Below are 288,358 nucleotides of genomic sequence, written 5' to 3'. Positions count from 1 at the left end.
AAGACAACTTAGATCAGCGTCTCCTGCTTCCCCAGGCTGTAACACATGGAGAGATGGCAATCATGCTTCTCCTGGAGAAGCTGTCCCTCTTTTCATGGAATTGCTAAACACCAAGTAGAAGAGAGAAAGAGATCACGGGTGATGCAGGGACAGTGCGGTCACAGCGTTCCCCGGAGCACATCTCAGAACCCGCCTCCCCATGCACAAACTCGCCAGCTGTAACCGTGGCTTTACAGAGGCAAGTTTGTTCTTGCGCTCTTTCTCGCCCTCAATCAACATTTATTTATCCCATGCAAAAGGGAGCAGCATAAATAGGGGGCTGTGCCTTCCTGAAGAAAGGCAGTCACATACGCCCTGCCGTCGCGGTACATTCCTGGGCAGGAGTTTGATGTCACCCTCAAATCAGGCTCTGCTGATGGGACAGGTGGAGGAGCACCCAGCCCGCGACTCCCCGAGGGAGGTGTGTGATAAGAGACCGGCCCCCGCGCTGCTCAGCATTGTCAAGGCAGGAGGACGTCAGGGCGTGCTGAGAAGCAGAACGTGATGACCCTGAAAAATGCAATTTGGGAAATACTGGCATATTCAAAATGAAGCTGCTATGTCAATTTTGGGGAAAAGCAAAGCTACAGAAACAGTTCATCTATTGTTTGGGAGTAGTTTGTGGTATCAGAAAGTACAAAGTAGATACAGTGAAACCAAGAAGTATTTGCACATTGGTAGATTAGGTCACCAGAGAAAGCGAGAAAGAAACATAATGTTGTACTGAGCAATGCAACTGGGCAATGATTATATTCCTAAGCCCACGAGACACTAGTGAGTGATTTACAAAAGAAAGGGGAGAAAAATATCATGTTATCTGTTGAAATTGCTGCAACATCTTGAAAGCGATTCGCAGAAATACCCACAACTCACCAAGAAATACCGCCTGGGTTTCATCCTATCTGTAGCAGAAGAAAGCTGGCATGTGCAGAGCTTCTTGCACCGAGCACATCCTCCTCCTTCTGCCTCGCCCGGCGGCCTAGCAAAGCACTTTCAGCTTTTACTGAAAGCAAGAGTTAAGGTCATTTAACATCTACCTGAACTGGTTTGCATCTTGCAAAATTAGGTACTATGGGCTTTTATTATTTTTTTTTTTTAACCCATGCTGCACAGGGTACCTGCTACTCTTGCATGAGAGCAAGTGCTAGAAAGCAGAGCCAGAAGTATTTTCTGGTATTCTCTGGAGCAGTTCAGCTCTAGCTCCAGCAATCTGTGTTTTCTTTTTATAACAGCACCTCTCCCTGTGGTATCTTAGCACTTGCTAAGAGGTAATCTCGGAGAGTAAATACATGTCCACTCCTCTGAGTTGCCTAGATTGGATTTGACCTTTAATTCCATGTTCTGGTGGGATTGCTTATGTAACAGATTTTTTTTTTTCTTTGTTAAACTAAAGTTATAATTCCATGCTATGGAGAATTAGGCAAACGTTTCATATCATAAAACTACAGCCTGTGGGTGTGATGGGCTTTGGGCCAGCATCTCTGAACAGACAAATGTTTTTTGTCATTTTGAGGAGTTAGGAAATCAGACAGATCACACAGAGATGAGAAATAGTAAATATGTTTCATTAAAACTTATTCTCTCAAGTTGGTTTCAACAAAAATATTGAGTATTGGAAATGTCGTTACACCTTTTTCAGCATTCCAAATGTAGGCCAGCAAGCCTATTTTAAAGGAGTAAGAGGGAGGAATAGAAACAAAAGTGGATAAAAAGCTTCCAGAAAAATCCCAAATATGTATTTATTTCCTAGGGAAACAAGCAGTTTAACACCCATGTTGATGGAGAGGATGATTTTCTAGAAAAATAAAACCAAAAAACCCGCAGCACTTTCTGTTCAGAAAAAGGACTTTGCATGTGCAGTTTTGAATGGCTGCGTGAGGGACATATGCATAGCGTCATTTTGGTGTCTTGTGTTGGGGCGGCTTACCAAGGCACAGTGAAAGCCACCCATGAGCAAGCCAGTGAGCTGCCCTCTCTGATTCTTCCTAGAAATGCTCATTAGGGTGACTGAAAAGGTTAATACGTGTGGGGTAGTGTCCTCTCTCCGTAGATCTGGGCAGTGTCTGCAGAGTCTGGATGGGAGCAGCTCCCCAGTCAAAGAGGGACACCTCACCAATCCCTGGCAGGATGTTTTCTTCTAGTACCGCTGTTTTATCCATTTTCTTTTACCTTGGGCACGAAGGACGAAATTAGCACAAACCGGACAATTCCATTTGCCCTTGCCAGCCCTGCAACTAGAAAAGTAAAATCTTTGGCTCAGGGTGGAGGGAATCTGAGTCTTTCATCTCCTTGATGGCTTTGAGAGCAACCGTCCTGCTCAGCTAGGATGGGGTATGACTAGAGCACTTGGCACAGGGAGTCAGCATCACCTCCCAGAAATAGCCAAGCCAAAGGGGCGCATGAGCAGATTTCGAGTGGTGTGAAGCAGGGCCGACGCTGCCTTTCAAAGAGGAGAGAGGTGATTAATTAGCTGCCCAGGCAGCGTTGTTTTCCTCTGCAAAGTAATGTCTCCTTTGGAGCTGGGAGACACACTGCTGACGGTGCTTAATCACTCGTTCAGGACGCCAAGGTACAGGCTCACTGCAGCCCTGGGAGGACAATTAGGGCTTGGGAGGCTAATGCCAGATTCCTGCACTGTTGTCCCAGCTCCAGCAGATTTGCTGTGAGGCCACGAGTTGGTCACTTCTCTCTTTCTGCCTTCATTTGCCCACCTGAATGAGTTGAAAGATGGGCTTTGTGGATTAGTTATTTAATAAATTCTATTGTGCTTTGCATATGCAGCACATGATTTAAGCATCCTTGTGGCTGTGCACGTTCATTAAAGACCCAGGAGTGGTTGTATTACAACAGGTGAGCTCATTTTGGCAACCCCAGTTTCACAGATGCATCAGGTTGCAAACAGAATTTAATGTAATTTCAAATAAACTATCTGAAAATGTTACGAGCTCTTCCATTTGTTTGGATTAGCATAAGCTCTTCCTCCCCTCATCTCATTTCCCGCATGTTTAAACTACAAATAAAGCTGAATTTAAATGTAATCCTCATGTCTTTACCAACTCATCTTAGCTGACAAAAGCACATCATTAAGAAATAGTAGTGTAAGGGGGGATAACCCCCCTGTTTCCAAATGTGATAAAAGCAAGCCCATCCAAAACTGTGCTAGTGATTTAAATTTATCCCCTAAGAACAAAAAAATTAGTATCACAGAGCTTGCAGATACAAAAAAAAATCTAGGTTCGGGTTTACCAAAGCATTTCTGTAATTTTGGCATGCCTTCCTCAGTTCATAAACACTCGTTACGTGTAAGCAGACCCAGTGCCTGAAGAAAACGCGCAGTTTAATCTATTATTGATTATTTTTACAATCTTCAAAAGCAGCCGGAGTGCATCTCAGGGCAGAAATGGAGAAGCTGAACGTGCAATGCATACCCTGGGGAGCTGCCAGTGCTGGTTGCACCTGCGAAGCAACAAGGGGTTGATCCAAGCCCAGTGCACCTGGGAGAGGAGAGGAGAACGGTCATAACCTGATACCCCGATTCAGTAGCAGTGTGCCGTCAAACAGTTTTGTTTTGGGGCTGGGGGTCTTTTGGGTTGGTAGAAGATGGGCTTCTGCAAGAGCAGTTACTTTTAGCCAGAGGAGTGTCTAGGACCTGAAGCAACTTATCACAGGGAGGTTGTAAAGAGAGCCCTGAAAAATCGTTCAGCTGTGGCTTGCTTTGCCCCGGCCAAGGCTGGGACTGGGGGAACTACAGCCAAAGGTACCACCAACCAGACCTGAAAGTTGGTTTTCACAGTGAGTCACTTCAGCGGAGGAAACTACAAATCACTTTTCAGGAAGACTTCTTACCAGAAGGAAGACGTAAGTGCCAAAATTTTTAGAAAAACTCCCTTTTTTTCTGCAATTTAGATACTCAGATTCCCCTCTGTTATTGCCTTCCCTGCCTTGGAGAAGATAGTGACTGGAAAGATAGTCACTGGAAGAGACAGTCACTGGAGGCACAGAAACATGTAGCTTGATCATGGCCAGCTGTCTCCATAAAAGCAGAGAGAAGTGGAGGACCAGGAGTTGCCTGGTGCAGCTCTTGTGCTGTGGCAAGAGGGACTGTGTCAAGAGGAAATGTACAGAGAAACCTGTGGCACATATACATCGTCAGAGACGTCAGAGCGGCCATAATGAGTCAGACTATTTGTCAATTTGGCCCAGTATCGAGCCTTTGACTACGGTCATAGTGGACACGTAAGCAGGAGTACAAGAACAGGTTAGGCGTGTTTTCCCAGAATATTCTTCCAGCCTTCAAAAATTTGCAGCTCCTGATTCAGAAGGGTTATTCTGGTATTTAAAAGCCTGCAGTGGATGTCTGTGAATTCACACAGTTGTTTTTGATTCAGTGTGAATATTTTACCCCATCTCTGTGAAGAACCATTTCCTTTTGCCAGTTCTGCCCTGGCCACCCTTTGGTGCCACCAGGTCCTGGTAGGACACCAAGCTCACGTGTGACAACCAGCAGTCATTCCCTACCCACCTTCCCACGCCACTTGGTGGACCTCTAGCAGATCCGACTTTGGACACGTCCTTTCCTGGGCTGGAGAGTCCTGGTCTCTGTGGCTGCTCCTGTTGTAAAAGCCGTTCCACACCTCTGAAGATCCTGATTACCCATCCTCTCATATTTGTGATGAGGACGGATGTGCCCTCTGCTGAGTGATAATGCAGTTATGAGGTGCCAGCACTATCTCTGTAGCTGGCAGAGCAGCCTTGCATCCAACAGGCCTGCCCTGCTTCCTCTGTTCCGCTCCTCCTCCCCCTCCTCTCCTCCAGCTGCTCTGCTTTATCTGGGGTTGGGCAGGGGATGCTGCACTTGTATCCCCTTCCTGTCACCTCTTCCAGTGACGCCTGTCACCTCTGCAGCTGAGGACCAGAGGACGGCTGGGCTGCAGGGCACTCGCCAGCCCCCCAGCAGGAGCAGGTGCCCCGGGGACCCTGACTGGGGCGGATGGTTGTGCCACCACTGCTCCTCCTGGGAGGGAGCTGACCCTTGGAGCAGGTCCCTTCCCTGAAAAATTGGGTAAGCTGGGGGCAAGGGGAGAACTCAGAGAGGGAGGTGCGAACCCTTCGCCCTGAGATCACTGGCCCCTTCTTCACGAGTTTAATACTTGATGGCATAGCAATAGTCTTTTTTTCCCCAGCATGTCAGTCCTGTGAGAAGAATGTCACCCTTCTCATGCTGCTCAGACTCGCAGCCGTGAGCCTTGCTCTTACGAACTGCCCAGCCTTACTGCCGTGCCACACTGCGAGCTTACAGCCGGTTTTCTGGCTTTGCCCCACATCGTTTTTCCAACATTACTGCTTTTCAAACACCTCCAGCCCCATCAAACAGCTACACAGGTTTCTTCATTTCATCTGGGAGTATTAGCTTGTGTTGTCCAGGTTGGATTTTATTACTATATCCTCCAGATAAGGCTACTGCCTGCATGATAGAGTCTTTGCCTCCTACTACGAGATTAGCTGCAAATTTAATTTGAGAGCTATTCATCCCCTCTTGATACCTACCATTAACAACAATAAAAGTAGAATTCAGCAACTGAGGTTCCTAGCACCCTTCGGGTGCCTGTCCTTATTTTGGTATATGGTTGTTGATCGTTTGGTTTTATCTATTTACAGTCCTTCAAGTAGTGTTCAGTATACAGAGCAGCTCTCTGACATGCTATTAATCACCTTCTTTGCAACGACTGTAGAGAAGATATTGGGCTGTGTGCCTGTACTTTTGGGATCATGTTAACGGTTTGCTGTTGTATTTCAATCACTTGTGCTGTGCAAAATAACCCAAGATGTCCCTCCCTCAGGGTATTAAGTGAAGATTGCAGCCCCTGAGATAAGGGAAGATTCTGACAAGCATTAATCTGCAGGGAGCAGTTTGGTAGGAAATAAAAGGGCAAGAGCATCGCCAAACGGCCTTTTCTTGCGCAGGGGGTGCTTTACGTAGGTGCACGCACGTTTTGGGAGGAACCCTGTTTCCCCAGCAATCTCTCGTTGCTACGAATATCAGGGTGCATTCAGGTGGTTTTCAGCATCCAGAGCTTTCAGTTTATGCAGATTTAGAAAATCCTTAATTAAACAACAGAAGGCATATTATCCTGTCTCCTTTCATCAGCTTGGTATCCATCAACTACAGCTGGCACAAACCAATTATCCCTGTGGCAACCACAGCTTTTGACAGCTTTTGACACAGACCGCTTTCAACTTGTAGGCACCCCATGCTATTTTTGTGCTTTTGCAGATGATCGAAGGCTGCACTGTGCACCTCCTTTTCTTCGGGGAAGAGCTGCTGGACCTGTGCATTGATAGCAGTCAGGAGAAGGCCTTCAAGACTGCTCTTCACCAGCAGCAGCAGCAGCAGCAGCCGGTCACAGTGGTGCAGCGTAGGAAAAATTGGTCATCCTCGTACTCAGGAAGGAGGATGTTTCCATCAGGTTGAAGCTGATGCTCCACCTTTCTTATGGTGGCTGTCATTCCCCATAGCCCGGCGCTGCCGGGATCGGTGATGGGTACCGTGAGATAAGCTCTCCTGTTGTACATTAGGAGTACGATGCACGTCCCACCATGAGGGCTCCGGGAGCCGGGATATTGTCTCACGAAGCGCTGTGATCACCTATAGGCTGTGGAGCGGTACGCAATGCCATAGACACCTGTTGCGATGTTTGAGAGGAGGGGAAAAAAACATACTGGGAGGTCTTTCAAAGGCACCAACGTCAGTTCACAGCTAATTAGAGGGCAGAAGGCTCTTCCCGGGCTAGTGACCCGACTGGCTCTGCCTCATGGCTGCTCTGCAGCTGCAACAAGCCATAGGTGACCGGGAGCTCAGGCGCTGGGCTGAGCATCTCCACCCCACTCGACGTCAAAGCTAGCCAGCGGCCCGGCAGTCGCTTCCCACGCAAAGATGGTCTCCCGGCTCAAAGGGAGATTTAGCATTTTTTTTAGTTTGATCCACTTATCCTTCTCCAAGAGCCAAAAGCTATTGACTTAAACAGACTTTGCATCAGGTTCCTAGTTTGTTGGAATGAGGCACAGATGAAATGGTCCCAAATATCCTCATTTATAAAAATATTACTTATTTTTCCTCTGTGCTTAATTCTATGACCGATCTAACAAAAATGTGAAGCTTGTAGTAGGACATAGGCACTATCTTAAGGACAAAAATTGTATTTTTCTTCGCATCACCTCCCCACAGAGTTTCAGTCCAAATCTCCTCTCATGGAAATCAATGACATTTCAGAAGTGAGATCATGGAGGATCCAGAGCAGAAACCCTCAATGCTTTTTGTTTACCTCATTGAGCTACAGCTCTAGGCTGCAAACATGGGTTTAGGTTTGCATGCTTTTCTCTCTTCTTTGTTAGCATCATTTCTGGATAAATCTGCAGTATACAGGCTTTTAAAGAATCAATATAGAGATTGTCAAAGAGTCAAGAGTATGATTTCTCCCCCCCCCTCCCCCGCCAGAGGTTGGTTTTTTTGGGAATGAGAAACAATACCAAGTACCAATCTGAGGAGTAGGAGAACAATTTTCTTATGAAATGTAGAACATTCTCAAATTCCTGGAGTTTACATTTAAAAGGAGATGTCTAAGAACTTGAGGTTGATATTTTATATGTTGCGTTTGGGGGTGTTTTCTGGAAAGAACTTTTAGGGAAATTTTTCCCAAAGTACCTCCACGTGTACTTAACTGGAATGGCCTTTTAAAAAATGTCTCTTCTTTAAAAAGGTAACATTTTGTAAAATTCTGTGTTAAAATTGTATGGATTTTTGTGAAGTCTGGAGACACCATCAGATGTTTGGATACCTCTTTAACACACTGGTAATTTAGGCTCTATAATTTTAGCCACTGGAGGGCTCTCCAATTTTTTAATTAATTCAGTAGGACATACAGTATGAAAGAATGGAGGAAGAAGCTAAAGCAAAGTGATCCTAGTCACTCCCACAATCTCTACAAATACTAAATTTCATGCAAATTCCAGGTATTTTGCTGTGTATTCCTCAACCAAAATACTGGAAGAAACTAGTTTTAGTATTTCTGGTAGAATAAATATTCCACTGTGAGCTGGACAACCAGCAAGACTGGGTGTAACTGACTAGCTAGATATGCATAAAAATACAAGAAAATGAAAGCTTCAGGATTTGGTAGAATCACACAATCAGGCAAATTCCCCAGAAGTTTTACTTTAATATATCAGTCATTTACTTAAATATATCAGTTTTTCATGGGGATGATTTACATTACCATTGCAGCCCCCTTGCCCCCAGCCTGCCAACTCACCCTTATGCTGCCATTTGACTGATAGGCTACTCAGAGGCAGCTGGCCAGAGGAACTCTCTTGGATTTTTTTTTTTTGTTTTGTTTTGTTTTGGGTTTTTTTTAAATTTTAAATAGTTATCTACATTTTCTGTACTGAAGATGGTTGCCCATGGCCGAATCAGTCTGCAGCACAGAACAGAGTCTACTCCTGCATCCTGCTCTGGCCGTTGTGCTCTGTGCACTGAGCTAACCATCTTCCCAGATCCTATTCTTCACTCAAGGAATTGCTTTCCTTTAAACGAAGAAAGAAAGGAGAGCAAAGAGAAGAGAGGAGACATCCCAAGATGGAACCACATTAAGAGTGCCTGATGAACCAAGAACATCTTGCTTTTCCAGAAGTGGAGATGTCCCAGACTGTGCAGGGCACAGACTCCTGCAGTCACATATACAACATTTGCGTTGTGGTAGATGGGTGACTATAGAGGTGGCACCACCCTGTTTCACCCCTCTGGATGCATAGTCCATGCAAGAAACTAAGCAAAAATTTGACTCCAGCTTCACAGCCTTAAGTGACATAAAAAAGCAGAATCTCCCCAAATCATGGTGCTTACCCATACTCGCTGTGGTCAAGGGACTTGCTGGTTGCCCTATCATATCCATGCCCGATCTTGTCAGAGACCTGGTGGTGTGCCTCTTGAAAGAGCTCACTGCGCTTGTGTTCCCTAAAGAAGGGGAGGCCGATAACCCTTTGCAATGAAACTTTTGCTGGTGAATACAGGAGGACAAATCATGGGCATGCCTGTCCCACTGGCAACCGCCATGTCAGAGCTAGGCTTGAACTACTTTTATACATAGTATTGCAAACCTCTCCATCCTACCAACCTGCCAGCTGACTCGCCAGCACCATCCTGATCAGGCAACAGACCAGCAGTCTGGCATGGTTAGGACGATGCAGCTACGCAGAGGTTGGTATGTACTGCAGAAAGCAATGTAAGTGGGGGAAGAGCTGAACTGTGTGGCTCAGACTTGCAAATCGAGGCACAGAGAATGCAAGCACCCATCAATGTGGATGCTTTCAGTGCATCCTTAGGAAAGAAGAAATGAGTGTCATCAATGTTTTCCTCAACTCTCGTCTTTCATGCCTACCTTTGTTCAAGGCCACCCGTATCTCACCACGGTGAGCAGTAGCTGTAGATTCTTTAGCAGAGAGGCATATTTGCTGCTAATAAAATATTAACCCAGATGAAGGGCTGGTAAAATATTTAAATATCAGACATTCTTCTGCTCTTCAGCTTCCCACTTGGCACAAATCACTGCCATGATTTGGAATCTGATCAAACATATTTCACAGGTACAAAGAGGCTAATTTATAAAGAAGGATTAATCCCTCTACAAGACCAGGCTGGTTGGAATTTCTCTTTCCCCTTTTCATGCTGCAAGGCTCTCAAACTTTTTTCCACACAGAGCTTTTGCGGAGAATTTTTTCACCAACAAGACCTACAGCCTTTTGAGGCCACGTGTTTTAATTCAGAGACCTGGCGGCTGAAAATTCCTATTTATCTGCAAGGCAAGTGCTACACTATGAACATCTTTGCAGTAACCCTTCAGCATGCTTCAAGCTTGACCCATAGAAGGGCAGGCAAAGTCATGGCGAGCTCTGGGACCAGAAGAGATGACAAGCAATAGTGGCAAGTCATGCCAAATGTAGTGTGGATACCTAGAGGTGGTGCAAATGAAGTTCCCTTAGGACAGGGGAAGTGAACAGAAACAAGGGGAGCACATGGCAACCTTCACCTCATATAATGGAGGCATGCATACCACGGTGATGAAGACCACATTTCAATTGCAGGTGGTGTTGAACAGCATTGCTTTTTATTTTAAATGGGCTGCCCCATCATATCCATGGGTACCTCTTAGCACTCTATGAGAAACTGTGAATAATTATTTCCTATGCATCTTTCTCCCACCTTTTCTGAGCGTGAAGGCTTCTGTCACATTTCCCTCACTTCTCCATCAGGAATCCTCATAAATTTTGTATGTCCTCACCGATGGCATCAGTACACTGAGAAAACACAACTTCAGTTTTAACAGGAAGCTTCTGTGCTGTGGGACTAGAGTTTGGGATTGATTGCTTTCTCTTACCCAGCTTATCTCCTTCCTCAGATTACTATTTCTCACTTCAAACAGGAGCTGGCTGACTTCAGAGCAAAGCGGTGTTAAGCCCGTTCTGTTCATCTACAGAGGCACAGCCCTTCTGCTGCTGAATTTTTCATCTAAATAACCAGAGACAGAGGGTGGGAAAGGGGAAGCAATAATATAACTGCCCTGGGAGGGGAAACTACCTCAAAACTGTGAGAGGCAATTTGCTGGAGCAAGCTGTGGAAGTTACTGTGGAACTTGGTCTGTCGGATAACATTCCACACGCACACGCTCGCACCCCTTGCCCAACGGGGGTCCCTGCTGTGGTGCCTCCCCCTGGGACCTCCGCTGCCAGCGCCAGCTCTGCAGGGAGCTGCTTCTGCCCCGCACCTCGGGCACAGAGATGGAGGTCTGGAAGTCCCTTTTCTTGCCCCATCCTTGACCTCCCTGTCTTCTCTCCACAAAGCTGGCAGGAGCCAGCTAAGCTGGCACTGAAACACCAAAGTCACCTAGCAATACTTTAAGTGAAAGCCGTTTCTTCTTTGCTGTAGGCATGTCTGGGTCTTTTGCTGCATTTTGAAGAACGATGCCCTCCTAGTTCACTCTGGAAGCAGGCCCAGTTGGCACCAAATAAACAATATCAAAGTAACTCTGTGGTCTGAAAAGGGGGACTTTTCACCTCATTCAGAGCCAATGGCCTACCCAGCTCCCTCCGTGTCCCACCACGTTTCTTGTTTTAGTCGTCACTGTATCAGAGCCACAAACACACACACACACAGAGAAGCATCTTCCAGGCACATGTGTTGATCATTAGTTAAATAAATTAATTTAAACAACAGTTTGGCATTAAAGCTATCATGGAACTTTAAAATCATTAAGTGTTCAATTATTTCCTAGAAAAGCTTTGAAGTGCTGCTTTTAAATTCAGCTCTCCAGCTGCTATCAGCGAGCTGCAGAATAGGGCATTTGCATACCCCTGGCTTGGATGCTGGCAGCCTTCCTGTCTATTATTTTATTGGGTCTAGATGCAGATTGTGGCAATAATGTAAAGGTTTGTCAAAGTGTTTGGTTTTAAATTTACATTACAAATGCCTCTTAAGAAAGATCCAGTTAAACTCAGCTTGGCCTGTTGCCTGGGAAATTTTCTGTGTGGTGTTTAATATTAAATATAGCTCTTGAAGATTACTTTATTTGCTGAACTGTTTGTAATTATTTCTGTTTTCATCACAGTTTGAAATTGGTTATTTCATGAGTACACAGGTAAGAATGAGACTCTTCCTATGCTTCATGCAAAAATCACCATCATTTTGTTAATCACTGAGAAGCTATTGCTAACACATTAGCCTGCAGAAGATGAGAAAGGGAGAATTGAAAGGTTTCTGTAAGAATGCCTAAAGAAATGGCAGAAACACGATACAGCTTTCAAACACAGACAAGGCTTCATTCTTTCTGTCTTGTTTGATAAAAAATGAACCACATAGTGAATGCTGTAGCTTCATGTTACTCCTGTCAAATCTTTAGTAAGTGGGTGTCCAGGGAATTAGATCATAAGCGGAGGGAATGTTCCTCTCATTCGAAAGGTTTCTCATTGTGTTTATTAATTTAACTGTTAACTTTAAGAAGGCAAAATATGCCGTTTTAAAAGGGATTCAATAAAGTGAGATCTGCCTGACCCCTTTACAGGCTATTCTGAGAGACACTTATCCTATGTATCAATGGAAATACCCAGAGAGAATACATGTAATATAATTATTCATAAAAGAGAGTTAAAACACTGAGCAGTTACACATCACTTAGGCTGAAAATATCTTCAATTAAGGTAGGAATGAAGTAATATCACATTTTATGCAAGTTCCCATCAATAAGCCTGACACATGTCAGCTCCCATTTAATAACATATTTTACTTCTAATAATTCCCCTTTTTCTCCTGGTTCAAAAAGTGTGGAAGAGGGCTCAACTGTTCACAGAAGCGAAATGTGGTTGTAGGAGGAATATAAGGTTTCATGTTTTAGGGTACAGAACTATCCCCATCTGAGGAGGCTAAGATGCATTTTCCTGTTTGGAAAGGAGCACCAGCATCACTGGACACAGGAGATGGGACAAGAGGGAGCATTAGTTGAAACCAGCCTGACAAGTCCCATGAGTCATCCACCTCCATTTCTGTCCACAAAATGTCTGGGAGGTCCTTTCTGCTTGAGCTGGTGTTAACTACCTGTCCTGGGTTAGCACCAGCCAGCAACTCAGTTCCACAGGCAGCTTGCTCACTCCTCCCCACCTCTGGTGGGACAGGGAGGAGAATCAGAAGAAAAAGGTAAAACCCGTGGGTTGGATTAAGAACAGTTTACTAGGACAGCAAAGGAAGAGGAAAATAACAACAACAATACTAATGAAAGAATATACAAAGCAGGTGATACACAATGCAATTTGCTCACTGCCCGGAACCCAATGCCCAGCCTGTCCCCGAGCCACGATCCCTCCTCCCTGGCCAGCTCCCCCCTTTATATACCTAGCATGACGTCATATGGTATGGAATACCCTTTTGGCTAGTTTGGGTCAACTGTCTGGGCTGTGTCCTGTCCCAGCTTCTTGTGACAATTAATTCTATCCCAGCTGAAACCCAGGACACTACCTCCTCTGACTAAACCGAATTGGGCATGTGGTTCTGCCACACAAGTATTTTCCATGCATTATGCTTTCTCAAACTAACTAAATAAAATACAACTTCATCCTGAGCAGCAACTGAGAAGAGAGAGAGAAGTCAAAAGCAAAGTGCAGGAGATGGATTAGGACCGGGGAGTCACCCCGAGTGCTGGGCCCTGGGCGACCAGAGCACCATTTCCAGCCCAGGCAACACGCTGCAGCCGGTGAGCTGGAGGGACGAGGCTCTTTGCCTCTGTTCAGCATCCTAAATCCTGCTCTGCATGGATTGCAGGGATGCGCTGCACATAATCCCACCCTCCAGCACCTGGATCTCAGTGTCTGCAGCACGGAGAGAAACCAGGCTGGGAAGGGAACCAAGAGCACCTAGAAACCATTCCCATGGGGAGCCTCGCTAAATCCGACCCCACGCAAGCACAGTCAGTCAGGAAACAGAAAGGCCGCAGCTCCTGACGGGCAGCTCTAATAGCCGTGTAATCAGAGCAAAAAGCAAAACCGTCCTGCAGCAGCACACAGGAGGAAACTGCAAGGCTGCAACAGTAGCGATGTGGGCAGCGGCAGCTAGAAACCTGAATTTCCATGTCAGCGTCTCACGCTTCTCTCCCTCCATTATTTCCCTCAGTGAAGGGGGTGCAAATTAGGATTCAGCCGTGTAGGTACCTGGTGCCATTTCGGGCACCCTCAGGTTGCAGAGAGGTCTGCACAGCACTGGCAGGTCCCTGGGAGCTCTGCTTCCCTGGAGCAGCCGCTGGAGACCTGGTGGGAGAGCAGAGAAAGTCTCAAAAGGCATCACACCCCCGTGTTAGGCAACTAAATCAAGGCAAACTCGAGGAAATCCCAACAGAAGCACAAATCTAGAATTAGAGGAATGAAAGCTAAAATCCAACAAATTATTGTCAACGCTGCTCTAAATTTAGTTTGCATAAACACACACAAATATATTTGTTTATATTTGTATAAAGAAATCCAAAGAGAAAATAAAATATATTTTTATAAGGTAGTGTATTATTACATGTTGTGAGAAATAACACTTTAAATCAATTGAGTGTGAAATGCAGCAAATTCTGCATAGCAAACACCTTTGCTGAGATGTTTTCAGATGCGCCTAACCAGTGCTGGCCTTCCAGGAGACACCGAGATTTGGCAAGCTGTGGGGCAGGAATGCTTTTGTTGGTCTTTTTACCATTTTTTATGTATCGTGATATGACAGCCTGATGTACAGCCTGGCCTCATTCATCTCACAGGAGCAAAGTTACTTTTTAGTCCCAACGACAGTGCTGTCAAGTTTCTTAGGGTTTTAAGGTACGGGAAGAGTGGGAGTAGAACTTGAGCTTTTCTTGCTGCCTTGCTAAAACCTATTTATATTGCTATGCTTGCAGTTGATATTGCCCATCTGTATCTTGCTGGTAGTTCATAACAAACCAGTTCTCCCAGTGCTCATTAAAGAGAAAAAATAGAAGCAAGAGAGACCAAGGAAGCTGCAAATTAATACTGATGAAAACTTAAGAGGACAGAGGGTATTCCAATAAGTCTTTGCTATCCCTCCCAGGACGTGCTCCAACAGAGAAATAAACTGAGCCTCCGAACTGCAATCTCAGAAGTGCAGGATTCATTTCTGACTATAAACTACCCAGAAAGCCATAAGTATAACTTTGCTATACACATAAAAGATATCAGCCTTTGGGGATGTGATGATTTCTTAAGTAGATACTGTTTGCAATGGGTCAAAAAGTTTAGGCAGAAAAGAATCCCACTGAATGTTTTATGGGAATTTACATTACATTTTGTATGACATATCTGTAAATTTAACTAACTACAAAGATAATGAAAAACAAAGGTCTTTATCTTGTTGAAATGAAATGCTCAAACATGACTCATGAGAAAATTAAGTACTAAGTCACATTTCCCAGAAATTTTAGGTAGTGTAAAAACTCAAATTTTTGTCTCCTGGTTCCAATTTAAAAGACTTTTTTCCTTGTCTAAAATATCAGGACTGTCCTTGGAAAAGACGTTCAGGTTCCCAGAAAGCTCTGCTGTTGTGCTGTTCACCTATACTTCCAGCCTCCTGAGCTAAACAAATACAATTATCTTTATTGACTCTGCTCTCATTGACATGAGTCTTCATGACTTAGCTGTTCAGGAGCCACTTAGAAAGTGTAAGTTGTCTCTGAGCAAAGGCAATGGCTTGCCTCTGTCATTCATTACACCACATCTTCATGAAGGGCAGAGGAAGCAATTTCAGTGTTATCCTTCTTGAATAACGTTAGAAAGCTTTATGGTTTGCAAATATACCTCTCTCTGTGCAGCCTCCAGATATAGGTGTAATGGATATACCTGTATTTATTGACCTGTAAACTGGCTCTAAAATATGCCTAGGTAACCCCTCCCAGCTGCCCTCTCTCTGCTGCTGTTGTTCCGCAGCAGCTTTCCCCCTTCTTAACTCTGTTACCCCAGAGGCGCTACCACCAGCACTGATGGGCTTGGCCTTGGCCAGCGGCGGGCCTGTCTTGGAGCCGGCTGGCATTGGCTCTATCAGACACAGGGGAAGCTTCTAGCAGCTTCTCACAGAAGCCACCCCTGTAGCCCTTCCACTACAAAAACCTTGTCACACAAACTCAATACAATACCCTAAAAATACCACAAACCTTTGCACAGATAACATGGCCAAGCCCACAGGGACTGAGGCCAGTGTGTTGCAATGAGCAGCTCTAGAGATCAAGGGTGCAGAAATGGGGTTGCCATAAGACCAGTTGGGAAGTCCTGGAGAGGAGCACGAGGGCACGTGCGATACACCACATAAGCTGTAGTCTGAATGAATTTCAAGTGCTTTAGCTCAACTGTAGATGCAGGCAGTGCAGGGCACATGCCGTACATCTCTCTGGTCTGCCTGCCAGCATCAGATCGGCTGCAAGCATCCCTTTAAGCTGATCAGCGCAGGCAGAGCGTACCTGCCCGGTGTTTCTGGACCTCTGCAGGTAGGTCAAAGCAACTGCTGCCACTCCAGTCAGTTTGGCAGGTGTCACTGGACAGTGTGTCCAGATTCTCCAAATGTTGCTCAGAGCTGGTGACTGGACACGTGTGGGACAGTTCAGGCAAGTGGTAACACTATAGAGCTGCAAACAAAATGAAAAGTAAGTTATGAAATGCTGTCGTGCTTAATGTGGGGACAGCTACGGTTCCTGGATGGCCCCGCTCTGTTCACTCATGGTGTGGGAAAGCTGTCCGACAGGAACGGGTTATGCTGGGCTTCGTATGGGATGGGGAAGCAGCTGTACATCAGGAAACGCTGAGGAGGATGAGCTTAAACCCACTGAGGAGAAGGGCGTAAACTTCCATGGGAATCCACAAGACACCTTTCACATGTGTGCAGAGTTGGTGCCGTGCTCTGCCATCCTGCACCGCTGAGTTTTTAAGTCATCTGGGCAGAGAGAAGCAGCTTCAATCCTATGAGCAGCAGATAAAATGGGATGGGTGAGATGGCTGCCCCGCTCCTCCCACAGTGCTGCCCCAGCAGGGGTGGGGAACGGCTCCTGAAGAAGCGGCTGAATGGTTGTGGGTCTTCAGCCTGGCCTGATAAAGGAAGGACATGTGGGGGGTTGCTGGGAGGTAATAATGTCAGTTTTAATGTGCTGCTGCGTGGGGCTCGGAGCCCTTATAGAGTCTCGGAGCTAATGGGGCCAGTAGGGTTTTGGCCTGGCCAGCAGATGAACAGGGGACCTGGAGAAGAACCCAGAAAATGCTGGCAGAGGGTGGCAAAGGCAGCAGCGCTGACACTTCTGCGTTGCTGAGCCAGGGTGAAGGCGCTTGCCCGTGGCTATTAGAAGGCACTGGCGTTTCCCAACAGGACCCCTAAGAGACGAGCTGGTACTTGCCCCTTCAACGCAGGCTGAGCTCTTGGTATTTCAAACCAATACAGAAATGACGGGGCATCAGGTGCAACCCCTGACAGAGGAGGGGCTGCGGACATGAATATCAGGTTCCCAAGGAAAGCTCTTGGTTGGACATTTTGTCGCGGGCCCCTCCTCGTTGCCTAACTGCAGCTGAAAGATCTGATGTTTATTTCTGTGGAAAACACTGCCGTTCTTGTGGGGAGCTCCCCGTCCGCAGCGGCTGCCTTGGCTCCAGCGAAAGCCCTTGCAGTGCCGAAGGATGCAGGATGCTGGTGGGGCCAGCTCTCACCTGGGGCTCAAATGGCCAAAAGCTGAAAAAAATAGGGAACACGTGACTCAGAGTTTAAAACTGCTGTGTTTCTGTGAGGATAAACATTATTTTTAATGTAGTGGCTATTTTTTCATGGGCAGTGCACACTCTGAGAAGTTCCCAGGTGAGTTCACTTACCACAAATTGTTACTTTAGTTCTGATGCAACTTATTATGCAAACAGAGCACATAAAAAATCTATAGTGAGAGAGTGCAATCCTGTAACTAGTTTTACAATAAAGGAAAGAATTAATAGGAACACCAGAACAACTCTTTAAAAATCTTATAAAGCAAAACCAGACTGAAAAGCATTAGTGATAATACCAATTGCAATTCCGGTTTAACTCCATTAGAACTGAGAAATTGCCAGTAAATGACAAGTGTTTGCTGCATGCCAGAAAGTCCAGATAATGTCATATTTGGTTAGCTTTCCTCATGTTATCTATAGAGAATACTGCTCAGCCTTTTAATGGCAGTAAGGTTCCACCCCAAGTTTGCTCCGTTGCAGACAATAATATCTGCCATTGGTGTGGCATGATTGCTAGGTATTTTTCACTGAATATACAAAGTCAGTTCCTTCTACCCTTACATTTAAAGGTTTTATGGACAAATGCAATGTCCTATAAAATGGTACTGTAGAATCTGTGACTGCATTTAAGTTCACACATCCCCTGGTCAACAGTGAAATATATTTGTTTGAGGTTCAGTAGTCACTGACATTATTCATTTATTACATGCTGGCAGATTTGTTTGCGCTGTATCATAGAGTGTGCAGGAATGCATGTTTTACATGTTCTGAGAGGCTGTATTTTTATTTCAGCAAACCTATACACACTGTCAAGCACCCAACTTCAGCTGGAAATTTCTTTCACATCAGTAGGTTTTTCTTTGTTTCCTTTTTTAACAGTAGTTCAGAAAAAAACCCTAAGAGTACAACAGCATAAAATGGACATACATAAGCACATGTATCTTGTCAAGATTAGAAAGCAAGCTCCCAAAAGCATTCAGAAGGAAACAAAGAGACAAGGCTATCCTTGAATCAAATTATGACTCCTTTCAGCAGTGTTAGCAAATACTTTTCCGAAGTAATAATATTTTCCCCTTTTCCAGGACCATTTTTAAAATGTTTGGTTATGCTCTGAAAACTGCCTGATATTAGGCTTACATCTAATTTATCCAAATCTATTCTCTCCATTATGGATCACCTGTTTGCTTCAGGAAAAAAAATAAATAAACCCAAGTTTTGAATAGCAGCCCTCTAATCTGAACTTGAACAGTCTGCTCTGCGCGTGTGTGCGTATGTGTGTGTGAAGACACGCATACGTGCACGTATCTAGGCGAGGGGGCATTGCCAGGAAGGCAACCGGATAATTAGGCAGCTGGGGAAATAGGTCTAACAGCCCTCCCTCCGCCAGACCTTAGCCATTTCCCCTTGACCTCCCCACTGCCACGGAAGCCCCCGGGTACTCGTCGAAGCGGTTCCCCCGCATTGCTGGGAGCAAAGCTTACCGCGGGCTGCCAGGAAAACTCGCCCGCAAGCTGCCGGAGTGTCAAGAGCAGTGGTGGGAAACCTGCGGTGAACCTTGTAACTCTGACCACGGCTTCAAGCCGGGATGAAAATGGAAACCGGGTACAAAATCCAACTCTGAATTTGGTAGTTAGTGCAAATGCCACAACCTAATGCTGGTCAGAAATGCATCAGGTCTCCAGCTGGAAATTAAGTACCTGTCAGGGACACGTACAAGAAGCTGACTTTGGAGGGTAGGGATCGCCTGTCACCGCTCAGGGAGCGCCCTGCTGATGTGCAGCGGGTGGGCGCAAAGCTGGGTGGGATTTTTCAAGTGCTCTGAAGGTCCTGTTCATGGGGGCAGGTGTGCAGTGACGCTACACCAGCTGCATGCAGCCACCATCATCCTCATGGGGACAAGGATCTCTCTGGCTCCATCAGAGGAGGACCAGGCAGCGAGTCTTCCCTGAGAGGGGTTAACCCTCTTCGAGCGTTTGATTTTGGCCCAAAGCTTTCCTGACGGTTTCACTGGCAACACGTTTTAAGTCCACTGCGGTGAACAGTGGATAAAACAGTACGTCAACGAGCTGCCTCCCCTTGGATCCCATTTCGACTGCCTCAGGTCTCAGTACTGCTCTACTTGTTCCCAAAGTGCTGGGGAAAGGGGGAGCAGAGACCCGTGGCTCGTGGCTGCTCAGAGAGTTCGTGTGACCTGTTCTAGCCTCCAGTATAGGTGTCATCCAAAGGTGGGCTGCTGACAGATCATGTGTAGGGAAGGTACTTGGAGCAATCTTCATCTTAAATTAAGATTTTTTTTTCCTGTAATTACCAATTACCATAACAAAGGAACTGAAGGGGCTGATCTGATTTGTATTGAGAACAGTTTTGTTTCCACCTCTTTTCTCTTGTCTTGGGAATAAAACATGCAAAGTACCAGGGAAGAAACTTTCCAACAAATTGTTGAATTATAACTAAGCATTTGAAAGATTACCTATATATCTATGTATACATATATATATATGTAGGAAAGCATAGCAAAGCATCAAGTTGACAGATGATATTTGTCTTACCTTATGACTAACAATCTCAAAAGTGACATGCTGTGTATTTTTCCCTTCCTGTATTTTGCCATCCTCATTTCTCTTACCCTCAGACACTTGCCCCTGCAAACCAAGCTAACAAGCCAAAATCTGGAGCTCCCCAAAAGAATCCTCATCATCGCGCCCCACTTCTCAGGGCAGGCAGCCAGACATTTGCCCTCTGTGACGCTCTTTGGATTTTAACCTAATTATTATAATGGCAGTAATGTCAGAGTCCTACAAATATGGATGAGGTAATACCTGCCTCCTCCTTCTCTTCTGCTTAACTTGTGATCAAAGCAGTCCCAGTTTCCACCTTGACTACTCTTAGGACCTATCTAACACGGCGCACGCGCTGCGGAGCTGCTGCATGCTGGCACGCTGCCTCCAGCTGTGGTTTTCTGGAAGTGTCGCATCCATGGCGCAGGGTGCACAGTAGCCATGAAAGTTGCTGCTGGGTTTATGTGGCAAGGTTTTTGATGGTGGTGGGGGTTGGCAGCATGAACTTCCCATGTGGTGCCACCAACCTGGGCTCTCTGCAGGGTCAGGAACCTTGGGGATCCTGGCGCCTTTGGCCAAGCCAAGCAGTGCCCAGAAACGTTGAACCTTTAAGCTGCAGCTGCCCTCCACATCTAGACAGATTTTTTAGGAAGGAGAAAGAAAAGGATATACGCAGAGAAACATGGGGGAACCTGTATTTTTGTAACCTGCAGTTTCTTTCCCCTGGCTTCCCTTCTTTATCCCTCAGACACTTCAGCTGCATCAAGGATTTCTTTCCTTTTCCATCACTGACTTTCCCATTTCACTTCATAGGTCATGTTAGGCCCGTGAACTAATTTCCCTTTCCCATCTAACATTCAATGTAACTTCAGAGCATTCAATTAACTTTCTTCCTTATCTTCTCCTCTACCGTGTTTGTTCCAGGCTTTTCTAACTTCTCACCCATGCCCCGCTTTTCCCTGCTGCCCCATTACAGTGGCAGTGCCCTCCCTGGAAATTAACTCCTGCCACGTACCTTACATTTTTTTCCTCTCCTCCCTCTCCAGTTCTTGTAAATCCGCTTGCTTTAGGATGTGTTCTCGTGAACAGAAACTGTGCCTCTTCTGTGCCCCTCAGCATTATGCATCTTGGGCTTCCTTCGATCAAAATGTCTCCAGGGGAAAAAGCTTCCCTTCGCTGCTCTGTGCGCTTTAGTCAGTAGAGCTCCTATCCACACCTGCTTAAAGTAGCTTAAGTAATTCATATCTGGGCAGCAAGAGCACTGTAAACATCATTTTTCATAAAAATGTGCACCAGGGAATACAAGGTTGGTAGGTAGCTCTGCATTTGCATTATTGGGAAAGTATGCTTAAAGGGACAAGTGATAAATAGTTACAGCTCTGTTATGAACTCTGGCTACAGTAGGATTTGCTTATTTTCCTGTACTAATATACCCATGCTGAGCAGCTGAGGATGAAAACTTGGCTGGGTGTGGGCACGTTTATACCAAACTCTGTCTTCTTGTTTGTCTGCAGATACTCATTCTGAGACAACTAACTTTTCTAAAATAAGTTATGAAAGTAGGGAAAACATCAGTTTGTTTGGCACAAAGAATTGAAAAGAAAAAAAAAAATTAGGCATTTTTTTACAATCATTGTCAATTTAGCCCTGTTTTCTTTTGAAGGTTCTCATTAACTAGTAACCACATTTGAAAAATAGTCTAATTAAGAAACATTCATGAAAGAGAAGGGGAGAGAGAAGGCTTTGAAACAGTTGGTAATTGTTAATAGTTTTTCTACAAGCACATTCTAATTCTGCATCATTTGCCACAGCTGCAGAGTTGTATCATCTGAGCCTCGACTTCTCTATAAGAAGCAATCCTACCTGCTATTCTTGCATAGGTGGTGAACAGTCTATTTTCATTTATTTTGGTGCCTAACCAGCAGTCCCTCCACATGGCCAAGTGGCTCTTCCTTATTCACTTCATTCACTTCAGCTACATCCATTTTATATGTGAGGAACATGCCTTCCTTCTGCTCCTGAGATTTGAGACTAAGAACTTGCAGAAATATTGTGGAATACCCTCTTCAAGCAGTTTATCTGCTTTAGTCAAAGAGGATTTTAGAGATTACTCCAAAGCCTACTTTCTGTATTTCTGCAGTTCTTTACTACTTTTACTATTCTTCCTAAGCTACTTGCACTTTGATTTCTCAAAAAATTCTACTCTTTTTCACAGTTACTTTCCCCCCTCCTTTCTCCTGTGTCTTATTCTTTTTACCCACCGGCTATTATCCCTGTTAACCTCACCCACTGGATCTTGGAGCCTTCTTTTGGGCACAACAATTAGGAACATAAACAGGAGGAAAACTTATGTTTTTGTGATGGTATCTGGAAGTCATCTTTTTTTTGTGAATCCTACGTTTTATAGACAAATGTCACCTCAAGATCACTTTCACATTTATGTAGAACTCACTTTTGTTTGCATGTTAGAAAGCATCCTGTGCAGCATTTGGAAGATGCTGCAAAACCACTCATGGGCCACTCATGACAGAATGATGGGACTCTGCTTTCTGGTCATCCTGTTCCAATTCCATGCTAAGTCAGGTGGACTTATCAGGACACAAAATACTTCTTTTGAGAGATTTTCTGATATTTAGAGCTGTTCTATGTTAGTAGAAGATTTTTCTTTTTTAGGGGCGGTATTTCAGTATTTTCCAGGTTTGGTTGCTCATTTCCTTTCAGGAGCAGCTCAGAGCTGGGAAAAAAAAAAATCTCTCCAGAGGGGACATACAGCACAAGGAATTTCTCAGCAGCCCCTTGTGTATAGCGCCTAAACAGAACCAGAAAAAGCAATTGGAAAAAATGCTGTTTGCTCTTTTGTGGTCTACCCAAATATATTCATGAAAAAAAGGCCATCAAAATAGATGGCATTCTCATGCAGCATATGTGAAGTAATACTGGTATGGAGTTATTTTGTAAGTCTATCCCAAGAAAATCTGTCAGTTAGGTGAAACAGAAAATTTCCATGGAAAGATTCATTTAACTCAGTATATTGATCCAGAAGGCTTATTAAGCCCAGAATAGATTCTAGGGGGTGAAAGAGACTGAGATTCACACCAACCGGTACTCAAGGATTAAAGCATTCTCTTGAAATGTAGAAGACCCAAACTGAAATTCTTACCTCTCTTTTTAGACTGGCAAATATTTGGCTAAATATATAAAATAGGATAACTCTTTTTTGAGAGAGAGATATTTCTTCATAAATCTGTTTGTCCAAATTTGGCTCTGCTTGAGTCATGGGGAGCACAGCCAGACTTAGTCGTGTTACCATCACATTCGGCAGATTTCTGTCCACAGAGTAATTTCCAGGTTATTGTTTGTACTCAGGTGGAGATGCTCCTCCTGTCTTACCTATCTTCTCTTTTCTAAGCAAATCAGATTTCTTTTCACTCTGTTCAGAATGGAAAGTTTCAGACTCCAAATTTTTTAAACAAAGCAAAGCTCCTCAGTTTTCTGGCCTGAGCCAAGTTATATCTATGTGAATGGCTAAAGCCACAAGAACACTGCATTCTGCCAGTATGCTGCTGCATGAAGCTGGACCTGTCAAACCTGCATAGTGTAACTATCTTTTCTACAAATGTGCTTGAAATGGGATTTCTATCTTTTTCATAATACTTACAATATTTTACTTTTTGCTGCTTCTCATTACTCACAGCAATTTTATGTACTGCTTTTAATTTATCCTCTGGCAAGGATGAAAGTCGCTGATTATGAGAATGAGGACTTTGCGATCCTTTCTCACAGCTGATGCTCCCAGTTCCACATGTGGCTGTGGGGCATATGTCCAGAGAGAGATCTTGCAGCGAGCGCACACTCACAGGGATGCCCAGATATTGGCAGCACATGTGAGAGAATGCATTTGAAAACAAGATGGATAAACCCATTACTGGGAAAAAACCTGCAGTATTGGGGACGAACACCTTCCAAGAGCTAATGAGTCCTTGGCTGGAGTGGCAACGATGCGTTTGGTTGCTATGCTCTTACTTGTTTTAGTTAAGTCCTCTAAATCTATTAACTGAACCTTTCTTGTCAGTGTTAGCATTACCAGACTTAAGTATGGAATGGGGTAAAATGAGTTGCTGACACATTCAGACACTGATCTATTATCAAAAAATGTGCCTCTCCCTGAGTGTGATTGGTAGTCACCATGCATTTCAGAGGTAAATAGCACTTGTGGTGAACACCGAATCCAACCAGCAGAGCAAAGAGTGTTTATTAAATCAGCAAATGTGTTGAAGTGGTTCCAGCAAAACCAGATAAATGAGTTCTGTTGTCCTATATGGGGCGTCTCTTGAGGTCCTCTCTTCGATGTGCTCCTAAAGCCCTGAATTATTATAATGACCCACATGATATGTTGAATTTGAAAATTAATATTTAACTGTATTGACTTGTTGGTAGTTATGTCACAGACAGATCCCAGATCCCATTTTGACAATGGGAACTGAAAACAAAGAAAGGATTGCTTAGATCCATTTGATAAGACGGTCATCTTAAACGGTACTTGTGTTCGCATTTTTAGGATAGGGAAAAAAGCCTTACCATACTGGAGTGGAAGTCTCCATCCTCCTTTTTAGAGATCTAGGATGAAGGATGCTGAAGCAAGAGCATGTCTCGCTGTACACTGGCTGTGAACATAAACCCTACCTGCATTGTAGCAAAAATCACAGTTCTGTATCTGACCGATTAGCAGATGGCAGTTTTTTAGGTGTATTAACATGGAAGTAGTGTCTAAGGAGATACATGTCATACCTGCTTGTACACTCATGCATGCATCACTGGAAGAATTGATTTCTGCTTTCTAAACACTGTATTTAAAACAAGCAAGCAGAACTATAGCATAGCTACTGAGTGGCTTAGTGAACAGCATATCAGAAAAGCAGAAGGATATCACAGTTCTCAGTTTGATTCTCATTCATCATAGCAGACTTGGAGTGACTTCTGTCAAATTGCCTCATCTATCTGTGCCTCATATTCTCCATCTCTAAAAAATCAGGATAAAGAGATCTTTTATAGGACATTTGAGGCAAAGATTTGCTGTCAGTCTGTACATTACTTCATTAGGAAATACTGTTTGTTTCAAAAATGAGCATTTAAAGCATGTAAAAAGTGTAAGTTCATGTCAAGAAACATAAAAGTTGTTTCAGAAATATTCAAGACCTTTACAGTGCTGGAGTTCTTGTGAGGATGGGGCCAGGAGCACTTCAATACTTTTCAGGACCAAGATTTTGTGCAGTGCAGGACAAGTTACAGAAGTTCCTTCATTTCTTCATGACTATGATTCTTGTTCTGTTCTGAAGCTCAAGACGATGCCTGTAGTGGTAATTGTCAGAGTAGGATGTGCTCAGGGACGAAGGTGTCTGTCCCAGGATACTCAGCCATCAAATAGCATGGCTGATGGCCTTCATCAGTGAGTGCAATTTGACATCTTCAGTGAGAGCCCACCTATGGTCTAAAGATCAGCAGTTTAGCAAGATGTCATGAAGGAGAAGAATTGGTGCTCTTTTTATAGTGCTGCTGTGTCACCCCCGTGTTGCTGCCCCCGGGGCACCATGCACCCTTCTGGTCACCTTAAATCATGCAGAAGGGGTTCAGAGCCATGGTGAGCATGCAAATGTGATGAGTGGGGAAGGTTAGCATGGGCACAAACAGGTGGGGACAGGTCAAAGGGAAGTAAGTTAAGGAATGACAGAGAGAAGGTGGAAAGGGGACAGGAAAGCTACGCAAGGAAATAGTTCAGGTCGTTGTTCCCTTAATTAGGATGGGAGCTCGCTGCCACAAGAACTCAGTGAGTCATTCACAAGATAATTGAGCTGTTGTAGGTGGCGGATTTTGGAAGAGATACAAAACCTGTTTCAGACCACAAGCCAATTTTGGATTACCGAGGGCCTGCACCTAACATGGATGTCCATCGCTCCAGGTTTTCGCAGTTCTGACACACCAAAACCAAGCCGCCTCGTCTACGACAAGACCCTAAACCAGAAAGATAACTGGACCGATCCAGCCAGATCACTCACAGAGGATGCAGCAATAGAGTTTTAGGCAGCGAGGATAAAATTCGGGTGAGTAACAGTATCAGCTTTTGTCATTACTTGCAATGAAACCCAGGTGACTCATCTACCCTCAAAAATTTATTTCCATGGTACTCTCAGTGTCATTTTTGACTGTAAAAGGTTCAAGTGAATCATTTATGAACATATTCTAGCAGCTTAGCCAAGAGAGATTCTTCCAAGCATGGTTTCTTGATGAGACAAAAATGGAAAATGAAAAACCACATTCTGATCAAACTAGAGCTTTATCCAAAATTTCACCTGAGCCCAGGAAAATTTCGTTCAAAGTTCTCCTCTGGTCTGGAGCCAGTGATTAAAACTTAATGTCTCTGCCTATCAGAAAGGATAACATATAATTACCACCTCACCAGGGCACTGCAAAAATTAGTTACTATTTGCATAGAGTGGCTGAATAATTTAAAAGTCTCTATCTCTGCTTTTGTGAAAGACTGTGTTTCTAAAACAAAATAAAGTATTAGTAATTTCAAAGTGGTAGTAGGGGAGAAGGCAGTCTCCAGAGCACAGCTTGAGTAATTCAGTGATGCCAAAAAGAAATAGGCAGGTGCTGGGGAATAGCTGGGACATGTCATGCAGAAGGACCGGACAGCCTGCTTCTGTAGCAGGCCTCCTCTCACAAGATCTGGGACCAGCTATTTGTTGTTCAGATGGAAGGTGCCTTCCGTCCAGTGAAGGTATGCTACACAATATTTTGAGAAGACAGAACCAGTAATTGAAGAAAACATCAGGAATTTATTTGTCTTTTTCTTTCTTTTCCGTTCAATTGCCTTGCACTCTTATCACAGCTTGCCTTTGTTTTTTGGATAACCATACCTCGTGGTACCCCTTTGCCCTCCCAGGTTTCAAGGGATGCCTGTGGTCCAACTGCAGTGAGAAGATGCGCATCTTCTGCTCACCTCCCAGGATTTTGAGCTGCTTTCGCCTCACACGGCAGAACTACAGTGACAGGGATGCTGTAATTTGGCTTTGGTATTTAGATTGCACTTATCAAAACAGTCCATTTGCATTCACAGTCTCACCCTTGATTAGACCTGACATTTTAAGTCCATTATGTTTGAAAACACCTTGCCTGTCATTTGCAAGATAGGAGAAGCAGGGTGTGCTGAGTTCCCAAAAACTGCAAAGCAAAGATTTCTGTCCACATGCTGCTTCAATTCACCATTAGTTTGCACTTCCATCAGCTATAATGGCTGTAAGCACATCAACACTGAGCAGAGCTGTGCAACAGAGACCTGCTCCAATTATTTTTTAAGTGCTATACTGCAGTGTCAGCAACTGTGATCAGGACCCCATGCACTGTGCACCACACACACACACGCCAAGGACACTGTTTCTGCATTCGGTTCTTTGGGGTAGGGACTTTCCTGTTGGGGTGTATCCTGGCTGCACAGTGTCAAGAAAGACTTACTAGATTTTTTTTTCTTGGATTGTCTGATTTGAATGGAAGTACTCAGAATTAAAATCATAAGGCACTTCTGCTATGAATGGAGTTATTTAAAACTCTGGTATCCAGGTTTCCTCTGTCTTTAAAATAAGTGGCCCTTCATCCATACAGGGCTCCACCACTTGTTTTGTCTAGGTGAGATATATTACACAAGGTTGCAGATGCAGTGCCTTGGACAGGTTTGCAAGAAGAAATGGAATGGTGGCCAAACCCATAACAATTTCAGTGTAGAAAGCTTTGTTAGTTATATTTTGTTGCTTGAGTGTGCATTAGCTACCTAAACACCCTTAAATCCCTACATAAAGGGGGGAGGGAGGGAGGGAGGGAGGGAGGGAGGGAGGGAGGGAGGGAGGGAGGAAGGAAGGAAGGAAGGAAGGAAGGAAGGAAGGAAGGAAGGAAGGAAAGAGGAGATCAGAATGGGATTACCCTGAAGACAGAGTGTTGAGGAATCTCCCTGATGTCTGGGAACACCAGCTTGGTCTCCTAGGCTTGTGCTGTCCACTCAAGTGTGACCCTTTGTGATTTCACCTGCAGAGCCGCTTGGGTCTGTAAAAGAGAAAAAAACCTAGTAAACACAGATATTTCATTTTTACTTCCCAGGGAAGACTCACAGATATGGTTGGGGTTGGTCATACACACATTTACTTGTATCAAAACATCCTTCTGGCCGGGAGTTTCCTGACTGAGACAGGCATGTGCACAGTGAAGCGTCCCCATATGAGCATGAGGTTTACCTCATGCACGCAATCAATGTGCTTGAACAGTTGTATTTGTGCTTTGCTCCTCAGTCCAGGATTTCTGGAAGAAATGAGAAGATGAATAAAATAGGGAAGCAAAAGAGGACATACAGAGCAGAAAAAATGAGCTGTATGCTAACCCTGCCAACCACTGGGGAATGTTCTTTCCTATTTGCATAAGTATTAGTTTTACTATTTTAACTCATTGCTTCTCTCTCTCTACTTAGCTTTGTTTGGGATTGGGATTAATTAACATAAGATGTTACAGAATATGAATTGCAGCAGACTTCTGCTTTATTCAACAGCTAGGGTGACCAAGACACACAAAAAACCCTTCGCATTGATATTTCTGGGTAAAGATTCAGAAAGGATTTTAACCTACACAGTTTTCATGTGTAACAGGAACTAAAGGAAAAAGGATTACAGTAAAAGAAAAAGATGGCCTTCTCTACCCACCCAATCTTTGAACAGTTCATTTCAGTTATTTATATAATGAAACACAACAGTTCCAACAGAGAGGGCAATGTACTATGAATTTTCCACTTCTGCGTATATACCCCCTGTGGTAAAATTTGTAGCAATGACAAAGAAGCTACTAAAAAAGAGCAACTTTTGGTCTAGATTTTTTTTTTTTACATTCGACATATCATTTATAACTACAATCCCTTTGAACCTTATTAAGAAAATCCAGCAAAAACTTTTGCTTCTATTTCTCTCTTACATCAGCCCAAAGGAATAAATTAGAAACAACTGCCTTATGCATGTAAATGTCCATGAGCATATGCATTCACATGAAAGCCCTAGGTCTGCAAGAATATAGCCAATGGACAGTATGGTTGTGAAAAGATCTGTAAAAGCACCCTTCAAAAAGCAACAGCAGCTGAATGTGTTCTCACTAATAAGTATTTGAATCTAGATTTCAGAACTAGAAGGTCTTTAATTTTGAAACTGTGTTGGTCACACAGAGGTCTGTGTGGCTGGTGGAAAAGGACATGGAAGCCTCAAATGACCTGCTCCATAAAAGGTCCCTTTATAATCTTCCCTTTCTGGATAGAAGATGCTCTTTCCCCCCCGCCTCCCCCCAAGCCATTTCCTTCCTTTTCTTTCTATCTACAAATGAAAAGTGTACTCATTTAAAGCCCTGAGATCTACATTTCTTCATTAAAAGTGTATTAAAAAACACACACCAGAATTATACTGTGCATAATGCAGTCTCCATTACATTATAAAGTACCAGCAACAAGAAATATTGTCATCAACGCTGTCTTATATTCATTAAGCAAATACGGCTTGAGACAGTGCTTCGATTTTCTTCATTTTTCTATTACATGATCCATCGGACTTTATTTTCTTGTGATTATGCAAACAACTGAACATTACACCTATAAGTTCTAGTTGCTTGCTCTATCATTTTCTTTTAATAGGTTTCAACAGCAAAGAGAAAATTAAACCAGGGAAATCTTGTAACAGAAAATGAAGAATACCTGATTATGTGCATACAGCAAGTACTGAGGGAGGGGAGCTTGGTTTAAGCTATGCCCGTAGGGCGTTTTCACCATTTTAGTTCCTAGGCACACAGTTTACTGCTTACTCATATTTTATGGACACATTTCACATAAAAGTGTGACTACTCACAAGATAGTGCTTTGATGCACACTTAACCAAAAGGGAACAGGGCCTGGGTTTGCATTTTATACAACAAATAAAAACAGACATAGGCTTCAGCACTTAAATTCCAGCTACAGCCAGAATGCTACCTCTGACACCCTGGCTGTCGCTGCCTTGAACGTGCCTGGGTCTACCCTGTCCGACACAAAAAACTGTTCATGCACTGGGCATTGCCCCATGCCACAAGGTGCTCCTCTCTCGGCTGGACTAAGCGATCGTGCACTTTGTTTCTGCTGAAACCTAGCGAAATGTGGGAGCTGAGGGTGCTTCTGCCCACGGGAAGGGATGAACTCCCGCCAGCCCTCATTGCCTGAGCCTGCTGGACTGACGGGACAGGGCGCAGCACAAAACCCAGCAGCTGACAGCTGTTGCACTGTCCCTTTCCATGCCCCTAGGCATTTCCAAGGTGTAGGGGTCACAGTGTTTGCTTGGGAGTAGGACAACTGCCCTCAGGGATTCAGTTTCCAGCAAGAGCATCTTTAATTAGCTGGCTGCATCTCTCTGTGGAAGCTGTGCCACCTTGCTGGAAAAGAGTTTAACCAAAACGAGGAGGATGCAAATATCTATAGTGTCAATGGGGCATTCAGCTGAGAAGGCGCCTTTGATTCATGAGGACTCTCAGGACTGCTACTGTATTTTATGCAGTAACTGCAAAAATGAACAAACATACAAAGCCAGACAAAACCCTAACAGTGAGCAACTCCTGCTCTGCTCTGTTTTTTTCTTTAATAAAGCACAGATATGAGATGCCTTCCTCCATGATAATGTTCTAGACAGCAGATGGAGCTTCTGCCCTATAGCCCTTGGTAAGTGCCTAAGGTGTTGGCCAGCTTGGCTGATGCGGCAGGATGCAAAATTGGCTGATTGTAGGTGACTTGCTGCTCCCCAGTCAGGCTAGAATAGATGCTATCAACTCAACAGTATAGGAACGATAGGCACACAAGACTCTCCTCCAAGGCAGAGAGGTTCTTGTAAATTAGGTGCTGTAAGGTCACATTTAGCTTTTGTCCTGTGGCTACTAACCTCTGAGGCCTCTCTGGCAGCACAAAACTACCTTAAACGTGGTTGTAAGTGAAATTTAAGGTCCCTGTGAGTAGTTGCAGCAACATAAAGAAGGCTGACTCTAAATGAGAGCCAGGCGCAAGGAGAAGGCATATATGCAAAATCTCTGCAGGTAATGAAAGGTTTCTTTGTTTCCACCACAGCAGCTGGAGATGAACCGCCACTGTTCAGTTGCTTCCAGGGCGAAGACAGCCTAGTTAATCTGAGCTGCCCTCAGTCCACATCCCAGATGGAGGTATCGTGCTGTAAGAAATTGAGATGTTCTGTGGAGGAGAAAATAATTCAGCTACAGATTGACCTGTCTCCATAACAGCAACTGCATGCTGATTTTTACCTCTAAAATTGTCAGGTTTTTAAAATCTGCCCAGAATCATTAAATGAGCATTGTTTGGGCTTGTAGCTGGAAGGAACAAGGTCCTGCAACCTGCTTCATGCAGAGGGAGCACTAGGCTGTTTGTTGCTGGCAAATGTCTCACACAAGAGAAGGACACGATGTCAAAGTGACAGAGCTGAAGGTAGTCCTTGGTCCAGAAAAACATGCCATAAACTAACTCTGATCAGCTCTCCTCTTTAGCAGACAGAAAGGAGGAGTTTGTGCTAAAGCAGCTTGCTACCGTACATCTCAGATTGCCAATCTCACTTTGTGCAGAAGCTGCATTTCAGTGCTGCTGACTAAGAGACAGAAAGAACAGCTCACGTATAAGCAGCTTCATGCTGAGAACATTTTTGGCCACCCCACTGGTGTAAGGCAGATCGGTCTGAAACCCCACAGAGACCTTGTGCATCAGCAAGGATGTGACCGGGGTGACCTAGACATCCAAATGCCATGTTACAACCTGGCTTTGGGGAAGCACGATGTCCTGAGCTCAAGGGGGCACAGTGCATGATTTGTGAGATCTCTCACCCTGTCCTCAGATGCTGCAAGAACTCCCTCCATCAGGCGCATGTCTCCAGGGGGTCTTCAAAGACCATCTATGCAGACAGTTTTCTTGCAGAACTGCCACGCTTTGCAATCTGGGAGAGCTTGCTCCTTTCTTTATTTTCCCCAGTAGGGAACTATTCATGCACAGTACTGTGGCCATGTAAGAAAAGGAAACATTCAGTTCAGAGCATACGTGCACCCCTTCCTCTGCCACTGGTGTGCATGAATACATGACCCACTGTTTCTTTTAATCACACATGACCACAAGCTGTTTCCCAAATGCTACCTTTAAAATCAGCTTGTGAATGTGGAGAAATATAGGGTAAGCAGCACAGGCAGATTTGTTGGGAGGGCTGTGGCTGCCCACAGCACCTAACAGAGAAGAAACCAGTCCCCTCACTTCTACCTCCCTCCTCTCTTGCGGCTGTAGCTGTATCCTGCCTCCTGCTCAGTTGCTATGCCAGCTTCAGTCAGAGGTTATCCGTATGGTAATACACAGGTGGTTATGGATAGCAGCACTACTTTTATAGCATAACACAGAATAAATGAGCAAAATAAACTCAGGATGAACATATGTTGCTGGAGGACCGTAGGGTCCTTCCTGGAGCAGCATAGCACTTGTTGTTTGGCCAGATGACCTGTGCCGTGTCTGCTGGCTTTCCCTTGGCATGGGTTTGCTGGCCAGAGTTCACTGGCAACACCAGCACATCCACTCAGCCTGCAAGGAGAACATGTGCGTCCGTGTGTGCTTGCCCTGGGGTTTTTGGTTTCCAACCTAGTTACAATACTTGAGGATGTTCTTGTCCCCCCATCTTGGTACAACAGTCACTCCTACTGATCTTACTGATCTCCGTGGGTCTCACTCAGGCCAGCGCCTGTGCTGTGTAACACATGAGAATTACGGCTCTGCCTTGCACTCTCAGGAGATTGTGGCGACTGTGATTTAAGGGCTTATTGGCACCTATGCTGGTGCCTCTACCAGACATTACTATCCTAGTGGCAGAGGCAGTGCATCTTTCCCAGAGCCCCAGCAATTCAAAACCCCAGACTGACATAAACCACTGCTGATTTCAACTTGCTCACAGATTTTGAGCAACAAACTGCAGTGGGTGAGGGGCAGAGGCGCTGCTCATTATGCTGCCTGCAGTAACTCTTGGCAGATGGCTGGGCATGATACCACCTTAAGTTCCCCTCCAGCGTGAATCCGAGCCCCATAACAGCAGCAGATGCACAGGAAAGTCATGGAAGTTTAGTTAAAAACTGACAAAAAGTTACATGTGCAATACAAAGACCAGATACATCCAGTGGCTGATTTCAGACCTCAAGCTTTCAGTGTGACCCACAAAGGTGCACTAGCTCAGGCCACAGAGGGGCCAGGATGTTCTCTCATCTGGACTCTGGAAGACCAGCAGATTCTTAGAAATTACTGCTGTACATGTTTTGTCTTGTTTTATGTGCCCATCATTCTTTCTGTTTTGCTTTTGCATATCCATTTGTGTTCCTCTATCCAGAATCTTTTCCACAGTTTCGTATACATGCTGGTGTCCAGTACAGAATAATACAGCTGGATTGGCCCACGACAAACTCTTCATAATAAAAATCACATACCATACTATGCCTGATCTGTACGCTTGCAGCCTAAAAAGCTGACTGTATCCTGGGCTGCATCAAAAGCAGCGTGACCAGCAGGTTGAGGGAGGTGATTCTCTCCCTCCGCTCTTGTGAGACCCCACCTGGAGTACTGCGTCCAGCTCTGGGGTCCCCAGTACAAGAAAGACATGGAGCTGTTGGAGCGAGTCCAGAGGAGGGCCATGAAGCTGATCAGAGAGCTGGAGCACCTCTCCTGTGAGGACAGGCTGAGAGAGTTGGGATTGTTCAGCCTGGAAAAGAGAAGGCTCCAGGGAGATCTTATAGCAGCCTTCCAGTACCTGAAGGGGCCTACAGGAAAGCTGCAGAGGGACTGTTTGCAAGGGCAGGGAGTGATAGGACAAGGGGTAATGGGTTTAAGCTGAAGGAGGGTCGATTTAGATTAGATATTAGGAAGACATTCTTCACTGTGAGAGTGGTGAGGCACTGGAACAGGTTGCCCAGAGAGGTTGTGGCTGCCCCCTTCCCTGGAAGTGTTTAAGATCAGGTTGGATGAGGCTTTGGGCAACGTGGTCTAGTGGAGGGTGTCCCTGCCCGCAGCAGAGGGGTTGGAACTAGATGATCTTTAATGTCCCTTCCAACCCAAACCAGTCTATGATTCCATGATATGTCATAGGTAGTGGAGAATAATTTACTTCTTTTTCTCTCTCTCATACAAAGAAATTTGAGGATACTTTGGTAATCCTGCCTTAATGCTGTGTGTCACTTCAGACACTTTCAGAGGCCAGAGTTACAAATCGCTGTCAATTTGTGAAACTCAAGCAAGCTTTCTGTAGCAGTTTGGCATGTAGCATTACCTCAATCAGCAGTAGTTTCACCTATAAACAGGTGCTACTTCCCATTCTTGAGGGATTTCTTTGGTGGGAGGAAGTATATTAAAAATAGACATCTCAGTTTTGCAATTATCTCAGAAATTGAGTTAAAAATACAGTTTTATGGGTAACTCTTTACTGACAATGGATTTTGCATCAAACTGTCTCCTCTGTTCTGTGTAGATTCTGTTTTTAAGCAGTGGGGTATGATATCACTTTCTGAGGTAACTGAGATTTTGGAATTAAAATCCTTCACTGTGTAACTTTCCAAATCCTCCTCTCCATTTCCTTTTCCTTCCTATACTACAGACTGCCTTTTCCAGCAGGTTGTGATCTTCAGCAATCTGATGATATACTTCAGTGGCACAAAGCCTCAGCACTGCAAAATTCAGATATAACCTTGATGGTGTAAAGATGTGTCAATCTCCTTAAAAAAAAAAAAGTTAAACTTTATACCAAACAAAGCATAATTAGCTTGGAAATTGATACTAAAATAAGAGAAACAAACTTCTGCCCCCCGAAGAGTTCTGTATTACTTATAAGCTGCCATTACCTAGGGAGACAAAGGAGTTATGTTCTATCCCTCATTGCACAAAGACTATGAAGGCATCTCAGTGTGAGATGCTCTTTTTACAACACTTTTGCATGGGGCATAGGTAGACCTTTTTCCACCAATTGCCTCTTGAGTGGCACTCCTGTAGTTTCTAGGAAAGGTGTTGAGCCAACCCTGGACTTTAAAAAGTAACCTTGCTAAGTGCAACACAGTAAGGTGAGATAGGAAGGAAACTTGTCTTCTGGACATTTAGTCAGCGAGAGCAATACAGTGAGAGGAAAAAGCCAGACACCAGTCATTATGGCTTAGCATTATTCAAACAGTGAAGTAAAGCGGAGAGTTAGCCAAGAAGTGAAGTCATGCTGAACAGCAGAAGGTCACCTTCTAAACCAAAGCCTTATATGACACCATTGCTAATATCTTCCACCTAGGTGGCATATTTCTCCACCTCACCATCCTATCAGAGGTGTTTTTTCTCAAGTCCCATACAGGTTAGGCATTAAAAAGCCTTTTACACACAATGAATAGGACTAAGCTGGTCCACGAGCACTAACATGACAGAGCTTTTTGGAGCAAGGTTTCCAGAATTTCACCTCACTTTTGGAAATTACTAAGCTGTGTCAGCTAGGATTGTGTCCCTCCTTTCTCCAAACAAGTAAATACAAGTTAGTCTGAGGCATCTTTGCAGCATGAAAAAATCTCACCTTGATATTTACTGTCAAACAAGGCTAAAATAAGTTTTTGTATCAACGTTAGCAAGAACATAACCAGTAGGATGTGCCTTCGATGACAAATGCTAAATAAAAAGTCTATGGAGCAAGAATGGCTTTGGCCAGCTTGTGGGTTGGGTTGGGTTGGGAGCAGCGTAGTCCCAGTGTTAGAGGTACATTGGCCAAAGCTGTCTCTGTAACTCAGGCAATACCATCTGGCCCTGCTGTTCATCTTCATTAATGATTTTTGGTTTTGGCTGGTGGCTGAGCAGAAAGGGCGCCATAGAATTAACTCATCGCTTCTGCTACTCTCTGCAGCACCAGGTGGGATCCTGCTAGACCTGACACTCACTAACAGAGTCAGCCCAGCGCCACCTTCTACCTCAGATCCATCCAGGATCACAGATCATCACTGAAGACCAAAATCAGCAGGAATTCAGGATTTTATGCCCTCTTAGTTTATCTACTAAACCAATTCTGATTTTGCAGTTCTCTCTGATATCGTCCCAACATAACAAGCAAGAAAGCTTTTGAAAAAAAGATCTTTTCTCTAGTTGTCTTGCTCAGTGTTCACCAGCTGTTGGAGGCAAAGAAATCTGTATCTCTATAGCTTCAGGCCACATGGCTTAGCTCAGCAGTCAGTTTTCCAAGCCACAATTATAAGGATTACTAACTAACTACTCATGGCTATTATCTGTCACTAGACATTAATTTGGGGGCAGAGCTTGTACATTAGAGTTTTTTTGAGGATGCTAATGACGTAATGGTAGGGGAGGGGAGCCTTTTGATGCCACAGTAACTGAAGAGAGAGAAATGAAGCCAAAATGTTGTAAACCCATAATAAATCTAACAAACCAATAGAATCAAGTGGAACAAAAATCACTTTAAGTGGCTTTGTATTTGCATTCACCATCAAGGTCTTATTTATGCAATTAGTGTTACAATATTGTATTGATCCTTTTGCAAAGGAAAAAATGTATTGATTTTTTTAAAAAGAAAAGAATAAAAAAATTTTGAAATTAATGTTCTTGTAAACAGGGATCAGCTGGAAGATTTCAAAACCATTTCACTATCCTGAAGGCTGGAGCTCAATTATTTACTAGTAATGGCTCAGATACTAAAACTCACTCTGCTCATTCAAATCACTTATGAGAAGGAACTGGTTTACAGAAAATTCCTTTCCTTTGCCTTGGAGCTGTTTCCTGCATCATATAGGTATTTGTAGATATGAGAAGTGGGCAAAATTTCTGGCAGCACTGGGTTCCGAAAGAAACTGATTATGCATCTGGGAGGATTTTCTGAAGTACCTGAATAGCTTCTTGTCTATTTCTGTGGGTTTCAGCTTACTGTGATACCTCTGCAGACCTCACCAGGTATGTATTTGAATCCCAAATATCTTGGAAAATATACTGCAAGCACTTCTCCCAGCTTGTGACACCGAGTGTTTTATAATTCATCTGCATTTTGTAAACCCTTAGCATACATTTTAAGTAAATTTATTTCCCCAAAACAGGATCCAGGGATGAGATAAGTGCATTTCTGAGAAACTGTAAGAGATCCTGGGCAGATCTATCTCAAACAGACCATCTTTTTACAAGGGCAAATGGTACCAGTTTGTGGTTTCAGGCTCAGAGCATCTCCTGAGATACAAAGAGTTTGTGTCCAACGAGTATGCAGTGCTTGCCATCAATCCCACAGAGTCAGCATATATTTTACAGTTTTTAACATAGGTAAACTAGGCCTAGATCAAACATTCATGCTATTCCAGCAAGTTGTAACGCAAGTCAGTCTGTCAATCATGCCCCCACACAGATTTATTATACCTTTTGATTGCCAGATACAAGCAAATTGAAAACAGAGGCTCCTAAAATGGTTTCATTGCTCTTCTTGTAAGTAATCAATTACTCCTAAATTGCTTAATAAAGATATGATTTTATGATGTCTCTTTTATATTCTCCCTCTCTGCTCTGTCCAAATGCTCAAAATAGACAGCTATAAATCCCCCTCCTCCTTGCAAGCAGCACAAAATGATCTTCAGCCAGCAGCTGAGATTGCTTCAGCACAGAGTAATCTTGATCCAGCAGTGGGCTTTGATAGTCAGCTCCGATCCAGGCAGACCTAGCAATCCCTCTGTGCATGGGAATTGCTGAATTTCAGATGGGGCTGTGATCAGCTCCATTAGTGTCAACATGCTCAGCAGCCCCTGACTGTAACGGGGGACTGCAGTGCTGCGGTGGCAATGAAATATTGGCACTTTGGTTAGGCACAAACAGAACATACTTGATGGAAGGTAATTGGTGCAATAGTCATAAACCAGCATGTTATCAGAAATGGACAGATCAAAAACTGAACTTCATGTTGTTAGGATGTGATCTCCCCCACAAACAAGGTCGTAGCTCAAATGGATCCATTCTGCTAAGTATCTGGGAATAACCTTGTATTGATATGGAAGGTGTCATTTCTATGTCAGTTTAAGCTGATCTAAGACTGTATTGCTGCTGAATATGATGTCTTATTCCCTCCTCCGACTTGTGGTTCCTGGTCCCTGTGCCTGCCTCACAGTAATGCAAGTAAAAGGGCAGGAAAACACAAGGTGGGGGCACCCCTTCTGACAGGGGGTTGCTTGGTACAGAGCAATAGTCAGACTGCCTGCTGAGGGGGCAGTCTGGAAGGACAGAAGTCCTCTGCTGTCTGTGGGCCAAAGAAGATCAAACACACAGAGAAGAATCTTACTGAAAGCTCTCAAATAGCATAAAGTAGGGAACACACTACCGGAGCAGCACAAATCTCCTTTGAGCAGTGAGCACTCTGGCATTGTCTAGAGGATGCTGGATAGGCAGAAGTTGCCTTGGCAAAGCAGCAGAGTTGCAACAGGAGCAGGTAGGCACTGAACTTGACTGCTGTCAATAAATGAAAGCTAGTTAGGCTTGATGTCTGAACATCAACCGTCTTGTTGTGGTTTTGCCTGTGAAAGTTTCACCATGGGAAAGAACAACAGGTAAAGTCTGAGCTACACTTAGGAAGTGTGATGCCAAATTATTCTATAGAAAGTAAATTAAGCTATCTCCTTCCCACGTGCTGATGCAGGACCGTGTCCAATTTCTGCCCTCCTTCTACTGCACAACTTCAGACCACAGCCATGTCTTTCCACTTCCTCCATGCTCTGCTTTCTGACTTCTTCATGTTGTGTCTCTGCCTAGCATCCAAACCCCCAGGCTGAAGCACTTATGGGAGTTTGGTGCTGGCAAAGGGTCACTCAGAGCAAGCACAGGAACCATGAGTTACTGCCTCACAAGGGACTGAGTTAATGCATGCGAGCAACCCCACGAGAACTGCCCGCAGCACCTTTCCCTTCACCTGGAGCATATCTGGGCAAGGCAATTTAGGAGCTGAACTATCTTTCTGTCAGCTCAGAACAAACACCGGTGCAGGGCAGTTTCGTGGGATGATGTAACTCAGCGGGGTGAAGGCTGCCTGGGCTACGTGGGGTTTCATGCAACCACAGGGACAGCCCATGTCTGCCTAAGACCGGCTTTGGAACAGGTAAGTCCATAGCAAGAGCTTAAAGGCCTCCGTGCCATTGGCACTGTTTGCACTCTTCACTGGCAGCACATCCGAGCCTAAGCAGAACATGGCCTCTTTAGCCCTCTCCTCATGAAAAGGTTGGGTGTTTAAGACACCACCATTGGCGTTCAGATTTTCTCCTTGATAAAAAAAGTTGACAGCAAATACTCATATTCTAGAAAGATTTCACAGGGGTTGAGACAGCAGCTCAGATGCTCATCGTACATCAACACATGGAGCTGTTGTAGTAGTTGTTAAGCTTTCTGTTACCTGGCCTGCTTTGCTGTTGCTTGGAGTTCAAGAGCTCGCTAAGCTTGCCTGTAATACATCTTCCACAAGAAACAAGGAGAAACAGGAAAGCAGCTGCGGTTGCATAGAAATGTTGAAAGCCACAACAGCAATGCAGAGTCTCAGATGTTGTTTCTCAATCCAAGGCATTCATTATCTTGTTCTGCACAACAACATTTTTCCTATTGTTACCTGCTGCTGCAACCTCTGCCTCTTTTATCATTCAGTTACTGCACAGTCTTTAGGAAAGTATGTTTATGAGATAATCCATCTTTCTTCATATGCATAATAAAAATAAATTAATAACTACATTAATAAAGCAAATACAATATTTTAAGTTATTTCTTTATCGTTAGTGTAAATCATGCATCCCACTCCCCCCCAAATTGTACCACAGAGCCCAATTCTTACTCACAACTCAGAACTTTCAATTATTCTTTTTTTAGTTTATAGCAACTTACTTACCTTCTCACCTACTAGTATATCCCCAGTTACTCTACTGACTGAAGACACCAATTAGGAACAAAACATGCATTACAGTTTTTGGAAATCACATTGCTACCTCAAAATTTAAGTAAAGGGTTTACAAAGTTATACATATCATAACTGTGTTAGCACTACATATTTCCTCATGCAATTATTCCTCATCAACCTCCAAACTTCCATATCAACAGCTGGAATTGTTTCACTATTACTTCCTGGCAAGTATTGTGAATGATGACTACAGAAATTCTGTGACATTCAGAACTTTGGCATGATGAAAATTAATCTTCATTTTAGGAACATGGAAGCAAGCAAATGTGAATGTTAATGTAATTAAAAACTTGCCAGTTGTGGAATGTTGGGCATGAGGCTTGAACTTATGACTAACGTCACTTTTTCACAGCTGTGATGCGTGTGCGTATAGAGAAGAGAGATGTGCTGAATTCTAAAATATTTAACATTTGCAAATATGTATCATGCTCCCTCTGTGTAGTTTGGTGTTATTCCAAATGAAGCCACCAAAAGCACTTTTGTCTTATACTCAGGCTATTTTACCTGCCTTTGTTTCTACATGGTGCATGATTGCTAGTCCCAATGCTAGTGCTGAGGGCAAACCATAAAAATCTGGAAACATATTCAATTTTCCCCATTGTTCTCTATTTTGATTCTGGAACTCAGAAAGGGATTTTCTCCTCCTGATTTTCTTTGCCTGTGGCCAGCAGGCAAACATATTGCAGGAAAAGAAGACATTTCACACATATTAACCTAATTTCAAGTATAAGAATTGTATTTCTGGTAAAAACTCTATTAGTGTTAGACTGTAATAACTAATCTTATGCAACTAGGCTAGAGAAATCCAAAGAACAACAAAATCCTTTCCATTTGTCCACCAATATTCCTGATTTGGCACAAGAAGACGTACATGATTGTGTCACAGGCTGTGAGGTATTCAAACATTGAAATACTTGGAAACACACAATGTCTGGGATCAAATTTATTTCCAGGGTAAAGGTTTCACAGTCAATCGTGACATACTCAACATACCGAACCCAGCCTTTGGACTGGCATCTGCCTGGGGGAACCTGCCATGTTAACTCCTTTTCATTTTAATTCAGGCATAAATGAATTCACTGGCAGCTGAAGACACCCAACATTCAGTTCCCAACTAGGAAAGGCCTCGTTCAAAAGCGAACAATCTGCTGTTGTCTTTCAAGGTCAAAGGCATGCTGTCCCTGGGGTTAAATGTGTAGCTATAGCAAATATTCCTTCACTTTCCTCCAACCCAACCTAGTAAGACTATGGAGAGCAGGATGGGTTAAAGCCCAAAGTGGCAATGCCACATCTAGGTGCTCAGGAGGGCCTCAAATTTTCAGTAGGTCATGAATTTAGGCTGTATTTCTCTGATATACTTGCCTTATAGGCAGTGCCTCTCTAGTGCTCCCTCCCAATCACACTTTCTCCCCTTGAGCCTCAGTAGAGAAGGAAAAATGAATGAATCCTGCCCTTTGAGAATGAAATTGGGATGCGACTTCCCTCAGCCATGCAAGAGCAGGGAGGTCTATGAACCTCGGGCTCAGCGTCATTTTTCTCTTCCCTTCTTCACATCAGGGAGGATGACAGCAGGGAAATGCTTGCTGTCAGGTAGCCCAGGACAACTGTAGGGCGCTCACACCTTGAGGGGTCTTTTCTTCTCAAGAAGCTTTAGCACTTGCTCTGCCCCTCAACCTGCTTGATCCACTTCTGTAAGGGAAGGGAATGTAAACGTCACTTCTCCAGAGAGAAGGCAGAGGGGAGAGGCAAGAAGAGACTGTTCCTTGAGGCCAGCCTTGAGGACAGGAGAGAGATGACGAAGGACAGCCTAACCAGCCTTGCCGTATGTTCAACTCACTCAATGGGCACCAACATATTGCAGTGGGATGCATTAAAATGAAAACACCCTTCATCTGCTCTTCTAATGCGGTATGTTGTGGGATCCCTCATTCCGCCCCCACTCTTCCTTTCTCAGGAAAATGCATGAATGGTCTTCACTGACGCAGGCCTTGTGAGGCAGTTTACCCCTTGCTTAATGGATTTGCCTCACCTTTAATGAGCTTCAGCACATCTTCACAGAAAGTTTACATGCGTTTAGCTTGATCTTTTTTAGTTCAGTTCATTAAACTGATAATGAAGATAAAGCTCAAGTACTAGAACTGTTAGGGAGCTGGTCATGGCTAAAATGGAACACCCATTAAAACCTGAACTAACTGCTAAACCGGTAGGATTTCTAGTTACAGAACTATTAATTTAAGCATTTCACCATGCTACCAAGGTCCATTTTTTCATGTACGTAATAAAAATGAATCTATTAATCTTCAATGTGCATATCTCCAGAAAGAAATGAACAGGAACATTTTAATTTTCAATCAGCATTTCTGGTGGATGAACACAATTAAGGGCCATCATATAAAATATCTGTGATAGCTTAAGGGTGCAGAATAAAACTACATGAATAAATAAAAGACCCAGTGAATGAATCATAAAATCTTACACCTAAACCACATAATTCTTCTTTAAAAAAATAAATCAAGATTAACCTAAGCACATGCACATATCTGTATATATGTACCTATGTGCTCAACCTGCATTTCTAATCCCTTCAAAAACATCCACTTCTGTTTGAACCAGTGGGCACACGTACAGTTGTGTGATGCTATTCCAAGCAGAAAAAAAAAAAAAAAAAAAAAAAAGCAGGTAATCAAAAAAATCATGGTAAAATATTTACAGAAATTAATTTATAAACATACAAATGCTGATCCTTTTCCTGTTACAAAGGCTGTTCCACAAGTCCCATTGTAAAACCTTACTTTTCATTATTTTCTATGTGCTTGCTCCAGGCAGGCTCCAAGCTCTCCATCCATCCTAGGCACCCTTGGCCAAAGAAATTTCTGATTTAAGTGAAGATGGGACAAGGGCAAGCAAGACACAGGCATGCCCAAGCCACAAGGGTGGAACGAGAAGCTGAAACTGGTGGGGCAGAAAGATCAGGAGCCACTGGGTGGAGGGGAGAGGAAAGGTTTTGACAAGAAAGAGGGATGCAGTGAGAAATGATCTGGAGGGATGAAAGCCCAGGACAGAACCAATAACATGGAGATGGGAGAGACATGACTGCTGGACAGGAGCATCAGGAGGTAGACAGGAGCTAAAGACAGATCACCCTGGGTGGCAGGCAGGAGCAGAGCATCAGATGAAGATTGGATGGGATTCACCAAGCAAACATGTGGATCAAAGGCAAATGACAAGACCTGAAAAGATTTCTGTAGATAGGTCCCACAAAAAGAAGCTGTGTTATAAGGTGGTGGTGGTGAAGCAAAAAAGAGATAAATCATACCTCTAAGTGCAAATTAATTTAGGTATCACAGCACATATTTAGAAAGAGTGGGATTAATTTGCCATTTCTGTTGAACACTTGGATTAATTAATTTTTTTCTTTTTTTTTTTTAAAATATTTTGGTGCATAGTATTTATTCACTGCATGCTCCCACAAACACATGTACCGACAGCACAAAAAAATGAACTGCTGAAGAATAAAAATTACTAGCTGAAAAAGTGTTAAGGAATTCCTCAGGGCTTTGAGAAGCGGTGAGTAACAACCACCAAAACAAATACCACCCGTTGAATATTTTTAAATCAACTTGTTCACTGAAAACTTTTCCCAGTTATTTATTATAAAACACATGATGAAGTGGTTTGTCTGGATTTTGGAGGGGAATGGCCTGGAAACTAAATCATAAACAAAACTGTAATAAAAAAGATGAAAAATCATAGAAAATAGGAAAATGTACAAATAGACCATATTAAAACTTGCTTATTACATTTTAGTATCCTCAGGAAGTTGTTTACTGCATATTTCTTCTTTCCTGATGCCAGATCTACATTTCAATTTTCCTTTCTGTCAAATCTGTTTCACTCACAGTCTTTGTAGCTTAAACACTTTCTCAGTGGCAGCAGTTGTATTTCTCTGTTGTGTCAACATCTGTTCCCTTTCGGGTATAGGTTTCACCTGCGACAATGTAAAGCCAAATGTGCTTGAAGATTATTTCACAAGATCTATGGGAGCTTTAGCCTTTCATTAAAGGTTTATTTATTCTACTGAATAGATGTACTATTTCAACAGTATGAGAATAAGATTCACATATAAAAATCAGTAAAAGGTCCACTAACAGTATTTTGCTCATGAAGAATGGATTTTTAATGGACTATTCAAAACTATTTGCCTTCTTTTAATAACGTGAAGATGCTTAGATTTACAAGATTATGTCTTTTATTGAATTAACTAAAGAGTAATATTTTTATACACAAACAAGATACCAATTCTCAAGTTGAACAACAAATCAAAAGTTCTTTTTCAAGATGAAGTAGTGCAGGAAATGTAAGTGATGAAATTTTACACTATATGGCATACACAGCAAAGGAAGGCAAAATTTTCCTTGATTGAAAAGGGAATCTGCTAGTTCCTGTTGGAATATACACACATACCTAATATGTGTAGCAGTGGCAAATGCTACAGTTTAATATTTAATGATCCTATGGTCAAAATGTTTTTATATGTTCTGTAAATGGCATTAATTATCATTCATTGCTTTTTTATATACTGTTTGGGTTTTTTTTTTTAACTTGCTAATGCAAGACAATGTCTACCAGTCTACTGTACATATTTGTTCAGGTAAAGCTTTGATGGCCAACAGAGATGAGCAGTGTGGTACAGGAGAGGTAGTGATACTGAAAGTAGAAGCAAAGCTCCACCAAACTCTCCTCGAGTGGATAGGAAACTTTAACACTCTCATCCACTCATCCACTGTCAGAACAAATCATCTACATGTGATGAGATATGATGGGAAAGGAAGAAAAACAAAAAAACCATGAAAACATCTTATTTCCTTAGGTTCTGCTGCTGGTTATTCCTTTGCAAACTTATCTTCCATCAAGTCCTTCTATGTGGAAGAGTCTTCCCTGGAGTAAGTCTGTTGGAACTGTTCCCCACTCCAGTGGAAAACATAGCCAGGAAAAGGAGTGTCCTGCCAGCCCACAGCAAGATTAAGAGTTCCCTAGGATAAGTATTCTTCTTAATATACTTCCAACAGTTGAATTTTTTCTAAAAGTGTTGCGTTGTTTGAAAGGAAAATACAAAATCTACTTACCTTCTGCCAAAGCCCGTCACTCGTGGAGCTCTGCATCTCTGACTTGCCAAACGCTCACTTGTTCAACCTTGCAGTAATATCCCAAGACAAAATCTCCACAGAAAACATAATGGCTTTCAAATATAGTGCTACGCTCCTCCACAAATATCATTAAAGCCAAGGGTCTGTGAATCTCATCTCAGTGAATCCTCAACAGCAAACTTTGGGGCTGAAGAGTGGAAATGGTCTAATGATAAGCAAAATTTGTTTGGTCTCCTCTCCACTGCTACTTCTTTCCTGAGGAAGAAGCTATCCATCTCACGGTTACCTTTGGTTTTGTTTTTCTAGCTGGCAAGTGGATGCAATGCCCAGTGTGAGCGAGACGTGGTGCTTGGACTGACGGGCTATTTGCAGATGGACTGTAGGAGAAGCAGCAGAGTTGTCCCACACTGCCCCTTCATGCACAAGATGTGGTAAAATCACATCTGAAGCTGCAATGACAGTACAGAAAACACAAAGCCCGTGACGAAGGGTACTTGATGTCTCCAGAAAGTTGAGGAGAAAACCCCAGCTCCCAATATCATACATGCTATTGCTGAGCGTACACACAGAAATGAGGTATCAGGCAGAGAAGGGGATTATGTGAAATTCAGGCCCCTGTGGTGCAAGAAGCAGCTTGCACTGAATGCAGGTATCTGAAACAAATTGCTCTGGAGGACTCACATCCATCTCTCTCCAGATAAAATTTGATGGAGAAATTGCATTCCCCTCCGAGGATGGCAGATGGGGGGGAAATATGGATGGACTTTTACAATTTTTTGAAAGATCTGACAATTATTAATAGGTAGTCTTTAGATCGCACTTCACATTTACAAATTTCAGTACGAAGTGTATATAATTAATGATAAGTCCTTAAATACACTGGATTTGAACTAATGCAGCTTAGAATGACTGATGCAGGCAGACAGAAGAATCGTTAACCTTAATGAATCATTTTTGGGACAGTGGATGGAGTAAGTATTAGAAATGTACTTGGACAGTGTCACAGGCTGGTAACATAAAAATTTAGTCATCTGACACAAGCTGTTTTGTAGTCTTCCAGTTTTGACTGTTTTCCTGGTAGATCAATAGCCACAAGGTAAGCTGAGGCTGCCGTGTGCAGCGATAAGAAGATAGGCAGCGCTTGCCCGTGATGCCACAGGCACTGGTTTTCCTTGCACAGTACCAGTACTGCCAGGGGAGTTACTTACTGATTCCTGGCGGTTTTAGCAGATGCAGAATCAAGCCTACAAGTAACCATCAAATCACAGTCACTTTCAGGCTTCTGGAAAGGGGCATGGTGTATATTGGTAATTAATGAGTATAATTTTAATATCAGTAATGTCAGCATAGCAGAGCCTTAATGAAAGACCTGAATGAAGACCATACCCTTTCCAAGTAGATCACTTTGATGATTTTGTGGTATGAAATTACTTGGGGTGAAACAGTTACCTTCCCAGTCAAACCAAGAGTGATTCTCTTCTGGGTAGAAAAGCACTTCAAAAGGTTTGACCATCAGCATCCATTAGCTACAGGCACTTGCATCCTCACAGAAACCCTGCAACACACTGTGCCCTGCATTGCTTTTTGGAAATAGCACATGTTATCTCAGTATAATATATTTACAATTGCACTTTGAATATCTCTAGAGTGACTGGCAGACAGATCAATTTTTTTGATAAAATTGGCTTTTGGATATTAAAAAAATCTATCTAAGCAGTCTGCATTTAAATTTTCCTTTAATATATTGCTGTTAAACTTTCTGTTTCTGCTTCAGTGTTTATAAGTAACACCATTGTTCCGTGTCCAGATAAACACCATTCATTTTCCATTAAATTTTCTCATCCTTAACCCCTGGAATTGAGGGAAATGGCAGGCACAGCTCCTTCAGAGGTTGCTAGCAGAGGCTGCAGCAGAGGACCAAGTCATATGAGCACAGATTAGCCACCCCTGCACCCACAGGGTGCCTGAAGGGTTCCTCCCAGCCTGGCTGCTTAAGCTTGCTTATCTCCGCTGAGGCAAAAGCTGGGTTTGACTGACATCTTTTACCGACTCCAGAATTCTTGCAAAATTCCTCTCCCCAGAAGGTTGTAAAAAACATTTTCCCAGCGGCACAGTTGTTATTTAACTGTACAAAAAGCAATGGCCTACACCAGGACGGAAAGGTGCAGGTATAATCACACCGAATACTGAGGTCAGGCATTCCTGCGTATCAAACCTATATGCTATTACTAATATCATAAAGTATCTTAATATTGTTCTTATTTCTTAAAATGATCTGCCGTATTAAAACAATGTTTATTCTTTCTGTCATGTAAGGTATCGAGACCTCGCTCCTTTACGGCCACACCAATTAGCTTCCCCCTGCAGAAGTAAATGAGAAGAGGACACAGTTCTGGCTGTAAGTATAGGTAGCCTGGTAGCTATGGTAGCAAGCCTTTGCAGGAGTGAGCCCTGGTTTGGAAATAACAGTGCACAGGTTACACAGAGCAAAATAAACATAGATTTGTTTACTAATAACCTGCTGCGATAAACAGAAATGAAAAGGATTAGGTGTTCCTTTGGGAAACGTGTCTCTTCTTCATATTAATTACACTGACAATAACTTATTAATGCGGTGTCAGCTTTTGTTTACAGTCTTCACAGGAAAAAAAAGAGAATCTATACAGCAGAACATGAATGCAAATACACTGATTTGTCTGCTCAGTACATGTTTCAGTGGGTATTTAAATAAACAAATTAAGATACCCTCACCATTATGAGGCAAAGCAGAACAACCGACTGAAAGTTGTCAAAGCCTCGCATTTTGCTGCTTGGGGAATGCATAATACACATAGCATTTGCTTTGCAGAATCAGAAAGTCATGTTACATAGCTCACCTTTACTCACATTTCCTCCAATGAGATTTGGGTTTAAGTGTCTGGGGAGACATGAAGAGTTCTAGATCTGGGAGCAGCCACACTTCTTGTTCTTTTGCTCAGCTGTAAAAAACATTAAAAAATAATCCGAGTCAGTCCCCTGTGAGACATTTGTTTTTCAGATCCCTGGGGGAAATGCACCTAACCCCCTTCCCCAGCACAACCCGAGAGGCCTGTACCAAGGTCGTGCTGTCACACGTACGCTCCTACCTGAGTGAGCGAGAAATGCAGAGGAAACTGCTTGCGTTTTATAAATAATGCAATAGCAAACTGTTTTGTTTAAGAGAATGAAATGCCAAAGAAAGGGCTAAAGAAATGGTTTGTGTTTGAAATGAGAAAGAAAACTAATGCTTTATCAGACCTCTGCACTAGTATATGTACAAAAAAAATCTGATCTTTGCTTGGTTTTGTGCGTAGCTGTGACAGCAGCTCCATTGGGAGCCCTAAGACAGTAGTGGAAAAAGTCAGCGTGCAAGAGTGTTCCACCATAAAAAAAATTCCTTTCCTTCCTTTTTTTTTTTTTTTTTTCTATTTAGTCACTTGATTCTTCCCAAAGTCCCTCATCTTTCATTTTCCCCCTTGAGAGTTTATTCCTCTCTCCTCCTTACCCGGCCTCAATCTAGATGGCAGTACCAGGGATCTCAGTGGCAGGTATTTCACTCACTAAGTTAGGATCTTCAAACAGAAAACGCAATCTGTAATTTTATAGCAGTCTGCCCTGCTTGGGACATTAATCATTCATTGTTTGTGCAGGTTAGGACTTGGTGCTTTATCATACATCAAACTCTAAAAATAAAAGTATCGGTAATAAAATCACCCTGGTCGCCCAGCACGTGCTGCTGAGGTTCGCTGTTGGAGGGACGGGGAGAAGCTGCTGGGACCAAAATCCGTCACCCTGAGGTGTCCCTGGCACGTTTTCCTGACGCTCCCGGCGTCACAGTGAGTCAGCTGCCGCTCATCGACTGCCAGAACTACGTCAGCCGCCTGGGGTTAGTCAGAGAGAGACCAAGGGAGAAGGCTGTCCCTCCCCACGTGCTGTCATTAAATAGGCTGTGGCCCTGAATACAGAGTAGGTGGAAGCGCGGCCAGGCCCTCAGGAGGCTCTAGGAGCCCTGGGTGACCTACTTAGATGATGGTCCACAGCTTCACATAGCCTGCTCGTTCCTCATTGCCACCCTCCTGTCACCTCTCTCCCGCCCGTGTCACAGGGTGCCCCGGCGGCTGACCCCACACCAGCCGTCGGAGACACAACCCAAAAGTAGCATCCCGTGTCCGGGAACAGGCCGAGGTCCCAGGAGCTTCATGGCTTTTTGCTGTGCCAGCTGGCATGCCAGGGCGTGCCTCCATCCCACCAGGGCAAAGCATCCGTGCCCACCGCTCTAATGACCCCCTGGTACCGAGGAGGTGCAGGCTGATGCTTCAGAGACCAGATTAGGGAGGTCCACCCCAAAATCTCTGGAAATCCGATGGGCCTTAGCTTTCTACAGAAATGGCATTTCCCTAGGAATACCTGTACTTTTCTGGCCAATAATACAGCTCCCTTTTTTGAAACACCGTGAAATGCAATAGAGCTGGGCGTCTGTTTGCATATGTATATTAATAATGTAAAACAGATGCTCAAACCCCATGATTTGATCTCACATAAAAGTTTATAATGTTCCCTAGTTAGAAATAGGAAAGCTTTTCTGCTTCGGCAATTAAATGCATGTTTGGCTGCATTCCTATACATTGATAGCATCTATTGTTCATTACAATAAACAGCTGGGTTAAAGAAATAAATAAAATTAAATAGGAAATGATTTCTCTGCAGCTCACTCCTTCTCCTATTACTTGTCACGTACAGCAAGGAGGCTTTCAAAAGTTCTGTGTATGTTGCTGGTGGTGTGTTATGCTTACACTTTTAAGAGCCTTGTTTAGTGCTTTGTTATTTTCAGCATACACAGACATAAAATAGCAATATAGTGATAATGAATATTTACCATTTCTGTAGCTGGTTTCATTTACAGAAGTCCAACTGCTTAATTTTTATTTTACTCATATTTGAGTGGATGCTCTGGCGCAGATTAAAAAACATGACCTGACCATACGTCAAGCATCTGTGTCCAGTTCTTCTAGGTCTGGACTAACATTTATTACATATAGGAAATATAACATGGATTGTCAGCAAAAGCTTTCTTGCCTTAAATTGGCATACAAATCCATAGCATACGGATTAAGGAAAACTTAAAGGGATGGTAAGAGAGCACACACTGAAAAGTGAAAAAATGTTAATCTAGCTAAAACCACGGAAAAATCCAAATATTTCAAAAAGAAGAGAACTTGAGAAGACAGATCCCTTCAATGGTAGCACAACATCATCAATGACAACTGCATCCTGAGTAGACTCATTAAGGAGCATGCCCATAGGAGAATACTTGTACCTTCATTTAGACGCAGAACAATCTGGTCATCAGGCAATAATCAGCCTGACAGTAATCACTCCAGCTAGCTGAGGGGACTTTTGATAGCACCACATGAAAGCCTTTTGATCCTCAGCATTTAGCCTCGCCGTTGTCAGGGTGACTGGAAAAGAGCTGCGCATGGAGTGGGATAAAACAGAAAAAAATTGATAAAACTTTTTTCATGGAAAAAAAAATCAATTTTACAGAAACAAAATATTGTTTTTAAGTCATACCAATCATGCCCAAAATTACTGCAACTACTTGAAATAAAATGAAGTGTTTGGTTTTATCTGGCCGTGAAAGAATACAAAATTTAGGGCAAAGCTGAAGTCTGACGTGACAAAATGTTTACAAAATGGTTTTCTTTATTCCAGTCAGCTTTAAATGAGGGAGAAAAGGAAATGCCTCGAATGAAGTAAAAGGGGAAAAATAACAGATAATGACATTTTTGAGGGATTTATCAGCTGGGCCACTCTTCAGATCTCATAGCTCCTAGTCTGCAGGGATTTTGCTCTGTGACCAGCATAGGCAGGTCCTGTGGAGCAAGTTTCACAGGTATCTAGCTGCAGATCAGGTGCTGCCATGGTGCTGCCCCACTGCTGGGCGTCCTACCTGATTGCTGTCCTAGTGCAAGATGACTCACACGAAAAGCTCTAATGACCCTACACCTTCCTAGAATGGCATTTCCTTGGCTTTAGGTACTAAATTAGAGCAAAGACATTGTGCTTAAGGCCCAGCGCTGTATCACATGGATTTGAGTGAGTCATGTATGTGAGTAGGACTTTGTTTTATCCCTGAGCAGTGGCGAAGGGGAAGAAAAGGGCCTTGCATTTTCCCATTCATATTTTAAAAACCTAAGACATGATATATCACCTAGAATTAGATGATAAGTAAAAGGGTAGAACTAAATTGTACATTAACAAAGTAAGCTTTCAAAGGGAAATGCCAAACCTTAGCTGTGCCGACATTGAAATCACCAGAGAAATTTAAAATTATTCCACGTCCCTACCTTGTGGCGAGGAACCAGCTTGCTGATTGTCTCTATCATCACGTCTCCTGTGTTTTTCAAAGAACTATGGTCTTATTCCCTACCCAGGATGGACCAGTCTGTGGAGCTGCTGCTTTTAAAATATAGCTTTTAATTTCTCATAAAAAAGAGTTTGTGGGAAACCAGCAAAGCCAGCCATGCAGGGGGGGAGAGCAGTGCCCTCTTCCCCAGTCCATCTCACAGCCAAGGTTGCTGAATGAAGTCCTCAAGGGCTCATTTCTCTCCCTGCCTCTGCTGAAAAAGGTGGCAAGCCAAACTCTTCTGCAATGGCCATGAACCATGGAGTCCCTGCTGCCAGGGTGCTGAGCTGGAGCCCCCGACATTCGGCTCGAGCAGCTTCCATCTTGCTCTGCTACACTTGATGGGAATGAGGATGGTCCCTCTCTGACCTGAAGGACCACAGCAGAAATAGCATTTGTCAAGTGCCGAGAATTGTAGTCATAGGTGGTACATAAAGGCCCACGAAGCAAAGAACAACTCATTTTTCAGAACTGAGTTTGTACAGCATTTGGTAAATAGCCCATTAAACAATAAAAGAACAACAAAAATTGAGTGTTTGCTCATAAACTGGGTACCATCCGCTTTGTGTGCCAGCCAGAGCTTTGTGGGATTAAAACTATGTGGTCATGCAACAAAAGGTTTCGTCATCTGCACAGGAGGGATGACAACCCTTCACTGTCTACCACTGTAGTTCTTTGCTTGGCGAGTATCACAGCCCGTTAGCACTGCCTGCCACATACAATTGCCTTACATATTGCTGTCTTCTGACTCAGCACCGGACATGCGAACCATGCGGTTCACTGAAGGCATAAATATTGCAAGAAGACATTTTTCACCAAAGTGAAAGAGAAAGGGAAAGAAGCACAGAGAAACGGTGCAAATTCGTAGGGTACCTACACGTGACAATGGTCTTGCCAGGCGGCTGTCAATATGGTCTGCAGATAACGTGTGCTTGCTGGGGGCTGAAGCCGTGTCCAGTTCCTGGGGAACTGAAATGACACAACGATGGATAAGGAGGGCGGGGAAAGAGAGTCAAGCTTGGTCAAAACGAACTCAGGTTACTTAAAGCGCATGGTCTGTTTTCATTTTTTGGCTAAAACACCTCACTGAAAATGTGTTATGTGATGACAGAAAGAGGGAAATTGCCATCTGCCAGTATCCAATACAGCCGACAATATTTTCCTATCCAAGCACCAAAACTGCTTTTGTGCCATATATACTCGAGCAGCTGGCAATCGTAGCAGAGCAACAAGCTGCTTCAGTACTTTGACACATGGTTAAATGAAAACAAAGGGAAAAGAAACAGTGAGAAGATACTGGCGAGTGGTTAGAAACTGGCAAGTCACTGAGCACCGATCTGAGTCTAGACCCCAGATCTCCGTAGCTCTGGGACAAGTAGATCTGTGGTTTGGTTTGCTCCTTGCAGGAATGCAAAATTCAGCTTCCTTCCCACGCTCAAGGTATCCAGCTAACAGACACTGGAATCACCTGCAACCCAACCGATTTAGCATGGCTCTGTGTATATGTGTGTTTATGCTCCCAAGTGAGTGGTACCAGGAACTGCAAAATTCGCTGTTTACCCTTGAAGGAGATCTCCTCAGTTGCAGGGCAGAATTGCAGTTTGCCCCTCATAGGCAACTGCTGACATTACTTACTGCGAATGATCAGAGGGGCCACAGATGCCCCTGCAGTGCCATCTGTGTCTCTCCATCACTGATGGCTGTGCAAGACGTGCAGGATGAAGGCAGGTGGAGACTCTGGAGAAGCAGCCCTTGCTAAGCCCACGGGTGAGGAAAAGCCATGTAGCTCCTACTGGCATAAATGATGGACCAGTAGATGTCACCTAGCACGCCAGTCACATTTCAAAAGCTTTTCTAATTTTGGGGCAATCTTTAGAAGACAAGCCTGCCTGGCCTGCTCTTTGTGATAAATGTTTTAAGCAGTGGGTCTTGTTTTGTTTTGCTATTTTTTCACAAGTGTCCTATTGACATTTTTTCCAGTGCTGGTGTTTTTGACAGCAAATCTCTGAATTTTCTTGTTTGCTTCTGCTGCTGACATCTCATCTCAGTAGATCAGGAATGTGTGCGCATGTGTGTGTCTGTCTACTGATACAACCAAAGTGACTTCAAGCACAGGGTGAACTTCCAAAGCTGCTTCTGTCTCCGCTTTTTAGATCTCTTATAATTTTTATTTTCCTTTTATCCTTCTGCTAGTTCCCCAGTGACTCAATGTGAACTTGTTTGAAATAATCTAAGCAAGTTTGGCCTGGGAAAAAGACAAACTGCAAAAGGCATAATCTGAAAAATAAAACCCACCACTTTTTCTTTTTTCTTACATGTGGGAGAGGAAAATAGGGCCAGTTTTCATCTTCAAAGGAAGATACCACTTGTTGCTTCTTTTATGCTTTTGCAGGTGTCAAAAATGTCTGAGGACTGCCTATCACTGATCAAGGAGAAGGACAGAGTGTATTTTGGTTTCCCATATCTTTTCATTTGCTATATCCCATTTTCAGCATCCTGCTGCAACATGGCTTTTTCTGATGGATGATGAGAGACACTTTTCAGCCTAAATCACTTCCTAGACATGAATAGAAACTGCAGCTATATCTGGGATTTCAAACACTATTGTGGAGAAATCTATTGACACACAAACTAAAGAGAAACTCTCGGTGTCTAGAAAAAAAAAAGGTTTGCAGCTTACTTGAAGAGATGGAAGGAATAATAAAAGCTTTCAAACTACTCCATTCTCTGTCATTTGTAAGGCTCATCTGGATCTGTGTTTCAGACACTGTTGGTATATCTCCTCCTATTCCATGCCTGCAAAGACTCCCTGCAAAGGCTGAAGCTGTTGAAGAAGGGGTAGTTTCCTGATAGAGCATACTGTGGAGGGGATTCAATTACTTAAACATGGGCTCCTATTGCGTTTTGAGATGTTACAGAGCCTCTTGGACAGGGACAGGACTATATATCTAGCAGGGACAGGACTAGCAGAACATGACCCAAACCTCACAGGAGACCCCCACACTTCTGGGGGAACAGCTGAGGATGAGGTAGCTTGTAGTATCTAAAACAATTCAGGATGTTTGTGTGTGGAGAATGGGGCCAAGCCTTGTAGTCTGCACTATACACAGCTGCTTTGAATTTTTTTTCTTTCTCTCTCTCTAGAATTCATTTCTGTGTGCAGTAGGCAACGCTTTCTGTGTTACCCTGAAGTGCATTTGTCTCCGGTAATTTTATTTCAAAAGCCCTTCATTTTGGCCTAGGATTAAGCTGAAGGAGGGTCGATTTAGATTAGATGTCAGAAAGAAATTCTTTCCTGTTAGAGTGGTGAGGTACTGGAACAGGTTGCCCAGAGAGGTTGTGGATGCCCCATCCCTGGAAGCGTTTAAGACCAGGCTGGATGGGGCTTTGGGCAGCGTGGTCTAGTGGAGGGTATCCCTGCTCGCAGCAGGGGGGTTGGAACTAGATGATCTTTAATGTCCCTTCCAACCCAAACCGTTCTATGATTCTATGATTCTATGATTAATCCCACTTTGACTTCCTGATGTCTGAAAAAGAAACACCGAACTCTAGGTTACTTGCCCTGATGCCTATAGTCCCTATAGCCTACCTATGCCCCATGAACAAAGACAGGCATTGTCAGCTGCATCACATCAGAAGGAAGAATCCTTATCTGAAACTACCCGCCATTCTTCACTAACTGCAGGAGAAACCCAGAGAATTTGCTTAGACTAGACCCTCACTTCGAGAAGTTTAAAATTAAATTAGAAGTGTCCCCCACTTTGATTCAGACAAAGATTACATATAAAACCTTCTGTGCTCCACTTTTATATTGAGTCCTAGTGTTTCTACAAGTTGCAACAGAAGTCTCACTCTTCAAAGGCAATGCGAGCCCTCCACTTATACTTTGGGAAAGTCCACAGTTCTTTAATCCATTGCATTGCTAACTTCATTATAACCACTAATAGCGAATTTAGTTATGTCAGCATAAAACTTTCCAGTCCATTATTTAAGGGAGGTGCATTCACATCTCTACAAACACAAATAACACAATGCTGTCTCTGCAGGTGTTGATTAGACTTTGAATGAGGACGAGAAAATTGGGTCTTAGATTCCTGGAATGATATGAAGAGCTTAATTTAAAAAACTCATCTATGAAGTAAACACCTACTTTCTATTTCTTGAGATGGAAATTACTTTTAGTGATCAACATTTATGCTTGTTTATTTAAAGTGGTCATTCTGGCATGCTTCTTGTGATTTTAAGGTTTTCCAGACTACTAGAAGGTGACATAAAATACATGAAGTGTTGAGCCACTTTTAAGTCTTCGTGTTTTTCTTTATTTACCAGCACAGAGAGTGAAATTGTCAGAAGCTCCTGAACAGCACAGGAACCCATGCGCTGTTTTGAACAGAGAAACAGGGCTCAGATTCACAATTAAGCTATGATGATTTAATAAGTTTTGCTGCTGTTTGTTGCAGGCCAGGGAGGCATGTCCAGCCAGGCACGGTGACTTGGATGACACACAGGTGCTACCTGAATGCGTACCTGAAGTTTCAGCCTCCCTGGATCGTGAGAAGCTGTGCAAATCAGCTGGACTCCTCGTCAGCTCCGAAAGCGGGGCCTGGCATTCCAAATTCTACCCTTGACTGCTCAGGCATTTTAACTGAAAGGGAATTTGTGTTTTACACTTGTGAATAGATCCGGCACACAAGGAACTCTTCCATCATAAAATTATGATCCTGCCACAGCACTGCAATGCTTGTAGGAACCTCAGAAAGTCTTTAAGCCCGTCTTTAAGCTCTGAGGAAAGATCATACAGCACTGCTGATAGATGTCTGTCTGCTCAATGATTCTCAGAGAAAGTCAGTAAGTAAAAATGTCCCAAATAATCATCCCAAAAAATCATTGCTAAAATAGGAATAAGAATCAAGATGACATGATTATTCATAATACATCAATTTTGGAAAGAAAGAATAAAAGTGTTTTGCCAAATATGTTCCATCTCATGCAATGGCAGAATTCACACCTACACAGTGTATTATATGAACTACCCACAGTAGGTGACTTTGGCCCATCAGCTTCATCAAGACTTTGGGTCATCTCAATACGTACATTTTAGTTTACTCCCCACCCTATCTTTTTTTTTCTCCAATGAGTCTACTGAGAGATCCAGATGCTCACATTTGTGGTAGGAGGTAGGATGGAAGGCAGCCTGTGTAACTAACAGACATTCACCTGTCTCTGATGTTACCTGTGCAAAAAGCCAGCACACATCTTACGCTACACTTCTGTAGACTCCAGCTCCATAGCAGGGACTCTTAGCTACAGGGGCACAGAGGTCTACCGCTAAACAAAGTATTCCCAAAGAGGAGTGGGAAGGACTCTGTGCTGGGTGAGACACCATCTGCTTCAGTGAAGGTTCAGTAGCTCCAGTAGGTAGAGAAGAAAATGTTTATGGTTGAGTCAGAGGTGGAAGCACTTCACAGTGCCAGATTCTTCATAAGAGAGGGTATTTTTATAGTGTCTGCCAAGTGAATTTGGTAGGATACAACACTGAGCATGGCTCAATTCACTTAGTTACCTGCCTAGCCTAACCATCGGGTCAGCTTTGCAATTTATCTCTCACTAACCTTTAATTATACAGTGTTTATGCTAGGATGCAACGGAAGAGAGGAAATCGCCTTGGTGCTCACACACTGACAGATGCGCCTCACCCCTTTTTGGGTTTAGTAGACAGAAACTCAATAAATAAACACCCCTCTCTGTTTAATAACAAACTTAATTGTTACTTGAGATAAATATTGCTCCAAGCTTTGCCCTACTCCTTCTTTGCTTCCTGGATGAGTACATCCTGATATTGCCTTCAACATGTCAAAAATTTGGCTGATACAGTCATTCACTTCTGATTAAAGCCTTCTTAAAAATACACCATAAAAATAAATGCTGGTCATCAGTAACTTATTCTGGCAAGCAATTTCCAATTAAAGAGCAACTATCCACTCAACTACAACCTTTCACAATAAACTCCCTGGCCATAGAAGCTGATTCAGTTTTCTCTGCAGCAGGAAGTCTGCAATGTTTGTCAAAGCAAATAAATGGGAGGAGATGCAAAGCAGCTAACAGCTTATACATGAAAACCTATTTCCAAATATCCAGCAATAGACTCTTTCCAAAAAGGTCTTCTCAGGAAAATGGGGCTGTCATTTACTTAATGTAATTATCTCAGAGCATGTCTTGATTTGCTATATTGATAAATGCTGTATTGGCAAGTACACTTGAAAAACTGGCACACAGAAACATGATACCTTACAGGAAGCTATTACTAATAATGCCAACCTTTCAAAAAAAAAATAAAATAGCTGTAACATGTGCAAACCCTTTGTCGTGGAATAAATGAACCCAGGAATACCATATATAAAAACTGGATAGGTCTGTCTGAAAATAATGTGTTGAATTGTAAAAATAATTTTTGGTGATATCAATTATTTTTGATAGTAATACCAAGCAGATAAACAGCTGAATCAAAATTTTTCTCCTTCCTATATATTTTTTTCCAACACATATAATATAGTAAGTATAATAAGTGTTTAGACTATAGTAAGTATTTAGACACAAAATATGGCAGTATGTCGATAAGGCTTGACTGATGGGTAGTACATCCACTACGCTACCAGTAAACACAAACATGGACCTGAAGCCACCTGGTAGCAGGCACTTGCTTTTGTGCCAGCCACACAGAAAACCTCTTCCCTCGCTGACAGGTGTACCGTATCGCTTTGTCTTTGCCCCATTAAGTTCCACGTGTCAACTTTTGGCAAGTCCTTCCTAAATCCCACCCTTGTCACAGGCGGACCAGATTATTCCTCCTCCCCATACAGTTCTGAGAAACCCAACTCCTCCAAGCTCAGAGGCAGCGCTGCTGAAAAATTGCTAGGGAGAGAAGAGTAGAACATGAAGTACAGTGTAGGGAGGCAACTGGCATTGGGTATAGGGCTGGAATGACAAAGGAGACAGTAAATTAACTTCTTAGGTATTCACTGGTGTTAACCTTGGCCAGCAGCCAGACACCCACCCAGCTGCTTCTCACTCCCCCTCCTCAACAGGGGCAGGGAGAGAAAATAGGATGAAAAAGCTAGTGGGTTGGGATAAAGGCAAGGAGATTGCTTACCAGCTACCATCATGGGCATCATGACTTGAGCTACCATCAAGACTTGACTTGGGGATAATTCTCTTAAATTTATTGCCAATTAAAATAGATTTGGGAAGTGAGAAACAAAGGGGAAAAAATTGTTTCTCCCTATCTCCACCTCCCCTTTTTTTCCAGGCTCAACTTCACTCCTTCACACCCGACTCCTCTACGTCGCACCCCAAGCAGCGCAAGAAGTTGTGCTGTCAGCGATGTGCCCACCCGTGGCTGATGGGCTCAGCCGTGTCCTGTGGTGGGTCCATTGCAGAGATGGCAACCCTTTGCCACCCCGCTGGCAACACCTTGCCACCTGCACCAAATACACGCTGCAATTGGTTTTACTTAGCGTTTTCAACAGCTGAAGCTCAGTTTGTCAAAGTGGTGAGTGGAAAGAGGTAGGACATTGCATTGCATTGCTCTAACAAGGTAGCAATCTCTAGGACACACTGTATGGAGAATATCAGCTTATTCTTCCTTCTTCATTGTCATTAATAGCCATAATGCAAAACAGCCATTCAGCACCCTTATACCACTATTTATACAACTCAGTTTAAAAAGAGTTTAGGATCTCGTCATCTGCTTTTTATTAACCTTACTGTGTCTTTGCAATGAGACCTGTCATTACCATTCCTGTTCCCTGGCACAGAACCCAAGTGCCATTTGCAAAGGTAGCTATGTCTCAATCAAAGCAGGGTACAGCCAGAAAACAACAGAAAACAACACTATGAAGTGCTGAATTTGAGTTTATTATGTGCAGCATATGCAGAATCCTCTTGAGTCCTGCAAGATGGAGTCCTCCTAACTTCCTTCTGATTTAGTGCCTTGGCCTCCTAGAGCAAAACCAAATATCTATTACCTCTTAAATGAAGCAGATGAGAATTTCTTGGCTTTAGGGATCTTGAAAAATATACTCTAGTTTTCCCAGTGGAATATCTGCAATGGTTTATTTTTTCTTAAATGAGCACTCATGTACTGATTTATATTTACAGCATCTGGCTATGTAAATTTTTAACATAAACCTGTATCAAGTAGGAAACCAACACCTATGATTATAAATAACTTTGCATGGATGCAGAGCTTTCCCTCTATGGATTTCAAGCATGTCTCATTTGCAGTCCCTACAGCTTATCCCTAGGGACCTCCCCTCTCCACAGCCCTGAAGGAGGTCAGAGGCTTGGCTAGATTAGCTTTCAGACACAAGGCAAATGTAGTCAGGACTATGCCTGAGTGATTTTGATTTACAAAACTATGTTGGAGATATCCATCTGCCTCCGGAGGAGTGAACAGCAACTGTTCAACAACAGCTTGTCACTGCTTTTAATGTTCCCCTTTCTGCGTAGGGGGTAAATATATTACGTTGGATATTGCAAGGTGAGTGCTTATAGTGGGGAAATACATTTTGTTTCTTTATAACATGTACATGTCTCTACCCTTGGGTGAGGTCTTGGGACAACATTGCTTAATCCTAGTGAAATATGTTGTTGGATTTTTTTCCCCCTTCAGCTACATACTTCTCTCCAGCTCATGTCCACAAGCACACTTATTTTCCTTATTGTGTGTAGACTTTAGAAGCCAAACTCAATGTCCTTTGAGTTTCCTTTGTCCTACTGGGATAGCTGTGTTTTCTGGTTCCTCTGGACACTTGTGAATTCCATCATTTGACCAGGTGTAGGTTGTGTCCACCCTTATCTGGGCTTCCAATAACAGGAAAAGTATGTCAGAAAGAAAGTCTTCATTCCCACTGGAAGATGCAATCCAACATCTGTTTAAAGAAAGAGAGGTTCCAGATGTTTGGCACAGGGCGCTATAGCTTTGAGTTGCAACCAAACAATGCAACATGGGAGAGAGGATCTTGCTTCCAGAGACAACTACTCCTGAACCAGGCTAAATCCATCCTGTGTAGGCAGTGCAGAGGAAGCATCACCTCCAGGCCTGACTGCAGATACTCACCCTCTGGCCTTCAGGCAATGGGCCTTGCAGAAGTAGAAGACTATCTTCTGCCTGCAGGATTTGTACACTGTCTTCCATTTGTGCTGTGCTACCTCTCCTCTTCTTGCACTCCAGTGAAGATGGCTATAACACAAAACACAGTTGCCCTTCTACTGAAATTTTACTAATTTGATGTCTTTCTCTGTTTTATTGCTGGTGATAATAATGAGCCATTTATTGTGGCACTGATATTAAAGTTATCTTTTCCTGAAAGAAGGAACTGCTTATTTGAGGCTTTTAAATTGTTCTGGCCAGGCTAAACCACCAAACTTGTTATAAAGCTTTTATGTAGGTTATTACCAACAACATTAGCATATTAATTATTCCTCTGTGAATTCCTAAAATGTTAATCCACTACATACTGCTAATTAAAGAGGGCACAGCTATGAAACTAGGCAGTGAATACAGTCCCATATCCAACAGAGTTTTCTTCTACCTGACAAATAAATCAGCTTTCATTATATTTTTGATCATGAGCTTGAAAGGACTACCTGCCTTGACTCACCAACACATAGTGGCGTGCCACACATAGCTTGGCATCCTCAGGATTATTTCTGTTTTGCCCCAGTGAATACAGACTCCTGGAGATCACTATATACTCTAATTCCCCTCTTTCCAGTAACAGTTTGATCTGGAATCAGGAGGCCAGGGAAAGCCCTCCAGTTACCTTGTTTGGGCCCGGCATTAGGCCATTAGCAGTTGTAGGCAGGTTGATCTTGGATTTGACTTTCGTGTCATGTTGCATCCCAGTACAGTCATCTCCACCTCAAAATTCAGTTTTAGCTTTAAAGGGGGTTAGTGCTTAAGACTCCAATTTCATTTACAAATGCTGTGAGAAGAACCACTACTGCCACAACCAGGCTGCAGGTGAGCTGGTATTGCCAAACCTCTCTTGTACTTTCCCGTTAGAGGATGTGCCTCAGTGTCTGGTGGGACCAGGCAGATCTGCTGGTGGCCTACAGGTGATTCAGAAGAGAGAAATTGCCCCAGCATGTAACTTGTAGGGGGTGTTTCCAGATCCGTGCTGGTCAGACAGCTAATATCCTGCCAGAAGGGAGGCCGAAGCTCAGGTCTGAGATGCAGATTCAAGGTTCAGGGACTCTTGGTTCTTGCATTTATACCAGACAGGTGCAGAACATCCACATCTGCTTCTCTTCTGATTCCCTCATTTGACTAATTATTATGGCAGATTAGGGTGAATGCACCCCCTTAAGATTTGCTGGTTTACCACTCTCCGTATCCAGCTAATTTACCAAACTAGTAAACTTTGTGAAGAAAAACCCAAACCTCCGTGAATCCTTTCTGTAACATATATTGCAGGAGATGGAAAGTCCAATTAGCAGTTCCATGAGGGGGCAGCTTGGACTGCATAACTTCGGACGTAAAATCTCAAAGCCTGATTAATCAGACTGCAGAGGCAGGTGTGTGTTAGAATCTCTCCAGAACATGCTTTGTCTCAATGTGCAAAAGATGGACTGACTACATCAAGAAATATCGTTAATGGGAGACATGAAAGAAGAGAAAGTGCTATGAGAGAGGACCTGACTGATTCTGTAGACTAGAACTGCTGAAGTCTGCACATCAGAATTGAATGGGCCCTTTGGCTTCCTGATCTTGGTCAGATACAATTTTTCTTACTTTCCCTTTCTTTACTCAAATAATATGAAGTTGTATTTAGACTTGCTGCTAAAGAGCTCTAGGATTCTCCATTAAGGAGTGCTGTGAAAAGTCCAAGGCATTGTTGGACTGGGAATTCTGTAAATCATGGGGAATTAACCAAAGAAGATAAAGCTATTAAAGACTCCATAACTCAGTTGTTTTAGAGGAAATGCTGAGAGATAAGTATTAGTGGGCTTTTTTTAGAAGATAGGAGGGTGAAGAAATGAAGTAAGTAAGTACCACTAATACGTCTTTTATCTCTTAAATAAGAAAATTAATGTGTCTAGAAAAAGCAGAATCCCTTTTTCTTAGAAATAAAAAGGCAAAAATTGCTAGAAAAAAATTCCACATGCATGTTACTCTTATAATTCCTGGTAGGACTTGAAAGTATGGTTTAAGAATTCCATATTTTTGGTAAAGATACAATGATCTTTGCAAATTACATGCCATTTTTACATATTCAGTGGAAAGATCCCCAGATTTAATATCATGAGCATATTGGGTTTTTTGGGGTATAGTTTTGCTTTGCCATAGCTTGAGGAATATTGTTGTCATCGGTCAAACACAGCTGTTTTGATGAGAGCAATGTAAAAACCAGACATGTACACATAGCTCCCATAAAATTTCAGTAGGTTGGCATACACAGCTCTACCGAAAGAACAGAGGAGGACATGTGAGCAGAATTATATCTAAGCTAATCTATCAAATAACAATAATTTTTAAAAATCACTACAACAATATTGTAGATCCCAACTCCATTATAAGCTCCTTCCCAGCAAATAAACGGTGTAGAACAAATCAAGCAAGCAGAACCCCCCCCCCCCCGGCTTCATTACTGCTGCACCTGCTAAAGCAACTGGAGTCCTATTTTAAAAAGCATGTCTACTACAGTACTTGCTCAATTTAAATCAGCGTTCATTTCCAGGTCTTCTTTTGGCTGCACTCAGTATTGTAGTGACACCGTAGAGTTATATCATTCCTACATAAGCCTTACAGTTTGAAATGATGTAGAGAATCCTTATTAACACCTTACGGGCAAGATAACCACAATTCTTTGTTTAAGCCATTTATGTGAGTACCACGTTCCACTTCTTATGATAGGATTTAGCCCCAAAGCTGGCTGAGTCCCTCTGTTTATCTATTCCACAATATATTTAAAAAGAAAAAAAAAAAAAAGAAAAGTAACATATCTATTCTCATGTATTCAATTGATTTTAAGATCATAGCCAAAGGATATATTTTCAGTCAAAGCTGTGTGTGATTCTGCTGAAAGTCATAAACCTCCCTAGCTTTAATGGTTCTGCCAGAGTACCCTTATTTAGCTGCTATGAAAGCATAACATAAAGGCACTTATTGGGAAGCAAAGTTTATATCTGGCTCTGTTGAGCTAAACCAAGCCCTGGCTCAGCACGGCTAAATTGCTCTCTCTGCATGTCGGCCCCTCTCTGCCTGCTGACATTGCTGTGCTCCTTGGCGCTGCTGCAGTTTTGCTGCTCCTCCTTCTCCTTGCCCTACAGCACGCGGAAGACAGGAACATAGAGACTGTAACAGAGGAGGCATACAACTGTAAATGCCTCTAATCTAGGTTGTAAAAGACACAGAGCAACCAAAATCCAATTTAAGCGCGACACAGAATATGGGTTCTGGAGCACTTTGGGGCCTCCTTTCTTCTTTGATAATGAAGTCTCCACAGGCAACCAGCTCCCACCGGCGCCATGCAGAGTTTAGCTTGTGAACTGCCCGCTCAGGACAACAGAGAAGCTGAATTAACGGTGGTCACAGGTTGACACACTAATAACTAGCATTTGGTATAGCCTGACAGTACGTTTAGTCCCCAGGATTTCACTCTGGAGGTACCATAATACAAGGCTGCCGACCCCAAACTTGCTGGCTGCACCCTGGCATGGCCATAACCCCTGAGCAAGCAGAGTGTGTAGAAGGAACCAACTGTACCTCTGGAATGCATGGGGTGGTCCTGCTCCTTGCTTGTTCATACCTGATGCAATTTGCTTTTCTGCCTGCTCCCCATGCTCCAGCTTGGAGGAAAAGCAGCTAGCAGAGTTTGCTGCCTTGCCCTCCGAGATCTGAATGCAAGATCTAAAGGCAAGCCATTTCCGCAAGTCAGGGTAAGAGTGCTTCTTCCTGCAACCCTCAGTCCCAGAATGGGGATGTATCGCTTGAAAAGTAGTCCAGCCCTTAGAACACATCTGTTCAGGAACTACAGATGGAGGGAGAATAGCCTCAGCATTTGCAGAATGTATTTTTTTTGACTACTAAATGAGAATAAATTAGAGTTCAGTTCTGGAAAGGGTGGGGGAATCTGATGACGAAGACACAAAACTGACACAAAGAGAGAGAGGATACAGCTAATGTATTCATAACGCAAGCCTTAACTCTCTCTCCTGGGACAAGCTGAACAGGAAGCTACCCAAAGCAAAAGAGATGCCAATTTGCACGGTAAGAATGGGAAGACCTAAGCATACAGTGGTGATTCATCCACTTTCAGGGCTCTGGGTGAAGCTGTGGTGTGCTAGTGGTGGCCAGTTTCAAGTTTCTCGTGGAAGGAAAGACAGAAAGAGGGGAAAAATGAGAGACATATCCAGGGAGAATTGATTTTGTTTTGTTTTGTTTTGTTTTTCTTCCCCCTCTACAGTCCTCAGCTTGCAAATGAGCTTCCTTCAGCGACATGTGCCCATTCCAGGCCTTGCTTTTGCTCCAGGCTGGGAATAACTTGGCAGCAGATCAAGCAATCAAGCACATTTTCGTTAATTCAGGGCTGAGCTGCCTTGCCATCACTTTTAACTTTGTCCCCTGACACAGAAGAGTTCCCCACATGCCCCGGTGGCACAAAGACCTGCTGCTTGGCACCAGGGAGGATTCATGCAATTAGAGGCCGTGTTCAATAAACAAGATGGAGTGGAAGTGGCCTAGGTATATTAGTAACACTGCCAATATAGGACTCACGGAGAACAGCAGTTTTATCAACTTTGAAGCAAATGGCAAAAGCTGTCATTAACGGAAAGGTCATCGTGCTTTCTGCATAGTTAGCAATGTGACAAGTCAAACAGTTTAGCATTTTGAGAATGATGCTCAGGAGAAGACAATGTGTCTTGCATCCAGTGGTGACCTTGTCACTGCCTGAGGGCTTCCCACCGTGGAGCTGGCATCGCTGCTCCCGGCTTTCCCAAGGCGAGGCATCAAGAAAGGTTTGGATAATATGGTTGAGGACGAGGGTAACACACTGCTGGTGAGACACATCCAAGATGAGCTTGACAGCCAAGCACAACACATTGTGTAGCTGAGGGTACATTGCTGTAGTACTCTGTAAGCACATGAGCAAGAGCTCATCTTGATGCAGTGCTGCCAAATTAAAGTGTCACCAAACCCATGCTAAAAGCATTTGTGTGTCGTAAAAGGGCCTTATACCTGCAAGATACTATTTAGACCTACACTAGATCAGTTCCTTGCAAATTTCAATCCCAGCTTGGGCTGCAAGCATGGAAATTGCTGTGCATGGGTTGTGGTTTAACCCGGCCAGCAGCTAAAACAACCACACAGCTACTCGCTCACTACCTCCCCACCAGTGGGGTGAGGGAGAAAATTGGAAAAAAAAGGTAAGACTCATGGGTTGAGATAAAGATAGTTTAATAGGACAGAAAAGGATAATAATAATAATAATAATAATAATAATAATAATAGAATATACAAAAGAAGTAATGCACAGCACAATTGCTCACCATCTGCTGATCGATGCCCAGCTAGTTCCCGAACTGTGGTTACATCCCCAGCCAGCTTCCCTCAAGTTATATACTGAGCATGACATCATATGGTATGGAATATCTCTTTGGCCAGCTTGGGTCAGCTGTCCCGGCTGTGTCCCCTCCCAGCTTCTTGTGCACCTCCAGCCTCCTTGCTGGTGGGGCATTGTGAGAAGCTGAAAAGTCCTTGACTTGGTATAAACCTTGCCTAGCAACAGCCAAAACTTCAGCGTGTTATCAACATTATTCTCATCCTAAATCCAAAACACAGCACTATAACAGCTACTGGGAAGAAAATTAACTCTATCCCAGCCGAAGCCAGGCCAGTAATGCAGAGACATTCTCTGCAAATCTATACCTTGTGGCATCTTTTGCACTTGTATAAAATGGACTCTTCCTGATCTGGCAGCATTTTACCCATCATTTGCATGATTACTGAGGACTACAGCAGAGATCAAGTCAAAGAATAATCACTTTCTCTCTCATATGTGATTCAATTTCCCTCAGGTCTTTCTCGTTCTCATCAAATAGCCTTTAGAATTCTAATTTCTGTTCCACTTTAAGGAATCAAAATAAATACTTCATGGCTCATGATACTCTGTGGCTCATTTTCCAGCTATTTGCTGTAATGAAATTAGAGGTTGTTTTTGTCTGGTTTTGTTGTTGTTGTTGTTGTTGTTGTTGTTATTGTTGAAAGCTGACACCTCTACATAATAGATAGACCAAAACATAAGTCTTAAAATAATTACTACCATAATAGCATTTGCAGTGTGCAGCGAACACCTCCTAGCTGTAGCCCATCCCTCCTGCTTGCCTGCACGGTTAGTCTGACCAGTGCCAGGACCTTCTTCTTTTCAGCATGGAGGGCACTGAAACACCCTGACTTGTCGCCATTCAGGTTTATTGATGAATTAGAGTATCAGAAAATACATTATGGGGATCAATGAATGCGTCTATATCACGTAGCCCGTTTCTCCTCTCCCAGCCAGTCCCATATAGACTATGTTATCTCTGGGAAGTATATTGCCAGTGAGGGCTAGTGTGCAATGCATCTGATGTCCTGATAGTGCATACTCTCATTAGGCAAATCCCAAGGATAACTCAGAAGCTAATGAGAATGGTTACAGATGCATTAACAAGGTCACTGATAAGAATATAGTCACAAATCACCTAATTAGGAGGGGGAAAAAAAAAAAATCCAGGCAAGCTCTTCTATATTTCTGTCTTACAAGTGACCCTCTGCAGCCGGCTGCCAGCAATAGCTTCTCTACCTGTATGGGTGGCTGCCAAAACCTTTCTCTCAGCCTTGGGGCCTGAGAAGAGAGGAAGGAGCAGGAACTCCTGAATCCTGGTATTTTGATCCAGTACAGACAATTAATTTGTGATTCTGGGCATATCTCTTCAGGCCTGCTTCTCCTTTACCCTGAATAGTTGCTCACATCCATCTAGTCCCCTTCTGAGTCAGTCTCATTCTGCACCCATTTTGTGTTAAAGGACATTGACGGGGGGTGCAGCACTTGCTACACGGTATGCAAAACCCCCAGAAACAAAGAGAAACATTAATCAGGTTTTAATCAAATCAGACCTCAATATATGAGAATTAGGGTCAGTGAAACTCACTTATAACACCATTAGGAAATTCTGATTTCTTCAGGTTCTGTTTGCTTGGTTAGAACCAGGACAAAAAAAATAGACATGCTGGTATTCCCTGTGGGACCAAATAAAAATTACACTTCATTCTGATGATATAAACGGGATGGAAACCAAAAGTTACGTGATTTTGTCATTCTATAGGAAATGTAAAGCTGACATAATCCATTCCAATCTAATCAAGCCCCCTACATTTCCACCAGGTTAAAAAAAAAAAATTCTTCAACTGCATAAAACCAAATTGTTTCTATTCACACAAGAGTTTTCAGCTTAGCTGAATCAGCACCTTTTGAGAAAAAAAAGTGCCTTCAGAAAAGTTTTGACAAGCTACAGAGAGATGCAAAATAACGAAATGTCCTGCATCTGCAGCTGTACTCTAAGTACCATCTTAGTGTTAAACGGGCAGGAGATTTATCCTACTCCCAATAGTGAGAATTTACCCCTTAATATGTAAACTACTACAACCTTATTCTGAGTTTTATAATACAAATAATTTGCAAACTAGTAATGATGTAGTGTACACATAGGTACAATAATATGTACACACACATGTAGAATACTATAAATACTGAGCACACATACTTATAAGTCACAAAAATATATGCCTAGATACAAAACTCTTACATCAATTATACTGAATGTGTTTATATAAAAGGAGTATATGTATGCTAACTATTTGTAGCAGAGGACAATGCCTTGAAAGCAGAGGTAGTATACCACCAGAATATGGCCTTAAAATAGAGAGTTATCCTCCTCTCCATTAATATTCACTAAATACTGCTCACTCTTGCTCAATACAGCAAATTTCCCTACCATCCTCCATCCAGTGAGGCAACTTCATTCTCTCTTGGCACTTTCAAGGTTACTCTCTGCCTGAACAAATGATACCCATCCTATCTTTTCCCAGCTTCGACAGAAATCATCTTGTCCTTCATGATCCGTGTGCAAATGTGTGTGCACAAATAAATAACAACACTACTCATTCAGACAGCGTCCTTCACAGAAGCACTTTCCAATCCAGTAGAATTAATAGCAACTTCAAACAAAACCCCTGCCACCTGGGATATAAAAGCTAAACCCCACACTGACTGCCTGAATGCGAAAAGAAATCAAGGTAGGGAATAAACATGGAAAATTTACTCGTATGTTTCTGAAAAATTTAAGTGCAGATCCTTTATAGCCTGGTAGCCAACTGCATGGGCAGCCGTGTGGAAACACAATCTTTTTTGGGTGCCCTGGTGTCAGGTACCCCCTACCCAGGCAGGCACAGAGGACTTGCTGGTGGCAGGAGTAAGACAGAGGTTATGTGGTCCTCCCGGCAGCCAGCGACACAGATCCCACCCTGCCCTGGAGAGAGGTTCGGTCTTGTCCTCAGGCAGCTCTTAAGCCCTGCCTGGGAGGCAGGGGTGGGGGAAAGGAGCAGGGACTATGCCGACAGGAGATGCATAACGAACCATTTGCTGAGGTCTGTGAGGTACACAAGAGTGGATCCGCAAGATTTTCAAGTCCTGCTGTAAAGCGACTGGGTGCTGGGTTTGTTATCCGTACCCCAGAGGCTTTGGCAGACGATAGCCCTGAGGGTCGGCAAATGTAGTCAGCAGCTGCCCCGAAGTTTAGGTGTGATCCTGCTGCTGGTTGCGAGAGAGCTTTAAAGCAATAGGAAAAGAGAGTTAAAAGGTAGCAAGAACCAAGTCAATGTTAGCACTGCTTCAGAGCCAAAGTCCCAGTTGTAACTGAAATAAATCAGTAGTCTAAGATGAAAACTGGGTATTTTTTTTTCTGTTTCCAGAGATATCCATGCCTCTTGGATGTGCTGTGCATTTTAACTACCGAGTACACTATTTAGCTGGAAAAACTGTAGAACAAAAGATTACCTTTAGAAAAATCATGTTTGCCTGGAATGCCAAGTGCCACAGTTAGTGCTGCTCAGAACTGCAGTGGCTTGGAGGCACAGCAGCCAAAAGTTGACGCCGCAGCAAACAGCTCGATGATAAATGAGTAAACAAGGCAGCCACCCCAAGACCCTGAGTGAAGCCCATCAAAAGGTGCTAGAGACAGGGAAACATGATGGAACAGCAGCTTGAGAAAGCATAAAACATAAATAACAAACCACGGGACAAGCTTGCGTGTGTTTGGGTGCTAGTCTTGAATGCCCCTCTCTCCACCTCTACTGACATCAAACGATAATGTAAGTTTTTAAAGCTGTAAAAACCACACTTCCAACCTGCGGCCCAGCTTTTCCAGTCACTCCCCCGGCCTGAGCTGCAGCTGCTGGCCGAGGGCACCCTGCCTTAGCGGGCAGGGCGGGGAGGACAGGGCGAAGGAGGCTCCCAGGGACCTGCCGTTCACAGGGAATGTGCCAGCAGCAACTTGCTTGGCAGACTCTAAGACACCAGGCGTATGCATATGTAACTCTGCACGTGGTTACTTCTTGTTCGAATTAAAAGATGAAATAAAGTAGGAAGTTCATCGGTGCAGAATAAGACAAAGAGTGAGCGATCACACCTGACAGCCACAGGTTTGTGGAAACTTCATGAACTGCTGCTCTGCGTTACTGGCGGAGGCTTGCGCCCACCTCCCTTCAGCGCTACCGTGCAGCTCCCAGCTGAGCTGATTTCAGGATGCCTCATTTATTCTCTGTAGTTTTTAAGAAAATTCAGGCGTATTTCGAGGATGAGGTTCCTACTGATTTTGTTAATAACAGAATGGCCAAACACTATCTTTTGGGGTTTGGAAAAAACACTGTTGTATTATTGGAAAATTCAGACTGTGATCTAAGTGTTCTTTCCTCTCGTTATTGAAGTCAGTGTATGTGCCTTGGTGGTTTCTGTAAGGGCTGCATAGTCAAAGCTTTTTGCCTGATTTTGGAATACAGATGTGTAAGCCAAACAAAAAGTCTTCAGGGTGCTTTTTTGTTTGGGCTTTTTTTTTTTTTTAGCATAGATGTTTTAAACTATGTTACCTGTAAAACTGAAATAAATGAGATCTCTCTCTTGCAGCCAGTATGCAATAGAAATTCTATATTCTGATTTAATCCGTTTGTCCATCTTGCATGGTTCTAGTTAATCAAGTAGAAAATAAACAATAATAATAAAAAAATGCAACTAGAACATCAGTCCTTCCAACTTACTGCTTTCTCTCTTCCTAAAACTGTGTGGGAGAGGTGAGACCTCTTATTTATTTCAACGCATGCTTTACTGTTTGAAGGAAAAGATATGATTTGCTCCTGGGTCTGAAGGAAAAAATATTGTACATTGATAAGCCCCTTGCCAGCAGGAACAAATTCAGATTGCACATCAACCTTAGGCCTGCAAAACACTGGTTAAAAAAAAAGGATGTCATGTTCTTCATGTGTGAAGAACGCCCTATTCTTCAAACTGAATCACATTTATTTTCACAGACGGGTCAATATTTTATCTTGATTTGCCATATTTAGTGTTCCCAGAATGAAAATAGGTAAAATAGAAAATCTTCTAATTGTCACAGATTCTGTGCGAAGGTACAATGGCTGTATGTCACCTTGATAAGCAGCTTATCCAATACAAGAGAGCTGCGTTCACAAATTAATGTAAATTACGTGAAAGCACCAAGGAGTGGAACACAGGGCTATTATTTGCTGAAAGGAGTGACTCACAGTATTGCCGCTGGAGTAGAGCACAGAACCATGCTCTTCAAAATCCCTGCTTTGGTTTCATTTCACAAAGTATTGTAATTCCATTTTCTAATGAAAGTAGCTTTGGCCTTCAATTCATCGGTCTCGCTGCATTAAAAATTTATCAAATACAATTTAAATTAATATTTTATTCCCTTTTGTTCCCCGTGGCCTTTCCTTTCTGGAGGTAGCTGCACTCGGGCGTTGCGTGCAAGAGCAGTCTCCTGCAGGCACTGTCCCATCCGGGCTGCAGGAGCTCCGTGCCACGTGAAGGCAGAGCTCCTGCTTGCCACGCAGGCTGTGGGAAGGGCCCCACATCCATTTTATAACCCCGTGGTGTGACATGTACAGGTTCGTCCCAATGCCGTCTTGCCCAGGGGGGTACAGTTGGTTGTGGGCTCCCCGCCCTGGGGAACACACAGCAGTCGCCAGTCCCCAGCCCACAAGGTATCTTACAGGCTTTTGGGCTGACCCCTTTCATCCTAATGCATGACAAAAATGAGTTGGGGGGGAGTTTTGTATCCAGAGGGGCTCAGCTTGGGGCTTCCCATCGTTGCACAGGGCTTTGCCCACTGAGCACCAAGCTCAAACTTTGTCCAGCAGAAGCTGGATGTTGGAAGAGCTCTTCCAAGCACCAGCCCTCCAGAGGTGGCCAGGCATGCCATCCAGGGAGCTAAATGAACCGAGGCTACTTGTGTCTAACGCGTTACTAAATCCAGCTGCTACTTCTTTTTATTTTATTTTTTTTCCAGTTTCACTTTGCTTTTTTCCCTGAATTACAAAAACAGTTGTAAAACACTCTGATCACAGTAAAGTCATGCTTTACAGATGTTTTGTTTTTCATGTTCCAGTTGTCACTTATTGAAATAAAAATACCTTGGAGTTTCACACAGTGCTCAGAAGCTGCAAGCAGTTCTCTTCCCACTTCTCTTTAGAAATTTCCTAGCAGCTGGAAAGTTGCTGCCTTTTCTTTCAAATTGAAGGCAGAATTTAACTGCGAATGAAACAGTGTTTATTAAGCATGATTTGCCATGATTTTATAAGAAAAAAGAAGTTCTAAATCAGCATTTTCCAGCAAAAATGTAACTTCTATCCATTCTTGTAACTTCTGCCCTCAATAAGAAGCACCTTCATGTTGCTCTCAGTCTTAAATACTTCTTCCTCTTTCTTAGGATTCAGCTCCAAACTGTCCACAGACTTTTCATGGACCAGCTGTAGATCAGCCCCAGACTTGATCTCATTTTTTTTGCCCTCTAGACCAGGCCTTGCCTCTGTTCCTGGACTTAGACATGTCAATTCTGGGTCAAGAGGCTTTTTTTTTGTTAACTCTTGTCAAACGCACAGTGGTTTTGTGCCTCCTCAGCTCCTCCATCTGGCCCACCTTTTTAATTTCTGTGTTATTGTATTTAATTTTAACTTTATATGATTCAGCCATGAAAAAGCATTTTACAGCATAGTCTATAAGACAGACATTTCACAAAATAAAAAGCTGAAGTGCATTTCTTGGGAAACAAAAAAAAAAATGTTCAAAGATGGTATGGTCTCCATTTAAGCTATTTGCCATTTTTAAAAAGCTTTTTCCTCTGCGGCAAAAACTTCACCCACTCTTGTATTCCAGCCCACAGCAACTGTGAATAGTTTGGAGCACCCACACACACGTTCAGCTTCCACAGGTCTAATCACAGAGTCCTTTTCACAGAGTGATTTTCACATCAACCTAGATGGAAAAAAATAAAGAAAAATTAAAAATCACAGTCCTGAAAATTTGCAGGTGGTTCTGAAACTGTGGGATAGAAACCATGGGATAGGGGCCATGAGACAGAAACTATAGAATGATTAGTTTGGAATAATTAGTTTGTAACCAAGGTAATAGGTAATGAAGCTAACCGACCATGGCAACGTATAATGCTGCTATGTTCCATGTACAGTCCCTACCCAACCGGACAATAGGTCCGGAGATATTCATCTTATGAAGTAAGTCGTTATGGACAGGTGCACCCACAGCAAGGATACTGCGCATGCCTGCAAGAAGAGGGTCATCCAGTGGACATGGGTGCGTGACCACCGATGACTACCAGAGACCCCTTGAAGACCACCAACTCCAATCACTGAGCATGCGTGACAGGGAGGAGAATATGGAAATGAATTCCAAGGAATGATTATCGTAGGACTGCCTTTTCTGAGAAAAACAATGAATATGTATGTTTTGATCCTATCTAACCTGTGTGTTGGTGATCACCTGGCATGCATGTTGGGTGGAGCTATCCCCCGTGCATCCAGCGCTGCAATAAAGAATGCCTGCCTTTTAACACTACATTGCTGTTACGAGGTTTATTCCCGGGTTTTGGTGACAGTTCTGCAGAAAGCAAGTCAGGCTCTACCACGAGCTGAGTACTGTCACAGAGACGTGATGTTGTACCTACCTCTCGGCATCAGCTGCTGGGGCTTTCCAGTCTTTCATCCGTGTGTGCAAAGTCCCTGTGATATTGCTGTGAACAGCCGGCACCATCAAATCAGGCTTGTTATTTCATTTTTATACCCTAAACTGCCTTATCTTTTTACCAATGAATAGTAACAGACAAATTGGCTCAGAAAGTAATGGCAATCACTCTCTTGCACAGTGGGAGGAGAAACGAAAGATAAGATCGTTTTTCTCCTATCTGTCTTTTTAATGACCAAGAAAAAAGCCTCTGAAATTAGTTGAATGAATCTTGGCACTTCTTCCTTGGCTGAGATCATCATTTCATTGTTAATTATTCTGTATCTAAATTCTCTTTGGTTGCAGCTTCCATGAACTTTTATTACTTTAGCAATATTCTTGGTTATCAAAAGTCTCGGTTTCTGTTTATCAGGGCAGTAATAGACACACTCAGGACAACGTCTCAGCTTGACTTTGGACTATATAACTTCTGGGTTTGTTTTATGCATACGAGATAGCAGGTCAGGTTACATGTTTGTTCTAGCTGCATTATAGCTGTGGAGCAGCATGAGTACAGGAACAAATGAACATTTGTTTCTCTTAAGGGTACAGTTAACTTAAAATTAAAATCCGAGGAAGGAGTTTGGGGAGCGTCTGTCTCGTCTCTTTGTCCATCGCAATGCCAGCTGGGCTTTGCTGTTCTTTAAAATATGCTTTTCTCTTCTACTGCAGAGAGACACAAATTGGAAATTTTGTACAAAATATAATGAAATAATCTGAAAATTTTGAAGTGCGCTTTCTTCCCTTTATTTTCTTTCAGTTAAATATAACTTGCAGTAATAAATTTTTTTTAAATTCTAACAGACCTGTGATATTAAGCTGTGTGTCTCTAAAACATTGCATGCAGAAACTTATACTTTCATATAAGTACTAATGTATCAATGTTAAAACACACTTCATACAACAGCTAACAATACAAACACTCTCTGCCCCAGAATCATTTAGCTTTTGAATTCAGGTTCAGTGAACAAAAAATAAAAATTAAAAGTTCAGTCATTCTCCCCTTGCATTATTCAGAAGTGGTTTTTCCTTGGCTTTACTATTTACTGTGGCATTTCAATGGGAAAAAATAAATTGTCAGTGTGAAGACAGTAATGTTGAGTAGCTGGGACATGATCTTGTTCTCGAGTGTTGCTCAGGAATTGAGAATCCACCTGATTTCAGGTGGATTTGTGGGTAATGAGTGAACGTGGATCTGGCCAAAGGGTTGTGTGACCACAGGTAGTCCTTGACCTTCAGGTGGCCTTACTGCAGCTGCTGTCCTGCAGCTTTTTTTGCATGTACAAAGAGCACCAAGAGAGTCACGGGCTGGTGTCCCCTCACCAGGGAAGCACAAGGCGGCTCTCATTTATCCTTGACTTCAGAAGAAGCTAAGGGTAGTCCATGCACTGTAGGTTCAGGTGCTTAATCAGCTTTCCTTGACTTACAAGAGAAAATGTTTATCAACACCTGATACTTAATGTCCCTTCCCCATGCTCGCTCTTGCATGCATTTGTCTAAGAGCTCCTTGGTCGCTCTTCAGACGCCAGCAGAGATTGTTTTGACAACATAGTTATTCAGGATGATTCCTCCAAATGGAAACATTTCACAGCAAAGTTATTCATGCTCAGACTTCTGAGCACAACCGATGTGGCCAATGGATATGACTCGAACCACTAAGTAGCTGTTCACTGAATGACAATAAATGGGTTTAAATCTGACACTGTAGCAGGGTAGAGTAGAGACTTGAACCTAGATATTTTTGCTTTAGATGAGTTTGCTAACCACTAGGCAGTTGGCTCTTCTGGGCTAAGAAATAGTCTCACTTTTTGGAGCTAAATTTCCAGGTTTCTAGACAGGTAGAACAGGAAATGTATTGAAATTAATATAACCTTTTCTTCATGGGATAGGGTAGTCTTTGTCCATCCAGTCGCTACAGCAGAAAACTGCGTCTCGGGCGATCCCTGTAAGGAAACACATTGCATTGCTAATACAACTGCGATGAAGATCGTACAAGAGTTGGCATACTAGCTTAGGAGCACTGGTCATCTGAGCAGTGTCCATGAGAGTGTCCAGCAGCCCAGACAGACTCGTGCTGAGATGCATCGACGTGCTGCCTGAGGATGCGCCTTCTCACCATGTAACTCCTAACTGTTCTCTGAACAAGCTTTTTTTTTTTTTTTCCCCCTTTTTCCTCCATGTGACAATAACGGCTTTCTTTAAGGTAATATGGTAGACACCATTTTATAATCCTGCGTATCTTCAGAGTGCAAATGGACATCAGCAGCTCAGTGCTCCACACTGAAAAGTAAACAGACTCCAAGAGGAGAGAGCCAGCTAAAAATAGTTAAAACAGGAATAAAGTAGCTGTAAATGAGCATGATGGAAATTAAAGGTTTCTAATTATGAAAAAGGCAAAGATCTGGAGCGGCTCTGCAAAGAAGTCCAGACTGAAGAAAAATGAAGCAAACAAACAAAGAAAAAACCCTACACAAACAATTTTAGGCTATTGAACTTCATAAAGTGAATGGACTCTAGCCATTAGTACACAGAGTTGGTCCTTTTGTTTGGTATATTGATATGTTTTGGCCTACCAGCTTTACTGTCCTTAGAAACAACCAAAGTCCTCATTATTTCTCCGTATTATTCACTCTTCTTTTCATTGCTTTTCTTCTTTTTGCTATAGGCAATTAAAATGGGCAAATGAGTGTTACAGGCATCAGGTTCGGAGATAGTGCTAAAAGTCAAGGTAATACAGGGAATGTAGTTTTTTTAAAAAAGCTGTCAAGAAAAATCATTCTTGGGAAAGGGAGGAGGAGTATTTAAAAATAAAACCAAAACATTTCTCTGTGCCAAAGTTACGTTGAAAAAAGCTTTTTTTCACCACTTTCTTCTCCCCCCCGTGAGATATACACGTTGGGGGCCCAGCTGAAAATGAAATACTAGTGTCATGAGTAGACTCTCCTAGGCTGTTGTGGCGTGGAGTGAAATGTTCCCACTGGTAGAAGGCATTTCCCCCAGGTATGGCCCTACAGGAGAGCTTGCCGAGGCAGATGCAAGTGAGCAGTTTCAGGGTTTGCAATGCTTTCCTCACTGGAAAGTAACCTGGGAAATCCCTACGTGCCCTGCCTGCACAGTGAGGCAGGCAGATGCAAAAAAGCCTTGTCATTGGTACTATTCATGACCCTTGGGAGACAGAAAAGGATATGTAGCAGGGAGCAGCGGGCGATCTATAAATTGTCCTGTGTATAAGGCCCCTGTGTTTAGTATTTAAACGCCGCTAAGCTACATGGTGGGAACATAGCTGGGTAGGAGTCTGTTTTCAGTGCTGCAGAGTATCTGAGTGTGTGCTGGGTGGCTGAGTTGCTCTGCTAGTTCTTACAAATAAGAATTATTTTCCCACTTCTTCAAATTTCAGGGTCTTTTTTTTCCTTTTCACTCATGGACACACAGATGTACGTATTGTCATTGAAAGGCAGCCGAGGAATGTGAGGTGAGAAAAATACAGCTCATGACTTTTTGGGTCTCTTCCCTTATTCTGCCAAAGGAAAAACTCACTCAGCCAAGAAAGGGAACTGATAAACCTTTGAGCCTGGCTAATTCATTCAGCCCATCAAAAGGCGAGGAGATACACACACAGCCCCATTCATCCTGGCGTCCTTGCTGTACATTCACCCTTTCAGGGGCTCTCAGTACATCCTTTCATTTTGGACAGTGCCTCATTCACCTGCTCCTGAAGTGCATCATTCCAGTAATATCAATCTAGGAGGCCGTCAGCCCTGCATACTTGATCGTTTCCAATTAAAACAGCAACATCTGCATTGTATAGGAAGGAAAAATGCTGGAAGCCTAAGGAGGCCAATATCTAACTTTAGCTATCAGAGGTGAATGTAACCTAATTTAAATGTGATGAAATTAGACCGTTTGTCCTAATTTTCATGCATTTAGCATTATCTCAAAAATACTGATATGGATGGAGTGAACACTTGAGAGCAGCTGGCAGGCAGCATGGCCACTGTGCTCATCACGTACAAAGTTTGCTTTCAAATGGAAAGCTAGATTTATAAAAATGAGATAAGGGTAAGCTACCTGTCTCTCCAGCTTGTTGATGTGGGAAAGAGAGAATACCAGCATCCTGCCTTCTAAATCACATTGATTCCTTCTCCTGCCTCTGCTAGCCTGCTCTGGCTGTATATTGGAATAAACTCAATACTGTTTATCATTTTAGTGGAGAAGGGTGCTCTTTGAGAGGTGTTGGTGGGAAAATTGGGATGCGGGGGATTATTTGCATTTTGCTTTTTAATTAAATGAAGCTAGGAAGAGGAAAGCGTTGCTCCTCTTGTCAGGCCATAAGTAGTGAAGACGTTTCTAGTTCCACCTATTGGTAGAAAAATAAAAATTATTTTACTTACTTTCTAAAGAAAGGAATTCCAAGAATTTCTAGTGCCATCTATGAGTGAATACAGAGAACTGCCAATATTCCTACCCTCCTTTAACACACATACAAAAATACAGAACTGAACGTTGCTCATCTTGCCTTCTCTATGTCCATATAAGATCTTTGTGAATACAATCTGATTGCAGCTATTTAATACATGCACTTAAATAAATCCAACTGGAGTTAGGAAAACTTTAAAACTACTCCCCATAGTACAAGGCACCGGCCAAAACTGCTGACATTCGGTCTGCCAGCACGATGCCAAATTTTTAAAGGAAAGTGCAAAGGAGGGACCTGGGCTCAAGTCTCTAAACTTCCTTCATCACAGTGATCTAGGGTCAAAAATCTGTGTTTTACCCAGAGCACACCAAAGAGGAATACTTTCCCTGCTATAGTTCAGTTTTTAGAAACACATCCTAACACAAAACCAGCTGAAAATGGCAAGAGCTGCTGCAAAATCCAGTTGTCGTCCTCCACTCACCCCTAAAAACTCAATCTGCCTGGAATTCCCCCCTGGATCTTTGTGGGAAGCAATTTAAAACCACAGAATCATAATTATCTTTTTGTGATACACTATAGGTTGGATTTAAAATGCTGTTGAAAATATATTATTAGAGACTGTCAGAAGAAGGGATGTGGGAAATCACATACTTTAACATTTCCTTTTTGAAGGTTCCCAAATGTACCAATTTGAAAGTGCACAACTTATCCCTGAGAGAGATTTTTCTTTTTCATTTCTCCTCACCCCTATCTCAGCCTGCTCTCCATTTTTTCTCTCCAAAGAGGACAGCAGCAAAGGAGAAATGGCAATCCAGCAAATAGACTGGTTATATTGGATTTCATTAGAGAAAAATATTAAGGACTAAAAAATATCTTGAAAAACATATTTTCCCCCAGGGAAAAAGTTAGGAGTTCACATTAAGGCAATATTCATTTTCAGAACCTTCTCAACACAAATTTGCAACAGAAAATGTTGTAAACATTGTCATAAAAAGTGAAACACCAAGAAAATATTTCCTGGTATTTTTTTCCTACTATTGTTAAAAAAAACCAAACAAACCCAAAGACCAAAAGTGCAAGTGGCTGTTTGGGGCAAAGTGTTAAAACCAAACCCCAGGACTAAGACGTGTGAATGTGTGAGCTGCTTGGAGCAAGGATGCTGCGGAGGTGCTGAGGGACAGGCAAGAGGATGATGTTCACCCGTGGTCTTTGCACAGCTCAGGGCTGGCTGCCCAAGCAGCCTGCGGGTGGGATTGGGCCCCCCAGCACTGCGTGGTGGCTCCTAAGGTGTCCTGGCCAAAAACCGATCAAGCAAATCGGGAACGTGTCTCTGGGTGTCTAGCAGGGCAGGATGCAGAACCAGATCCAATCCCGAGGCTGACTGCAATGCCATGCAGGCATGTGTGTTGTTCTGGCTATTAAAGATCTGCTTGGGAATAAAAGTGACCCTGCAGTACACAGATGTCACTGCTCCCAAGCAGCAGAGCCCCTCATTAAGCAGAGCATGTTAGATTAGCTCAGCTTTACAGTTTCCCCTCAGTTCTCTGCAGGGACATTTTTGCAGCAGTCCAAGCAATGTGTGTATTTTCATTACAAGGTTTCACATCCATATTGGCCTAAGACAAATAAGTACGACCACCTGGGCCAAATGGTGACCTGGGTATTCATATGTAAGTAGACGTCATCTCATTACGTTACGTAGAGATGAACGCAGGAGTAAAAATTGTAACATCTGCTCTGACTACAAAATTATTTTTAGTTTTAGGACAAGGTTCAAAGAAAAACCTTGTGGATTATGACACAGTTTCTATATTAAACAGTAATGAAAGTGTATTATTTGTATCACGCTGCTTTCAGTTTCTCTAGCAAGCAGAGATTAAAGCAGGTTTTCATTAGCTGGGGACTTGCATTCTTTTTGACATCAGATTCATGATAAAAATACAGCTCAACATGGATTACCAAAGGGGCACTAAACCAAAAATGACACCCAGAAACTGCGAATCCTAGCAAGCAACATGCATAACAGTGCAACTCTCACCACTGGGAGACATCAGTTGAAAATGTGAGAGGAATAGAGGGTGATGTTACGTCCATTGTATTTTCACCTAAATTTTTCCCTCCGAATAAGAATATTTTCTGTTAGTTTTATGACAACATCTGATTTATGGTAGACTTGAATGAACTAGGGAACATTTTCCAGAATGAAGCGCAAAGGAGAGATAAAAATCTAATAGCAGCATTTTCAAGGTAATACATTTATGAGATTATTTGAGAATATGGATGTATAAAAATGTAAAAAGTTATGCATTTGGTTTCCAGCAGCTGAATGCCAGCAAATGACTAAGAAGAGCATGGTGCGATAGAGTCCAGGACTGAGACCCTTCTTTCAAAGTAGGTGTAACGCAGTGAGTAAGGGGCTGTATCTCGTAGGAGTTAGGTACTATGGCACGGCATTGTGAAACACACCCTAAGCTGTATTGTTCTGTTTCCATCTTTCACTCACCCCCATGATCCTTCACGTTTCTGTGATGTATGCCCAGAGGGCGTATTCCTAGATTTTTGTCTAAGGCCAATGGACACAATCCTTCTTCCACCTAGTGGAAGATTATTTGGCACAGTATGCAGGTACCTCCGTATTTGGGCCTTCTGCAAATGCCCTGAGGCAGAAAGCTCTTCTAACAAATCCGTGTGTGTCAGTAATTAAAACATAACTGCAGATAAATATTTCCCACATACTCAGACACTCTTGCATGCCTCATCTTTTTCTAAGCCATGTATTACCAGACAGCAAAAACTTCAACTTCTTTACCCATGATTTATCTATTTTTGCACATCAAGACTCTGTGTAGATACACAGTAAGAAGCAATGGCACATCTGCTTGAAAATTTATCACAAGATATATTACTGCAATTTCAGCACATTTCCAAGCAATAATGATAAGTAGGTTTTAACCAAAGTCCTCTATCTGACCTGGTTGCATGAGGAATTACCTTCCTTTCTGTAAGATACCACCAGGGAAAGGACAAGGTGTGGTCCATTAACTGGGAAAGAATAGGAGGAGTTTCAATTTTCTAATGTGCATTAGAAGACAATTTTTTTTTTTTTTTTCCTAAAGGCAGATGAGGTTTTTTGGGTTTCTTGGAGGGTTTTGGTTTGGTTTTTGTGTTTGTTTCGTTTTGCTTTGGTGTTGGGTTTTGACTTCAGGAGAAGCAGAAAGGGCATGCTTCAGTATTAGGGAAAATTTGGTAATTCCATGGTTATAGTTTACATACTGCTATTTGTGTCTATGTTTAAATCGTATGAATCGAACCAATGAGAAAATAGCTGATTAAATTAAACAAAAAAAAAATCACAATCATGCTTTGAAAAAAGCCAGGTGAGATCTTTAGGAAATACACTCCCAGGTGGCAACTACCATGCCCATTCCTGTGTGAGAACTGAGCTCAGAAGATGCCCTTTGGATTTGTCCTTGAAAATAGTGAGTCAAGGGAAGGAAATTTCAATTAACTAGAAAGCAGAAGGACAAGTTTCTAGAAAAATCTTCTGAGAGTTATGAAAATAGATCCTTATTTTTCTCTTTTTTATTACTAGACACTGGCTGAATTGATGTGGACATATAATAAAATCGACCAGAAATACAAATCTCCACTAAAACAACCTAGGAATCCAGAGAAGTCAAGTGAATGTCTTTTGCCAAAAATGAGGGGGTTGGGGAAGGATTCGAAAGAGTTAAGCCAGTTTGTCTTGGCTTTCTCAATAAAACATTTTGGTTTAGTCCTTTCATATTTTCACCTACATATAGCATTTTTTTTAACAAATATTGTGAAAATGGGTCCACAGAATAGTGTAATAACCCCAAAACTTCACAGCGCAGGTTTCATACAAAAGGCCTTTTTTGGACTCAAACTGTGTTGTTTCTTTTCCCCTTCATTTTAAACTTCAGAAAAAATAAATAAAAGAAACCACAACAGAATTTTTTTCACCTCAATTTTTTTTCTTTCAGCTATCAATCCCTCCCCCTCCCCTAAATTCCTTGCCCAGCTCCACTTACGACCTTTCATTTTTTAAAAAAAAGGGAAATAAGATGAGAAATAGAAAAAATTCATGGAAAATAAGACTGCCTGTTTGACTAATGCAAACAGTCACATTCAAAATCCTGGAATCGATCAGCATATCAATTTGCTCCTGACACTGAGGTTAGTATCTGAAACAATGGTACCTCCCCCACTTGCTCGCAATTCAAACACAGCGTGTGTCATACCTCTGCGCATGTTGTTCTCCTGCTCAGGCTGAAAAGGATGAGCAAAAGTAGTCTTATGAGTCAGTGCCTTCCCTGGAGAGCCTTCAACCGTACCATTATAAAGGTAGCAGTTTTGTTAATTCAATCTCTTGAGTATTTGCCTTCAGCCACTAATGGTGGTAGAACGAGTCATTCCTTTCATATTTTAGGAAACTTGTCTTTTGCATCCTCAATGGAGTCAGTTTTGGGGGAGAGTTTGACCGATCTGGTATTCACCAGGACCAATTTCCTCCTGTTTTGGTATCACGGCTGGTTTGGCTCATTCTCCTTGTGCAGCTGAGAGTAATCCAGCTGCCAACCATTATTAACATGGGGTCATGGTAGGTTTGTATTTATAACCTGGTAAACCACCGGTGCCCAGGCAAAGAACATGCTATTTCTGCTGTTGAGAGTATTTCCATGGCACAGTGCAGTTTGTGTGGCTGAAGAGAGCGGTGGTAACAGCCCAGCTTGCTGCCCAGGCTGAGGTGCCCCTCTGGCAGAATTAACTGGGTTGCCCTCATGGCTCGTGCCATGCAAATCTTCGAAAGTTAAGGTCCCTACACACACCTAAGAACTAGCTCATCTGGCAGAAATGGACAAAAGAAAAGCCTGCTGGTATAAATCTGAATGATCCGGTTATATTCACCAGTATTAAAGGAGTTAATACTAGCTTGTACTAGTTGCAGAACTGGCCTTCAATGTATAATTGATGACACATAGCAGCTGCTTCAGAGGAAAAATAGATATGCCCCCCTCCGTTCTTTGTGAAGAAGCTCTGTACTTTAAAATGCTCGACAGATAGAGATGACTCCAAAGAAGTCAACGCACATCATGTTTTAAGATCTCAGATATTCAGGTGGTAGGTGATAATTTTATTTCAGCTTCAGCTGTCAGCATTAGTTAATTCTAATGTTAAGTAACGTTGCTTCACTTGCGTTCCTTGGGAACAGCACCGGTCTGTGCTACTTGTGCTTTCAAGTAATTCTCAAGGTAAACTTTGTATTTAAAATGCTTTTCTATACATCTAAGGGCTAGGAGTGTGTTACTCTTCAAAACAGATTTGATTTATTCCCATGGCTCTTGCAGCTGAAAGAGCAGAACCAGCAGCAAATAGCTACATCCAGCTCAACTTGTTGTACAATATTAAAAGTTTGTTAGTTATTTGCTGCCTACAAACTTATTCCAAAAAGTTAGGGAAAAGTTTACAGAAAGTATTTCTATTGCTAGCAAAGCACATAGAAGTTGGAGTTGGCTCTGTCTGCCATAAATGTCATCTCCAAGGGCTGTGAGAGCTGGTTTTAAGAGATGTCTGGCACTCCAGCATCAGTAACTAACACTGATATGACTTTCTGGAGTCACCATACTCAAATGTTTCCTTTCCACAACCCATTTACGGTGACAAAACAGACAGCAAATCCTTTCATTTCAACAACTTCTGGCTTCAGCACTGCTATCTCAGCAGGATGTGAAGACAAGATAAAAAGGCCAGCAGTGACTTTGCCTGTAGATGGGTCAAAGAAATTTTTCATGAAAACAACTTTCATTTTATCTGTAAGATGAAGTTCAATGACTGCAGCACAGTCAGGTCCCAAGCTATTACATGTGTAGGTAAACAGCTCAGAGGTTAATATACAGCTGAGAAAATCTGTGGGGGTTTTGGGTTTTGTTTTGGTTTTTTTTCTTTCCCTTATTTTATACATGGTTTTCAGCTGAAAAAGGATTCAGGAGTGTGCCTCTACAGACCCATGGCACAGGCTGGACTTCTGCTCCAAATGTCTTTGCTGTGGGTTCTCCCTGTGATTTAATCTTCGGGAGGGGAAGCCAAAGAAGATGCAAGATTTAGATTTTGTAAGACCTGCCAACCACCTTTTCCTGGCCCATCCAGAAAAAGGAGGGTACAGCAACCAGCACTGCACTGAAGTAATGCAGAGTAACGCAGGACCGACCCAGCCTTTCCCAAAGCAGTACAAAACAGTTCAAACAAGAGCCTGACATAAAAGCCATGCTTCAACAGAGATAAGTTTCAGAAAACAAGCTTGAGATTAGATAAGTGAATGACTAGCTCTAGATAGGTGAAGGAGAAAAACTCAGAGAGCCAGGGGCCGAGCATTTGCTGAGACCAGGGCGCTGCTGTGCACACTTGACATGGAGACCAGCAGTGGAGACGGCCGGCACTGGCTGGATGAGCTGCCTGTGCGCGGCCCCCGGTGAACAGCCCGAGGAAGCGGCATCTCTTATGGGTGGGATAACAGTGGTGCGGAGGGGTGAGCAAGGTCTGCCTCCCGCCACCCGCCAGCAGGCAGCTCCTGGTGATCCCCTGAGCGCCGGGCTCCGTGCAGAAGGCAGTCTTCGAGGGTTTTGCAGTGCATCTGCAGTGTGAGTGCCCTGTGTCCAGGACTTCATATCCAAGGCATTGAAAGGGCAGTTTGTCCACCATTTTCTGTCCCCTTTGTTCTCTCTGAGGACAGCCAACTGCATCAGAAGGGAACAGAGATCTTTTCTACCAGGCCAACCATGAGTGACTATGTGTATTTGGAAAGGGCTTTCAGACAGACGCTGAAGTGAAGGCGACCTTGCCTGCTGTGCTGTCGAACATGTGGGAGCTGTCTCTGAAGAGCCCATCTGCAGAAGTGGCAGCCTGCATCAACCTCCTCACTCCTCCTCCATTTCCCAACAGAACCACCGTAAGGATGGCAATTAGTTCAGGACAACATGTGTTTGCATTGAGCATGCACGGATGTTTTGCTTCAGTCAAGTAAGGATATCTGCTTTATACCAAACTACTTTGTAACAATAATTTGTTCAGGACCAACCTCTCTGTACCACAAGCGATCTGGGGACATGGAAGTAAAGCTGAAGCTCTCTTCTCAAAGCCACAATGTCTGAAGAACTACGAAAGTATTTTTCTGGATCACCAGAGTGGAGGTCTCAGACTGGAGCAGTTTTCATCTATAGAGACTTCTCTGCATCACCAAAGAGGAGCATTTTTAGATAGGTATCCAAACACAGACAACAGAGTTGGGGAATTCTGACCTGAATGCACAGACAAGTTGCCAGTATTTTCCTCACATTACTAAATGGCCAAGAAAACTGTTCTTTATCAATTTCTACATGTCGATAGGGAATGCGGTTCTGTCAGTGAACTCATTACCAAAAAAATTATTCCTTGTTTAAACAGAATAGGTTATTACATGGCTATATTGCAGATACCTCTGTTACCTTTGTCATGTTTGTTTGAGCATTCATAGCTAGTTCTCCATTTGACAACTACAGTAACTTGCACAGTTACTAATTAATCAATGTACGCATTGTGTCTAGAGTCCCTTAAGAGGAACAGAAGAAAGGAGGTAGCAGCTATTTTTGCATCACAGTGGCTCAGGCATACTTCTCTACGTGCTGAGCAGTTTCTGCTTACCAGAGAGCATTCACACCTTTTCCTTTCAAAGGTACACCCCAGAAAAGTGCTCTTTCAGTTGAGCATGCACACCGCAAATTTTCAATATAAGCTTCAGAGAGGATATCTAAGAGTCACACACCTAAGATATGCGACCTTGAGTATTTTAAAAAGAGAAGTTTCTGTGTGTGTCAAAACACAGACTGTTCAGCCAGGAATTGTCATCAGAACAAGAGCTTAGGTCTTACTAATCTAGCATTTCCAGCTGAAGAAACACTGAAAAAAACCCAGTAAAAGAAATTTGAAGACCACCAGCAACATAGAAGAAACAAATGAGCCTGTGTGGACACCCTGCAGTAGCTCAAGGGAAGGAGACATAAACTTGTTTGAAGAAAAGGCTCGATAGGGCAGGAAGAGAAAGAACCATGCAATCACAGCCAGATGCTATGTGCGTGTACAGCAGTGGGACATGTCACAGCCAATGACACGTACCACCAGCGTAAAGCTAATAGTGACAAAACCCATACCTAATGCGTACAATAAGGCCCAAGGGAACTTCTGACTCCTGCAAAAAATATACAGGTTTTGGTTCACAAGGAAAACATCCTCTTATATCCATGAATCTTCATAACTCAAGAGAAACTAACACCTGCATAAGAATGGGATTATAAAGTGTTCTGTATGGGGTCAGGACAGTCCGTAGCTTTTTAATCAGCTCTTTGGTATTTGCAATATAGGCAAAGTCCTAGGCCACTGGCTTAAGAGTTAGAAAAATAACACAAGTATTTCTTAAGATGGTTTTGAAATCTTTAAGTGTGTTGAGCAACAGGAAAACCAGGCCCCAGGAATAAGGGAGTCCCAGCAGCCTGTCCAACAGCACAGGAGATGGCCTCAACTCAAGAAACATTTGAGACTTTTGGGTGGTACCAGGGCTCATGGATACAGGGGATAACAATGCTATGAGGGGCATGCCTTCACAGTTTGTCTTTAGCACCTGAGCACTGGCTTAAAACTGAAGCTGTATTGTTCTCAATTAACTATTACATGAATGCTTTTTAACAAAAAAAACAAAAAACAAAAAACCCCCCAAAAAACCTGGAAGACACGAAGGTCCATAAACGGTTCTCCATTAGCTGAAATTGAGTTTCATTTCCAAGATTTGCTGATGACACTGAGCTATTCTGGGTGTACTCCAGAGGGAATTGAAGAAAGGTGGAAAACCAGACAACACGTTGTCAGATTAAATATATGCAATTTGAACTGTTTCCAAATGCTGCTAGGTACTGAATTGAGTACATCAATTCAGAAGAGACACCAATGCATTTTAATAGACAATTTAGTGACAATCTCAGGACAATCTGTCAGTACCCAAAACCAAACAAAAAAAATCTAAAAGAAAACAAAATGTTACAGAATAAGATAGAAAAGCATTCTACTAATATTTAGCTCATCATACAAATTACGTTTACTTTCTTGTGAGAAATACAGCTGAGGCAGAATTTGAAGGTATCAGTGGAGAACCGTATGAGTCCCACAAGATTTTGTGATGATTTAGATCGTCTTTTTAAAAAGCCCACCCTATTAGCTACTACATGTAGCTTTAAGTGCTGACCGTATAAAAGAATGACCTTGTTTGGGAGGGGTAGCTGTCAGCACACAACTCAAGATTTATAAAAAAAATCAAATTATATGTGTAGCTGCAGCATACTTTACACCCTCACCAAGCGAATCGCTTAAGTGTAGTCCTCTCTGTCTTCAGACAGATGTAAGGGACCAATGCTGCCTCAAAAATTTCTGCTGTGAAGCCCTGTTAGACACAGGAGGGTTCAGATGGCCCAGGATGCTGAGAGAAGAGACGTGGGAGGGGTACGTACAGAGAGGAATTTACTTTGCCATATCTCACCCACAGTGGTAATGGCCATAGAGAAGGTCCAGCCATCTGCCTGGTAAGTTCATAGTCCTTATGTCAAGGGAGATAGGACAAAGGCTTACAGGGAGGAATCCTCTTTAGGATGGGTCCCATTAAACAGCTGCATGAGTGACCTGGAAAAGAGGAATAACATGCTCATGACATTTACAGATGCTGATTAATTAGAAAATGAGAAAAGAGCTAACACGCAGGTGAAAGACAGTAAGAAAATTAAGTAATGGTGTGGTGAGGCATATGCATACAATCAACACACACATATGTGTGTGTGCGCACATCTGCTTCCAAACATAGTGAAGAAAATTATTTTCTAAATGACTGCTTTTATTGACATTTGACTCATTCTGTTGAATGGCTGAATGAAAACACTTTTCCATCAAACACAACCATCTAACATCTTTTACTGCTGTGGGCAATGTTGTTGATCTAGTTGTTTATGTCCACAAAGGTGATTTATACTAGATTCCTGATTTTCCTCCTATCTTCTGTTTTAGCCTTTGCGTATCATCATCTGTGTTGTTAAAGCAGCATGTGAAAGCGTTTCAGGTACATTTCAAATAGAATAGGGTAAAAGTACAAATAAGCATATTAAAAACTATTAATTTGTACCTGAGAAAACAAAACTTCAGTTTGAGACATGTCCTGGAGATGACCTTGTGGCACGAGGAGGGAGTGAAAAGGTGAACAGTCACAGCCAGGGAGCTGGCTCTCTCTGCCAGACCAACACCAAGAGGCCCCCATGGATGAACAAGGTGCTCCTGGGCAAAGTCAAACAAAAAAAAGAAGCCTACAGAGGGTGGAAGCAAGGGCGGGTAGCCTGGGCAGAATACAGAGAAACTGTCTGAGCAGCCAGGGATCAGGTTAGGAAAGCCAAAGCCCTGATAGAAATTAGTCTGGCCAGGGATGTCAAGGACAACAAAAAAAGCTTCTACAGGTATGTTAGTGATAAGAGGAGGACGAGGGAAAATGTGGGTCCCCTCCGGAATGAAATGGGTGACCTGGTTACCCAGGATATGGAGAAGGCTGAGGTACTCAATGACTTCTTTGTCTCAGTCTTCACTGGCAAATGCTTGAGCCACACTGCCCAGGTCACAGAAGGCAGGGACTGGGAGAATGCAGAACCGCCCACTGTAGGAGAAGATCGTGTTCGAGAATATCTAAGGAACCTGAAGGTGCACAAGTCCATGCAACCTGATGAGTTGCATCCACAGGTCTTGAGGGAATTGGCAGATGAAGTGGCCATATTTGAGAAGTCCTGGCAGTCCAGCACATTTCCCACTGACTGGAAAAGGGGAAACATAACCCCCATTTTTAAGAAGGGTAAAAAGGAAGACCCAGGGATCTACAGGCCGGTCAGTCTCACCTCTGTGCCTGGCAAGATTATGGAGCAGACCCTCCTGGAGACTATGCTCAGGCACATGGAAAATAAGGAGGTGATTGGTGACAGCCAACACGGCTTCACTAAGGGCAAATCGTGCCTGACAAATTTGGTGGCCTTCTATGATGGGGTTACAAGGGAAGGGCAACTGACATCATCTACCTGGACTTGTGCAAGGCATTTGACACTGTCCCGCACGACATCCTTGTCTCTAAATTGGAGAGACATGGATTCGATGGATGGACCGCTCGGTGGATAAGGAATTGGCTGGATGGTCGCACTCAAAGAGTCGTGGTCAACAGCTCAATGTCCAAGTGGAGAATGGTGACGAGTGGCGTTCCTCAGGGGTCGGTACTGGGACCAGCACTGTTCAACATCTTTGTCGGCGACATGGACAGTGGGATCGAGTGCACCCTCAGCAAGTTTGCTGACGACACCAAGCTGTGTGGTGTGGTCCACATGCTGGAGGGAAGGGATGCCATCCAGAGGGACCTTGACAGGCTGGAGAGGTGGGCCCGTGCGAACCGCATGCAGTTCAGCAAGGCCAAGTGCAAGGTCCTGCACGTGGGTCGGCACAATCCCAAGCACAGCTATAGGCTGGGCGAGGAATGGACTGAAAGCAGCCCTGAGGAGAAGGACTTGGGGGTATTGGTTGAGGAGAAGCTCAGCATGAGCCGGCAGTGTGCGCTTGCAGCCCAGAAAGCCAGCCGTGTCCTGGGCTGCATCAAAAGAGGTGTGACCAGCAGGTCAAGGGAGGTGATCCTGCCCCTCTACTCTGCTCTTGTGAGACTCCACCCGGAGTACTGCATCCAGCTCTGGGGGCCCCAGGTCAAGAGAGACATGGAGCTGTTGGAGCGAGTCTGGAGGAGGGCCACAAAGCTGATCAGAGGGCTGGAGCGCCTCTCCTATGAGGACAGGCTGAGAGAGTTGGGGTTGTTCAGCCTGGAGAAAAGGCGGCTCTGGGGAGATCTAATTGTGGCCTTCCAGTACCTGAAGGGGCCTACAGGAAAGGTGGTGAGGGACTGTTTATGAGGGAGTGTAGTGACAGGACAAGGGGTAATGGGTTTAAGCTGAAGGAGGGTCGATTTAGATTAGATGTTAGAAAGAAATTCTTCCCTGTGAGGGTGGTGAGGCACTGGAACAGGTTGCCCAGAGAGGTTGTGGATGCCCCCTCCCTGGAAGTGTTCAAGGCCAGGCTGGATGGGGCTTTGGGCAACATGGTCTAGTGGAGGGTGTCCCTGCCCGCAGCAGGGGGGTTGGAACTAGATGATCTTTAATGTCCCTTCCAACCCAAACCATTCTATGATTCTATGATTCTAAGAGCCTGCAATTCCCCTAGCATCATTGCTGCAGAAAAACATCTTGGCCTAATGAAGCTCATTCAGACTATTTGATGGTATGTGCAGCTTTGCAAGAAAGGCTGCCAATTTGAGTATAAGAAGCAGAATTAGTGTGACTTTGTTAGCTTATTTTCAAGGTATCACAGCTCCGGGAAAGAGAAAGACACACCAGTGTGGCACTCTTGTAGCTCCTTGACTGTCAAATAGCTTCGAGCTTCTTTCAGAAGCCAACAGAAAAGCACAAACCACCGTCCATTAGCAAAGAGACCTCTGATGGCATCTTTGTCTCTCTAATAGTGTCAGACTGTGGCAGACAAAAGCACCAACCTTTGCTCTGGCAATAGCAGTAACTGCAGGAAAGCCTTTGCATGCACCTATATCCAAGGCCCAGCCTTCTAGGTGCTGGTGAGAGAACGGACACGAGGTGAACAGACGGACAGATGCTCTGGGGAAACACCACCTCGGCCAAGAGGACTCACAGCTCTCCACCCGCTGCTGCCGGGGGGTCCCTGCCCACCTGCGTGCCCCTGAGACCCAGCCAGGCTCCCACCTGCGAGGCTGCCTGTGCAGGATTCGGCCATCGCTGCCTGCTGACCTCGTGCCTTTACCGGGAGGGTCAGCAAGCACACGTGCGGCAGAACGGGCCATGTCCCTCACCCCATCTGCCGGCATTCACAGCACGGCATCTTATTGCAGAGCTACGTTCGTCGGCCCACTGGTGCACTGGTGTGGGAGAAATGGAGCAGCTGCCTGCTGGGAGGGAAAGGAAGGTATTGTGTTTGAGTGAATAAATTTAAGCCAAAGTGTTCGAGCCCAAGTCCAGTAGCTCATTTATGATACACTGCCAAGACGTCTCAGAGGGATTTGTGCCCCAATTTCCTCTGCCCACAGCCCACGACGCAGTGCAGTCTCTGTGCTCCGGGTGCAGCCGGAGCCTGACCGTGGGAGCTGCATCGTTGCAGCGCATCCCCAGGCACAAACGGCTTGGCTTTGTCTCGTGACGTAAACAGCAGCAGTCCAGGAGCGATTTCTCCTACTACCACCGAAAAAAGAGCGGTGATGTTCGAGAATGAAACCCCTGAAGGGGAAATATTTCATGGTTAATTTGTAACACAGTCAAAGGTCTTCTCTGCTTTAGAAGTTATAGGTTTTAACCACTGTTTGAACTCTGTGTGGTCCTGGGAGATGGACAGCACCTCAGAAATGTGGCAGTTCCCTACCTCTCATAGCTGGGCCTGCTTTCAGCAGGGATGCTTACGATCCCAGTGCCATATTTACGTTAACACCCATCGGTCTGTGTGGAACTTAGTCAACTATCAAATCCAACACTTGCAAGTCTACCTAATTAAAACTGAATGAATCAGGGGGAAAAGTAATCAGCTTAAGCTTTTCTGATATAAAACATCTGAAGTTGATCTGGGATCACACATCTGGCTTATTATACTGGCACTTAGAATATTGTGAATGCTATATGTTGGGTGCCCCAGTAAAAACCTTAATGGGAGAAGTTATAACTGGTGCTGGTTTTTAGCTGTGCGGCATCCAAGGTTGGAAGGTCCCTCTGCACCACACCTCACACATGTTCGGGTAACTCTGAGAGCCCAGATGCAGCAATTCAGACAAACAGCAGACAGAAAACAAAAGCATATATCATGTTTAGTATGGCACATGCCAGACAACAGCTGGCCAGATGAATGTTCCAGGAGAGTGTGAGAAAAGGTTATTCTTTGGGAGGACTTGAGACTTGCGCGTACCATTCATGATCTAGAACCTTGCTGGAGCTTCTAGAGGAGGCCACAGAGTCAGGGTCCAGCTCATTTGCCAGCAAATCAGTCACCATCCATCTCTGCCTTTTCATTGCCCTACAAAAGGGGTAGTGACCTAGCATGTCCCATGGCATTAGGAAACCAAAGGGATGTTACCAGGTCTTTTGAGGATTAAAACTCAGATTTTAAAAAAAAAATTAAAAAAAATAGTTCAATTCTTTTTAAAGACTTACTAATGGAAGTTTTGTTCTAAGTAATGAAAAATGACTGATCAAACATGATATTCCTCTGCAAATGTTAGCATAACCAGGCAAAGTCAGAGCACAGAGTGAAACAGATGAATTTTTGAGATTCTTCCTTCTTGTGGAGCAAGAGACTCTGAAGACTGTTTAATTTCAATTTCCCTGTAATTAAAAGCCTGTTCAAATAAAGCCGAGGCCACATGTACCTTTCAATTTGCAAATCTATACAACTTATACGCAAACGTGAAACACACATGCCCACGCGGTTGTCAGAGCTGAGAGTCATAGAAAAAGTGAGTCTAACAGCTGGCACAAGGAGAGTTGAATGAATTTTTGTCAAGCCCTTCCTATATTAACGATGTCAGCAGCAAAATGACAAGCAGCAAAATGACAAGCTTTGGCATGCCAGAGCTTCTCCCTGCTACCTGAGAAAGCCCACAAGACCCTTCAGAGAGGCAAGGTCTCCTGGCACGGCCCCACCAGGTCTCAGTGCAAACACTGCAAGCCCCTTGCTCACGCTAGACGAGGGTGGCCTGCACACGAGGTGTGTGCTTCATCACATGGTCGCTGAAACCAAATTTGCTCCTTGGAAAAGATGCACGTGTTCCCACGGTCCCAGGAAGCAGTGGGCTGCTGGATTGCTGGGGCTGACCTAGCTCAGCTCTTTCCTAGAAGAAAATATGTATATTAAAGCTCTGTTAGGCCAATTGGCCAACTTCTGCAAAAGTTGAAACCTCATGGCCAATCCCTAAGGCATTGAACAGGCTCGTAACTGCACCCCCACAAATGCCTGTAGAGTGAGCAGGCAAGATGATTTTACCTGCAGGTATTGCTGCAAAAGGTGAACACAGTGTCCGGCTAAACAGCCCGTGGGCTGGTTCTGCAAGAAACCAGTGAATCTGCTCAATATTTTAACTGTTGTCTCAAGGCTTTTGCTTGCTTCCTCAGACATGAATGCTATTGTACTCACTGTGTTATGAGTCAGGAGATGAGGTGCATCTGGCTGTAGGGAAATTGATAGGAGAAATAAAGGGCTCTCCTTCAAGCTTACCTAAATGCCAGGCTTTTTACGCAAAGGTGCAGCCTGCAGTATGCTGACTACGCAGCCCTTAAAGGCACAGAGATATCAGGCAGAAAAAAGCAATAAAGAAGTGATAATGGCTTGCCAGATAACCTCCAAAATAAATAAATAAACAAATAAACAAACAAATAAATAAATAGCTTAAAAGCAACTGGGGTTAGTCATAATTTTGCTTTGGAACAACACGGTAACTCTCCCTTGCAGAGAATGTATTATCTTAGGCTTTGGAAGAGATGGGACCTGATGCAGGCTCTTTCACAACACCCGTGGCTGGTTTCCTCTCTCTAGAAAGAGCACTGACCCATGCAGACCAGGTGCCCCAGTTGTGCTAGGTGCTGTACAAAGCCCTACGAGCCCAGTTTCAGATGGGAATCCCAGAGTGCCTGGAAACGTAGGTACCAGCGTGTCTTTCTCCATTCCTCTTCTGCTGCATGGAGCAGACTGGCCATTAGGCCAGGATCTGCCATAGTCTGTGCTGTGCCTTGTCACTGGTGGTATCACTAGGTGGCCCTGTTTGATCGTCTATTTCTTCTGAGCAAGTTTTTAATCTTCAAAAAATTATTGCATTTTTAGGGATTGGGGCTTTTTTCTTCCCTTTTTTTTTTTTTTAAATAAAGGAGTCTTATTTTGAGAGAAATTGTGGCAAGAAGCTGGGAGTTTGCTCTGAGGTTTATTCCATGTATTTAGAGAGAAAACTTGCAAAAAACCACCACTCTGGGCTCATAAGGATGAAATTTTTTTGAGAAAGTGTTTCTTTGTACACTGCTTGAGATGACCTTTGCTCTAAAGCTAGTAAATGCATATAAATAAAAGAAGCTGGGCTTTGAGTAGCTGATACTCCAGTTTGCTTCAGTAGAAAGCTGATCCAGAAGTTTGCTACGATTTGGCCCAGTGCCAGGGGGAAAAGGAGAAGTTTTTTTCAAGTGGAAAGCCTGGAACATTTACATGGACCCCCCTACATTTACCTGGGCCTGCAGAAGGACAACATACCAGCTTTGCAACTCTGTCATGTGTTACCTTTCCTGTTCCTCCAAGAGGTTATTTGTGCTTCTGTGGAAGAAAGACCACTGCAGCACTCAGCTTTTCATTGCAATCCTTTCCAATTCAAAAAACCAAGAGTATATAGTGAAGCTTGTAGTCACTGGTACAGCTACAGCATGAAGGCAGCTTGGGAGTGAAAGAGTTTGTAACTAGAAAAACCCACACAATCACACCCCTCAGCGCTGAGGAGCTGGACCGAGGCTCCATGTTTCGCTCTGCGTGCAGCTGCTTGACTATTCAGTACTGTGAATTTACAGGCGAGCACAGAGCAGCAGCACATTGTGCTGAACTGCTTTTGGGTCTGCTGGGAGAAGGAAGGCCTAAAAAGTCAGACAGGACGAAATCAGTAGTGCCTGGAATAGAGGGGCCAGAGGAGATGCTGTGTGGAAGAGCATGATGCAAGCACTCAAAAGATAGCGATGAGTTACTTCCTGCAAGTGGCCACCCCTCCTACCAAAGAGTGGTGGGTGCTGCATCACCTAAGGAAAACCCAAAGACCAGTTCGATTCTTCAGCAGAGACCTGACCTTCTCACAGTCTAACTGCTTGATAACTGCTGTAATTAAAGATTTTGCATGCTCCAGAAGACCAGCTGCCCCAGCACGAGTCAAGAAGATGACAAAAACAAATGAGCAAAGAAACAGGCTTAGCCCACACTTCTCCACCTTATTCACGAAAATGGTAAACAGAGCAAATCTTGGTTCCCAGCAATGTGCTAAAAGGGAGGGAACAGAAACTAAATTTGTCCAGATGGCACAATACAGAGGGAAAAATTATGCAGCCTAAAGTGCTCGCTGTCTCTGAAAGGAGAACAAGCCCCAAAAGCAGAGGTCTGCCATGGCACCAGTTCTTTCACAAGGGATGGCTGAGCAAGGGCTGGGTTTCCTCCAGTTGGGTCCGAGACAGTGAACTCACCAGTGACATCTGCTAATGGTAATGGAGAGGAATCTGTCCTGGGGACTGCAGAAATGATGATGTTTGCTCTTTGGATAGCGTAATAGCATCAGTCCCAGTAAGAGAAAGAAGCCCATCTTCTCAAAGCAGATAGTTTCAGTTCTGAACATCTTGACTAACAAAAACATAAAGGGGTTGCCCAAGATCCACAACAAAAACCTCCACTTTTTTAAGTCATTTGACTTCCACAGTGCTGGGATTTCCCATGGCACTTGCTGAGAGGCTGTTACAAAGGCTCAGGCAGGATGGTACTTTCAAGCTGACAAGTACAGGAAAGTCTGAAGAGCAGTCTTGGATCCACAAATAAGCAAGGGCTACAAACAAGCATGTGAGATGCCACACGTTAGATTAGGCAGCCTCTAGGTCCCTTCCTTTCCTGAGGATGCAGCTTCCAGCCAAGTGAGGGCTTTGAGATGAGCCCATGACCACCTTTCTTATTAGAGCTGGCATTTGCAGGGCTTTCCAGGGGTTATTTTCTTGTCCTAGCCTTCCACTTGAATAAGTTACACCATTGCAGTAAGTGATAGAGTCTGCAGCAGGGCTGTAAAACCCGCTGTCTGAGAATTCCCTTTGCTTACCCATTACTCCAGGGAAGGTCCTGCAATTACAAGTGACAAGGCAATTTGGCACAACAAGAGGGATATGCCACTTAGCAGTTCTCATGATTGCAGAGGATCAAACGGTGCGTCCAGCTCCTATCCCGGTGACAGAGTTCCCTCCCAAGCACTACAGAAGCAACTGCAGTCACTAATGTCAGCAGATATAGAATCATAGAATAGTTTGGGTTTGAAGGGACCTTTAAAGGTCATCTAGTCCAACCCCCCCTGCAATGAGCAGGGACATCTTCAACTAGATCAGGTAGCTCAGAGTTCCATCCAACCTGGCCTTGAACATTTCCAGGGATGAGGCATCTACCACCTCTCTGGGCAACCTGTTCCAGTGCCTCACCACCTTCATTGTAAAAAATGTCTTCCTTATATCTAATCTAGATCTTCCCTCTTTTAGTTTAAAACCATTACTCGCTGTCCTATCTCAACAGGCCCTGATAAAAAGTTTGTCCCCATCTTATAAGCCCCGTTTAAGTACCGAAAGGCTGCAATAAGTTGTCCTCAGAGCCTTCTCTTCTATGACTGGCTGTACGCTGAACTGTAGGAAAACGTGTCACCTGTCAGCCACCCTTCCTAAAGCTGGGTGTATGTCCTCTGTTAAGTACCAAAATGATGCATGCAGCAGAAATGGAGATTTAGGAATACTGAATGCCAGAAACTGCCCTGGAGAGGATGTTTTCTATGCCTGCATCCCTTTCTCCAGCAGTGGCACCTCTCATCCCAGGAATAAATTATCCACATATTCCTAAGCACTGAAGCAAACACAAGAGCTTTTTACACCTATTCCAGCCCTCCCTTCTCCATACAACAGTTGTTTCCAATTACAGCTAGCTTCCATCAGCATCTCTCACCCTCCTTGCTTGCAGGAACCGATTTGGATTCTGACTTTGTATTTTCACCTTAGTTGTTCCCTGGGCTGTGGGGGAGGAAAGAGGAAAGAAGAGAAAGTGAATATAAGTGAATGTCAAGAACCTGCCTTAGATAAAATATTCAAATCTTACAGTGAATAATATATGGGAATGGAAAATGTTTACCTAGCTACATCCAACCCCAGTGCACTGGAGCCAAGGACTGTCCCAGCCTGCCTGGCAGCACCTTACAGAGGACCGAAGGAGGCAAAAAATTTTGCATCATTTCTGTTATTAACTAAATTTCCTTTCACCAGTCCAACAGCAGACCTAGAGACAGGCTCTGCACGCACACAAAAAAAAAAAATCCTTTATGCTTCTGCTGCACCAGTATCAGTGCCATGCTCACGTGCGGAAACATGACAGGCGAACTTCTTCAGAGGTTTCAGGGCAGCCTCAGCTGGGTGTTAGGCTGCTGGGCACTGCTGATCAGCAGGGAACCACTCCGAAAATGATTAATAGAGGTTTAACTTGCGGCCACCTTGTCGCCCACATTCTGTGCTCCTGTATGTCCCCCCTCCTTCTCCTGAGCTTCCCGGTGGCCATAGCAACACCCCCAGTATTGCCCTGAGTGCCAGCTCTTCCCTCCTTTCAAGCAGCCTCTGCTCTAGGATACAATCCTCTTGAGCAGCAAACCTGAGTGCCTCGCACTGATAGCCATTTTAATCTCTGACCATTTCACAGCAGGCTGGTGCAACTGGCCCAGCACATCCTACCCCCCTGCCTTCCCCTGCCTGTTGCCAGCACTGATTGCTGCTGATTAGCTTCACAGGAGAATAATGCAGTGACAGACCAGCCTTGAAGCACAGGTAGCTGTGCCTGCTGGCAGCAGTGCTTAGGCACCCTCTCGGTAGCTTCTTCTGCCTTCATGGAGGTGACGGCCCTGTCCTTGCCGCAGGCCTTGGCTCTGCTTGTTGCACCCCGGAGGGTCGGGTCCCTCCTCTCTTCGTTATTCTCTAGCCAGAGGGTTGGCTGGACTAAACCCCAGCAAGCCCCTTTGTAACAGCTGCTGAATCAACCTGGGCACCATCTGCAGTTGGGAAAGGGGCGTCCCGCTCCACCAGGTGGGTAATCGCTCGCCTAAGCACGTATCGTAACCTGGGCAGGTTGAGCATCCTTCTGTGTGGGTGCCACGCTGCGGTGGAGCCGCTTGTCTCCCTGCCCTTACAAGTTACGGCTGTTTGCTTTAGCGTTATTCTAGTTTCAGGCCCAAACCGCACAGAGACTGAAAAATAAGGAGCCCTCAGGGGTTTTGTGAACATCTAGAAACCACTCCTCAGAAATCAGAGTGTGCGTGTGTATGCGTGCAACCGGGAGGGGAAAGGAAAGAGGGAAGGAGAGGGAACACAGAGGCCATCCCTTCCCTCACACGGGCTCCAGGGAACCTCTCAAGCACTTGTCCAAACGCAGGAACACGGACCCCTGCGTGTGCACTGTTTGGCAGTTAATTCAGGTAATGGCCGTGCCAGGCTGAAACTGCTGCTCTGGGTTGGCTCTATTCATTGCATTTCTCTTTCAAATTGCTGTTTGCAGAAGTGTTCCAGCAGGCTTTGCTTCCAATGCACTTATTACTGTTTAAAAAACCCCCAGACTGCCTCTAAGGCATTCAGAAGCATACATACAGCCTGAAGGAAAGATTTTGTTTAGTTTTTAAGCCCTTCAGTGCTTTCAGATCTAATTTATTTATGCAAGGAGATAAAAATGTTACTTATTGCAGGCCAGCGTATTTCCAGACAGATCTAATCATCATTAGCCTTTCTGACTACTAAGTAAACAACTTGCTTAAGTATTGATCATAAATCTATGATATCACTTGGATTTATTTTAGCTTTGCACATTAGTGTCAGCTGCTGCGAGATGCAAATATAATAAATTCGCTTTCCTATTGCTTGTCATGATATTGTACATGTGCTACTTCAGTATCCCAGGCTCAGATATTGCATTCCTCCCCTGGGGTCTAACAAACAAGAATTTCAAGAGGGCAGAAAATGAATTTCTAGCCCAAGGGAAAACATTTGATGAAAAAAGTCGCATTGTTAATAGTTTTCATGGAAAATGAGATGAAAGTGAGGATGGAAAAAATAATACTGGAGTGGTTTTAGCTCTAAGTGCCACCGAGGGCCTGATAAGAGCTGTAGTTTGTCATTTTTGAGCTCAGTCTCCCAGCCAGGCTCACGCAAGGCATGCCTCACTGAGTGCAGGGCAGGAGGAAGACTGCTGCTCTCCGGGGGCGATGTCAGGCAAGGGAGGCTGTCTGGTAAAACCTAGAATATAATTGAGGAAGCATTAGGACACCTGGATTGGCTAAAAAATCATTATTTTTATTGGATGTATTCTTTTTCATGACGAGATGTTCTTTATTCCTGTGGATAGCAGGCACTTTCCATGAGAACTGTGAAAGCCCGATTTGTCCAACAGAAATGTCAATGGAAATCATTCAGGTCAGCTTTCATAGTACCACTTGTACTTCGAAAACAGCAAGCAAAGTAATCTTCCTGCTTTATCCAGAAGGAATCGATGGCAGACAGGCCAGGTGGATTTCAGGGTTGGACAGCAAGTCATTTTTAGTGCACAGATCTGCTGCTCTGCTCATTGCTTCATCACCAGAAGAGGGAAAAGATGTACCAGTGGGTTGAGAGTCACTGCACTGCCACATTCCCTCCTTGAAAAAGAGGGATGCTGACTGCAGAAATCCAGTTTTATTGTTCTTGGATTCATTACGAATAACCTTCTTCAGAAACCTTTTGGTTTTTTATTCTTAGCTGCTGCAAAACAGAAGAGGTCAAATAACTAAAATGTATTAGGGGAGAACCCCTTGCTTTGCTTCTCATCTCTGCCGGGCTGCCTTCTGAACAGGCACGGCTACAAGCTAAATGCTCGGTTCTGATCAAGACCAGACACGGTGGCTCCCTCGTGCTTCTCCGCCAGCTGCGTTGCTTAGTGCTCGCATCAGTCAACTGTTGGGCTTTTTCCTCTGTCTTCAGCACGCAGCGGCAGAGGTGCTCCACTCCTCAGGAGTCACCCACCGAGCTAACGCTGTAGCGGCGTTAGGACTCAGGGTAGCTGGAAGTCTCAGGTGGCGAGAAAGGCACGTCAAGCCAGCTACTATGTGCTTCTTCAAAGGGCTGGGTGAATGAACCACGTCCAAGCTCTTTTCTTTTCATTTTTTTTTTTTTTGTTAAATATGGGTAGAGCTTGAGGGTATTTAGGGAGGATGTCCTGTCCCTCCTCTTTCCCAAAACCACCCTCTTACCCCTGACACAAACATGCTTTCCCTGCCTCAGTGGCACACACAGATGCTTCTCCCAACGCTTTGTATCAGTCTCCCTGTGTGCTCCAGATCATGTGTGCACTGAGAGTGGAAAGAAATTTATTCTATTTCCTAGAATAAATCGGACCATAAAAACAAATCTCCATGAAATGAGAAGGTTTCTAATTAAACTTACTTTTTAAAAACTCATTTTGTGAATAAAAACACTCTCTAGAAAATTTTCCTTTAAAAAACAAATAGACCAGTTGAAAAGGAACTGAAGTCGTTGATTAGAAATTAATTAGAATACCAAAAGCTTATTAGGTGACACATGTAACTGGACTATTATGAAATAAGCTTATAGCTGCTTAGGAAGGGTTAACAAGAAAAAAATAACTAGGTTTGGTGTATCAATGAATCATTTTATTTTTATATTCTGTCTTTATTCTAACAGGACAGAAGGATAAACTTAGAAGTCTCTACTTAGTAATGAACATGCAAGAAGCAGCGTGGGACACGAGAGGTCTGCTACAGGTCATCTAACAAGGAACATTAAGTAGACAGTTTCAATTTATTCTCTTTTTTTAGTGGTTTTAAAGCCATTAGTTGGAGACTTTGATAGCCTTTTCCTTTCCCACCAGAAAACTATGAAACAGGCAAGAAGCACAAGAGCTTCTTGGGATATAATGGCAATGATTTTTCTGGAAAGTTAACGGGAAGAGGGAGTTTGAGGGGATGGGTAGCTCTCTGAAGAAACGTGTATTAAAAGCGCACGCACACATGCGCTATGCCAGTGCGGAGGAAGCATAGCAGGAGAGCAACTTGGCTCTGTCAGGAGCTATGCAACAGCCTGAAACTTGAGGAGAATAAGAAAAATAGGAAATAGGGTAAGTTTTGTAGGAGAAGCATGACAGAAGAGCATGAATTTATAAGGGTAAAATCAAAGGCCAAAGACACAGAACAGACCCAGCGAACAGCAACATTAACAGGAAAGTATGTAAATTGATATATTAGCAAGACAATAATGATCACTTCTCAGTGGGAAGGGCGCAGCTGGCGCTGAGGATCAGAGCAACTGATGCCGCTTTGCTTTAGTATGCACTGAAAAGGAGCCAGCCAGGACGCGGACAGGTGGGGGAATAACGGTCAGGGAAGGGGTGGAAGAGCTAAGGTGATACCAGAAAAGGACCAACCCCAAGAGCGGTCTGGTAAGGTAGAAAACACCTAAGCTTATTTAACTGGCTAGACCTGAGGAAATGCACCCAGGGTGCTCATCAGCCTGCGGAGGAACACATCAGAACCGCTAGAAGTTATCTAATTATATGTGAACATGCAATAAGCAACCAAGCTACAAGCAACCACCGTCACCAACTCATTAAAAACGATCCTGTCAAACCAATCTCTTTTTTAACCTATTGCCATACTAGGATGTAAAATCTAAGAGACACTTGTGGATTTTTTGTTTGTTTGTTTTTTCCTGTTGTTTCGGTTTTGAGGTGGGTTTTTTTTTGTTCCACATTTTGTTCCTTTCCATTCCCTTTCCAGGTTTGGAAAGGAGTAATAATTGGTTGCCATGTGAAATGGACCAACCTTGAGGGTCTTCAGGAATACAGGAGTTTAATAACGTGCCATGAAATGAGATCTCTTTAATCTTTATCTTTATTTATTTATTTCACACTCGCTGTTTTGTATCTTTGGATATCCAGACGGCATGAGCTGGCTCCCCACTGTGACACCAGCCCTACAAAGTATTTCTTTAAACCGCACGGTAAGAGTAAGATTTCCACGGTGCCCTGGGGTTCACAAATGCTAGATGAATGTAAATACACATTTCTGCGTGCACATGAAAGCGCACTGCAGTGGCATCCAGAGCTGTTTTAAAAATAATTATCTGCATTAGTCATGGGGTTGAGCAAGGAATGCTTTTATAAAGGCAGAGTTGTCAGCCTCCCTCCACACGCAGTGGAGCGTGGGGAGGTGCAGGCAGAGATGTAATCTATTAAACCAGTTGATAAATACCTTACACCACTCAGCATGAAAAATTAAACTGTGAACCATACAACACATGTGAATTATCTTCTAATTTTATTAGACAGGAGCTCACAGTACAATGTTACTGAGAAGGCAGTAAAGCTTGGGTTGCAGCTCCCAAGAAGTCAGACTCTCTGCTGCACAGCTGAACAAGGGAATTCAGTGCCTACTGTTGGTACCACCGGTCTTCAAGGGACATCTGCAATTTGTTTCATATAAAAAAAAATAAAAATGTTCACAAGCTGTTGGACATGAATACTCTACCTCCTCCTCCAAGTTCTGCCAGATCTTCCCTCACGTAGATTAAAATCTCTTCAGCTAAAAACACATACCCACCACAAACGAAACATTGCAACAAAAAGTACTTTTATCGATATATTCATTACAACTACAAAAAAAACTTCTTAAAAATCTACACCCAACCAACCTTTGATGCCCTTCCTAAAGGAAAACCATTAGTGCAGATGAGTTGACTGGGCTATCATGGGACACATCCAAAACACCCCAAAACCCAACACAGGGCCACAAATCCAGGGGGCAGGAGTGGCCCATTACAGGGCACCAAGGCAATTGGGGTGACTTGGCAGCCGTTACCCTCAATGCATCCTTTGCACCTTCTTCAAATCGTCCCTCATGGAGAGGGGGGTCTCTGGGCGGTCACTGTGCCAGGGGCTGGTGAGCAGCCTCTGAGCACTGCAGCTGCCTGAGGAGGGGCACGTGGGCCTGGGGAAGTTCAGGTGAGAGGCAGGAGGCTGAGAGATTTTGGGGATCCACAGGAGGGGAAACCCGGTTGGTGTCTGCAGGCTGCTCACTGCGAGGGGAAGGGGGAAGGGGCCGGCTGGCAGGCTGAGGAACCAGGCTGGGCAGGCAAGGTGAGAGTGGCAGGTGACCCGAGTGGGGGTCTTGGTTGCAATAAGTGATGGGAACACAACAGAGGAAGATAAGAACACCTGGAAGTTGTGGACTGTGGTCCAGAAATCTGGCTACTTGCAAGTTGTCAGGAGACAGAAAATAGTCAGATTCCTCTCCCCATCATGTTGGCCCAATGCACCAAGCTCCCCTCATCCAACAACTGACTGCCCCTCACCTAACGACTGACAACCACCGGCCACTGAAAAACACCAAACTGACCTCAGCTTTCTAATTGTTTCACCCCCCGCAGTAAATAAAACTATCAAACCTTTTCAACAAAAACTCTAAATTATTCCCTTTTCATATAGCAACCACCTACAACACATGCACATAACTGGTGGCTGCATTGCAGACGCCATCTGTTCCAGCACAACAGCAACTCACCCACTTCTACCCACTCGGCATGACCAGAATTTAACACTGCATGCTGCGTGCGCAGGGGAGGCACATGTGTTGCGAGTGATGGAGGAGAGCAAACTGGGATAAGGAAGGCACAGTCACTGCTGGAGGGGGAGCAAGGTGTATCTGAGACGAACCCTTCTCTTCAGGAGGACACCGAGTTGCTTACACTCAAGAAGGAGGGGGAAATTCATCCTGGGAGAACCGAATGTTTCACCGCCTTGTAAACTGCTCAGTCCTGATGCAGCCACACGGCCCTGTTGCTACCTTACCACCAGCTACAGCCAGTAATGCAATGGTTTTTAGTGTGAAACTTCTCTGGTGCAAAACTCCACAGAATATTTTTCCACAAGTAGGGAATCCCACGGAACACGTGTAAATCATTCTGGGAGCTGGCAGCAGCCCCGGCATGGGCAGAAGACCACAAGGTAGCCTGCAGGATCAGTTCCCTGATCCGACAGTTTTGCTCGGTGGCTGTGAGCACCCCCCATCCTATCCACCTATCCTTACCCATTCGGGCATCTCTCACTTCTGTAAACCAAATTTTGCTTGGCAACAAGATACAGGATGTTCATGGTACCTTGTCCATTGGGGGCTATACAAAAATGTATTTTCTTTTGCAAAATTTCAACTATTTCTACCTCCCCCCCCCCCATAAATAGGGAATACAAGAAAGCTAGCAAGATCCTTGCATTAGAAAAGTAGAATTTTTTTTTTGTATGAACTTTTAAAATAATCAGTGCAGTTCCATCGAGATCCTGTTTCCATGAAGCAACAGAATCACAGTGAGAACAAGTTTTTTGCCCAGCCTTTCAATTCTGTTTCCAGAAAGGGCTCTGCACTATGTGGGCTTCCTCTCTAGGCACGTTGCCAACGCTTTGCTTCCAGTTTCTTCTTTCTTGGTTGCTATACTCGGATAATCCAGGCTCCGTGCAATACCGTTCCCTTTGCACTTGGATGCTTCAGAAACTCTCTCAGTTCACATGGCTCAACTTCTGCTCCTACAATGTCTGCTGAAATTATTTGTGGTATCATTTCTATTATTGAGCAGTTATTGAAACAGAGTACATTTACTTGTTTCCGTATTTAGCCTGACTAGAAGAAGGATGTCACACACCTGCTTCCTTATATACCGTCGTTTGGTTGATTGTGCATGTATAAACTGTTTTGTCTCTCCTCTGAACTAGCTTGAAAGACCTTTGGAAGTGGGGTTGCATTTGATAGTTATTTGTGCAGCATCAAGCTCCCTAATTGTATCAGGTGATAAACTTGAATAATAATTGGTTTGATTAAGGAAACAAGACACAATACGTAAGCCAATCTGTTTAAATATATGCTGAATGCAATCATGGCTACATAGAGTATTTTATTTTTCCTATTCTCTGACATCTAAACTCCCTCAAATACCAGGAAATCACTTTTCTAAGTCATTAGCCTTAAAAAAGTCCTCAATCTACATAAGCTTGTAATGACAAAAAAGCAAACGGTTTACAGACATGGCCATAAAGCAAGCAACATCCAGCGTGAGTTGAACAAGTAAATCTATGCATGTATTACAGGAATCTGCAAAAGCAAACACTATACATATAAATAATAAAACCAGGTTATATACAGATTTTTTCAATAGCGAGAAGCAAGTTTTTACTTTAGTACAAAGATTACTGTGGCACAGTAGAAAAAAAGCACTCCTTATTGATACATTATTTATACTACCTGTATTGCCATCTTCATTTTAGACTCTCCCCTTTTTACTTCTGTTTATGGTTGAGAATGTCAAAATGAATTTATTCTTTCTCTGCCCTTTTTGAAGCTGCTTTTGTTATTCACTTCTATGTTCTATACGCACACATACACATGTACATCTCTCTACATATACACTCCCTTCCTACCCACTTGATAAAAGAAAGAGACAGTATTTGAAAGTAATGCCATTTAAGCAAATCTTTAAGACTCCTCTTGTAATAACAGTTGCTAAGATGGGGTTTCTTAGTTACACAGCTCAGGAGATTTAAACTATTTCCCCCTTTTTTAACCAGGCCAGTTCTGAGTACTCACTGCTGTATCTGTCACGTTGAGTAACAGAGGGCAAACAAGAAAATAACAGCACGCCCTGCGTCAGGCCATGAAAGAACAGGAGGGAAGAAAGCTGCCCACTGCAAAGGGGGCTCAGGCTGGCTGCAGCACCCCCCTGCCGCAGGGACTGCGCTGAACTGCCTGTCTTCCTCAGCACAAATCTAAGGGGAATGAGGAGAAGGAAGAGGAGGAAGAAGCTCCTTCCAAATTGGCATCCTCCTGCTTCTGCAGAAGGTCCTGTCGGCCCTCTGCGTAGCATCGAGGCTCTGTTCAGTCCTAACTTTACCTGAGCTGGATGTTCTGCTTCTCCTCCGTTCCTGCTTTATTCTTCGTAAGAAGGCACGTTATTCACTGCAAAAGGAAGAGCTCCTGCAGAGAGGTGGTCTATTCCCAGCTGCGTGCCTGAGGCAGCTCTTGCCCGTGCTCTGACATCTCGTTTGATGCAGCAGGCAGAGCTACCGAAGCAGCAGAGGTGCAATATCACAGTACATCTACTGCGAGCAATTCTCACAGAGGACAAAAATGACATTCTCCATTCAAAATGCAAGCGTCCTCAAAAATAAGATTTTTGAGGAACACTTAAGCAAAGGGAGTAGGTTTTCTTGTAACAGTATTTCTTAAACTAAAAAAAGCCCAGCAGCACAGGTGACAATAATACAGCCATGACTCTTTTGAACAAAAAATGACACTTGCAGCCAGTCTGGATACAGCAACAAGTATCTTCAAAGGCAAGAGGCACTTCAGTTTTTGGCATGTAACCAGAAGGCTGGACTCACTGCAGCCTTTTAGGCTAAGGATTATACATAAGCAAGTTGGCCCCTTTTGAAACCAGCAAGCTTATGCTAACTTGGAATCTGTATAAATGAATTTGAAGCTCAAGAGCTACACTACGTTTACATTACATTTGTATTAATTCTTCTGAACATGCATGAGCAGAGCTATTCAGATCAGAGCTGAGAACCCACGTACTCAAAAAGGACAACAAATCACTTCGTAGTTTGCAAGGAGTAACATTCAGTATTTAATTTTGAATGGAATATATAAGGTCTAAAAAGCTCAGGGCATTTGTACTGACACAGAAAGCTCTGAAGACCAAAGTTAAACTTCATTAAGACCAACCCATTAGCAATCAGTACCCCTATGGTATTCTGTGGGCTACATTGATCTACACAGCGCTGTTTTTCACACACACACACCCCCCCCCCCCAATCTCGGTATTACCATCAGCATTACTGACACCTCAGCCCACACCATCACGAGTGCCGGTGCAGCCTGACTGCCCCCGATACAACTACCCGCTGTGCTTGAGAGACAGACCTAGCGCTCAGGAAACTTCTCCTATCGGTGCCAAATAACTTTTTGTTTAAATTGTAATAGCTGCATGGGAGAACTAAAGGCTCCCGTTATGGTCAATGTTGCATCTTCTGTGGGTGGATGTTCAAGACCAGGTTGGATGGGGCTTTGGGCAACGTGGTCTAGTGGAGGGTGTCCCTGCCCATGGCAGGGGGGTTGGAACTAGATGGTCTTTGAGGTCCCTTCCAACCCAAACCATTCTGTGATTCTATGCTAAAACTCAATGAAACAGGAAAAATAAATCAGAGTACTTCTGCTTTAAAACACAGGGTGTTGAGGGTCTCCAAGCTCCCCAATAGCAGTGTCAGCCTAACACATGAGACTGCACGAGTTACACGGAGTCCGGCCCTTTAGCATACTCCAGGGAAATACTGATGTCCCTCATCCCTGGAGATGGACCTGGGAAACCGAACTGGCTCTGAACCCAGAGATCAGCAGCAGTGATCGCAGTCTCCCCAAACACCTTTCGGTTATTCTCACATGGTCCTTCTTTTTAACAAATGGAAAACTTTGGATTTTGTCATTCAAATGGCAAGACAAGCTTTCTTAGCAGATTAGCTTTTGCACATGCTACCATTACATATTTATTTTTTAGCACATGGAAATCAATTTAGTTATACTAAGACTATACAAAAAAGGGAATTTAATTCCAAATCAAGATGAAATTGGATATTGTATAATTTTTATTATATTTGTTAAAATATTTAAGTATTGCAAGGAACATAAGCTAAATGGAGCCACTGCTTGAAAATCTTTATATCACTGAGATGTAGCACCAAAAAGCTATACATGGAAATAATACATATATTGGGAAATGCAAGTTTAACACATATCTTCCCAATTGTCTTTGCCAGACATGAGTTACATAAAGACACCTCTTGCATACTCCTGCTTTGTGGCAGAGCACCTCGTTCCTCTGCGGGGCTGCCGATATCATAAGGATTTTAAAGGATTGCATAGGAATGGAATATCTTGCATTGTCTGAAGTCACCTTTAACACCAGGCACATTCAGAGCCTCTTCTCCCCACCAGCAATCAGCTGTGCCAGTCTTGACGATACAGCCATGGGCTTGGAGTCTACTTCTGCCTTATCTCCTCCAAAAGGTGCGCCTGCACCCTATCCTGCCAACAAGCTGCAAAGACGCTGGTACTTCTTTCTGTAAACTGTTTCATATGAATTTCCACCAAAAACTTCATCTTGGCAGCTTCCCATGCACCTAGAAGAGATTCTAACCTGCATGCATATCCCATGTCCAAGCTGCCCAGAGCGGTGGTTTTGCTCTTATACTTTCTTTCACCAAGATTTCATTGAATTCATAGCTGCTTCATGAAGGATTACTGGCATCATGCTTAAAAAGACTAATCAGTAGGCAGAGCCGTGTCTTGTAAACAGTAAGAAGTGCTTACTAACAACCATCCCAGTTCTTAACCGAATCCCAAACATATTTTAAGGTCAATGCTCCATCCATCTGGTAGCGTTGGATTCAATCTTCAGTGTGTTTTCTATTTTGAAACTTATAAACTTGCATTTTCACATACACATGTAAACAGAAATAATTCAAGAACAGCATTACTGGGCTCTGGTTTGTTGTGAAAGTGACAACCACCCTGGAGCAACAGAGGGTGTAGAAGCTACGACTACTCGGACACCTCGGGAGTACCGTGAGGATGTGGGAAATCCCAAAAGGAAGGGCAGTCTGCACATTTTATACCTAGTAGCAAAAGAGAAAATCTACGCTCAAACACTTGTTTATGTGGCCTTGTATCTCCTGAGTGCAAAGGTTTACTGGTCTAATTAATCGAGATAATCCTCTTTTATAAAATTGTTGCAAGTGAAATATTCCTAAGAATTTGTGGCTTACTTGGTTGCTTTATTTCTCCAGCAAGCTATTTATGAAAGAATTATACACTGTATCTATACAGAGCAGACGCTTTCCATACATGTTTGCCTGCTTAGATAAAATTCAAGCTGCAGCCATGCGTGATTTTTTTTAAAAGGATTTTAAAGGTAACATTTTCATGCAACTCTTATTTTCTTCTTGAATAAAGCCACAGTAAAACCATATAGCCAAAAATGCTTTATTTCACCATTAGCCATATAACCAATAAGCATAAAATGGTGGCTGTAATATTTTCGTTCAAAACAGTTCCAAAACCCAAGAAAACTATACTGAAAACATTAACCAATACTTTATTCCTATAAAAATAAAAAAGAAAAATGATACATTCATTTCAAGAAGTGTCTACATTTTTAAACAATAAATTAAGCTTTGTAATATCAACATCAATTTACATTTCAAATTATTTAAAAGAAAAGTACAGCTTAGAATACAAAATAAACTCTTTCCTTACCTTCCAAATACATCAAATACATTCTTTTATTCTTTTAATGCACTGGCACCTAAGATCTCAGAAGAAGAAACTATAGAGTGCTATAGATACAACCATTTAAAAAAAAAAAAAAAAAATAGCCAGAGTCACTGAATGGATATCATCTCCCAAGCTCTTTCTACACCTCTGACAAAACCACTAACTGAACGTATATGTAAATACCAACTTAGGGACTAGAATAGTGGATTTTTTTGCAAGCTTGCAAAAACATTACTTTGGCTTTCCCAGCTGTTATGTAATTTATTCCAGTACTATTAAGCACATTTTTGTATCAGTCGCAATGAAGGTCAGTTTTAACCAATGGCCATTTGTTATTATGAATGCCTGGCAGATTTCCAAACCCTTGATGGGACCGTCCCCATTATTTATCTTGTATTTCTCTATTATGGTTACACAACGAAGAGTGAAAATCTACATAAATAATGTTTAGTACTAACTGCACAGGTCCCTGGAATATAAGCATTGATACTTGTAATTTATTTTGCAAAGTCTGGATTTGAAATATATTTACATTTGAGCACATATGTTAATTCCCCACCTAATTTCTACAGACAGTAATTTAATTTCTGTTAAAAACACCTAGGAAACAACAGTTATACCAGGTTTTCATTCGCGTATGTGAAGCTCTGAATTAGAAGGGCACTGATCAAGAATAACTCAGCTGCTGCCACGCTAACCTGCCGCTTAACTGAAGCAAACGAAGCCCATGAAAATTAACACTGCTGGTCTGAGCTTTTTTTCCTGGAATGGGCTTCACTGTTCTTGCAAACTTATATAGATACACTTGACTGTACTTTCAACCAGACTGCTCAGGTTAGATAATACAAGTCCAGCCCCACTAAGGTCAATCCAGATACTGCTGATTTACTGAGCAGGCTTTCAGTCTCTTCCCCAAGGAAGGAAGGAAGCCCCTTCTCCTTCCGTTCTGCAGCAAGGACTTCCGAACCAGGATTGCAACCAACCCTTCGCAAGAAAGTTGAGCAATTAATCAGGCGGTTGGGTCAATGTCGATTTTTCTGTGCTTTAGCGGCCGTATTACTTACTAATTGAGAACTGATTTGGTTTATGACTACGTAAGATGCAGTCACAGCACAGATGACACTTCTAGCAGCTTGCTTTTTTTTTTTTTTTACAGAGAAATTGGTTTTTTCCCTTGTAAAAGGTATAAGCGTGTTTTATATAGATTTTGGTAAATAGTCCTTCCTCACTTGAAATTTCAGATTTCCATTTGGTTGGGAGTTTTTTTGTGTGGGGTTTTTTTTTTTTTTAAAGCATTGATTCTAGCTTAGCACAAGAAGACTTCCCGACGCTTGGGAGAGCAAGCTCCAAAGACTTATTTACAAATGGTTATTCTGCAAAAGGCTGATAGAAATACGATGCTAGACTGGTTTCAGTTGGTAACTGATGTTAGGTAATGGACTTAATAGATCTAGCAAAGCATCTGTTTCCTCTTAGCATGCGTGGCAACCTCACTAGTTACCCAGCCGCATTTGGGTTCCATTTATGTCTCCTAAGAAGATACCAAATGAAAACAGCCAAAATAATTTTTAGAAAAAAATATTTCAGTTTTGTTTAATGTTACTTAAAAGTGCAAAGCAGTAAATTAGGAAAAAGTTCAACTTATAATTATTTTCTAGGTCAGTTTGACAAAAATTAAATCCCATTAACAGTAGGGCTCTTTAGTAAAGAAATTGCTCCAAGAGGAATGATACACAAACATAGAAAAGTGTTCTGAAAAGGGAAAAAAAATCTTGCATTTCCTACCCCTACCTTACCTGTTAAACATTTTCATCCTCACAAATTAATGTTCTTTTTTACAATAAAAAAAAGGTCTTATCTGCCCTAAAGAAAACATTTCCTATATGCTTTTTCAAAATATCTTAATGATTTTACCGCTGTTCGCAGCACTGTTTAAATTTCTCAGAGCGGAGCTCAGTTCAGGCTGGTCTGAACACCACATTGCACCTTCAGCAGGTGTAAGTAACGTCGTATCTTAGGCATCAGCAACATCATTTGGACTGTCTGTGACAAAGCCAGTTTTTCAGTTGTGGAAAACCTCAAAGTGTTTTTATAAGGTAAAACAATGACAACTCAAGAAATGACATCATGAAAGCCAAGAAAACAGAAGTCAAGCAACTAACAGTAAATTGAAGTGTTTCATTCATGTCTATGAAAATCAATGCTTTGATACTTTAAATACGAATTTCACTAGAGATTCAAAACCTGCAGCTAAGCTTGAAATAACATACAATCTAAGACTCTTATCCCAATCCAAGTCTCTTATCCAAGTAGTCTGCAACAAAATTAGGAGTGTCAATAAAGGCACATTCTACTCTCCATTCCCAAAGCCACCTCCTCTTAAGATGAATTTGTCTTTTAAAAAAAAAAAAAAAAGGACAAGAGTTACTAGTCTCTTAACTACAGCCAAAACTAAACAGTGTCAACAGTCCACACAAATTGCTTTTTCCATTATATTCTGGGTCCTCAACAATTGCTCCAACTGCTCTTTATATCAGTGGTCAAATCAGACCACTACTGTCACAGGGTTAGTCTGAACTGAGAAATGATCTATATCAAATCAATAGATCTATCAATACCATGCGCTACTCCTTCCTTTTCCATTCAGAGAAACTTACTTTTTTTTTTTTTTTTTAAAGACGACAAATTTCAGTGATTGTGGATACTATTGTTTGAAGCTTGTACAGCTACTGAACAACCGGAACATTAAATATGTTAAAGTACACTAAACCTAAATCATATTGCATTAGATTGCTATATTTAAACTGTTAATATAATACTATTGTTAAAACAGACAGTCATCTGAGATGGCTTAACACTATCAGTGTCAGAACTGAAATGCAAGAGAATCCATTTAATCAAAACATTATGTTTTATATAATGAATTAATCATTCACTTGGCTTTCAACTGCCTTTGAACAAAGTATTTCATGACACAACTTTACCTTCTATACAATCTCAATTAATAAATGCTTTTAACCAAGTAGACTAATTGCAGGTTACCAATTGAAATACAAACATTTCCCAGAGCACATTCTTTCTGGAAAGGCTTTATGTGAGTGAGTAAAATAAACTTGCACTTAAATGCTACATTTCAGGATATAACAATAAATCCATTATCAGTGAAACAACTATGTTTAAAATTTAATTGATTGAATATGAACCATGCATGTCTATTTTCCACATTTTCAATCAGTGGACCATTTATGCATTTAGTCTGACACATAAGAACACTATCTACAGGGAAGAACTTGTTGTAAAACAATATCATATTATGCTTGTAATAAAGCAAATGCATAGTTCATTAGATATTTCAGATCTATAATCCTTCTAAAATATATATATATTTTTAACCAAGTATTGCGTAGTAGAAAAACAGAGGGGAAAAAAAAGAAACAACTGTTAAAAACGAGTGTATATGAAGAGCTATTGCTGAATTCTTAGGTACATTTTGGTTGCATGTAATTTAGTACCAACACCTAAAAGACAGGATTGTTGAAAGCAAACCCCTGGATTACAAAATATTTTTTTTTTTTTTTTTTTTTTTTTTGCAAAACACCACCACTATTCAAGGTTTGGTTGTATTTTAATGATTCATATTTCATACATCCTCTTACACAAAAGGCATTCATGGTTTTGGGCACCATTTTTCTCATTTTCAATACATGGTAAGATCTGTCCCTCCCACCTCCGTCTCAGAAGTGTTCCCCTGTGATATTTCTGAAGACACTCTGAATAGGCATTTTAGTTACTTCTGTAACAAATATAAAGCCACTTACTTAAAATTTCTTTAATTCTGCAGAATAAATGTTAGTGTATTTCACAGTGATGAAAACCTCAAAGGCTTACTACTCCCTCTTCATCTACCACCATGCTAGAAATTTTGAATACTTATTGTCATGATTACACAAGCACAGGCAAAATCGAGGTTAAACTGTTTATGAAGGTTACACAGAATCTTGACTTCGCAGCATTTTCTGCTATTTGTCAATTGCTTGACAGTTAAAAATTTTGTGTTAGGAGTTTTAACTCCTACCAAAAAAAAAAAAAAAAAAAAAAAATCAATCAACTCTGTGTCTTTTTAATTCCCTAATTCTTGTGGAAACAAAAGCCCGCATTAAGAGGATGTTTCACAATTATGCTTTCATTGCAAGATCAAACCTAAGGCATACTTCATTCAGTGCAAAGTCATCACACACTACAGAGAGAAGACAAAGCCCCCTTCATTCTCCCTTACGGGCCCTACAGGTACATGTGCAAAACCCAGCAAGACTGAAATAAAGATGGACACAATGTACAAGATACTTGTGTAGTTAATATTTGCTCTATGGTTTTACAAAAAAATAAATCAAATATTACCGAGATTACTATTTTTATAGCTTTGAGTAGTCCCTCAGTGGCCAGCAATTATTTCAAACAAGTCATTAAAAATCCAAGTAAGAGTTCATGAATGGTATTACCAAAACCATCTAAGTTCAGCAGAACAAGAGCAGCATTTGTCGTCACAATATAACCATCATCATTTAAACACACACATATTAACGTTAAGTCAAGCCTATACCAAGTGTCTTGAGACTGGAGTTATATAAGGAATAATTTTACAGTGTTTTGGTAAATACATATTCAACATGAAGAAACATAAATAGCGATAGGAATATAGCAATAACCTTGAACACAAATAAGCCATAAGTTTAATCAAACACTTCCATGACAGAAACAGATGTCACAAAGAGATGCTCTAAATATTATCTTACTATTTATTTTCTTGATTTTCTCCTCCATGCCTTTCTCACTTCTTGACAAACTATTAATTGCAAGTCATGCCAACTGCAAGGGATGACTTTGAGACCCGGGCACAACAAAACTTAAAAAAAGAAAAAAAGAAAAAAAAGAGATATTTTAACAGAAAGGCACACACAAAACCCGAGGGAGACTTTTGTTAACTACTCAGCAGGCATAGGTTCTTTAGTGCCCACTACTCTTCACGTGGGAAAGAGCCACTGGGTTTTCTCACTGCTCAATATTCTAACAGCAGCAGGCAGCCTGCACTTGTATAACACTTCTCCACATATATTTATCGAAAAAGCTTCCCCAGCAACATGTGCATGTCCAGTATCGTTCTACATTTAGAGTCACAGAGAGATTGAATGACCTGATGCAGTTTAGCACGTTAAGAATGAAACACAGTTACAGTCTCTTGCCTTCCAATCCGTGCCCAATCAAGCAAGAGAATAATAATCTAAAATACTACAAAAACAACAGTGAAAATGAAATCTGGAATGCAGCATGTAAGAACAAGCACAAACCTATTCGCCCTTCAACCTAACAAAGCCAAGAAGCTTTCCATGTTGCCAATTACCCTGCGTGTTCCAATTTCGATCAGTAAATAGTAATCGGGCATCATCTTAACCTATAACTAATAGTGGAATCTTGAAGAAAGGACCAAGCCTGCAGAAGATGAGAATCAGCAATTTAGCACATCCTACATTCACTTTTCAGCTATCTCCTGGGGGAAAAACATAACCTTCTGGTAACATGAGAGATGCATATTGTACAGCTGTGGCAGTTTCTATAATGAAACTCCAGATATAAATGATAATATTCATAATACAAACCATAATTCTAAAATATATCTGAATATGTGTGTGTGTATATATATCTCTAAAAAGAAAATTATCTAATTTTCTCTTATACATATATAAACATCTGGCTAGTATGCCCCATAAAAATTTTTCCTTAGTTAGGACTAATCTTTTAAATAACAGTTTTAAAGAGTCCCTTAGAATATTTTTTTTAAACACTATTCAAAAATGAAGAACTGTCTCAGGGTAATCAAAAAGCACACACAAAATAAATTAACATCATACAAATGTGGTTATATTGTTCAGAAAAGTCCAATTCTCCCATTTGAAATGAAATGGAAACCAGTGTACCTTAGGGTGAATTATTCATCAATGTACAAATTCGTTCTCTCTTTCCGTGTAAGTCTTCATGTGAATTTAGCTGCATTTCCATAAAGGAAGAAACACAGTAAATCCGCAGAACTCTTGCAAAAGGGAGTTGCGTTTCACTGGATAAGAGCAGTTTTTGCCGAAGGGCAGCAAGTCAACATTTTATCACCATCTGAACACTAGCAACACCTGTGCCCTTGTAAGCTTCACACCTTGAATTAGCAGCAACATATTTGATGGGTTCAGTAGTAATTTTTCTTCCAGTATTGGATAAGACTACTTTGCATATACAGTAAGTCAAAAGTCTAGTACTTGTGTGCAACATTAATCCACATTTACATCTGAGAACTCATAAATACACATGGCAACAAAGGCGACAGATTAAATTAAACCTTATTTTAAGTTAAAATGTTTTCAGTCCACATGTAGAAACAGCTGTAAAAAAAGTATAAAGGAGATGGACAGCAGAAACAGAAGATAAGGAGTACAATAACTAAAACTGTAAGAAGTAGGTCACTGTTAAAAGGGCAAGGTGCAATTAAAATTGATCAACAGAAGATGTCGACTGTACCATCTGCATAAATGCTTAAATGCAGCATTATTTTGCACATCACATACAGTAGATGTGATTTCTAAGAAGCATATTATAACAGCTGGCATACTTACTAATAGATTTATGGTAACTGAATACTTAATTTCTCCAGATCTTAATGTTCAGTAGTTATGCATTAGCCTTTAAAGCTCTTTGTCAGCCTTTTAGAAGTCAAGGTTACATTTCCATGAATATTTAGTGTCCTAATAAGAAAGTTACAAATATTCACCTCCAATGAACTTTCATACAATACAAAGATATTAAATACCTTCTCTTAAGCTGAATCATCTCAATACTACTAGTTTTCTTTTTGCATTTTCAAAAGAAACACAAGGACCTTTGTAACTTCCAAAGCGAAGGGTGTTTTAAGGCAGTAAAAGATGTATTAAGGTTTCCATGATTGTTTACGGTGTCTATGTGAATAAAGCATATTACACACAATTGCTCTCATTTATCTACATGACTTCGTTATACTGTACATGATTTAGCAATCTTCTTGAGAAATTTAAAGTGCCACAGTTCAAATGTGCTCATCCGTCTTTTCATGGGCTTCTAGTCCATTCTAGTTGATTTCAGAAACAAGCCCTTGCTTTAAGTAAAGAGCAGTCTTTTTAGGGGAAAAAAGAATTCATCCTTCACTGCTGTGCTAACTGGAATCCAGTGGTCGAACCAATCCTTCCTTGTAAACACGAAGAATAGCTTCACAAACAAATTTGTATTGACTCTGTGTAAGAAAAAACCAAAAACATTTATGGATGATTAGTTAAATTCCTGATTATACAGTAGCGTTTAATAGGACTCACAGTCCCACTGCTTCCTTTTCTCCTGGACAATGACAGGAGAGGAGATACAAAGACGGAAGGAGAAAATCCAACTCTCCTGGCTGTGTTCACAGTAAACAAAGGTAACATTTACTCTTCTTTGAAGGACAAGCATTAAAAATCTCACACCAAGGAAAACACAATCCCCAAATTTAAAAGAACACATTCTTAAGTCTCAGGGAATAGGATCTATTTGTAAAAGCTATGCAAATTTACGTGATTCTTCCAACTTTAAGTTCAACTAGTTATTTATGTTCTTTATATATCTCGTCTTTTTTTTTTGGTACTGTTACATGATTACTATGGGTATTCTAACCTTGCCAGTCCTGCAGTTAAATATTACTGGACACGTTTAAGTTACGTGACCAAAAACACATTTAAAGTTACCATATAGGACATATAGGTCCAACTGCGTTGCTAAAAACTTTTTTTTTTTTTTAAACCACCTACACTATTGCAGAAGATAGAATCGCTTTATTTTCAATTTGTGATCAGACCACACATCTCCTTTTGTAACAGAATGGGATCAAAACCTTTGGAATGAATATTTTTGAAGAGTAGCAGCCACATTAATTCTTCTGTCACCCAACGTTTTGAGCTCATTTAGTTCTTATAAAGTTTTTACAAATTAGATTGGTGTTTCTTTTCTGAATTGTACTATTACAGACTATTTCTTCCCTGATCTTGTGATGTACTTATTTGTTAAAAGAAATTAGCCCAGGAGCCTCTTTCTGAAAAGTGATACAAGGATACATTAGCAACAGGACTAGTGCAGAAATAAAAATCCACGTAGCCTGAATAAATTTTTATAACACAATTCTGAGAACACAAGATGATGGAAATTTAAAAGAACTTACAGAGATCAAAGCATATCTCTCCTCCAAAAGTACTTTTTGTCAAAACCCCAAAATGAACACCTTTCTTCAAAGCTCCATGTCATATATTCAGAGAAGTGCAGCTTCACATTTTCTAAATCCCTTTTTGCAACCTTTGAAATATTCTCCCAGCTGCCCTTGTATGTCAGCTCTCATCAACTCTCCAGAAGCATCTGGAAACATTCCCCCAATATCTGTCCAAGGACAGGGCTAAAAGAAAACACTTGGACTGTGAAGGACCTTAGGTTGCATTTAAATACCAGTAGTCAGGGACGTTACTCTTTTCCATAACCTGCAATACATTTTCTCTTAAGCACAGAAAAACTTGAAGAAAACTGGGGGATGGAAATTAATTTTCTTCATCTCGATTTTCCTGCCTTTTCTTTCAACCCTTCAGTCAATTACTCCCACCTTCAATATCACTGTTCTTTTGTCTTTATTTCTTAATTACCTTGACTTTTCTCTTCATTGTTATTGTCATTTGCATATTTTTACTGCCTGAACAAGCCAAGTGTGGTATTTAGCGCTCTGTTCAATACTTCTGTTAACTCCTTTGTGTGATCAAGATACTGAACGAGTAAGAACGAACACTTGAACACTTCGGCATTGCTTCCTCTGACTCAGACTCTACTTTTCTTGCTTTTATCTGTTGCATGTATTCTTACTGCTCACCCAGCTGATAACTAGCTCTATTATGTACATTCTAAAGCACTGCTTTCTGTATTGTCTAGTATGTCTCATTTCTCTTTAATGGAACATAATGGTTAGTTTTTCCTTTTTTTTTCTTTGTTCTTTTTTCTTAAATGAAAGGACATACAGTTACACAAATTTTGTTGTAGCTTTATTGTTTTGGTCGAAGCTTTTCTTGTGCTGTTCCTGATGACCAAATTACAGGTCTTTGAGAAACTACAGCTTTCACACCATTAACAGCAGACACTAAACTGACCAGTTAATAGCTCTGATGAGTCCATTCATACTTACTGAGTACGCCTCATCTGATACTAACTCACAACATGCATCTGGCTATGTGTATCATCTTGGAATTGGAGCACACAATCCCCACAGGGCAGCTGAACATGCTTCAGGCAAGGTTATTACAACTGAGCAATCCCTAATGGCTTCTCCCAGAAGACCAAAGCTGAATATCAAATATGAGCAGTGGGGTTAGCTGGAATGCAAGCATGGGAATGCGACAGAGCACCCAGGATAGATCAAAATGTTAACATGCAGCTCTTGGTATTCTGTTTTCTCACAGCTGAGTGCTTGCTTCTGTGTCTCATTTACAGCACAGTATGCCAATTCTGCTCATTGACTTTTCACAACAGTATCTGCATACTTCAGAAAAACAAGTAAATTTAGTTTCACTGTATTGCTGCTACAGATCATCCCTCTCCTGGTTGTGCTGATAGTCAACTGTGAAGCACAGCAAGCAAGGTAAAGAATCCTATTTTAGATACTCAGTTTTCCACACTCGGGGTCTGATTGTCAATGTATTTACCGCTATTCCCCATATTCTTCAGTTATGTCAAACTGTAGAGTACAAGGCCAATTCCTGCCGATTTCTGTTGTAACAGGAGGGACTCGGCCTTCTGGAAAGCTGAAGTTTACTTCACGTTTTCCTGTCTGATTCTCAAAAAGATGACTACCTCTAGAAAGTTTAAGCCTGAACTTGCTCAGTTCATTTTAGAAACTGAGGGGCGTAGACAGGTACAACTCCAGAAGTCAACATTCAGCTTCCTTAAACTTGAGGCTAGTGTCTCTCATCTCATGACATCCTGTGTCATAAGCTCAGCTTCCATTTCTGCAAGGAAGAGGTAGAGGGCTATTCAGGCAACTCCCCCCTCAACCACACAGTCCTGGTGCACTTCCAGAGAGTGCACTCACCCTGTGATGAAGAAGAGTCCCAGCAGGATGCGTGAACCATCTCTGCTCACAGAGCACTCTAATGTGACACAAGCAATTCCGTAATTCCTAACACTTTCATATCCTTTGATGACGCAAGACTTTCCCCCCCCATCTAGTCAATCACAATGCTAGCTCCTGCAGTAATTAAACTGTTAATGAATAGAATTTGTCTTCTCAAGTTACCTTCTTCCTTCCCTTCATCAAGTGGAAACCAAGGCCTTTTCTTTTGAAGATGAGAGACAAAAATGGCCAATTTAACTAGTGACTTTGTGGGTCTAAACCCCTTTACTTCCATTTGTCATAGGGCATTTAGCTCTCTGAGGTAATCCACACTTAATATTCTGTCATCCAACCTCTGAGCCTCTCATCCTTCATCCTTGGTCTGTAACATCAATATGTTCATTTCCAAAGCTGATACAAGATTGCCCTCATGATCTCAAAATGTCTTTGAACCACTTCCATCTTAAAATCACCTTCTACTTTCATATTTTAGTTGTGATACTACTCAAATTTTCCTGTATTTCGTTCTTGCCCTTTGTTTTTCCAAACTTGAGTAGTGGCACAAATTAAAAAATACATATATTGTTCCTACCAGATTTCTACTCTTAAAAAAGCCACTTCCTCTCTCCAAATCGTACCACAAAATCTTTAATTTTACCTTCAGTTTAATAACTTCCTGTAAGGCTCTAGAATGAAAAGCAAAAAATTATTCTAGCTTCTTGCAGAGAATTTAGACAAAGGACCATGAACAGATGATTTGTGCAAGTCTGACTTTCTGAGTTCTAACTACTGGCAATGTATAGAAATCAATTATCTTTTAATGGCAAGGTAAGAAATATTTGCAAAAAGTTAAATACATACCTCACAAGCCAAGCAGCCTTTGCTACCATGCTAAATGCTAAATGTAGGAAGCATGAAATATAATGGCAACTGAAGACTTGTACAACTAGATCATTTAAAAAATGTTTGGGTCTGTTAAAACTGGACGAGTGCAGTATATATACAGAAAACAAGGCTTCCTCTCCATCACTTACTGATGTTTGCACCATCATAGCTCGCTGGTCTCGCATTTTTCGTACAATATCCAGTGGATAAACAGGTTGGTTTCTTTCAATTAAGCACATGGCTGTTTCCATAGTGACCAATACACCAGTGCGACCGATTCCAGCACTGTGAAATGTAACAGAAAAATAGTCATTAAATTAGGTTTTTGCAATGCACCAGATTCATATCACAGTCTTAATACTAGGATGCTAAATAGCCTTAGAAATTACAGGAAGACCTTAATAGAATTAGAATAGAGTACAAAGCTTATCTTTAAAGAAACTTCAATAATATTTTCTACCAATTATTAAAAAGAATTTTTTATATAAATAAAACTAAAACCTCACTCAAAGTAAATGGATTTTTAACAATTATAACTGCTTACAAATCTAAATGTACTGGCTTGGTGTTTTTGACTAAAAAAGGTAAGAACTAATTGACTGCTTTTTGACAGGCACTTGAACAGCAGAAAAAAACCCAACTCTGCAGTACCATTCAAAATGAGGTTACAATAGTGGTAGAGGATAAAAATGGAGAACAACTTACACTGCAGATTATCAGCTCTGGGATAATTACGTGACTAAGCCATTTCACCAAAAGATTGCAGGAGAGAGAAAAGAAACTTGTCCTTTAGATACAACACCAGCGCTTCTGTCTTCAACGGTGAACGCTGGTATTGCACAGTTTAACATCTTCAGCTAATTCAAGGAATCTCCTGTCTTGCAGACAAACTTTTCAAACCAAATGCTTATTTCTAAGGCTGAAGCAATTCTATAACCAGAATTTTAAAACACAAGTACCTGCAGTGAACAAGGACCGGCTCATTCTCTACTCTCTTTGGCCTCATACAGGTCACAAACTCCAAGAAGTCCATGGAATCATCAGGAACACCATGATCAGGCCAAGCAACGTACTGGAGATGGGTGATGGTGTGTTGTTGTTCTGTCTAAAATACAGTAAGGTTTCAAAAAGTGTTCCGTGTTATGACTCCCGTATTGATGTTTACTAGATACAGGTCATACTTTTCACAGTAAGCATATTCTGCAGATGCTATAAGATGCCTATGGTGTAGAAAACATTTGTCATTTTAAAATTCAGAGTAGAGTATGAACATGTAATTCTTAGAAAGCATGCAAAAGGCATAATGTTTTCTAAATAAATGAGGTATCAAGTTTAACTTCTGTGATCTATACAGATTTTAATTTTTTTAATTTATTGACTATCATACCTTGACATCAATGATTCACCTGAGGTAAAATGCTACAAGACTTATGCATAGTAGTACTGTATAATAGTTTAGAACAGGTTGAAAGAAACAGCAGAACTATTGAGAACAATATCAAAATAACAGGGTCTTGGGGCCACACGAGCTAATCTAAATATGATATGTCTGTGTGTACTTATAGATTCAGTTATAATATAAAGTTGCCTGTAACATTTGCAAAATCTGTTTTCTGTTAGGAAACTACATATTACTCATGCATACACGTTGATTGTACATATATGAACGACTTCTGTATGACCCACAGAAGAATACTTTTCTGTATGGAAGCAATATAATTAGTTAAAAGATTCTATTGTATGAAGAGCTCTTTTTCCATTCAATTTTACGTAAAAAAACAGTTTTACAGAAGTTCTTTCAGCTTAGCTTTTTGTTAACTTTGATTATGAAATCACTCAATCATCTCTGCATTCAGATTGGGCTCAACTGCTATGCTGCAGATGTAACCAATGATTAGGGTGGGAAGGAAAAAAAAACCTAAAAACACTCCTGAGCTCTGCTGCATCATGCAATGAGGATCTCACTCTTTACAAACTGAGACAGGACTTCATGTTCCTTTATTTCTTCCGCGTATTTAGCAAGAGTAGAACTGTTAGCTGCATTTTTCAACGACCATTACTAGACTTAACATTTGACACCCTACTGAAATAAAACTCACCTTTATCACTGTATTAGCCTATAAAAGCTGGCCTCTCCCTAGTGGTCCACACAATAATGTTTTTGTGATGCTAGTGATGTTAAGAAGCTTTTTTCCTTTCCTCTTAAGTGCACAACTACAGAAATATATGACCTGTTTTGAACGCTTTCAACTGCTTGCTTTCCTCTTCCACCTGAGGAAGTGGTTCCACTCCCAGGGAGCAGGCTAGTAAGATACAGAAGGCAGAATAACCACAGCCTACGTACCAAGTAGAGTCCTAGGAATTTAATTTATTCCAGTCAAAGTAACTGCAGAAATTTACAGTTGGCTCCAGGGACATGAAGATAAACACCACAGCTCATACTTTGCTTCTTAAAGGCAGAGCCTGAGCAATCACAATTAAAAGGTCTAGCATAAGGCCCAAGTGGACAATGTAATCTAACTTTAATGACCAAGCTCACTGCAATGCAAATTGCATTGGGATCTATATCATCCGGGTCATCAAAAGACCCCACAATGACCAGGATCTCTGCAAGAAAAAGCAAGGCCTTTTTCTACTCAGCTTTGCTGCCATTATGTAGTTGAACTTGATCAAATAATTACACTTTAAATTTTTCTGAAATGCCACAGATTGAAAAAATAAAAAAACATGGCAAGAAAATGTCATTAAAAAGTCCTCTTTTACAAATGTGCATGTGCTTAATCAGAACTTCAAAAGAGAAATGAGATAACACAGCAATTAAATATAACAGTTGGAGCCGATTCTCTTAAATCAGAGACATTTGAATTACAGCATTCAGGTGAAACAAAGACTTGATTCAGTCTAAAATTATCTGAGAGTGAGTATCCAGTCACCTTCCATGTGCATCAAGAACTTCTAGCCGTGCATCATGGATAAGTGCTAGTATCACACCTGAGAATCACCGACAGCGATCTGTAGTATCAAAAGCCATTTTACAAGCTTGGAAAAGAGAGAATGAACTTATTTTTTACTTATCAGTAATTCAGGCTCAAATATAGCGACTTGCATTTTTTTTTTAAATAGTTCATAGACATTAAGTACAACAAGCATGTTACGTAAGACTTATTTGGAATAAGAATATACAGTAAGAGCATGCACTTAGTCCTCAGAGCTGCTGCTTTTGGTGTGATCATCTTCATTTTCTGTTATGTGCCCTATTCATCCCTAGAGACCAACATAGCTGTTTGTTAATTATTCCAGGTATAACTTGCATTAAGACCATCACAGTTGCTAAAACCTAGCACTCACACATTAAAAAAAGTGCTAGAATTACAGTTACTGGTCCTGTAGTTAGCCCCACTGTACATGTCCTATTAACAATACTTATTTTTAAGCACATTATTTCTGCCAGACTCTGCTTCTTTGTACAAATCCGGTAATGGAAAATAAGAGGTAGCTTCTTATTATACTAAACTTGCTGTCCAAACCAGTATTCTCTGCAAGTCATCTTAAATCCTTTCCAGAATTTTTTTTTTACTGAGGTTTTCAATGACAGTCATTATTGTAGCATCCTAATGACTGATAAATGTAGAATTTATCTTTATAAAATCTAGCTTTTTTAGTGCTTTTTTATAAGTCTAAGCTTACAGAAAGTGAGACAGCAAGAGTTGCTCATGGCCTGATTGCTATTTTTGCCTAACTTGACATTATACACCTTGTTGTTCCAAAAATATTTATGGTTTTTGCACTCACATGGGGTGATTTCAATTAAATTTATGTATTTGGTATTTCCACAAGTCAGTTTAAAAAATGGTGGATTAAAAAAAAAAGTCGTCCAAACTATTTACAGACTCCAGTGACATTTCTGGATCATGTAATTTTCCCAGTTTATCATCAGCCATTTGACCAACATTTAGCCACTTCACAGCGTTGACCCACATTTACTTGGCAAACAGCTCCAGAGGCCCAAGACATAAAATCTGTCCCAAGATATCTGTTACTGCCCTTCTGATAATGGTTATTGTTGCTGCAGCAAAGGTGTCAGTCAAAAAATAGATGTACCTACCCCTCCTGTGCAAATTCAAGACATCTTACTGCAAAAGCAACTCCATCGTGGTTAAGCTAACATCCTAGATTTTGCTCAGAAACACAGGGTAAAGACATATGGCCTTTCCTAATAAGTCTGCCATTGGGATTACAACTCCTGACAAAGTATAGGGCTGTCAGAGGTAATGCTTCAAATGGCTGCCGCAACACTTGCAAAACAATCTCATTGTCAAGATGTTCAGCCACAAAAATATCCGTTCTTCATTTTTCTGCAGTTTGTAGCCTTGCTTATAATTACATCAAAAAGCAAGCTTCCTTGTTTCATTCTCCTAAAATGACTCTCCCGGGTTAATAAAAGAATCAGGTGTTCTTCAAAAAAAACCCAAAACACACCGCTTAGAATGATAATACTCATATAGAAAGAGGGAAATTTAGGCTTGAAAGGTCAACCTTAATTTTGATTTTTCTTAAAATCCAAGCACTTGATTTTGCATTTCACCTTTTCATTTAATGCCCTTTTTTTGTCTAGGTTATAATATAATCTTCAATAAAAAAGAAAAAGAAATTTCACCATGTAGAACTATGTATTAACCTTGAAATGGTCTATTATCTTTTAATCTCTCCTTGCTTGTGAGCTTCACAAATATACCTTGAAAGCCAAAAATCAGTGATCAGGATTAAAGCCTAGTTTTTGAAGAGTAGGTACTTTGGCAGTGGCATTTGGCATTTCTTTGGACCTCTGTTCCCACGTTATTATGCTTCTGTACAGCCTTACCATAACACTTCTCATCTAGTTTTGTTCTTCAGCTCTTTACTATTCAAAGCCAACTCGTTTTCTTTTACCATGAGTATCTGACAGAACATGTTCAGTGCAGACTTTAAAATACCTCTGCAGCACAACAGGTTTGTTCAAGACATTTATGACATGGTCAAATGTATATAGATTTCTTTGGAAAGAGAAAATACAAGGTCTTACTTAATGTGCAGAAGCAAAAGTTTCAGTGAATCAATCTAAGAATCTTTAACATGAACAAACTCAACATTCCCCCCCACAAATTGTTGTATGACATGTATCTGGCGAGGAAGACAAGTGTCAGGGAAAACCTCAGCCCAAACAATAAAATGTGTCAAAATTAGAGGTTCTGTTTTCAGTTTTTATAGGACAAAGTGCTGGCAGTATACTCATTTACATCACTACCTTTGTTTCATCTAATATCATAGAATCATAGAATAGTTTGGGTTGGAAGGGACCTCAAAGACCATCTAGTTCCAACCCCCCTGCCATGGGCAGGGACACCCTCCACTAGACCACGTTGCCCAAAGCCCCATCCAGCCTGGCCTTGAACACTTCCAGGGATGGGGCAGCCACAACCTCTCTGGGCAACCTGTTCCAGTGCCTCACCACCCTCACAGGAAAGAATTTCTTTCTAACATCTAATCTAAATCGACCCTCCTTCAGCTTAAACCCATTACCCCTTGTCCTGTCACTACACTCCCTCATAAACAGTCCCTCACCATCTTTCCTGTAGGCCCCCTTCAGAAACTGCTAAGCTGCAATTAGATCTCCCCGGAGCTTTCTTTTCTCCAGGCTGAACAACCCCAACTCTCTCAGCCTGTCCTCATAGGAGAGGTGCTCCATCCCTCTGATCAGCTTTGTGGCCCTCCTCTGGACTCGCTCCAACAGCTCCATGTCTCTCTTGACCTGGGGCCCCCAGAGCTGGACGCAGTACTCCAGGTGGGGTCTCAGCAGAGCAGAGTAGAGGGGCAGAATCACCTCCCTTGACCTGCTGGTCACGCTTCTTTTGATGCAGCCCAGGACATGGTTGGCTTTCTGGGCTGCAGGCGCACACTGCCGGCTCACGTTGAGCTTCTCATCAATCAATACCCCCAAGACCTTCTCCTCAGGGCTGCTTTCAATCCATTCCTCGCCCAGCCTATAGTCGTGCTTGGGACTGAGCCGACCCACGTGCAGGACCTTGCACTTGGCCTTGTTGAACTGCATGCAGTTAACATAGGCCCACTTCTCCAGCCTGTCAAGGTCCCTCTGGATGGCATCCCTTCCCTCCAGTGTGTTGACCACACCACACAGCTTGGTGTCGTCAGCAAACTTGCTGAGGGTGCACTCGATCCCGTTGTCCGTGTCGCCGACAAAGATGTTAAACAGTGCTGGTCCCAGTACCGACCCCTGAGGAACGCCATTCGTCACCGTTCTCCACTTGGACATTGAGCCGTTGACCACAACTCTTTGAGTGTGACCATCCAGCCAATTCCTTATCCACCGAGTGGTCCATCCATCGAATCCATGTCTCTCCAATTTAGAGACAAGGATGTCGTGCGGGACAGTGTCAAATGCCTTGCGCAAGTCCAGGTAGATGACATCAGTTGCCCTTCCCTTATCCACCAACGCTGTAACCCCATCATAGAAGGCCACCAAATTTGTCAGGCATGATTTGCCCTTAGTGAAGCTGTTTTGGCTGTTACCGATCACCTCCTTATTTTCCAATATCAATTTAACACAGTCACTAGAAGGTCTATATGCTGGTCATTCATAAACAGAAAGATACCAGTCATTCTTCATCTTGCAACTTTACCTCCTCCCTTCAGCAAACAGCAATATCCTTCCTTAGCAAAATGAATTTAAGCTTAACCTTCAATTTGTTTGAATTGCTGTATCAATTTATTTTCTTTTTCTTCAGACCATCCCTTCCATCAGTGTGATGTCCATGGAAAGTGATAGCTTTTTAATTTAACATAACCTTATCTCCACAAATCCCTCTATTTGCATTGTCACTGTCTGCACAATTATGCTAAACAGTCCACATTATGACAGAAGGAATTGTCTTAATTACCCTGACCTGGGTTGTTTATAGGGGGTAAGTGCTCTCTCCTGGTGCTCAGTCCTCATTCATTATAGCAATTGTATAACTTGTCTTTAAAGGATGAAATTCAATCCATTTTTAAACATCTTGAATTTTTTTTTCTTTTTGTTTGAATGATTTAGTTTAGTTAATAAAACAAATCAGGTGGGAGAATGACAGGGCACTTTGGAAACAGCTAACAAGATTTGGAAACAGCTAACAAGTTGTGGCAACAACTAACATAAGATGTGCCAGAATAAAACTTGCAAAATTACTATTCTTTGAAGTTATGTGAATAATATGCAGGTGAAATATAAAAATATTGAAAAAGGTTCAAAACATAACTGAATAAAATTGGAGAGATTTAACATGCAATGATATGTTGCAAGGCAGTTATCTTAAAGGAAACTGAATGAAAGTTTGCTTCAGGCTTCCCATGCTATTTTTCCCATGATTAAAAAGAAATATTTATCACGTTTTACAAAATAGTGCACTATGTGATGAATTTTGCACTCACTCTACACCATTTCTTTCCTTTGTTCTGTTTGTTCTGGTCACCAAAGTGTTCTGAAGCTTTTTTAAAAAATAATGATAAAAAACCCCAACCTCAAAACCCCCAAACTTTGTGCTTTATTTGCTTTTCTTTCATTTTGCTACAGGATAGCTTTCAATCTTGGCCTTGAAAAGAAAAGGCAGGAAATTAATCTTTATTTCATTTCACAAGACTTAGAAAGGTTACAAATATTTCACATGTGCAGTCATTTGCTGATCTTCCATTACAGGCAAAACAGCACCGAGTTAAACTGCGTCAGAAAAATCCTAAAAAGTTTCTTGTTCCTCAAGTCTTCTGATCATATATGAACAAAAGGCCAAGGGCATAATTTCATAAACTTCTCTTTTGAGCCCTTTTCCCCTAAAGGCAGATTTGGAATCTGTGCAACTTAATTCACAGGCAACTCTTTCACAAATACACCTTTCCAACAGCAATTAAGTCTCTTGTGAGTTTCACCGCTTTATCCATCTTACTATTAAAAGCTACTTGTCTTCATAAAGACCAGTCCAATGATGCTCACATTAGTTCAGGGAATAATAAAACTTTGGTTTGAATTCAGATTATTTTTTATGTATTCTTCAAAGAATAGAACAACAATAGCTGTGAGAGGTAGTACATATAAAGCTTTGCAAAGTCTACTCAAACACAAGATACCTCCAGAAGAATACATTTGGATGGCTTTAGGAAAGCAGCTAAAATGATGTGTAAAACTAGGAGATACTTCAGTATTTCAGAGAGTTCTTTTGCTATGTTTTAACAAGCTAAAAAGGTTTTTATCTCCATCTGAAATGCCAAATGCACACAGAGCTATCAATCACTAGGGTCATATTTTTACTGTATGGGACAGCCCAATGTTGAGTGTTTTTTTGAGTGTAGCCACTTTATTTAAATGTACAAATAAACTTGCCTTTAGTGAAAGAAAACAACCAAACAAAAAAGCCCCTCAAAACAACCTTCCCCTCACCACAACACACACACATCCACCAGCTAGGACTAGCTTTAGCATGCTTTTTCTAACCCAGAACAAAAATCTATGCAAGCATGTGCCTTTGCACTAGGAAGGATGTTCTCAAGTGAGAGCTATCAGGAAACAGTTTACACGGTTGAAGATCCTTGTAACTCACATCTGTTAACATGTCTACAAAGGCACACTATATTCTCACACAACCTTTATCTCAAGAAGAATTAACTTAAAAAAAAAATGACTGCCCTATTCTCATTAGGATTTTGACTTATCACATGCTAGTGAAGAGACACCTGCAGTGAAAACACATAGCGAACACAGTAATTGGTGAATTTACTCAAAATTATGTATCAGTTTGATAAACACTAACCGTGAAAAAGAAGTATTTGAAAAGAGTAAACTAACATTTACATGAAGCATTAGCTAACCAAAGGTAATTGGCAATCAACTAATTTGAGTGACAGGGAGTAAAAGTTTGTCTACATATACTCCGCAGCACTGCTTTAATGAGGTTAATTTCTTCTGTGCTGACATTCAAATTTACTGCTTACAGATTAATTGGCTGAAAAACAGAACCAAAAATCATGCTGCTCCCTGGCTGGATGGTTTCTCACAGCTAGAAACTGAAACAAAACACTGTAAACCATCTTAACTGAAAGACCTTTAAGTACTGGCATCTCACATGTTTATGACTACAAAGGAAATCTTAATCACATTAAACCAAATTTGGATGCACTGCCAAGTGACAGATTGACTTATAAATTTCTGAGACTAAAGGATTCATCATCTTGCTGTAAGAACATAAATGAAACGTTGCATTTTAAAACAGATTCTTCCTTTTTCTTACTACTACAAATTCTAGTAACAGTAAGATCTACTTAACTATACAGAAGTTTAAAAGATTGGAACTGTATATTAGCATTTGGTCAGTACACAGTGATTTCTTACACACATATCTTATGATAGCACAAACCCCTCATCTTTTTAGAAAATACTTCTGTCCATAGGATTTTGGAAAAGAGATGATGAGGGAAATGCATAAGAAATGTAGGATAACGTACAAACAAAAGCCAAACTTCATCCCCTATATTCTGGTTGTGGGAAGTCTAGATGTGATCTGACTGTAGATTTTACAACACAAGCTGATATGCAAGAAGTATTCCATGTATTTAACTCTCTCTTTGCTTTACAATCCTTCCATTAGCATAAAGTATTAACAGCTATGGAATATAAGTACGTTACGGAGATTGAGCACATTTCAATTGAGATATATAAGGATTTTTTTCTTTTTTTTAAATCTGACTAAAGACAATGAAAAGGAACTGGTGAGAGTCTGCATCTTCTCTGAAAACAACATTATTACACTTTGCTTCTTTGTTAGCTATTCTAGCTGCATGCACCATTAACCAAGTGACCCATATTTCATCCTTGAAAGAGCACAGTTACTTAGAAAAAACTCTCATTGAAAATTGAAATACTTGTGAAGAGTCAGTGACTGTAAAACTATTCACAGAAAAGCACTAAAGTCCTTTATGAAGCTTATTACAGTACCTGTACAGCATAATGTATGAATGTATTATAGAACTTCAAAAAGTATGTTTTTGAAGAGGCTCTAAAGAAATAATCATACTATGTTGATGCATACAATATATACATATTCTTTTTATAAAAAATTGTGTGCGTGTAGGTATATATATACACACACAAACGTGTATATGCACAGAGATATACGTGCTCAGAGTCTAGATCTACCTAACCATACATGTATTCATTCAGCTTGCTTGGGGATAATTGAAGATAACGGGCATTTACCTCAACATTTGTAATCACCATTTCTCTAACAACATAAGCAATTGTACAATCTTCAGAGTGGCATCTGACACGAAAGCTGCCATATTCCATTACATCTGGTGGATCAGGCCAATACTGATGACATTTGGTCTGTGAAGAAAAATTAAGTACACATCAAGACTGTATACAAGCACTTCTGTTTCCAGCCTACCCTCCCTATGCTATGGCTCAGGGAATTCAAGGAATGGTATAAAATCTGTTCTGGTTTGTTGGTGAGGTGTTTACATTCAAATTGGAAAATAATGTGACAACATAGGCTAAATTCTCTATAAAATTTATAGTAATTTATCACAAAAATTCAGGTAAACTCTTCCTTTTTCTGGTTCACTTTCTAAAGGCAGATAGATAGGCACAGCTAGTCAGTATACATGCAACTTTTGTAGAAACATTCCTAATGCCAATATCTATTCCTCATTTTAAAAGGTAAGCTTAGAGCAGCGCTGATCACAGGTTTGCCACCTCATTTCCCAACTAATCAAAGGCTGAAAATCTATTGCGGAATAGACTGAAGTATTTCAGTGAGATACTAGTTCAGTGAAATCCTTGTCCACTGAAGACTGCTCAAGTTTGCCTATCAACATAAAAGTTCCAACATTTCATCCCAGTAATTAAATATTCTCATCTTCCACTTCCAACTCCAGTCTTATAATTAATTGCCATCATGTAACAGATATAAACCAAAGAGTTTCCAAGTATGAGTCCACTGGACTTATGGAAAAGGCATACTAAAGTCCAGCTGAGTCATAGGGAGTCATAAAAAAAAGTATCTTGACATAACTCCCCAGACATTGTACTGAAAAATTTATTCGGTTGTGTGTGACCAAAATAGCTGAGCTATAATTGTCCTCTTCACTGCCTCTACATTTTAATAAAAATTGTTACTGGCTCCAAAAGAAACCCAACAAATTGATATTCCCAACACATTTATATTTCAGCTTTGGTTAACTTGAATTCTCTATCAACTTATCAACGTTGCTTGTGCCATCTGTAACTTTTTTTTGTTCATAACTTCTTTTTTAAAGTGTGGCAAGAGCTGGAAATCTTGTAATGCTAAAATTTCATAATCCTACCTTTTTTATGGCCCAATTTTCAATGGCTTGAAATCCAAATTTTAACCTTTATGCCTGAAACTTTTACTGTAGTAGTCTATCAGAAATACTTTTGCCCTTAAATTTAAGCCAAAATAATGCATTCATTTCTAAAAAACAAACATTACTGTGGGGGAAAAAAATGTTTTTTATCCTATAATGCAAATCTTAATGCCATTGAAAAGAGATATTCTAGAATGTAAAACCTCCAGGGTTTGGGAAAAAGTATGGCAATTGGGATGCTCTGGCAAGAAGGTACATCTTTTTTTATCCTTGAAAATTCACCCACAAACTGGGCAAATGTAAAACATCTCTGAAATAAACAAAACTCATAAAAAGTGTGTGGTACATAAATGTACCAGCAGGATGGTTAGAAGTTAGCAACAAATTACCTTGAAGAGTCCAACTCACTGGGCAAAGTACAGACCAATATTAATTTGTGTTTCTCCTCAATACAAGCTGTTTTGTCTGCAATACAGTCGAAAGATGAAGGGAGCATTCCTGTGCCAGATGATGTTCAATAATGTGCATCTCCATGAATAGCTACATAACCTGACCACAGTTAAAATGTGCTTCTTTTCAGCTTTCACACTTTTCATACATTTCAATGAAGAATTACATTGTCACTTAACTGTCCCTACTTAGGTCTCTAACTGTTATGCTGTTTATGACCTCACTTTCTCTCTTGCTTTCCAAAAACTTGGGTTTTGATTGGGATGCCAGATAAATTTGATAAGGTAGGAAATATAGATAAAGGCTACAGTGAAGGCATACAGAAGTCATCATCTCCTCCACTTCTTAAAAAAAACCCCAAAACTGTTCAGTTTTCAGCTTCTAAAACTTCAAACCCAATCCCTATGTACATTAACCATCTAAAAACTTAATCTTTAAAACTACAAAGGATACATTAAATCAGAGTACAACAGAATACACCAGATACTACCTTACTTTTCACTGTATTATTCTGAAACTAATGGAGTGCTAGAATTTATTTAAACAGAATTAAAAGAGTTATCAGAGCAATTCTAGGAAAGAACCTGCAACAAATAAAAACAAGCAGGTTAAATTCTGACTGCCAGCATGCTAAAACTAGTAAGTACTACAATGGCAGACTCTTGTTTGAAGCCAGACTGCAGGTTTTGCTCAACCTGCTCAATACTTCCAGACATCTGCTGAACTGTTAGGAGACCAACTGCAACATGGAGCCTGGTTCTCAGGGGGGGAAAAAAGGACAGCACGTAATGGCCTATTTTAGAGTTAATCATAACAATGGAAATAAAGTTTAAAGGCATAGTACATTTCTTCAGCATACAAAGAACCTGAACACTTACTCGTCCTCGTTCAGTGAGAGTTGTTAACATGATGATCAGTGACAACTTGTGATCCCAGACTACTTGCCAGAAGTGTGCACATGTGTGTGGAAGAGGCCCCTGAGTAGCAATGTACCTGTTCACAATGCCCGCAGAAGGAATTTCCATCTATAAAGAGAGAGAAAAACCCTATGTAAAGTTTGCTTTCACTACTCAAGTACTGTTTTTCTTTAATTCAGCATTTCATTCAAACAGAGGAAATTTTGAGGGAAGATTAAGGTGGCAAGCTGAGCAATAAGACAATCAAGATCATAATTTGTTATGTGAAAAATCTTTGTATATTTAAATTAAACCAGATGTACACTATAGATACTACAGTCCATCATGCTGAACTAGGAAGAGATGATTAATAGTGAAAATGTATTTCAAAACTTGAAACTACAAAGCTTTCCAGATTTTCTTTAATATTTAATGAGGAATAATGGTAAGGTGTACAAGAGCTGTTTATTGCCTGGTACTAGACACAATAAATTAATAGCTGATTCTGTGATTTAGGTGTTTAACATAAGTATCTGACACAAACACATATTTTCCCCTCTTCTCCCTGTCTCCCAGTCTACACACATGATTAGGGCAATCAGGGCTCTGGTTTATCTTCTGCACCCTTCATAGCATAGGTGGTAGGTCATAAGCCGTTCTAGAGTAAAAAGGCTTAGTTTTACACTGTAGGAGATAACCTCAGCATTCACAGTATGTGGAAAGGTAAAATAATTTTTACTGGTTAAAGACCCTGCACATATTACAGTATAGACCACATGCTTGCATCCACTGTGTATGAGGATGGCCGTTCATTTCACAAAAGAAACTTTTACATTATGAGTCTTTACAGCTTTTACATTTACAAATCCCCAAAATATAAAATGAAAAACCCTTATTCCTTAAAAAGGCTAAATTTAGTCTGCTATTGTAATACAGAAAGTGAACAAATGCAGGTCTCTCTATGACTTACATTCACGTAATTTGCATTAATGTAATCTTCTTCTCCTTGCAGTATTATCCTTGTGGCATCATCTGCACACAAAAAAACACCAAGAGGGAATCAAATTAGCAATTAAGGGGCACACTTTCTTTCTACTAAGTAAAAAACCTGAAGAATTGCAGACACACAAACAACAGAATACAAACCAAAATAGATTACCTTTTCTAAAAGAAAATGAACAATTATACGACTTTGATTATATGACATCTTTAATCATGAAGTTCAATACAACAGTTTTATAAAATATCATTTAGAGGATAAAGCAAAATAGGCAGAAAGTCTGTACTTAATACTCACAAGGTAGAACATCTTTGTATCTATTCTTGTCCATATTCTGAGGTACCTTTGCACATGTAACAGCCAATCCCGGTTTCTTTCTATAAAGTTGCTGCAAGACAGAATGAAAAATGGTAGAATTTTGAGGGATGTGATTATGCTATACACACGCTGAATAGACTAACATGAAAATACATAGACTGAAAAAAAAATCATAAGTTATGTTCTTTTAATCTTTTTCCTAATCATCTGCAAAATTCACCTGAGAGATTTTTGTACTTTTTACCATTACAAGAATTTCTGATATCACTAGCCCATCATCATCTCTGGAAGAACTTAAAAAAAAAAAAAAAGAAAGAGGAAGTGTGTTTCCCTGCAAGGTTGCCTTTTTCTTATAAAACTATGCGCCAGAAGGAAAACAGAATTGAGGGTGGAAGAAACAAGCAATAAAAGACATCAGAAGAAAAAAAAAACAGTGCAGACTGATAGTTTCTGGAATCAACTGTAACACAAAGAATTCAAACAAACTTCTATTCTCTGGTCTAAAACCACCACATCCAATCCTGCAAGTACCTGAAAAAACAAAGCTTCAATGTATCACAGTCTCTTAATATGTGACTCTCCTTCTTTTGGGCTAAGCCCTATCTTGCAAACTTTATCTGGAGTAAATGTAGGCATAGAAGTGTATAACCAAAAATAGATTTTGAGGTCAAAATGCATTAAGTGCATTGTATAAAGACAACAAAAGGTGCAGAGGGGGAAAAACAACAACAAAATAAAAAAATGCAATTATACAACTACAGTTTTTCTGTATTTAATATACATGAAAGCAACTTACAACTGAGTTATTAACCTGGCTGTGCCAGAGTTTAAATACTTCATGGAACACTTACCAAAGAGCTCATTATATCTTATGTGTTTAATGAAGGTTTAGAATATGGTTCCACACATAAAATGGAATGAAACAAATAGGAGACTAAAATTCCCCTACTTGGTTGAGAGAAAAGGAATAATACACAAAAAGTTTGTTCTTCTGTGAGATTTACTGAATCCTAAGACTCGGTATCACAGCTCACCACGTTTTTCTACTTGAACAGCATAAACAAGCCATATGAGAAGAGAACTTGATAATACATGTAACCAAACAGCTTCTATCAGTTATAACTCAAGTTCCATTTTACTAGAGCCAAGTTGCGATTTCTGTTTTTTTAGGGAGACAAGGAAGAATAATTTAAACTTAAGTAACAATTCTGGAGCTTCATTATTGTTGCCTGGCCAAAAGTCATTTGCCATTGACAGACTTAAATTCTGCTGAAGTGGAGGAACGTATTCTGGAAAAACTTGATTATTCATAGTCTACTGGCTAATTATTTACTATTTTACTCATGTGAATGGAGAGTTGAGAGCCACCAAAGCTGATGAGGTAATGCTGCAATTATCTTTGCTTTTGAAGGTCACTAAAGAATGAACTCAAAGAAAGAAGGCCACTAAGCTGTCCCCTAGTTTATTAGATTTCAAAAAGGTTTTCACTTTTTTGACACATCAGTAATATCCTTTTAAAAACGCTGTCAGGAAAAGTCATAAAGGATCAAATATCCTACGAAGATTATTGCATGAACTTTGTGCACAACTTCAGTCTACAACTTTGACAATTAACAAAGCATTGAAAGGCTAGTTCATATCTTTTGAGTTACTGTTTCAATAGCCAACACACTCATTACTACTGCTGCATTGCAACCAGTGCTGAGGATTTTGGAAAGGAACTATGAACCACAGTCTACAATTCCTTGAAAAAAGGGGAATCTTAACTCTCAGAAATCTTGGAAACAAAGTGAACCTCATAAAAAGAGTGGTTATGCAATAAGCAATACCACAATGCTTTAGCCACCAAAATTGAATCTTAGGGAATTTGAAAAAATAGTGAAGGAAAAATATAAAAATGGGGAAAAATGGTATTGCTGTTCTACAAGTTTTCAGTGTCAGAAAGGGTTACTCCAGAAGTCAACATTGCGAAATTTATGTATCATAACCACCAGGGTTTCTCCAAAGTTACTATAAATGTTTGGATCCCCGACAGCAAAACAAGCACAAACATACTTATGCTGTACTCCCTTGCCATTCGAGAGGCAGCTGAATTATCTTTTGAAATTTCTTATGCTAACACTGAAGGAACTAATTTAATAAACTCTAAAACATTTTATTACTCAGTTTTCTGTGACATTCCTTGCTAACACATTGAAGAACATGACAAGCATTAATTCATTAATCTGCATAGCGGTTCTTCCAAGTCTCACCCTATATACAGGGGAATCTCACCTACGAAGTCATTTGCCCAAGGAGTAACCTTCAGTGTTTTAGATCGCCAGGGAGAAACATCACAGAACTGGACATTACAAATATCCTGCAAATGGAAATTAAGTGTAGGAAATTATTCCTACGCTTTCATATCAGCCCCTAAGAGAAGATGATCAGGAATAGTCAAGTGGTCCTGTTATTCCATGAAAGAAGGCAAACCATGAAAACTTGAAAACCTAAGTTAAGGTATAAAAGATATTTTAGAAATGTCACTGAGTGGCATGGAAAAAGAAACAAAATACAAGACTGACCTCTGTCAAAACCCCACTATTTTACTCAATAAAAGTATTAAGAAAATAAATTAATTTAGTAAGCTTTGGGTACTTGAGCTAGAAACATGTTAACTAAAACACATTTTTCTCAGCAGATGCTGTTTTATGCAAGACTGGTAACTCTTCCCTATCTTAAGTAGTGAAGGGTGAAACTCATGGGCAAGTCACATTCTTGCTCTCTTGAGATAAGACTGAATGGGAGCAATGAAATTTCCAATTAATTTAGCCCTTACGTTACTTGCCGGTCATAGCTATTGGTCTGTATTAATGGCATTTGAGAGTTGAGTATTACCTACCTCAAACTGAATAAGGACTGTCCCACTTTCCAGCCCCTTCCTTAGCTGTTCCATAGACTCCTCCAGTGTATCACCACCATATTCCGAACAGATAGGAATAATTGATTCTGGGAGATTGTGGGAATCAGCTTCATCTTCTGATTTAGGCTCCACAAACTGTTTAACTACTGAAAGACGTATTGAAAATTAAAATCCGTTACATACAGCACTACTGTATTTGCAACACATATTACAATCTACCAGTCTGCAAGAACAACAAAGTCTGCAAAGACAAGGCCTCAGGAAAGCAAATAACAGCAACACATTTAACTGCATTTCTTTATGTGCTATAGTACTGTAGAAACTACTAAGAGTAAAATGCCCTTGTGACTTTTAGGAAGATGAAACTTCTTAAGGTGCCTAACTATGAAAGCAAAGAACCTGACTTCCAAGCATGAAGAGTTTTTTTGCAGCAACCTTGTCTTACGGAAGGAACTGCTGGACAGTCTAATGAATCACAATATCCACCATGGTAAAAGCCAAATGAGTTTTGCCTAAAAAAGTTTAGAGTGTAATTAATGGAATAGCTCTATAAGATTAAGTTTATATAAGTTTGGACCTCCAGCAGCAAAATGAACAGAAACATACTTACATTGTACGCCCTTGCCATTAGAGAAACAATTGAATTATCTTCTGCAATTTCTTATGCTAACAATGAAGAAGCTATTTTAATAAACTAGAAAAATGTTTTATTAGTCAGCTGTCTATGACATTCCTTGCTAACACATTGAGGAACATAACAAACATTAATTAATCTACACAGCAGTTCTGTCTCCGTATGAAAACTATTGTATTACCAAATGCGTTGAGCTATGGTTTTTCTCTGTAGTGATCAGAACGGCTCATACCCACCAAACTACAGAAAACGGGGAGCTGCTCATACTCATGCCTATACAAATGACCGGCGTGGGGCTACAGGTTATCTTTAGCTATAAGCTGAGACTTCCCTTATCTGCAAGTAGGAAGCAGACTAGAAAAGTTAAGAGAAGACTAAATATTGCATAGAGCCAGCAGAAAGGCCTGCAATAATATGAGCAGTACTGTGGTCAGGGAAACAAGACCAAGAGCCCAGATCTCTTCTCAGAAACATAAGAAATTTTAAATAAAGTAAATGCTACAGAGGTGCACAATGTTTAGGCAGTTTTATTCCTTCCTGCTTCCCAGTGATGTATAATCCCTTCAGATTTTTAAGTCTTAATGTAATCAGAAACTCTGTGCAAAGCCCTTCCATAATCGTGCGTGTTAAGGTCTTACCATAGCTCTTAAGGAAAGTAAATAATAAACTAGAAGTTTCACATCAACTGAAAGCTCCTGGGATCTGCAGATGTTTAAATATTAAGCAAGCAAAACCGAGCTCTCCTGTATTTAAAATGTAAAGGCTTAAGACTCTGCATATTTCAGAGATTGTCTCCTGTTTGCTGGCAGCAATTTAGCAAGTAGCCAGCACGGGTCAAGCTCATTGTTGTCACAAATGTGTATTATGAGAATGGAAAGAAGGAAAGAAAGACAAGGAAAAAAAAAAAGGAAGAAAAAAACTGATTTGACTTGTTTCATGGTATACCTGAGCTGGGGAACAGCCTATGGGTATTTGTAAACCTGCAATTAGGAACTTGTGAAATTATGCTATATTTACAAAAAGAGCTTTTGCAAGGAACCATATGTTCTTATAGATTTTTAGACTTTAAAAATAAGAAGAAATTCAAACTTGATAAGAGTCTTTGTTGCAGTAGTAAAAGCCTATCGTTAAAACTAGTTGTACTCGTAATTCAAAATGCAGGGAGATTTACTTTTTAGTGCAGACCTATCCCCAGTGCACTGAGAACATATTTACATAAATAGAAGAGGGTATACCACCAAGCATAAGAGCAACAGTCTCACAAACATTAAACATGAATAAAATTAGCCCATTTACCTTTCCTCCTGACCAAAAGTGCAAGCTCTCTCGTGTGAGATTCTCTGCTGGCTTTTATGAACATGACCACCTGGTCATGCGTGTGCTCTGAGATATCTCGGCCATTAATTAATACTATCTGATCACCTTCATTCAGTTTTGGAATGCATTTATCAGCCTGTTTCAAGACCAAAGAAACATATTAATGTCATTGCATCCAGTCATGTAAGCAGGAACACATCAGGATATTAAGTTTATCATGTAAGCAAAGTCTTCAGAGCTCTCCTGACAAGGTTTCATCTTCTGTATCAGAAGTTCTATCAAAGCATTCAGGTCTAAAGCTGTCTTACTTGCTTTAAAGCCTCTCAATGAAGATGAGAAACAGTTCAAACAGCATATTGACAGCTATAAAAAGAATTCATATTTATCAAATAGCCATCACCAGATTGCTCTTAAAGATCTAAATTTCAGACTCCAAGCCTCAACAACCACTGGTTATAGCCACTTGCAAATGAATTTCTGGAAGAAGTGTTTTGGGCACATAAGATGACACACTTCAGTTTTTATGCAGTGAATATTGAGAAGTCCAAACATTATTTTGATAAACATAACTTAAGTAACATGATATTCCCCCGACATGCACTTTTTAAAATTTAAAGAAATCCATACGCATTTCGTATTTATGTTATTTATCAGTCTTGTTCGGTGGATATCAAATGATATCTACAAATGGAGAACGTTCTTCCTCACTTCATTTACTGAAAGTTTTAGCAAGAAGATGCAGGTAAGTACTCAACCTATGATGCTCAAGTACCCTGCACTTGAGACAAATTCCTTTGCTCTATGCAGGGGAGAACACTAAAACAAGGTTTTCCCCATCCCAAATGAAAACTTACATTATGTCTTGTCTTGGATACAGCAATTTAGACTAGCTGCTGAACTCTAGGGTTTGTTTGCCTTTTTTTCTGCCACATTGCTTAGCACGCTTAGCTCTAAGTCCAGTGCAAAGCAGTTCAAGCCATGCCCAGAATATGATGATGATACTACTATTAACCTAGCACTGCCAAGTCCACCACTAAACTGTGTCCCTCAGTGCCACATCTACACACCTTTTGAATACCTCCAGGGATGGTGACTCCACCACTTCCCTGGGCAGCCTGTTCCAATGATTAGTAACTCTTTCGGTGAAGAAATTTTTCCTAAGATCCAATCTAAACCTCCCCTGGCACAACTTGAGGCCATTTCCTCTCATCCTATCACTTGTTCCCTGGGAGAAGAGCCCAACACCCACCTGGCTATAACCTCCTTTCGGGTAGTTGTAGAGAGTGAGCGATGAGGTCTCCCCTCAGTCTCCTTTCCTCGAGACTAAACAACCCCAGTTCCCTGAGCTGATCCTCATAAGACTTGTGCTCTAGATTTAATACCAGCACAGGTTCCCTGAACTTTACTCATCCAATGTTATTAGCCTTATCAAAAAACCACCCCCAATGCCCCAGAATGTGAACAAGATGTTCTAATTATTAGCCCCGATCCTGATCATGCCTTGTACTGATGGCTCCCTAAAGTAAGTTTATCAGTGATTACTGTATTACCAAGTAAAAAATAGAAAGAGATAGAAAGGAGAAGTGATAATGATAGAACCAACAAGAAGAAAAATGCAGAATAAAAAAAAAAATACAGTGGCAAGTATAGGAAGAAGAATATAAATTGGGAGCCACTTGTGTCAGAGAATAAACTAAAAGGAAAGAAAACTTAAAACATGCATGAGTGCCACAAAACAGGTACAAGAGAAAAGGAAGAAGAGAGAGGAAAGAAAGATGTACGTGCAAGAAAAAATCCCAAGCAGAAAAACTGCTTAAAAAAAAAAAAAAAGAAAAATAAGAAATAGTTTCCCCCAACTTTTTCCAAAGAAATAAGGAAAGAAAATAATGAAGCATAGGGAAGACTTAGAATGATTACTAAAAAAGACAAATATAGAGAAGAAGAATGGGAATTAGGAACAGCCATGGTGCTCTTCAACACTGATTTAATTAGGTATTCACAACTCCCCTAAAGCTCCTTTACCATGTTTTGTACAATTTGCAAAGGCAAGACTGAAGAATGCAACTATGAATGATTGATTTAATCACTCTAAAATATTAGTGAGGTATAAAATATTCTCTCTGAAATACAATTATCTGAAAAGACAAGTGATATAAAGATCATATCAGGTCAGTGTAGGAGAGTCAAGAAATCAACAAGAACACGGAGGGAATGGTTTCTGATCTCCTACATTTGCCTGTAATTTAGATTTTTTGGCTGGTTGCTGGCTATTATTCTTTATTACAGAAGGAGATTAATACCTTTGCTCAGAGAAACTTTGTTAATCATGCGACATGTTAATACCTCAGCTCTCTTACTTGAATCATCTGACTATATAAAATATATCTTGAAGGAGAATGAATTCCTTCTATGTAAGCATAATTTGTAGATTTTTCAGATACTGAGCTTTTCCAGACAATTAATTATATCAAAGGTTTCCTGTCCTTTTGACACACCCAGTGTTTCATTTTATGCTAATCACCTTGTTATTGCTCCAAGAAGCATGCATACTATATTTCAATGAAAAGCTCTATTAAATAAAACCATAATGACTTCTTTAGCACCTTAGGACATTAATGCTATTTGTGAAAAAAGTCAGTATAGGACTTTAAAAAAACCAAAACCAAACCAAAACCAAACTTGCAATAAATGCTTGTTCTTTAGATATAATGCTCTCCCACAACAGTTTTGGCTACTCTGTCATACATCTTCCCAGCATATTAGACTGCTGCTGTATTAGAGGGGGATTTTTAAAAGAACTTTAGGACATGAAAGAGCAAATACTGTCTTATTTTGGTGAGCAGATTTGCTTCCCCTCCTCCACAAAAAATACAGGTCTTTTTCTAGGAAAGTGGGAAAAATTGACCTACAAACCTGAGAAATAATCTTAGAAAATACCATTACCAAACAACATCCCTGAGAAAAATTTACAGGGTAACAAGTAAATCTAGAGCAAGTTAAAAGAGTAGCAAATATAATGAAGGAATGGCATCACTGAGCTAAAATAACATACAAATGCATCCCATTGACTGCTTAGCTTGAACTTTCAAATATCAGCTACATTTCATTAAACAGCCAAGAACAGGTGAAATTTAGTTTATGGAAAACAATATAGTCATTGTTAATATTGCTATGCTCTAAAAAGGAGTATGTTTTTTTCCTCTTGCTGTAAGATGACATGATTTCTATAACACTGCTGTTCAGTATATTGTATTGGGTAACCATTTCCAATTTATTCCCTGACCCTTGATAACTTGCTCACTTGGTGGCTTACTAGGCTAGAGAACTAATTGGTCACTTGCATTTATGCCTGTGCCACTAGCTGGAGACACTTAAATGAAGAGTGTAAGTTAGAAGTCCAGCCCTTTTCCAATGCAAGAGAAAAACAAACAAACAAACAAAAAATGGATCAGTACCCTCCAGAAGACAATCTGCCAAAGGAAATCGCTGCCTCTGGAGAAGCATCTTTCATTCTCTGATTGAATGAGCCTTGTTTGCCCTACATTAACTTCAGTATCTCAAATCACCCTTAAGAAGTTTGCTAGCTGGTCCATGAAACATTTTAAGGACTGTTTTATTTTCACTTCGTGGATTTAAGTTATAACGATAGTTTCCTACTACTCTTTTATTCAAATAATAATAATAATGGAGTGCTATGCACTGTGTAAGTTAAGCCACAAATCATAAATGTGACAAAAACAATGTCTCAAACAATCTGCTTTAGCTTGATTTACAGCATGACATCTAGATATCAGTCCTGTGACTACTTATCAAATTTCAAGAGTCTACAAGATGCAGAGTACATCAGACTTTTAGAAGTCAGCCAGCAATATTTCCTATCAAGTTTTTTTATGAGAGCTGGGAAATACACTTTGGAAGAAGGTGAGTGAAAAAAGAAAATTGAGATAAGGTATGTCCTCACAAATTTACGTACTAATTATTTAGAAAAACGTTACCAAGATATTATATTTCTATTATTATTTCACAATTCAACATAAGAATTCAATGGCTGTACTGATTCTGATGAACGTTCCACCTAGTCCATAAATACTTCCATAAGCAAAAATCTATGGCAAAATAAGAACAGAGCAAACATATTCTGTGCCCTCTCTCCCCTGCCAAGTACTCTCCCATCCTGAAAATATTTTTAGCCCTAAGGATTTCCTCAGCCTGTTGTGGTTTGTCTATTCAGTAACTGTCAGCAGGTTTTTCTCCCAAGTATTTGTCCTCTCCTGACCACCCAGAATATTATTCTAAGCATAGCATCCTTTGTCAAGGAGTTTCACAGGTCTACTCTCTTATGCATAAAGAACTACTTTACTTCACTAAGCATGAAGAACCTGACTTTCACTAACTTAACTTGGTAGCCCATAAATCTTCTGCTGGAATTCCCTGTTCAGTGTGTTCCTAATCTTACAGACCCCTACTATATCTCCCTTAAACTAGTTCTTTTTTCTAGGCTGTACTTCTTTAATGAACACTGTTCCACACCTTCAGTCATTGCTCTTGCCCCTCCATCAAACATTTTCCAGTTCAAGATGCACTTTTTGACATAACAGGGGGAAACAAACATACTTTCTACTGGTATCTTGCTGGGCTAACACTTCCAGATCTTTTCATCTGTGGTTCAAGAAACCACTGGTGAAATCAATTTTTAAAGAGAACAGCTCAGCTGCTATCTCATACTGGTTATGGGAGTCCAAATTCCTGTGTAGGGTGGAGGGAGTAATAAAGGAACGGATTAAAAGTCTTAAGAATTTACTTACAGGTGATCCTGGCGTTATTCTTGATACCACTAATGGCATTTTTTGATCTACACCACCCTAGAGGAATGTCAAGTAAATAACAACAATAAATACATCATTAAGCATAAGCAGCATTTAAAACAAGTAATTGCTTATTTTTGTTTTAATATAAACTTTATGCTCTGTCATTATAGGCAGGGTTGGTAAGATTGACTTTCCATTAGTAAATGGGGGGGTGTCCTTAGATCTACCAAGTTCCAGAAAACTAGATCCAGTGTCTTTGCTTGGTCATATATTTTAACAGGCAATAAACAGATCAAATGCAGCATTTATTCTAAGTCTATCCTTCGAGCAAGTCTAATTCAACACTTGAACTTGCAAGGTAGACAATGTTCTTAGACGTTGTGATGAACCTGCCAGGGTTCAGGTAGGATCAAAGTGCCAGATAACTGTACTCCATTATTCTCTTTACATGATGTTCCATCACTGCCCCACCAATAAATGTCCAAGGTGAAAAGATCAAACTCTGCCTTGATTTTGATATTACGGTTACTTTGCAGTACTGTATCTGCCTAAATGGAATTACAGTGAGGGAATGTACAAAACTTACAATAGTCAATTATCAACAGTAATTCCCATTTTCTTCGTAAATTAATTTTCACCTTTCCAATATGATTTTTAATGGCTATATTCAATTGGATAGCACAAACTATTTAACTTGTTTTATAATACGGATGTCCAATTTTCCAAAAGTTGATGCCTTAAATTAGGCTTCCAAGCTTGTATTTAAGCAGCCGAATAGGCAGTCTGATTTGGAAATATGCCATGCCCATAGCATATGTAACTAAAACCCACAGAACTAGTATAGGCTTATTTCTGTAAATGTTGCTTTAGCATTAAAACCTCTCGGTCCATAAGAAACTCCTGTAGAATATACTGCTTTCTCCAAATCATTGCACTAGAAATGAAAAATAATCATAAATTCATAGTATCTCTATAAAGCATTTAAAAATAACTAAAAGATTGCTGGTTTACCTTTAGATTAAATCCAAACTTCCCATCTTCATCTGGTGCGATACGCACCAAAAGTAAATCTCCCTCAATTAGGTCATTCTGCAATATATAGAAAAAACAAGCCAAAACTTTTCTAATTTTTAGAAGAAAATAGCGGCAAATTAGAAAACAGTTCATCCAAATTTAGATGTGCTGAACAAGAATACTTAAGTCCATGTTTAAAATAGGAAGATACTAAGGTTACAGAATATGATTGTAAACTTTTGAATTATAAAAATAGCAACATATGTAACAGCAAATATGTTCTCTGCTTGCTCCAACCTAGCACTGTTACTCTTAGCTTTCTCAATTGATAGCTGCTATTAAAATTGTCAAAGTGTTGTCTTTAGTAAAGATGACTTGAAAGGAAAAAATGTCAGGCACAACACATTTGAATCAATTCTACTCTAAGGACTATGAAGTGACTACTTTTTCCCCAATTTTTCTCCTGTAAATGAGTGCATTGGTATCTTCTGCAAGAAATCCACGAGCCAAAAGGACTAAAAGTTGGCAGCAGCTACTGGATGGGCAGGTTGGGAAGCTGTTCAGCACCTCTCTGGAACAGGCTGGAGAAAACAGAGGAACGATCCTCTATGATAACGTTAACAGGGAGCAGCTGCTCTCTAGTCAGTGCAGAATTCAAAGTGTGATGTTTAGCCATCCTGAAGAAGGGACGCCTGGGATAAAGCGGAGTTGTGCCTGCTACCAAGACATGTAGCAACGTGAGTGATCCAATCTCTCCCCTTGGAGGAAATAAGATTTAGTCACTTAACGATTCCCATTCCACTAGGGACTTCCCCTGCAGATGCTTCTGGAAGCCTGGACACTATGGAAATCAATACAGTTGGCAGGCTTGCCTATCATACTGTCTACACAATCTTGGATAAATTTGAGTAGTAAGACAAGATTTATACTTATTACTGCATAAAAATCGCTTATCCTGAAATATAACCACAATTTTTGTGCCTTCTTAATCTACAGTTCAAAGCTACGTTCAGTACTAGTTTTGACTTTGAAAGCCTGCAGTTGAACATACCTTATCGCAGTAGTACTGACTGGAATCTTCCGTTGAGCTACTTTTCGTAACGTTATCGTATGTTTCTAAGAACTGTTTATCCACCCCTTCCAATGGGTAAGAGCCAGAAATGTTACCAACTCCGTTGGGAGACTGAGCCAAGGCTTTAGGTGAGATACGGGTCAGAGAACTTGGACTGTTTCCCAATACATTCCTTCATTTAAAAAGGATACACAAATAGTACAAAGATATTGTTATCCAGATTTTTAAATTAAATATTAAAACACACAAATGTACTGCCCAGTCAAGAAAGCAAGAAAACTTTATACTTAGATTTAATGCCATTTCTTGAGGCGCAGGGTAACAGGATTGGAGTATGATCTAAGCCTATAATTTGATCAGTGGACATCCAGAAGAATGGACAAAACAAAACCAGAGTAGCAAAAACGTTTTTAGCAAAATATTTGGATGTTAGTGGTGAAAGACACTGTTGCAGAGTTACAGGAAATCACAGTAACATGACGGGAAATAGGAAATGAAGTGACGATGAAAGGTTTCATTACACTTAATATATTCTACCACTGAGGTAGTTATAACCATGTAGAATGACCCAGAATTGAATTGGGGTGCAGACCCGGCCTAGTGATTCAAGAAGCTTAAAATTCAAGGATATAAAAGTCAGTAGTTAAATACCTCAAAATCTTATAATTGGCCATGTTGCCTGGTGGTGCTCCAGGACCTTTCAAACACTCGTTTAGCTAAATGCCCTCTTATGAAGAGGATGAAATGCAGACCTCTAATACTACTAATACCCTTCTTTAATTGGGCCCAACTCACAGGTACCATACAAACTGCTCCATCTTTATAAATACCACATAAGAGTTTGTGAAAATCTCTGTCCTGGGGAAAGCTCAGGTATAGCTCAGACGCAGTTTTCTGTAACTAACACAGAGCGCGGCGTACGGCAAAACCTGAGTGCTAGCTACTTGTGTTACCCCACTGCAGACAGACCTTTCACTTCCATGACAGACCACCACGCTCAGCCGCAGTACGTATTTCAAGAACACCCTGTGCTGCTACTGACAACCCAGCACTGCAGTGAAGTGTATTTCAGCCTTGGAAGTACACGTGCTGTTAGTTGTTTATTGCAGTTTATCCCTAAAAGCAACATCAAATTCTCACAGGGTTAAAGGAGCGGAAGTATATGCAAGTAAACCCTGGCATTGGAATTTGTAGATTCAAACATTCACCTCTGCTCTGGTACTAGTCTAACTATATACGTGAGCTTTTCTGAACCATTTCCAGCAGCCACTGCTAGCTGTCAATGAAGAAGTAATACTACACGATAGAGGAAGGTAGCTTCTTAGGCTTTTAACATATAGGACTTCCATTGCGGCAAACCTTCATAATGCAAACATTTCTTTCTCGGCTTGTGGAAATCTGGCTGCAACAAACGTAAACATTCTGAAAGGTGCCATCAAGCAAACTTCTTCTTACCATAATATTTCTGACCTTCAGTTATACTACATGTACTTGGCAGCGGGAATGAAGTGTTTTGCGCAACATTTGTGGAATTTTCAGTTATTACAGAAAATGTTTTTCCAGCATTTGGGAGATACTATTCACTTGGCACTCTCAATAATTTCAAAATACTTTGAAGCAGTGAACTATAATGACACTTAAAAGAATTATACTGTCAAAATTGTGTTTTTATCTGATAGCTTCCAGGACATTTCATGATTCCTGTGGGGCCAGTGTTAACCAAGGAGGAACACTGTATATGAAAATAAATCCTAATAAGTTTTTCAGAACATAGTAATTTAAAAACAAAACAAAACACACATTTCACTTACAAGTTGAGATTATAAATCATAATGATTTTTCAGTGTAGAAAAAAAAAATTAACAATACCAGAAAAATATGACAAATTCAGTTAATGCCTTCTGGCACTACATAAAGAGTTACCAGATAAAATTACTAGTGGATTTTTGCATCATTAAACTTTTACAACAGTTTTTAATCAATTTTTTTTGTGAATAGTGATTAGGGGTGTATAAGGACATAAGACTTTCCACATTCTAATCCAAGACCTTATTTTTTTTTCCCCCAAACTTTACAATTTTCATTGGTTTATCCATTTATTTGTGCCCTCTAACCACACAGGAGTGCTACTTTGAAAAAATCAGTTCAAGTTATGTATTTTATTATATATGTTAAAGCTAGAGATTCTATAGTAGAAAGTTTAAAGAAAACTCACTTTGGTGATTCCTGTTCAGATGACCTGTTAAAAACCAAAACAAAACAGTAAATGAATATAAGTTAAATCTTCAGAAAAGCAAGAACTAAATTCTAGTAAAAGTCTGCATAAAAGCCAAAAGGTGTGGTCACAGCAAATTAAAGAATACTTAATCCTGTGCTGAAAGTCTGAATCAGACAATTATGGAATTCATGAAACACTCAACAAAAATCCCAGGACAGCTCTAACCACTCACTTCCACTTTTGGCACAAGCCCAACTACAGAGAACACACATCTGCTACTGCAACTTAAACTATGTAGGAGTTTACAGAAGCAATTAATTAGCAAGACAGACTACGTCATTTAAGAAAGTTTTAGATGTGGATCACTGACTACAGACATCACTGACTGTATTTCATAAAAAGCCAAACTTGGCAAAATCTTCACGTATAGGTAACAAGAAATGAGCATAGGCGGCTTCTGAAGCATCAAGTTCCTTACACTGATTCTCATAATATGAGAGCAGAACAGATGTTGACAGAGAACTTTACGACAAAGCATAACTAAAGCAGAAGCGGTTACACAGTTGAGGACAATCTAGCATGGAAAAGAAATCAAAATTTGCAGGACACAGCATTTTCCAAGGCATTCAATTAGCTTCATCAGAGATCACCTGAAACAGTGAGTTAAACAATTTAACATCAATTAAAACAATAGGTATGATACTAAAATAAATTTGAAAGTAAAGATTAGCAAAAAAGTGCTTGCAAAGCAAAGTAAGTTTAAGACGGACAGGATAGATAGCTTTACAAATTTAATTAAGTAGTGACCAAAAAACCTGGAGTGATATAAATCAATGCTGGAAAAATATAAACTAGTTTGGTTTGGATGTAGAATAGTTGAATTGTCAAGTTATAGGAGGCAATTCACAGTATACAGTTAAATTTTCAATTATTGTTCTCTAAAACAACCTCAATACTAAGAATTATGTACTAAGTTTCATCAAAACTGCAGTAAAAATAGCAGCAGTATCAATCTAGTTAAGTTTCCTTATATGTATTCTACAATATGAACAAATTCTTCCTTGAGAGGCAGAGATGATGGAGCCTAATTCCCTAAGAATTTGTGGAGGTTTGGGTTGTGCGGTTTTTTTTAAGCACTAAACTTCTTCCTCCTTGACTGCCATCATGCCCTCCTTGTGATTCCACTGATGTTCACTCCCACTCTCCTACAAGTACCTCCCGTTCTCCTTGTTCGCAATCCCCATTGTATTTTTACCCCCTAAGCGCCAGCACAGCAGATCCTTTGGGAACAGGCACTCACTTGCTGCCTGACCAGCCCACATCTAAATGGAACAAACAACCATTCAACTCGTACTGTAATCAGTCCGAGAGGATCAGCTGTTTTTTTTTTTTTTCCTGCATAGTCACTGATTTTCACTAATCTTGTAGAAAACTTTACATCTTTGAAAACTCCACTCCTACATTAGATTTTACTGCAATCGTCCCGATGTTCTCAAGTGGGAACGGAGGCAGACAGGCAGTGCAGCAATGACATAAGCTTTATTTCCTTAGGAAGTCATGCTAAAAATAAAGAAACATTGAATTTATTTTCGTTTAAGCTAATTGATTTCCTTGTGAGGCAAAGAACAATGAAACTGCATATATTTTCTATGTTTTGCACAGCAGAGTTACAGCTCTATTACCAAATTCTGTGTAGAATTCACGTTGCCACAAGTTAATCCTTTCAAAAGCCTTCACCAAAAATTTACACACACAGAATTGTGATGCAAATCGATGCAATGTCTCCATTTTAATATATTATCTCCCCTCTCTCCTCCCAATAGAGTGAGGTCATTTGAGACAGGAAAAAAACCTACTTGTGCTTCTATTTATATACGGGGTATAAACATACAGCAAATTTTTCATCACCTCAGTAATGCATTTGGAGACTTAAAGATGGGACATAAATTCTTAGTCATATTTCCTGAAGATTTATCAGTTGAATTATTGCCCTTTAATTCAAATATATCAGCTCTGAAATAGTTACTGAATCACTCTGTAATCTTTTAAAGTAGAAAAAGGTAACCAAAAATTTGACCTAGAAAGTGACCAAATTCAATGCTTAAAAGAATTCATCAGGGACAATGCAGCTGTGTCTTTCTAAAGTCCTTTAGTAGCTCAGCATGCTAGAGCTGCAAAATTTTGCTCCACAATTCAGTTAAACAGTATTTCTAGCATTTAATTATTCAACGATATAATAAAATACCTTAAACATTAAAAACTAGATGATCCTTTCTGGCTGTACAGTATTCCACATTTTACTAACCTATCTTCCTCATTTCACAACACGCAACACGGACCATATTTTAAGTCAATAAAGGAGAACACTCACCAGACCAGCCATTCAACTTTATCATCGAGAAAAAGTGCCCTTCCTTGCAAGGACATTAAGCTTTCCATTGGTGCAGCTAACGAGCAAACACTTTAAAATTCCAGGTAATTTCTCTTCCTTACTCCACAATTATCTAAAATGATGCCATTTCAATCTTTCACTCCCTATGGATTGCTCTGTTGGTGGTGATCTTTATGACAAAACTCTTTGCTCGGAAAAGTTTAAGTCTCCCCTTCTGTCAGGAGGACAGAAAGGAAAGGTCTTAAGGGAAGACCCCTCCTCCTCCCCAACTTGGTGTGCCCTACCAGGGAATTCTGCTATTCTGAGAACTGAGGATGATAAACTACAGCGGAGTAAAACCCCGAGAGAAAAGGGACAACTGAAACAATAGCACTGTAGCAAAACTCTCCCCTTACAAACAACTGAAGGAAACATCTGTAGGTTTTGCCCTTGTGGGGTTCTTGAAGTTCTTAAAGCTCTTAAAGCTTCTTTTATTGTAACACCTGCAGGGCTGGGGAGACTGAATGTACCAGCACTTACATTATCACCTCTTTTCTGAGAGCTCACTGTTAAAACTGGGATAATTATTCATAAGCCAACTAAGTGGAAGGTATTTGCAGCAACACCTTTCTGTTGCCTTTTAGAGAAATTTATATACAGAATATTCAGCATTTCTGTGACCAGAACAACTGTGTAGGAAGGCCATGTAGATTCTTTGTGCTACATACTTAAGAGTACCATTACAGAAAAAATTGAGGACTTCATGGTATACACAAGTTTTTCAGTGATTTTCTATAAATTTCAAACATCCACATTTGTAAGCTGCTGCCATCACCCATAGAAGGATACTTTCAGCTACTCTGCATTGCCTTTATTGACCATATTCCAGTTTACTGTCTTTCCATGAAAGTTTCATGTATTCTGATACTCTGCAACCGCTTGGCTTGCTGCAAAATGTGCCTTATCACAGATTTGCAATTCAACTTTGAGACTTTCTTTTTGCATGTAAAATGATTGGTTTTGAACTGGCAAGGAGCGTGTAGTACATTTTAATAAGGATATATATTTAAAAAGAAAGGTTTACATGTAAGCAATATATACATATGTACTATTTTCATGTATATTTGAGTGAAAGAGCACAGTAAAACTTATAAAAGTCTATTAGTAGTCTTAAAACCCTAATTTGAAACTAATTGAAATGTTCTGAGATCCACTGTCTAGTATTAGAAGGACAGCTTCCTTGAGAAAGACTGAAGTACACGAACAAGGACAACAGACTCTTGTAAAATTCAGCAGATTTTGTAAGAACAAGGAATTGAACACATCTGTATATGATTAAAAACTATGGCTAAATAACTTAGTTTAAAATTTTTTTAAAATTATTTGCAATTTTCTACAAAGAAAGTAGTGACTAGGACTTGTACGGACACATCTGAAGCGTACTTTCATCAATTGTAGTGCTTTAAAAGTTTTGTTCACAGAAGGAATTATATTTTAGTTAAAATAATGATGTGTTCCCATAGTACAGTCACCAAATCTCACTATGCAGCTACAGTTTATTGTCTATCAAAATGGCAAGCTGAAAGAATTGAACAAATGCAGCACATGTTCAGGAAATCTATTTTCAGTGCAATACCTTCACCAGATGATACATCACACTTACTCCAGGAGCATATATGCACTTCCAGAAATTCATAGCATAGTGCAAGTGAATTTCCTTTTTGTATACCAGTTCATCATTTCATTTCCTTCCCCTCCAACTCTGGGACTGTATACATTATGCCATCTACATCATCAGCAACAGATAGTTTTAGAAGATAAGTTAAAGAGGTTTATAGCTCTGCAAGCATGTTTAACTCAAGAGAAAAGCTTATGCAGGAATAGGTTGCATTTAAAACAACTCAAAGTAATTTAGTTTGGAAGGGATCTTGAGAGATCACTGAAACCACTCTCTTGTTGAAAGAACAGCCAACTTCAAAGTTAGATGAGGATGTTCAGGTTGTCATGTTGCATTCTGAGGTTCTCCAAGGATAGAGACACCTCCACCTTTCTGTCAGTTTGTACAAGAGCTTAACTAATCTCAGTATGATTTTTTTTTCCTCCCTACTGTCCTTTGAGCCTTTCCCTTCCTGTAACTTGTGTCCGTTACTTGATGTGCTTTTGTTGTGCACCTCCAAGAGCAGCTGGCTCCGTAGTCTTGATAACCCTCTTTTGGCAGTGTAAGGCAACAATGTGACCGACCCCTCCTCAATGCCCCCAGCCTTCTGGTTCTCCTCATACATCATACGCTCACATCTATGAGCAACTAGCCAGATTTATCTCACCAATTAATGTATGACTTTAAATATAAGATCTGTAATGCCTCATCCGTCAGTAAGTTTTTCCTACTGACTTACACTATACCTCATCACTTCGAAATGTGTTTTACAATAATCTTTCGAAAATACAGGTTAAACAGAAAAATTCACAGCTAATCTTTTCTGTTAGGCCACTGAGTCTACTCTAAAATACTACCAAAACACTTGTTGATAGGCAGTCTGCTGTTCCAAACCAAACAGACATCTTTGGTTTATTTAATTACAGATTGAACAAGAGAAACTGAATACAGTTCAAGTAGCAAGACCCTCCACACAGCTTTATCAGGCTACTTTTCCAAGCCAGTAATCCAGTTATTTTTTCCCTTAAAATAACACCTTATATAAATAGTTAAATTTATATATTCTTACTAAACAAGTACCCTTCCCTCTCAGAAAAATGTGTTCAAAAATATGAAAAAAGGCATTAAGAGGGCAAGCAACAGCTATATTAACTTTCCAAACTATTCCACCTATAGTATGAAAAACATTTTAAAAAGCACAAGCCATTAAACCTGAACTTACAAGGTCAAAAATAAGCTCTGCTTCTCATATAATGGAGAAATTGGTCCCACACAGGTAACATGAATAAGATTATCCTGAACCGCAATGAAACCAGTTTGTTTCAGTAACCCTTTGCATCTAACACCTTCTTGTCTGAAAGAAACACCATCTTACTTTAATGAGACAATACTCAGTTAGGGGGCAAGTGTGGGTGTTGGCCACAATGCATGGTCTTCCCACAAAGCCGGATTAAAACCTTAAATCCACAAAGGAAAAGAGTTGAGGATACTCTTCCCATTTCATAGTCACTGGTGGAAAACCATGCAGCCTCCTGCAGCTGGGTTCTCGGAGGTTAAGAGCATTAAACAGAGTGATTTTCAGTTTTAATTTCTTGTCATTCATTCATTCCCTTTAATTTCTCATTTCACTGTGAAGTGTGAACATCTGTGTCACACCTCAGGCACCAGAAGATGTCTGAGGAAAAGGAAAGGAACAAAAAGGGAAAATTAAAGTTCAAAGCTCCTTAAATACTATTTTGTTATGTGTCTTTGTTTTCATGGCAAAGCTCAGACCTTGGTATTTTAAATACACGAAGTGTTTAAAATGCGTATTATTGAAACATTTGAAATCTACAGGTTTTTAATTTGCAACAAATACTTGGACGTAAGGAAACAAGCAAACTCATTTTAGTCATTTCAGTTTTCACTTACTTACTTGAAGGTAAAGGGTAAGCTAGTTTCTTTCCAGTATTTTTTCTGTTCTTGTAACAGCTCATCAGTGAAGAATCCTACACATGAACTACTGAACATGATAAGCATGATTTTTTTTTTTTTTTAAGGTATCAATACTGAGAACCAGAACTTGTACTGGGGATGGACAATGCAGTCTTTCAAGGCAAAAACCTAACATCCGATACAAGATCAAGCATGTCAGAGTACATGACTCTAAAGTGTAATCAGCCTATTGCCCCAGTTAAAGCCAACTTAGATTGGAAGGTTACTGCTTAAATCAAAGACATTTTGGAATTTCCCAACCTTGAAACAGTGTCACATACTTCAATATGACTACTTCATTTTCACTGTAGCCTTCTGCCCTCAAATGACACAGTAGCATACAAATAGCATTAGTGTTACGGAAAGGTAAATCAGTCATGATGATTTGTGTCGCTATACCAGTGAGGCTTTCCTCACTCCAAATTGGAAACTGTAGTGGTACCTTTATCAAGACAGACTGCAACAGTGGTAATCTTCAGGTACCATACCAGGCTTAAAAAAAAAAAAAAAAGGAAAACTGTAATCAAAAAGAATTCCCTGCACCATAAGCCTGCCTTTAAAAATAACTAGCTGTGGTTTAAGCCTGTGTTGTGGCTTAACCTCAGCTGGCAACCGAGCACCACACAGCTGCTCGCTCACTCCCTGCCGTGGTGGGATGGGGGAGAGAATCGGAAGAATAAAGGTGAGAAAACTTCTGGGTTGAGACAAAAGCAGTTTAATAATAAAAATAAAATAAAATAAACCTAACAAATTGTAATGAAAAGGATATTAAAAAATAAAAGAAATAAAACCCAAGGAAGACAAGTGATGCAAATGAAAATTATTGCTCACCACCAACCAACCAATGCCCAGACTGTCCCTGACCAGTGGCCCTCGGCCAGTTTTCCCCCTAGCTTATAGACTGAGCATGATGTCATATGGTATAGAATACCCCTTTGGCCAGTTGGGGTCAGCTGTCCTGGCCGTGTCCCCTCCCAGCTTCTTGTGCACCCCCAGACTCCTTGCTGGCAGGGCAGTATGAGAAGCTGAAAAGTCCTTGACTTAGTGTACGCATTGCTTAGCAACAACGAAAACATCAGTGTGTTATCAACATTATTCTCATCCTAAATCCAAAGCACGGCACTATACCAGCTACGAGGGAGAAAATTAACTCTACCCCAGCCAAAGCCAGGACAACCTGTTATGCTGAAAGGGAAATATTTTTCTGAAAGGCAAGCTCTTCCAGGAGCTCTATCCAGGCTATCTATCAGGATAACAGATGGTCAGGATGGGTTGATGCAAGATAGCCTGTTGGTATGACACGACTTTGAAAGAAAACCCCACGTTAAAGCAGCTTTTCAGCAGAGATAACTTTAGAAATAATAAAGCTTCATAATATAATTTAATTTATTTTCTATCTTAAAGGAAAATCATAAGCCTTCAGATTCATAACTCTTTCCTAATGCATACCTCAATGTTTTGGGGCTCCTGAAGATAAGTAACCTCACAAAAGAGAGAGAAATTTTCTATCTTGCTTAAAATGAGATACGTAGTAAGTCAGTAGCAGCAGTGCTTCGATGAAGAAAATGCAAATATCTTGAGAAAAACATCTTCAGGGAAGCTGACTAGGAAAAGCCAATATTAACTTAGAAACAGTTATCAAGCAAGTGCACTTACTAATTTGTATGTTTTATCTCAGTATTATTCTTGAAATAATTTTAAAAACAAAATAATAGTAGTAGTATGTGCATATGCATGTAGGCATGGGATAAATATGGTGACAGAGTGAGTACAACATATAGAAGACAGACTAGATTACCTGTTCTGAACTGGTGAGGCACAGCAGTAACAAAAAGTGTGGTATAACACAGAAAGCACCTATGAGACTTCAGAAAGCTCAGTTTGGGCTCCATGTCTGTGTTAGTCTTAATTTTTCAGTGGCAGCAGCAGTCAGATGAGATGCACAGCAGCAGGGCAACAAAGAGGAGAAAGAACTGACAGGGGAAGCTTTCTTCACAAAGACTGGGAACCCTGGGCTAAACAAAAGTCCTCTTGAAGTCCTCTTCAGCACTGTCTTTGATGACAGGTTTTGTATGCAGCTGTGATTTAGATGGTTGGCTTAGATAGGCAAACCTATTCATACCCTGTAAATAAAGCTCTATTTAATATATGTTAATTTTGGATTAGAGCAATTTTTTGTCTATAATACATATGTAATAGACAGCTCCAATCTCTTCTGCAGACACTAATCTGGGAGAAAAATTGCTTCTTTTCACTATGTCTGAGCCTCAAATTGTACTTAGATAATTGGAGTAGCAGAAGCAGTCTAGCTACACCAACATGAGACTCACAAGCTTGCCCCGGTTTTCTGTAGTTCACCTACGCATGCAGTTTGCTCTATTTCTAATTTTCTTTTTTGCGATCACAGCCTGTAGGATATACCTCATAAATTTCACTTAGAAGGTAAAATGTTCACACAAAGTACATTTTTAAAACAATCACTGTATTCTTCAGAGAAACAATATAATAAATGCCAAAATATTCTTGGCCCTCATCTCGAGTACGCTTATTTAAAAGCATTTAACAGGCAACACAGTTCTAGGTGTTGACATGTTGAGACAGTAAAACATATTTAAAGAAATGAAAGAAGAAATGTTAACAACGGATATGTTTTATGCTCTCTAAACTAAGACCTGTTCCACATAATTTGTTTTCTAAATTGTGTCCTGTTATATAGAAAGAAAATAGAACTTGATTGATTCCCTTAAGTGAGTAAACACAGCAAGGAAGAAAATTGATTATTGAGAAAATAATTATACTTGGTATTGTCAGGAGGTAAGAAAGAGTGTATAGGGAAATAAGTGCAGGTGTATGTACTCTGCCAGCAGTGGTGGCTTCTACAGTTCTGATACCCACCAAGGTTCCAAACATGCCTTCGCAGGATTAGGTACACAGTAAGTCTTGTTACACACATTTTACCTATATATTTGTCTCAAAAAACACTATATCACAACAGATCAGTTAGACGGTAGGTCTGTCTTGGACCACTTGTCATTTTGACAAAAAGGACTTAAGACATTACCCAGAGACTGAAGTGAAACAGGTGAAAACTATCTCCCCATCCCTGAAATGCTGATGGCAGCCTTAAAAATAGAGAAGAGACACATCCCTGTACTAACTGCAGCTTGCACAGTCTTGACCTTCAGATATAGTAAATGAAATCGGTGTAAACATATTTAGTTTACAAAAATCAAGCAGCTGCATGATTTAATTAAGATTCAAAGTCCCAGACATAACAATTCAGCAATTAAAAATCAGCATCTTACAGTTGTTTACTAATAGTTCTCAAAAAATGTTCAGGTTTTTTTTCATATCAGTTATTCATTAATTACGATTAGCATTAACCTTTTTTTGATAATCTCAGATGGCAGGCTAGGCAGTAAAAAAAGAGCCCTCTAAAGACAACATATGTTAGCAGGACTATGAGAAGGACTACTCCTCTAAGGAAAAAGAAAACCAGATTTACCATTTCAATATTTTTCCACAACATATTTCAGTTATGTCAATTCAAATCTATTAAAGACCAGTACGGCAAAAATGGGTAAGCTGGCTTTATCAGTACACTGCAAAGTGATTTATAGTTAATATTTAAATATTCCTGAAGTGTGGCAAGAGTCCATGACAAATGTTTGTCCATATTTAATACTGAAGATACACAAGTTAAACTTTTTTTTATAGAAGAGATTTAGCTCATGGGTAAGATTCCCTCTTTCAATGAAGCATTCAGGGAAAGAAAGATTTGACTACAAATATATACTTAATTTTACTTTACATCTTTCAATAAGGGGAGTGAGGCAAGTAACGACTACTGTAAGAATATTAAAGGAGGAGAAACTGGAATGTGGACTAACAAACTGTTGAAAACTTCAATGTAGAGAAGAAATTTTTTTTTTTATTTGTATGGTTACTGTATATTTTACCTCAATTGTTAAAAGGAAACTATTAATGAACATTTTAATTCATGAAAGTAACAGTCAATACAACAAAGGATCATTCATTCCATGCGTTACATTCTCCTTCCAAAACACACACTTCAAATTTAAATTCATCAGATTACATAAGCATTTTTTCAGTTATCTGCAGAGTATCAAATATGATAAACATATCTAAGAAACCAAGAATGTGTTGCGGATAAGACGTATAGAAAATTTGGTTTATATGAGGTAATAACAGTAATCTTCTCCACAGTGAGTGATATTAACTCACATACAACATCGTCATTTAGTGCTCAGAAAATAAATGAATGTGCTAGTGTCAAATTTAGAACATCCTATTTTCACTGCCTGAGAAACAGCATAAAAGGAGGTTTTCCCACTCTATTCTCAGTAGGCACAGGAAAGGTGAAACAGGAAGGAAAGGAAAAAAACTGCAGAGGAAGAAAAGAAAAAGGAAAATAAAAGAAAAAAACCAACAACGTATTAACTGGCAGGACACAATTCGCCTGTCGCAGAACACAGCATGGTAACTTAGTTTTCTATCTACAGCGTCTACTCTCATCACCTCTTATGGTCTGCCTCTCATTATTTTTCCTCAGAAAATGCTTTTAAAAGTGTACAATCTGTAAATGTTAAAACACAGGAAAGGCATGGCTTCCTACCTCTGACTCTTTACAACATCTAGAGGCATCACTTTTATATATTAGCATGGCTATTACTAACACTACTGATACTAAGGTTCATTTGACTTCCAGTCCAAAAAATAGAAAAACAGTTTAAAACACTACAGTGACAAACTCCAAATATGCACACAACATGGTAATTTTTCCCTTCTTTCATAGAAACCTCTCTGCTATAATGTACTAACAATACATAAATAATAATAATAAACAACAATAAATTAGAATTTGAAGAAAACATCTTAAATCCAGAGTTTAAAGCTGCAGTTAGTAGCTGCAGATTAATCACAGAGGTAGGTGAGTTCTATCATCTTCCATTAATACATTGCTTCTCAAAATACATTTTGCCTTAAAGTTACTAGGGATCACTAGAAACCGTTTGCCTTTTGTAACATTACAAAGGAACCTGCATTTTAATACATAGTATTCTCCCCAACTGAAAGTTTTAAAGTAGCTCTGTTTTCTTTTCGAGACTGAACAATCAATGACTTTGTACATTATTTCTGAATTATTTCTGAAGTTAATACTGTGTTAATCTGGAGTTGCTCATTAAGAAATACCTCTAAGATAACAGTGAAGCCACACATAAAACGTAATATATGAGTAAATAATCAGTGCACAAAAATAGGTGCTTGAAGCCCTGGAAGCAAATCTAGCGGTGGTCAGACTGCTGCAGGGGAGGACAAAGTTGGTCCTCGAGGAATACAGCAAAAATGCCTCAAGGCAAAAAGCAGAGACTGCTTTTGGACTAGCAATCTGTAGTTCCTCTGAGGAAGAAAAAGATGGATGACCGCTAGCGTTATTATGTTCTTGACTTTACTCAAATGCAGCAACTCTTTCAACTGACAATGCTGAGCTGATGGTGTGGTACATAAGTGAACTCCTAGAAGAGTTCAGTAAGTCTTCCCCCTCAAAAAAGGAAGAGTTTATAACAGGTAGGAAAGGGTTGCAGAAGCTATTAGGAAACAGGATATTACAGATATGAACAGGCATGCCTTAATAGCTTCTCTAACTTACTGAGAACTCAACTACTGAAAATTGTTTAGGGATGAAGGGCTGGTTTGTTTTTAACTTGTCATTTTGTATCATGGCATTTACAGTTCAGCAATTTGTCAAAATAAAGCTTATGCAATCATAAAACTGCTTGAACTCATTTTAGTATTATAAGAGATGACAATTGTTTTACACTAAAGTTGGTTGATTTTTTTGTTTGGTGTTTTTTTTTTTTTTTTAAATCAAAATATGCAATGAATTGTTTGCAGAAGTCCTTACCTCCTCTGTGGACTACGGCTCTGAGAGAACTCCGAATCACTGTCCTTTGACGTTGGAGAGCCCTTATATGTATAAAAAACATCCTCTGTTTCAGTAATATAACTAATCTCATTTGTAAGGTTATCTACAGATGAGTGTCGTGGTTTACGAATTTCATGACGTAGTCTAGGACTCCGCCTTAAAAATAAGGAACACAAACATAAGTTGGAAGATCAGAATAATTCATAAAACTTTATCAAAGTGAAATTTCTGTCCTATTGTAACCTATGTAACAAAGTTTTCATGACAGGCCTATAGGTCTCACTTTAAATAATGAATTTTTAAACACTTTGTGAGGTATACTAGGCAATCATACACTGCTGGGTTCAGTACACTGAACTGATTTGTTTCTGCCTCCCCCTCTCCCCCCCCAAAATGCCACCTGTATTGTTAAAGTTTAATCATAGGATAATTTAGGTTGGAAGGGCCCTATGGAGGACATATACTACAATCTCCTGCTCAAAGCAGAGTCAAGTGAGGTCAGAGCAGGCTGCTTAAGTCTTTATCCAGTCTGATCTCAAAAAACCTGAAGGATGGAGACAGCACAACTTCTCTAAGCAACCACTACTCAACTGTCCTTGTGACAAAGCAGTTTTTCATTCCATCCAGACAGAGCTTCTCTTGTTTCAACATATACTTGTTGCCTCATCCTCCCACCATGCAACACTGAAGAACCTGGCCTCACCTTCTAGTTAGCCTCCTCCTAAGTACTGCCAGGCTGTTGTCAGGCACCTGGGAAACCCTTTCTTCTCCAGGCTGAACAAGTGCAGTTGTCTCAGCCTCTGCTCATAGGCTAAGTGCTCCAGCCTCCTGACTACTTTGGTGGCTTGTGGCCTTTTCTGAGCTTGCTCCAGTTTGTCAGTGTCTTTCTTGTTTTAGTGGACACAGAGGTGGCTGCAGCATTCTAGATAAGGTCTAATGACTGCTGAGCAAAAGGCGATAATGACTTCCCTTGATCTACCATCTGTGTTTCTGTTAATATCACCACGTTGCTGTTGGACTTCTTTGCTGCTAGGGGACACCAGATAGCTCGCGTACAGCTTGCTGCCTACAAAGATTACCAGGTCCTTTTCCAGAGAGTTGCATCACAGACAATACTGTTGCACTGGGTTCCTCCTTCCCAGGACTTCGCATTGGTCTTCACTGAATTTCATACAGTTCCTATTGGTCCATTTCTCCAGACTATCAAGGTCCCTTTGGATAGCAGCCCTGTCCCCAACTTATTAACTCATCCCTCCAGTTTGGTGTCATCTGCAAACTTCATGAGCAAGCACTCTATTGCCTCCTCCAGGTCACAAAGATGTTAAGCAGGACAGGTCCCAAGACAGATCCCTGCACTACTCCACTTGTTACTGGCCTCCAGATAGAGTATGACCCATTAACAACTCCTCTGTGAGTCCATCATCCAACCGTTTATTTTTAAAACCATCTTGTCGTCCACCCTTCCATAACATAATGTCTTAACTTGGGTATAATATTTTGGCAGACAGTATCAAAAGCCTTGCTAAAGTTGAGGTGACACCCACTCTTCTCCTGTCATCATATATATTCTCAGAATAACAATGTTTAAATATACACACACACTCTACATAATTATTCTGCTGGAGTACATACAATTGGAAAAGGTAGGAGGTTGGAAGGTATGGGAAAAGCTGAAACTGGATTTACCAATTAGGGGTAACAGGAGGTGATCGAGAAGGAAGGCTTTTGGTCTCTAGATGCTCAACAGATAAAGATCGTCTCATAGATGGGTTCCAAACCATCCCACCTATAACTTTTCTGCAGTACTGGCTGTTTACAGACCTGAAGAAAAAGTAAAAAACTGTATGTGAATTATTTTGCATAGCAAACTTAAATGAAATAAAATATAAAATTGACTTTCATAAGCATAATTAATGTATTTTAAAGAGCCCCCTGTGCTTATTCCTCCTTACTTATGCATTTGCATTCTCAGAGAGTCATTTGCTGTCCTTCACCTGTGGCAATCAAACTGTTTGTTAATCCCTGCTACAATGCTAATCACAAACCTGGGTAAAAATAACTTTTTCTGAAAGTTATTTTTAACCCAATTGTGTTTAAGAAGATGGAGGGGAAAAACAGGAAATTTGGTATGTCCTATTGGCACTGGCCCAAGTGCCTGACAAAACACGGTTCAAATACAGGCAAAAGATTCTAGACGTTCCCTGTTAAAACTCATAAAGGGGTAACAATTCACTAATGGCTTCATTGAGCACAGGACCACTTTAACCATCTACCTGCCGCCGCAGCAAATAAGAGCTACATCAGACCACTCTCTGTTTCCAGAAGGAAGCCGCATTTGGGCAATGTGTTTCTTATAGGAATAAACCATTAAAGAGCAGAATCAAAGCAACACTATCACAACACCAAACAAGAGTAGACAATACACACAGAATCCACCTCTCATCCCTTCACCACTATTTCACTCTCAAGCTAAGTTCAGTCAAAGTTTTGCCCGTTACCTCCTCCAATTACTATACTTATCTCGATTTTCTCGTGTCCCTGTTCGGGCGCCAAAAAGGACTGTGGTGGGTTGAGCCTGGCTGGGGGCCAGGTGCCCACCAGAGCCGCTCTCTCACTCCCCTCATTCACTAAACAGGGGAGAAAAGGCATAACGAAATGCTTGTAGGTCGAGATAAGGACAGGGAGAGATCACTCACTAATTATTGTCACGAGCAAAACAGACCGAACTTAGAGAGGGAATTCATCTGATTTATTACTAGGCAAAGCAGAGTAGAGGAATGAGAAATAAAATCAACTCTTAAAACACCTCCCCCCACCCCTCCCATCTTCCCGGGCTCAACTTCACTCCCGGCTTCAACCTTCCCCCCCTCAGCGGCACAGGGGGACAGGGAGTGGGGGTTACGGTCAGTTCATCTCACGGTGTTTCTGCCGCTTCTTCATCCTCAGGGGGAGGACTCCTCTCATCGTTCCCCTGCTCCAGCATGGAGTCCCTCTCATGGGGTGCAGACCTTCAGGAGCAAACTGCTCCAGCATGGGGTCCCCCACGGGGTCACAAGTCCTGCCAGCAAACCTGCCCTGGCGTGGGCTCCCCTCTTCACGGGTCCACCGGTCCGGCCTGGAACTTGCTCCAGCGTGGGCTTCCCACGGGCCGCAGCCTCCTTCAGGTGCCTCCACCTGCTCCAGCGTGGGGTCCTCCACAGGCTGCAGGTGGAATCTCTACACCCCCTCATCCTTCCTCCATGGGCTGCAGGGGGACAGCCTGCTTCACCATGGCCTTCACCATGGGCTGCAGGGGGATCTCTGCTCCGGCGCCTGGAGCTCCTCCTCCCCCTCCATCTGCACTGACCTTGGTGTCTGCAGAGTTTCTTACATCTTCTCACTCCTCTCTCCGGCTGTAAAAGCTCTCTCTCTCTAAGTGTTTTTCTTCTTCTTAAATATGTTATCACAGAGGCGCTGATTGGCTTGGCCTTGGCCAGCGGCGGGCCTGTCTTAGAGCCGGCTGGCATTGGCTCTATCAGACACAGGGGAAGCTTCTAGCAGCTTCTCACAGAAGCCACCCCTGTAGCCCCCCCGCCACCAAAACCCTGCCACGCAAACCCAACACACACATGAAGGGGATCTCCAAGTTTGGACTGCTGCTTGTGAGAAGTCAAGATAAAGTTTGCACCAGAACCTCAGCTAGGAAAGCAATAAAAATATCTTACTAGTGGAAATATACAGCATAAAGACAATTTTAAAGCAGATCAAAATTGAGATAAACTAACTTTTATGCATCTTCTTACACAGCATTCCACAAGACAAGCAGAGAGATAAGCTGCTCATCCTCAAATTTACAGGCCTAGGATTTCTCTTCATGGAAAAGTAGCATTTTATGAGTTACAGAGAATCCACCTTTGGCCCACTAAGTCCTGAGCTGTACATAATGGATGCCTGGGATAGCAGAGTACGTGAGGAATTTACTATAGAGCTGAAATGTCTCACAATTTTACATAGCATAAAAAAAAAGTTGTTTATGCTGTGGATATTACTCATGCTAATATCAAACCTCAAGTATGCTTTGCATTGTACTGCTTTTAGTTTATACAAGTAAAAGAGAAAAAGCAACCAAAACCTTTTTTTATATTCTGAAGTATTTTACATCGTCTTGTTCATGATTTTAAAGTCTTTCATCTTCTAAATGTGTACTTTTAAAGCTTCTCCCAGTTAAAAAAAAAAAAAAAGAGGGAAAACTTAATACGAAGGACCTATATGTCAAAATCAGTCACCCATGTACGTTTTTAAGCTTAGTAAACACACAGCCCATGAACTCAGGAGAAGCTTTTGCCTATATTATCCATTTTATTTCTGTAAGTCTGCTGAATATCAATGACAAGGCACCAACTACTCTGGTCTTCTACAATAACAAAATGTTCTTTCAAAGAAGCCTTATATGGATGGAGTGGAGAGGGAGAGTGGAAAAAGAGGATGTACTACAAAAAATGCATCTTGAAGAATTCCATATATTTTGCATTAATCAGCTTCCTTTTTTTACAAGTGCCTGTTCATGCATTTTCCAATGCAGGTGACTTTCAAGGTGCAACATAACTCATGTGATGGAAACCAGAGCCCTAATCCCAAACCCCCAACCCTGGTCACAGAATCACTTTAACAATATGTTCTCTAGATATTTCTGTTAAGGTACATAACAAACAATCTCCTGAACTCCAAGTAGCTGCTGTTCAGATGTCAAATACGAGGATATTTCTCAGCAAACATACTGAGAGGCTGCCAACGCCCTTCTGGAATGGGCTGTAATATCTTGAGGTGACAGTTCCTTACTCCCATCTATTACCGAGATTATCCTTTGTGAAAAAATAGGTACATTTTTAGCTTTTCAGCAAGGAATAAGAATGTACCTGGGAGAGGTTATTCAGCATTCAGTCCAGAAACATTGAATGAACTTACCTCTCAGAATCTCGGAGATGTAATTCAGTCTGCCCTTAGAATAAGGCTTACAGGTGATTTATACAACTCAGAAGCCTATTTTAAATGGAATTCCACTAGTACCTTAAGCTAAGAGAATCTAGAAGGGCACAGAGATGTGTGAATAAGAAACTGTACTAAAGGGTTGCAAGAGTTCAGTTATTTGAACTAATGCAATAAGAGCTAGGATATCTGCCTCAGATGAGTGTAAAAGAACATAGTACAAGCAAGCTACAAATTCCAGAGGAAAGCTTGTGATACTTAAGGTGGTAAAACCTGAGTGTAACCCCTTTCAAAGCTGACAGAAGCTTAATGAATGAAGACAACTCAATCTTAAAATCTCCAGCGTTGTATGGTGTGGTTGGTGTGGTTTTTGTGTATGGGTTTTGTGGGGTTTTGTTTGGTTTTCTTTGGTGTTTTTTGGGTTTGAGTGTTTGGTGGTGGTGGTGGTTGTGGGGTTTGGTTGGTCTTTTTTAACTCAATGCAAAATTTTGCTCCCTTTCATAAGGGAGAAAGCAAAATCCCTTTTTTGGTTTCGTAGCTTCCACATGAGCTCAGAGTGATCCCTGACAAGGAACGTGGAAGCTCATGCTGTCTCTGACAACATTCCACAATCACAAACAAGTGGGAAAGTAAAAATTTTCAACATACGACAGATGACTTCCGAAGTGACTTGTTCACACTTTTTCTTAAATCTTTTGAGAAAATAATTTGCTGTCAGTGACCAAGCTGATAGGAACTACTGAAAGTCTTCCAAAATTTCTGTTGCTTCTTATGTGCTTTAGCAGTCTCTCATAGTAAATGTTGCTGAGTCATTTCTGCCTCATGTAGATCCTAAATTTCATGCTTGTTGCTGGCATAAATAAGGCCAAAGAATGCATTAGTACAGAGGATATCATTAAGCTGATGGAAGATATCACAATGAACAATTTTCCTTAGAGATTCCTTAAGAGCCTAAATAAGCAATTCACCAGAGATAACATGAAATTACTTGAAGTCTTTCTTAGTAATTCAGTTGTAATTCAATGAGAACTATCCTGCATGCTACAGGCTATTAAGTAATTGTAACAGTAAATTTGTCAAAAATCAGATATTTACTAAAAATTGGAATGATACTGAACTGGCATCCTTTGGAACTCATACTATTTTCTTTCTTAACATTACAAGGGCTGTGCAATGCCTGTGTGTACATGTGTATATACAAGCATTGGGACTTTGAATTTGTTTGAAAATTTGAGAGAAATAAGGACTTCAGGATGTGACAATCCTTAAAGCTTTGAGAAAGTCACCTCCTCAAAACGTTCACTGTTGCAAGAACAAGTTCATATGACCCCATAGAGGAGCTAATTCTCAAAATATGGATCTGTAAGATGTTAGAAAATTAGATTACTTTTCGTACAACTACTTGTTTTCACTTGCTTCAGCTATGGTCTAGTACCAGGTGAAAATATGGAATTCCACTCCAGCAGAAAACATAACATTTTATCAGACTTCTTATTGTTGGACAGCCCTCAGGGGTTAACTGAATTAATTTACAAGTAATCCTAGTCCACTTGGTATGAATTTCTGCAGTATCTAAGAGATATACGACAGTATGAAAAGCCAGCCAGCCACTAAAGTTTGGGAAGCTATCTGAAGTATGATGATATCATTCAAAAGTTGAAGGTTATCCAAATAGAAAAAAAAATTCTGACAAATTAAATGTAAAGTTAAATTGTTAAGGGAACACATTGCAAAATACCCACAAACAACACCCACAAAAAGAAAACAATAAAATACTTCTCCAAAAATCATCAGAACAAGCACGTTTCCAGAGAGTCTACAGAGACTACAGATGATCAAAGGATCAAAGAACCGTCCAAAATCTGACATCCAGAGAAGATAATGACATAAGACTTCCTTTTTCATTCACTATTAATATGAAAGACTTTTGATATGTTTCATGACAAAATTTTTTTCGGGGCTAGAGAGAGACAGGGACAGAACATGGACAAGACTATGACAACACACGACATGATGTAAAATGAAACAGTAGAACAAATCAAAATAATGAAAGAAATCACTGGGACTGATACTTATCAAAAGAATCTAAAAGTCTCTAAGATGAAACAGCAGAACTACTTGAGTATAACCACCCACTTTAAACTAGTGATTTAATTTACTCAAGATTTCAAAAAGGCATTTGACAAGGTCCCTTAAACCCATAAAGAAACTAAGGAGCTAGGGAATAGGGTCCTTCCTTGGAGGAATTACTTGTTCACTTGTGACATAAGAGAGAATAGGAAAAAATGTTTTAGATTTAGAGTGAAAAAAGATCAACAGTGAAGTCTTAGAGGGATATCTGTTGGGGGCTCTTCTGTTCAACATATTCACTACTGAACAAAGGTTGCTGAAGGTAATCGCACAGGATGGCAAAAAAAAAGATCAGTTGTGAAGAAATGTAGAAGGACATTACAATGTCAAGTGATTAGACAATAAACTGGCAGATGAAGTTTAATGAAGTTAGGGCCCAGTTGGTACACATGGGAAGGAACAATCCCAACTTCAGAGAGATGACAGGCTCTGAAGTATTACTTGTGGGGAGCTAGATCTTACATACTACTGTGAAGCTACCAGTTCCATGACTAGCAGAAGCCAGCAAGGCAAATAAAAGACTGGAAGTGTCACAGAAATGATATCTTGAATACCTGGATAGGATTTTTTTTTTCATCTCGATGTCAGTATAAGTGGTTAGTATCACGCACTCCAGGAATTTCCCTAACGTATTAGGCAGAGTGTGTATATGACAATAAGGGTAAACAGTTCAAAACAACACTGTTCTGTAAATTCTCTTATTGGATGGATCATTAGCTATGTGACATTTTTACTTTCTACTGGTTTTGTACCTTGAATTGAAACAGCAAGTTGAAACACCACCAGTAAAACATACTTATATTCAAATAACTTTTTAGGAATTTATAAGAAAAGTTCTGTTGTAATGACACAACGTTGCAGAAACTGAAACCACAGCTACATATATAACTTTCCCAATGATGTGCATACAGATTGGGTCACAGCTGTGAGCAGAATCAAACTCTGCCACTCCAACTTGAGCTATCACTGCCACAAACCCTCCCTTTCCCGTTACAAAGCAAAGCATGCTTTCACACAATACTTACTTTGCTGGATTTCTAGAACCCAGGGTCCAATAATGTGACAGTATCTTTTTTTCATGAGGTAGCGACTTCTTTGCCTGAAAAAACGTGTGATGCTCTACACAAGATTTCCACAGATTTTTGCATGCTCTGTAATTTAACATGTTGAAGGCAACAATATGCTCTCTGGATTCATTCTGTAATGGCAGGAAATAACATGTTTCAATATATGCAAAGCAGATCAAACACGGTAAAAAAAGGTCATAAAACTATCATGTAAATAACAATAATACAATTACTTTTAGCTTGAATAGAAAAACTGCATTTAGGAAAATAAAACCTCAGCGTATAGTAGATTTTGAGCTGGAGATGGCCAAAATAGCCCTGTGACTTTATGAAATTCTAAACTGCAAAATGGACACTTTAAAAGTTCAAGCAATACTGAAAAACTATTAATAAAGTTTTTCAGTTCCTAATCCTTACAGTGTTAATGAAATATTTAATTCTAGAGTGGTATAGATTTTGTATATACGAGAGTAACATTAAACAGCTAAATATAGCTTCAAGTTTCCAATCAGATCTTGACCTCCTATGACAAACAAAACTCTCTTAAACATTCCGTTAAAGGTGCAATGTAGAAAGGAAAAAGTCTCAATCTTTGAATTCAAACTCTTCATGTAAGGCTTCCATTCAATAATGTTCAAGAGCCATAGTCATCAAAAAGCATCTGCTTGATAGTCTTTTAGAAGATAATAAAGATGTTAACAGTGATCCATCTTGGAGGAAAGAAAGTGACTGCGATGGAACTGGAGCTGCTGCTCCTGCTGTTCAAATCCAGTCCTGCTTTCTGGATTATAACATAAGGACAAAAAAAAAGAGATCAAAAGGAAGCAAAACAAAGCTTGTGTGTCTTGTTGCTAACTCTTGTGACTTCACTGCCGAAGCGCCAGGGAAACACACGTTTAATGCAGTTGTGCCACCCACATTTACACCCTGGCCAACTGTAGCGCTTGTCAAGCCATTCCAGATTCCACTGCTCAAGAGAGTTTTGCACAAGATATAGCCCTGGTTAGTTAAGAGAGTTTTTGATGGAAACAAAGTGGAATGAAGAGTAAAGCAAAGAGGAGAAAGGTGTGTGTGTGTGTTAAGGAAGATAACGTGAGACCTAAAGGTAATTGCTATCATAGCTTAGTACTTCAGAGAAAAAAACCCCAAGTTTTCAATTTCATCACTTATCTTTTCAAGCTGCTTTGAGTTATGACTGAATTTTGACACCTCAGCACATACTTGGGCAGGCTACCATCTCAGTAAATCTCTCCTTCTAGCTCATACTTCGGAGAAAGTCAGGATTTGGGTAGCAAAGCCTTTTTATTAAAGGACTCTGACAGACCTAATAAAGCTCTTTCTCACCAGCAAGAAACAGTGGTCCCATCTGGATAACACCTCGATTTCTAGTTGCCATTGTCCTTTTGTTTGTTCACAGCAATAATCCTGCTGGGAAGTAACTACAGACCATTTTGGCTGGGATATTCAGTCTAGGTTTTTTATATTCTTTTCATTTCTAGGCAACATTTTACAAATGCCATGTATCAGAGCTCAACGCCACATTCTGCAAATCACTGACTAGTTCATAGAATCCATGACTGAAGTCACTATTTCAGAAAACCGATGAGAAACTCAAGAGAAACATTAAAGGGATTTGCCCCTTAATTTTAACATAGGCATTGTAAAACATTAAATTGATTGCAATCTTCCAGGCATGTTTTCCCTATATGTACTAAAGCATTTCACAATTTTTTTTAATTTTTTTTTTTTTAAGAAGTCAGGCCTGTTATTTGAGCCTCATGCATACTAGAATCAGTTCATCTTCGTCAATTCGCCAGTTGCTTCTATTTAGTTTATATAAAGTGTGCAAGCATAATGAAATTTTAACTCAGAATTTCTTGCAATATAAAAAGCATACATCACTTAAAGATTTAACAACAAATGGCATTTCTTTCTTACATAATCTCTGTTGGCTGAATACCACTTGAAGTGTTTTTCACTACTCCAGAAGACAAATTAAGGCAAGTGTATAGATATTTTTTGTTGGCTTGCAGCACTGGTCTTTCAATTGCCGTAAAAATTATTTTATCCAAACATCTCAGTTAGTTACACTGAAAAGCCACAGTGTAAAGATAAGGAATTAAGTACATCCAATATTCTGGTTTTAAATTTAGGTTTGAAAATAGTAATAAATCTTGCTCTCTAAGTCACAAGTGTGTTCTTCCCAACTGTTGTCACAGAACTTCCTAAGCAGCTTTTAAGTGAGCTAAAAGTTTAAATATGGACTTATACTAGCATAAATACCTTCAGAAGTTTCAGAAAAATGTAGTCAATTTTTAAATTAACAAAATCTTCTTTTAACACAACCATCTGGTTCACTAACAGACCACCTTGTAAGTTGTGATACTAAATCCATGCACCACCTTAAAGGTGAAAAGTCTTCTAGCAGGATCCAAGGATCTAATGCCTATCATACTTAACTCAAATTCCGAAAGAATGGCATTTTAATTGTTATCAAGAAATGAAGATTAGAGAAATTGGTGGCCACTAAGGTAAAGGGAACAATTCTCACTAGCTGAAGTGAGTCTCTTGCTATTTCAGCATCAGGGAAGATCTTTGATCAGATGTATGTCTATTCCATCCACAGAGAATTTGAAAGTATCTACAGCGTAGCAAGTAAAAGTATATTTTAATACGCAGAAAACAAAGTTGGTTTTAAGCACTAGATAAGCACGCTACATATCAAGTTCAATTGCTGGAAGCTCTAAAATGTTGCCTGTACATCAGCATAGTTCCTATTCCTACCTTGCACCCTTCATTAAGTCTACATATCATGAGCTTTTATAACATCAGACATTCACTGATTCATCAGTCTTGCTCCTCAGTCCTTATGTAGCTCTTCAGTAGAAACAGAAATATTGCGTACTTCTGTCAAGTAGCTGATCAACAGACTGAAGCAGTGAGAGGGGAAAAGAGGAGGTGAATAGCGGGGAGACAGTGAGATAAGGTAAGCTGAGTCTTCAGAACAGAGGCATAAGGAAAGGAAAAAGGAGTAGGAGAAAGAAGGAGAATAAATCAATGAAACATGGCACATCCCGATGACTGCAAATTCATAGCCTTTGAGAACTTCCTGTAGATTTTTGCAAAGAAATCTACATATGACGTATAAAACCCTGAAATGTTATAGCACTGTCGCCATCTTTAGCAAAACCTTGGCTATTAGTATGTAGTATCTGTTCTGCTTTCCCCACCTTCTTCCACCTTCCTTACTTTCAGCCTCATTTACCTATTCCCTCCTGCACTTCCAAGCAAAAATCTGATAAACCCCAAGACTGATGTGACCTCGGTCATCTGCCCTCATAAATCCCTCAAGTGAGCCACCATCCTGGAGAAAACCCCTGGCAGTCCAGCTGCCCCCTCACTCCCATCGCACTGCGACAGCAAGCGTTTTCAGAGCAGCAAGACTGAAGTACTGCAGGCATGCAGAGCTGCTGCCCTAAATTTCAGGCACAGGGGGCTAACTGACAAGGACGGATATATCTGGAGATCTAATAGCACACCTGGTCTGCTTTTTCGTATCTACTGAGAAAAAGTAAAAAGGTCACGTGGCCGGCCTTATTCTTCCTGCGGTTCTGTAGCTCTCCAAGCACGATATAGTGTGCATTACTGTAATCGCAGTGGGTTATGAAATAAAGAACTATGATCACTTAAGAGGAGATTAGTTAAACAGTTGAACTGTCATCATTTAACAAAAGCTTAAGTGAACAAATTTTAAGAATGCTGCCCTCTTCAAAGGTGACACGGTGTCCAGAAAGAGAAATTCAACTTTTGACAGCAGTAAAGTCTTTATGCAATGAACATACATATTTCACATGATCTTTGAGTCCAGTGACTGTTACATATTGACACTCCAAATTCCAAAAAACCTGTAAGCACACTCATTGTTACTAACCACTCTGAGTTCCGTTCCTACATTTATGCTCACAGACACATTTGGAAATTGCTGTCAATTGCTAATATTTGTATACTTGAAGATATTTTGAATTTAATAAGACTCCTTACTAGTGAACTTTTAATCCTCAAACCTAGAAGGTAATACTTGTGAGTGTCATACAATTACACTGAGTGTAATACAATTACACTCGCAAGCTAGTAGAATGCATTGCCAACCACTCATTTCTTCATACGGTGAAATACATTTGAACAGACTGAGATAAGTTTACATACAAAAAGATATATTTAGAAACTTACAGCTTGCAGAAAACTTAAGATTCCTCTATGGTGGGTTAGGACACACTCAAAAGAAAAAACAGTTTCATTTGTGCATGCTGTGTGTGTAAGCATTAGTGCACTATCTCTAGATACTAACTTTGTTTACACAAGACCCCTGAAAATTAAGAATGTGTACATATATGCACACTTCTCAAAATTGGGAGATATCCACCAGAAGGGGGGACGGGGGGTGGGGAGGGAGGAGAAAAGATGAAAATGCTCTCATTTGGGCTAAAAAAAGCCTCCCTGGCAATCCGTGTTCAGCAGACCCTCTAATCAATAAGAGTCAAAAGGTCTTGTAACACAGCTCCTAGCAGTTTAAGAACTCATTTACTACAAGAGCTTTCATAAAGTTTAGGTAGAAGTTAATACTTACCTTTTACTCTCTGAGTTCCGTCCTCAACTGAATGAATATATCTATATATCTGCTGGTCACTAATTAGCATATTTTTCCCTGTCATATTAAATATTCTCTTCCTCAAAAGATAGCTTAATTTATCTGTTTGTATTGTGGCAGTACAATACTGTAATCAAGATTATTTTTTTCTATTAAGTAGCCTAATATTACAACCATTGTGCAAAAAGCACACATAATTATGAAGACTACTCTTAAATTTCCTATTGTGCATTAGTTTTGTCGACTATCTTCACATATTTTGCCACCTTCTAAATTGCGCCATGTTACACGCAGCAGGAGATGCACTATCCCCCTTTCCGACCTCATGTCTTTCAGCTGCGGACCTGCCTCTTTCTCCATGTGCCTTCCTTTCTCCCAGAACTCTGAGCCCCATAAGCAGAAGGGACCTCACAAAGTCCTCCTAGATGGGATAAGCAGCTGTTTAGAAGATTCACTGCAGTAAGGCACTCTGCTGAGCAGGGAGAGCATCAGAGAAAAGAGCAGCAGATGCTGGCAAGAAAATGGAAATATGCTAGGTTACAAAATACTGAAGAAAAGATGAAGATCTGCATTTCCCCCAAGTCTCCAAGGGAAAAGAAACTTGCATAGGTAAGATATGGTTCAACAGACTGAATGTGGAAAGATCCCATGCTGGAAAGGAAACAAAAATGGGAAACACAGAGCAAGCACAAAAGGACCACAATAGCAAGGGCAAGTTAACAAAGCAGAATTTCAAAGGCAAGTAACCACAACAGAGCCTTTTGTTGTCTTAACATTTATGGCAAACAAATAAAATTGAACATGACCACTTAAGCAAAACAAAAATGAAATGACTACTTACATGTTTTTGCCGTTGCTGTATAAAAAATTTTTTCCTTTTAAAGGAAATTTTTAATATGTTCACCCTAAAAGAAAGAAACAGACTATGAAATACTAAAAAATGTTTAGAGGGAAACAGATAAAAAATTATACTGTGTACAGTGAGACTAAAAGATTATAGCTGTTACATATTCAATGAATAATACGAGCCATCTCCCGTGTTGAGTGGCAAATAGGTGTCAAGAAACTCAAAGCAAAAATTTCAGCTAAGATGGAAAAGTCTTTTTAAAATTGTGATTCTCCTTATTTTTTAAATAGCTCACACAGCATTTCTCTCCCACCAAATCTATTCTTGCTACAAAAACTTGATGACATCCTTTACTAAGCTGTACAAATGTTATATGTGTCAAGTCTGCTTAACTAAAGAATCATACAACTGTGACTAAAGAAACAAAATTTAATACCCTAATACAACAATAAGGTTGGTCATACAACATCTGAAATTTCAGATACTTCACAGAATTGGCTTCATAACGTGAAAAGTATCTTGTATTTGTATTAATAACTAAACATTATAGTTAAAATCATAATTGTAGAAAGATGAAAACTGTAAAAATGAGTGTTAATATATTTTTCACTTCAATTACTAACATTGCTGCATAATTTTGTGGTAATTTTATGCAGAACTGAACACCTCTTTTCTATACATACATAGTATGAATAAAGATTTTTCTAAGAAGGCAAGGATTACAGTTGGAAGTGGTGCTCAGGCAATTTTAATTTTAATTCCATGCTTATCAGTTTTGCGAAATTAAACAAACTTCTAGGTACCCACGTACTTTCCTACTGCAAAATAAGACTTGTCTAAAATACCTAAATTTTCTCTATAATACTTCGATTTCAATAACTGAAAACTTACACATTTTGGAAAAAGCAATCTATGATCAGCTAGAATCACACGGATGCCTTGGGAAAGCTATTTAAGTTCTGATCAAGTCATATCTGCCTGAAAAACACCATCCACACATTACGAAAGGGTTTTGGAAGGCTGCTGCTAAAAGTCTCAGAATATTCTCGTCAACTGATAAAGTTTCACAGCATCTTAGATCTCATCAGGTATGAACTATATTGAATATTATCTCAGTTCTTACCAGTTTTTGCATCGCTCCCAGCAAGTGTGACAATGGCGTATCGTTCATTCCCCACTGCCCATACAAACTTTAATTATAGAGCAACATTCCTCATTTATACAGGAGAGCATATTTGCCAGGTACAAACAAGAAAGGCAGCGGAATGAACAATCCTCCCTCCTGCACAGAAGGTGGAAAACTGAGTGTGTGCCCATTTATGAAAATGCTTTTCTCCATCAATTACAGAACCACAAAAACCCCAGGAATTTCATTCACAAGATTCTTTGGTGACCAGGCAAATTGTTGTGCAAGTTACTAGAAAATTTACTTCATAACCACCTCTCCTGTCAGGCCAACTCTTAAAATACATGTGCCATTTGACTTGCTACCTCAAATAGTAATTATCTGTACTGTTCCTCTAAAAGTTCTGGATTTGGAACTTCCTGATAAGTCATATGAACTTTCAGTTGCATTTACTGAAATGCAACTCATTTATATATAAATCCTTTCTTAATGCTAATGCTACTCCACCTGAACTAGTACAGCTCAAGTTTTGCACTTCTGGTTCTTTCTTACCACATTTCTTGATTTTGACTCCAAAAAATTACTTGTTGAAGTTTAATCAGTCGCTGTCATGGCCTGTTCTTACTCTAACATACAGCCAGCAGAAATGCAGGATGCAGGACACAGAAAACTAACCTTGCAGACTAAGCAAAAACCCCTCCACCCAACAATGAAAAGGTAGCCCACATCCAAAAATACCAAAATCTCTCAATCCTCGTTTTTTTTCTTTTTTTTAAAACCCACAATCCATGATTCACTGCATGACCACATAATCACTTCAAGTCAAATCAGGGCTTTAAGACTCTTTATTTTGATTCTCCCCTAAGTAGAGCATCCTTCTCAATTCAATTCATTCTTCTTGAAGTACAACTAAACCTATTTCATTCAGTGACAAAGCACACTTGCTAATCTGACAGTTTTATTTAACATTAACTAAAAATCATTTGCAATCTTACAGCTACAAGTTGAGTGAATGTTCGCATATAGCACAATCCACAAAAAATCCAAGAGATTAAGGTATCAAATGATTTAGATTTAACAAGTGCTTGAAGATACCACATCCAGAACATGATCTGAATAGAATGCAGTTACTCTCATTCTAACCGGTGGCTCACCTGCCCTTATCACTCACCAGTAATCTCTCCAGTGACTATGCAACATTCACAAGTCATTAAATTCCACAGTTTACTTGTAAAATGCTCAATACTTCTAGCATATTAATAATGATACATCTTTTGGGTCCTGTCTTCCTATCATTCACAAGGGTCAAAATGGATGTGTCCCTTAGCAGGTAACAGAATTTTTCATTTCTGATTGAATTGCCAGTTCTGTCCTACCACTTAGTGCTAATAGCTGGTATTTTGACTTGAAGCAAAAATGTTTCTATAGCTGAAAGTCGTATACTTTGCCATTGGAAGATTCAGCATGAAAGGTTCTGTCACATTTGCTACATAAGATTCTTTCGAGTTGTTTTTAAGTTTTAACTAGCAACATATAATGTATTCCTCCAGCAGTTTCTCTTAAGTTTTCAAAGAAAAGAAACTGCATACACTGAATAGCATTTAATACACAACCTTAATTGCTGCTTAATATGTTTTTACCATTAATATAATATTTTACTTGCAAAATGAATTTGGAAATTATCACAAAACAGTCAAGCACCTGCCAGAATAACTTTTCCAGAAATACTGCATTAAATCCAGAGTTATTTTTTAAACCTGTCTTGACTTACATTGCCTCTGACTGATCAGTCAGCTCCTTACGTAGGTTGCTTTGATTGAAAATCCTTCTTTTGCCAAGGCAGTACTCTCTCACTGCCTCTGTTCCTGAAAATTTTGGTCCCCTTTGACTACTACCATATGGCATAGCTGTATTGCTGTCATCCACTAATGCTGCAGAGTATTTTACTTAAAGTTTTGGAAAGAGTGCTTTGATGGTGTTTGCTGCCACCTTGAGTTTTACCACATTCATGGTGAAGCTTGCTCAGCCCACAGGAAAAGCTACTTACTACAAACAGTGTTACATAAAATGCCTAAATACCATTCAAATTATCTGAATGCAGGTTTTTTTCATTCTCAGGCATATACTGTTCTGTAAGGAATCTCCCTACCTGCTCACCTTCAGGCCAACCGAGGTACATTAAAACTCTAAGCATTACAGAAATATATCCTGCTTTGAAGTCTAAAAAGAAATTGAAAATGTATACCTCCAATACAGCACAGGCTAGTCTGCTCTGGTGATTTTCCTTGCTTGCTTGTTTTGGGAGGGCATGGAATGGACACCATTCTGGCATGAAGAATTATGACTAACAACTCATTCAAGAAGGCAGAAATCAAATATCAGAAAGGTATCTCCCCCTGCGTAGTGAGTTTTTGCTCCTTTCAAGTTGAGAAGATATTTTTAGAGACAGAGCAAGAAAGCTTTGAAAAAATTGCATTAGCTGTCAGCTGAAAATATTGTTGCCTAAACCTCATATTTTAGAGTGGAAATTATTTGAACTGAAAAATCTGTGGGTTTTTTTTTTTCCTCCTCAATTTCTTTTTGTAAATGAGAATAGGTTTTAGTGAGTGATGTTTAAGCATCTGTGTTTTATTCCTCTGTGCTCTCCAGGAGTAAAAGTAGCACAGGAAGTTGTGGATTCCTCCTCTCTTGTGTGCTATAAAGCTCTCTTTCCTTTCCCTTCACTAAAAAAAAAAAATTAAAAAAAATCACATAGTCCTGGATTTTAAAATGTCATCACTATGTTTTTCAGGAATCACTATTATCCATTCATACCTTAGGTCACTAAATTGGCAGAACAAGACTTGCAGAAGACAGAAAACGTGCCTTCAGCTGGCAGTTTTAAAACCTGCAGCTGTTTAAAGAAGCTGAGAGATTGACATATGAAAGGGCAGAGCTCAGGGCACAAAGATGAAAGATAAAAGTCTTTCATACTTTAGTGTGCATTGGAGATGGAAAAATACAAGACGTCACTGTGCTGTATGACAGCATTATTGACATACATTTAGGATGGTTACAGTACGTCCAAGTGAGTTGAAAGACAACTCACCGCAAAGAAAAAAAAGACAAATCCAGAGGCTGTGCAGTACAATTTCCACTAAAATTTAAATTGAAACCTGTTTTATTGCTTTGCCATAGGAAATACCTGTTAGGTCGGGTTCATAATGAAAGGATGGAATGACTTGAGTATTTAAGGAATATTGCTTTTTACATAACTAAGGGGCAAGAAGCAAGTACAACCCATTCCTATGCACGTTTCTGTCATGCTCAAGAATACTATACCATCTTACTAAAAACGTTCTCCAGAAACTGTTACAAATTATAGGAGGAAATTATACATAACATGATAAAGCTGTACTTTATCAAAGTATCCAAAACAAATTTGTACTTCTTTTAAAAAAGACTGGAAAAAATACTTTCTGATCCAATCCAAAAAAACTTAAGGAAATGCCTAGCCTCCATATAACTTCTAATTTATGTTATAATTTTAGTATAGTATAAATAAAGTCCATAAGTATTATAAATAATTATAGCTTAACTAATTTATGATGTCATTGAAATTAGACTTCTTGTGCACATTGCTTCATAGATATTATTTTCTACAGCACTATCATGCATTCTGATGTTTTCAGTATTATAGAATAATGCAAAGGTCTCTCCTCCGGAGACTCCAAAACTTGTTACCAATATATAGCCTTGTTTGATGACATGTAAAATTTGTCTAAAGTATATTATCCTAAAAAATCTGAAACTCCAAATAACTCACTTTACATTTCTTTTCTGAGAAGCAAATATCTTCTTGCTGAATGACAGGATAAAATGATCAGACTGTTAGCTGTTGAGCTTTACTAGTAATACCAATTTTTAAAAAAAGATATTATTGGTTATAACAGCAGCAAATCTCTATCACCACAGGGTCCCCCGATCATGTACTCACACCTATATGTGAATTAACTTGATCAAGACTTCACACAGTGCAAGGAGTTCAAAAGTCTCAGAGAATGAAAAGCCTATGCAACAGGTTTCATTTTTATCTCAACACACGGAAATACCATGATACCCCATAAAGAACAAATTTATGTATTGTAGACTTCTTTGGAACAAACATTAAAGCAAATGGAAATAAGATTGAAAAGACCAGATATATTTCTTTACGAGTATAGGAATTTACCAGGGATAGAAGCTTGTGCAGATGAGTTTTCTATATACAGCAATTCCACCGGATGCAATCCCAATCATGAGATCTAGATTATGGAGATCCTGCAAAAGAAAAATACCGTAAGAACACAGATGCAGTTTATGTCATTCCCATTTATCTACTTACAAATTCATTTTCAAGTTTTCTATACTTAAATTGCTACTCCCGAGGCAAAAAAAATAATCATACATTTGGATTTTTTTTTCCTCATCTCTTTCTTTTGATGTTATCTAATAGGTATTATAAAATTTCACTCATTAAAACAAGTTGTAATGCTCATCTTACTACACTAGATATTCTTTATGTCAGTATCAGACCAGTCCAGCCTTATTAACTTAACCATAGGAAAGAAGTTGAAGTACTTCCCAAGATCAGTCTGATAAATATCACAGAATTTTGGGAACTGAACACAAATGTCCTGATTCTAAGCTGTTTAGAAAGACAAAGGAAATAATTCCTTATTTTTTTCCAAAAATGTTTTACCAACAAAGACTGGGCAGGAGGTGACCACAATTCTGCATATGACAGTATGCTAGAGGAATATACAAGTGTGAATATTTGGTACACTAAATTGAATCCATTGTTAACTAAACAAAACCCTGTGTATTAGCTTAACATGCTCAACTGGAAAAACGAATCCATAAATTTACAATCCTTTACAGCTATTGAGATAGTCAAGAGGAAACACGTGTTTACATATAAGCAAACATTTGACTTAAAAGGAAAAAAAAAAAGAGGGTGGAGAGGATGCTGAATGGTCAATTTGACTCTAAACCCAAACTGATGTTACAAAAGTTACAAATCTTGGCTTCCTACTTCTCTATGATCAGCATGTACTAATACACTTTTACACAAATTTCTAAATAGAGCTGAACACATGCATAAATCTACATGTAGGTGTAGAAGCAATTGGTTAAAACACCAGGTGTGACTCAAAAGTAGTTTCAGATTATTTTGTAAAGGATGGCCAAGGGTAATGAAGTCTCCTAAAGCCTTCAGTAGCTCAGCTGCTCCACTAGATGGTACTCTGTGCCCAGTTTATTTCCAGTTTTCTTGTGTGTCCAATCCCAATTTCTTTATATAGTAGTAAGGTACAGAAGAATAAACCAGATAGCATGTGCTCTAATACTAATGTGGAAAGTCTACAATAAATCCTTTAAAAATAGTTGAAGAGAAGTGTGGTACAGGCATACGAACGAATGAAGCTGAACCTAATTTGCAACGTGATTTATAAACCTCCAGTGAAATACCACTGCAGTTCATAGAGAATGAGCATAGCCTGTTTAATACATAGTGCATTAACACTGAATACTGACAAGGTGAGAGGAATATCAGTCCTACCTCAGAGTATAATAAAAGCAAATCATTAGGTAGGTAGCAGTCCAAATACACTTAACATCATGGTAGCCCAGAATCAGCTGAAATTATTAATAATCCTCAGCAACGTGCTGCCCCGCTTTGCCAAGAACTGCTGCTAGAGGAGCTGGTTGAATCTCCATCAGAAATTTATGCCAGCATATTACAGGAATCTAGAACTGACACCCCTTTAATACTTGGGGAGAAAACCAAGGTATTTCAGGAGATGAACTGTATGTAATTTAGCTGCCCCTGCCATGACAGAGCCAACCTACAGCAGGGCAGAAACCTGTATTATTGGCACATGGAGCTTATTCCAGGTTCCTGATTTAAAAATCAATAATGTGAAGAAAAAAAACAACTTTAGGAGAAAAAGCTGAAAACCTACATGATTTAGCAGAAATAAAGGATTAGCTAAGCACTTGATAGAGATTAATTAGGCTAAACTACTCAATTTTCTTCAGCAGCTTTGTCAGAACAAAGTCCATTCCTCATCCCCCTCTGCCCCAGTCCAAAACACTAACCTCCCATGCTATTTGTTATAATGAATTCTCTTGTGCTAAACCTAAGAAATCTGAAAAGAGATTTTGGACTGGCATAAAGGAAGAGGCCCTCCCAAAAGAAAGATGATGTAGATGTGCAGTTATTTCCCTTTTTACCTGTTCGTTTATAATCATTGAAAAAATTACAAAGAAAAGTGATCCTGCCAGGCATCTGGCTAGTTAAATACTGATTCACATTTGATTTCATTTACAATTACCATCTGGATTTCTGCAGGTATGGAAATAATATTGATTCTATAAATTTCCTATCTTCCTCTCTCTGAGTAAAAATGAAAGATGAGTTAACATCAGACTAATTATTGAGCAGATCAGATAGTGGTCCAGAGTCAAAAGGGGATTAGAAATTCAAGAAATCTCAATACAGTTTAAAGGTATTCAATTCATTCTCCTGCAATTCTTAATACTATTTCATTTTTTAATATTACAATTTTAGCAGGTCAGATTTATCCTCAGAGAAAAGCAGATGAGAACTGAGCTCAGATTAATTCACAAATAGAAGTTTCATGTTTAGCAAGTTGCTAAAAAGAAAGCTCAGAGTCGACTTCTGCAAAATATTTAACTTTGCACCACAAAACATTAAAATTAAGGAAACTAGATATTCACCTGTTCTTCAAGAAATGTTACTCAAAAACATCCCACACTCAACCACCAGTAGAGGAGCACCAGCTTCTTTTTGCCATTAGTATAAAAGCCAGGTGTTACCTGGTTCCTCTGCCATACACGATCTAAGAGGACTAAGACTATTTCAGCAGCAAAGAGATGAATCCTAAGGATCCACAGAGATAAAGCCTCTCAAAAAGCTGCAGTTTAACTAGTCCCTGCTAGATCCGTTCAAAGCACTGGGATCTGACAAAACTTGAGGAGTGATATAAAAGCAGTACTAAACAAAGCACAGATTTAAAAGGTGGTATAACATTTTCTATTTTGCTTTCTATTCCCTCCTAGCAGCTTCTAATTGTCTAGATGTCCAGTTCAAGAGCCAGAGAAAAAAGACCACTTCAAATATTTTCATCCTTCAAAAAAATTGTATTGTGATAAAAATATTAATTTGGATTGAAACAGTAGCAAGACAGTCTGCATCGTAGCAGCCTGGAATAGAGAAGGCTTTGATTCAAATCTGTATTCTATTTGATTCAGATTATACAGTTTGGTGTCAGGCAGAGTAATGGGTCACGACTAATATTCTGACAACCCATGAGCCTCAGTCATTGGGAAAAAAAATAAAAATACACTGTTTAAGCAGATATCTCCAGAAGGTATTTCTACTCAGAGCAGCCCAGTACACTGCAATGAAATTTCATTTAGTTGAAAATGTCTGAACCCACTCTAAACTATCCTCACTACTTGGCTCTGGTATGATCACTACTGACATCCTGCATGTAGTTCAGCGGCCTACAACTCAGGAGGGATGTTGGAAATTGAAGAACTTTCACAAACAGCATCCCATGAATATTAAGAGAATAGCCTCATGGTGAAAGTTGCTGAACTTAAGTTGGCTTATCAAAATACTAGGCTACAACAGAAGTTGAAAAGCATAGACTGATCAAATTAAGGGCATGTAGGGAAATCTCAAGGGTGACAGTAAAGGGTTCTTCAATGCAGCAGAAAGGTGACAGAAAAAGTATTTGGGGGATTCATTTCAGACAGCTAGTGTAATCACACAATTAAATCCCAGTAGCCAGTGAAATACTAGGACATGTTTCTAATCAATGCACACCCTGTATCTGAAAGATTTCAAATACATTTTTAGTGGTCATCTTCCATGCTGTTAAATACTGCTTAGATTTAGCCTGGAGTTAGGGAATACAGGAATTAAAAAAAACACCACACAAAAACCCCTCTATATTCTTAACACTGTGTTAGGAATCTAGAGAAAGTAAACTTAAAACACCTGCCAACTACATCATAGCCCTACAGTATTCATTTTCTTTCATGCTAAGACATTAATAAACTTTAGTAAAATTATTAAGCAAAATATATTGCAGTATTGAAACAATTTATCTTAAAAATATGTTGTTGCTCTTTTGAGGAAATCTAATTTATCTGGTTGAAATTCCAGCACCTATGTTACACAGAATTACTGTAAAATTACTCAACTCTTTAATTAAAAATAACACATGACAAAGTCAATACTTAAATGCCACTGGTTTTACTGCTATTAAGTTAATGTAAAAAAAGGCATATATTTTTTTTTTCCAAGTGAAAAATCACAATGTAAACATACCCTACCACTGTGCAATTCCACTCCATAGAATTCAAGTGTTCGTGCTATATTTATGTAGCAGGACTCTGCTTCAGATTGCTTGAGGCCACTAAAAGAGGGGAAAAAAATATGGACCACAGTCAAAAATAAAAGACATGATATTATATTTATTCCAAATGCAGAAAACCAGAAGAAACCCACAACCCGGTGTCTGACAAATAAAACTCATTAACCAGTACCATGAGTTCTTCACTAGTGAAGAGCTTCCTAAACTCCTCTCAAAAATCTAGCAAATTGTATACAATGTTATTACCTTAGCCATTTTGGACCAGTTCTTTTTAGAAAAATCATTTGTATCTGTTTTGTTTAAAGGGATCAGGAAACAATTTCCCTATAAAAGCTTCCTTTATAACAAGATGATGTATCTGTAAATATTCTATATTGCATAGTCTCTCAGAAGAAGGTAAGTTAGAAGAAAGATTAGAAGCAGGAATGTACTAAAAAAATAAGGCAGAGAAAGAAGATTAAATAAGTTAAAGTTATGAAACTCACTGAGGAAAAGCCATCTGAGTTTATCTACAAGTCCTATAATACTATTTTCACCCACTGTTAGATGTGAAATGTGCTGCAAGACACATTCTGGTCTTCTAGAAAGCTTCTATGATGCCGAGATTGATTTTTTTTTCCCCTGGAGACAAAAACTCAAAAATCTCCACATCTTGAACAAACAGATTACATATCTTCATGAAAGGGCTACTTGGAATCTACTAGGAGTTCTAAAAACCAAAGAATCCAACAGTAATCCCTACCTATCCGGTTCTCCCATGCAGCCTATTAATTATTCATCTGAGAGGAATGCAATGTGGCCTCAACAAGATTCTTTAGGCATGATAACGAAAGTAGCCCCTTCCAAGAAATTGCAGGGTGAAGACTAGTCGAGAACCGATCAGACAAGAGGCAGCTCTAACCGGGAAAATGCCATAGCCTATTGACGTTGTGCTGTGCCCACAGCGATCTCGGGCTCACAGCGCAGACCAGCGATTCAGGCACTGCAGCGTGTTCAAGTAACTGCAAGAATAGAGGCCGAGGAATGCATGTAATATCTACACCTATCTAAGTAGAAAAGACATCCAATACCATCCTATTGTATCTGCAACTCTTTGTTAGGTGAGCGTCCAAACCAACACACATAAAATTACATTCATCAAATGCACTTCAAATACAACCTCTAAAAAGCTGACATAGCATTGTGTTAAGAACTCCAGATCCAAAGGCATTCCTCATAAGGCAGCAATTCTTATTTTTAAAAGAGGCTTCACCTCAAAAGGCAGACATCTATTACTTCCAATTAACATCCATCCTTTCAAATTCCAGGCCATTGAAATACTATGCCCTGAAACAGCCACTCTAGGAAATACTACATCAATCTTCATGAAACTGAAAATTACCTTGAAGTGGAAAGCCATTGCCAGCAGTGTGGCTTGAGGATGTCACAATATTGGAAAAAAGAGCAAAGAAAAAAAAAGAGCTGTTTGTCACCATCCTGAGATAAACTGCTTACTCAGACCTACATCTATGGTGACAACTGTCACTTGAGTTTTGAAAAGCATTAGTAGACCTTATCTCTTTCATTGTGTCACAAAGAAAAAAAACACAAAATGACTTCTTTAGCCAACAGGATGCTGAATTTGTTTGCAAGAGTATATTATTTTAATTTTTTAAATTTTGATCAAGAACTTTGTTCAGAAAGATGGGGAAAGTCTGTTGCATACCAACAAGATATGTCTGCAAATTTTCATTCTCCATTTGCACACACTGTCCGCACCAGACCAGTCAAGCCTTGTGTCTTGAAGGGCCAACAAGAAAAAGTATCTCAGCACAGATTAAAGTCTTTTTTCTTGCTGTTACACCTCCCTACTCAATTAGAGATAAAATGAAACCTTGAGGTCCCTAAGCAGGTGGTAGTTACTTGGCAAGATAAACAGGCACGAGGAAACTGGTCTTGGTGTCTCCTACCAATTTTTATAGCTGTTAATACCCAAGGGCTAACAAATACCGTCTGGAATATAAGCATCATATGAAGTTTCAAATGCATCCTTCTCCTCAAACTGATGGGTAAATGTAGCAAGCACTACAAAAACATTACTGATTTGGATAATATCCACATCCTAAGACTTCAGGCTGCTAATGTACTATGCAAAAACCAGTAAGAAAACCTTGTTAGAACAAACATACAGAAAAATTCCCCCTATGGATTTAGGAATAAAAACAGAAGGAAGACTTGTGGAGCTCTACCAGTTCAATATGACAGCAGTTGCTTTCTCTACAGCTACTTACTGTCCACTGAATAGTGTCTGATACGAACATGTTCATAGAACTACTTTCTCAGATTTTGAAAAACAACATAAAAACCAGATAAAAAAATCTTGCATTCAGCTACAACATACAAGACATAACATAGCTTCTCAAGTATGTATTGTGTTTCAGCAATTCCAGCCTTTTATTCTTCCTTTGTGAAAGTTTCCTAAAGGATAGACACTAAAGAATGGAAAAAAAAAAAAAAAGATGTTTATAGGGCTGGCTTTGCAATCCTGTAGTCTCAGAATGCTAATTTAAAAGGGGTAATAATTTACAGATATCATGTATGGTCCACAGCAAATATTGTTTACTCCAGATCAGCAGAAATCTCATTCCAAAACAACACTGTTCTCCACAAACTGTAAGAAGAAATTCTCCCTTTCTATCTTTCATTCTCAGAAGGCCTGGTGAACACCAGAACTATACACGTCAAGTGTGTTAAAACCACGTCTCAGACATAAATATTCACTATGAATGCCAAAGGAGTATGCAAGAAATACTGCCAGGATATACAATAATGTGTCTGCCTCTCCCTGCATTCCAAAATAAATAGGCCTGGAGAGCTAAATTTCAAAAAAAAAAAAAAAAAAAAAAGGTGTTAAAACAATAAAGAAAAATTTTTCCCAATCCAGTCTACTCAAGTATTTTTATTCAGAACTTCTATTATCATGACCTATGTGAATTAAAATACAGCAGTTAAACTTCTCAGTCATCAAGGCTTCACTGTACCAAAAGCAGTCAATGAAATCATCGATTTCACTAAAAGGACTCAGAAAATAAAGGAATCTTTCCAACAGACCTCACCACACCTTTTTCTGGACCAGTCGTAACTTCTAGTCTTTTCTCTGCAGGACATAACCAGTTTTATATCTCTGGCTATGATAGCCCTAAATACACGAGTTCAACCCAATCACTTCAAGAGTCTTCAGAATCTTCCCTCAGTGGTCTTCAAGACGATTGCTTCTTAAGGGCTTGCAGATTTATTCGTGCCTGTCTACAATTTCCCCTCTAGAAAACTTCTGAGCCTACCAGAAACTGCAAGTTAATTGGAAGGAGTAGAGGCCTCAGCTGTTACGTTCCTGAACACGAACTGCTGGAAAGTAGTCCAGATCAGTACCTACAAAGAGGGAATAGCTGCAGGTGGAGTTCAGTGGTTATTTCTCTTTCGCCCCAGAAATGACAAAGTAATGTGCGCGTGTGTTCCGGACTGCTAGGCAGCACACATGAAGTTCAGATCTACTCGCTACACCCGCTAGCAGTAAAGTAGTAAAGAAACAAGAGGGAGAGGTGACAGTACTGAAAGATGACAAAAAAGAAAAAAAAGTCAAGGAATATCAGGAGGAGATGAAAATGGAGATATTTCAGGGTATAAATCAAAGAAACTAGGAAAGTGGGGAACCAGCTCTGCAGCAGTAAAGATACAGACAGAGAGAACAAGTCCATAGAGATTTGGATTTCATTTGCTCAAATACTCACAATTTCTTAGGTTGGCGTATTTGCATTCAGGCTGTGAGTATCTGATCAACACCACTAATTCTAAAGTTGCAGTCTTACAAGAGACAAATCAGCAGGGTCAAAAAGAATAATTGGCAGCAGACTGACTGGAATAGTCTGTTGTAGAGTTTATATTACACTCAGGTGAGTGGCGACAAAGCACAATGTTAATTGAAGCGGTTCATGGTCGGGGTTTTTTTTTTTCCATAAATAGACAAAAAATCTATAGGATTTGACAAATGGTCAAGTGCCCTTGATCCAAAAAACCCCCTAACATCCAGTATAGTGTTCTAGATGGTTGCCATTAATCATTTATAATGCTAACTGATCTACTGGTTGTTATAGCTAGAAATGTATTTAAACATTTTAACACACTGGCATCATACTCTGAATACTAGTTCAGCACCTACATGATAAAACCAAGTATTTCACCTGAAGTAAAACTGTCTGTTGTGCTGAAACTACTAAGAACGTGAGTCTTCCTTTTGGCATCTTTTTTTTTTTTTTTTCTTCCTTTAAAAACTCAGGACGTGAGAGAGAACTAAAAGTTAGCATTACCTGTGTTGCTCATGTAGTGATTCTACTTTGGTAAGAAAATCTTTGTTCTGCTCGGGTATAAAGTTGTAATTTGACAGATATCCTGAATGATGTACTGAAGCGTTATAGTCTCCAAGTTGTGCTGTTAGGAAACAAGAAACATATACACAAGTTTTCATAGTTAATTGATTATTATTTAGAAGGAATTCCTTCTCCTCATTAAAACACGTGCACATATGTGGAAATGCAGGAATTACGAATTATTTCCCAAAAGTCAAGCACCGTTGAACACAGGGAACTCTATGACATCAGCAAAAAAAAGATTTTTTTTAAAATACACGTACCATAACTATAATTTTAGGCACTGAATGATTCAGTACTTCAGTTAGTTACTTATATAGCCCCACTTTTGCATCACAAGCTGTAACACCACCAGACAGGCCTTACATGCCATGTTGGCACAGACATGGAGTACTGTAATGTTAGAGGAAACCAAACTGCTTCAGTAAGAGATAGCAAATGAAATCAATGGACATACATTTACTTGACTATAACATACTAGAAGTCTTCAACAAGATCTGTCACTTAGAAAACAGCTATTCTTCACAGTCAGGTAAAAATTGTTCAGACTACCAACTGTGGCTCTTTCCTAACAATTTTATTGTTAATCTTGCCTCAGCTGAACATGAGTTACTTAACAAAGCACAAGAAATAACTGCTGATTTACACATAGCGCTACCAAGCTATTACCAAAAGTAAATATACATTTACAGCCAAATAAACTAAAAAAAAAAAAAAAAATCACTAAAACTTTATCCCTTCAAAAAACTATACTAATTAGTAGATATTTTTCAATAGTTACTAGATAAAAGCTAATTCTTATTCACAGTTTGCAATATATCTGAAAATAAATGAAAGTATAAATGACCATAAGTTTACAGCCTCAGTCTATGCAAGTTTTCTTTAAAAGCTAGGTCTTCATAAGTTTATATCCTGGAAACCTTTTTTACAAAGATGCAAGGTTTGGGGCAGCAGGGAGGTTGCTGCAAATAAAGTACTTGCCTATTTGCCACAAATTTACCTAGTTTCAATTAAGGAAGTAATTCAAACCCCATATTTCATGAAATCTGTGTTTTCATGAAATAGTTGAAGAGACTAAACTCTGAAAACGCTGGTATGTTTAAGCAAATCACTAGAATCTGTACTAATCTGCCTTTTCCCTAAGCTTCCCAGAAGTGATTTGCATGACTTGTAAATAAACATAAAAGAAAGTACTTGTATAGACTGCAAACAATTCAGCATAGAAAGCCTCTCAACTAAATCAAAGTTAGAGAGCATACTTTTAGGAACAACATTATTACCATTATTTTCCAGAAAATGCAGAGTATAAAAGAGTCATTTAAACGATTCAGGTTGAGGGGAGAAAGGGAAGTTGGTGACTTCAGAAATAACTTAGAGCTACAATAACTACGGAGTTTCTGTAATGCAGGGGATAACTAATATTTGCCACTTACATATTAAAAAGCATGATTTTTATGGCCTAGAAAATGGAACCACTGTGATATAAAACAATTCCCAGCCAAAATCGATCAGAGGCTAACATAGTTAGCCTAATTGCACACCTAATTGTCAGCATCAAGGGAAATATTTAAATAAAAAAAGTAGTATGATAAACAGTAATTTATTTTGAATGCACATGTTCCTGCAATGCTTAGCAATTTCTTTTTAAAGGTAGGCTGAATTTTAAATTAGTTAGCAAAATGGCTGGCAAAAGACTAAATATTGACCATTAGAACCAAAACACATATTTGAACACATCTGTCAAATAATATATCTCTGAAGAAGAAAACAAAACAAACAAACAAACCCACAAGACAGAAGATCCAGAAGTATAACAAGAAACTGAAATAATTTTTAAGAATACCTTTATAGTAACAAAAGTCCAAGTCTCTGCCAAGACTAAAGCTAAGGCAATAACGATAAAAACAAAAAATAAAAACTTTTTGAATAAAGTAGGTGTGTTAATAACTGTAAAAATAAAACACACAATTTCATAGATGACAGTAGTTGATTGAAGGCTTTTTTTCCTTTATTAGCCATTAACATAATCCATCTTTTCTATGAAATACAGTCTACATTTTTAAGGTTTGCTGCAGCTAGCTTGAATTACATCCTTGTCAATGGGAAGAGACCAGATTGCCAGGAATAAGACAACATAATTGTCCACTTGAATTGTATTTGCATTAGGTAAAAATATTTTTACTGTAGTTTTACCTTCTCTAAAGAGGGCAACTGCTGTTCCTTCATACATTATGAGGTAGAGTCTTCTTGTTCATCTTCCAAATATGAAGGTTGCTCTGGTCATTCTTCTTTCTCCTAGCTACCTGAGGTCATGTCAACAAGGGGAGCAGTTTAGAGTACTACTTGCTTCTCCAACTCCTCAGCCAACTGTCACAGTTGAAGAGAAACTATAAATGCTGATTAGCAGACATCTTGGAATACTAGTGATCTTGTGCAGGATTTAATTATCCAAGTAGGAAAAGAAAAAGTTAGGGCATATCAAGACCTCAGTAAGAAGAAAAACCCATGAGGTTTCTACCTCTTTACTGGATTCCTCCAGAAGACAGCAGAGGGGCAGGAAACATTAAAGACCTATTTCTAATCTGAGTTTCTCCTGAAATAGCTTCTGCTCACATGAGCCAGCAGATACTGATTCAATGAGGGTAAAGTTAGAATTAAAAGAAGCCTATTTTTACCTTTCTCCATTCTAGCCAACTGTTGCTCTTTAATTCATTATAACTGGATAAGAATATAGAGTAAAATGGAAGAAACTGGAACCAAGGAGGAGTTAAAAAACCCAAACAGCTGAGTAATAGATTCTTGTATTTTAGAGTACTATATCTAATATGAAAGGCTTTAAAGAAGCAAACATGATGGACCATTCATTTAGAAGGCCACATTCAATAAAAAGAAGACATTTGTTTTACAGCTCTTAGTAAAAGACTAGTGTAGTAGCCAAGTAGCCACACAATAATTTTCCATGGGTGAAGTCCCATGTTGATCTACGAAAACAGTAGTTGTACAAGATCTCAATAGAGTAAGAATTTATAAATGCTTGAAAAACAATTAAAAATCTTGAGATCGTATATGTTTACACAGGATACGAACTGCCTATGCCTTATTGAAGCCTAAACAAGTCATCTTTTCTTCAGACTTTGTAAAAAGAATTTGTTCCGTTAGAACAATGTGGTGGGTATATAGTTTTGTCTCTGTCTCGTGGCAGGAGAAGACTTTTATGCAGGAAGGCATCAAAGAAGAGGACAAATTAAAATGAAAAAAACTGACACATTTTTTTAAAATTCAGATACAGAGGAAGGGAAGACCAAGAACAAGTGTATTTATGTAGCACTGATAGATTTCAACAGGAATTTTACAAGTACACATGCATCTGTCCTAGAAAGAGAAGCTTGAGTACCAGATATCTTGCTGCATTAAGGGGGGGGGGGGGGAAAGAGAAGAGAGAGAGAGAAATAAATGAGAGCTTTATAGAGGGATATATATGGAAGCAAAAAAGCCATTGATGCCTACAACTCCTTACAATAATTACTGAGGTTTCCTTTATTCAGTGGTTTCTTCCAAGAAACCATTGGTCAGTCAGCTTACATGTTAGGGAAAGGCAGCACTGATCTCCTTTCTGTCTTCCACTACCCCAAAGAGACAGTGCAAGAAAAACAGAACCAGACTTTTTTCTTGAGTTACAAATGAAAAGGATGACAGACAAGAGAAATTTCAGCATCGGAAATGCAAAACTGAACTGGAAAGGCCCTGACCAACCTGATCTGACTTTAAAGAAGCCCCTGCCAAGATACATTTGCCTGTGGTTCTTACATGAAGTTATTTTTTACATCTGAGCTTTCTGCTACACAACCAAGAAAATTATTTGTTTGGTTCCAGTTTTAGAAACTAATTTTGTTATTGTTTTTGAATGCTAATGGTACCCAAATACCATCATTTCAATCTGGCCCAATTTCCACGGGCAGCCCCAGAAAACAATGGTAGAAAAGATAAGCCTTCAGCTTTGTATAACTTAAAGGGTGACTGATCTCTGCTTCCCATCTATGTGATAACCTTCAAGGTACAGAAGACGTGTTGGTCTCCAATTCTACAGAGGTTGCTTGTAAACATTAATTAAAAAGTTTGCATACAAAGTAATAGCACCAGAACCTATTTTTGCATATGGGCATTCCAAATAACCACAGATGTCAGCAGGCAAGTGTATGAATGGTTCATTCGCTAAGCTTGATGGTAAATCAGTTATAGATAATATAGACAAATGGGTTCAAAGGAATGCCTACAAAAGCTAGTCCTTGAAAATAGGTTTAATATCAACTTTCTAAAGACCTGAAAAGCGTACCAGAAAAAAAATAAAAAATCAAGTAGTTTCACATGGAATTCTTAACTTTTTGCAGGATTGAATATTTTAGGTGACATGAGTAAAGCACAAGAGTGAACTCAGTCGCCTGGTTTTAAAAGAGGATAATTACATAAGCAGATCAGGTTCCCAGTGAAACAGAAAATAACCAAACAATGGGACAAGTCTAGCATACGCATTATATAACTAATTTAACTTTTATCAAGGAATAAAAATCCTCAGGTATAACACTGAAACCTAGGATTAAAATATAGTTAGAGTCACAGGACTAGTCTCCAAATTTGGACAGCAATAATGACTGATGTGCTGAGATGAAACTGAAATATAATATTAAAGGCTAATGATAAATTTATCTTCATATGAACACTGAGGTACAAAAAGAAAAGATACTTCCTAATCAGCACAGTTCAATCAGTTTTGATATTTTAAGTGATAGCTTCTTGGCAAAAATAGAGAACAGAAGAAAGATGATGTACTGCATAGCATAAACTAAAGCAGTTACTGTTTCTCAAAAGTAACTATGAAGTATTCAGGTATGAAAATGCTTCTGGCATCAGAAAATAATCCACTACAGCAGAATTCAGTTTCAAAGAACCAACATAAAAATGTAAATACTTAAAGAGAGACTACAAAGGAGCATTGAAATGAGCTAACTGAATGTAGATATAGAGATTAAAGACACTGTGTTGAAAATGGTTATCAGAGAGAGACTCCAAAAAGGACTAAAACCACCAAAAGTGGATGTTGAGAGAAGGAAAGGTGTTTCGACACCTGTGAAACCTGTATCCAAATAAGGATGAGAGCATGAATTCTAATCTACTTGACCGCTGAATAAGTACGCATGATGCCCATACCGGACAAATAGAACTACCTATCATGTGGATAAAACTAAACTGTTCTGTAAAAGGAAATAATGCTTCACATTTGAGAATCCTTAAAAAAAAGGTTCAATCTAGACATGGCTGTAAATAGCTGCTTATGATCACTTATGACAGCTAGTCACTTCATGGTAAGACAGAATGAGAAATCAAACATTAATAAAACCAAAGGAACATTTGTAGAAAAAAATGCCAACTATATGTACACAATGGTGGTCTCCAAGCGATCTATTAACACTCCAGAATGAAAAAATGAGTCAGTCATTGTATTACCTTTTATTAAAAAAAATAAAAAAATAAAAATGAGCAGCTCAAAACCCAGCCACAGTTAAACAACAAAAAAATCACAAGGAAAAAAATTCAAACATATGTTATATTGAGTTGCTATTTCTGCATCTCAAATACAACATGTACTTCAGAAACCATACAGTCACAATCAGAAAAGGTACTGAGAAAAGCAAAGCATAATCCAAAGTACAAAGAGTATTCATTTTGAAAAAGAATGAGGATAAAAGACTTAAGGGAATAGTTATCAGTACTCCCAAAACATTAAGAGGTTTTGCAGAAATAATGCATTCTGAAACTACTCTGATCTTCTGTCACGTATGTTGTCTCTCAGTATTCATCACTAATTATCATGAGTATAATACTGACCTTGGGTAATAATGGACTTTGACCTTGGGTAATTATTTTCCCCTTTTTAGTTATGCTACACAAAAACATTTAATAGGTTCATCCACCTTGAGAATACAGAAGTATAGTAACAAGTCTATGAGACACTGTAAAAAGTCAGCTCCTTCAGCTACAGCACTGGCCAATATCCCAATCTGGGGTTCTCCACTCCAGAGATTACAGCACTGTACTTTGAAGTGTTACAGACTCAGAAAATCATTTGTGGCATAGCAGAAAAACTCCAGACAAACAATACTTGAAGTAATGAACTCCTGAAGTGGCCTCTGAATTGCCTAGCACAATCGTAACATATAATTAAGGGAAAACAGTCCGAAACAGCTGGGGATATGTTGTATATAAACTGTCAGGACAGTCTTAGAAGAGCTGTTGTACAAAGAGATGCTAGCAAGCTCAAGAGCAGGCAATCACGAACCACAGTGAACCATGTAGAAGAAAATGGGCATGTATGTCAATTAACGTCTCCAGCTTCTTGTATTGGGAGTTTCATCACTGTCACACAGATAACATACTGGTACTGCTGATGGCAGCTACTGTGAGACACGATAAAAGGTACCTGTAACTGAACAGCATTGCTGCAGGCTTCGGAAGAGCAGATGGGACCTGCACAGAATCCTCAGACTACCCAACACATCTGGTAAATAATTTCAAAGACTGGAAATTCGGGTCAAATTTCTTTGTTCATCCAGTCTGATTCTGAGTCACAGGCATAAGGGCTACAGGTGCCCTGAAGAGTAGCAGGAACCTGACTGACCTCTGAGCAAATCTCTCAGTATACGTGATGTCCTTTTGAGCACTATTTCACTTCAAAAAAGCATAGGCGGGGAAAAATCCCCAAATGCTAGCTATGAAAAGAGGCAGGTTTCCATAAATTAGGAAGTCAGAGGTTTCAATGTAATTTCTATAAAAAGAGAGAGGGGCAAAATGAATGCAAGTTAGAAGAGTCAGGTAGGAAGTTGACGGGGGAATTATGTGGTGTGACTCTCACTGTGGGGCTGCTGTTGATGTTCCTCTAAATCTTACAGTCCATCTTCTCCTCTGGGATCTCAGCCTTCTAGTGTTCCCAAAATTCTAACACCCTCTTATGCCTAGTTCCCGAGGGGCTTGCACACTAAGCTCAGCTTTCCTCGAATCCTCACCCTTGCCAGCCTTCCTTTTCTTAGAAGAGGTTGAAGCCCATTTGAATCCCAAGCAATCAGTCAGCCCCTTCCTGAACAAACTCCCAGAGCTAGACAGCAGCATGCTAGAGAAATCTCCTGGTTCTCAAAACAGAGCTGAGAGGGGAACAATATCACAAGAGGTAAGAGAAAGACTCCATCATAATGAATTACTGAGCAAGTGATGCTCAGGAAAAAGAAAGCTTAAAAGTATTCATAACATCTTTTGTTGGCTTTGTTGCTGTGCTTCAGATTCAAGTCCTAACCCAGCAAAGGATTTACGCACATAAGAGCAGATTCCCACCAAACCCATGGGACTTCTTACATACCAATAGTTAGTCATTTCAATACTGTTCTGCAAATGGGAACTTACTACACAAAGTGATAAAAACAAGTGGTGCTAAATCAGCTTTGTGACATTTTAAATAAAATATGATACACACACTGCATAGGTCCCTTATTTAATTTTATAGGCTGTACAACATTCCCATTTTACACTGGTAAAGACCAAGATATATAATTTATCATTAGATTTTTTTTTTCAGTACGAGAGTATCCTTCAGACTTCATGCCTTTGAAAGTATTTGAAATGCACCTTAATAAGTTCTCCTTAAAAAAGGATTTCAAAATCCACTGATCATTTCTGTCACAAAGCACATTTACTGATAATAAACAACTTATTCTTCAACTGTCTGAACTGTATTCATAATCAAGTTTAGTCACATGTTATTTAGACACAGTATTCACACCCACTTGTATTCCTCTGTAGCTTAGCACCACCAGACAACACAGGGTGTGTGCGCCACAACAGTGCGGAGTAACATGTCAGAGCTTTATTTCAGAATCACAGTGCTGAACCCACACACCTGTGGAAAGGGCAATACAGAAAAGCAGCACTCCAGCAGCACAACAGACATCACCACTGTCTCTTTGCAAAACTCAGACAAAACCTGCGAAGGTCAACCACACAACTGCCACATGTGAAAACTACAGTTAAAAAGCAAGAGCAGAAATATCAAACATCAGACTTCATGTGCGATGAAAGACATCTGCCTCAGCCCTTCTGCCAGTAACAACTGCTCCACCTTTTAAATAAATAACCATAAATTTGTCAGACAACGATTTCCCCTTCGGCATACAAGGGAAGTTAGAGAAAGAGGGAGCAGCCTGAAAACCACCAAGAAGTGGCAGTAATAAGAAACAGCTCAGGCAGAGCATGGCAACTTCAGACAGTGGCTTTTTAATAAGCAGATACCACATACCCAAGAACGTCAACACTCCTTAGTAAGTACGATTAGAACTTAAAACACCAAAAGAAAACTAATTAGAACAATTTAATTTGACAAGAATCCTAGAAAACATGACTAGATACGGAGACCTACACACTCAGATTTCAGAAGGTCTTTCCTATGCCTTCAGCTTTAGGTAAGTTGCAACAATCTGGTAACAAAAAACAAAACCCTTTTTTTTTTTTTTCAAATTTAAAGGAATACTTCTTTCTATTTAATATTTCATTCTTTGCCAATGCAGAGAATAGATATAGGTATCATACAACCAGCAACAGAGGTGTTCAGCTAGCAAAAAAAGTAAGGTTTTGTTGTTTGTTTTTTTAATAAAAAAAATAAAAAAAACTGGTAATAGTAGCACTATTACGAGTTAGGAAAACCAGGCAAATAGCTGCATGGGAAATTCCAGAATCCACCAGGAAAGTGAAAGATTAAAACACACTAGCACCCTTCTGCAATCTTCACTGACCTTCTGTTGTTCTCCTTAAGTACAAATAACTGCATTAGTAGCTATCCAAAGCTCTAAAAAGGGAACTGTCATAAAACTGAAGGGGAAACAAGAATTACTTTGGGACTTGGGGTACACTACCTATGGCATAATTAATTTTTAAAATCATGTTAAGGTTGACTTTGTGATAAAATATTTGCACTCTTCAGTGTGCTTTTATATTTTTGTGTTTTAGCACAACTGGGTCAGCAACACTGCATTTAGCAATCCTAAAGGTTCAGAGTGTTTCTGCCCTCGAGTGCCCCCCTGTGCCCCAGAGATACAAGAGCAGGAACACATTTCCTTTGGCAACAAAACTGAGACTTCTGTCTACTCTGGAAAACTTGTGCTGGTTTCAACCGTTCTTACTAAGCTTGAATGTGGTTAAAGTTCCATTTAATAAAAGGGCACAACATATGAAATACTTAAACATACAAGTGAATGTTTCATAGTCACTTGGGATTTTCATGGATACCAACAGTTTTACATAGCTAACAAACCAAATTCCCTGAAAAAACATAAGAACATTGGAGTTTCTTAATCATGAGTTTAACCTCCCCTTAACTGTTCTCCAGGTGATCTCTTATTGCCCTGGAATGCTTTCCTGTAGCTACTGTAACATACAGCAAGTTTCATTATTTTGTTTCCAATGACAATCAAAACCTGCCTTTTTTGTCAGCAGTGCAACCACACATAAATAAGAACAATGTTATTCTTGTATCAACTTTTTTTTTTTGACAGACCTAACAAGTATGCTTTTTCTAGTTATACTTTCTGAAGGCTGCTTTAACAACCTGCACCTTCTTTACAAAGCATCGCCTGTAGCATTTTGAATATTCCACACAAAAAAGATAAGAAAAGAAATCTTTCCTTATTTTTCAGTGCCAAACAGCAGTAGTTGGTCAAATACTTTTACTAACAAAATAACAACTGGTTATTACTTACATTGTACTGCATACGATGCCAGGACAACAGCAGAATTAATAGGGCATGACAACCTGGAAAGAGGGGAAAACACTTTTGTTTAGACATAGGCTGTGTAAATATATCGTTAACAATGTCTCTGCAATTAGTTCAGTACACGAAGACTCATTTATCTTCAAAGAGAATCTGATTTTGTTCTTACAAAGTTTGATTGCCAGAGCACAGTAGGACTGGACATTAAAAGCTAGTTGCTGCGTAACAGCTTCTTAAGTGAATGGAAGTAACTAGTCCTAAAAGGACATGCTCATGTTCTTGCTGGATACTTAATTGGGAAAGCAAAAGAAGAAAGGGTTTTTATGAGGCTCTGGACATTATTTTAATAGCTGCAGTCTGGTGTATTTAAAACTAGACACAAACACTAAAATTAGCCAAATGCCAAGCAGAAAGACAGCTCTGATCTCATGACCAAAACTGACTCCATAGGAGAAAAAAGCCAACATGTTAAGGCAATTTACACTTGCCAGCAAATAGCTGGGACCACCTTTTTCCTCTTTTTTTAAAACATACAAACACACAGGAATCACAGGGAAAGGAACCACTGTGTATATGCCCACCATACAGGGCATATAACCCTGAAATCATGAGCAATGATAGCATGAACTGCCCTTTGCTACTCCCTCCTGATTACCGTACCAGACAGCAGGTCCCCACGTTTGGAATAGCACGCCTGGCACACCACGCCTTGCACAAAGATCTCTCCGGCTGGCATTGTACTTGCTGACACACAGCATCTCCTACAGCTCGTTTGCAACAGACTTCTAAACTGTTCTTAAGTGAGCTGTGTGAATATTTGTAACGTTTCCTAGCAATTTGATTTTCTTTTAAAGCAATATTTCACAAGGTACATTTTTATAGCAATGATACCCTCAGAAAAAGTCTTTTTTGTTTTGTTGGTTTTTTTAAATTTTATTTTAGAAAGAATTATAGAGAAACTGAAGATTCTTATTACCTTCCTTCCACAATATCAGTCTTCAATTGCAGGAAGAATAAGTGCCTAGAAAAGATTTTTTTGAAGACAAACAAATGTACATTTATCTTCACATTTAAAAGGTATAGTTTAAATGGTTACATGTATTAGTTTTATTTTATTAGATTTCCTGGCAAACTATACAAACAGATGAATAAAGCTTACTGGCATTTGCAAATATGCAATCATACACCCACTCTCACACCAGTTTTAAAGACCTTTGGCAGTCTGTACAACAATTCCAAGACCACAGTATTAATACCACAATGAACACTACAAAAACCAAACCATTACAGAACTGGGCTCTCTTTCTCCCAGAAATATTCATCTTGGATGTAACTGTTTTTAAAAAAAAAAAAAAATCACAGAAAAAAAACAAGCGAAAAACCCCAACCCCAAACTGTGATAGTCTATCTTGGAACTACTGAATGAAGGATGAGACATTTCTCAAGTAGCATATGCTGACAAAAAGCTCTTAAATAATTCTCCATGAGGAGTTCAGTCTAGCTTTTATTAGTGTGTTTGACAATGTTACTTTATAGTGATACTGGACAGTTGGGATGTTAAGAACCATGAAGACCAGGTCTTTGAATAGTTTCAGTTAAAAACCACAGAATAGCTTACAACATGCTGTACTACTAATATTCTCAAGTCACTGATATTAACAATGAAAATGTTACACAAATGTTACAAAAATGCCAGATGAGTGCCTGTGAATTCTAAATTCCAAATCCTGTGCACTGAACAAACTAGCATCTAATTAAAGGCTTGTCACAAGTTAATTGAAAATTGCTTACAATTCATGTACCCCACCCATCACTCAAAAACTCAGATATAGGTTAAAAAGGAAAATTTTAAAGGTCTACCATAAACTGAAGTGCTATAGATCTTTGCATGTCACAAGTAATGGACAAACTAGAAAACAAGAACTGTTATCTGTTCTTCCTGAAATAAAATAAACCCCACCCTACCATGCCCTCAGCATTAAATCTGCTACACGTGTTCAAAACTCAGTGTTAATACAAAACTTCCAATCAGAGACTTAGGGCATGCAGGCAGCTTAATCACTGAACTTCCCTATTCTTTAATCATTGCGTCTGATTAATGAAAGGTTCAAAAAAGGAGAAAAAATGCAGTAGGCAAGTAATTCAAGCAACAAAGGGCTTAAAAAAAGAATCTAAGGTGCAAATAAACCAACTGCCATCTTTGTACTAGTTTATACTCTGGCTGTATTTTGGAGTTGTGGGCTGTGTATAACAGAAACCGTTTGTTATGAGCCTCGTGTCAAGCTGTCAATTCCAAACACATTTAATACAAAGAGTTATATGAAGTTATCTACCTAATAAAGCATAGTTTGCCAAGCTGCAGAGATGGGAAAGGAGGGCTTTACACATTCTTAGTTCATGGAAGCAAATACCAAAACAGAAGTTACCTGGTTTGTTCTTGCTGAAGTGTGTTAGGATCAGGTATAAAAAACCTTACGCGAAAACGAAGGGTGCAGGGAAAACCTCCTGCAATATTTTAGAAGAGCAAATCAATTTTTTGTTTAAAGAAAAACAAGCCCAAGGATTTTACTTCTATATTTATGGAAAAATTACCACATAGAAATCTCATGCGTTTTTCTCATGACAATAAAAGAAACCACAAGAACTCTCTCCTGATCCCCCAACAGCAACTATGAGAAGAAAATACTCTCAAATACTGTGATGCTTTCATTTAAAGTACTTTGTATATGCTAATTTACATAAAAGGCATTACTTAATTATCTTTGCCTCATAGGTATTAGAAGAGAAAAAAGGAGGAAACATATTTGAAGCATCTCAATTGGGATAATGCTCAACTCTATCTTACATATAAAACCAAGAAATTAACAGAAGTTCACTGTGTTAACTTCATGTATTTTTATTTTGATTCATACACAATCTACAGCATATGGTAGAAATAAGAGAGCTGAAAAACATAGCTCAAGTTTCACAGCACAAATTGGGACAGTGTCACTCAGTCCTAATCTGCTCTCTGGCAGACTCGTGCTGGCCAGCCTGTCCTTCTGGGTAAGCATTCTGTGCTACCCAAAGCTGTTTATAAACAAGACATACTAAAACAACACACGCACTTGGAAGTGTGCAGTGTTGGGGGTTTTTTGTTTAGTTTTTGTTAAAAACAAGCATAAAGTTATTTTTTTCTTATTCTACTTGAGACAAAGAATTGCCAGAACCTATACGCGAAACTGGCTCCACTTCCCTCGATCAAAACCCCTCTTCTGTATCTTCCCTGTCAGGAGGGATTTACTGGCACCACAATATGAGTACTGCTTTCACGGCCACGATGTCCAACACTGTTCAGAAGGCAGGTTCAGATGATATTACAGCATCAACGTTAGTGACCTATCAGGTCTTATTAGCACTCAGGTAGCAGTAAGAGATGTAGAAAGCTCTGCTGAAAAGACTGGCAGAGATAAGACTTGCTGCTCTTAAAGAAAATCTGCCATCTGGACACACTAATTTACAAGAAATGTATTTACTCCAGTCACAAGAACACAGACAAGCAAGACTACACAGTTACAATCAAGATATTAAAAACAAGTCTTACCTTTTAACTGTTTTCTAATAGGTTTGTTTGGTTCAAGCCATCGCTGTGAAATGAAAAACTATTAGATGGATTAAAAATATTTACAAATAAATACTGTTTATTTATGCGTAGATGTGTGCATGTATATGTGTGTATACATACAGGTGTATGAATATATGTGTGCATATATGTATACACATATATACATGCACACACATTTATTATTTACTATACTTACAGGCGAATCTACTGAAGTTTCATTTTGCTGTAAACCAAAATATTCCTTCTCCGTCACACCCAACTGGTTATAGGTCATATCCAACAAAATCTGTCCAGTGTCTTGTTTCTGAAAACAAGAAAACTTTAGAAGTGAAACTCTGCAACACTAACACATTTTAAGATACAATTACTTGGAATTAATTTGTTTTTTAAAAAAACGTAACTCACAAATAAAAATAGCTGCTAATTCATTGGTTCAAAGTTTCTCAGTAATAAGAACTTTAATCTGATAAAAGTTTTGTGGTTGGGTTTTTTTTAAAAAAAAGAAGCTTGCTTTCCAAATACATCAGGCATGTGAAATCGCATAATATGAATTGACATGAACTCGAGCCCTTGAGGTTGGTCCAGGAGTTCAATTTTAAGCAGACGAGCTCTCCCGTGACAGCGGTCTTTAGGAGCAATGCCGTTCTCCGGAGCTGTACCCTGCAAGGATGGCTGACCGCCACATGGGGCTGCTCTGGCCCCTGCTGTCACCACCAAAGCGGCGCGCTCCGCTCCCACATCAGCTGTCAAAACTCGAAGTATATACTGGGATGGGGAGAAAAAAAAGGAGGAGGATGCTGTGCTTCAGCCATAAGATCCTGTACTTCAGCTTGAACTCCCACCCGCCCCTCAGCCTCCACATGCTCAGCTGCCATTTAGCCACCCCCACTTTCTGCCTAGACGTGTCCCTCAAGGTGAGTGTCACAGAAGAACAGGGAATTACACGGGCAACGGAGATCCAGAAGCGTAAGCACAGTATAATTTTCCCCAAACCAAACAAGTATATCCATTCCATGGCATTGTGGAGAGCAGATTAACCAACTTTTCCCACGGAACACTGTGAACCAATTCCATTAAAAAAAACCCAACCACAAAAACAAACAAACAAAATCCCCTCAATAAGACTGCAATCCTAAACATGCTAATACATAATAAATGGCTTGCAAAGCTGTATGGCATTTTAGGTCTAGATTTTTTATATACGAAATTGCTGGACAGAACAAAAATCAGGCCAGTTCGCTTGGCATCTTGTCTATGCAAAAAATTACAGCAAACTAATTTTTCACATCATCTTCTAAATCTCACTCCTAAAAGCAGAAATAAACTGCACACATGCAAATAAAAAAAGTTTACCAGAGGAAAAGTATTTAGACTGCAAAAGAGAAGCACTTTGTTCTGAAACAAATTTCTTAAAAATTAAGTTCTGATTTAATTAAGTTCTGATTTCTTAAACAAATTTCTTCATTTCTTAAAAAAATATCTCTTGAAACAAAGGACTTAGTGTATAAGCATGATAATGACCACATTTTTGTGGATGGCCCCAGTCTTACTCAGTGCACAGAAGTTCTCACTTAATAAGCCAAGAACACAATGTTGTATTCCATTTTCTTTGTCTAGACCTTGTTTTACACAACACTCAAGTCCTGTTCAGAAGACAGATTTATCTTTTCTTTCTAAACAGGGTACCAGACTGTTGTAATTGAGTGCTTTAAATTGTAACATATTCCATAGTCTTTCCTTATCTCATAAAAGCATTCTTCCTATTTAAAAGATGGGAAAATAAGAACAAAGATTCAAGCAAAAGACACCCACTTGAGGACCTTATTCTGGAGGACGGAATATTACCCAACACTTCCTACTGCTAGAGCAGAACTCCTAGTAGGTCATTTGTGATTTGAATGCTCAGTGTTTCTACATCAGGCTGCAGATGCAAGGTCAGGTAACAGCCAGCTATTGGCCTCCTGTGAAAAGCTGTGCCCATTTTTCTAAAGCAAAGACACATATGAAGAAAACAATGTAGGCCACACTTGACTGTCTTATGTAGGAGACTACCCTTTCCCCTCCAGCAGTCTCCCATCTTGTTTAACTTCAACAACAAACAGCTGAGATGTCACAATAAAAGCGTGTCCATTTGAAGTCTGTACAGCCATCAAAAAACAGCAGCTCTGTCCCCTCCTTCTTCCCCAGCTGCACATTCCTACTCCCCTCCTTTCCAACAGGCTGCTGTTCCTTGGGATATTCAAACCACGGCACTGATCAAACAACTGTTTTCCCGAAATAGCGTAGACCTAGATCCAGCTTAGGAACTGAAATCTCAGCGACAGGTAAGGACCATGTAACCAAGCATTCCTTGTCATGCACAGCCACAGTGCCGTGCATCCGTCAGGCAGTTCTGTCCAGCATCATCAATGAGGTGGGCTCCGCTATGAAAACTGAGATTTGCTATCAGAGATTATCCATATAGGTACACAAGAGGGCCTGTGAAAATAGCAGATGCCACCTTAACCCTCTGAAATAACAGGCATTTCCTGACATGAATACATTCATTTTTAGCACTGCCTTACTGTACATACAATATTCGTTTCCGCAGGGTTGTGTTTTTATAAGCAGAATGTTAAAACACTTTCAAGTGACATCACGTGATACCTGCACAACTCAGAAACCTAATTGCACATCTATGACGCATAATTCTGACACGAGCTAAATGAGTAACTGAAATTATACTGTGACCAAAAGCAGTAATTAATTCCAGGGGATGAGACATACACTTTATTGAAAGAAAGTGTTCAGGCACCTCAGGTTTCATTACCAATGGGGCAGGAGAAGACCTCAGAGGGCAGATTCTTCTGCTAACTTTCTCTCTGAATTTCAACATTTCTGACTCCCTTCAGTCTCCTTTCTTTGTAACAGCATTATCTCCTAATTCCCTTCTCATTTTTCATGCTTCTGGTCCTTAACCCTAATTCAGATGCCCTCACCCTTGCACAATGGCCTCTCCCCTCTCCCCCCAGCACACATGAATTGCTAAGCCTCCTCACTGCTTCCCTGTAAAGACAAGGAAGGTCCCTGCTACAACATTCTTGCTCAGCAGTTGCAGTTCTCTTTGCAATGTTCCCATGGGTCTCCCAACCCTAAACCCAGCTGCTCAGCCAGTACTAGTCTCCTCCACCTACATACCCACTATTTCCTCCTCCTCTTCCTCCTTTCCACATTTCTTATCAAAAGCAATTTCCAAAACTACTTTTCCGTGGCTCCAGTTCTTGCTCCCTGGTATTAAAACCACAAAGTTTCTTCCACAGTGCCTAGATCAAGTACCCACTCCAGAAATCTAAACTAAGTACAAAATGTCATTTTAAATTGTTAAAGTTTCCTTTCCTGAAGCTGCAGGTTTTTATTGTTTTTCCTCAAGAAAAATCTATATTTACTCAGCTTTGGCTTTGTTTAAAAAAACCACCTGAATTATTTTTCAGCCTATGCACCTAAACATAAAGTTACAACACAGCTCAGGCTGCCCAATCTTCAATCTATGTTGCACATTTACAGCCTTGAGATCTAGGTGTAAAGTGAGGCAGGCTAAACACGTCATATCACTGCTTTTGTATTTTGACATCCATTCCAATACAGTCCATAGACACAGTGTACTCTACTACTACTACTACAATGTGTCAAGTGCTTTACAAGACATCGTATTTTCATTCTGCTCTGCCACAGGAAGAGGGGAAGACAACATGAACAGCACCCACCCAAACTGGGCATTAGAACCAAGCTCTCCTTAATCCTCTCAACCACTACAGCAAGTAGTTAAGACATTCTTAATAAAGCTCTTGCCTTTCTACAATGAGATTTAAAAAAAATTACGCACTTTTCAAACTAGCCTATTCTATTGCAATGACACAAGCTCTTAAGATAATCTTCAGAATTTTGAAGTTTTTTCTACTAAAAAGAAACATTTCCAAGAGGTTTGCTTGTTTCCACCCTGAAATTACCAGTTATTTCATCTTCCTGACATTTACCAATCCTTATTCTGAACTGTTAAAAGCTTTACAACCACCACCTCATAACCACACACCATTCACCTCCATTTAAATCTGCCTTGAAATATATTTCACCTTGTGTTGGACAGGTCAAAAATCGATATTTAAACCAGACATAACTAACACCTATTACATTCTGCCTGTGCCACAACAATTTCCTGCTATATTTAGGGAATTTTGATTAGTCAAGTTTTATTTCTAGTAAGCTACATGATTTTGAAGAGAAAGAACCCCTTCATTAAGAACTGCATAACTAAATGAAGACTGTTAGTTCTTTGGAGTGAAGGGTAAATACACAAGTAATCCTTTTCAGTTTAACTTCTACAAGGTAAGTGGTACAAAGCGACACTTTAAGAGGACAGCACAACATATAGCACATCTCCTTGTCCCTCTCCTCTGTAAGAGCTTTGCCCCCACTTTCTGGCAATGGTAACCTCACAGTTAAGCATCACCTAAGCTTTTGCAAATTCAGTCTCACTTCAGACACAATACCCGTTGCCCATCATAGTATCATAGAATGGTTTGGGTTGGAAGGGACCTTAAAAATCATCTAGTTCCAACCCCCCTGCTGCGGGCAGGGACACCCTCCACTAGACCAGGCTGCTCAAAGCCCCATCCAACCTGGCCTTGAACACTTCCAGGGATGGGGCATCCACAACCTCTCTGGGCAACCTGTTCCAGTGCCTCACCACCCTCACAGGGAAGAATTTCTTTCTAACATCTAATCTAAATCGACCCTCCTTCAGCTTAAACCCATTACCCCTTGTCCTGTCACTACACTCCCTCATAAACAGTCCCTCTCCAGCTTTCCTGTAGGCCCCTTCAGGTACTGGAAGGCCACAATTAGATCTCCCCAGAGCCGCCTTTTCTCCAGGCTGAACAACCCCAACTCTCTCAGCCTGTCCTCATAGGAGAGGCGCTCCAGCCCTCTGATCAGCTTCATGGCCCTCCTCTGGACTCCCTCCAACAGCTCCATGTCTCTCCTGTACTGGGGCCCCCAGAGCTGGACGCAGTACTCCAGGTGGGGTCTCAGCAGAGCGGAGTAGAGGGGCAGGATCACCTCCCTCGACCTGCTGGTCACACCTCTTTTGATGCAGCCCAGGACACGGCTGGCTTTCTGGGCTGCAAGCGCACACTGCCGGCTCATGTTGAGCTTCTCCTCAACCAATACCCCCAAGTCCTTCTCCTCAGGGCTGCTTTCAATCCATTCCTCGCCCAGCCTATAGTCATGCTTGGGATTGAGCCGACCCACATGCAGGACCTTGCACTTGGCCTTGCTGAACTGCATGCAGTTAACATAGGCCCACTTCTCCAGCCTGTCAAGGTCCCTCTGGATGGCATCCCTTCCCTCCAGTGTGTCAACCACACCACACAGCTTGGTGTCATCGGCAAACTTGCTGAGGGTACACTCGATCCCACTGTCCATGTCGCCGACAAAGATGTTGAACAGTGCTGGTCCCAGTACCGACCCGAGGGACACCACTCGTCACCATTCTCCACTTGGACATTGAGCTGTTGACCACAACTCTTTGAGTGCAACCATCCAGCCAATTCCTTATCCACCCAGTGGTCCATCCATCGAATCCATGTCTCTCCAATTTAGAGACAAGGATGTCGTGCGGGACAGTGTCAAATGCCTTGCAGAAGTCCAGGCAGATGACGTCAGTTGCCTTTCTCTGATCCACCAACGCTGTAACCCCATCATAGAAGGCCACCAAATTTGTCAGGCACGATTTGCCCTTAGTGAAGCTGTGTTGGCTGTCACCAATCACCTCCTTATTTTCCATGTGCCTGAGCATGGTCTCCAGGAGGGTCTGCTCCATAATCTTGCCAGGCATGGAGGTGAGACTGACAGGCCTGTAGATCCCTGGGTCTTCCTTTTTACCCTTTTTAAAAATGGGGGTTATGTTTCCCCTTTTCCAGTCAGTGGGAAATGTGCTGGACTGCCAGGACTTCTCAAATATGATGGAGAGTGACCTGGCCACTACATCTGCCAGTTCCCTCAAGACCTGTGGATGCGTCTCATCAGGTCCTGTGGACTTGTGCACCTTCAGGTTCCTTAGATACTCTCGAATGTGATCTTCTCCTACAGTGGGCGGTTCTGCATTCTCCCAGTCCCTGCCTTCTGTGCCCCGGGCAGTGTGGCTCAAGCATTTGCCAGTGAAGACTGAGGCAAAGAAGTCATTGAGTACCTCAGCCTTCTCCATGTCCTGGGTAACCAGGTCACCCATTTCATTCTGGAGGGGACCCACATTTTCCCTCGTCCTCCCTTTATCACTAACATACCTATAGAAGCTTTTCTTGTTGTCCTTGACATCCCTGGCCAGACTAATTTCTATCAGGGCTTTGGCTTTCCTAACCTGATCCCTGGCTGCTCAGACAGTTTCATGTGCTGTTTGAGGTCATCCTTTCCTAATTTAGCCTGTAACAGTCATCCACCACCAAATAGCCTGTGTCCTTTGGTCTCAATATGCCTATGAGCTTGAACAAAGTGCTGCACTTTCTTTTAATTTCCACACTAATTTTACACTAATTTATTTCCTTTTCTGCTAACTCTGTCCTTTTCTCTTCCTGGAATTTATTTACTCACCTCATGCTCTTACCTAGAGCATGCAAGATTTTCTTTAGCTAGAACAAACGGAACAACCTCTTCTTTCCTTAAGTCCAGACTTTTGCAGAGCATCCTAGCTGTACTTTCTATCCCTGCCAGACTGGAACTTCCCTCTTTTGTCTGCGAGTAGCCAGGATCCACACATGGCATTCCTTGATGCCAAGACTAACACTGTTAATACTTCCTTGACATCGGCTGGTGCATAATAGTGCTCACCTTTTTCAGAACGTTAACACATGAGCAGCTCAGCCTGCAAACTACCAGTGTTCTCCTCCTCTATTGTTTGCAATTGAAAATTGAGCTTTAAAAACCCCATTACCTCATCTTATGAAAGCTATTAGTTTACACCACTGACTTCCCTCACTGCAGTTACTCCTTGTTCAAGATAACCTGCTACCTCACATTCTTATATCTTTTTATTGCTAATAATGCCTCAAACCTTACATTTCTGATTTACTGAAAGATTTAGTAGCAACATGTTAATGAAATTTGACAGTGAAGAACTCTATTAATGTCCTTGCACCATTTAAAATCTCCTTTTCAGCAAGATCTACTGCCACCTCGGGCCAACTCCCTGCCCATCCTGTAACGCTTCTAGATTCCATACACCCCAGCGCAGTATTCTCCTATATAAAGGTCATACAAAATATTTATCCAAGCCCACAGAGTTTTGACCCACTGCATTTCCTCTGCCTCAAAAATGATTTAAAACAAACACATATGTGATGTTAGTAATTCCAGTTCTAACTCTGGAAAAATCTCCCCTCCACTAATCCTTTCCTTCAGCATTTATGATGAAGTCAGGCCCCACGAAGGGCTAAGACTAACAAGCCTGCTGTAGGTCAGATCACTTTCTCACTGTCCTCAAAGGCATCAAATTTCATACTGTCTTACTGGTTTCCAGTCATAGAGTACACTGATCTGCCTCAATAAAAAACTAAATATTTGTTGCCAGCCTGAAACTTCAGTTCTTTCAACATGCAGGGACACAGCTGAGCACTAAACTGTCTTGTACTATCAAACAATACCCAGTAGGAAAACTTAGTGACAAAGATCCAACAATTCTGCATCATTGCATTTTACTATGAACGGTTTCAAATTATAAAAAAACCTCACAGCCACAATCAAAAAGAACCTTTAAGACTTGTATCTCTGTCCATTACTTTAAACACATCAATAGTAATTGTTGGTGTTAATTGTAACAACTGTGCTCCTTCTCAAATACTGAAAGAAGGAACTTAACTGAGATGGTGCAGAAGGAAAAACACACACCTTACGATTTGAATTTCAAGTCTTGCAACTTTTCTCACTACTACTGCCTAATAATTTTATTTCTAGAAGGAAACCTTATTACTAAAAGCCAACTAGACTAAAAGAGAAACATCACAGGTACTAAGACATAAGCGTCAACTCAGAAAGACAATGCAATACAGAAGTGATCTGACACTGTAAATTTTATCCCTTCTCAAAAGTCGGTTTAGTGGAAATTGAGAGGCATACTTCCCAAGTGGTCATTCCTGGTAAATGAGTCAAAGTAGAGCAATAATGGAAAATTCCTGCATGTTTATACCAAAAGTTACAAATAAATTGGCATTATTGCTCAACATACACCTATTAAACACACCCAAACATGGTATGTGAGCACATTCTGTATATATTAGAATGACAACTAACATTTTCCCCATGTGGAAAGCTCATGCATTATAGTCTTAGGACAAGACAGAGGTAATAACATCAGAGACAGAAGTGAATTAACTTTATCACAAAATGCAAACACCTGAAATTTATTGGGAGGCTTCAAGAAAACCTGGATATAATTAAAATCAAGTGTAACACGCAGTACCAAGTGCAATCAAGTCTTTGTCTCAAGTGTGTTTACGAAATAAGAACATTTCCAACTAGTAGCTTATGCACACCTTCTATTCTTTTCCTAGACTTTGGACATGTTCCATCTAAATATGGAAGCACATAATGGAGGAAAAAAAAGAAAGGGCATTTCAGCCTTGCGGAGTTAACATACATTGCCATTTGGACTGTAAGCAATGTAGTAGAATGTGTCTATCTATACTCCCATGTGAACTTTCTTGATAACAATGACCTAAGAACAGCATGCACCACAAGTTATACTGATGGTATCAAAGAGTTACTCAATGCAAATTTCAGATTCACCAAAACTGTAGTATAAACACCTTTGAATAAAAACAATGAACAAACCCCCCTATCACTTCACTACTCTGCCAAAGCCAAAATCCAGGAGAAAAATGGCACTGCTCTCTTGAAATTAAGTCTTTATTTACAGTTGGTCAGGCTACTAATATTCTTTAGGACAAGTGCTTAATAAGAACAAATTTGCAGGAATCAAATTATGCAGCTCTCTTCAGGTTTCTCAATAGATAGAAAGTTGTCCAGATTATTTCCATGTCAAAAATCCACCTTCCTTCTTCCTTTGCCCTGTTTTAGGATATTTGGTTTTCATTCACACTGTTACAGATACAACCACTGGGAAAGAAAGTACCATCTTGCAGAATGATAGAGACTTATAGCTATAACTTTGAAAGTTTCATAAGCCTGTGCAGTTTGCTAACAAAATTTGATGAAAATCAGCTGTGTGGGCTCTATGAAGATCCTGGTGCTACAGAATGAAAAGAAAATCATATCTTTATTCTCCCTGTTCTCTAAAAGGTTCAGTATTTGGAGATACCATCTCCATCATTTTAAAGATGTCACTTAGAACTAGTTCAAAATTTCAAAATACATAAGTTGTTTTTTTCAGTGTGTCAATAGGTTGTAAGTTTAGACTATTTAATCTATCACCATTGTATTAAATTTAAATCTACCTCAAATTTAATAGTCTTGAGCAACTATGCAGTGCTAACAAGATATTAGAAATGACAACTTAGAAATATCTATTTGCTTGAACTCAAAACAAATTTCAAGTTTCTTCTTACCCTTGATGTTTCTTTTCTTTGACGTTATTTTTCTATACAATCCCCCTATGCCTTCGAAAGAAAGAAATCCTCTTGCAGTAAGAATTCTGTGTTTGGATAGGTGCTACGTGACAAAAAAATGCTCAGCATATTTCAGTCTGTTGTCATTAGAATGAAAGCAGTCTCCGATTCCATTTATGCTATTTAAATGGACCAAGGACAAGCTTTGAGTACTCTGCTTTTCCCCATTCACTTTTCACTCTTCATGGTAGAAAAATATGATCCTGCCTATGAACGTAAAGCATACTTATGTATACATGAATATTAGCCTAATATTAGATCAAAGTGTAGCATATATCCAAACTTAAAAGTTTTCATAAGTCACAACCAGGTACCATTAGCCCACAAACATACAACCCTGAAAAATCCCCAACTTTAATTTTCCAATGATACGCTGAAGTTCTTTTAAAGAGAAAACGCTACACGCTATGCTTTAAGAGGTGAGCCTGTTGAGTTCCAATTCTCCAAACTCCGACAAGAGAGAAAAATTGAACAGATTTAAGCAATAACAGTAAAAAACGAGAAAGTAAAGAACTAGAAAACATATTTACAAAATTCACAAGACATAGTATGTCTTTTTATCCATGTTGTCTTGTATCTATGTCTAGTCATTTCAGAAAGCACCTTCATTTTAATAATGTACTACTACATTATTAAATACATTGCTGTTAATTTGTCTTATGGATAATCATGCCATGTGATATGCATATTTAATTTCTTAAAAATATAGAATTATCAATGGACCTGGCATCCAAAAATGAAGAAAGTATGGAGCAAATTCATATCTATAAATCAATGTCTTGATATGAGAAACAGCTTCTCTAAAGTAAAACACACAGACTTCACTAGTGAGGAAAGTCTGTTCAGAGCAAAGCTTATTTTCCTTCAATACATGCCGAGCTGATTCCCAGACTGACCACAGACCTGAGTTACTCTTCGCTTGTAGACATAAAACTGAACGATGCTGGCAATAAAAATAGAAACACACGCACAGTCAGGCACAAACTTCACAAAGCTGAATATTTCTGTTAATGTAAGCACAACTTGGATACAAGTTTTCCGCAGCTGGCTTCAAACCCCTTTGAGAATTGGGCCTCATGACACAACCAGAGTGCGGCAAAGCCTGTTCTTCAGCAGACATCAAGGCCAGATAATCAGGAAGAGACATGCTGGCAGACAAGTGCAGGCTCCCTCACTACTGGTATGAAAGCTCAGCACTTGAGAAAAATAAGCCTTCTGGTAAACCTCTTCCTTGCGTTAGCCCATAACGTAGTGGGGTAGCCACGCTCCATGCTTCTTTTCAATAAAGCAATAATGGGTCCTGTATTACACCTATGGCAGTTCAGCATTAGAGCAGCAGTAAAGGAGGTCCTTCCGATTCCTGGGTGAAGGAGGTGACCAGCAAGGATACCCTGGGGGCAGTCTGAAGGCAGGGAGAGAAATCAGCTAGATACGGAGTTCCAAGATTGATCACATTTATCATATTTATCACTGCTTAACGGAGTAAATGAGAAGCAAAGTTCACTTCTACAGTGCTGGACATCAGGCCAAGTGCTAAATCTAAAGCTGTGTAATCATGTGTTTACAAAAACAGTATACTACTATGCATGAAGAGCGTGGCCAGCAGGTCGAGGGAGGTTATCCTCCCCCTCTACTCTGCCCTGCTAAGGCCATGTCTGCAATATCGTGTCCAGTTCTGGGCTCCCCACTTCAAGACAGACAAGGAACTACTGGAGAGAGTCCAGTGGAGGGCTACAAAGACCACTAGGGGACTGGAGCATCTCTCGTACGAGGAAAGGCTGAGAGAGCTGGGTCTGTTTAGCCTGGCGAAGAGAAGACTGGGAGGGGATCTCATCAACCCCTACAAATACCTGAAGAGTGGATGTCGAGAGGAAGGGGCCAGACTCTTCTCAATGGTGACCAGAGTGACACAACAAGGGGCAACGGGCACAAACTGGAAAATGGGAAGTTCCATCTCAACATGAGAAAAAATTTCCTTCCTCTGAGGGTGACAGAGCACTGCAACAGGCTGCCCAGAGACGTTGCAGAGTCTCCTTCTCCGGATATATTGCAAACCCGCCTGGACGCAATCCCGCGCAACAAGCTCTAGGTGATCCTGCTCCAGCAGGCGGTTTGGACTAGACGATCTCCAGAGGTCCCTTCCAACCCCTACCCCTTTGTGAGTCTGTGAACTGGGAGACCGTGGGAGCCTGTGTCACAGGCCTTGCTAAAGTCAGAGTAAATGGCAGGCACTGCTCTCCCCTTGTCCCACTAGGACAGCCACCTCCTCAAAGCAAGGCTCACGTTGGTGCCAGCACAACTTGTCCTTGGTGAAGCTGTGCTGGGTGTTCCCAGATGTCACCTAGTCCGTCGTGTGCCTCCAACTGACCTTCTGGCACATGCCTGAGAAGGGCAAGAGCTTCTTCCCGAAAGCCTGACGGAAGGCTCCAGGAAAGCTCTTTCTTGGAATGGGGAGGCAAAAGCTTTGTCCTTCATACTAGTGAACAGAGCAAGGGTGCACCTCAAACTGAACCCACCCCCACCTACAGGTCCCAAGGACCTCCCTCGGCAGCCTCCGGCAGGCTCCTCGCGTTGCGCTGGCACAGCAGCTCGATGGAAGCCGGGCCCTCTCCTCCCCTCTCCCCGGGGTTCTACGCAGAAGAGATGATGGCACCTCTCCACGCTCCAGGGGCAGGGCCGGGCGACGGCAAAGGAAAGAAGGGCTCACACCACACTTGGCAATCCACAACTGCTTTATGAAGTGCTGGCAGACCATGCGCAGCCCGGCTGGGCCTCCCTTTCTCATGCCGCCGGTGGGACGTCCGGATGCTTTGGCCCCTCTCAGCCACTGTCGAGCACGAGGGGGCTGTGCCACTTGCAGGGCGCCAGCTCGGGGGGAGTCACTGAGGACCCCCGACCTTCCTGGAATGTTGTTGCCACCGTCTCGTCGAGGGGACCCCGGGCACAAGATGAGGAGGGGGCTGGAGCCCAGGGCTCACGAGGGGAGGTGGAGGGCGGTCCCTGTGCCCAAGGGGCAGCCTTCCTCTGGGGCAAGCACGATGGCAGGCGGGAGCCAGCCCCTGGAAAGGGGCCCTCAGCCCTCACGACGACCCTCCTTCACTCACATTTGGGCATCTTTCAGGCCACGGGGCCCCCACGCCCAAAACTGCCATATTGGGCAGCACGCATCAGCCGCGCTCACAATCGACATCACAGTGGCAGCCTGCTGCTCGGGGCCTATAAAAGGAGGGGCCCCTGCAGCTGGCCCACAGTTTGCCGAGCTTCAAGGCCCTCAGATGCCAAGCATGCTTGGAAGGAAGAGGAGCTGGAGCAGCGAGGCCGATGGCTGCCCACCTTGCAGTGGGATGCCACAAAGCCGCTTCCCGCAGCTGCAGGGGAGCAATGCGCCTCCCAGGAGGAGGAAGCGGAGGCAGCGGAGGAGGAGGAACCAAATTGCACCTCCTTCCACAAGCACGACTGGTCTCGCTTCTCTGATTGAGGGCATGCAGCGCATGACTGTAGGCCCAGCAGGGAACGCTGCCGGACCCAAGCGTGTCTGCCTGCCAGGCAGCACCCGGAGCAGCGAGGCGGGCAGCTGCCCACCACGGAACGCTGTCCAGCCAAAGCGGGTCTGCCAGCCAGGGAGCAGCCGGAGCAGCAAGGCGGGTGGCTGCCCACCGCGGAACACCATCCAGACAAAGCGGGTCTGCCAGCCAGGGAGCAGCCGGAGAAGCGAGGCGGGTGGCTGCCCACCGCGGAATGCTGTCAAGCGAAAGCAGGCCTGCCTGCCAGGGACCAGCCGGGGCAGCGAGGCGCGTGGCTGCCCAACACAGAACGCCATCCAGACCAAGCGGGTCTGCCTGCCAGGGAGCAGCCGGGGCAGCGGGGCAGGTGGCTGCCCACCTTGCAGTGGGATGCCACGGAGCCGCTTCCCGCAGCTGCAGGGGAGCAATGCGCCTCCCAGGAGGAGGAAGTGGAGGCAGCGGAGGAGGAACCAAATTGCGCCTCCTACCACAAGCACAACGGACCTCGCTTCTCTGATCAAGGGCATGCAGCACATGGCTGTAGGCCCAGCAGGGAACACCGCCAGGCCCAAGCGTGTCTGCCTGCAAGGGAGCAGCCGGAGCAGCAAGGCGGGTGGCTGCCCACCACAAAATGCCATCAAGCGAAAGCATGCCTGCCTGCCAGGGACCAGCCGGGGCAGCGAGGCGGGTGGCTGCCCACCGCAGAACGCCATCCAGACCAAGCGGGTCTGCCTGCCAGGGAGCAGCCGGGGCAGCGAGGTGCGTGGCTGCCCACCTCTGCGCGGGACAGGACAGAAATGGTTCCCTCAACTGCCAAACAGGAAGGCGCCTCCCAGGAGCCGGAAGATGGTGCAGCAGCGGAGGAGGAACATCACCGCTCGCGCCAGGAGAGCCATCGCCTGCGCTCGTGCCACCCGCGCCAGCCAGCGCACGGCTGCGGCCACAAAGGGCGACAGCCTGGAGCGCTGGCGTGCCTACCGGCTCAGGCACATTTTGGGCACCGGGCGTGACAGCTCACCAAAAGGCAAGGTGGAGCCCATGGAGGTGGATCCACCACAGCACGGTCTGGGGCAGACAGCTGTTAATCCACCAGACAACAGCGTGGAGCCCATGGAGGTGGATCCACCTCAATAACAACCATCCATGGCAGTGGGTCCACCTGCCTCAGGGGTCACCTGGCAGTACCCCAACCATCCAGGCTCCTTTGCGTCAGACCGCGCCAACAGCATCGCAGGAGCGCCCGGGTGGATCCCTACCGGCGGCTCAGCCTCCGCACCTTCATGTCTGGACAATAAACAACAAAAAAAGACTAAAACCCCTTTCGTCCTCTCTTATTTGGCGACTGCATCTGCACTCCTGTGTCCCCTCCTACTCCTCTTGGAGTAGGAGGCTCTTTTTGGAAACTTTCCTCTTCCGTGCCCACCTTGGTGCTTTGGCGGTGCCTTACATTCCGGGCTTTTTAGGCTGTAACAGCAATAACTTGATACTAGTGTTTGAAATGGACTAAAATCATCATCGCAACGGCATGGAACCCTAGGAAGTTCTTGTTCCCAAATTATCGGTCTCGCTTCAGTGCCGGGTAAAATGACGGAGGCCATTCTGGGAGTTACTGACAAACACTTGACAGACAATGCAGTCATTGGTCATAGCCAACACGGGTTCACAAGGGGAAAGTCCTGTTTAACTGAAGACAAACTCGACGGACATCCCGCAGGCTCACCTGCAACATCTCCCACCAAGAAACAGTTCTTTCGTTGACTGTCAAGGGTTGCGCGGGCCCTTCTTTTCCCATCCCCGCCACCACCGCCCCTCCTGAAGAGGTGCCATCTCTTCCGCACCGAGCCCCAAGGGGGAAGAGAGGAGAGGGCCTGGCTTCCATCGAGCTGCTGCCTTCCCCAGACGCCAAGGGACATCCCCATCAGCTGTCCTGCCTTCCCCACATGGGAAGGGACGCCCACAACCTTGTGGAAGGCAGCCTGGCCCACTACCACCCAGGCCCTTACTTCAGACCATCACTGCTCTGCAAATCCACATTTTGGAGTCCCCTTTAAAAATGAATTACTCATTCATAGCTGTAATGACCACCAAATCTGTTTCTTCATGGTTCCCATATCATACAGAAGACCTTTTTCCAGTTACAATCTGCATCGCATGATTTTATGACATTGCAGTTGGTTGACTTTGAAGAAAATTAAAATAGCACTTTATAAATCCATTTCATAACCTGTAAGTCTGCAATTTGTAATGGCAAAGCTACATCTTCAACACGTTTTGGAAATCACATGCCTCAGGGTTCCAGATTTTATCTTCAGCTTTCAAACAAATTTATATATATGTTAAAGAAGTAATTTTCTGAACTTACATTGACTTTGAAGCTTTGTACTGAGCCATCCAAAAAGTGGACGTTGCAGATGATCTCTGATCGGGTTTTCTCCTTTGGTAGTTCTGATACTCGTATGTTATTTATCCTCCCACCTAAGGCTCGTAAACGGGAGTTCATAACTATTGCTGAATAACCTATAAAACAAAAATTATTTTTAATAACAGTTCTTATGATTCACCATGTTTCATCTATGTTTTTTCCACAGAAACCCACAACATGAAGAGCTCGTTAGACCCCGAATACCTGTAGTAACAAATGCTTCTTATAGCCAAGAATAAGTTGTAAAATTAGCACGTTTGAAACCTGAACATAAATGCATATATATAGAGGCTTCCACATTCTAAATACCAACATTCTAAAGAGGATCACAGGTAACCCCTACAATGTATACTTAGGTGAGGCATGGGCCATTGCTTTAGTTTAAATCAGTAAAAAATCTGATCACCTACTATAAAGCAGGAAGGCAATGTCAAGACAAGGTTTTATCATGTGTAACTAGTTAATCCCTCACTCCTTTATAGATTTCCTACATATTTCCGTATTTACCATACAAGTTTCAATACAATAAAACAATTCTGTTTGCTCTTAACTGACAAAACAGTCTTGAGTTAATGCAGATCACATTCTGTCAAATGGTATTTTGTTTCAGGAATATATTACAAACACCATATGTAAGGCAACCAGAATTAACATTAAAAGCATGTCAATATTTTACAGCCTAGCACACATAAATTCATGAAGGCAGCAATTTATATCTGAGAAGAACATCACACCAGAAAAAAAAGAGTTGTTTTGTTGGAGCTTGTTTTTTTTCTTCTTTTGAAAAAACATCATCAACACCAATACTCTGAAAATCAGTTTTCACAAATTAACAAAAACCACACCGAAACCCCGCCCCAAACAGAAAAAAAACCCATTCATTGAAATAAGAGATGAATTAAATACAGTCAAGCCTGTAAACATTGCAAGCCTCTCTTCACTGGATCACTTTACCAATTAACATCACAGCATATAAAGCCAGTCGGCAAGCAATGCAGAGGATAGTTTTCCAGGTTAATTACCATACCAATTACCAAATCATACCTCACTTATTAATGGCTAGTTACAAACAAACTTGCATACTATGAGTGTTTCCTAGACTGCTGGCCAAGGTAGACATGACCAACGTCAGGACTATTTTGCAATCTCCCCTTATTTGTCTATCTACCTTAAAACGTAGGCTGGCTTTTCTTTCAAGCAGCTAAACTGAACAATATAGAATAAAATCACTTAAAATTCTGAAACATCATGTCTACTCACACATCACTACAAAAAGCAAACGTGAAATGCATGAAGAGCAAAATTGTATAGAGCACCAAAGGCAACAAAGCAGTGCAGTGATCCATCCTCACATAACAATGTGTAATCTATACTTAGAACCAGCTAAAACAATTCCCTTCTCACAGAAAACTCAGAAATCAGACACACAAAAGCATTCAACAAGTAGTCTCTCATACTTTTTTTTTGTCAGCCAGTTGATAGTTTGCTATTGTGTTCTTTCTAAAATCAAAACTGTAAGACTCATTTAGTTAGCCAGCAGATTGCATTTTTTCCTAGGAGATAAGCAGTATTTTCCCATTCTTTCCCAAAGGTATGTTTTTTGGGGGTTTTTTTGTTTGCTTTGGCTTTTTTTAAAGGAGGGGAAAAAAAGAAGAGGTGAACTTTAGGCGATTTCTGAACAGTATTTCCATATATTCCACTATATACTCCTATTGCTTTGAAATTGCTCTTGATATACAGTCTGCAGTTAATCACAGTATGTTTTTTTTTTTTTTAATGCATAAAATGGGCTTTCTTATTCAGGAATGGTTGTTGCTAAATAAAACATGCAGCTATTTAATTATCAAGGACATACAAAAAGGTGAAGACAGATTACAACTGTATACGAAGCCTTCAATCTCACATTCTCTCATTTTCTGGCAGCTAAATTTTCAACTATTTATTCAGCACTGTGTTCATCTTTTCCAAAAAGCCAGGCGACTACATGAACTATACTGCAGTCTTTTCTCCCCTTTCTACCCTCAGAGGTCAAAACACCTTTCCACTTGCGAGAAATAGCTCTCTACCTACTAGTCCACTGATGGGTAAAAGGAGAAAGTTATTCTTTGCTGTGGGCCAGCCACTAGATGAGAAAGAAGGTTTTTGGTAACCAGATTCAAAGCTTCATCAGCCTAGCCTTCAGGGCTGTCTGCATTGTGATGCTCAACACTCCTGGAGCTTACAGACTTACCTGCTCTTGGGAAAAACACTATGTGACCCTTCTGCTCATACTTCCCAACCTTTCTCACCTGCCGCCTCCAATGCTTCCTATCTTACACCTCCACCGTTCCCTTCTTCTAGCTATGTTCTACTTCTCTTCCACCTTAGATAGGCTTCAGCTGAGAGCAACATTAACAGGAGACTCCAGCGCTCAGCTCCTGATCTGCCTGGAGAAAGCAAGAAAACCACAGTCAGCCCCTGCGCTCCTAGTGCAGAGTGTGCTGCAGGTCGAGCCATGCTTGGAGACCCTGCAGAAATTTTGATATCTAATCCTCATCACTCTCCAGCAGAACATTATTTTTTCAAGTGTTACTATATAGCTAGATCTTGCTACTCACTTGTCCAAGCTTCAAATATAGAAGCCAATAAAATAGTATCAACAGCATTTTTATATATATATATACACGCTTGCTCTCCAGAAAAAAAGAAAAAAAAAAAAAGGAAAAAACCCGAACTTTTTTATAACTGAGAAAATAAGCCTGAATAAACAAACTGATGTTTTTTTTTAACTGACTGTGCATAGCAGCACCAGTAATTACAGGTTCATTTCATACCAAGGTCCCTCTCTGTAGGAGGCCTAGCATGTCATCTGGATAACCTAGCCCATGCTTGAGGTAGATTTGGTAAACTAGGTTTAATTTTCAGATTATGGTCCCCTATGTTCTTCATAGCTTCAACCCCTAACATTTCTTCTCCACTTATGTATCAATTTCTACATTAAATTTAACCATTGCCCCCAGTAAAAGACATTATACTCTCTAAACCCAAACCCAGGTCTCCATCGAATGCTGTCAACTAGACACAAGAGATGAGAGGAATTTCACCCTAAAGCTGTCTGCGACAAGGATGAAATTCCATTTTGAAGTTTTTCACAAAGTAACGAGAATTGTTAATGCTATCAAAGAGATGGTACAATATGCATTATTGCTGAACTTCCACGTGCTCCAGCTGAAGTCAGATCTGCTCTCTCCTATGCCATAAACCTGTTAACAGTTTGTCTCCCAACTTCCACAGAAACTATCCAAGAACTAACAGTAACATGTACACACATACTGCTGTTCATTATAAAATCAGAGAGGTGCTTAGTTTTAGATTAAAGTTACAGTTGGCTTTTTATGCTAGTTCTTCACAGTTACATTTGGTTTAGTATCTTCAGGTTATATGCTGGATGCCCCAACTGAAATAGTAACTCGGAAGTTCATCACAAGAAATTCAAATCTGGTAGTGTGACCAATTTGCATTGAGTTTATGAATGAAAACTTGTAAAAAAAAAAAAGCAATTAAAATTTTATGTAAAATCAAACCAGTAACACAGTCAGAGTTCATGGTTGGCATTTACAGCGTGCAAAGAGCCCCAGCTGAGGCTGTCCCTGACAGAGCCAGCTGACCATGGAAACTCTGCCAAGGCCGGGATAAACGGCCAAGTGTTTGGATGCCACAGCCATTAGTCAACTGGAGCTCAAATGGCCTAATCAAGCCCCAGGAAACTGCCACCAGCTGGGAGTCCCGAGCAGAGAAAGCCAGACTCTTGACTTCCCACCTACATGGCCTTCAACAGCACAGCTCCTGAAGGAGCTATTTCACACCACAGGCACCCGCCTCAGTCATTTGGCCCGTCCTAGCTTAACGTCCCCTTCGCTCAGCGTGTCTGTACGGAAACACCTTTGCAAATCCCAAGTCTAAAGGACAAGGGAAAGAGAACAGAAGAGAGGTGAGCAGCTGAGTAGTGGAGGGTGTCCCTGCCCATAGCAGGGTGGTTGGAACTAGATTATCTTTGAGGTCCCTTCCAACCCAAACCAGTCTATGAGTTGTTAGCACCTGCTCTACTCCTTTTCTTCCATCTATGACCTGCATTTAAAACTGTATTTTAAATAAGCCCACATCACTGAAATGGCTTATCAACCCCAGTGTGATATAAAGGGGTACGTGGAACCTGCAATGGCAGCTGGTTTTGGGATAGGCAGAGGGTCACTGAGAGCTCAAGCAAGACCAGATGCTGGCTATGAACACCAGCCGTCAGCCTCCAGCCCTGAGCAACCACGATCAGCTATCTCATGCAAATCCTAGCTCCCTGCTTTGTAGCCTTGGGCAGAAAGCTAATTCACAAAACAAACCAACAAAAACCTGTAAGTCAAATTTAAACTATTCACTTGTTGATAATGTTAAAATAATTACTTCCCTTTTCCTAAAATAAGCATCTCAAATCTAGAAAGTTGAGAGTTAAAAACCAAACAAAATGACCCCCAAAACACAGTTATTTTCACCCTAAGGTATAAAACAAACACATGGAATTCTATCCCATCATCAAACCATGCAACAGGCTTACAGGAGCAACAAATACAGCCACAGAAGTTAATGTTTTCCAAGTACAGTCAACACATTTCTGGACAAGTTCGGTTATGCATGCCTTCTCCTCCGATAACACTGCAGTCAAGCAGAACAAAAATAACGTGTTTTCCTCATCTTTTGTATTAAGGACTGACTTTTAAAAATACTTTTTCCATACCAGCATTTAATTTCCTTCCAACTTGCTTAAGAACTGCTGGTAAAGAAACTTATGACCTGATTCTCAGTATAACTACCATTAACATGTTTGTTATCAAGGAATTAAATCAAAAGCAGATTTGCTGAGTATGAACTCAAGGACCTTCTACATATAATCAGACCATATATGACTGTGAACAGTTGTGGGTTTTTTTAAATAAATCATTCATTACCACCACTTCATTGGGTAAGTGGGGATATTTCTACTCCTGCAAGTAGGTGCGCTCATGTTTCTTCTATAAGGGGACTACGGCACTCTAAGTGTTCTCAGAGTTTCTTTACACTCATGACTGAAAATGTGTAGTTCCATGCTGGGCTCTTGAACATCGTAAATATTGCAGAATCTGTGGGAATGTTCTTTATGAAAGGATAGTGCTTCTAACTTATTTCCATTGTCTGAGCAACACCCCTGACAATAAAGGGAAAAACTGTAGTACTAAAGACACAGCCAAGTCTTGCATGTCCTTTCAATAACAGTTACATTTTATGGTTACCTATTGCTTTATTTAAAAGATATGAAATAAAGTAAACGGGAATACAATGAGGTACAAAAAATTAAAGGTGTCTTTCTATCAATGTACAGACCTAAGACAACCAACACAAATGCTCTTCAGCATGCATCAGCTTTCCGTATTTGCTGGTTAAAATAATCTCCCAAATTACAATCAGAAAAGAACAACCATAATGAATCTGAAATTTTTGTAGTAATCTATATTCTGATTTTTCTTCCCATGTAGTTAAGAATTATTTACATACCTCAAAGCCATATCTATCATCAATGCATCTTAATCAGGGTTAAATTATGCAGCCAGATTTTCCAAATATAATACTGAAGTTTAATTCAACACCTATGAAAACTAGCTTCTGTTTTCACCTTCTGCAGAGGAAATGCTTCATCTTTTCTACATTCCCAACAAGAAACTAGATGTCTCTTCATTAACATAAAAATTCAACTCTTAATATTTTGCAGGAAAATCCCATGAGGTATTTCACCACAATACAATATTTGTGAGCTTCCATACAAATTATGAGGCATTACTAAAGCAACAACCAAAGTAAAAGATAAACTTCATTTTGAGCAATGCATGCAGGTTATCCCTTGCTCCTTATCTATACTCATTTCCCACAAACTTTTCCTGACATATTGATCATAAATTATATAGAAAGTAAATTTGGAAGCCAGAAGTATCACAACATGATGAAACTTCGCAGCACTTGAAAAAAAAATCAATTAAACTATAAATATAGAACACGCATGAAAGCCTTAGATGATTAAGCATTACAGTTTATGGTGTAAAAATACCTCCAAACTGAGATACAAAGAACAGAAGACTTCTTGCAGCATCTTACTTAGAACTGGCATAAAGGTTAATATCCACACTGAAAGTTTGTGTGTGTGCAGACTCACACAGAATCTCCAAAGCAGTAGTTGCAAGTTTTCCAACCATAACTCTTCAGATAGCAATATCATTATAATAGAAGCTTTTCACCCCAAAATTAAAATCAACATTAAAAAAATTAAAGATTCAGCTTCCTTATATTTGCTTCCAGTGGCTAACATCTGTGATATATTCCAGCACAGCAAAATGATTTACCTGTCATATAAATAATGAATAGGTCTAGCAAAACATTCTAAGAATATGTTCATCAAAAATTGCATGAACAAGGTTTCAGTCATTCTAGTTATCATCATAGATTTTCCAGGAAAACAGACCTTACAGACAGAGATTCTTTACAGAAAATGAGTCCATTAAGTGAAAAAAAAAAAAAAAAATTAAGCATAGGCATTTTGAAGGCATACCTTAAATAAGTATGAAAATAACTATTAACATATATTCTTGCACATATTGCCAGCCCAATATTTATCAGAACCAGTACAGAACAGAGTAAAGGAAAAAAATTCTTCCATAGTAAAATATAATGATACTACTTCTTCATCTAACAGCTCTTTATGCTGGAGTTGATCCACAAATAAGCCTTCAGGGTAGACTGTATATATGATATCTCTACTTGCTTATTTAGAATGTACTGAAAAGCATTTTAGTTTCAATGAAGGTAGTTATGAGGAAAAAAGCCATGATTTAAAAACAAAAAACAAACTACAAGTAATTTTGAACACACTTTCATTTGCTAACCTCTACAAAATTGGAACCTAACTTTTTATTTTGCTTTTAAAAGCCAATAAGTAGTCAAACTGGATTGTTCCTATGTCTAGAAATCAGGTACCTACCTACTGCTCCGTAGTCATTGCCTCTAAAAAGAAAATCCAATATATACAGTTGAATAAATTAAAAAAATCCCCATACCACTACAAGAGGTTAGGTGCTCGATTAGTGCATAAGATTGAGTGCTTTGCAAGCCTTCCCTGCACTTCATTTAGCTTTCCATCATAGAAGAGAAGGCTCCAGGGAGACCTCATCGCAGCCTTCCAGTACCTGAAGGGGCTTACAGGAAAGCTGGAGAGGGACTGTTTACAAGGGCATGGAGTGATAGGACAAGGGGTAATGGCCTTAAGCTGAAGGAGGCTAGGTTTACATTAGATGTCAGAAAGAAATTCTTTACTGTGAGGGTGGTGAGGCACTGGAACAGGTTGCTCAGAGAAGCTGTGGCTGCCCCCTCTCTGGAAGCGTTCAAGGACAGGTTGGATGGGGCTTTGGGCAACCCCAGTGGAGGGTGTCCCGGCCCATGGCAGGGGGGTTGGGACTAGATGGTCTTTGAGGTCCCTTCCAACCCAGGCCATTCTATGATATCTCTAGTAAACTCATATTGCAAAGTGTTTTCAAGAGAAATTCAGCTATTTTGAACTCTGGATTCAGCAAGACCACACAGTAAGTGTCAAAGATGGACTGCAGGAGGTGGGCAGAAGAGGAAATAAGCCTGAGTTTTAATTCTAGCATTACACTGTATCTTGACTGAAATGTCCCTAAGATCCCACTAAGCCAATAACATAGTGAAGGTAATGCAAGTACTGTGAGAAGCTGCAAATACCTGGTACCAATAAGCCATGCAGCACAGTAAGCCACCCACTATTAATACAATTCTGCTGCCTGGTACGTACACCCATGCAGCTGGATTGGGGACAACACTTCTGTAAGGGACCACCCAGTCTCTCAATGGATGGCAGAGAGGGACTTGATAACAGACTCAGTGCTCTCAAAATACTGCATAGGTGTAACAGAAAAGGCTTTACTCTCTTCAGACTGTTAATTATACATTAATATTGCTTAAGTTACAGAAAGCAGAGCTGCACTTACAGTGACAGTTGCAACACTAAGGTGAATTTTCCTTAAAAAAGGAATATTTATGTCAAATGTTTGTTCTCTCTCTATATATACACACATATTCATTCTGAGACAAGTTTGAGAGATAAAGACTCCAACTTTTCCGAGATCCTTCTTCTGCTTCCCCCTCCCCTTTTCAAAAGGTTTGCATTACCTGTATCCTACAGATTTTTGCCTGTAAAGTCTTAAAGTGTGCACAACTTCAGGCATACCAACAGTTCTTGCTGTTAAGACTGAAGAGGACACAGACTGGCTTGCAATAAAGTGGGACAGGCTGCTATTATAGGATAATAGAGATTATTTGGCCAAAATAGACATATTCTTTACATAGTCATCGTCTTTACCTGTGGAGAAAAAAAGAACTACCCCAGCAACATGTTCAACAGCAAGACTGGTTATCTGAAAACTTAATCTTGAAATCAGATAACCTAAAGGTAATTAAATTCTAGAAGAGTTTACTGGTAGGAAAACAATACTGACCATCGATTTCTGTACTCAGGTTCTGAACATCCTTTAATCCAACTTCTGAAGAAAATACTTTGTTCACATTTACAAAGGATCAAACCAGATTGTATGAATGACCCTTCAAACTTCAAGAGTGTGAATCCGGTCATGCCAACTTCACTGATGCTACTTCACATACATAGAATTAGAGCCGTGCAGCTAAGTCATGGCAGGATCCAATGTGTCATCTTACACAACGTGCAGAATTACTGTTAGACCTCAGATACTGGATTAGCACTACTACAGAGATACCATCTACTGCATGCAGAATAAGAGAAGAAAAACAAATGGGAGGAAAAAGTAACTGAAGTAATAGCAGAGACCTGCTCCCTACACTGTTCAAGTACTACAAAATACAGATGAGAACGAGACATGCTTGTAATGCTTTCATTTTTTTGTTAGTTTTTGTTGTTTGTGTAAGAGATCTTTATGATGTTTATTTTTTAAAAATCACTTATAAGGCCTTAAACCAGTGTGTTCAGGGCAATAACAGCTCATTGCTCCATTTCCTGCACCGTGCCAATCCAAGAATTCAGGAACTCTACAGCTTCCTCTATCGCCTGCCTCAGCTTTAAACAGCACCGCGGCACAAAAGAAAACCAGCTCACTGAAAAATGCAAGAGCTATCACTAGTTTATGTCCTAAATAATGTCTTTTGGGAGCTACAAACAACACTGTATGAACTCAAATTAGAGACTGCAGACAGAAAGGCAAAGTTCACCTTCCCCAGCTTAATGGTGTCTTATGTTTACAACATTGACGAGTGGAAGAACATGAAAAGCTGACTATTGCAGTGCCCAACTACCATCATTTCTCATACTTCGGGACAGACTGAAGTATATGAAGGTAATTTTTTTAAAAGCTAACTGCCATGTTGTAAAATCAAATATATGAAGTTGTGTCCACATGTACACAATGTGGGTAGCCAAATAATGCCATTAGTTTATATACAATAAATTGTTTATGTCCTTAAATTTTCAAAATCAACTAAGCAAGCATGCACCACTGAATTTTACAAAGACAAACTACTAAAATATTCTGAAACCTCAAGTATCAAGTTAGTTACTATAACAAAATTTAAATATAAAAGACCTCATATCCTATTAGCAGGCAATAAACCGTATTTCATGACTGATAAGAACCATCACGTCAATTATACTGCCAAGTAAAGTTGTGATAATTAAGCAGGATTTTAATCATTTCCATTACAGATTCAGGAAGAGAGATGTAGAAAATCAAAAAACCAAAGGCGCTCTCTAAGGATTAAAACAGATATATGCAAAACATACTTTTAAAGGGGAAATTCTATTGTATTACTACACCCATAGGATTATACTAGTCATGCAGTCTAGAAGCTACCTGTGCTACTTCTAATTTTAAAAGCACTGAAATAACCCTTAAAGTAAAACAGGGATTATCCACACAAGTGTTACACTATCCACTAGGCTTGAAGGTCAATACTAATCTCCATCCCCTATAGTGTAAAAGAAAAAAAAAATAAATCACTTTTTGAGAACTTACAGTGACAAAACTTTGCTGAGAATGTCAGTAAAACATCAAGTTCCTGTATCATGTAAGACATACTGTTTTCTGATAGAAGACAATAGTTCAGAGTTCCTATCTATGAGTTAAAAGACTACTGATCTACAATGAAACAATGTTTCATTTGCTAAGTTCTGCAGCACAATGACCTATATATAAAAAAAAAAAAAATCATGGCTTGCACGTAATACCCTTTATGAGTTGACTCCTACAGGTGTGTTAAAAAAAAACCCCAGCTTTCCAAAACAAGCCTTTCCTCTCATCTCAACTGCATGTCCAAAGTAATTTTTTCTAATATATGAAATAAAAGATGTCAAATAAAAGACCTCTTCCTACAGTTTTTGCCTCCAATTAACATGTTACATTTTTCATGTGAAAGCTACAAATAACACACAACACAGTTACGAAATATTCTTTTCAACAGGACTGATGGTTTTGTGCATCACGTTTCATCCTCTTTGTTTAGCGTAAAAGAAATTTAAGCTGTTTTTTAAAGAGCAGGAAAGCAGCAGTCTGTAGACAGAAAAGTGGAGTAGTGGATTCAACATAAGGCTGTGACTCTAAATGTTCACATTTGTTCTATCACTAACGGCATTTTGTGCACAGGTCACTTGTCTCCTCTCCAAACTGAACATGGATCGTGACTAAGTAATTGCCAAAGCATACTTGTTTTTTAAAAACTTGAAAGAGCAAGCAGCATGTTGTAGGTAACTAGACTGTGAATGAACAACTTAAAGAGCTTGTTGTTACAGTGCTATCAATTTCCATAGCACGAGTGGAAAGAGTTTTTGCAAAAGAACTGAAGAGAGTTTAAATGTGCTCAGATAGATGCTGCCAACAGCGGTGGCTGCCATGCACTGCAAAGATGGGAGAACAGGACTCTTGATCTCATAGTAGACAAACTCAAATTCAAGTTTTGTACCATTACCCAGTACTTCCTACTGATGGTCTTTACTCAATCTGCTTTTTAACACAACATAGGTCTGTGTTCAATTCAAACTTGGGAAAAAAAAAAAAAAAAGACTTCATCACTGGTAGCAACAAAACCCAGTCCATATTTTTTGTAAGAAAACATTAGTTTTGGAGAAACATCCACATCTCAGAAGAAAGCCTGTCTTGTAAATTTTTTTAATGAACAAAAAGCACTCCTTACAATTACTGTGAATTATCTTCCTGCACCCAGACTTTTCTTTCAGACCTTAAAGCTTCAAACTTCATGGAACTGTTGTTTGCTGTATGTTCATGCTTCATGTATTTTATAATCCATGCTCTGCCACAAGCTTTTAAAATATATAAATATATTCCCTCCAGCATGACAGAGGACATGCTATAAAGCTCTGCTATAAAGCTTATGGCCACAAAAGCTCCCCAAAAGGATCTAGAACAAAGCACTGGAAATCATGCAGTTAACCACAGAATACTATTGAAAAAGATAAGGAATAACCTAACCACAGCAATTCTTCCTTAAAAAAAAAAAAAAAAAAAAAAAAAAAAAAAAAGAGAGACACAACAGCCATCAGAAAATTAAAAGTTGTTATGTTATGGAGGGAACTTAAAACTGACATGCTAACTTTGAGCCATAAGGACAGAAATAAAATTTTCTTTTAGACCCTATGATTGTATTCAATTTCTCCTCCAGGACTGTTCAAAAGAACACAAGTTCAGAAAATCCTAAAGTGTCAGAAAACTAGTTTATTTGAAGGAACTACACAAAGTCGTATCTCTCAAACTACAGGAAAGAGCTTGAAAACATGTTGCAAAAGTCTTGCAACTCAGAGCCAGAACCAAAACAACATGATGAAATTAAAACACCTCCTGATACTCTGATCATAACTGTTACATATTCAGATTAGCAAAACTGAAGGTGTTTGTGTATGAAGTTTATTTGCCCTGTGAGGAGACTGGGGGAGAAGAACTTCTCCAGAAAGTTTACAAACAGTATGTTTTGTAAGTCTTCAAGAAGAAAAAGCAAATGGACACTGTGAGAAGCCAGCCTACAAACATCCGCACTTTGTAAACATCTGTCATGGAAGAACAGTTTTCTGCTATTCCTTCCTCTCTAGCTTCATCTCATCTTCCTCCCCATTTATGACTAGCTGACAAATTTATATTTTAAGCTTACCAGAGCACACCTTTTTTTCTTTTTAGACTGTTGCAGAGATTTCAAAACATCTAGGATCACATCAATTTATCTTCTATATCACCAGATCAAACTATTTACCAGGACTTGCAGCGGAACTAACTGCATACGGCTTTTGCACAAGTCCTATTCCTGCACGAAGAAAACAGGCAAACAAAACAAGCAAAAAAAGAGTAACTGCCACCCAAAACAGCTAGCCATTTTTCCAATCCCCGCACATGCTAGGGTGTCCTCATTTTAAAAGAGGAAAGTAATTCCTACACACAGTGAAGGAAAAAATAGAGTAAACATATGACAGGACACATCCTAGCTTGCAAACAATCTGTGCTGTTTTTCCATCAGCATTTAAACAGTGTATGCTTTAGACCAGCGAAATCTAAACATTTATATCTTTACATCCCTGTTAGGCATTTTTTTTCATCACCCTACAAGATTAACACGCACCTAGCGACCACAGCGTACCAGACCACAAGGAAACCACTCCAAAAAACATTCATCTAAAGTACATGCTCCTGTGTCTGCCTTCCACCACAAAAGCAGCGGCAGCTACCTTTTAATCAGTTCCTTCCTTTCAAACCTATTAATGCACTTAAGCTCCCAAAGAGTCAAAAAGCAGCCACTCAGTCAGCATGCAACGCAGCTTCAGTGCCAAGCTTAGCCGCTGGCAAAGCCACGACCTTGGCAGCAGCGACCACCTCCCTGGAGCAGGGCAGGAACAGCACCCTTCTGTCATCACGGGGTGAGTGAGATTATTCGACCGACTATTAGGCAATCATCTGCTAAACCTTCTGCCAAGAAGCTACCAAAGCGATACACTTATTTTTCTCAGTTGTGCGAGCTTTTCATTTATGGTGCTGACACAGAGGTTAAGTTTTGCCTATTCCAGCGGCTACAAATGATGCGAATGGGCGCAGGCACTGTTCTGACAGCTGGTGTCCAACTCCAAAGCAAGGGGAACATACTGGGAAGGTGGAAACCCGAGGCCAGCGAAGGAGATACCCATCAGGGAAGGTGGCCTGCACTCACAGCGAGCAGGAGCTGTGCAAGCCATGACTGGAGTTTGGGGGAATAAAATGGAGCAGGGTAGAGTGGGATTTTGGAAAGGTGACTTGGTAAAGAGCTGCTTGTTCTTGCTTTGGGTTTTGTTTTAGGCTTTTGGTGGTTTGTTGGGTTTGTTGTTTTTTCTTCAACTCTCCTACTGACATACAGGGCCTTCACAAGTAATTCAAGCCCACTTAGGTGTCTTCTGTTCTTTTTTAACACAACTACCCAACAAATGAGTGTTTATAACAAAGCTTCCTGTTGCTATCTGAAGTAATGCAAGTCTCTTGAACCTTGTATTTACAAGCTGGTTAAAGCTCTCATGCACAGCCAGGCTCACATAATTTACAGAATTAAACAATTTCCTTGTTTGAGAATGCATCTCTATTGCCCACTATATATCAATTGCTGCTATTTTTCAGAGTTTTAAACTTGGAGACAAGTTTGGTTTTTAAGTTTCAAATCACTTAATATACGAGACAATGCCAGGCATTTTTTAAACACAGCCTCACCAAATTTTGCCAAGTAAATCTGACATTCCCCAATCCTTCCTATTTCAGCTTTTGTATTCCTGGCTGGCAGGTAGAATATTTATCTACTTCCCTCAAAGCAATCTTAGCATGCTGTGGCAACCGATTACAGAGGAATGCAGGCACTGGGCCAGTGCTGCTGGTTTATACTGAAACAGGAGCAAAAAAAGGGAGAGCTTTGCTTACAGTGCCGAGATCCGGTATCTCTCTCCCAGTTCCCCCACCATTAGGCACTTTTGCATGGCAGTGATAACAAGTAATGCTTCCCAATAGGCAAATTCCTCAAAACTTGATGTGGAATGGTTGGGAGAGGCGAAGAGGGAGTTGACTGCAGCACCTTATCAGGTTAGAGCTATAATCACAGTACAGCTGGACTGAGAAATGGGATAGAAGTCCACAACCACTAATACTTTCTTTCCTTAGCGTTTCTTTCACAACCCTGCAATACAACAGAAGTATATTTTAAAGGAAAGGCATCAAAACAAGGACTTCTTCAAAACACAATATTGTGTTGCTGGTTTTACTTAAGACTAGTCAAGTGACCAAAAGCAAGCGATATGGCAAACCAATGACAAAACAGCACATTTCCCTGGCAAGAACTGATTGTCATGAGAGCTTTAAAGGAGAAATTAATTTGAAATCGATTCTTCAAACAATGTTGTCAAGCTTATTTTACCTCAGTAACTGAATAAAGTTGATTAACAACTTGATTTTAAAAGCTATTAGCTAAACCTTTATATAGATTTCTAATATTTAAGCTTATGCTCTAATCAGTAACAGAAGTAATGACCCCTATTCCAGACTGTCTACCCTAAATTACACCTCTATTAAAAAACGCTCAGCTTAGTTTATTTAATCTTAATTGCTTTCCTAGTGCAGAATGTACCTTGTCATGACCAGGTAAGTGGTCCGCTTGCCCAGAAGAGCTTTCTGAACATGACATCAATATTTACACACGCTGAATGCACTCAACCCCTACCTGATCTTTGGAAACAAAGTACAAATTCTGGCCTATGCCACATACGCCTTCCTACTATTAATAAAACCTAGGATTTCACCTAAGCAAGTTTGTCCCTTACAAAAAATAGGGTGGGGATTCAACTTGCACATGTAGTGGGAATTAACTGCCAAATCTAGCCAAAACTTCGCTGAAACTGATAAGCAAGGTATCTGACATTCAACCAGGGTAAATACACGCAGTAGCGTGCAGTCCCCCTTTTGAAGCAATATGACAAGAACAGGAATCCTCTCAAAGTAAAGACAATTTGCAAGACCAGACAGAATTAAGTGGGAGGAGAGTTTTGTTGGGGGCTGAATGCAATGACAGGCTTGCTGCCTACCCTGAGCCAGCAAACACAAAGCGGCCGAAGAGAAGCACAGCAGCGTGCTTGGAAGGCAAGTTTAAGAGAACTTCATAGCAGAGCTCTGGCTGGGAAGCAGTTCAAAACCTTGAGGGGAAAACAAAAAAAAAAAATCAGAAAGGGAACACCTGCTGGTTTGATTCTTATTGCAGTCATGAAGAAAGGGATCCTCTTTCCATAAATTTCAAAGGCATTATATCAGATAACGTTCAAATGAAAAAATAAATGAGAACTGATACGGCCAGTTGAATCAATGATTAGTGCAGGCTCTGAAGAGTATGGGGGTTTCAAGTAGAATAAGCAGAAGACCAGACATGAAACTGGATGAATAAAAACATAACGGGATGGGTTGGAACACAGCAAACAGTAACAAGAGTATGAGAGCAACACAGTGAAGGAAGAAAAATTTAGGTAAGATAATGGAATGGGGTTATCCGGCGTCTTTAAAACAATGAATAGAGTTGATTCCTAAGGAACTAGATCAGAGCTAGGCAAAAAAAATGGATGGGTGATGTTCTTACTTGTATAAATTTCTACTAGCACCAATAAAAAACAAAAAAGAGGGGGATTTGACCATCAATTACTGTGAAATACAAGATGGAGGTTTAGGGTGGATTTTTTTTTGTTTTTTAAATGCCTGTTGAAGTTTCAGCATCTTTTGTGGGTTTCCCTTCATAAATACTAGATAGTATGATTTTATGTGGAGCCTGAAACATTTCCTTGACAGCACTGCTTTTTAGTTCTAGTCAATCTCAAACTGTTACCTGCACAGTTGGGTAAGGAGACAGATGCATCTCATTCAACTGTTTGGCATTCTCTTACTGATGAATTTGTCATCATCTTCTCCAGCATTACTCAAATACATGGTGTACAGACAGCTGACTATCAGTGACCACATACGCATGTTGCTTCTGTGCCAGACATGCACTACTACACTTAGATACAGATCTTAACTTGTTTTCCAAACAGATAAAGGTTTGACCTGCTGAGGTACAAAACATTTTGCCAGCATTCACTTTTAATGTTTCCCGAGCAACTCCTCAGCTCCACCCTATTACCATCCCCAGAAAGAGAAAGAAATGAAAACCTCAGAAGAACAAAGATGACAACTCTATCCAGCATCATTATTACAATCATCGTCACAGACCATACTAACTACTGTCTTCGATGCCAAGCTTCCAACCATATTTCAGCATACAGCACTTTATAAAACTATCTTCTTCCTACCTCCAAGAATTTTATGCTCATTGACCAATATTAAACTATTAAGGAAAAAACTGTCAATATTATCAAAGATGTGCAAAATTAAACTAGTACACTGTAGTGTACTAAGCTTGTAAGAAAGAAACATGTAGCTACACGTGGACTATGTGCTTTCTTACTTGAATAGGTTGAATCAGAGGAAACATACTGTAATTTGCTCCATAAGAAAAACAATGTTAATATAACTGTTTTCATTAATTAATCAAACATTTGGAAGGCAAAGAGAGCAGGATATCAAAACAGTTGAAGTAAAGTTTAAGTCCTTATAAATTCAGGAAAAGGTGCTACAGCCTCATGAATCCAGCTGCTAGCAAGTTTATTCCAGTTTCCTCTTTGTCAGCTTTACTGTTAACAAGTCTAAGAAATTCACTATCAAAATACAAATGCAGTAAAGAAAGGATTAAAAATGTTTATGAGCAAAGGAGTCACATAGCTTTTGGAATAATGCTCAAAGCCAAAATAAAGGAAATAAAAGGAAGATAAAAATTAATTGTGGTTTATTACAGCCAACTAAGACCTCATTTGAAATATTACTTAAGAGGAAAACAAAACAAAACAAAAAAATGAACAAAACCCCCTGCCTCTCTCTTTTCTGGGTAAAACACACCTTTTTCAAAAATTCAAAATGTGAGTTTTGGATGGCCACTTTCCTCTGGTTTCCAGCCATGCAAACCTCCAAAACTGGACCACAAACTAGGCTCTAAACCCGAGTTTGGAAGCGAGCCCCGGCGAGCAGCTCCAGGGCCCCGAACCCCAGCACATCCCTGCCCACGCTGCAGCCGCAGTCCGACACCATCAAACCGCGCTGTGCTGCCGCCGCTAAAACCGAAGGCGGAGGTTCAAGCAACTCATTAACCACACGGCCGTGATTCCTCGCCAGGGCACGAGAAGCAGGTTCACAAACAACGCCGAGAGACGGTGTTTCCAGAGCACCTGCGAGGTGTGCTAACGCAGGAGGTTCGAGGCCTCCTCACTGATAACAAACTTCAGGGGAATCCTGTGCCCTGCCTGGAGAAAATGGACTCATTGCTGGTAGCGGGCATTTAAAGCCACCAACGTCTTTATGTATTACACTTGAGGATCTTTTCTCCCTTTTTTCCCCTGCCCTGCCAAGGGAAGCTGTCACCTACATCATTATATCTGTGATTGTGCAAACAATAGTTAATTATACACCTAGCTGTCAGTACAGAAAGGTGACAACACACCAATGCCTGAAGCGGTGCTGTCTGTTTGAACACGGCCCGTGATGGCTGCAATTACGCTAAGGAGCCAGGAAAGAGTAAGAAACATCTACATCGAACATCTCTTCTCACAGGCAAGCACCACGGAAATGCCTTGCTCTCCACTTCAAGAACAGGTCCTAAAGTGGTTAGGTGCCAGGGAAAAAAGAAAAGGTATGGTTGATCTAAATGCAAAGAAGAATAAAGATATCAAACAATAAAAGGAAAAAAAAAAAAAAACCAGCAACAACACAGCAGGTAAAAAAATAGAAAGATTTTACTTAAGAGAAACGCTGACCTTGTAACTGTTTTTTCCCCTGATTAAATGCTTTTACTAGCTAAGACAACTGCCATGGTTTCCCCTTAATAAGAAAAAAATAAAAATAAAAAAAAGAGCCTGAGAGCAACAGTAAGATTCAGAGGTGAGGGAGAAGGAGTCATTATGAAACAGGCTCATAAAGTATACCCATATATATGTACACAGCTTTGATTGCAAATTTAAGCATTTGAAACAGTAACCTAAAGTTGCTAAATAAACTCCACCCAAATCACAACTAAGACAAGTAGTCCCTACACTTAATTTTATATGCCAGTCACAGGTTAAGACACAAGGTTTTGAATATTTAAGTAGATTTTCCCATAATGTAGCTTACAGGTTTTTGTTATCTCCAGTAAGAGATACTTCAGTCCCATTCTGAAAGTCAGGTCTAAATTTTTAGATTTTCTGCTGCATTGTACACATTTCATGTATTATATACGCAAGACATCACCATGCTAACACAGATCTTAGGATTATTTCCTGAGCCAGCACACAGCAGAATTTCCTTGGCAAAATTTGAAAGGCTAGTCAGCATGCTGTTACAGGGGATGTCAAAAGAGTACGTCGACTTTTGAATGATTTCTACAATGAACTGCTGGGATGAAAACAAAAAGACTTGCTGCAGGAAGCCCAACCACTACAGTTGGCCATTTTGGGGGGGGGGGGGGGAAATCATAAAACAGGATTTGTCCATCTCAAAGTGTCTTGAAAGTATCTATCTATATATCTCTCTCTCTACATATCATAAATTTCTCTTAACTTTCTCAATTTGATCTGCAACAAATATATATATACACACACAGAGCACCACAAAATCCTCTTCATTCAGGCATTCATTATTTACATGTAACCAATAATAAAAAACCCCAAGGTATTCCATACTACTGGTCAAATGCTTTCTGATTATATTTGAAACTAGGTTTTTAAACACTACTTTAGCAGTGTGCTGTACATCAAGCAAAATCCTATAGGAGGCAACCTGACTGAGAGCTCTTTCCTCATATTAGACTCGGCTCTCATATAAATAAAATTAAGTGAGTAACAGTATTAGAGGTATTTCTCTAATACGGAGCAACAGTGTCAACTCCCTTAATAAGGGTATCATTGTGTAGTGGTAAAGTTTTGCACTGGTGGACTAATTTAGTTCCCAAATTTATTTTCAGTGGAAAAAATCCCTACCTATTATTTTAACAAGATTAATGTTATTTTCATAATATTAAGCTATCACAAGTATTTTAGAAAAACATGGCTATATATGACCTAGATCACAGAATCATAGAAAAATCTAGATTGGAAGGGATCTCTGGAGGTCATTTGGTCTAACTGTTCTTGAAAGCAAGCCTTTAAATTCGGTTTTCCAAGGTCTTATCAGGTCAAATCTTGAATATTTCCAGCATGGAAGACTCCACCACTTCTCTAGGCAACCTATTCCAGGGTTTAATAGTTCTCAAGTTAAAGATATTTTTTTCTTACATGCAGTCATTTAATTAAAAAACAAAGTAACCCAAAAAAAACCCCCAAACAAAAACCAAACACCTCCAAATACTAGGAGAAATAAACAGGCAGTTTAGTACGCTAAGAATTTCACCCTTAAATTTCAGCACACAAACCTCATATATCATATTGTCCAACAACATAGTTTAAGTACGAAGTGAAGACTGAAATCTCCGTATTGCAAGAATTAGTCAACACTGGAAACCTGTCATGTATTAACATTAGGAACGCAGCAGGTACCAACAAGCGCTAAAAGTGAGTATCTTCAGAATATTTATTTCAAGTAACCACAGTTTACAATACATGTAACTGCTTAAATTATTTAGATAGTACTGAATAATTAGATAATATATTAGTGACCTCTTTTGGCGGCTACCTCTGGCACCGTTCACTGAGTCCTATTGAGAAGCACAGGCATGCCAGGATGCCTCTGGTCACATATGTACTACTCCTCCCATTTCTTAACAACCCTAGGCTGCCACCTCTCCAGACCTGAGCTCTTCCTCTGTTCTGCCCCCAGATGCCAAGCCTTCGAGTCCCACCCGTGCTTCTGTACTGCCGGTCCCCTCTCTCGTCTTGTGCAGTCATTAGTTAGAGGACATAGAATGAGGCAACGTAGGTAGTGGTTGAACCCAAGTCAAGCACCTGCTCACTCATTACCCTGTGGGCAAACCAAGACATACACCTGCTGAGCCTCACGCTGAAGCCCTATCCCTAGAACAGGCACTAAACTTTTCCTATAGTTTATAGCTTAATGCCTTTAAGACATTTTCTTTTTTTTTTTAAATAAAATGTGTTGAAAATGTCCAAGAGAGTTGGACATTACTGGAGTAGGGATGGAAACCCAGCATGCTCTTTAGACAACAAAACAGACTCAGGAGTTAAACGTTCATTTGATCTAACGTTGTTTTGGGTCACCTGGCAGCACATCAAAGTTAAAAGTAAGGAAGAAACGGAAACTTCCACCTTGCTTACTCATCACACATCAACTGCCAAAAGGGATCTCAATGGATGGAAAGGAAGGAGACTAACAAAGCCAGGCTTGTCATGCTGCCTGACCTTATCTGCTGGCGAGAGGCACGTTCGGCCATCGCCTTGAAGCTGCCATCTAATCAATCCAGTAAAACAGGCTTTTTTTATTACCTATGTTAAATGTTCAACTTTGCCTTACAACGTACAGCAAACGGTTGTAAAGCCAGTTTTCCTCCTCACTGCCAGAAAGAAAAGCAAACGAGCTTCAATGAACGATGCGAGCCATCTCTGAGCAAGAAAGGCCATTACACAAGTCTGGGTACGTGCACCGGGCAGCTGAGGACCATCGGCACGCACAGGACTGACCCCGTGCTGCGATCGTCCACGCAACCGAGGTGGCACTTAGGGGAACACTTCCTTCAGAGCCTCCGTAGCATTTGGCCTGCAATCTACTTTTGTAGAGAAAGTTATAAGGATAAGCACGTTATCTTGGGCTTAGTACGTAGCAGAGGGGATGAAACCAAGTTTGGAGTTTAACTTCACGTGTTCTGTTTATAAATGTTTGGTGGATGGGAAGCGGGGGGAAAAAGAGGGGACCAAAAAAAGCAGCTACTTTTGCCTTTGGTAAATGAAGTGATTAAAAAGCTCAGTGTTGGGCACTTGGCAGACCAAGCAACATGGAGATTTATTTTCTTCATACCAGCTTAACACAGCCTGTATTTATCTTAGGCTGCTTGCTTTGACACCCAAAACAGAAATTTTAAACCAGTGCTCTAATACTGGGAAAGATTTGGTTCCTGGGTAATTACAAAAAACCAAACACAGATAACCCCAAGTGCACAACAGGCGCTACTCCAAGGCAGTCAAACATAGCAGGCACTGGTTAACGAGTAACAGGGTTTGTAATTGATAATAGTAACAAAATCTCTTGCTCTTCAGAGTACCCGATGACACAGCTAACTTTAGACCCCAGTACACCAGATTCTAGAGACTCGCTTGTTAAGACCACAGTTGAATTAACCTCAGTAGATGCTATTGGATAAGTATGTTTTCCATCTAAACTCCTTCTAAGAAAGGGTCAGAGTCCTCCTTCACAATCTAAGGAAAATGGGTAACACATCATGAGTAAGCTTGGTTTCCTATATAAAAAGATCACAACTCCTCTGCAATCATTTTGCACCAAGAGGATTTTTTTTTTTAACATTATTTATATCGTGTTTTCAGAATCAAGAATTCAACACAAACAACAGCAAGTTATTCTGGTGGCAAATCACCTTTATTACCAGGTCTATTCTGAATATATCCAGCTTCGTGTTCCACTGAGTCATGCTGTTTGATTACCACAAAACCTTTCATGGCTCACAAGCCAGATGTATCTGTTTAGAAACCCAGTGTAGCTAGGTGTCACTTTTACTATAAAGCCAAACGTGCCACTATCTCAGTATCTGAAGCCAATATACTCAATATAAATTAACATGTAATGAACACGGTTTACCAATTTACCAGAAATTTTAAACAAGCCTAACTGTGGTTTTCACATTGATAAGGAGAAATAACTAATTTCATATTATAGAACAAAGTGTATTACTTCCCTCACATCAAAATGCAATTATTTCACAATTAACAAAAGAAAAAAAAAATCCCCCCAATGAAAGAGGCAGAAATGTGTTTCAGCAGCCAGGCCACAGTGAGAACCTGGAGCAGGGCTTCCAGCAGTTTTGCTCTATACCCAGATACCAAAACAAGTAATCCTAGGAAAGGGGCAATAAACAACTCCTTAGAACACTCAGTGTACACATGGCTAGAAAAGAAAAAACAAACTCCCTCCCATTTTTACTTAAGCAGTTAGAAATTAAGTGTGTAAATCCACCTTCATGTTATATTATATATTAATAAGGAATTAGATCTCTAAGGAAATGGGGGGGGAAAAGTATTCAAAGCACCACACTTATGCTTGACTGTTTCCCAAATGTCAAGCTTGTGTCGAAAGGGTAATTTCACCACACACAGCCAGCCTTTGCTATTAAGCTCATAGACAGTTTCACTACAGCAAAGGTCCTATGCTGAATGCAACTGCATATTTATTAATTACCCAGTCTGGGGTGGCAGCGGTGGTGAATTATTTTACAATAATGTTCCAGAAAAGCACATGCTTTTTATTAATAAAAGTGTTACCATTATGCTTGCAGACAGGTGTTTTTTTTCACATTTTGAAGAAACGTGATGTTGCAAGCCCATGCATTCATCTACAAAAAAGTATGATGCTCGCTGTTAACTCCAGGGAGACAGTACCTGATAAACACAGTGCACTGGCCAGAAGCAGAAAGCTGTCAGCCAGTTAAGCGCTTCTTAGCCGAACAGTAACAAACACACTCGCATGCTCCATCAGTGAGCATCCATTTGGCCAAAGGTACCAAATACCAGGACAAAATGAATGAAAAGTTAAAATATTTATCTGAAAAATAATACAGTCATAACTGCTCAGAAAAGGCGTAAGATAAAAGAATACATAACCTTTCCCATTATTAAACACTGAATCACTTCCTAGTTACCAAAAAAACACTGTGTTCCCTTTAATCCTGGAGCCTTATCAGCTCCCAGGTGCCAAACCACCAGCTTCCTTCAGATAGGTATCTTTTTCTCCAGGTGTGCATTTTCAATATGAATAGGAAACATACCTAACCAAAGCTGGAGAATAAACTTCAAATCCACTGAATTTAATGAACGGAAAGCTACAATTAAGACAGCTGCTTTACTATGAGAGTATTGCTGGGGAGTTCTGAAATCTGTCAGTGATTTTTGGTGTCTTGCCACATCAGTAGTGTGCCCTGGCTGGCGCGGTCCCACAGACTTTCCCTCAGCTTATGAAATTTTCTGGCAGCTACTTCAAAGAACAACTGTGTTGCTCAAGTCAAACAAATGTGAAGGCAAGAAGAATCAGTTGCTAGAAGTTTTTTGGGTTTTAATAAAAAAACATCCACCATGGATGCAAATATAAAAAACCCCACACTTGTGTGCAGTTTTATTAAAAAGCTACTGTTAATTTAATATACATGAAGTACAGTATCACAAGTATTTTCACAGATGAAGAGTTGCCCAATATTTACAAATCTGAATTTTCTCACTGACACCTCAAATTGTTTATTACTTTTGGAGTAAAATGGAAAGTATTATCTCCTCCTCCCAACTGTTCCCCACAATTATAAATTGTAAAAAAAAAAAAAAAAAAAAAAATTCGTAATTATATCACTGGCTTTCAACATTGTAACAAACAGCCATCAAATGCTGCATACCTTGATGAGCAGCCTAAGCTGTGTTGTTCTACTATTGATTTTTTTAAATTATTTTATTAAATACAGGGATAATTTAAGTTTTTAACTAGGTATTCAAACTGACACATGATTAAATTCTTAGCAACTTTCAGATATCACGCAAAATAAATTTTTATTTACAGAAATATGCTTTGAAGGGAAAAAGGTTTATGATCCTTAATACAATAGGATCTTTCTGTAAAAAGAAAAAAAAATCGGAAAGACATGATCTCTTTTCAAACTCATCCTGAATAGAATAGTGTACAAGATGATTTTGAGAATTGCTTACACTCCACACAAACTCAAGTTCACCAATGAGTTTCCATCAAGAGAAAACTATTTTTACCAGGCATCTGGGAAAGCCATGTTGAAGGTGGCAATGGGCAGAACAGAGACCAAAACTGCAACCGGACTTACCAAGTTATCAGAAGGATGGTTCTAATAAATAATCGCATCGATTCATGAATGAATTGAGAGAATCAAGATTTAAAACTGAGTTAGACATATGCAAGAGTGGAAATCTTAATCAAACAACAGTAGTCTAAAGAGCAAGCTACTGGAGTTCAAGTTCCTTAAAGCCTTCTGATAATTAACAAAATCCATTGACACACTGGACCCAAAAATAAGAAGCCAGGGACATGATAAAAGGTTGAACTACACCATAACTATGAAGTTAATACACACTTTAGGCCAGGATGTTAGCCAAAAATTTTTAAACAAGTTTCCAAGGTGCTTTAATAAATCTTTACTGATATACATATATATATATATATATATTTTCACGGCTAGAAGTATGTGCAAAAACTAGAAACTGTCCCATCCTATAACAACCACTGAAAGCCAAGACAACTAGTGCTCACTAGGTTGCTCAAAGACGCCTTTCTTTCTTATAGTAAACATAGACTAACACATTCTGAAATAACAACATGAAGATAAGGCAAGCTGTACTTCAGCATGTTCTCGCTGATCTTCAACTTGACCAAAGTACAACCTGCTTTATCTACAGACTAGAGATTTTTAGTGTGTTAATTAGAACATAAGCGACACATTCAAGAAGTTACCCTCTTCTAGACAAACCACTAGCACTGAAGCAACCACAGCAATGAAAAAATCCTTGCACGCACTTAACTTCAGGTACGCATCCCAGTTTGTCAACTGTACCATTACAGCTCAGGACGTGCAGTCCTTTCCCATCTATGTAAGAATATGGAAAAAAAAACCCAGAAAAATGCAAAAATTATAAAAAGCACTTTATACCGATACAGATGAAGAAGTAGAAACCAACTGCACATACATCTGATACGTGGGATAAAAATATTAAACTTAAAAAGAAAAACCCCACACCAAAACTCAGTGAAAGAGCAGAGATCAGACCTCTGTATACTCAGGGCCAGTCCCGGGGAGATGCCCCATGTTGAACATCAGGACCCACATTCACACAACTGCAGGCAAAACACCACAAGAACAACACTACAGTACAAAAGCCCACGCAAATACAAGTCACAGCTCAGGCTCCCAGCTTTGATTCACAGAATGCGTCATTCCACAGAGCCTAACTATATCACATAACTTGCTAGGGAAATAGCCATAGTTACTCGTCACAGTTTGGTGTTGTGAACCGCTTGCTTTCCATAACACTACATACACCAGAACAGAATCTGTCTGGGGTTGGAGGGAGAGGACAGCGAGAAATCAATGAACAAGATGACAAATCATAACTACTTCGGTACTTTAAAGTGCAAACAAAACAGCACTTAACTTAGTACTGAAATACTTTACTGTTGATTTCAGTTGCTTACAATTGCTCTTTTTCCAAAGCTGTTTTTTAAAGTCTTGTTTAGGTTAAAAAAATATCTGGTTAATAGTGTAAATAATAAATTACTTAGAAAAGGAGCTTTTTGTTTCTTGATATACAAAATTGAAAAGGAAGCTTTTCTTTGTGCACTGGGTATGTTTTACTTGATATTTAAAACACGTCACTGAGGCATCCAGCCTTGGTTAGTACTACTGGCGGCTGTCAGAATGACTAGAAGTAAAGCTGCTACCAAACCATTGGAACTGCATTTGCCAGCTACAAAGGTTGAAGCACTTTATGATTTCACACCCATTTTACCATTTCTTCTCTTTCAGAAAATAAAAAATAATAATGCACATTTTAGTATTTGTCTACCTTACTATTTCAGAAATTAAACATTTTAGCTTGTTTGAAAGGTTATGTGAACTTAAAGGAAGAGTATGTAATTAGTCTCACACTACATTACAATAGAAGAGCCAAATAGAGTCAGAATCAGCCAGTACATCCAGTTTTCTTCTTCTTGCAGAAAACTTAAAAATATATTGATTTTGGTTTCACCTCAAATGATGAAAAACCTCTTGAATTCCTTGTAAAATTTCACTGCCCACTGTGATAACACACATGTACACGTTTGAATTGTGGGCTGGCTTTTGCTCCCATTTTTCATGAATTTCTATGGGCAACATCACTAAATCTTAGTGGGAAAGTTCTAAAAAGAAAAACAACTGGTAAGTTACTGCCTTAACACTGCACAGCATTGATTAGGAATAATTACCTAACCAATTCCAGAGGGTGCAGGCCACTAGGTTGATTTGGAAGATAAAAGCTGGTCACTGATAAAGATGATAGAAAGTAGATGGCCGTGATAAGAGTTACTCCATTTTCTCTTGAAACATGCTGAATTGGTCAATACAAGCAAGCATGCGACATACTACTTTGTCTGTATTTCTGCTCTGTGATGCAAGGAAAAGTATCTGTTTCACTTTTGGCAAAGCAACACCTTTCAAAAAGCCCCAAATTCCTTCTGCTAGGAAAGGGATTGTGATCACTTAGCTTCAAGAGCTCCTCTAAAGTCCAGATTCTGAAAAACAGTTTCCTCAGCAGGGCTTTTAGTTGTACTTCAAAGCTTAGGACACTCTGTCTCTCCCCAACATATGTTGCCGTAAGTGCTTGTATGAAACACGAACTGGCCAAGAGAGGGAACCGATGAACTAACAGCCAACATGGCGGATTAATGTATGGCTGTACCCTGTGCAAGCTTCACTGTTTCTTGTGATTTCCGTTTTGTCTGTAAAATTGCATTACTTTTCTACTGTTCTTTAATCTTCATATTGAAGAGAGATTTTTCAGAAGTTTAACAGGGGGAACCTAGTCGCAGAAATCAGATTAGCCCAATCCTAATGATCTTCATTTCAAACAGAGGCAATTAGGATAATGCATTGGCTTCAGACTAAAGGGCCTACAGCCTGCTGAGATTCACTGCATCCCTCATGCAGTGATATGCTCTCCTGTTAAATGAAAGGTGAGGATTCTCGACAGAAGAACTGCATTTAATAAAAGGAGAGGTGCTGTTATTGGACAAAGACAGCAAGGCCATGTGAGGAGAGGAGAAGGCCCTCGAACTGTGGAAGTGTGCCAGCCAAAGCCAGAGGAACTCTCAGAATGGTGAAAACCTTCCTGCCTGTATCCTTTCCAGATTTTTTTTCTGGAAATTGATTTAATAATACCTCATGTCTTATTGAGAAGTGCCAGATGGAGAACCTGTATTCCAAATGTATGCCCAGAGCCCTGATTTTGCTTAGACTTCTCCAACATGCAAGCCAAGAGCACATGGGATTCCCCAGGTGAACGACAGTACAACAGTGCACCAAGCACCTACAAGGTTTTTAAGATTGTCTTGAATCTTCCTGGCCCAGCAGATGGGAACCCTTTGTTGCCATTACTCATGTGCAATGTTTAGAAATCTACAACATAAGATCTAGCAGATAGGCATGACCAGACATCAGCATCATGGTGATTTCAGCACAGCTCAAGTAACTGAATTATGTAAGGAAGCATCAGTATTTTCCTCAGGGAGAAGGGTCTTCAGGATTTTGAATGCAGTTTTGCAACAGGAGGAAAAATTAAGACCAAAAAAAGCTTTATTAAGCAAGCTGTTGAAGAATGTTTTCTATATTATCTGATTTCTTAGCACTTCATGAAGTATTTTCTGTGCAGGGATATGAAAAGAAGAAAGAAAAGGAACACAAAGTCCTACACAGGACACGTGACTTAAGTTTCATATTACAATGCTAATAATAGAAAAAAGAACTCAGTAAGGTTCAGTACATGCTGATATCTTGGGTAATGGTATCTTAGGGTATGGGGAGATTAGAATAAATTATCTCAAGGTAAGTCAGGATGGAATTTGCAGCACATCTGTTACTCCAACTGCCTCTGCGCCTGCTCTTTCCCCCTCAGTAAACACCCCAACAGAGTAACTTACCTCCCATTAATTCACACTTGTCATGAGGTAAGACCGTACACACCTTCTGATTTTTAGGCCTTGATAACCAGAAAACACTATAGCTTATGAAAAGCATCCAACTCCAAAAGAAAACTGCGGGCAGAGTGTTTCTGGCTGATACCGACACTTCCATGTAGCCCAGACTAAGTTGCCTAAACCCTGCCTTTCCTGGGGGCTTAAGACACAACCCCAGTTCAGAATTACCTGTTGATTGATTTAGGTAGCTTCCGACTCAAGTGAGAGCCGTCCTGTGTTCTACCCCAAAGTGTGTGATGCTCCTGTCAGGGGCTGAAACGTCAGAGCTATGGATTCTCACCACAAGCCAGACACTTCCAAGCTGGTGTTCATCAACGTTGTGCCAAATCCCCCTTGTGGGCTGACCTCGCACGCTTAACACCATAGAACGAAATATACATTGCACTGCTACACATCGGTAGCCAGAAGATAAGAGAAACCACTACTACAAACTAACACCAACTAATACAAGGAGGAATTAAAATAAATGGTTTTTTGCTTAGTATACTCAAAGCTGTAGTTCTGGGAAAACAAGTGAAAAATGTTGTTCTCTTGCTTTTCCACTTTAGCGCAAACTTTTCAGCAGATGATCATGCACTGTTGTCTCTGACAGCAACCAGTTCTCAACTTCATGGTTATAAAGTTTATGGAATTGTTTCTTATTCAAAAAATCACACCACAAGGTTCCTATAAAACTTACAATGCACGTTTACCATATTTAAAATAGTAAGGTTTGCAAAAATGGTCCTCATCACCACTTAGCTTCAGTTTACTTTTAACTGCTCAATTTGTAATGAGCAAATAGCCCATAGTATACATAGTATAGATGCCAGCATGACAAATATTATTTGTGGACACACAGAGTGACAAAATAGAAGAACTGTTCACTGTACCTGGATTTAGTCCACCTTGGAGAATTTAACATTAATGGCTTCCGTACGCACCGCTGTTAGTGTTGTTCCTATGTAAGGTTACTCTTTTAGTGTCTATATAAAGCTATTATTTACCCATCCGTACAAAAAGTAGGTCACAGCTTAGAAATGTATGGACAACTCTACTATAATATTGACTATTAAAAAAACACCCAGGATCTTTAGAAATTAGTTGTTATTTTAGACCACTGGAGTGGATGAAAACAAGATTTATTGTGTGACAAGTCATGAACACGTGCAAGAAGGTGATGCTGCTACCACACTAGCTTTTTCACTATCACCTTCTGCATTAAGCACATTAAACCAATAACACAAATTAATACATTAAGAAGTTATAGAGCTTTCTGGATATGCTATTAAATTACAAAGTTCACTTAACTATAGTCTTGTTACAGCCTTACTTTGTACTAAAAGTATTTTTAAAAGTATTGTACAGTACATGTCACTGTGATATTACCCAAAATTTCTGTCCTAAAATCATGAACTAACTGTCCCAGTCTTAGAACATGCAAAAAAGGTGATAATGGACACATAAGAAACGCTTATTAAATCAGAGAGAGATGACAAGTTTTAAGAATTTTTCCAGGAATCTACCGCCAGCACTACTAGAGTGTTTAATGAAACAAAATCAATCTTATCAACGCAAGTTGGTTCTTCAAATGAAATGTTACATGTACTTAGAAATACGTGGAATATTACATTTTTTCTTATGAACTAAAAAACAAAGATGTATTGGACATTTGTCACCAACCCATCGAGACATTTTTACCACAAGGCAGTGCCAGAGAATGTCAGCATCGTAAAAATTTAGTATTTGTATTTCATTGGCAAGTTTTTCCAGATTTGGCAATTAAACAGACCTTTATTCCCCACATTCCTGTTTGTTAACCATTTCCTTTATGAACAAAACTGCCCAGGTAACAGGGACAATTTGTTACTTCTACAGATTACTTTCAAATATATTAAAAAAAAAAGGGAAAGTATAACTCTCCTCCAAAGCTAAGTAAGTATTCTACACATGAAAATTCACTTCTTCGAAATATTTTTTCTACGCAATACTGTGCAAAATTAGTATTTCAGTAATACATATATTTCTACCAAAAAGACAGTTGGGATGATCAAAGTAGCAGTACCTGTATTTTACATTATCAAAGCACTAATTTATTCTGATTTCTGTTACACAGGTATTAGAGCAGTAGCAATTTGTATGACAAGCTCTACAGCCATGAGGGAAACAACCATCCTAGCAGGGAAAACAAAAAAAACCCAAACAAACCACCCACCCTACCTTCAACAGAGAGGAAAGCAAGGAGCAACAGGAGAGGCTGACTAATTGCCTCGGATAAATCTCAGTAAAGAGAGGAATGAGAAATGCTGTAAGATGAATGGGAATTTAATATCAAAAGAAATATAATATTTTACTGCTGTTGCATCTGTTTCAGAACACCGATAAGGTAACTTGTTTTCACACTTCATGTATATATTAAATACACGTTAGATATAGTATGGATATGGACATTACGTATTGGAAATTTTTAGATCTCCACACTATAAGTCAGCACCCAAAACGCTTAAAGTAACCTCTGTGGAGACCAGGCAGCCTTTCAGGTGAGGTAGCTCCTGCTACAGTACCACAAACTACTTATCTCCGGGCTTTGGGTTTGGATGCCTCGGCAGACCCGTGCCGAGCACCCGTCCCGCCGTCCGGGCGGGCAGGGCCGCTCCGCGCCCGCAGCGCTCCTCTCCTAAACCCGCCTAAGGCACTCGGTGCTCGGCCGGGCTCGGAAAAAAAAACTCTAAGGCGAGGTGCTCGCCAACGATTTGGGGGGGGGGGAAAGTCGGATGAGGGAAGGAGTCAACAAAGGCAAGCGGAGCGAGCGGGGACGGGACGGGACCTGTCCCCGTCCCCTGCCCGGGGACCCGACGGTGCCCACCTGCCCAGCCGCCGGGCCCTCACGCCCCGCTGAAAGCACAAGGCGCGGAGCGGAACAGAACGGAGCGACCCCGCGGAGCAGCGCCGCGCTCCGGGGCGCCCCGAGCTGCCCACTGCCCGCCCGCCGGCACGGCACGGCAGGCTACAGGCTGACAGCCAGCACGGCACCGCCGCTCACCTTCCCACTCGCTTCCCCCCTCGCCCCCGCCAGCCGCCGGGAGCAGCCCTCTCCCCCACCGCCGCTCTCCCGCGGGGCCAGCGGCCGGCCGAGGAGGAAGAGGAGGGAGGCGCGGGGGCGGCCCCGGCGGCACCGCCGCCCCCGCCTCCCGGAGGCACCCCGGCGGCGCCAACTTTCCCCACAGCCCGGCTTCCGCGCCCCGCGCCGCTCCCGCTACCGCCCCGCCGCCCCGCCCGGTACCTGCCGCGCCGCACCGCACCGCCCCGCGCCGCCGCCGCCCCGCTCCCCCAGGGGGCGCAGAAGGCCGTTGCGGCCGCCGCCGCCGCGCGAACCAAGGCGAGCAGGTGCGGAGCGCGGAACCACGGAGCTGACCCCGCTCCCGCCGCCGCCGCCGGCTCCTGCGCCTGGGCTGGGCGGGGAGGGGCGGGGAGGAGCGCGCCCGCCCGCCCGCGCCCGCCCCCTAGCGGACTGACAGGCCGGACCCGGCCGCCCCCTCCAACTCACCGCTTCGGCTCCACTCGGATCCCTTCGGTACTTTCCGCCTCTTCCGGAAGGGGGAATGGGCGAGGCGGGGCGGGAGGGGTGAATAGGGGCGTAGTCACCCCGGGGGAGCTGTTCCCTCACCGACTCGCGGCGGGTGCGCATGCGCCCTGGCGCGGGTGCCCGGCGGGCACCTGTCGCCTCACGGCGAGGCTGCCCGGGCGGTGGCAGTGGCGACCCCAGTCCCTGCCCCAGCGGGAGGGCAGGGCAGGGCAGGGCAGGGCAGGGCAGGGCTTGTTCCCGGAGCTGCCCTGCCTGTGGGGCACGTAGGAGTTTCAGCGCGCGGCTCCAGAGGTTAGCACGAGACTGGCGAGGGCCGCCTCAGGCGCTTGAGGCCCAGGCCGGCTGGGAGACTGGGCGAGGAAACGAGTAACCGAGCCTCTACTTGCGTTATTGCCTGGGTTAGTAAGGAGGCAAACGCAGAGGTATTCGGAGTGTCATCAAAGAAAGCGGTTTATAGCCCACCTTATCCACTCACCTATCCCGAAGGGAGGTGTACAGGTCTGGCCGGCAGCGAGGCCAGGGTCTGAGGTCGCCAGAAGGCAGGGGCAGGCATGCTGTGCCTCCTGCTTTCCTCTCGCTTTCCTACTTCATACACGGCGTGCTGCAGCGCCGTGCGGAGGGATTAGTTCAGGTCTTGCAAGCGGTATAACTGTGTCAGAGCAACTCTACACCCATGCTAATTAACTCAGCCTTTCAGCAGAGCTAATTAACTGAAGCAGAATACCTCAATGGCCGAGCAATCCGGTAGTTTGTTTTCTCCAGTGGCAAAGCCGCTAAAGAAATTTCCAGATGCTTGTTCCACCCTTGTGGCACAGTTGTGCTAATGCAACTAACTGTAAATGAGATCAGTTAAACAGTCCAGGTTAAAGCGCACACAAAAACTCTCTTCAAATGTGCGTGAAACTCAGATGATGTTTTCCTGATCTGTTTTGGATTCTGTCCTCAGACATCTCTGTTAACAGAAATGCAGGAGTGGGAGCAGGGAAAGAGTGAAATGTGCCAGAAGCTCTGTGTAAGAGACACAAATCCAGAGAAAACCAGACAAGCGTATCACACTACTCCTTGACATGGCTATATAGTTTCAAATTCCAATATGACCCTTTCCAAACTTAATTTAGGGACCTCTGTGCTGCATTGCATAGTATAAACATGCCTGCAGTGGAGATGTGGCTTTCCAAAATGCAGCTTGGCTTTTATACTCTGCTTGGTCTGTACTGCTTATCTAATCAGCCATTCCTTGGTACGTGACTTTGGGTGAAGTAACTTCAAGGTAGCAACTCCAGATGCAGCGAAGGCAGGAGAATGGGAGCCAGCTTGTGCATGTCCACACAGCACTGCCTATCTAAATTTGAGTACTGGGAGGAGCGTAGCTATATCATATGTTTTCCCACCGGGGACAATGCACGCTGCTGCTCAGCATGGCTTATTCACAGGGTTTTTCAGATTTCCTGCAGTTTCCACTCTGGGCAGTTCTGTCTTACACTCATAAAGATGCACATTAATACCTACCCTGAAGAGCAATCTATCTGAAAAAGAGCGATCTATCTGAAAGACTTGATTGAGAAAGCCAGCTAATAATCTAATCCCTCTACATTTATAAAAGCTACATAGACTTAATCTTCCACACATTTAAATCCTAATGAAATATTGAAAGTCAACAGGCTTCATTCCAGTTAACTTGTTCTGAGACTCAAAGAGGGAATAAGTTCATTTGTTACCTCTGTAACATTCTTCCAGAGTGTGAGAATATTTGACTTGGGAATGGTAGAGTTTGTAGAAAAGCACTGACATTGCCATCCCAGATCAGCCCATTAGGTCAGTGTGTTCCTAGCAGAACCTCTCCTTCGTGAGTGAGGATTAGACCTCTCTAAACCTTTGTGTGCCATGGAAGGAAGTTAAACTTTCTTTGAACTGGTGCTCTGCATTTTCCAAACAGTCACAGAATCACAGAGTGGTAGGGGTTGGAAGGGACCTCTGGAGATCGTCTAGTCCAACCCCCCTGCTAGAGCAGGATCACCTAGAGCAGGTAAAGTACTAAAGCAGTCAAAGTACTTTTTAATCAATGGTCATCACCTCTTCCTTTAGAGGAAATGCGATAAAATATACAACATAATTGATACATGAAATTAACACATGGCCAAAAGCTAAGCTGCTCCTCCCTATATTAAAGGTTACTGCATCTTGCCCTCTACATAGTCGCATGTAAGTCTATAGGAGCATCAATTTAGTGACATGATAGCCACTACATTCCAATTAATCATAGTCAGGGCCTGATGACTTTTAGAGATGAAATGGAAGTGTATTAAGCATTTTATTTAGTTGTACAATTCCTATGTTTCCAGTAGGAACAAAGCTGTTCAGCTAGATAACTCTTTCATTGCAACATCAAAAATTAAACTCTTGGACCTTTAAGGAAATACGTAATCCCAGTCTTCCTGTATGTTAAAACTATTACCTGTTGCATGAAGTACTGTCAGTCATACCAGAAAGAAGAGTATCCCCCGCGCTGTTGACTGGGAGTTGCAGATTTAATGGGAACAAAAACCAGCTTTCTATTACACACAATTACTTACAGCTCTAAAATTCTATTCTTTCCAAAATTCTGTTCTTTCCCAAATTCTTTGGTTGTATGGAAATGCAGAGAATCCTGTACTGATTAAGAGCAGGGAAGAGAAGAAGGAATATAATAGCTATGATTGCCCCACACAGGGTATCATAGAAGCACTAGTGGATTTCTCCTGCCAATAGATGGTTTCTCTCCCACCAAGTGTGATATCAGCTAATAATAAAATAGCTGTGTTTCAAAAACACTTCTATATGTGAGTGTTCCTACACATCACCTATTTTTTTAAAATATGCTAAATTAGATAAATATGAATTCACTACCTCTAAGTCATTTTCCTATCACACAATAAACATGTGGACAAAATACTAATTCCATGAAAATAACAGCTTGAAATTAAAAATAAATAACACCACTCTCCTAAAAAAAAAAAAAAACAAAACGAAACAAGCCAGGATAAAGGTTATCTCTGTTAATTTCACCTTCTGTGGCAGAGGCATTATTATTTTCTGTAATTACATTAACACACTATTTTTTGCAGGATTGTCTCCCATTCATTGCCTGTCTCAACAGCTGCCTTCACTGCATGTTAACACCTACAAACTGGATGGCTACTGTCATCCTGTTGAGTATCCAGCTGAAAACATCTAGGAGAGGCTGTTTTTCAACTCTCAGTTCCTGCGTGTGTTTAGTCACATCTCTGAGCACTTCTCTAAATAAAAAAAATCACAATCTGCACCTCTGTTCAGCTTACTCAGACAAGGAAAGCCCTCAGTTACTGATCAGAGCGAAGAAGTCCTGCTGGTGTGACTTCCTCAGCATCACCCAGAAGTGTTGTCACAGTAGCAAACATCTCTGATAGCAGTTTGTGCAGTTACCTAGACAGGGATCAGGTGCTGCTTAAAACAAGGTAAGGAAAAAAATATGTAGGCAGTGTTACTGTTAATATAGATAAGTTCTGCAGTTGTGGTACTTGTAGTGGTACAAGGAAAAGTGCAGCACTGTAAAAAGTTGAGTAGAAGAGAAGGCTGCTTATTTGAGCAGCATAGACAGCTTATGCTACCCCTTGGCAGGTTCAAGAACACCTTAGGCTGGCTTTCTTTTCTCAGTGTTAGTAGCCAGGGAAAGATTAGCAGGAAAACGTATTGATCACTGCTGGGCTGTGACTTAGATTGACGTAAAGCACAGACCATGTTTTAAGAGAGGTATAAAATGATTCTGTTATACTTAGTATCCAGTTTTGGACAATCTACAGGAAAGTAGTATGAATAACAGATTTAGCAAACAAATCTAATGGAATAAAGTTAAAGATTTAGACAAGCTAGGGATGGGCACAAGACAACAGGACAACTGTCTTCAGTCATGTACAACATCCCCTGTGGCTGGGATGAAGTGCAAACAGCTTGATTCAAATCAAAGATTACAATTACATGTTAGAACAAATCTTTCTGGATGTAAAAAACCAAGCTACCTAGGCAAATGGCAGAATCTCTTTTACTGCATGTTTTAAGTGCAGCTTAAGTAAATATCCTGTATCTAGGGATTGATCCCTTATTAGAGAGGAGTAAAGAAAAAGACTTCCTGAGGCATCTATCAACACGTCTGTAGTCTGTATGACCTGTGGAGGGAAAATGCTTTAGGCTTGTGTTGTCAAGACCAGCAAGCCTCTACTGAGTAAATATATTTATGTAGGTATATATATATGTATATGTGCACACACACAAATTTTCAGAAGTTAATCAGCCAAATTTAAGAGGATTTCCTTCAGGGCAGCAAAAAGCTCCTTGCTGTCATAATCATGGATGTGCTAAAGCTTCTCAATAGATAGTTACAAAGAGGGGGTTTGTGTGTTTGTTTTTAGTTAGCCATTCTTTATCCTAACTCTTCTTCTTGAAAAGGCTAAATTATGCTTAAACTCAGTTCAGCCTGAGGCAGAAGCTCATGATGGGAAACTTCATCCCAAATAATGAAATTCTGGCACAGTTCTAACTGAAACTGGATCTTTATAAGGAAAATGTTTGACAATCCAAGCTGTAGACTTGGTCACTCTGCCTTATAGATAGATCCACATACGTGTGCGCAGAATGAGCTTCACTCCACTTCCAGAGACACTAAAGTTCTAACAACCATCCTTATCTCAAGTTCATGAGATATATTTTGAAGTCCCAGTCTTCTAAAAACATAAACCAACAGCAAACTTTCCAATAAACATTAAGTGGCTTAAGGTATGTTCGCACTGTCACAAAACACTTGTTTAAGTGAACACTGTGAGTATACACACCAGCAGTGAATGTTGCTCAGCAGTTAGACAGTAACTTGTCTGGCCAAAGTCTGCATGGATGTTCTCCTCCTCCCACACTTTGGCTGAGATTGTCAAAAGTGCCTACGTTTACTTACAGGCGTGCATGAAGCAGGTCATGTTATGCACTGATTTGTGAATTAGTGACAGAGTGGAAGGGTACATGAAAAAATTGACACAGGGTACTTACAACTTACAATGTTGCACTTAATCCTAACCAGTGAAAATGTACAGGACTATAAAAATATATTTCTAAGGGAAACAGTGAAAGTACAATCAACTCAACCATTTAAACTTAGGCAGAACATTGTAGATTAAAATTTGTTGCTGGGAAATTACTCTGTGCATACACGTATAGAAAATTAATCATTTTTATCTCTACTTTGATTATCTGATCAGTAGTATGGTGAATATGTATTTACATGAATATTGGCCTTTCTGTCACTGACAAGTATACATCTCAAATTATCTTGTTGGCTTGGTCTTCCTTTACTCTTCCTTATGGCCACTCAATCATTCCCTCTTATCAGCAATATATAATTATTCTAAATTATGAAAGAGGGAGACATATGTTATAACTCTCATATTTTTCTTGCATTCACCTGTAACAGTATTTCCCTACTTCAGGATATATCTTTTTGAATCTAAAAAAATACAATTCATAGGAAAGAAGTGTCAAATAATTTTTGCTTTGTCTAAAAATTGCAAATGTTTTAAATTTAGCAATTAACCATGAGAAGCATATTTAAATGGGCCTTATTTAAATGAACCCAGTATATATATATATTTAATATAGCTGCACAAGAGAAACAACGTGGCACTATGCTAATTTTCCGTAAAACAGATTTTGTTCCTTCCAAAATTACCACTCCCTATAGTATAACAGGAGCCCATTTTAAGTTCTGTGTCATTTGAATTTGAGATGGAACATTGAAGAAAGCTGCTTTAATTGGAGCTTGAAAGATACGGAATTGAGCCTGCAGGGAATGTTGGGCACTTTTCTTGTCGTTCTGGTTGATTGATTTGCATGATGTGGGTGGGGAATGTTGTTGATCAGGCTGTCCATTTTAATTTTGTACTGGTTGTGTCAGCTTTAAAGTGAAGTACGAGCTCAGCTTTAAAGCAAGGGGCAAGCATACAAGCTTTAGAATAGACACTGTGCTGCAGGCTAAAATAAGTAAAATAGCACCATTTACAGTTTTTTGAAAAGTGCGATACTTAAGTGAACTCAGAATATTGTATGCTGCAATACATTATCATTAGTCTCTTGCATTGAATAAGTGCCTTCTCTTTTTTTTGTATCCTGATTCACATGTATATAAACAAGCTGGAAGAAAAGTCTTTAAACTTAACACATCACTTTCCTGGTTCCTTGAGAAATACTGCTCTGAATTTAGCAGACAACCAGCAAGCCTTAATGATGAGACTTGATATGTCCCCTAAAGGAAAAAAAAACCCAACAACCAAAGCTGATTTTACTGTTCTGATTTACATTGCAACGTATGCCAAACCTGACCTGGCTGCCATCAGTGCCACCGTGTCTTGCTGCTGCTTGATTTCCTATCAAATCATTCTATTTAAGAGGGGTTGAATCAGTCTCCTAATTTGTTGCTACATGCACATCTATTGCAATCAGACTTTCTTTAAAAACACAAAAGCAGACCAACTCCAGACTTACTAGTTTTCTGCAAACCACTTCTGCCCCGAGTGTTTAACTGGGTAACTGTTCTTGCTGCATTGCTGGTAATACTGCTGTGACCATCGTGAAAACCAGAAGCACCTTCCAACAGATGGCATATAGGCCAATTAATGACATTAGTGCTTCTGTGTTATTTGGCATCCTACATGAATTGAACAAATAGCCTTCCCTTTTGCCTGTGTTATCATACAGAAGAATTCATTAATGCTCTCAAAAATGAAAAAAAAAAAAAATCAGATCCCTCTTCCCACCCACTCCCCACCCCCTGACAAAGAAACCATACGTTTCAGGAGATTAGTAATAGAGCAGCTTCTTTCTGAAGGTCACAATTAATGCAAAAAAAAAAAAACCCACACCTTAACTATACTTCTTTTAAGAGGTTGTTAATGAAATGTGCAAATGCCTCAGCATTTTCGTATTCAGCACAATTCAGTCCAGTAGCACACAGGGTTATAATGTACCTAAGGGGAAAAGACATAAAGAATTAGGTCTGGAGTCTGGGGATCAGAAGGCAATAGTTTGACTAGACTAATTGATTTCCAGACCGATGTTTTAAAAATCTATACAGTGAAAATACTAATGAGGCCCTGTTTTGGAGGGAGGAGAAGTTGTTCTGAATTTAACTACAACCTTTCAGTAACTATGAGGTCTTGTGCTCCAGGTATTTAGGAGGTAAAGCAGCTGGAGAGGTTTTCTTCCTATGAGACATCCAAACATGTATATGTCTGGGTCTATCTGTTGCGACATGCACAAAAAGCAGTATATGTCAGAGGACTTAAAAGCTGGATGTTGTAGCATTCAACTTCCAGATGCCCAGCTCTGGAGTAAAATCAATCAGCACTCCTACATGCAGCTCTTGAGCTGCTTCAGCAGAGTATATAGGAAAAGTTTTCCAGCTCGTGTTGGAGAACTGCCAACACGCTGAATTGGGAGTGCTTGGTCAACATCTTCAGGAGAAAGATGCCGGTGTTAGTGGTAGGAAGTGCTCCCTACACAGATACCTGTTAAGTCTCACATCTCTACCTCAGGTGCTCCAGAGAGGCACCTCTGTTCAGTTGGGATGTATTTCCTGGAAGTGTGCTCTTGAACACAGGTAGGATTTATGTCCCATATTTCTGGTTCTCATTAGGACCAGGTATTACCTAAGCCGTGGCTTCTAAGCCCTGGTGGTACAAATGTGAGTGTCTGCAACTCAAAGGACGTAGACTGTGCGTTACCAAAATCAAGTGCCTCTAAAGTCTCTGATTTGTTGCCTTGTAAACACTAAGGGTTATAATGCAAGAGTTTTAAGTTTAGTCCCAAGTACCACTCTAGGCTTTCTAAACACCCATGTTGTATCTGGCCTTTTATGCTGTTCATACTTATCCTGATTCTTGTGAGAAATGATCTGAAGCTCAGACAGGGCTATTATCATTCTGTGAATTACACAGATAGAGAAGAATTAAAAGAGAGCATTAAGCCTGCATTAAGTCATGCACCCCCAAATTAGGAAATAACGGAGTTAAAATCATTCATAGATTTATAATTGTGCCCTCCTAGCAAAGTTCTCAATTACAGGGTCCCATTTAATATTGGAATGCTACATATTCCTTGTCACAAAGCTATCTTTTGGGGGGTTACTGAACCCTTTTAAAGTATTGGCCAGTTTTGAGAAGAAACATAACCTTCTGATTTTTTCCTCTTTGTTACAAAACCATTTCTGAAGTTCAACATGATTTCTCAAAAGTTAGAATTTGGGGCAGTCCAAAGCTACCCAGACAATGGCGATTAGTTTTCCTCTCCCTTAATCACCTTGTGATGAGGTTTGTGGTGACCCTGGTGTCCTTGCAAGGCAAAAATAGGAAAACGTGTCCAGAGCAAAGGAAAAGATGGTTTTGTCACAGCTTGGCCCTAGATTGGCTTAGGCTGCTCTGGATCTGAGTTGAGTAAATGCTTGTGGACAGAAGTCTGTTGGGTAATGAGAGGCAGTGGGAGGGCAAGGAGAGGAAACAGGAGGGAAGGATAACAGCCTTTGAAATTCATTGTTTTAAATAGTGTGGAATGGGGATGTTCTCAATGTTATTTGTCACTGGCTATTTCTTTTGTTCATACGCAATAGAGGCTTGGTTGTCTTTAGTCTGCTATGAATGTTTCTGTTGCTTTTCCCTACAGAGTGGGCCAAGGGATGTAAGTGCTTTGCTGCTATTTTGGACTCTTAGGTCCATACTTTAGATCCTTAGATTGACTTGTTCCTTTCCAGAGTAAAGAGGACCAAGATTTGTTGTCCAGGTCCTGGCACTGGAGTCAAGTGCTCTCATTCCTAATTACTCTGAGCAGAGACACATTCCCCAGGGTGACCAGGTGCCTAAGCAACCTTTTCAAATTGCTTTAGATAGAGAAAGAAGTCAAATCATTATTTCCTACTTTCCTAGTAAAGGATCAAAGCCAGCATTTCTAGATTAAACATGTGGTAAGAGTGGCATCTAATGGCTCTGAAATCCTCAGGATGGTGGGGGAGGGCATGCTGATTTTTGAAGGATCACATGTAGATGTTTTTCCATTTTTATTAGGAAGTGTAGGAGCAAACCAAGGATTTTGGATGCCACCAGGCATCTAGTTCCACTAGGAACTGCAGTTTTCTATGCTCAGATGCATGTGGATCCTGTGTGGAGCTAGCTTGCCGATATGAACAGTTTGGGTACTTTTGGTTCACTATGATTTCTATAAATAAACGAGTGTATAGCACCATTACATGTTCTTCCTTTCCTGCTTTCCACTCCATATGGGACTTTTATAATTCTAGAATTACAAATATGACATAATCTCCAACACTTCCACTGGTAGCATTACTATCTCTGTAAAGCCTGATAGCTAATAAAAACTGTTTTCAAAGTAGAGCTGATCTCATTGCTGATGCTTGAGTATAAAGATGGTTTGGCATGATAAGATTCTGTATAAACTGATGTGTTTGTTATTGAAACATATCTTAAGTTTTCATATCTACTCAAAAGGGAAAAGAAAAGGAAAAAAAAGGGAAAAAAAAAGATAGTGACTTCTTTCATGGATGGAAATGGAAGAGCAAAAGGATTTTTGAAATCTAACTGAAAGACTATTTTAAGTACGGAAAGAAACAAATTAAGGTGATAAGAGTGGGCTATTTGGCCTTTATGCAAATAAAAATTCAGCTGTTTAGCTACAAGAGAACTGTAGGATTCCTGATGCTTCTCCTCCAGACCTTTCTTTATGAGTCGATAGCTCCAAATAGCAAATGCCAAACACTGCTGTAACCTGGTATGCTACTATCTGGAAATTTCAGATTGCACTCTGTCAAAAAACTGTCAAAGAATACACCGCAGAATAAAGAGGGGGAATTGCTTACAGTGAATTAGAGACTGCTATTCTATTAAGAGAATTAATTGGAGCAAAATAACTACGATTATAGGTAGGAAATATAATGGGAACTTGAATGAAATATATATAGTTATATGACCCACTAATGACTCCAAAAAAAGCCATAAGATGAATGAGTCACTGAGTTTTAAATATAGTTCCCTGCTGCAATAGTTTTATCATCAAACAAGGCTTTGCATGAATTAAAGGGGAGCCGGGGATATATGATGGGGTCCTACAGCCATGCCTCAGTGCTTTGTACACTGACAACAAAGGCAGAGGCTACACAAGTAGTTTCTATTATAAGTGATGTAAGAGAGAAACATTTGCAAAGGGATGACTCACTGATCAGAGGGCTTTCAGTTTGACTGTGATACAGTGGTTCAGATAAATGCGTTCATTATTTTCTATAGCCTGTGACCTTTCCTGCTTCATAAATAGTAACATTTATTTTTCTGCACAATATTTATTTTAACATCCTCACTATTGATTTCACTCTATTTCATCAGTTGTTCCAATTGTGAAGTTAGGCTCACTTGCTAATATAAGATCAGTAGCTTTCTAAAGGCAAAGAAAATAGCAAAGTCGTGCTACGATTTTAACAGCTGGGAACAGAAATAGCCTTTGACACAATGCTTTTAAAGTATTTTTTTTACTACATGACACAATTTGTTTTTAAAGAACTGTGATGTGTCTTACAGACACAAGTCTGGCAAAGCAAAGTCATGAGAGGGGTAAAACAAACAAAATGACCTCTGCTCTGCTGGCCACCAAAACAGCACAGGCAAGGAAGTGAAGAATTTTACAAGGTCCTTCGGAAACATAAACCCAGAGACTATATTGCAAATGTTCTTACCATCATTTGCAGTTCTGTCTCTGAAGGTCATTTCTAATTTCAGCCACAATTTGCATGAAGTGAAGAAGTAATTCAGAAAAAAAGTGGTGGGTTTGGGGGACTATATGTTGCTACAAGGATCTTTTGAGAGCTTATGTGCAAAAGTGTGTCTCGCCACTTTGCACATTTGAAGAAGTGAAAGGAAACTTCAAAATAAGGATAAGAAATGGCAACCTATTTCTTCTTGCTCACATTTCCCCTCTCCTGTACCGTATATGCATACTTCTTAAAGAGATAAGAGGAACAAACTTCATTGCTGCTGTGCTGCAAAAGTCCATAGAGACAAGCAATGATTTATTTCTCAAAATAAATAAAATGGAGGGCAGCCTTCTTTCCCTGGAAAAATTTGGCATCATTTACTGATATGAAACCACAACAAGCATCTGGTATTTAAAAGCTATTAAGAACCCGGCCCAGCCAGCCTTTCTTATGTCTGTAGTTCAAATAAATTGGCTTACTCTTCAGAATGATCATGGGATGAGAGCACAGGGCTTGCCTCTTGGCGTGAGCGACTGCTGCGCACCATTGCCTGAGCTCATCCTGTCAAAGCAACAGAGCTCTGAGTTTAAGCTGCCATTCAATCCCTAGTTTAGCACAAGCTGTTTATAAGCTCTCCAGTAGCTTGTTAATACAACACCATTTACATTGATTATAATGACACCAAAGGAGTAATTAAGAGAGAGTATTTTAACTGTACCTGAATTTAACTTGTCCTTTGTTGCTATTCAGATCATCTTGTGTGTATATAACCTCATCTTGAAAACATATATGTAAAAATAGGATGTTCGTAGCAAAAAGTACTCCAGAAATATAACAGTATTATGCATGAGAGTGTGCAGGTCTAGCTGATTTGTTCCTTTCAATGTCAAGACAACTGTCACGTGCACAGAATTTCTTTGAGTTAGCATGTTCAATAAATTCATCCCTGGCAACAGTGCTGATGTCCAGCATTAGGGTTACAGACCATACTTCTATAAAAATCCTTTCTCCCATCTACTGTGAAATTCTGGTGGTGCAGCTCAGAGAAATGGGAGAAATATAGCAGGCCTGAAGCAAAGGATGAAGAGCTTGCAATGTCCCCATGCTTATTTATGTGATGAGTCCTAACAACAAGTCGGCATTTCCTGCAAGTCACGCGTGTCTGGGAGTCTGGAGATTTGCGGCAGAGCGGGTGATGTATCCTTTCGTCTGTAAGCTGTGCGTGCCTTTTAGGGGTTTCATTGGGCTATCCAGGGATCCCTTGCGGTTAAATTTCTTTTTGTCTCTTCCACACACTGAGGCAATTGCCACAATGGAAGATGTGTGTGTTATATGTTTAGACATATATTCATGAAAAGTCTAGTATTTTTAAAACTGTGCACTTTCAAATAAACTTTCATACTGTTCATAGCTCACTGTAGAAATAAATAAAATTTGTAGTCAATGCTAGAATAGGAGTATTTAGAATGTGAACTGTTTTGGAGGATATTAACTGTAGAATGCTACTACCGTTATCTTTGCAAGATCAAACTTGATGGAAAAGTTTAGCTGATAGCCTCAATATCAAACACCAAAATATTAATGGTAGTAGCACAGATGTTAACATCAAAAGTGTGTAAATGTTCAGAACCATTTATTTACTTTTTATAGTTAAAATCTAGGAAAAAGTCGTAAGTAAAATATTTATAACTGTAATTTTTTGATCAGCTTATTATAAGGAGCCCATCTTGATAAAGTTTTTTAAAGAATTACTTGAAGAATTTGACAGCAATAATTTCTTTAACATTGGAGCAAAACTTACGCCATTTTCATGTAAAAGTAGATCCCTTAGAAATACTTTTTGTCTGTTTTGTGTACCAGAGAGAACTTGTTTCAATGCAATACTTTACCACTGAAAATAATATTCTGCCAAGGGTGTAAAACATAGTATGATATGAAGATTGGTTTTCATGAAATTTTTCAGCCAGGCAGACTTTGGTATATACCAGAAATCAATAACCATTTTAGTCTCTTTTAAATCTTGTTATTTATTTCTGTTCTAATAGAGGGAGGGAATAAGAAGCCCTCTGGTGAGAAAACTAGTATCTTTGTATTTAAATGGATATTAAAAAAGCAGAGTATGTACTTAGGGACTAGAAACTGCACATGCTCGTGTGCTTTGTTCTGTGCCCATAGAGTCCCATAGAAGCTGAAGAGGACTGTTGGTGTGCATAAAGTTAAAGCCTGTTCCTAAGCACTTGTAAGCTGAAGGCCTGGTTTAACAAATGCATTAATGATATATCATGTTTTTCCCTTTATGCTTATATGTCCAGTGAAAAGAGCATTTGGTATCTTAAATCTTTTTCATCAGACAAAACTGCACTGTAACTCCACACATCACAAAAGGAGAAATGAAATGCAGGAAATAAAAATCATTGTCAACCCCATTGTATAAGAAGTGTATTGTGGGACATGTTCTTTCAGTATCTTAAAGCCACTCCTCCAGATTGAATTTCCAGGGCCCATGTGAGAGTATGAGCTTAGAAAGTGACACCACGGCTCTGAGCACTGGAGAGCGTTGGCTGTCAGTCACTTCTGAGGACAACTTGAAAAGGATTAATGCAATGAAATAAATTGAGCATGAATTCAAATGACTTGGTCAAGCTGAGTCAGAGCAAAACTTTCTATGACGCCCATTGCCCGGGAAACCAGGTCTTGCTGTTTTGTAATGGTACAATCTACTTTTCTAAAAAGCCAGCAGTGTGTGCTACTGTTTTCTGGTAATGCCAAAAATCTTCTTTTACACAGAAGACTGAAATTTCATGATTTAATAGCCCTCTTCAAAATGCACGTGGAAAACTGTACCTGCCTACAAACTGGATTTTTGGTTTATCATTTGCAGAGGTATACCATTACAGAAGAAATAGCTTGAAAGGAAAAACACAGTTCGACCCATAGATGAGTGGGGTTCCAGACTTAATTCTAGAGTTTTTTGCTGAAAGGAATTGACCTTATATTTGATATAAGATGGTATGATCAACCAAATAAAACTTTCCATTCTGAAACTGCAGCATGTTTGTTTGGAGTGTATGGAAGAGGGGAAAACACTTTTAATATGATCATACATTTAGCTGAGAATGAGAAAATAGATTATAGTTAAAGAATGCTTTTTCTGGTGGCTGGGCGTGAGGTTCAGAAACAAATCTCTTAAACTGCTATTATTAGCCATCTCAGAGGAGAGAGAGATTTTATCTGACTCTGCCCCAGTTTGAAGACCTCTCAGTAATACAAAGAAAATGAAGTAAAACTATCTGAAAGTTATTTGTCCTAATTTCTAGCACCTACTAAAGTGATCCATATTGAAAGTCTAATCTAAGGAATGATGCTTTAAAGGACTACTTTCCTGCTCCCAAACATAAAGCGCTCTTCCCATCAGCTCTTCTCCTTCGCCATAGAGAGGCTGTTGAGACTTTGTTTTATAGTTCCAATATAAAGGTAACGTTCCAAAATAAAGCTAATAATCTTAATAGGAGCTGGGAATGTTTAAAATTCAAGATACAATTTCTGTGCATAATGGCAGAATTGTATTGGGTCACAATCTACAAACATCACTTTATTTTCTTGTTCTGTTAATTCATTCGGTGTCAGGTTAGGTGCTGTCTCCTAGTTCAACTTACATTCAAACGCTAAAGAAAAAGCCTAGCAATTAATCTAGTGAGGTGATAACTCTTCAGAAAATCCTCCCCTTTGGAAGACTGCCTCCTATGTTCTCAGTACTCTGGAAAACAGATGGAAAATACTGTAAGGAGTGAAAATTATTGGAAATGTGTGGGAATAAAAAAAAAAAAGAAAATTAAGAAGCATGCATGAAACTGTAGTATAACATTTCCTATGATGGCAACAAAAGTGCATGAATATTTAAGAAAAAAACTAAAATGAAACAAATCTCAGGCTGTCCTGAATGTTGTTGAAGGAGTTTGAGCCAGGAAAGCCACTAGTCATTTACAGCCAAAAACACTGTGGATTTCTGCCAACCTTGTCTTTCTAGGTTTGTGTCAGTCCATATTTTCCCTGTCTTTCTGTTGGCTACTTGCCTTTTCAGTACTTTTACTAAAGGGTAAGAAATAAAGCTATAATTGGCTAGCAGACCATACTGATGAGTCAATACACTGCTTCCTTGGAGGCCAAAAATACCTTTCGCATGATGTAATCGTGGACTTTTATTTTAATTGACAACCAGTACTTATAGTAAGTGTCTATGCTAAAAATTAATGATCTGGATACTGGAGGCGCAGAGGTGTGGAGGAGGCAGAGGAGCTCATAGTCATTACTCACCAGTGACACCCAGTCAAATGGATACACTGTACGAGGTAGCTGCAAAGATTACAGGTTTCTATTGGATTCTGAAGGGTAAACTTCAAGAAGGCAACATTTGTAGAGAGAAGTAATATTTTATTAGATAAACTGATAGAGGTCAAAGGATGCTATGCTTGGTCATGGAATCTCACAGCCATAGCATATACCAGCGAGGTCTGCAGCATCTTTCTAAACAGAAAAGATACTGCCTCCATTTCTGCCTGCATTATGAGGATTTTAACCCTGTATTTACAAGTAATTTACAGTGCTTGATGATTAACAAGAACAGGATCAAGCTCCTGCTCAGCCCTTCTCCCTTTCTGACGCTAGCAGAAATAAAACCCAGTACAATCTCATCGTGGATGCAAAAGGAAATACCTGTTGAGTAAAGTCAACAATTGAACTGAAGAGAGGGTGTGAACAACAGTAGGTAGGCACTTCTGAGTAACTTTGTGAACGTACTGGCTGGGAGACAGAACTGCTTTGTTGCAGGTGGGTAACTCACGGATGAGTCAGGAGCAACTCTAGTGACAAACCTGCCGGAAGTCTAATTTGCATAAAGCCTTCACATTAAAACTGCCTTTAAAAGTATGTATGTCTATGGCACCGAATACTCTGAATATCCACAGAAAAAAAAAAAAACAAAAAAACCCCAAACCACCTTCACAGATCAGAGAGCTGAGATCAGTTAGAACACAAGAGCCAAGCCTGTAAAAACGGCTTGAAGTTAGCAAATGCACGTAAGAAAGTCACGAACAAAATCATCATTCTCAAAAACAGCTGGAGGGAAAAGAAACAACCAACTTTCAGAGCCCTGGCACTTCTGCGAGTCCATAAGGTTATGGAAATGCTGCTGCAGTTTTTCCATTATTTTTTTTTTCTGTAAAAAGGGAATCAGAGCATGAAATAAAAATAAAATTAGCTTTTAACCTGAAAAAAACCCCCACCCCAACCTAATTCCCTGGTACCCTGGCTTTGATAGACTAGCACACTTATTTCCTGGTTTACAATTATAATTGTAAATTGAAGGCTTTTTTCCTGGCCCCCGCCCCCGCCCCCGCCCCCGCCCCCGCCCGTCCGAGGGAGCCGCGCTCACGCGGTTGTGCACGCGGCCTTTGCCGCCCTCTGGTGGCCGCAGCCCGCCCCGTGTCCTCAGCGGCGGGGGCGGCGCGGAGAGAAAGGGACGAAAAAAGACCATTTCTGCAGAAAATGCCGATCCCGCCCGTGCTGCTCTGTTCACGTTGGGTGGTACTTACAGGGACTTGTACCTCCTGAGAAACGCATTCCTTCGTTTGCCCTAGGTGCGCCCCTTTATACGGAATCGGACCTGGATGCCGCGGGTAGTCCTTCAGCTTCCTCTTTTCTCAACAAGTAGTTTCCATAAAGCTCCACATTTGCAGCTCTCGAGCTTTCCATTTCCTGTAGAAATGCCCCAGTCTTGAAGCTCTCAGTCAAACAAGAAGCTGGAAACTGGATACCCGGGACTCCGAGCCGGGCAGAGCCCTTCCCGCGTCCGACGCCTTTGGAAGACATCCACGCTGCTGTTTGCACTGCGGGACGGCCTACCAGCCTTAGTCATGGGCCGGGAACCTGTTTACATCAGGTTGCAGCGTCGTAATAATAATTTACGACTTCTGGAAATGAAGGGGTTTTGATTTGGGTGTTTTTTGTTTTTGTTTTTAACTATGTGACATTAGCTGTAAAGAAAACACTGGAACTCCCAGCTGTATTAGACCTGGTAAACTGAGCTGAGTGTGTTGTTGCTTATGCTCCTGCGGTTTCTGGTGTGTTGACGCTGAAATCATGTGCAGTAATAGCCAAAACAGTTAAACACAAAATACAAATCCCATATCTAAGGATCTCATTCCATAGCTCCGTTTTTCCTCCCTCCCCAAATCTCTTTCTAATGTGTATTACAACCCTTCCACTGCACAGTTCTGTCTTTTCTTCAAGAGTCTGGCTTTTTCCACAGAAAGCAGCTTACAGTTTCCCAAGGATGCTCCCAAACACTCTGCATCTGTTTTGCTACTTATCTTTGTTATGATGATACATTTTTGTAAAAGTGTGCTTGAGCTTTACGATGTAGATCCAATTAGATTCCCTGCAGAGAGGAAGTAGTGTAAATTGAGATGAGGGCGAACGGAAGAACGAGTGTGTGATACATGTCCTGTACTGAACTGCTGGAGGTAGTTGGCTGCTCAGCAGCAAGCAGAGCTCAAAACCCAGACTGAGCAGAGGAGAGGAGTTAACAGCAGAGAGGGGAGCTGATAGTACAGAGAGAAAGAGGAGGAGTAAGAGTGTGACCACTCCATTATGTGGCATGTTCCTGTCTGTGTCTGGCATGACGGGAGGAGGTACATTATTGAGCAAGCCATACTTTTTCTCATTGCCTATAATTACAGATACACCCATAACTGCACACACAAGCTTATCACAAAGAGGATTTCACCTCCCTTTGGACATGAACTATGCTACTATAGCTTCTGTTACAGGCAATACCTCTGTGCGGGTGCAGTTTGGTGGAATTCTCCGTAAAGCTGTAAAGTCTTTATTTTAGTTTTCAACCCACTCTGGTAAGCTGGTCTAAATTATTCAGTGCTGCAGCCCAGATACCAGTTCTGGGTCACCTCATATGACGGCAACCCTCTCCACTCCTAGGAAACCAACGATGATAGTGGTATATTTGGACACGTATGGACATAATTGGAGGTTATATGCACGATAGCCCTGTCTCTATCTCCCTACTGTTTATACACCTGCAGAATCTAAGGAAGAAGAACAGCTCATCAGTCATGTATGGATCACCCGTGTTTGGGTAATGCCACACAGTTCAGCTTCTGCCACATGCACTGAGATTGAGAGGCTAGCTGTTGCTTCATCTACTTTTCTGGTAGGACCAAGGATTTGCCTGCCCTGCAACTCTGAGGAGATTCAAACCCTAGCTCCCAATAAGGCATATTGGAGAAAAAAACACCAAAAATCAGTATCTTGTATAAACTGAGAGCAGAAACTCTAAGATCTGCAAGTTATAACTGCTTATGCCTTACTTTTGGTAAAGACTTGACCTGACTTACATGCTTCTATCGAGGCAGTGTCCATGGCTGTAGTTCTCCCAGTCACCAAGATAGCTTCCTAGCTTTCTCCCAACTGCCGACTCGGTCCTTGAGCCTCTCCTTGGCATTTCCTACTGTGATAACCGTTTGGCTCCTTGATCAGTAATACAGAGGTCAATGTGCATAAGGACCTGCTGGACTGAGGGCTTGGGGTTGGATCCGTCTCTCCCCTGAAAGCAATAGAAAGCTTCTTCCTGACAGCACTAGAAGTGCAGAGGGGCTACATAGATCTAGCTAAAGCAAAATGAGGGATAATACACCCCACACATTCTTTCATAGCATTTTCCCTCCCCGACACTGGATAAAGAAGGAATTGTCCTTTACCACTGAGCATTAAAATCATCGCGGCTAGATAAAATTAATATTCTCTTGTGACATTTAAAGAAACACAGCTGGATCAGCAAAATGTATCAACAACAGGCATGACCAAGTATTTATGACATTCACTGTTATTTTCTAGTTATATTTTCACCTTTCCCTAAGATAGTTAAAGTGAATTGGAACATGGTCAATACAAGCACAAATTGTTAACCTCCTACTTATTCAAAACAAGGTGTATTGCATTAATTTAGTATGGGTTTTAAACATTCATTTATCTCTATCACTTTTGATGAATTTATCTTTCAGTTGTAAATCTTACAGTGTCCACTTCAAACATTCCTGTTGTATTTTGTCTGTGACTTCAATGAAGCTATAATTTTGATTCTTACTTAACCATTGAAATAAAGAAACACAAGCAACTGGGATAATGCATGCATGCTTTATGTAGCCCCATATCAAAGATACTTCTGTTTTCTTTCAACAGAAGTCATTCAAGATCCCCTGAGCCTGAAGGTTCCCTCCCATTTCTTCTTAATCCTTCTCCTACGCACTTGTTTTCATCCATGCCCAAATATCAAGGCATACAAAGTCTGTTTATAAGGGATGAGATTAATTGCCAAGACATGAACAATTTGAAGGTTGCTACCCTGCTGACTTCTGGATTTTAGACCCAAGTTCAATTTTAAGCTCTTCCAGTTGTTGATTCTAAGATAAGGGTCATTTCTCCTATTTTTAGCCACAAACAGCTTTGAAATTAACTTTTTTTTCTTTTTGTGCTGAATCTTGCATTTGTTTCCAGCATAGGAATAAGATTTTCCCCACATGCATTTGGCTGCGTTGAACCTTAATTAGAAAAAGGAAAGAACAGATACGCATCTTTGAGAATTCAGTTAACATTTGCTTGCACTTCATTAACTAATGCCAAATGCAGGAAGGAAGTAAACATTCCATTCTTTAAGAAAATTAATGAATGAAAAGTGCGTTATAATGTGGAAAAAATAATATAGGAAACATTATCACAGGCAGAAAGTCTGTTATTCCAGTTCTGAAGAAGGAGGGGGAAAGCAAACTAACTTCGGTTTCAGTCAGCTCGTACCATTCTCAGTGTTGTTTTACAGTAACATTTGAAATGTATTGTCTCCATAGAAAGAAATTCTGGGTCTGGGTTTACCCTCGTTTTCCCTGGATGTACTTGTGCACTGCCAGTGGTCGCAGTGACTTGAGCTCTGCCCACTCACACTCTGCTTGCAGACACGCTGGGAAAGTACCGGTTGTCCTGGCTGCACTGTCATTGCTGCTGTAGATGAACACTGAGTGACCTGCGTGGACGTGGCCGGCTGCGGCTTCCTGGAGCTGTGAGGTTTTTATCCACGGCGTCGTCTAGAAAGTTGTGCTGCAGATAACCTAGTGCTGTGATCGGGTGCTGGCAGTGATGATCTCCGAAGACAAAACCAAGCAACCTTCCTCTGCTCCCAGTCATCCCTATCAACCAGTAACCCACTGGGACCCTTGTTGGCGACAGCCATGATGAAATGTGATGTTCGGCGCTGCTGGGATGGCTGTGCCTCCATGATGATCCCTGCCTCCTCACTGGGCTTGTGACTGGTGACCTGCCCTACACACACGTAGAACAACAATAAGCCTGGATATCTCATCATCTGCATACAGCTGTTTATAAAACTGAAAAGCTAATAGCAACTCTATCCAAAATAGAAGTGAATTAAGTGTGAAATGTATAAAGTCTCTTGAGATAAATAAATCGTGAGTCACAGGGAGCAGCAATAGCAGAGGCTGCTCAAGTTCAGAAAGGAACAGGGGTGTAAATGTCATCGCTTTTTAGGGACTGTGTGCTTGAAGGAAGATGCCACCACAACATGCTGTCCTTTACTTCTTTTTCCTTGTATTTTTCCTGAACCTCAATGGTTTTGTGCTCAGCTGAAAAGGAAATCCCCAAAAGCATCTTGCACCTGGGTTCTCCAAACTCATAAGGCTGTAATGCTGTCTGCTTTTGTTTTGGGGATCAAAGGACAGGATCTGGTATCTCCTCACTACAATGCACAGCCTGATGAGAGCAAGGCACAACTTTGTTTCAAGCGCTTTACCTTTTTCCAGTTCTTTATGGTGCTAAACCTCTTCAGCTTTCAATCGCAGCAATACAGAGTGCAATAATAAATCTCAAACCTGTTGCTGTGCAAGCTGGAGCTACAAAATTAATCAGAGTAGAATTTCATTCATAATTTTATTTTCCACACACAACTTTTGGTAATCTGCTGATACTTGTAACAGCATAAAAGCACTGGTAAAGAAAGTCACAGTGTGCAGTCACTCAACTGGATTTCTACATCATATTAAAAAAAAATAAATCAAAACACCTTTCTGGAAGCCATTAGTATCTATAAGTATCTCAAATACCATCCTAGGAAAGGGTGGTCACTGTAGAAAAGCTTAGCTGTCTGGCTAATCTGTAGCTTGTCCACTGGAAATACTCACACTCAGTAAGGTAAAGCATTGCTGAATGCTGGGCTGCTACTTCACATACAGGCCCATGGAAACTCCTGATGGTCACTGAAAGCGATGGCTTGGCATGGACTTGCGCAGCCTGTGTATTAGGAACACGTTCTCTTCAGACTTGGGTGTGTTTCAGTAAACAATATGTGAATTCGAGGAGTTGGTTCAGAGGAAAATGATGGTTTAGGTGCTGCATAGAGACAGTGTAACCCTGTGGCTTCTTCATCCCTAAAACAACTGGAAAATGCAAGCAGGAAACTGGGATTTAGCCCCGTACAAGATCCTATCCTTCTGGAAATGAAAGGATGTTCCTAAAGGTATGAACCTGGCATGGCTAGGTAGCAAGGAAGCCTGTAGTTGCCTCCTCCTTCTCAGCCCCAGCTCGGGCCCCGGCGCTGGAGGGAGCAAGTAGGACAGGATGCATGAAGTGCACACCAGGGAGTTGCAGCACTGAAGCCTCCAGCATTTCTCTGGGAAAGCAGGGCAGGGAGGGTGCAGAACACACCTCACCTTTTACCTTGTCTATATGACTTGATCCTCAGGATGAACTGATGTGAAACAGTGGGGTAGCCTTAAGAGACCGGCTACTTTTTCTTTTAAAAAGAGATGTATTTATTTACCCAATGAATCCTACGCTGGTTCAGTGATGACTGCAATCTCACCAATCTTCCCAAAGGTGAAACCACAGCTGGGATTAGATGTACAGCTACCATAATCCATGACAGCTTTATTGAAGCCCATGCTAATTTACATGGCTTTGTTGTGTGTGATACGTGGAAGGACAACCTCAGAATGTCAAAGCCACCAGGGAAGGGAGGACAAAAGTTAGTAACCTTCACTTTGAGTTTTTGGTGGTTTTTTTTTAACTTTTGCAGGTTTCTGCTTCAAATTAACTTTGGCTAATGAAGTTCTTTGCTGTGAACAGTAGGTCGATTACTGTAAGGATTACATTTGTCTTTAATGAAGTGAATCTTACTGCTATTTCTCCTGCTCAAGGATATTCTAATAAATGAAGTCTCGCATCCTAATGAGTTTCAGACATATTAAAAAATTATGAATAAATAAAAAATCCAAAAATAATTTTTAATTACGCAGGGATTGTTCCCAAAGTGAATCCATCTCAGACGGGAAGGTGGCTTTAAATACCTGGTCATTTAAGAGTAGCCATTTCCAAAGGGATCATTAAAAAATTCATCTTTTACAGATGCAACACTCGTGGCACCAATTAATTAATGAAGCTGAAAATTAGCATAACTATAGTACAAAAATAGATACAAAGTAGTTGTCAGAAAACAAGCATCTAAAATAGAAAGTCTGATTTTTTTCTTCTTGGTTATACCAGTAAAGCAGAAATCGGACTTTGGGCTATAAGCACTTCCTTAAAAATAACTTTTCCTACCTGCAAATTTAAGACTGTGAGATAAAACATACCTTAGACAAAGATACCTTAATTATTGTGAAGTGTCAAAGCAGCACTGAAATAGCTGAAGCTGTACTAATAAAAGCCGGCAGAGCGCCTGCTCCACTGGGGTTTTAGTGCCAAGGAGGACTGCAGCTCAGTACCTGCCTGTTCTGTCGATATTTCCAACTCCACGTGGCTCCTCCTGATACTAAAACAAGCCTGGTCTGAATCCACCAGACATTTTCCTTGTTAACCTGCCAGTCTCTGCTATCCTCTTCTGATTTTAAGTCAGATTTTTGCATTTAATAAGTCTGATCACCTCAGCTGACTTAAATAGCTCAGTTTTTTTCATACAGTTGCTAATCCATCTTTGTGCAGCCGTGCAAAAGTAGCACTGATAACTACCGCAGCATTTCAACTTCAGCAACAAGACAACTAAAGCCGTGAGAGTGGATAAAGCGCCTCCGAACTCGTGTCCATAGGGTATAAATCCAAGCTGGAAAATCCAACCAGACTTCCACCGGAGTGGGAGGAGGCCTGGTTAATTTGATTAGAAAGTGGCTAAAGTGCCCATTCCTGCTAGCGCTGCTAAAATAATATTAGATGGGGGCAAAAAAGAGAGACGACACATATGCAAACAGTCTAAAAAGAAGCAGTCTCCAAATTTACCTGTTCCACAACCTTCCAATGTCTTTACAACAGGGGATGTGGGTTTCCTTATGAGTGTTTTTCCAACAATAGAAAATGACTTGATATCAACTTCTGTTTTCAAATGGTATGGACCAAGTTGGGCGTAGGAGGAAGGAACCAGCCAAGAGGAAATTTGAGGCTTTTTAGTTTCCCACCGTAAGCAGGTATGCATTGACTGTACTGCTTCCAAAGGCGTATGCTGCAAGTCAGCATTAATAATAGCTCACAAAAATGTGGTTAAACCTGTATAATACACATGATGTAGTCATAGCACCCTGTAGGACAGCACCCATTATACTGCAACCTCCAGATGTCTAATAAACCCTCTACCTCCTCCAAGTCCACTACATTTACACTCTATTTATTCCTAAAAATCCTGTGTTCCAACTTTGAAAGAATGAACATGTCTGAGAGACGCAGCGAAAGTCAGGGTGATTGAGGATTTTCCAACAAAATGTTTTTACTGGAAAATTCCATTTCTGAGAACTAAAATGTTTCTCCAAAGTGTAACTGTTAAAAAAATAAATCACCCAAAGCTGCCGACGAAACAAGATACTGTGAGAAGACACCTGATGGTCTGTGGTGCTTCCACAGCTTGTAGCACTTGTAATACTTGTGGGTTTTTCAGTCGTATTCCTGCATGGCCTTGCCACATGGAATAAAAAACCCCTTAGGCTCCAGCCACAGAAACACAAGTCTGATGATAACCTGAGAGTTTTAGCTTTGCTGAAACTTAGCTTTAGACTCTCAGTACGGAGTCTGAAAGCCTCAAATCCCAGATGACTCAGCCAGCGGTTTCCAGACTTTTATCTCACAACTGGTCCCTTTCACTGGATCTTAAAAGTCACATGGAAATCATGGAAAGTGGACTTTCAAGCTCAATTTCATTCATAAACAAAACATTTTCATTCTTTCAAAACCATTTTTTTTCTGCCACTGTGAAAAGCATTTTGAAAGTTTTTTTGTCTAGAGTAAAATATTTGTCCTTTTTAAGAATCGTTGGATTCCCCATAAACATGGAAATTCTCATTTTAATCAGCTTCAACTGAAGTCCAAAAGTGGAAAGAAAATAACAAGGGAAAAAACCCAAACCCCAGTAGCATACCCTACTTGGGAAAGCTGTGGAGCTTTCCATTCCTAACAGCAGAATCGCATTGTTGGTTAGAAAGAGCAACACCCAGAATGATTTTGCATTGGAAACACAGATGAACAGGAACGGCTACGGTCTTTGTCATTGTAATCAGAAAAAAAAGACTTGATCCCTGTACTTACATAAGCTAAAGATTTTGTATTTCCCTGCTTTTCATCTAAGTTCTTTCTTTGAATCTTGGCCAGTGGGTAAGAAATTAGTCAAGAGGTTTGAGATGATGTGAAAAGAAAAAAAACATCTGCTAGACCTGCCTTTGTTCAGATGTTTGGAACTTGTAGGAGCAATTACTGCTTTGTTACAACAATTGAAAATGCTTATCTTCTGAGCTGACATACTTGATGCATTAATCCGATTCCTTTATGTACTTACTAGGGATTAGAAGAGGAAAAAAGAAAAAAGTAGTAAGGGTTTTTTTTTCCCATACAGGGCTGCAGGGTTCTGGAGAAGGTTATTTTTTTAATTTTTAGTTTACTTAAAAGGCTACAGTGTTCTCAAGTTCTCCAAAAGTCAGTTCCAAATCACTTTTCTTTTGGATTCATTGAAATGTTTCCCTTCAACAAATTCAAATTTTGACATTTTATTCAGATTCACTAAAATTTTATTTTGGAATATTGTGGAGGAGGAGAAAGTTATCTGTCATACACTTTGGTCTGGTGTCCTAAGGAAATAAAGATTATATTGCCATGCTCACAGTGTTCTTCTCTGCTCGCCTGTCCTCCTCCTCTCTTCCCACACCCCCAAAAGGTTTTGAATCTAGTTTTGATCAAAACTGTCAGAAAAACTTCTGCAGTTCTTAGAATCTCAGGAAAGCAGTCTGGTGAATAAAGTTGGAAAAGAAACACTATCAATACACCATTAATAGTAGAAAACCAAAACCACATCTTATTAAACGTGGGAGAATCTGCACGAGAGTTTTGCATTATGGTCCCGCCACTTAGAGAACAGCTTGTCACCAGTGTTGGGAAGTTCAGGCTGTCAGCACGATGGTCTCCTGGCTGAATGCATAGGGTTAAACCAAAAGCTTTAAAGAAACAACAAGAAAACAGCAAAATAGAGACAAGGATAAGGCTCTGAAGAAACAATAGGGAAACCAAATACTGAGACATTGCCTACAGCTGAGAGTAGTCATAGAATCATAGAATCATAGAATGATTTGGGTTGGGAGGGACCTTGAAGATCATCTAGTTCCAACCCCCCTGCCATGGGCAGGGACACCCTCCCCTAGACCAGGTTGCCTAAAAGGATGTTGTCTTCCCTCAATTTACCACAGTGAAAAAATTTTAAAAAAAAAAAAGGATGATCCCAAACTGTTGCTATGTCTAGAAATCTGAGGAAACTGAATGATCTGTGAGTATTATGGAGAGGTTTCAAGTACAGAAGGGCAGGCCCTGGAAGAGAACAAAAAGCCTCCCCATCACCCAGCAGGTTGCTCCCAGCCAGTGATGGGGATCCAGGTCGAAAGGAACGTATGCGTGTTTTCAAGGAAATACTCAGAGATGGGGAAGTGGACCTGTTTCATCCTTTGCTATGGCATATTGTGAATGTGAGTAGAAGAATCAGTAGTGCTTTGAAGAAACCGTTCACAGTTTATTAGTAAATCACAAATATTGTCTTCCAAAGAAGTGGCCTTAAACCTCCAAATGCAGCTGGGCTTTTCTGTGAACCTGACAGACAGGGAATGGCAATACCGGGATCCCACCCGGAACGGTTGCACTAGGTGGTCACACAGCCCAAGGCAGAGGAAGAGTAAAGATCACATTTGAGAAGGGTTGAAAGGAGGGATTAAGAAAAGCACCGGTTGAACCCCAAGCCTGAGGGAAACACGGTGTTAAGCCAAAAGCCATTTTAGAAGAAAAAAAAATGGAAACTCCAGTTCTTAAAATCCTTGATAGAGGAAACAAGGGGTTTTTTGAGTAGCCTTTTGTCCCACTCCACCATTTTCTCTTCAAAATAAAAATCTCCACTGTAAGTGGTTCTTACGCAGGTTTACTGTCTGGGTTTACTAATCAGCGTGGTACATTTTAGGGGCAGTAAAGTGTGTGTGACACACAGTAAAGTGTGTAAAGTGACAGTGTGATTGCCTGTGCAAGGCAACGTAGACAACTAGGGTGTACCGAGTGCTCTGTACCAACTGCCCCGTGACGCTATTCCCCCATAGTAAGCAAAAGCAGGATAAACTAGTCTGCAATTACCAAGTGGGTTAATTCATTCCTTTAAACATAAACATAGATCTAAAATGAGATTATATTACATCAGAAACACGGCGAAGTTTGAAGATATTTGTTGGAATTTGGCTTAATGACTCTTTTGTCATTGTAATTCACACCTTTCACCTTGCTAATATCTAGCAATTGCAAATTGGCACACTACCAGAAAATGAAAGTAGCATCTTTCACCTGTCCTTTCTGTTTGCTTTATCTGTTCTTTCTTTTTTTTTTTTCCACATACTTTGCAGACACGGTGGATTTTCTCTTAAAAGCTGCTAATCCATTTCTGATTTGTAACCACTGCACAGCCAGCTCCCTCTCTTTTTTTTTTTTTTAAAGAACTGGGTTTTTGTTAAGCTTATAGTTTAAAAAAAACCCTACGTAACTCGATGCATTTTACGCTGACTGTCTGACAGTGGATAACACAAAAGACCTGTGATTCTTTATTAAGTCATATTTCCACCCATGACACATGGCCTACAAGTGTTTTGTTGAAGATGACAAAGAAATTCACAGGGACTGTTTATGGAGGTACCAGATGTTATCAGAGCTTTTCTAAATCCAGCACAGAACCAGCACCCTCACCCTGTCCTTGCAGAGACTCAGAAGGTGAAGCCCAAGCCGCGAGCTGGTCAGCCTGCGTATGGAGTGTGGTACAAAGGCTCTCCAGCCATGAGCTCCTCCACCGTGGGGTGGGTAGGGCACACGGCTGGCAGCAGGCATGCGGTGGCACGGGGGTGAAACCCTGGAGATATGAGGAAGGAAGCCAGCACAGGCTGTTTTGAAGCTGGTATTGCTGAGCTGGGCTGGGACCCAGCTGCCTGGCTAGCCCGGTCCCCTCCCACGGCAGAGAGCCCACAGCCCTGGAGAAGCTGTTATCATCCGCCACCACCAATTACTCGCAGAAATTCTCCTCCCTTTAGTTCTCCAGCAGATGTCTTGTGGCTCAGACTCAGGAAAATCACTACACCCCTCTCGGACATGCCAGACACATCTTCCAGTGGCACAAAAAGCGAGGAAGGAATTTGCTGTATCCTTATAAAGTCAATTTTTCTGTGTATGCACAGTCACGTGAACTGCCAGGCTAGGAACTGCCCCGCTTCACTTAAATGTGCAAGCTGCACTGCCACTGTGCCCAGGGGCCAGGGCAATATCCACTACACCTATACATCTCTATAGCCCATAGTATGTTATTTATTAAGTATTCCTTCCCAGCAGAATCATCAGTGCTAATGACACCAGAGAGGAGAGGAGTCCCTTTTGCCAGGAAGCTTATCCTCTCAAGATTCCAGCTTCATGAATCAGATTTCTGTTTAACTCATTTTATCTGACACAAAACACAGCAGATACGTTCTGTGCAGAGAAGTCACAGTGGAAAACGATGCAAGCATCTTTCTGGAGGGAAGAAGCCAGTATATCAAGTCCAATTTGATAGCTGTCTGTCCTTCAGGCTCATGGAACTTGCCAAATAGATGTACCCTGCTGTCAGTTTTTAGCTTTCTTTCTCTTCCTTATCACTCTGTTAGGAATCAACACTCGTACTTTGTACTCACCTGCACCCCAGGTTAGGAAAGGACTATGTCTATGGGGCAGTGGGAAGAATTTGCAAGAGTTTTGTTACAGTGCTGACATGTTCTCAGCAGATGTAGGGAGGTACTTGATTCAAATAATGCCTTGCAGGTCCGTTTTCCTGCCTTGGTTAAACAGGATTTAATCTAGTAAAATGCATGGTGGCCACCTTTAAAAAATATGTAAGAGCCCTTCCTTTTCACTGACAGCATGTGGTGCATGCTGCTTGCTTACTCATCACAGTAACTAGTCTGATGCATCTTTCCAGGTTTTCAATATTAGATTATCTGAGCATATAAAATCAAGCTGACAGAATGAATCACCTGATAGATTATTGCTTAGTGAAAAAAAAGCACAAGCTTGTCATCATATTTGCCTACAAAGCACTGCACACACCTATGGGGTTGTAAAGATAATAAGCATGAACTTGATTACTGCTAATATGCTCTCCTTCAAGTCTCAGATACACAGTGTATTTCTTTTATATAATAACTTTTTGTTCATTTCCTAGAATTGACAAAATACTTCAGAGAAATTAATCTGATGAATACAGTTTCATTGGCCTCATTAAAAATTCAGGCAATAATAGCAGAGTAGCAATAAAAATTATTGTTCAAAAAAACCACTGCAGACCTGAGGCATTAAATGTGTCATCAGTTCCAGCTTAATGGCATCAAATACACTTAAGAAAATGGCATGCTCCAGTGTTAATAAGAGTACACTTCAGATTGCTAAAATGCTTTTTTTAATTTTAGATATTACACCTATTTCTTGCTTTTTGTAGAGCTGAAAAATAAGATTTCACTTTACACATGTGTATCATATATTCCCGGGAAGAGCTGGGAGAGAAGGAAGGGTGCAATCCGTTTAGTTTCCACCACATATATCATGGTTTTTGCATAAAATTGCCAAGAGCAGGGCCCTCTCTGATCGACAGTGAGGGGAAGCTGGTATTACAAGGGAGGAAAAAGCTAACAAGGAAGGTGAGGGGAAAAACCAGCAAACAAACTATGACACTGAGCTGTGGGAAAAAGAAAGACAACTTGCCTGAGCCCTCCCACAACATATAAACAAATGCCACAGGCAAAATCCGAATTGGCAGAGCAGAACCACAGTTTCCATAGGCTTTTCAGTCATAGAAGCCGTGACTACTAGCTATTAACACCGACTTAATGGCCGACAGCCTCTTGTCATCTCGGGTGGTTACAAAACAACAGGGATGCAGGGGCTGCCGGTCCGTCCTGTGCCGTGACCGTGGCAGATGCCACCCTGCACGCCTGGGGAACGCTGGAGCTCCGGAGCAGTCATGGTCCCTCGCTGCTCCTGAGGGCCAGCCCTGTGGACAGACAGCACAGCACCTCCTACAGAAACACCCTTTTATTTTTCCTGGGTAATTTCTCTTTAAAGAAGCATAACAAAATTGCCCATTGTTGTTTTCTCTGAGCATGAACTACTGCTTGTAGGAAGGTTGGGTAGCTCCTTCCTGCAGGACTATGATGGCAGGAAAGGACCTGCCCTCATTTATTTAATAAATAAAATAAAATTGAATGAAAAAGAAAAATATTCTTAATGAAAAGTGTTGTTTTGGTTTGGTGTCATTTGTTTGTTTGTTTGGTTTTTAATAAAAAAACCCCAAACTCCAAATAGAAATAGTCTCCCAAATAATTCTGATAAACTTCAAAAGGTCCACTCAGTGTTGAAGGAAAAGAGTTAATGGAAAACATTTCTGAAACCAGAGAGAATTCTGTATTTATTAACAGGAAAAGTTCAAAAGATTAATCATACAGATTCTTTGACATTTCATCTTGCAAAAGCATGATCCTGATAAGGAAAACATTTTGGCAAGAGCACCCTCACTGTTGAATACACGGTGGTTACTCTGGAATAGGGAACAAGAGCTAGCTTGTTGAAATGGCACTGCAAATGTAGAAGAAAAGCAGGTTTTACTGAGCACTGGTTCTAGACATTTCTGTAGAAGTTTGTCTTACACATGTGAATGAAGTGGGAGCTGTAGTCCATATTCTTGGACTACCTCTGACGCAGCACCAGCGGGAGGAATGAAGGTAGAAAAGCCATCAGAGGGTTCTCTAGGGGTATCGTAAGGCCAGTTGTCTCCGAAGCCCAGAGATCAATGGGCAGCTCAGCGAAAAGCCATACTGGGGAAAGAGAAATCCAAACCGCAAGCCAGCAAGGTGAGTTAGTATTTCAACCTATGGTTTTGCAAGGGATTAACTATTAATAAAGATTTAAGTAAGCTCTGCTTTGCCTGTACAGCTGCAATATTAATAATAGCCACTCATCTTGTAGATCTGTTGTATTTCCTCCGTGGCAAGTCTGCAGCAGTGAATATAGCTCTGGCCTGTTTCCATATTACTGAAATTCACATCATTGTGATTTTCTGACCCTTTTCCTCCATTATCATTAAAAACAAAAATGAAAAACTCTTTCTTCTACTCAGACTCTGCTGTCACTCTGTGCCTCCTCATTATCTGGACCACAACAGCACAAATACTGAATGAAGCACAGACAAAAACCCTGGAGCTAACTTAGAATACTTGATGTCGCATATTGCCTAACTAGCCAGCTTGCTTTCGCAATCAGATTTTGATTTGATACCATGGCTGGAAATCTTGACATTGTTTTTGATTCTGACCTTACTTCTGCCTCTCCCTTATTTACGTACTTTTGTCACCTCCAGAAGCTTTATTTCCTTTGTTTTGATGCCACTGATATTCATGTTTTAGGCTGCATGAGGTTTCTAGAAAAGACTGCACCTAGGGTTTCAGGACAACCCACAAACTTCCAGTGCTATATTAAACCCTTTTTAGTAACAACCCATAAAATATGCATTAGTATGGAAATTTTTTTTCTTCTTCTGTATAGAAGGTGCCTCCAACTTCAGGACAACTTGATTTCTGGCCTAATAAAGGCTCCCAGTGCTATTAGCTCTACCCCAAACTCCATCCCTGTGTCCTCTCAGCGTGGGAAGGAGGGCAGAGGGGGTGGGCATCCATTACCTTCATGGCAACACCAGAGGAGCTGCAGGGACTTTATTCACAGGTGGCTTGGAAACAGCCCAGCTACAGTGTGTGGAAGCCAAGTGAAATGCATATGGCAGTCTTGGTCTTTTGAGCTGTTGTGTTCTGATAATATGACACCAAATTAAAAAAAACCCCACAAACGACATCAGATTTGACCTTCTCCAGTTCTGGACAAAACAAGCATATTATCAAGGAGGTTTTTGGCTTTCATCTCTTTTCCATCTAATATGTGCCTCCCTAGTAAACGTTTTACAGATCCCAATGGTTTCTGGGGAGCAGAAACAAATGTTACAACAAACAAATCCAAAGGAAAAGGTTTGGGGTTTGGTGTGTTGGGGGGTTATTTTTAATACTTTTTTTTATTCTTTCTTTATTCTTTTGTCCAGAAATGACAAAACTGGTTCCCAACTTGGAACACAATTGTTTATGACAATAAATCAGTTGACTTCACTGCTGCTGTGCCATCCAAAATGACTTTGTAATCTGGAAAAAAATAATTGTGCTGAGGAGAAAGGGAGCAATGGCCATTTCCCAGGCTTTTTTGACCTTCTGAGCAAGAATTGGAACTTGCCTAGTGGTTTAGATGCTAATCTGTCTACCCAGTGTGTGGGTGTGCTCTGAGTCACAGCCAACATGTGCACTCACTTCTAAAGCAGGGCTTCCTAAATATTTTTGTAAGGGTAACTTTTGTTTAACTTTCATTTGGCAGAGTCCCACATTGGGAATGGTCAGAAGCTCAGGAAGGACCATATGTTGTGTGTGGAGCTGCTAAGAACAACTTGGAAAGTTTTCAGACCTTTTTCTCTCAAACTGAAGAAGAAAAGCCTCACCCCTTCCCCCAACATGAATTAAAATATTGCTTTTTTCTCACCCACTTGCCAGCAAACCACATCTGTCAGGCTTTGAGTCTGCAACAACTGTCTGTCCACAGTAAAGATAAATGTCTGAGGTTTGGTTTTTTTTTTGGCGTTTGCTGTATTTATTTTTTTAATCCATGCCTAGTTACTAAAACTCAAGGGGCATTCTGCTGAGGATGTTCCAGGCAACTGTAACTGTGCAAGTACTGAGCAAACAGGACACAGTGGCCATATACAGGCAGCAGGCACCGTAGAGATTTCTGCAAAGAGAAGTCTTTTTTTTTTTTTTTTTTAATTGTTCTGCTTATTACATAACTGGGAACAGGGGATAATGAACATGTTTCAGTCAAAGCATCACAGGTGTTACAAATTGCTTTCTCTCTTGGAGGCCCTGTTATTAACCCAGTTACTGCTGGTAATAATACCTGCTGCTCTGCAAATAAGCCCGAAAAATGCACTGGGGCCAGATTCAATAAAGGGCTTAGGTGACTCAGCGTAAGTTGTTGTAATACCCCGTGTTTAAGATCTCAGGCCTTTGAGCAGAGTCTGAATCCTGAGCAAGAGATCTATAAAGTGCACAAAGAATGTTAGGTGCCTGCAATAACAACCCCAAGCAGCTTAGCATGCACCTGCTTACACCTAGCCAATAAAGCTGGCTAGGTGGGGAGAGGAACCTGTAAACCCACCTGGCAGACCTGCAAGGAGATACTTGCAGTTGGTCGGGATCTGCAGACTGCAGACCAGATCCCTTCCAAAATACAGCTTTTGGGGCATTTTTTTTCCTTTTTAATCTCTTCCCCCCCCCTTTTTTTTTTCACCCCTTTTTTCACCCCCTTTTTTTTCCTTCAGAGAATTGAGCAGGCTTTCTGTTTTTAATGTTCCTCCTTTGGCGCGGGTGCCACACATTCATGTAACACTCTGGTGCTAAAGCTGTAACCTGGGAAGTGGATGTCCTAAGTTTGGTTCCCTGCTTTGGCTGCACAGTGTGCGTGGGAGGGGGGCTTCGACCCCCCCCCCCCCCCACTCCCCAGAGATTATGCAATTAGCAGCTCTAAAGTAGGTCAGTGTGAGTGGGCTGGAGGGATACGCTCCTCGTCCTCCAGCTGCAACTGTGCAGAAAACAATTCAAGATTCATTAGTCCATAAAGAGAAAGCGCGTATTAAGCAACCGCGTCGTGTTTCCTCATGCTCAGGACACTCACCTGGCATGAGGGCAACCAGATTTCTGGCCCTCGTCTATGCTTGATTTTCTGTTTTTAACCAGTGGTGGTTGTATGTGAACTACAAGAAAAAGAGGTCCCAGCAGGGGAACTAAAACCCCCGCCTGCCCAGCTCTGCTTGGGGCGAGTACTGTATCCACCACCAGCCCGGTGGCACGGCTGGAGCGGGGCTGCCTGTTGCCAGAGCAGCCTCTCTCCCACTGGCCAGGCTTTCTCTCAATAGAATAGACCGAATAGATTTGAACCCAAATATATTTGGGTCCAAAAATATTTGAATATTCCCTATTCAAATAGGGAATTAAAATTGTCAAGTCCTCTAAGTAAATAATCGGGCTACTACGTAGTGCTCGGGCAGTGGAGAGGAGTTTTGCAGTTCAGCAGCGAACAGCAACAGCCACTGCATGTGATAAGGTGCGAAATGGGTCCCTGAAAGCTGATCGTGCTCTGAGGACGCTTGTGGGACCAACTGTCCCTCCAGTAGGCTTAGTTAGGGATATGTACAAAGCAAGCCTTCAGTTGCTTACTCAACCCCACCGAGATAGGGACAACTCAGGACATGCACAGAAGTACAGCTCCAAGCTCTTCGTAAATTTAAGAGCAAATAAGTGCTTGAACTTAATCACCACCAGCTTTGTTGGGATTTTAGTCTTAAATGTCTCAGTTCGGTCAAGTCGCACATCAGAAAATCTTGCATGGATTTGACACCTAGCTCCTTTTCATATGAACAGCAAGGGACAGAGTCCCCTGCTGACTGCAGCGCTCCAAGCTAGACCATCCCTCGGGAAGGAAACACCATGCAAAGTTTTGCTCTCAGTTAGCCCATTACAACTTTGACTCGGTGGTGATGCAATTGTCAGCATAACTGGGCAAAAAATATGATAGCAGAATTGGGTTGGTTTTTTTTTTAGAGGCAAGGATCTAGGCAAGGATCACGTTATAGGATGGTGAGGATAAATGCAAGTAAGCAGACCCCTCGCTGCCAACAGCTCCATATGGCCAATGGAGTAGAGCCTCTATCCCTTGGAAATCCAGCACAACAGAAACCTCACAGGTCTGATGAAGAAAAACACTCCAAAGAGTCAGAAACCTTTCCAGACCCAGGAGCTCAGCGGACCGTAGACGTCCGTGCCTTTGAGACGCAAATTGTATGCTGAACGGTATTGCAAATTATATTCCAAGTCCATTTTAAACTCATTTCTGCTGTTTTCTGCCTCAATATCGTTTCCCTTCCTTGCAAAGCTAGCCTAGGCCAGCCTCTCGCTGTCCCTCAGAGCCCATCTTCCTGCGCGGGGAGCTGAACGCCTCCAGCTGCTGGTAGCATTCCCACCCAGGTTACCACAGCAGCAGAAACAGCAAAACATTAAACACAAGGACGCTGCGTGGGCAAAGTCCCTGCATCCTCCGGGTTTGCGAGCAGCCTTTACGCGGCTGCCAGGCCCCCGGAGGTGCCCGCGGAGCTCGGGTGTTCGCTCCGGCTCCTTTTCCAGTGGAGCCCGGCACGTTTCTGGGACAACTCAGATCATCTGCGTGCAAAACGAGTAGCCAGCACTGATTATACACACTTTATGCATTTTTCAGAGAAGCATTTTAGTGGGCCATCTATTCAGATTGAACATAATTTAAACAAATGTACTTCTCAGTAACCTTTGACAGGTACAGTTGTCCTTATATTTCTACCTGGGCTCCACCCTTGCATTGCATAAGCCCTTCTTCCAGAGATAAGTCAAGAGAGAGGACTTCACATGGAAATATCTTCCGATGTGGCATTGAGGTGAGGAACATATGAAGAACATGCGTATTACTTTTCGTTTGGTTTCAGTTTATTTTTTCTTCCTTTGAAGACATATCTGGTCTTCCGATATAGATTTCATTTCCTTTTAGCCAACTGCAGCTATAGATTGGGCTGACAGACACTGATGTGTTAATTTGGCAAGTTATCAAAAAATCAGAGCTGAAAAAGCTGACAGTCAGGCAACACAGTTCTCTGGAAGACAGATTTCCTTAAATAAATCTTTTCTTTTGACAATATGACAGGTCTGGTCAGGAGCAGTAACTGTGTTGGGACAGTATATTTTGATTTCTCAAGACACTCAATTTAACACCATATGACATTTTGATTTAAAATGTGCATTAAATGGAATTTACAGGGTGTGCATTAGATAGACTAAAAATTGATTCCCTGGTAGATCTTTAAAAGGTAGCTGTCCATGAGGAGATAACTGGCTGTTTTTCTTGTGGTCCACCTGGGACCAGTTCTTAGTCTGACATGATTTAATATTTCAATCCACAATCCAAGAAAAAAGAAAAAGAAAAAAGAAAAAAGAAAAAGAAAAAAGAAAAAGATCTGAAGTCTTTACTGGCAAATTTGGTAGGCAATTCAACAAAATCGGTGAGGTCATTAATAGGGAATGAGCGTTGAGGGTGATCGTTGATTGTTCAGACCAATTTTGTTCAGTACGAAGTTACTTTGTTTTCCCTCCTTTTTTTTTGTAAAGGCTTAAATTAATGCGCTTTTGTCATATCATATGCCCTCCTAGAGTTATGAAAAAGTATCTGGCCTCTGGCAATATACAGATATTACCAAAAGGAGCAAACTAACAGAAGACATTCAAAATACCTGAAAAATTATGAAACCATTATTAAAATACACAATAACACAGAAGGAGAAGTGCAAAAAGTTAGCTTCTGTGATTTTGCTTTAAATTTTGCATTTGCCAGTAGCTATTTAGGAATATGCAGGATTGTGTCATATACTTGAGAAGCCTGTTTACCACTGTTCCAGAAGAAACTGCATTTATTACACACATTTGGCTTTCTAAGAGCAGTAAAATCCATTCCAATGACTAATTTAATCTATTTTCCTTTGAAAACGATCTCTGACAAGAGGAGCTAGCAGAATGGCCTCGAGAAGGTTGATGAGGAAAGTGATGGGCTGAGCCTAGCTGGGTGTCTGTGCCTATATGCGATATGTATACCTCTGCCAACGTTGTTTTGACTACTAATAGTTTTTGAGACAGGAAAAAACAAACGACAGTAGCAAGAGATGGTGGGACCTTAACCTCTGTGCTGCTGTTTCGGGACGTTTTATCTTCCTGGTTTTGTCATCTCTGTCACGAGACAAACCTGGATGAGATACCTGACACCAGAGGTTATTAATCAGTAGTCTCCCCCACCTGCCTGGATAGCACGTGAAACGCTGGGTGACAGACCACAGAAAACCCCAGCTAATATTCACAAGGAAAGAGCAGGATTTACCTGCGGGGTGAATCCCCGGGCACTACAGCATTGGACCTACACGGACCTATGAAAAACACATCCCATGACTAACTATGGGCTAATTTTTCAGTGTTGCAACCATCCTGGTGTGTCTTGGAGGACAAAAAAACCCCTCATAAATGTCTTAGTTTTTCCTTGAAAGACATTTAGGAAGACAAATGACAGTAAGCGGAAGACTCATGGAAATATATCATCATGGACACCTAGACCTATGTTCAGGTACGAAGTTTTGTGTTTCTTGTTGACTTCACATAGCAACAGATACAAAGCCAACAGCTCCCAACAAGTAGCTGCAGACTCTCAAAGGTGTACCATGCCTGCTTGGCTTACCAGAAAGGATTTATTAAAAGACTTAGGTTTTTATTTATAAGCTAAAATCTGTAGTGTGCTGACCTTTTGGACCAGTCCAAGAAAGCACTTAGTTTTGAGCTGAAATGCATCACCTGCTGAGGCACAATTTGACCCCTTACAGGTAGAATGGGCCCATTCAGTGCTCAGTTTGTCTTTTTAACATGTCAGATACATGCACTTAATACAGTGAATGCAGCAAGGCTGGTCCTCCACATAATCCATGGGGTAACTCCATGGGCTTCGGGGGGGGTCAGTGCTGATTCATGCCACCAGAAGGTGCAATTAGAGGACCCAGCTTGTCCATCCTGAGGTATTACATGGCTTCCTTCCTCCTATGGATTTATTTCATTTGGGTTTGATTTTATTTTTCCATGCAAATTTTTCAGCCTCCACAGTGCAGCGCGTGTTGCAGCTGGCACATTTCTGCGAAATTGAGGTGCAGACCGATATTGAGAAATCTCCCTTTCTCTCTTACACACATGCAAAAGATGATGACACGCAGTATAAAGTTACATTTCACATACAAAACTGAGCAATTCGAGAGCTCCAGTCACCTTTTATGTCTTCCAGAAAAGTCAATTGGATGATTTGAACACAGTATGACTCTTGTTTTCTTTTTAAGATTAAAGTGAACAACGGAAAAGAAAAAAATAAAAAAATCAGTCCATGAAAGAGAAAAGCGTTCACTTCTATTGTTTAGGTTACAGCAAAGCTAAAAATAAATTACTGTAATCCTGCTTTCCACAAACCTTTAATAGGACACTAGGCAGCAGAAAGGAAAGCATCACTGTTTTTTTATAGCAGAGATATTATAACTCCAGGTTTCATTTAAACCCTATTAGTCAGTTGGTTACAAGCAGGCTGGCTCCTAAGTCAGCTCGGCAGGACACTGTACCTAAGGAAGATTTTTAACTGTCTGTCATCTTTTGCATATGGGACTTTGTAGGGAGTAGAAAGCAAGACAAAATAGAAGACAGGTAAACCGCATCTTTGCTGACATCCCTGCCCTATTCCGCTCTTGATAACCGACATAAAGCCCCGTACAAAGTGACATTTTCACATCCAGAACAAAGACGATCCTTCCATCTGGAGTAAGGTTTAAGTAACATCCTCGTGAAGTTGCTAAAACAAGCCGGGCCATTCAAAAGGCAAAGTTTCTTGAGTTCAAAGGGAGAAGGTTTTTTTTGCACTGAACTTTGTTCTGGCAGTGAATTGAAGTGGCTTCAGGACATACTAGTTCCGTTTCTACCTTTGCTTAGTATTTTGTTCAGACAAGTCCAGTCCAGACTTAGTTACCTGACTTCATTGTAGTCAGCTACATTTCTACCTTTCTGTCATGCTTGTCTTTGGCATGCTGGAAACCTGACTTGGTGTTTTTCAGAAGTCTTTTAGAACATTCCTAGTCTTTTTAAAACCCAACATGTACAGATTTTTGTTGTTGTTTTTCTTTCTTGCCTGTGTTACATTTTCTAGTAATAAAAATAAAATTTCTGGTTAGCAAAGTTCTGTGACAGCTTCCTTGGAGGAAGGAGGGATGGATTTGGGAATATTTGCACTGTACTGTAAGTCTCTCAGCTGGCATTTGGATAAAGTGTTAGAAAGCTTGCTGATGCCTTAGGAAAAAGAAGCTTTGCATTGTCAAAAACAAAGATGTCGTTTTTAATTGTACTATGTCTTTCTAGAAAATGCTTTCAGAGCACTCCAGTCTGCCTCTCAAGTTACTAAATCAAAGCTCATTGTTCACATTCTCCACCACACAAGCAGCCCCATGCCACAACGCTTTGCAAATACAAGTGGAAAGTCAAAGATTAAAGCAAGTTTCTTCAAGATGCTTTTATATCAGAGTTCTTCATACAAGCATCCTCTCTTTTTCTTGTAAGTACGGTAATCATATTTCAATTGCATGCCTACAATATAAAGTTAATAGCTTCCTTATTTCCTTATTTTAGCATTTCCCCTCTACTCCCTCTGTCTTTTCAATTATACTAGCTAGATCATTTCTTTCATTTCCGTTCTCCAGTGTCCTGTTTTCATTTCTTACACAAAATCATATTTGGTCACTTACACTTTTCCTGAGGATAAGCACACGACAGCAGCATCTCTTGCTCCACCATGGTGCTGTCTGTCGGAGAGGTCAGTGGTCTTTTGAATAGCGCTTTAAGAAAATATTTTGGAAAGCTAAGCTCACTCATGCAGGCTTCTGATCTTCTCCAGCACTCTTGGCTTCTGTCTGTTGTCACATGTTATCCTCCCTCCTGAGAAACCTGTGAAACAGGTCTGGCAACACACATCTTGCGTGTCAGAAGAGTTTTAATTGAGTCATTGCAACAGGTACCCACCCTCATTAAAAAAAAAAGGTTGTTGAAAGGAGTAGTCTCTTAGCGCCTCATTTGAAATTACAGAACCTACCCAGTGTCACAGCTGGTGCACTTTAAAGGGAAACTACTTGCTGGGTTTGTGAATATACAGGAAATAATTTAAAATCAATCTTACATGCCAAATAAACCACAGCTAGCGGTATAATTCGGATGCTCCTGCGCTGTGGGAGAGCAGGAATCCTTCCGCTGTGCACCAA

General features: G+C 40.7%; 1 protein-coding gene across 3 annotated transcripts; it reads right to left on the bottom strand.

Annotated features, from left to right (window-relative positions):
* Window positions 1-109,302: 109,302 nt before the first annotated feature.
* PTPN3 (protein tyrosine phosphatase non-receptor type 3) lies at window positions 109,303-287,993 on the bottom strand. 3 transcript variants are annotated; one of them, XM_054817305.1, is made up of 27 exons: window positions 287,849-287,993; window positions 217,197-217,351; window positions 201,875-201,982; window positions 201,658-201,700; window positions 200,501-200,579; window positions 199,051-199,095; window positions 198,063-198,115; window positions 188,209-188,329; window positions 183,820-183,907; window positions 179,650-179,738; window positions 174,308-174,371; window positions 168,777-168,949; window positions 162,343-162,477; window positions 160,636-160,812; window positions 148,705-148,728; window positions 146,469-146,661; window positions 145,415-145,492; window positions 144,401-144,457; window positions 139,575-139,731; window positions 137,624-137,790; window positions 134,722-134,812; window positions 134,395-134,456; window positions 133,407-133,553; window positions 130,949-131,077; window positions 121,635-121,780; window positions 120,825-120,960; window positions 109,303-116,913 (listed from the first exon to the last, which is right to left on the bottom strand). In XM_054817305.1, exons 1-27 carry the CDS (start codon window positions 287,973-287,975, stop codon window positions 116,836-116,838), a joined length of 2,922 nt encoding a protein of 973 aa, XP_054673280.1. In that variant the 5' UTR covers window positions 287,976-287,993; the 3' UTR covers window positions 109,303-116,835. The 3 variants fall into 3 exon arrangements, with proteins under 3 accessions (XP_054673280.1, XP_054673281.1, XP_054673283.1); XM_054817306.1 differs by lacking the exon at window positions 287,849-287,993 and adding an exon at window positions 265,335-265,643 and having other exon boundaries at window positions 201,658-201,715; XM_054817308.1 differs by lacking the exon at window positions 287,849-287,993 and adding an exon at window positions 248,637-248,785 and having other exon boundaries at window positions 201,658-201,715.
* Window positions 287,994-288,358: the final 365 nt, after the last annotated feature.

Source organism: Grus americana, chromosome 2 (genome assembly GCF_028858705.1).
Source record: "Grus americana isolate bGruAme1 chromosome 2, bGruAme1.mat, whole genome shotgun sequence".
Taxonomy (NCBI): domain Eukaryota; kingdom Metazoa; phylum Chordata; class Aves; order Gruiformes; family Gruidae; genus Grus; species Grus americana.
Note: the sequence above shows the minus strand (reverse complement) of the source record. Positions and strands in the feature narration are given on the sequence as shown.

Excerpts from the sequence above, each read along its gene's own strand:
- PTPN3 (XM_054817305.1), bottom strand. The coding sequence starts at position 287,975 with ATGAGTGAGCTTAGCTTTCCAAAATATTTTCTTAAAGCGCTATTCAAA. Across the intron at positions 201,701-201,874 it reads AAACTTCAGTAGATTCGCCT|CGATGGCTTGAACCAAACAA; the intron begins GTAAGTATAGTA and ends TTCATTTCACAG. Across the intron at positions 120,961-121,634 it reads CCGGTCCTTGTTCACTGCAG|TGCTGGAATCGGTCGCACTG; the intron begins GTACTTGTGTTT and ends TACATTTCACAG.